The sequence below is a fragment of the Saccopteryx bilineata genome, chromosome 1, assembly GCF_036850765.1.
Source record: "Saccopteryx bilineata isolate mSacBil1 chromosome 1, mSacBil1_pri_phased_curated, whole genome shotgun sequence".
NCBI lineage: Eukaryota > Metazoa > Chordata > Mammalia > Chiroptera > Emballonuridae > Saccopteryx > Saccopteryx bilineata.
Genome location: NC_089490.1, coordinates 18,106,842 through 18,393,014, shown reverse-complemented (window position 1 = coordinate 18,393,014; position 286,173 = coordinate 18,106,842). Strand labels below are relative to the sequence as shown.

General features: G+C 52.5%; 1 protein-coding gene and 1 non-coding gene across 2 annotated transcripts; one reads left to right on the top strand and one right to left on the bottom strand.

Annotated features, from left to right (window-relative positions):
• The first annotated feature begins 55,960 nt into the window (after positions 1-55,960).
• On the top strand, positions 55,961-249,322 carry LRFN2 (leucine rich repeat and fibronectin type III domain containing 2). The gene is made up of 3 exons (XM_066241967.1): positions 55,961-56,148; positions 202,556-203,980; positions 246,622-249,322. Exons 2-3 carry the CDS (start codon positions 202,581-202,583, stop codon positions 247,595-247,597), a joined length of 2,376 nt encoding a protein of 791 aa, XP_066098064.1. The 5' UTR covers positions 55,961-56,148; positions 202,556-202,580; the 3' UTR covers positions 247,598-249,322.
• LOC136321106 (U6 spliceosomal RNA) lies at positions 231,895-231,997 on the bottom strand. The gene has a single exon (XR_010728404.1). It is a non-coding gene; the product is annotated as a U6 spliceosomal RNA (small nuclear RNA).
• Positions 249,323-286,173: the final 36,851 nt, after the last annotated feature.

Below are 286,173 nucleotides of genomic sequence, written 5' to 3'. Positions count from 1 at the left end.
TGGTTTTGGAGCCAGGATTTAAATCCAGGCCATCTGGTGTCAGCAATCACATCCCTAACTACCCGGTTACCCTCCGCCTGGTGCACCCACTGCTCCAGTCACGGGGGACTTGAGGTTCACTGTTATAAAAGCTTAATCACTAAAGCCAGAAATGAAGGCGCCCCTCCACCCAGGCTCTGTTAGTTATTCACTGGCCAGCTCACATTCCAGACCTCTCAGGAATTGTCACTTGACCCTTAGTCTACTTTCTGTTTCAATCTTTGATGCATTCAATGATGTATTTTTCTATAAAAGACATGGCCAGAAACACAATCAATCTGACCCAGATGTCAGTATGACATGCTGCTGAGAAACCCACTCCTGAAGTCCCAGCCTTACCCCCGTCTCAGACTGGAGGGCCGCAGAAGGGCCCCTCATCACTGTCGGAAGCACTTGGGAACTCCCCAGCACCCTTGGCTGGGACCGGGTGGGACCCCACAGACACACCTTTGGCCTCAGGCAGCAGGGCCTTCAGAGAACTCCAGCCCGGCCCCAGTGGCTTGACCCGAGATCTCCACTTACTCAGACTTGGGGGTGGGGTGTGTGGAGGCTGTGCCCAGTGTGCCCAGCCGGGCAAGGAGAGCCCTGCCCTCCCGCCTGGGGCATCTTAAAGAGGGGCTGGTGAAAGCATGGCCTAATGTCCTTGCCATGTCACTGCCGCCCTGATCCGATGGTGCTCTGAAGTCCATCCCAACGCCCCAAAGATAGGGGAGGCGAGGACCCGTGCAGAGAAGCTCCAGGGAGTGTGGACAGCAGCGGGGCCAGCCAACACCTCCCTCTGTCTCTGCCGAGACCTGGACCTGCTCCAAGTCACCTCTCCCAGCAGGCTCCACGTGCTCGCCTTGATCTAGAGCACACAGCTCTCAGCTCTCCGAGACGCACACAGCATGGGAAATCCGAGCCAGTCTCCTCTCTCCAAGATCAGCCTGAAAGGCGAGTTGAGCAGAAAGGAGGGGAATCAAGGGGTCTCTCCAGCACCCCAACCCCTGCGACTCCCCCCTGGGCTGCCTAGTTTTGGCTGGCACCTTCCCTAGGCGGCCTGACTGCTTGTTGAGAAGGATGAGCTGCTTGAAGGACACTTTACACACGGTCACATGTTGAGCATATAAGGGGGTCGCAGCCTCCGAGCCGGCGGAAGGTGCTGGCCAGGGTTCTCGACCGGGGGGCCCTTTGCCCCGGCCCGGTTTCATCAAAGGAGCTGCTTTCAGCTCGCCTCCACGGTGGTGGGGTCCACATCTCCTCCCACCCTCCCTGGGTGGTTTTTCTCCCGGAAGGGCGGAAGCAAGCAAACTGCAGAGCTTTGCTGCCAAATGAGAGCCCGAGGTCCGTGCGGGCGGAGCGGGGAGCGGCTGCTTTAGAGCGTTTTTCTGCAGACGCAGAGACGGATACCCAGAATCGATCCCTTCTGAAGATGAATCACAGCGAGATGCAGAAAGAAAACCCCTTTGGTCTGAACAGGCAGATAGTGTTCCTGACGGGGCCTCGGCTCCATGTCAATCCCTTGTGCTTGGGGGTGGGGGTGGGGGTGGGGCAGGGGAAGAGGCTGAGATACAGAGAAAGGCAAGCACCGGTGAGCAGGGACGGAGATACAGAGACACAGAGATACGAGCAAAGGAAAGACACTGAGCGGGGATACCGAGACAGGGAAAGAGGGAGAAGCAGACACAGAGAACACGGATCAGCCATGAGAGGTTCAGAGGGAGGGAAGAGGTGTCTTCTTAGGTGTCTTAGGTGGGGTTGGGGGTTGAAGGGTAGGGAGCCTCTCCAACATTAACCAGACATTCCGGTCATGTTAGGCTTGTGTCCATGGCTAAAAATGAATCAAAACAAGTGTTTGGTCAACTCCCGGTTATCAGTGGATTGCTGTCTCCCACATAGAGCTCCTCCATGGGTTTATGTGGTGCTCTAATGCATAGGAGGGGTGTGTGTGTGTGTGTGTGTGTGTGTGTGTAAGAGAGTGAGAGAGAGGAGAGAGAATGGTGTTGCCTTCTATGGCCAGCCAGATTAAATTTGAATTTATCTTTTCCTCTGGAATCAGCATGCTCGCCTACATCCGTTCTGGAGGTAATTAAGAGGTAACCGCGGGGGAACGCGTAGCGTGCTCTGCACATCCTCGGTGCACCACAGATCGGGCCTTTTCTAATTATAATCTTAGAGTCAGAGGAACTCAGAACATGGTTCATCAGAGTTGGGCCGAAACCCTAGATAGCCTCCGGTCAGCCCCTTCCGTTGCAGAGGTGGGAAGACGAGAAACGGAGAGCGGAAGGGCCCGCTGGCCGGCGCATGCGTAGTGCAGCCCCCGCCCAGGGACTTCTACCTGCACTGGGAGCAGGAGGGAACGCCCGCGTTCTCAAGGGCAGAGGGGCCCCTTGGCCAGGCTTTGCCCATTCAGAATCCTCCTTCTCTCTGATTCGGCCTCTCACTGCTTAGTGCTAATTCTTTTTATCTCTAGTCTTTTCCAGACTTTGCAGGGCTGTCTGGGGAGGGGACCTCAGAGGGAGAAGAAGGCAAGTCACCTCCTTTGATGTTTCTACAAACTGTCTCCACCTTGGTGTCTCCGGAATCGCACCATTAGACTTTGGGACGTGGTGGGACACTCTGAGGCCAGCCTGTGAGATCGGGCCTCTGGAGACCCAGGAAGTGGGCAAGTGTTTCTGGAAACTCCTTCTTCCAGGAAGCGAATGGCCCCTGGAGCAGCGGTTCTCACCCGGGGGCGGTTTTGGCAAGGCCTGCAGAGGTTTCTGGTTGCCACATTGCCGTGTGCTACTGGCATCTAGTGGGTAGGGGGCAAGGTGGGATGCTAAGCATCGTGCAGTGCATGGGACAGCCCCCACGACAAAGAATTATCCTACCCAAAATGTCCGTGGTGAGAGTGACCCATCCTGTTACATCTCCGTCTATGCCACTCAACCCAGGTGTGGACACGCTCGCTGTTTTGCCCGTGTAAGCACAGTCTTGCTCCCATGGGGTCAGCAGGGGTGGATCGCTGGGGGTGGGGTAGGGGGAGATCTGGCTGAGCTGAGTCCTGCTCACGGAGGCGGATTCTGTTCAAAGGGTTGTCCCCCCCCCCCCCCCCCCCGCTCATTTGACAGAATGACCCTTCCAAACAGAGGACATTCGTTTTTCAGGGGCTCTCCGGGAGCTGACTTACCTGCTAGAACCTTAAATCAGTTTCCCCAGGTCATTTGTAGGAGGCACGTTCGCTGACGTGGGCTGCTCTCGGTGAGGACAGTCCCTTTCTGCCTGAGCTCAGGAGGGAGGAGACAGAACACCTGGACTTGCTGCCTTCCTACCTTCTTTCCTTTTCCTTCTTACCTTTAACAGCCTTACCCTCTTCCTTGGTCCTTCTCCATTTTCCGGTCCAGCTCCTTCTGGTGTAGGTCTTTGCCGAGTGTCCTCTGATTTCCTCGACGCCTGTCTCCTGTTCAAAGCTGAATAGTGTAGAGGACACAGCAAAGCTTTCATCCTGCCTCCTTAAAACCTAGATCGCAATAGGCAGTGACCACCAGCTTCACTCCCTACCCTACCATGTATCAGGGTGTTGAGATCGGGCTGAAATCAGCTAATGGCCCAGGTCTCCAGAGCATCCTCCACCCCCAAAGCATAACTCTAGAGTGACCCAGTGGTACTGACCCTTCTCCTGACCACTCCACCTGGTGACACAGAAGTGAACTCACGGAGCTGTTAAGGACTGTGCTAGTACAGAGGCTATAAACACGAAATACGTGCGTCAGCGTTTATACTATCTACTGGCGTGTGTGACTTGGGCAGTGAAAGCATGAATATTTGTTAGATGGAGCGGCTGTCTAGACGAAAACATTTCTCCTCCATCTTTACGATTCGAAAAAACCTCTTCCCCCAAAGGTGAGCTGGGGCGAGAAGGTGGAAAAACTGGGATGTGCAAGGCTTAGACCCAGACACTCACTCTTGCTCATTTTTTATTTTGGTCAGGGTTACACAATTCCCAAGAGGGGGCCTGAAGAAGTAAAAAGGACCTGGAGGAGGGGACTGGACAGGGACACTTCCCAGGCGTCTTTCTTCCCATACAACCCAGCCAATGAGTATCTCCCAAGCCAGTGATGGACATGCAGGTAAGCAAACCAGGGAAAGGCTCCAGGGAAGCCCCATCCTTCCCTCCCTCTCTCTTCACACCTGCCCTCCTTCCTTCCTGGGAGCTACCAGCCCCTCCCCCCCTCTTCTCCCAGGTGCCACTTCAGGAGCCTCAGCTGTGTGTGTAAAAGCCCAGGGCCCTCTGGAAGATAAATAGGTTTTCCCCTCAAGGCATGCCTGTGTGTGTAAACCTCGCCATTTTGAAAAAGGCTTTGAGGGGGATAATGAAATTAAATCTAATCAAACACAGTGTGCCTGCATTACAGCCTGGAAATCCTGATCAACTCACCAAGTGTCTTCATGTTCAATCACCAGACGCTCTGGGAAGTCTCCTTGACAGCTTGAACTGCAGCTGAGGAAACTGAGGCTCAGGTAGAAAAAGCCACCTGCTGCTGAGTGACAGGGTGGTCCTGGAGGCCGCCTCTGACTGCAAAGATGGAGTTCTTTCTGCCGCACAAACAGCTGGCAGGAGCACAGAGCCAAGTACGCCGTTGGACGGGGGACCCTGGGAGCTACTGGGAGTGAGAATCAACCAGCTCCGGGCTTCCTGAGGGCCCAGGCAATAGCTAGAGGAGAGAGGGAGGGCAGGGCTGTTTAAGAGGTTGAGGGGGGGGGGGGCTGGGGCAGCTGTGGGGAGTGTAGGGGCTTTAGGGCCAGAGGAGCACAGGCCCAAGGGGGCTGCAGGACAAGAGTACCATGCAGGGGTGAGGGGACAGAGATGCTTTTGTCTGCTCCGTCTGTGGGTCTCTGCCCCTTTGTCTCTGCCTTCCTTGCTTGGCATTGGTCCCTCCCAGATCTGGTTCTATACACACACTGTAGGAACCTTTCTGGAGACCTGGGTAGCTCATCAGATGCATGAAAAGCCCCGATTAAAGGCTCTGGCCCCAGACCTCAATCTTTCTCCCATCACTCCGTCCTGGTCCTTTGCTCTTCTGGACACCGAGTCCCACTATGGTATGACTGCCTACAAGGGACCTAACTTGCAAGGACCACAAATTATATGGGTCATCTGGTCAACCCTCAGGATGCAGTAGAGGAAGCAGAGACCCAGAGAGGGGCTGTGGGGTGCCCACCGACACACACTGGCTAAGAGGTGTGGTGGGGGCTGGCATACCGTCTCCCCGCCCAGACCAGCCTCTTCCCTCCATCGCAAATGTCGGGGTCCGGGAGGCCGCTGGCACCACCAAGGCCCAGGGGGTGGGGCCACCGCCTGAGACACGGGTGCCTCCGCTGGAGTCGGCCACAGCCACGCTGTCTCCAGGGGCCCCCTCCTCCCCTCCTGGTTTACTGTTTAGTGTTTTAAAAGCACATCTCATTTTAGTGCTTTTGCTACAGTAAATATCTAATAATCGTTTCAGACTCTATTACTTGCCTCACAAAATGGTGCCTGAAAATGGTGCTTATTTAATTTTGTGCTGAGAGAGAAAGACTCAGAGGAGGCCTGGAAACGCCGGTTGCATCTCAAGTGCTGCTGACTGTTCACGGTTCAGAAGCGGCGGCGGCGGCGGCTGGGGTGGGGCGGGGGTCCGCTGGCCAGCCTCTGGAACTGATATTCTAGTTGTGGGGATATCGGTGCTTTTATTAACCCGGTGCCGCTAGTCTTCATAAAAGCTGCTGAGATCAGAGCGTGTGAGTGTGTGTGTGTGTGTGTGTGTGCATGTGTGCGCGTGTGCGCACGCACGCGTGCGCACGCATGTGCATGAGAGGGGGGTAGCTTAAAAATGCACAGATTGAAGCATATCTGAGTATTAACATAAAAATGTATATGCCACAAGCCACCTTGCCAGTTTATATGCATGTTCGTATAAATATGTGTGTTTAAACAAGAGAGTGGGTTTATGTTTTTTATTTTTTTTTATTTTTTTTTTATTTTCACAACCAGCTAATAGTTTCAAAAACAGCTCCCACCAGTGAAACCACAGGTGGAAGGCACCGGTCATAGTAGCCACATCCACGGTGCTGTTCAAGAATTCCTGTCTTCCTCTTTCGCCCCAGAGAGCCTCACAACCTAGATATTTTCCTGCCCATTTTACAGAGCAGTACCCTGGATGCCAGGGAGACCCAGGGGCGCGGAGTGAGGCTCAAACACCTCTAAGTGTTGGACTTGAGTTCCTGACTATCAGAGAACAACGAGGCTGAAGACACCGGGGTCAGAAACGTTAGCTGTGGATTAGATTTGAACCCTGACCTCAGCACGTACGAGCTGTGAGACTTTAGGCAGAGAACATCTTGCCTGATTAATGATTTTCTCATCTTCACAATGGGGACTGTCGTGTCTACCTGCCTACCTCATAAGGAGGAGAAGTGGTTGATGTGAGCGTTACGCAGAGTGACAGGTGTAAATGCCCGCAGCGCGCCTGGCCCGCTGCAGGAGCCTGTGAATGTTGAGTTTTGTCATCACCTCGTCTGCAGCCTCAGCCGTGTGAGAGTCCCATCCCCTCGCCCTGAGTCACCCACAGTGTCACTCGATCAGCAGTGCTGGGCATAAGACCCCTTTACACCATTAAATATTATTGAACACTCCAAAAGTGTTCCATTTATATGAGTTACCTCTAGTTTTCTCTTACTGAGAAATTTTAAAGTACATACTATTTTAAAATAGTGATAACACACCCATTACAAATGAACATAAATGACATTTTTCTGAAAAGTAACTGTATTTGACAAAATGGATTTGTAAGGTGGCCCTTTTCATTTCTTTATTTTTTTGCACTTTGGGGAATCTCTTTCATGCCTGCCTTTGTTAGAGATGGCTGGGTTCTCCTGTCAGTTTCTGCGTTCATTCTGCTGTGGCATCACGTCATGCAGCCCCTGGAAAAGGCCACTGCACATTCAGGAGAGAACAAGGGAGAAGAAGTCAATAACGTCTTCATGTTACTATAACAATAAATGACCTTCCAGTTCCCCAGAGGACCAGTCTTTGAGAACTCCCCTCATGATATGGACAGGAAGCCCTTCACTGCCCAGCTAGGTTCTGATTCATCACATTTCTGGGACTCCATCTGAAAAACGAACACTAAGGCAAAAGCAACCTGTTTCCCCTCGGATTTCTCTCTAGTGACACTCACTCGTGAATCTAATATTGATAAACTAAGGTTTGGCTACTTCTAAGTGGAGCTACCAATAGTTACCAGCTTTGCCCTGGCCGGTTTGCTCAGTGGTAGAGCTTTGTTCCAGCGTGTGGAAGTCCCAGGTTTGATTCCTGGCCAGGGCACACAGGAGAAGCGCCAATCTGCTTCTCCCCCCTCCCCCTCTCCTTCCTCTCTGTCTGTCTCTTCCTCTCCGCAGCCAAGGCTCCATTGGAGCAAAGTTGGCCCTGGGCACTGAGGATGGCTCCATGGCCTGCGCCTCAGGTGCTAGAATGGCTCCAGCCACAAAGGAGCAACACCCTAGATGGGCAGAGCATTGCCTCCTGCTGGGCATGCCAGGTGGATCCCAGTCGGGCGCATCCGGGAGTCTGTCTGACTGCCTCCCTGCTTCTAACTTCGGGAAAAAAAAATAGCTACCAGCTTCTTCAGTGACTTCCAACACTGGCCTCGGATGGAGAGGCTGTTGATTGATTGATTGATAACATCTGCTGTGTCATCGAGGATGCACTTCCATGTACAGAAGCGCTCAAAATTCAATCATAAGTGAATTTATCTTATGTGAGGAGAAATCCCAAGATTAAGTTGCAAAGCTGGTTATTTCAGAGGCTCAACGAGCATCATCAACAACCCGGACTTCTCTCACTTCTCTTCTCCTCTGTGGGTGGTGCCCTCAGCCTTGTCTCATGTTCACAGGAGGGTTGCAGCAGTCCCTACCGTCACATGTAGGCACTGCAGTATCATCCTCAGGAAAAAAAATCGTTGTTGCCTTTGGGTCTCTTTGGATCGGTGGGAAGCATTTTCCCCAGCCAACTTTTCCCTTGAATGTTATTGGCCAGAATGGGTCTCCTTGTTGCATTAGTTTCCCAGGGCTGCTGTAGCACAAACTGGCTTTTGACATTTATTGTCTCGCAGTTCTGGAGGCTGGAAGTCTACAGTCAAGGTTTCAGCAGAGCCGTGCTCCCTCTGCAGCCTACAGGGGAGGGGAACCCTCCTTGCTCTTCTAGCTTCTTCTAGCCCAGCTCTTCCTTGGCCGTCGCTGCCTCCTTCCACTCTATACATTGCGTTCTAACTATGGCTCTTCACAGTGGCTGTCCTATGTGTCTTCTAGAGTGTCCAAATTTCTCCCTTTCTATAAGGACACCAGTCCCATTGGACTAAGCCCACCCTAGTGACCTCATCTCAACCTGATCACCTGCAGAGACCCTATTTCCAGAGAAGGTCACATTCACGGATGCTAGGGATTGGAACTTCAACGTACAGCATTTACAAGGAGCACAATTCAACCCATAAGGACTGACTTTTCTTAAATCATGGGCAAGGGGAATGACGTCATTGCACGTGGCCCTCGGTGATCCTCAGCCAAGGAGTAAGGGCTTCCCCGAGGGCAGCTGGACAAACGGGAAAGGATTTTTAGAAGTCTTAACATACGGGGGCCCCACTGAGCACGCAGTCCCCGAGAAACCCCAGGGACTATTTGAGGGCACAGAACACCTGTCCCGCCCATGTGGTCTCTGGGAGGAGGGTCGACCCGGGGACCAAACCTGAGCTCTGCCGGAGCCACAGGAGGGGAAGCAGGTTCCTGAAGGCCGTTTACGCACCTGCCCACCGTGGCGCTGACTGGTTTGTGTGTGTCAGTGCAAGGGCCCTGCCCACACCCAGAGCACCCTCCTGCGGAGCGGCAGGCAGAGAGCTGTCTCTCTTCCTCTGGGTGGGGACGAGGGAGAATGGCAGGAATGACTTCTTATTTGTTGGAAATACTGCTCTCTCGTCCCCACCACATCCCCGCCCACCCTGCACCCTCGGGTTATAGTAACGGAGCTGATTTGGTGGGGTGGGGAGGTTGTTGGTGGGGAGTAGAAAAAAAGGGGAAAAAGAATCATACCGTGCTTCCAAACTCAGCCAGAGTTGCTTTTTTATTTTATTCCATTTTTCAGATATTTTGCTACATGTGTTTTGTTTACCAAATCGGGATCCTGCGTGTGTGGCAGCCAGGTGCATGCTAATACTTCCAGGGGAGCAATGCCTCTTGCTCTCATTATAAAACTGAAGGGATCTGGGCAAATGTAAATAAAAGTTAGCCAGATCTAATTCAGCTGGATCTGCCTAGCTTTCTTTTTTTTTTCCTTCCAAAACATTCTAAAATAAAATATTTGAGGTCATGCTAATACACACACACACACACACACACACACACACACACACACACAGATGCTTCTGGCACATAAGATCTGCCATGAGACTTTCCCAGCTGAAGAATTATGATGGCCCAGACATGAGTGCTCAGGTGGCTAGGAACCTCCGGGCCCCCTCGCCAAGCAGAGTGGGCTGGACGGGGACACGCTGCCACACGCTGCCTCCCTCGCATCCTGTGGTGCCGCTGGGACTGTGGGGAAGGCCCCGCGGAGTGAGGGACGTCCTTCTCCAGGGTCTGCTCCGCCTGCTATCGTCGGCCCTCCCAGGCCCCTCCTGCGAGGCTTGCAGGACAGCGGGCACAGACCCAGCAGGCCCTCAACAACGCCTGCACGGAGCCCACTCCCAGCCTTGTCCCCTCGTGGCACCCACCTGGCATCGATGCCGCTGGTGGGAGGTGACCGTTGCCCTGGGCTGCTACCTGCACCCGCCCGTCTCTTCCTCTGCAGAGGCGGGAGGCAGACTGCTTTCCTTCCGGAGGCCTCTGCAGCCTATCCGCCTGGCACTCCTCCCCTCTGCCCCAGTGGATGGAGGAGTTAGCCCAGCACCGTCCCTGCTGGTGGCCGAGCCTGCTGTGAAGGCCCCTGACCACTTTCCTGTCTACCCTCCCTGAGCTCTGGCTCTTCAGGGCCTCAGGATGGGCTGTGAGACTGCAGGTAGTCTAACCAGCCACCTGCCCATCCCTCAGGGAGAGAGAGAGAGAGGGCAGTGATTAGTCCCAAGGAGGACACCTGTGGCCCTGTGGCCGCTTGGATAGTGTCATGGACGCCAGCCCTGGCTTTGGTACGCTGGCGGGACGTCAGCCACCCTCGTCTTCCAGCGTCTTCCACGGCTCTGCATCCCTTGCTGTCCACGGTCCCTCTGTGCCCCTGTGCATGCTCCTGGCCCCTCTGTCTCTCACAGACCTCTGCTCACCTCCCCCGCCCCGCCGCACCCCCTTCCTTCCCGTGTGAAGGGGGAGGTTAAGTGGAGCCACGCTTGCCCTGTCTGTTGCAATAGAAGCGCAGCCACTTTCTCCCCCGATCAGTCTGTCAGGCATGATTAGGTGGCCCTGAGACTCAGACTGTTCTCAGCCCCGCCAGCCCAACAGGCTGACGGCGCCCGGCAGGGCCAGGACAGCCGCACGCACGCTGACACGCACACTCAAGCACATACACGAGTGGGCGCGTATGTTTGCCTGCACTCGCACACGTGCACACATGCAGACACAATACAGAAACTCTTGCACGCACGTGCGTGCACACACGCCAACATTTGTGCTCCCACACGCACAATCTGCTCAGACGGGGTCTGGGGCCTCACTTCGTGACAACAGCAACCTGTTTCTACAGAGAAGCGCATCACTTGGGTGACAACCGGCCCCCCAGTCATTTCCTCGTTATTCCACGAGCTTGAAGGGGGTGGCTATGTGACAGATCCCGTTCCAGGAGCCGGGAAGTGCCTGTCCTCAGGGAACACGGACAACCGTGGGCAAAGGTACCAACAGGTGAAAGTCAGAGCATGACAAAGATGCTGACTGCCTGGTGGCAGGAAGAGACCACACAGTCGGGGAGGGAGGGGAGCACTGAGGGAGCCAGGCAGGGGGAGGAGCATCCGGGAATCCCCTTGTTCAGGGAGCTGCCCGCCACCCGGAGCGGAGAGCCCAACCACTGAGTCTTGTGACCTTGGGCAAGCCACTTGACTTCTTCCTCAGCCTCCACATCTGCACATGGGGTTATAACACCAGGGACTCCTTACTGGGTGGGTATGAGGGGACCATGTTAACGCAGGTGAACTGCTCGGACAGGTCCTGGGTGGGGTGCGGGCTCAGTCAGGGCTTCCCCCCAGGACTGATCTGATGAAGGAGCTGCCCCTGCCAGGTGGTAACTAACTACCTGGAGGACTTGGCCTCGGCATAAGGTGGCCCAGATCAGTAAGACAGGGCCTTGAGGTTGGGGCAGTGGTTTTCAACTGCCGGTCCACCAGTCATTTCGTGCCGATCTGCAAAAGAGCTCATCACCTTGATGTTGTCTAGAGTCTGTAATCTCCGTACATATAGTGGTTGAAAACCTCTGGCTGGGGGGTGGGGGGTGGGCGCAGGGCAGGTGGAGTGAGAAGCAGGGATGGAGGTGGCCAGGCCCGGCAGAGCCTGCGGAGGGAGGGTCTAGGTCGGTAAGGCAGCAGCCAAAGTCATGATGCAGCCGCTCTGACGTGGGCCAGGCCGGATCTCCAGGCAGAACTGAACTTCATCCTCCAGGGAGATATCCTACACCGGACCTTCTTTACAAACCCCGGTGTGGAACAGCAGCCTGGCCCACACGGCTTCCTGGGCGAGTCTGGGAGCTGGGCCGTCCAGGGCCCATGTCATCCAGCTGCTGCCGAAGTTCCCTGCTTTCTACTCCCCCCCCCGCCAGCCGCCCCAGCTCGGACAGCCCTCAGTGTGGCCTAACCGCTGCCCGGAAACTCACTCTGTGTGCACACCTATAAATAAGTCAAGTGGAAAGTTCCATGAACAGAATGAGGACATCCTCAGTTAACGCTTGGGCTCTGTGCTCCCTGTTAAGCAGGTCAGGATGCCAGGCTCCCCTGCTGAGTCCCAGAGCTGCACGGGGTCCTGGGTCTGCCCTGGTAATCCCAGCGTGGGGGGCTCTGTGCCGGCCGCCAGCCTCAGGGCAACTGTTGAGAAGACACTGGTGGGCAGAGGAGACACAGCCCCATCCTCAGGGATCCCCAGTCTGAGGGAGACACGGCCCCGTCCTCGGGGAGCCCCAGTCTGAGGGGGGACACGGCCCCGTCCTCGGGGAGCCCCAGTCTGAGGGGGGACACGGCCCCGTCCTCGGGGAGCCCCAGTCTGAGGGGGGACACGGCCCCGTCCTCGGGGAGCCCCAGTCTGGGGGGGACACGGCCCCGTCCTCGGGGAGCCCCAGTCTGAGGGGAGACACGGCCCCATCCTCGGGGAGCCCCAGTCTGAGAGGGAACACAGCCCCGTCCTCGGGAAGCCCATCTGAGGGGAATGTTGTAAACAAACACACACACACACACACACACACACACACACACACACACACACCAGACTAGGGTACCAAAGAAGAGACCGGATTCCTGGATAAGAACTTCCCACAGCTATGACCTCGAGTTGCTCTGTCGGCGAGCTCACCCCTCCTGGACAGATCCCGATTCTCAGGGCTGGGAAGAGCTGTCCAGGAGACCTCAGCACACTCTCCACCTTCCTTTTCATCCTTCTCTTACACACTGACCTTCATTCTCTCTGCAGGCTTTCATATTTTTTATGTTGTCGGAGCTTTACCTGGCCTCGCTAGCCCCTTGAGGAGGGCCGGTAGGCTTTATCACTGTTGTTGTGGAAGGGGGGGAAACTGAGGCCCCAGCAGTAATGCACATTCCCTGACATCCTGATTGCTGGCCAAGAGCAGGTGGGGTCCTGGGTGTTGGCCAAAGGGCTTCTCTTAGGCCGGAGTTCCCCTCTAGTGCCTCTGCCTTCTCCTTTTCGAAGTGAAGGTGATCACAACACCTGCTCATGAGGACACCCTGAGAATAAGATGCATAGTGAAAGTCAGGCCGATCCAAAGGGACCTCTGGACACTGGACCTCTCAATGTGCTGCCGCTACCAGTACTTGCTCTCTTGTTCACCGGGTCCCCTTCAAAGCAGATCCTAGACATAGGTCTGGGCACACGTCATTTATAGGGGAGGTGAGCCCAAGAAGCACCTGCAGGGATGTGGGGAGTGGGGGGAGGGGACGGAACCACTGTCAGGTTTGCAAATGATAGCTGCCACTGTGGATAAGTGGGTCTCCGTCCCACTGGGGACCTCTTGGCCACTGTGCATGCCTCATGGGGGTCCCACTGGAGGGTGAGGAAGTCAAAAGAGTCACCCTGCAGCCCCTGGCGTCACTGGATGCTGCTGGGCCCATTAGCTCCCCGGCGGTCGGGCCTGTCCTATGTGCACGGGCTGGAGAAATCCCCCAGTGAGCCAAGTCCCCTCTGCTTGCTGTGAGGCCCTGAAGGCGTGAGCTGGCACAGTGGGCGGGAGAACACTGGCCACCTCTGCTACACACAGCCCAGCCCCTGGAGAGAAATGTAATTCTCCTTGTTGGATCCCACTGTACTCTGGACAAAATTATAAAAACTTTTGGCTGAAGCTCCCAAAGGCAGGAACTCTATCTGTTTTGGCCACGGCTGTTTTTTCCAGTGCCCGGCACACTGCTCTGTCCATAGTAGACGCTCGGGAAACGCTTTGGGAATACGACGTCCGTGTAATAACTTCAAGACACACCTTTACTTTTCATTGCCTAATGCGCATGCGCACCCTTCTGGGCCGCCCGGGGACTCCGAGCAGCCCTGGGACCGCCCAGTGCCTGGCACCGGGCCAGCAGTTGCGGCACGTGCACTGATTAAATGCAGGGGATCCCTGGAACCTAAGGTCGAGGGTGAGGTGGAGAAAGAAGCTGGAAGCCAGACCGCTCCCTGAGCAGAGGCTGGAGTGGAGAAACCAGATGGGTGGAAATTAAGAGCGTCAGAGCCGCCCCTCGAGAAGAAGCAGGAGATAATGTTTCATCGTCGCATCAAATTGGCTGGCCTGTGGGACTTCTGGAGGATCTGGCCCCTGGCTGGAGGAGGCTGCTGCAGAACCTGTGTCACACAAAGAAAAGATAAATAGGAATTTTTAAGAAAGGAAGGCCTGCAGAGGAGGCTTTGCAAGTAACAAACAAATGAGGAGGCCCCATGGGGATTGGGCAGCCTTGGTGGTCATTAACACAAGAGTCTGAAAACAGCGGATACAGCTGAGGGGTAGCCAAAGCGTGAAGGGGGTGGGAGCCGAAGGGCAGAGGGACTTCTGCCAGCCACTTCAGTCTAGTATGTGACTGAGGACGGAAAGAAGATGAGAGGAGGGAGGGTAGCAACCACAGGATCGGAGAGGCTACCTTGAATGTCTTTTCTGGAGTGCCATTTCCTCCAGACTAAGCCAACCTTAAAATAATAGCTAACTCGAATCAGAGGAAAACAAGAACTGCAGGATTCCATGCATTGGTGGGACATGGAAGCGAGACTAAGGGACATGGACGGGAGTGTGGTGGTTGTGGGGGGAGGGGGGAGGGAAGGAGGGAGAGGGGGAAGGGGAGGGGGAGGGGTACAAAAAAAACTGGATAGAGGGTGACGGAGGACGATCTCTCTTTTGGTGATGGGTATGTAGCAGAACTGAATGACAAGGTAAACTGGAAATGTTTTCTTTGAATATATGTACCCTGATTTATTGATGTCACCCCATTAAAATAAAAATTTATTTATATATAAAAAAATAATAGCTAACTCCCAGCAGGAAATTATTTTAAAAAATGTATCAGTCAGTCATTGCCCCAATAATACTGAGTAACAAACCACCCTAAAATGTAGTTGTCTAACACAAGAGTTCATTTATTTACTTCTCAAATTTTCTCACACTACTCCCATCAAGATGTGGGGTTTTTGCCGCCTCTTCCCTTGAACCTGAGCTGAACTCAGTGACTAGCCTGTAACCAACTCTGAAATAGTCCATCTCTAGATTTTTTTGTTATGCAAAAAGTACATGCTGTTTTACTTAGATATTCTGTTGCTGACATTTGAAAACATCCCAATGGGTGCAATGGTACTTTAAGTCATATCCAACATCAGGGAGAGATTTTTAACCAGGAAATTTTTTTTCCAGGGCCCCAGAGATATGCTCTATAGGCCAAGCTGTGGACCCAGTAGAAACAGTAATTCTCTGTTAGTACCAGTCCTTAAGTGGCTCTCTCCCACCCCATCTCCATCTCCAACCAGAATGCTCTCATATCCTCCCTCACCGTGGCTTGCACGCCCACTGCCACGTAGGACATATAGTTCCACCAGTGTCCCCTCTCCCAAATTCATTAGAGTTCTTCAACTTAGAGATGAAGGAAAAATCGTTTTTCTGCCTTCCTGCCTTCAGGGAACCAACTGACCAGTTGGCCCTGCTGTTTGGACCCCCATGCATGGGAGGCCTTAGAGCCATAAGCATCCGTCCTTATGGTGAGCCTCTCTCTCAGCCACATAGATTTAAATGTGAAATACGCATGGATTTGGAGAATCACTTGTTGTAGTGTAGCTGCTGGGACAGAGGTCTGAAGTGTGGACTCAACAGAGGATGCAGCCAGGGGATCCTTGGAGCAGAGGTGACCAAAACAAGCACCACCTCTTTATCTGCGGATTTCACGGAGCCTCTGTTCTCTGGGTATTTGTAGCTTATTCTATAGGCATGGAGTCCTGGGTGCCTGTCTTTCTCTGTTTTGACTTCTTTCTAGGCATGTATGTATGTATGTGTGTGTCTGTGTGTATATATGTGTGTGTGTGTGTGTGTGTGTCTTCATCTTTTTCTTAGTCTTTGTCACTCAGTGTGTCACTCTCTCTGCACCTTGTTCCTCTTAGTCCCCTTTCTCTCAAGTGCACAAAATACTCAACAAATATGAGCCAAGTATTGGCTGACATTCTGAGGATCCATGTCTGTCTCCTTCAATCCTTAAACTCATAAACATCCTAGGTCCAGGGGTGACCCCAACCGCTGCAGATGGCATTGGGAGGCTGATGACATTTTCTTCTACCACCTGATAAATCCTTTTGCTCCTCCGGCTGGCCGTGGCAAAACACAGACTCCCTTGTCTTGCAGAATAAAGAGTTTTTATTTGTGGCAGAAGCTGAAACTGGGCGATGGCATTTTCCTTAATTTTAACAGACGGAAAACTTGCTTGTGGGCTTCCTGAGGACTTTTGGAAAACCGTGCGTGCCGCATGGTCACGGATAGGAATGACCTCCCCACCTCTCCTCCGGGCCTTCTCAGCCCCGGGGCCGGGCCTGGGCCGGAGTGCTCAGGTCTCTGGCTACCGCTCACGCTTCCTGCGAGAAGGTAAAGAAGAAGGGCGCGCCTCCTCAGACATCTGCCCTGCCGCCTGATTGGCAGTCGTCCCCCACATCCCTTTGCCCCCACTTCCCCATCTGGGAGCCGAGCTGTCGGCTTCTCAGATATTCAGATGACTAACGCTGGAACAGACTTCTCAGTGAACTCCGAGGGGGCAGGAAACTTTTGCGCTTGGCCCCCTTCCCTGGCCCCTGCCAGGGCGCTGACATTTTCTCAAGGCAGAATAGCTTTGCAACATCTGCATCCTGGCTTTCCCCGGCTCCGTTTCTGCTTGCTTAATTGAGCTAGAAGATTTCCGCTGAGCCAGTGGGGTTTCCAGGCTGTGTACCTGGGTACGGTCCCTGACACCTGGATGCGGCTGGGCAAGTGAAGAATGCATGCTTCCCCTGCAGATCCAGGCCTGCAGGTTTGGGCGATTCTGCTCCTCCGGTGCTAAGGAGTTAGGAGTGTCAAAGGCCGAGAGAGACCCCTGGACAGAGGGGAAAGTTAGCATCTCCCCTCCTGCTTCCCTTTCCTCACCCCTGCCCCCCTGTGGGAGGGTGGGGGGAGGGCTGGTAGGGTGACAGGGCTTCCCTTTTCTCACCCCTGCCCCCCTGTGGGAGGGTGGGGGGAGGGCTGGGAGGGTGACGGGGCTTCCCTTTTCTCACCCCTACCCCCTGTGGGAGGGTGGGGGGAGGGCTGGTAGGGTGACGGGGCTTCCCTTTTCTCACCCCTGCCCCCCTGTGGGAGGGTGGGGGGAGGGCTGGGAGGGTGACGGGGCTGATAAAATTAGTGGAAGCCCCCTTCTCTTAGGGACCTTCCGCAGAGTCACTGCACTGACCTTCCCTGTAGCACGGGATACCCCGGAGGTCAGGGGATCTACTCTGGTTCTTTCAGCCAAAATGCTTCTGCTTTGATACACAGCACTCCTGAACGTGGGGTTGGACAGGGGACAAAGCCACAGGAGGTGCGTCTCCATAGGGACAGGTTCTCAGAGGTCTACACTGGCATCTCCTGAATGTCAGAGCTGGGAGGAATACTTTTCTGTTCCTCTGGGGAAAACCGAGACCTGAAGGAAAAAAAAAAAAAAAACCAGACCAAGAGAGACTGAGTAACTTACAGAAGCAAACTGTGGGAGAACTGACCTTAGAAGTTCACTGCCTCTGACTTCACCCTCCTGTCTCTAAACCCAGGATTCTCAACGAGACCTGGAGTCACGTTAGAACCTAAAACACCCACGAGTGTCTGAAGGCGACCCTGGGCACTGGTATTTTTTCAAAGTCTGTGTGTTGAATGGTAGCACTTCTTCTAGGGAAGTGTTCACATCCTAAGTGTGCATCCTCGATCGATGTTCACAAACTGAACACACTCAGGTAACTGGCGCCCAAACCAAGAAACAGAACACAGCCAGTCCCCCAGAACGCCCGGGCGCTCTCTCCGAGTCACCCCCAAAGTGACCTGACAATATCCTGCCTTATGACATCCCGAATTAGTTGTTGACTATTTGTGAGTGTCATACAAATGGAATAAAAAAAAAAAAGTATGTGCTTTTGTGTGTGTCTGGCGTCACTAGTGGAACACCGTGTTTGTGAGGGCCGTCACATTGTTGCTTGTAACAGCATTTGTTCATTCTCGTGCCCTTGAATCCCATTGTATGAAAATGCCACCCTTTATCTGACCAGTTCTGAAGAGCACAAGGGTCGTTTCTGGTTTGGCCACCAGAAACGCCACCCTTTATCTGACCAGTTCTGAAGAGCACAAGGGTCGTTTCTGGTTTGGCTTCCTACGAGCATTCGTGTTGGTTGTGAACATTCTTGTGTGTGTGTAATATTTGGTGAACATATGCATGCCTTCCTGTGGGCATCCACGCAGGAAAGAGCTGGGCCAGGGGCTGTGTGTCTGTTCCACGTAGGCTCTGCCGGGCCGTGTTCGGTGTGATGGTGCTGTTCCCGTTCCCGCCGGCAGTGTGTGAGAGTTCTGGGGCTCCCACCCAGCCGGGACTCGGTGTCATCTGTACGTGGCATTTACAGCCTGTGGGTATACAGCAGACTCCCAATATGGTTTTACTCCACCTTCCCTGATGGCCAGTGCCATTGAGCACCCGGACATGTTTATTGGTCATTTAGGCAGCTTCCCTTGTAAAGTGCCTGATACATTTTTCTCCAGGCGTTTGTATTCTTTAAAACTCCCTGGGTGCTACTAAGGCAGAACCGGAGGTGAGAATGTTTGTGGCTTAGCCATTACGGTAGGGAGCTTTGGCTTTGACAGACAGACACGCTGAAGCTGGGAGTGTGTGTGTATGTGTGTGTGTGTGTGTGTGTGTAAGAATAGCAAGGAGCCAGAACCCTGGAGTTCAGGGTGCCCCTTGGGTGCAGCTGAGCTGGAGCTTTCTCGAAAGCACACCTGTCAAGAGAAGGTAAGAAACTTATGCCCAAAAGAGAAGAAAGCTCTGTAACACGGTCACAGGAGATGTTGCAACGTGGACAGAGCAACGTGGACAGAGCCCTGTGGAGCTGACACCAGGGGCTTCGTGCTATCCCTCTGATTTAACGCCCTCTGAATTAAAGGGCTGGCCACAGGTCCAGCCCCACTGGAGCCTTCTTTATTAGGAACAAAATAAGGGAAGGCCACTGAGTGAGCTACTTAAACCAGAAAAAGTGACATCCGTTATCGATGGTAAGAGAAGGGAGTTAATGGTGGCTTGTTGACAGAAAGGCAGGAGCCGGCCCCAGTGGCTCCTCCCCCAAGTGGGGACCTGGCGGCAAACATTTCATTTTGATGTCTGCCAGCATAGCCCAGGTAATTAGATTTCTCTGGGAGGACAAGGCAGAGGCATCAATAAGAAAGGGAAGATTTATCCTCCTGGACTCCCAAGCTTAGTGTGGGCTGGGCTCATCCTCCAATCACAGCAAGACCCAGACATGGTCACCGTCATCTTCACCATCCCCAGGACCCTCTTGGGTTGTTCAGCAAGGTGGGTAGGGTGGAGCCTCCCCAGACCTTTGTCCTCTTTGGGCTCGCCTGGCAGCTTGAGGGTGTCACCCCATGGCAGTAGCTTCTCAAGGCCATCTGTGCAAACCAGGCACCCTGTGGTCCCTCACATGAGACACACTCGGGGCTGATTATCTTGTGTGCTGCTAGCACCCATGTTCTACAGCAGTGGTAGTCAACCTGGTCCCTACCGCCCATAGTGGGAGTTCCAGCTTTCATGGTGGGTGGTAGCGGAGCAACCAAAGTATAAATAAAAAGATAGATTTAACTATAGTAAGTTTTATAAAGATTTATTCTGCCAAACTTAGCGAAAATCTGACATAAAGTACTTGGTAAGTGATTATTATTATATGCTTTAACTTGCTGTAACTCTGCTTTATAAATTTTATAAAGTGACTTTCCTACTTTATAAATCACCATTACTGTGGAACCGGTGGGCAGTTAGAAAATGTTACTACTAACAGAGCTACAAAAGTGGGCGGTGGGTATAAAGAGGTGGACTCGCCCTGGTCTGCAGGATAAGGACCCATCAAGGGACAAACTGCAGACCTAGCAGCGGCTGCCGATCAGAGGTGAGTCCCAGCACCCAGTGACAAGTGTACCTGAGGGTTCCCTGAACAAAGACGCCTCTTCCTGGTCTCCCTACACAATCTACCTTTTCTCTCTAGTTTCACCCTGTGGCCAACTCGCAGGAGAATCACAGAGGATTTCTGTCATTTGACCATTTTAAAAGCAGTGTTGTCGTATCAGTTCTCTAGCTACAAATATTCAAGATCATCTCATTCTTCCTCTCACTTGATATCCTCACCACCGCCCTCCTGTTTAGTGAGAACGTACTATGTGCCAGGCGCTGTTCCAAGGGCTCTCTGCATTACAGCTTATTTTAAGCTCACGGCCATGCTATGTATTAATAGTAGGAGCTCGTCACTTTCCTTTTCCAGATAAGAGAGCTAGGACACAGAGAGTTTACAAAGCTTGTCCCTGGTTGCACAGCCACCTTACATGAAGAAGTAAAGACAGAAAAAAAATAGAATACAATTATCATCGTAACTTATTGAGTGTACACGTTGTGTCAAAACCTCTCTATATTTTTATTCATACTTCTTGTATAACCTCTTTAGGGTAGTGGATTAGTTTGCTAGGGCTGTCACAACAAAGTGCCCCCAGCTGCGTGGCTTAAACAACAAGAATGTATTGTTCTGGAAGCCAGAAGATTGAAATCCAGGTGTGGTCAGGGCCACGCTCCCGCTGAAGGCAGCGGGGAAGGATCTGGTCTTGGTCTCTGTCCCAGCTCCTGGTAGATGCTCGGCTTGTTGCCCAACAACTCCAATCTTTATATGATGCTTTCTTCGTGTGTGGCTCTCTGTGCTCCGATTTCTCCTTTCGATAACAATGCCAGTCATATTGGATTGGGACCTACCCTAATGACTCCTCTCAACTTGATTACACCCGTGAAGACCTTATTTCTCAATAAGGTCACATTCAGAGGTCCCAGGGGTTAGAGCTTCAACATCTTTCTGGGGACCATAATGTCACTACCAGAGGTGGGTGCTCTCCTCTCCCACCAACGAGAGAAGGAAAACTGAGAAGTTGAGTGACTTGGCAGTACACACCCAGGCAGTAGAGCTCGTTGGTGGAAGGATCTGGACTCAAATACAAGGCTGCATAGGAGACTGACCTTGGGACCTTTCAGAAAACATGGCCGCCTGCTCCACCGGGAGAGGTTTCAGTGGTCCCCGGGTGATGTTACGCAGCCAAGGTTGAGGACACCGGCTCCGAGTCTGGGCAGTCTACCACACCGATTATGCCCGTGTTCTGTGCTGGAGAGCGTCAGAGCTGGCCAGGCTGCAGCCGGCTGACCCCACCGCTGCTGCCTGCTCTGGAGGACCTCGCGCCTCACAACCCGTCCACTAGCCACCTGCAGCTTCAGGACACCTGCAGCGCATTCCTGCTGTCCTTCAGCACTCTCTGTTTTCCAGGCGGGCGCTGGGCTCTGCGGTTCAGACAAGCTCAGGAGCTCCCCTGCTGCCCTGCGGGGCTGAGGCACCTCTTCCTTGCTCCTTTCAAGGATCTCGTAAGGCTCCCTGGGTATCAGCCTGTAAGCACAGGGTTCGGTGTGGACAGACAGTCATGCGGCCAGGATGCACAGACGGGGAGGCAGCATCGTGTCCCCTCGGGGAGGCACGTGGCTGGCAGGATGGAGGTCCCTGCCACACAGGATGCAAGCTGTTGTACTCCCACCTGAGGACTGTCAGTGAGAAGTTAGTGAGTTTGGGGTCCTGGCCCAGCCAAAATCACAGCACAAATTAGAGTCATAAAGATCTTTACACCCTCAGAGCCCTTCAATACCCAGCTCTTGGTGGTGGAGATCTGTAAGAGCAAATTTTATTTTCTTTACTCAACAGGTAGATGATTTAGAGATGACATGTGATTTATTCCTGTTACAGGTTGTACATAACGGGACGAGGCCTGGGACTCCTTCTCCAGTGTTCTTTCTAGTCACCTTTCACTCAAAATAAAGCCCCAAACAGATGTGCCTGGGATTGTCCCATGAGAGAGTCTGGAGGCCCCTACAAAACACATACAGAACAAAAGGATCGAAAGCACTAGGAAGCGGCCCTGGCCGGTTGGCTCAGCGGTAGAGCGTCGGCCTAGCGTGCGGAGGACCCGGGTTCGATTTCCGGCCAGGGCACACAGGAGAAGCGCCCATTTGCTTCTCCACCCCTCCGCCGCGCTTTCCTCTCTGTCTCTCTCTTCCCCTCCCGCAGCCAAGGCTCCATTGGAGCAAAGATAGCCCGGGCGCTGGGGATGGCTCTGTGGCCTCTGCCTCAGGTGCTAGAGTGGCTCTGGTCGCAACATGGCGACGCCCAGGATGGGCAGAGCATCGCCTCCTGGTGGGCAGAGCATTGCCCCTGGTGGGCGTGCCGGGTGGATCCCGGTCGGGCGCATGTGGGAGTCTGTCTGACTGTCTCTCCCTGTTTCCAGCTTCAAAAAAATGAAAAAAAAAAAAAGAAAAGAAAAAGAAAGCACTAGGAAGCACGTGTGAAGGGAAGGTGGGGTGAAGGGGGTGCAGCGAGGGAGGAGGGGTGGCTGAGAGGTGCCCTCCTGGGCCTGGCTCCCCAGGAAGCAGAGTCTGAGGACATTAGCATCAAGCAGTTTATTGGGGGTGCTCTCGGGGTCTGCACCCAGGAGGGGAGGGGACAGTGGTAGCAAGACTGGGCAGAAGGAGAAGCTGGGCCGTGACTCAGTTACTGCATCAAGGGCCGGAAATGGAGTCAGGCAAGAAGACTCGGTCACTACCGGGGAAGCTGGTGACCTTGGGCAGGGCAGCTCTCTCAGCCAAGGGCAGGCTTGCCAGGTTGAGCAAATAAATATATGAGATTTCCAGTTAAGTTCAAATTTCAGATTACCAGCAAATCTTTTTTTTTTTTTTTTAAGTATAAGTATGTCCTAAATATTTCATGGGACATACTTATGCTAAAACAAAAGTATTTGTTCTTTACCTGAAATTTCAATTTAATTAAGTAACTGGTGTGTTACCTAGAGGATTTATTTGTGAGCAGCCAGCAGGCAACACTCTGAGCAACTCAGGGAATGGGAGTTGAGTGCTATAGAATGTACATTTTTTTCAAGTACACGTGGTACGTTCTATGAGATAGACCCGTGGTTGGCAAGCTGTGGGCCGCGAGCCACATGCGGCTCTTTGGCCCCTTGAGTGTGGCTCTTCCACAAAATACCACATGCGGGCGCTACCTCGATAAGGAATGTGCCTTCCTATATAGTTTAAGTTTAAAAAACTTGGCTCTCAAAAGAAATTTCAATCGTTGTACTGTTGATATTTGGTTCTGTTGACTAATGAGTTGGCCGACCACTGAGATAGACCATGTGCTGGGCAAAAAACAAACAAACAAACAAAAAACAAGCCTCAGTATGTTAAAAAAATTAGAAGTATATAAAATATGCTTTCTGACAACTATGAAACCAATTAGTAATCAATAACATTAAAATAGCCACAAAACTATAAAAACTTATAAACTGAACATTTTCTACAGAACCATAAGTTAATAAAAAGTAGTGAGAGAAATTAAAAATGACTTCTAAAGGAATAATTAATCTGTAGGAATAGCTAAAGCAGTGCTTTTAGGGGAATTTATAGCTTTAGATGTTTCTATTCAAGAAGAAGAAATATCTAAAATTAACTACTTAAGTTTCCATCTTTAAAAACTAGGAAACAGAGCAAAGCACAAACAAAGTAGGAGAAAGGAAAGAATAAAGTACAGAAATCAATGAAGTTGAAAAACTGACAGACAATAAAAAAAAACTACCCATCAAACACTGCAACAAAAAATCTCATTAGATTCATTAAGAGAAATGACACAAATTACTAACATCAGAAATAGAGACCATCAGTACGATCTCAAAGACATTAGAAAGATAAGAAAATTTGAATAACTTTATTTCCATAAACTTGACCACTTAGATTGAGTGGAAATTTTTTCTTGAATCATATTACCACTCTGATTCAAGAAGGAATACAAATATATGAGTAGTTGTACCTCAATGAAAGAAATTAAATTTATAATTAACATTTTCACATAAAAATTCTAGGCTCTAGGTGGTTCCATCAGTGAATTCTATTAAACATTTAGAAATAAAATAATAACAATTCTACTCAAATTCGGCTATGGGCTAAATTGTGTCTTCCAAAATTTGTATGTGGAAGTCATGACCCCCAATATAATGGCATTTGGTGATGGGGTCCTGGGAGATAATTTGGTTTAGATGAGCAATTTGGTTTAGATGAGGTCACGAGGATAGGGTCAGAAAAATGAGATTGGTGTCTTTATAAGAAGAGACACCATAAAATTTTCTCTCCCCCCACCCTCTCTTTCTCCTTCTTTGCTATATGGAGACACAGGGGGAAGGTAGCAATCTGTAAGCCAGAAAGAGAGCTCTCATCAGAACCTGGCCATGTTGGCTCCTAGATATACCCTCCTGACTGTGAGAAAATATATTTCTGATATTGAATCAGTCTATGGTATTTTGTTATGGTCTGAGCTGACTAATACAAACGCTTTCATAAAATAAAGGAGGTGACGAAAAAAATATTTCTAACTCATTTTAGGAGGCTAGCATTACCTTAATACCAAAATTAGACAAAGATAGTCTAAAAAAAAAAATAGAAGCCATGGGCCGATATTCCTCATGAATCTAGATTTCTTAACAAAAAAGAGCAAGATTCCTTAACAACATACTAGCAAAATGAGTATAGCAATACATATGTATTTACATGACATTATGACTAAGTAAGGTTTAATGCCAGATTGGTTTAACATTAAAAAAATCAATCAATGTAATTCACTATATTAATAGAATAAAGGAAAAAAATGATCGTATTAGCAGATACTGACAAAGTATTTGACAAAATGCAACACCCAATTATATTAAAAACTCTTAGCAAATTAAAAATAGAGGAGGGCTTTCTCAATTTGATTAAAATTGTCTATAAAAGTCTTATGACAAAAATCATACTTAGTGGTTAAAGATTTAACGTGTTCTTCTTGCCAAGAAATATGAAGAGTCTACTATTTTACCCTCCTTGCTAGCCAGGAAGTTGCCTCCCAGTTTTATGGATGCTGTTTAAGTTGGATTGGGCTACCATAATATGTAAAATGCCAGAGAGTGTGTGGCTCAAACAACAGAAACTTATTTTTATGTTGTTTCTCACAGTTATGAAGGTTGCAAAGCCCAATGTCAAGGTTCTAGCAGGACTTGGTTTCTGGTGAGAGCTCTTTACCTGGCTTATAGACAGCACTCTGTCCTCATATGACCTTTCCTCTGAGAATTGGGGTCAGGGCAAGGAGGGGGAGAAAGTGAGAGGCTCTCTCTGATATCTTTTCTTATGAGGACACTAATCTTGTTCGTCCAGGTCCCCATCCTTGTGATCTCATTTAACCTTAATTATCTCACTATAGGCCCCATCTCTAAATACAGTCACATTAGGAGATTAGTGCTTCAACTCACAAATTTTGGGGGACACCATTCAATCCATAGCAGATGCTGATGGAGACATGAAACTCATGGGTCAGAGACAAGAGACTTAACTACTAACAGCACAGAAAATAGCATGAACTTCATGTTCTCATCATTGATCTTCAAGTCTTATTGGGCCTAGATCGATGCTTCACAAGAAGTGGGGTTGTGTCAGAGATGAGGAGCCCCAAGGTTAGGGAACCCCAATTTTTATAAGGGTTTCAAACAAAACCACTCAGCCTTTACCCTGGAAAGACTGTCCTTGAAAACAAACAAATAGTACTTCTTTTCCAGAGGGTGACACTATCTGTTCCTAGGCTGTTGCTGTACAAACAGTCTTGAAAAATAGTTCAGAACAAAAAATAGTCCAAAAGCTAGTGCCTCTGTCTACCTATAAGTATTTCTCTTACAGAAATGTCTTACACAAATGAGAGGTTCATAGATAACTATTTTCCAACACTCCTAAGATGGAGAACAAAGCAAGGATGTCCACTTTACTTCAACAATTTACTGGACATGATGGCCCATGCAATAATACAAGAAAAGTGTAGAGATCAGAAAGAAATAGTGAAATTGGATTTGTAGATTATCTGGTTATGTGCACAGAAAATGCTAAGAAATTAGGGCTTGTACTACAAAAACAGCTACTAGAATTAATAAGAAAATTTACTAAGATCATCAGCTATAAGTTCAAATACCCAAAGCAATTGATTTCTGTATACCAGTAACAAAATGTTTTATTAAAATTCTACTTACAATAGCAACAAATCATAAAACACTTATGAATAAATTATGAAAACAAATACAAGACTGAAAAATGCAGAACAACGAGGAAAAGTAAAAATCTAAATAACTGGGATATCCCATATTCATGGATTGAAAGACTCAGAATTGGTATAGAGTCATGTCTTCCCAAATTAAGGTCACCCTTTGGATTCACTGACATCTAAATCATAATTCCAACAGATTAAAAAAGTATTGGAAGGCTAATTTTAAATGTTATATAAGGCCCTGGCCGGTTGGCTCAGCGGTAGAGCGTCGGCCTAGCGTGCGGAGGACCCGGGTTGGATTCCCGGCCAGGGCACACGGGAGAAGCGCCCATTTGCTTCTCCACCCCTCCGCCGCGCTTTCCTCTCTGTCTCTCTCTTCCCCTCCCGCAGCCAAGGCTCCATTGGAGCAGAGATGGCCCGGGCGCTGGGCATGGCTCTGTGGCCTCTGCCTCAGGCGCTAGAGTGGCTCTGGTCACAACATGGCGACACCCAGGAGGGTCGCAACATAACAACGCCCAGGATGGGCAGAGCATCGCCCCCTGGGGGGCAGAGCACCGCCCCTGGTGGGCGTGCAGGGTGGATCCCGGTTGGGCGCATGCGGGAGTCTGTCTGACTGTCTCTCCCTGTTTCCAGCTTCAGAAAAAAAAAAAAAAATGAAAAAAAAAAATAAATGTTATATAAAAATACAAACGACTTAGAATATCTAAATCACTTATTTTTTTTTAAAAAAAGAACAAAGTTGGCGGGTTTATGCTACTTGTCTCCAAGATATTGTAAAAGCTACCTCAATCCAAGAAGTATGGAGTGACATAGGGTCAGCAAATAGATCAATGGGACAGAACAGAGAATCTGGGGATGCATTCAGAGATCTAGAAATATTAACTTTTCACCCAAAACACCAAATCAATGTGATGAAGCAAAGGAGTCTTTACAGCAAATGGCACTGGAAGAACTGGATACTGACATGGAAAAAACAAATTTGAGCCCTTGCCTTATACATCTATAAAAATTAATGTAATATAGATCATAAACTATACAGCTTCTAGAAGAAACTGGGAAAATACCTTTGTGAGTTGGGGACAGCAAAAGATTCCTAGACAGGATTTAGAAAGAAAATAACTATACAGAAAACATTGTTAACTCAGACTTCACACACATTAAAAACTTCTACTCATCCAAAGGCGCTATTGAGAAAAAAGCAAGCAAGACACAGATTAAGGGAAATATTTGCAAAACATGTATCTGAGAAAGTACTGGTGCCCAGAATATGTCCATTCTGCCTGCAACTCAATACCTACAAGACAAAGAACGCAATAAACTAGGGCAAAAGATTTGAACAGACAGTTTACAAAGGAAGATAAATGAACAGCCAATAATTATATGGAAAAAGATCCTTCACATCATTAGTCATCAGAGAAATGTAAATTAAAACTATAGATACAATGCTAGACCATGATGCACTCACTTGAATGGCTACAAGTCAAATTCCTGACAGCACCCTAATTTCCTGAAACTGGAATTCTCACATTGTTGATGGGAGTGTGAAATGGTACCATCACTTTGGAAATTTATGGAAGTTATTAAGATAAAACAATGCATACAATCTAACCTATGACCCAGTAATTTCATTCCTGGAATATCGACCCAAATAAAATGAGAGGATGTTGTCACAAGAAGTGGTGTGTTCAGTGTTCACATCAGCTTTATTCTTAATTGCCCCAAACTGAAAACAGCCTTCAGCAGGTGGCCTTCAGCAGGAGAATGAATATCAGACTGATATATTCATTCAAGGACCTACTACTCAGCCGTCAGAGGGAATAATTTACTGATTCACACAGCGTGCATGAAGCTCAGAAACATGTTAAGTGAAAGGAGCCTTATGCAAGAGAATGTGTCCTGAATGCTTATGCTTCCATAAAATTCTAGTACTGGCCAACTATTCCTGTGTGTGGTGGGTGGTGGCAGAGCCTCGCTAAAAGAGATGCGAGGGGCCTTTCTGGAGTGACGGTAACATTCTAGAGATTTGAGTTACAGAGATGTGTGCATTTGTCAAAACTCATCAAATGGCACATTTACGATGGAAGCTTCACACTATGTAGATTTCATCGAAAAATAACTGTACCAAAATATTAACCTTTAGTTAATGGTATGTATACTGACATGTTAAAGGTAAATTCCACCGATGTCTGTAATATACTTTGGAATGCATCAAAAATTAAAACGTACTAATGGATAGGTAGCTATATGACAAAGCAAGTATTCTAAGGGGTCGATTGTAGACTCGAGGTGGTAAGGATATGGGTGGTATTGGAAAAAAAATTCTGCCCTCGTTTTAGTATGTTTAAATGTTTTCATTAAGATAATGTTAGAAAAATACTGTTGGAAAAAGTAGACACCTAACATTTGTGGGAAATCATTTTTTTTTTCTTTATAATGATATAGACCAGCATGCGTGGTTTGGCAGGGACAGATTTTCAGCAAAAGGCTGCCCCAAAGAACAGAGATGGCACACATTAATTAAAGAACTTTCATAGAAACATTAGCCTCAAGGCTAATCTTTTCAGTTTTCACTGTGATGTGCTGCCTTCATCCACGTCATTAGTGGGAATGAGAATGAGAGTATGTCTTCCCACATCTGTTTGCTTTGCACAGCTGCTAGCCAGGCTCAGTCAACACTTCCACGTGCTAATAATTGTGATCAACCCATTTGTTTATTTAAGACAAACACATGATTACTCTTTGGGGAGGAAGAAATACCTTGCATCCAAATTTGTTAATTTTTAATTCTTATGAACATTAGCCAGTTATTCTGTTTTTCTCCCCCAAACATACAGAACCTCAAAGCTACTTACCTTTCTTTCCTGAAGGATTAATCTGGGAACTTTTTTCCACTCCCACCTGGTTTGTTAATGCCCAATTAAAGAAATGCACAGTAGATATTTCAGACGCATACATTCTCTCTCTCTCTTTCTCTCTCTCTCTCTCTCTCTCTCTCTCTCTCACACACACACACACACACACACACACACTAAGGGGAAGAAGAGAAGGATTTCATTTTAGTACACATACTGTACTTTAAATTACACTGCAAAGCCTCTAAAAGCACAAGCACATTATAATAAAAATCACAATATGCCATGCTGGGTGGTGAAAGGGATACCCAATCACATTAGAGGATCCGATCCATCCACTCAGCTGTGTCCAGGCCCTGTCCCATGGAGCTCTGTCCCTCCGTGGGAAGGGTCCAGGTCAGAGACACATATTCTTCACCCAAGTTGTCTGTGAGTCTCACCTGCAAATAAAATAAAGACTAATGATGAAAACACAGTGACACTCCTCCTCTTGGCAGACTTCCTGGAAGAGGAGGGCTCAGAGGTGAGCTGAAAATGACAAGACATCAGAACCATCAAAGAGGAGAGACTGTCCAGGAGGCTGTGGAGAAGGGTGCACGTATGCTGAGCACTGTGCACACGGGTGGTAGCTCAACCAGCTGCTGGAAGCTCCCAATCCCATGGCATGTGTCTTCACTTTGCAGTCCTCTGGGGAGAGCAGTGGGCAACCCTGACAAAGCTGTCAGGTCAGGTCGGTGCTGCAGGTCCCCGCCCTGCGGTCAGAGGTCAGAGCGCCCGCTTCCCGAGAAGACAGCGGAGCTGGCCTCTCTCCTTCCCCACCCACCTTGCTCACGGTGCTCTGCGGGCCAGCACTGCTTGCCTTCAGCTTTTGTGCACCGAGTCCATGGGGGTAGTATCTCTTCTCTCGTTTGTCTGATATGTACCCTTTGTCCTTGATGCTGGGACACGTGTTCAACAGGAAATAGTTGACCCAGAGAGATGTTGGAAAAACAAGAAGGAAGATGGGAACCAGAAATTAGGGGCCCTAACAGGTGGACAAGGCCACTCTCGGGTGACCAACTAACCTACTCTTGTTTGTCCAGGGCTTTGACAGTTTTAGCACAGAAAGGCCCACATTCTGCGCTCCTGCCGCCCCCGCCTCAGTCCCAGGTAAACTGAGATGTCTGGTCACGCCCCAGTTCTCCTGGGTCCTCCAGCGAGCTATGACGTGCGGGTGCCCTACCCTGGGACAGACAGACAGACACCCAGCCTGGAGGGTCCCAGAGGAAGCTAGTGGAGGGGAGTTTCTCTTCCCCAGGGGGGTCAGGAGCCTGTCTCAAGGAGCCAGAGGTCTGTAGCCAAGGGCTCTTCCCTTCCCTTCCCTTCCCTTCCCTTCCCTTCCCTTCCCTTCCCTTCCCTTCCCTTCCTTTCCCTCTCCTCCCCAGACTGTTCTGGAGACGGAGGCAGGACAGGTCCACCAGAGTCCAGTCGCTCTGCCTCTGGGCTGGTTTTCAGAGAAGGGGAGCTTCCGTTCAGCAACCCTCAACGATGGGGCCCTATTTGCTTGGTAGCCAGCCTCAGAGCTCCGCAGAGACCCTGGCAGGGGAGCAACGTCCATGTCAGCTCAGCTCAGGTCTACCGGTCTGGTTTCTGCTGTGACCACTGCAGCAGCCTGGATCAGTGCTGCGGGCCTGGAGGCCGGCGTGTGGGGAGCCTGGTGTGCGTGCGGGAGACAGGGCTGTGCGGGAGCGAGATCGGGGTGTGCGGGAGCGGGAGCGGGACCCCAGGTGCGAGAGTGGGGCATGTGGGAGCCAGGGTGCGGGAGCAGGGTGTGCGGGCACGTGGGAGCCAGGGTGCAGGGCCAGGGTGTGCGGGCACGTGGGAGCCAGGGTGCAGGGCCAGGGTGTGCGGGCACATGGGAGCCAGGGTGCAGGGCCAGGGTGTGCGGGCACGTGGGAGCCAGGGCGCAGGAGCGGGGTGTGTGGGCACGTGGGAGCCAGGGTGCAGGAGCGGGGTGTGCGGGCACGCAGGAGCGGGGTGTGCGGGCACGTGGGAGCAGGGTGTGCGGGCACGTGGGAGCCAGGGTGCAGGAGCAGGGTGTGTGGGCACGTGGGAGCAGGGTGTGCGGGCACGTGGGAGCAGGGTGTGCGGGCACGTGGGAGCCAGGGTGCAGGAGCAGGGTGTGTGGGCACGTGGGAGCCAGGGTGCAGGAGCGGGGCGTGCACGCTTGCTGAAACAGAGGTTCCTGGCCCTCAGGCGCCCTCCACTTTGCTCACTGGCTGAATGGACTGGGTCCCCAGCCCTTTACGTCATGGCTGACCTTGAGCCAGCAGCCCTGTGCCAGCGACAACATCTGCAAAATGGATTTGTGACTGATAACAAAGGGCTCAAGAAATAAACTCATTGAGGGGAACCGTGGGCGGCAGAGCTGGGATGGTGAGCTGGCTGTGTGACAGGCCCGGAGCCACGGGGTTGGCTGGTGTTGCAGGCTGGTTTGCAAATCTCAGTGTTCAGTCACAGGTGTGCACTTCCCTGGCATCCCATACCGGGCACCCGGGGCACAGCCACTCTGCGCCAGGCGTGGGAATGGCAGGGAATCATGCTTGTCTTGGGTAGTCAACACAGGAAGGAGAGGGGATCTGAACCCACGAGACAGAGATTGAGGTGTTGTTAAGCAATGGGTACATTGCCTGGCATGAAGACAGTGCTCTATGAAGGGTGACGTTGTGCAGGGGTCCCCAAACTTTTTACACAAGGGGCCAGTTCACTGTCCCTCAGATGGTTGGAGGGCCATCACATACAGTGCTCCTCTCACTGACCACCAATGAAAGAGGTGCCCCTTCTGGAAGTGCGGCGGGGGGCCAGATAAATGGCCTCAGGGGGCCACATGCAGCCCGCGGGCCGTAGTTTGGGGATGCCTGTTAGGGAGTCTGAGAGGCAGAGATCGACAGGAGAGTGACGAGGCTGGGGGGTCACGGAGGAGAGGGGCACTGGCAGACATGGCCACCGAGGTCGAGACCAGAAATCATAGGCAAGGATCCCAGAGCCCTACCAACTGACACGTGAGAGGGCGTGGCGGCTCGAGCCTGAGGTCCTTCTCTGGGATTCAGGCTGCTCAGCGGAGAAGCCCGTTTACAGATGAAGATGCCAGTGAACACCAGAGCTGGGATTTCTTCATAACCAGCTGCAAAGACCACGTGCTTTCTCTTTCTTTCTATTGTATCGCTCCTCTGGTAGTCCTCGCTGCTGGCTCTACCCCTCCGATGGAAATCTGGGCTCGTGGCAGCATCTTACAAGGTGGGGGAGAGAGTGTGTCTGGTCCAGCCCTGTCCTGAAAGCCACCCCTGAGCTGGACACAGGCTGTTTGAGGCATCTTTATGCAGAAAGGGTGGAGACTGTCCCAGGGCCCTGGCCAAGGGGCGGGACTGGGGCACATGCCAAGGAGAGGGGACAGGTGTGGCAGGCAGGCGATATGGTGTCGGTCAAAGCCCCGGTCCAGGGCTGCCTCCGCTCTCCTTGCGCCTGTGTCCATGCTGATTGCTCAGGGTGTGGAACTCGTCACACGGGAGGAGCTGGCCTGCGAGGGCCTGAGTTATTGCTTTTCCTTCCCCTTCAGTGAAAGCAGCATTTTATTGGCTTGGGTTTAGAAACAATACATAAAAAGTGGCTTGTTTTTATTTTCTGACATCGTGCAGCTGGAGAGAGAAGTGGAAGGAAGGCAGGGGAGGGTGGGGAAGGGTCTGGCAGAAGAAGGAGGAAATGATGGGCTGGAGGGGCCAAGAGGACTGAAGAGGTGTTTGGGAAGGGGGGCACAGGAAGATGGTGGTGGGGAGGGGCAGGAGGAGACGGAGGAGGGGCCAGAGGAGGAAGAGGAGGAGGAAGGAATGGACACCTCGCCTTAGACATTAGCATCCATCTCCCAGAGCTGCCTCCCGCCTCCCGCCTCCTGCCTCCCGCCTCCCGGTGGGACGGCTCTCAGAGCCAAAGGCTGCACTCGGTTTCTATCATCGGAAAAGCCTCAGCTCCCTGGAGACTCTGTCCAGCTCAGATGCCAGGACTGCAGAGAGTGCTTGGGAGGCCAAGGGGATGGGACAGGGTTTTCTGGGGTGATTCTGGCCGCAGGCCACCACCCGGGTTCCTGCACTACTTTTTGTTTGGTTGGTCTTTTTCACTTTGTTTGTTTTCCCTGAATCTGGGATTTGAGGTCTCCTGGGGATAGGACTCCATGCTTCTCTGGTTTTGTGAAGTAGGAAGGAGAGAAGCCCTTAATTTCAGGTGCCTTGAAACGGCTCTTCCCCTGCAGTGCACTGTGAGGCTCTTCCCCTGCAGTGCACTCAACGTGGATAGTGAAGAGGATGTGACACAGAGGGGACAGGACTGCGCCCCACACCGGTCACTGTCCCCCAAGCCCAGGAACTCTCTCCCTGCTCCCTGTCCTTGTCCAGACTGCTCTTTTAGCCAATTGCCATCTCATGCTTCGATGGACTATCAAAACCGCCGGTCACCCTTGATGTTTTGATTCACACTTTGCTTCCTCTCTGGCATTTTGTACACCCCCCCAACCCCTAGTCTACAATCCCACTACACTGGACTTACTTTTATCGTGATTATTTTGATGGCCAGTTCATGTTTATCCGTTAAGCATTAACTGGAAGGTCTCTGGGAGCAAGGACTGAATCTTGTTTACCTCTGTAGACTTAGCGCAGGGTCAGAGACACAGTGAGCATCCATGAGTGCTCAGGCAGGAGGGAAGGAAGGAAGGGACGGCAGAGCGGCTGGATGGTGTCGTGGGTGACACGGGAGCCTTGCGATGAGACACCCAGAGATGCATGTTTCTCCTCTGTTACTTTACAAGCGGTTTTACCTTGAGAGATTGTTTTCCAAAGCTGCTGCAAGGACTAGAAGGAACATACAGAAATCACTTAGCCCTCAGCCCAACACATAGTAGGTGCTCAATGAATAACGGTGATTGTACGTACACTAGTCCTCCTGAGTGCTAGGGTCAGTGCTTACACACATCCCTGTGCCCCTCATTACCTGGCTGGCCAGGTCCTCCGTGGAATATCTGGGCTGTCTCTTCCAGGAGGCAGACATGGATGTTTTCATGGGAGGAAACAGTACTCTTGCATCTTTGCCAGCATTTGTCAATGTGTCTGCCACAGGACTGTTGATGGGAGATGCAAATATGTTTCCTCATTTGTGATGATGATGTTTGGGATGCCTGGCACTGGGTCATATTTAGCTCCAAATTCCCCAAATAGCAACAGAGAGGAAGAGCCTCCCATCCAAACACCTCCCACCCAGCTGGAAAATGGAATAACCACAATGATTAATTTTATTATTGCTATGATCATTTATTGACTAAATAAGTTAATGGGATTTGGGTACCCATTGGCATCTGGAATGACAGGTTTTAAAGTATCAGAGCTCAAGCCCTGGCCAGGTAGCTCAGTTGGTTAGAGCATTGTCCCGATACGCCATATTTGTGGGCTCAATCCCCGATCAGGGCATATACAAGAATCAATCGATGAATAAATAAATAAGTAGAAGAACAAGTTGATGTTTCTCTCTCTCTTTTTTCTCTATGAAATCCATAACTAAAATATCAGGGTTCAATTGCCCTTGAATGCCATGTAGTCAAATATAACTTGTTCAGCAAACAGGGAAACTGAGACCAGAAGAGGAGATGTGACGTGTATAACCAACATCAGAGCCCAGACCAGACCTCACATCTTTGGACCCTTGATTTGATTATTTTTTCCTCTTAAGTACTATGGGACTCTATGCAATGGCCGTGAGATGGCTTTAAGCAAAAAGCTAGTCATTCTCTAGTCCAGCCCTGTGTCTGCCTCTGCTTTTCAAGATCTTCTCTCAGCGCCGTGGAGGCCCGTGGAACACCGAGCTGGGAGTCAGGTCTGCATCTTAGTCTCTGCCCCGAACTAACTGTGTGACCTTGGGTGGGTTATTTCATTTCTATGGGTTTCCATTTCCTCATTCAATGCCCATTGTTCATCCAGCCATCCATCTAACAACTGTACGTAGAAAATCCACAGGCTCAAGGGGGCACACTGGTCATCCAAGGGAAGCACTAGTGTCATCCCTGCTTTCTTGGGCCTACATAGAGCCCCCAGGTAGTGGAGAACCACCTGACACGCCCACAGCAGAGGCGTATAAAGAGCTGGCCACATGAAGGAAGCGCGGCAAAGGTGTGGAGAGCCCTAGGTGACCGACACCCTGCAGACCCCTTCTCTTTGGTGTGGGAAGGAAACGAGAGGTGGCCAGTGGGCTGCTGTGTCCAGCATGCTCAGGTGAACACACACGCATTCACAGACTCCTGCCAGTCCCCAGCGGCCTTCAGCGAACTCTCCAGAAATGACCCTTGGGAGAGCTGGGAAAGGAAGGGCAGGGTCACAGCTAACCGGGAGCAGGTGTGCTGCTGCTGGTCACGGAAGGTTGAGGCTGCATGCTTCTGGGAGGGATGTGCTCATTGTCACTCAGGTGCCACTTCCCAGGAAGGCAGGGACTGGGCCCTAATATTTCTCAGAAGACCCCAGAGCAGGCATCCCCAAACTACGGCCTAAGGGCCGCATGCAGCCCCCTGAGGCCATTTATCTGGCCCCCGCCGCACTTCCGGAAGGGGCACCCCTTTCATTGGTGGTCAGTGAGAGGAGCACTGTATGTGGTGGCCCTCCAACAGTCTGAGGGACAGTGAACTGCCCCCTGTGTAAAAAGTTTGGGGACCCCTGCCCCAGAGCATCAGACACAACACAGGGCATACCGCTGTATGCTGATTGACTGTACACCACTGGGTGACCTTGGGTAAGTCCGTTTCCTTCTTGGGCACCAGTTACGTGTCAGTAAAATGGACAAGGGGTTTTAGGATAGATGGTACTTGAGATCATTTGCAACCTTAAGAATCTGTTGTTTCAGGAATGAATGGTCCTCAAAGACCTTCCCTCTGACCCTAAGCTGATTTTTTTCTTATAGCCTGTCCTCCGATTGCAGGATTTGATGTCCCAACCATCCTTTCATTCTTGCCTCTTTATCTTCCCTCCACTATCATTTTTATCCCAATCCCCTAACCCCTAATTCTGCTAAGTCTGGTCCCCATCTACCCTCCTGGAATTTTTGGTGAAACTAGAGCTCCTTGACCATGGTTGGGGGCTTAGCGCTGTCACCCTCCTTCTCTGCTATGCGCACATATTCACCTCAGCTCATCTATAAATTTTGATGAGCCCAGGGTCCCGAGAGGGATTACAGCTCTTGTCCGAGTTAATAGGAGAGGGGAGGTGAAGAGAGGGACTGAATTTCAATCATGATGTGATTATTGGCCTTTTTGAAGTTTTGCTGAGATTTTTTTTTTCACCTGTTTGGCTCGATATCACTAACCAAATGCTTGTCTCACAAATCGGCTTTGGTCATAATTCAAATTTAATTACATTTTAGCTAAGTAAAAGCAAGCAAGAAAGAAAGTACAGGGAGGGAGGGAGGGAGGGAGGGAGGGAGGGAAATATAGCAATATAGCTTATGTTTAGAGGAGAGACAACACTATCCTAAATCTTCAGATTCCAAGTACAACCGTCCATGCAAGACCGACAGACGGGTCGGCTCTGAGATCGATGGGAAGCCCCGACAAGCTCCACCGCCCGTCAAAGTGAACACGATGCCAGTGAAGGAAGACAGTTGCAAAGTTGGCAGGGTTTGGCTCCGACGCTCCAGCTGCCGGGTGCAGTGCCCGGGAGTGCCTCTTTGTTCTCCATTTTGTACTATCTAAGGCACTCAGGCTTTCTTCTCCAATGGCTTATTAGTTCAGAAAACTCATTCACGCTAAAGCGTAAGTGACTGATGATAGCTTGCCCCCTTCCTGCTTAGAATTGCATTTTCCTAAGAGAAAAACAAGGACAGGCAGAAACACACACACACACACACACACACACACGAGCACCTGATGAATGAGGTGTGCTGGGTGGCCATAAGACTAGAATCAGGTAACGACAGAATCAAAGCCTAGGGCAGGGGTCCCCAAACTTTTTACACAGGGGGCCAGTTCACTGTCCCTCAGACCGTTGGAAGGCCAGACTATAAAAAAAAACTATGAACAAATCCCTATGCACACTGCACATATCTTATTTTAAAGTAAAAAAACAAAACGGGAACAAATACAATATTTAAAATAAAGAACAAGTAAATTTAAATCAACAAACTGACCAGTATTTCAATGGGAACTATGCTCCTCTCACTGACCACCAATGAATGTGGTGCCTCTTCTGGAAGTGCGGCGGGGGCTGGATAAATGGCCTCAGGGGGCTGCATGTGGCCCACGGGCCGTAGTTTGGGGACCCCTGGCCTAGGGAATACTAGTATAGGGAGGTGGGGGATGGAGTCAAAGGGAACTCACGTTCTTTGTGCTAGAAAATAAGGAGAAAGTCACCTATGGGGGCAAGGGTGAGCATTTCTGTGGAGCACAGGATGTTTGAGGTGTTACAGAATCCAGCAGGGGAGTCCTTCCGGCCTTGAGACATTCTCGTTTGGTTTGGAGGACAGGCCTGTGCCAGGCCATGCATTCGGGAGCAATTAACCCGGGAGGAAAGCCCAGGAGCACAGGTTGGGTTGCCCAGGGAAAAATGCATAGAGTGAGAAGAGATGAGGGTCAAAGGCAGGATACCGAGGGCGGAAAAACAAATTTAAGGAATGTTTAAAAGACTGGAAGACATCATTTAAGAGGTAGGAGGAGGAAAACCACTGTTGTCAAACATATCAAGGAAGAAGAATGCTTTGGAAACTCCTGAAAAATGGTAAGTAAGGAGAAATTAAGTAAGAACAAGATTGTAGGGGAGGGGTCTGTGGGGTGTGGCAAACATTGAGGTCATTTGTGTTCTGAACAAGGAAGCCACGGGGCAATGGGTTGAGGGAGGAATGGGGCAAGAGAGTGGAACAGGTACAGGCAACTCATTTAGAAATGTGGCTTTGAAAGAAAAATGATTAGCTAGAAAGGAGTTTTCTAAGGTGTCAGACACTTGGCCTTGCTTCTGCACTGAGAGGGAAGAGACAGTATGAATATAGGGGAGAGGCCGGTTAGAAGAGGAGCAGTACTTACAGGACAAGTTCTTCACAGAGGAGGAGGAAGGCTCTGCATTATGGATGCAAAGGTTTTCCTGGGGCAGAAGAAAAGCACGTCTCCCTTTATGAGAAAAGAAAGGTAATTGTGAGAGCGGATGGATTTTTAATGAGGTTGAGGGAATCCATACCTGATAGCCTGAGTCTTCACTGTTAACAGGGAAGCTCTGTCATCTACTGAGAGGATAACTGAGAAGGTTTAAAGGTCTTCATAAAAGTTGAGAAAGGTTAGCATAGCCAATTGAGGGAGTGAGGAGAAGGATCCAAGCCCAAGTTCCAGGAGGGGATAAAGAGCTAGAGGAAGGCACGCGATCCAAACTCCGGTCCCCGTTCAGTGTGCACCTGTTCTCCCAGGGCTCAGCGGTGGAGGAAAGGAGACGAGGGTTGGCTAGACCGAGGAGGAAGGGTTTCAGAATGCATGCAGCAGCATGTCGGCAAAGAGGTGAGGATGCTGGAGATTCTGAAAAGAGGTCGTGGATAGAATGCTCGTTGGGAGCCATATCTTGAAGCCATGCAGTGTGTGTGTGTGTGTGTGTGTGTGTGTGTGTGTGTGTGGAACTGTCGTGAAGACTGGTGAAGGAAATGTGTTTGCATCAGTGGAGTGGTTTGTTGGTTTGTAGTTTCCCCCATGGAGACTGTCCGCAGGGCATCCTAGGCTGACCGCCTTCTGACTTCCCCCACTTCCTTCTCCATCTTTCCCTTTCTTGGCTCATCCAGCAGGTTGCAATGTGATCACAAAGGTGCACCTGCAACTACTTTCCTAAGCATCCCCCCCCCCGGAAATGGCTTTCAATGCAATCTACACTCAAAATAGAAATTATTTTGTATTAAATGACATTTGGAATTCTATTCTCTTCACCTTCCCTTTCATTGACACAGGCAAACAAAGTCAAGTTATGTTTGATTTTCCTAAATAGCAAGTGTCATCATGCCAACGGAGCGCACCCATCCCCTCTGGGTCTCACAAGCTCCACCTGTCCCACAGGGGAGGTGAAAGGAGTGATTCCAAAGTATTAATACATGTTCAGCTCTGATGACATCCTGAGCCTCTCACCTCCACCAGCCTGGTCTAGCTCAGCTCAGGCCAACCCCAATTCCAGCACCAAGGACAGTGCTCGGCAGGACTAACAGTTTCTTTAAAAGGGCCCACCAGGACACCATGCCAACCATGCTGTTTCATCCTCTGTGGCCCCAACGTTTCAGAACTACGTAATTAACCTGGGTCTTGGCTACAGATCTGTGATGCTCATAGCTGGCAGATAGGCAGAGTGGTGTGAAACTGTTGATAGACAAAGTACAGGGGTGAATCAGAATGAGATTTATGGATTGAGGGTTTTTCTGCACTCGTTCACTCTTTCCCTACCCATCTCTCCTTATTGCATTCCCTAACCAGTTTCACCAACTCCTGGGGGTGCATTCTCGGTGCTACATGGCTACTAGGGGTTGCAAGACGAGGATCCCAGGATGGAAATGGGAGTTGGACTACACTAGAGACATCTGTGGCTCCAGGCTTGCTCTGACAGGTCCCCTCCCTCTCTGGGACTTACTTTATTTGTGAGATATTTGAGCCAGATGACCTCTAAGATTCCAAGGAGAGTATCTTCGCCTGGCTTTCTGCAGAAGCAGACACTGGGTCTAAAATTCAAGTGCAAGTAGTTTGTTTACTTGGCAGGTGAGCCCAGAATGTACCAGTAGCAAAAATGGGGATGTGAGACAGGAAAAGAGCCAACACAAGATCTTGTCAAATAAATCACTTTACCAGTGTGGACAACTGAGGTTCAATCCCACTGGGATCTTTTAGGAGACAGTATAGGACAGGTGTTTCAGAGTTGTCCCTCATGATGGATGACAAAGTAATTAATCACCAAATTCTTATTTGTCATTGACTGGGGTCTTCTTTCAGGGAGTTAGCATTTACAGCCTTCTCTGGAAGGGGGGTGTGTTCACGCTGCTAGAGCAAGGCCTCGGGCAGGGAGGTGCAAGTGCTTGCAATAAGAGACTCAGCGGGCACAGGACCAGTGAGTGTTAAGGGGATATGGGCAGAGCCCTGACAGTATCTGTCATACATATTTGATGTCCTTAAAATTTTATGACTTCCTTTGGCCAAACCAAAAGTAAGAAGAACCATGAATTTGGGGAGGACTAGTAGGAAAAGTTCTTACTTCAAATGTCTGACTCTCCATTCCTCTAAAGCTAGAAGCTCACGTGTTCTGAGACTTTCCTGGCTTAAGAAGTTTGATAGCCTGTGTTATAATCTCAGGCCCACTAGCTATTATGGGCAAATGATTCAACTTCTGTGAGCTTCACCCTCCACACCTGCAAAGAAGAAACATGAACACTTCTCTTGAAGAGCTGTCATGTTACTTAAATGTAATGGGCAAGCGGGAAAAAGAAGAACTGGGTTGAGTTGGGGCCAGGGGAGCTGATGGGAGCATGCCTAAGTCCTCCATTAGATTGTCATGCTATAGCATAGGAAGGGGACTAGGGAACTGGAGCTGAATCTGAACCAGTTTCTGTGTCCCAAGAGGCCACCAGTGTGATGGGAATTTGTGGTAGTGGAGTACACTGAGTTCTGTGGGGGGCAGTAGAGGGTGAGCTTGGCTTCAGCTGAGAGTTCTGCTTTGTAGCATCTGGTTTCAAACCATATTAAACTGATAAGGAAAGTAAGACTTAGATTCAGGGAGAAGAAACTGCCAACATGAGAATCATGTTCTAGTACAATCCCAGAAAGAAACTAAATATGAGTCATGATCTGGGAGAAACTTAGGGGACCCCTAATGTCATATGTTTATGACTGAAATCATAACCTTTGCTTATAACTGAAGCAGCCACAGAAATATCCATTTCAAACCTTCCTTATGGAAACATGGTTGTGGCAGAAAAATATGGACATCATTGGTAAAACTTGGCATTACTTAGAACCAGGATCATGCAGGGAGTAATATAACCACTTTGATTTAAAAAATTGTCAGAGTAGCGATAAATGGTTCTTATGAATTCTAATCACATGCGTGAAATTATATGGACCTTGGAAAACAGACAGATTACTTGGAAAAACCTAGAAGAGGGTCCTCACCAGAGTGATCTCTTCGATGAAAGACAAGGATTTGAGTATGCAGAATGGCCGTGTCTGTAGAAAGCACAGTAGCGAGAAGGGATGCCCAAAGCATTGGGTTCATGAGAAGAGACAAAAGATGAGCAGTAGTGGAAACCAAGTAGTGGGTGGCAAGAGAGAGAAAGCAAGATGAAATAGTGGAAGCAGAGAATAAAAAGACTCAGTATTTGCCAAGGAGTGAGGGGATCTTGTGTGTAGACCCCTGGGCAAGAGGGAACTGTGACCAAAGCTGAGCCGGTTTGGTTGCAGTTACTACTAGAGCTTTAAGGGTCACCTGAGGCTGGCCTTGCCAATTTCATCACTCCGGCACCAGGCCACCACAAGCGTCACTGTGCTGGAGTCAAACCTCATTGCGCCCTCACCATAATGTATTGTGATAGACAATCCGGCTCCACCTCTTCAAGGACCTCCCTCACTAGCGGCAACTATTGTACAAAGCACCCTCAGCCCAGCACAGATGGCATCTGGCAGCTAGAGAAAAGGCATAGAGTCAGGGAGAAAGAAAGAAAGAGAGAGAGAGAGAGAGAGAGAGAGAGAGAGAGGAAAGAAGGAAGGAAGGAAGGAAGGAAGGAAGGAAGGAAGGAAGGAAGGAAGGAAGACTCTTTGTTGGGGGAAGGCGACCAGAGTGGAGATATGTGGGTAAGTATGGAGAGAGGAAGATCAAGAAGAGAAGAGGATAAAAAGATAGGTTGTGATGCAGGAGACTAGATGAAGGAAGCTCTCTCAGCAAGTCAGGTGTCCCCTGAGGTTCCATGACAAATGAGCAGAGCAATCATCCCTCTCCTTTGTGGCGTGCTGAGTGCTCCCCAGATGGAGAGCTGTCCAGGACGCCGAGGAAACTGCACGTGAAGAACCTATGCAGAAGGCTGAGAGTGACACCGTGTCCAAGGGTGGCAGCCGTCTGCCCCGCCGTATGAGCACACATCATGAGCCTGCACAGCTGTGCTTCCACCACGTCAGCTACACAACCTTCTGGGGGCCCTGTCCCTCTGTATGACAGTGAGCTGTCTGCCTGTCTGCCATCGCTGGGAGACTAGAGCTTTTGTAAGAGCAACTGCTTTGTCTTATAGAGTGTTTATCTTTGAGGAAAGTAAGACCTCCCCGAGACACAATGAGTGCTTAAAAAGTATTGGGATTAAATGTTATTTTTGCAGAGGGTTAATGGTGTGTATGAGTGTGTTAGTGAGTGTGTGTGGCATAGATATAAAGATGGGAAGTGCGACGGCAGAGAAGTTATGGTGGAGAGACCAGGGGGGAAAAATCAGATGTTCAAATACAATACTTAAACTCCTCTGACTAGCGCCCAGGAGTCAACCAAGATCACACTGAAAGCACACGATTTTTAGACCTAGTCAGGCCTCCTGAATCAGAACACCACAGCTGGGCCTGGGAACATGCATTTTATCTTCCTCTGACAGGTGATACTGGGGCCAGCTGGTCCGAGAGCTGCTGTTCTATGGGCATCTATTGCATTGACAAGCAACTGATTCATAGGAGACTAGGAGGCTGAGGGTCCTTTGACAACATCTGACACAAATACTCACTTTACAAATGAAAAAAAAGTTGAGGCCCGGTGACGAGAAGGGCCTTACTCAGATTCCACGCTGCAACCCGGTACTCGTGATGGGAAGATGTCACGCAGGCTTCCCGCATTGCCCGCGCGGACTTCGTGGGCAGGATAGAGGTCTACTCCCCAGAGACACCGGAACGCTCCCGGAGCGCGCAGTGCGCTGTCCAGCACGGCGTGCTTCTGAAGCACGCTGGCCTGCAATTGCGCGAACTCCCGCATCGGGCAGGGCAGGGCAGGGCAGGGCAGGGCAGGGCAGGGCAGGGCAGGGCAGGGCAGGGCAGGGATGTGCGGCGACAGCGGGCCGCCCCGCAGTGCAGTGCGGACTGCGCAGGGCCCGCCTGCAGTGTCCCCCGCCCGCCCCGGCACCAGGCAGCGCGCCGAACCCGCGCAGTGGCCGCGAGGGACTCTCTCCCGCGGTGCGTTATCCAACTTCAGGCTGGTTATAAATGGCTGCAGCGCGGGGATGGGGGACCGGCGCTCTGGCACGTTACTCCGCCGCTCGCTGATCGATTCCCTTGTTAAGGGACCGCACAGGCAGAGCAAGTAGATTAAAATATAATGTATTGCATTGAAATTTAACACAATGCTATACATAATGTTCAGTTGGATTTGCATATTCACGTTTCTCCCCCCTCAATTTCTCCTGGAGGGTCCCCACCGACCGGCCTTTCTCGTTAAGCTGCTATCTTGGCCAGACAAAGAAATTTAATGACCTGAGGGGCTAAAAAGGGCCTTCAAAATGTCATGTAACTTAGCTCCCTGTTTCCGACCCGAGAATACTGAAATCCCGCACTCTGCCCTTAAACTTGGTGAAGAAGGAAAAAGGAAGGCTGACATTCACCTGTTGAGGGGAGAGGGGTCATTCCTCCTTCGAACCACTCTGTGTGCCTACTTCCGTCTGTCCGTTCATCCTCAAACCTCCTTTGACCTAGAGGAAAGGGCTGAACTTGCCCTGCTGTCCCGCAACCCCCCAACCTGATTTTGTGGCCTCAGCAACAAGCCCCAACCTTCCGTTTGCATTAGCATTCTCTCACTGGATTGGGAGCCAAGCCAGTAGGGGATAATGTTAGATAAATGCCTAGTCTCTGGAGGCTTCAAATGGTGGCGGGACAGGTACCAAAGAAAAGAACCCAGTGTGTTGAAAAGAATCACAGCCAAAGAATCTCATTTAATTTGATGGCGCGATGAATATTTAAAGTTTTATATAGAAATACAGGAAAGCAATCAGGCTTATTCAGGCGTGTGCTCTGGGGAACAGAGCACGCTCCCCATGTGTTGGCAATATAGGGAAGGGAGATGAGGATGGGGTGGGGGGCACACATAAATAGTCCATATTCTTCTCAATCTTTGTACTGAAGTGAAAAAGAGCTTACCAGTGCAGTTCAAGAAGAATTGGGGGGGGCCCTCCCAGATGATTATCATAACATGCTGACACCCTAAACAGTTCCTTTTAAAAATTGAATTTCTAATATCATCACTTTGGAGATTGTAATATTGAGACATGAATCCCCTGGAAAATGGTTCAGGAACCAAACATACTGTGATAAAGACACCTGCCACAGAAACAGGAGGGGACATCCATCTCCCACCGTGCGTGCAGAATGCCTAATCATGCTACCCCTCTAGCAGAGTGGGTCATCAGAACCCTTCAAGCTGCCACTCTGTGGGCAGTTCTTTCCTTATACACACGTACAAGCTATTTCCAGTTTTGTATCAGGCAGTATGCCAAATTCTGGTATCAGAGAACTGGGGTAAGATACAGCTTCTGCCTTCAAACAGCTTCCAGTCCTCCCGGAGAGAGATACACATGCATGTAATACTGTAATTAATGCTAGTTCCACACAGAGCAAAGCCAAGAGGACAAGCTAAGGGATAAAGGGGCATGAAGTGGGGAATCTATCAGTGCTGACTGTGGAGACAGGGGAAGACTTCATATTAGTCACTGTGGCAGTCACTGTCATTGCCTTGCTGTTGTCTCTTAAGCAGTCACCCCTATACGACTTAGTTGCTCCTGTGAACACCTGAGACTTTTTGCCTAGGGATGTTTCCTGGCCAAGGGAGCCAGCTGTGCTAGAGAGCTAATGTCCCTGAATATCTTCAGCAGAAGATAGAGGACAGGTAGGTGGACAAATACTCCACTCCCTCACCCCTGGTGGGGACAGTTCAGGGCGTGCCTCACACCAGGTCCCAGAGATCCCAGTGGACTGAGCTCCAACTGAAAACACTCACTTGATGACACCACGCCCTTCATTGGATTCTTTACCTTTCTTTGTTCCCTTTCAACTTTTCTACGGACATTTTCTAGGTCACCTCCTAAATGAAATACTTTTTCTCAAACCCCTTTCTAAAGGTCTGTTTCTAGAGGAAGCCAAACTAACTCAATACGAATAGCTACCACTTATTAAAAGTCAATGTGCCAGGCATTGTGCTGGCTTTTGTACTATCTCTAATTCTTCCAATAGTTCTGAAAGGTAAGAATTATTGTTTCCATGTTACAGATGAAGAAACTGAGGCCCAGGGAATGCAAGTGACTTTTTCAAGGTCAAAGAAAAAGTTAGAGGCCTTGAGCAAATTGAGTTCCTAAGACTCTATTAGTAATTATTTTTATCCTCTCCCTTCAGCCACTCCCAAGGTACAGGAGCAAGGTTCCCTTTGAAAGTGTGATAATAAGATGGCCTCCCTCGAAAATCAAACAAACAAACAAAATACATATTCACATTTATGTGAAATTGGCTATATAATTTCAGGTGGGTCATAGCTCCTGTTAGAATCATCCATAGGCTTTAGGTAAAGAAACTCTTTTAAGAAGGAATAAGACTTTCAGCCTGACCAGGCAGTGGCACAATGGATATGTTTGACAAACACATCACAGTGTCGACCTGGGACACAGAGGGCCCAGGTTCAAAGCCCCGAGGTCACAGGCTTCAGCGTGGGATCATAGACATGACCCCATGGTTGCTGGCTTAAGCCCAAAGGTCACTGGCTTAAAGCTCAAGGTCGCTGGTTTGAGCAAGGGGTCACTCACTCTGCTGTAGCCCCCCCGTCAAAGCACATATAAGAAAACAACCAATGAACAACTAAGGTGCCACGACAAAGAATTGATGTTTCTCATCTCTCTCCCTTCCTGTCTGTCTTTATCTGTCCCTCTCTCTGTCTCTGTCTCTCTCTTGCTAAGAAAAAAAAAAAAAAAAAAAGAAGGAATAAGACTTTCAGAAACAAGGGATAAGATATAGGGACGAGATATATTCCTGGGGATTTGGGGAGGTGGGAAAACTATGAAGGAGACAGGGGGGAGTAGAAGAAAGGGGGTGACAAACATATCACAGTTTGACGGTCACTGGAGCCCATGGGATCCAGGGGAGGGTGCGAACTTGCGGAGTTGAAGGGAAGGCGAACGGTCTGGTTGAGTGAAAGGTGGGAAGGAATGTTTGGTGGGGCGGCCCAGTGTCCCCAGCTCCTGGAGGAGGGTCTGAGAGTTCCTCTTTAGCTTCAGCTACAAATCCCTACGTGGAGGCTTTGCCCTCCCTGACTTCTCAGCTGCTTGACCTCGGCACTCCCCACCCCACGCACTTGGTCTCCTCCTCACTTCAGCCGTCCATGCTCAGTCTTTCCTGGGCTTTGCCATCAGGTAAAACTGTCTCATCAGAAAAACAGGAACCACCCTAAGCCTTTCAAATGGGGATTTATACAGGGAATATGTATCAAAGGTGTTGGTTGGATTTTAAGAAGCAATAAAGAGAGAGAGAGAGAGAGAGAGAGAGAGAGAGAGAGAGAGAGGAAGTGCTATTACTCGGAGACTGGTAACTTCAAGAAGCCACCAGTCACTGCTCATAGAGCCAGAAGAGTAAGAAGAGAAAGGTGTCGTGATCCAGATCCCAGGAGCCCGCACTCCCTGACAGGGGTGGGGCTGCTGCTGAAACTGGGCAGAAACCCAGGAGCCCACACCCCTGCCGATGCCGCCACCAGAAGCAGAAAATAGCTCCCACCTTCATGCCTTCTAATCTCACACGAGAGCTTCCCTTCAGTGCGTGCACCCCATGCAGAATCCAACTGGCAAGGGAGGCTTGGAAATGCGGTTTTCGGGTGTGGTGGAGGGGAGAGTATGAAAGAGCAGATGTGCAGGTGTGAGTCTGTGGTCAACAGGCTACATTCAGTGTGCTGACAACCTGGAACTCTGTATTCTCTTTTGCTCTGGTCACAAATTCTTGTCTTTCCTTCCATCGCTCTATGTCTACCTATCCTTAGACCCCTTCAGAGTAAGTCCAAGCCCCCGCCTGCCATCCAGGAATCCCTGGCTATCCTCACCTGCCTACTTACTCAATTCCCCATGACCCACGTTTCAGAAGGAATTAAAGTTCACCTAATACTGCATTTGTCCCCAAGCCTTCCTGACTACCCCAAACCCTAGAGCACATACGTGTTGATTCCTTCTGCTGTTCCCAGGTGAATAAACTGCGGTAACCAGTCCTGTGACCTCCCGAGTATCCACCACATCATAATAAGAGCAGTGGGGCTCGTTTCTGTCTGAAATACCCGTACCCACCCTCTGGCTAGTAGCCTGGGCTGCTTCAATCTTCCGTTCCCCTCGCGCCCCTCTTCCTCTCTCTGTACCACTCAGTTTCCAAGACCCAGACCACAGATCTCTTCCCAACACTTCAGAACCTCTGTTGTCTCCTTTTCCTTCGCCCATGTCCGCTGGTTGCCGCGGAGGAAGGACCCTTTCTCTCTCTAGGTCTGTGCACCCTTCGTGCCCTTCCCCGCCCCCTCCCGGAAGAACTCTCCTTGCTTTCTCTCCACACTGGCTGCTTCGCTCTGGCTTACACCCAAGTGTTGCCAGCCCCCGAGAAAGTCTTTCCTCCACTCTGATTTCTCCTGAGCTTCCATCCCACCTTCCACCCTCCTTTCACAGCTAAACTTCTCGAAAAAGTATTATACGCTCCTCGCCTCTACTTCCTCACCTCCCACTCAGTCCCCACCACCAGCAATCTGGTCTCCACACCGAAGCTCTGCAGAAACTGCTCTCTTAAAGGCCACCGGTGACCTTCGAGTCGCCCAACCTGATAGCTCTGCTCTACCCATCGCCATCCTCCAAGACCTTCTCCTCTGCCAGGTCCAATGCACTGTTTAACAGAATTCTTCACCAACGGGCCCTGCTTCTGGGTGTGCTAGAGCTGCTGGGTCATGGGCAGGCCCGGAAGGCACCATGCAGCCACACTGGTGATTAAAATATAGGGATATTTCCACACCACTGCCTGAGCCCCCTTGGGGTTCCCTTACACTGCATGGCTGCCCAAGCCCCTGATCTAGGACCCCAACATAGACCTCCTCGTTATGTGGCAAAGACAGACAATGATTGGCAGGGGGCGTCTGCTGTCATGGTTGGCTCCTGGGTATACCAGCTGCAGATCTCTGTTCAATATCACCCTTGCTCATGGCTGTGCTGAGATGCTGATTATTTCAGTCTGGGAACAGCCACGTAAAATTGGGGGGAGTCTGTAGCACAAGCCTCCTGCAGCGAAGAGCAGCCTCTCTATTTACCCTCCGTGTGTAATACAAATGTCATTGGCTATGTGAGCCACGGCACAGGGACATTGACAAGAAAAGCTCCAAGCCCCCTCCCCTTCTTTAATTCCCACCATAGGAGCCTGTTCTTCTACCCTCTTGTGAGCTGCTTCTCTGCTTCCTTGACTGGCCTCTCTAACTATAACTGGCTGATTTTGGACAATACTTATTCTTGTTGAGCCTCAGTCTTCTTATCCATAAAATGGGGCTGACCAATTTCTGCTTTGGAGAGAGGAGCACAGATGATATGTGTTAAATGGACTACACCTGCAAAAGGCTGAGTAAGTGTAAGTTCCCAACCCCACGTCCTCTAACCCTACCTTTTCTCACGTGGGAATTTCCTCCACTCCCACGACCTTTCACATTCATCCTCTCTCTGACTATTTCTTCCAGACCCATTTATAGAGTTATGTCCTGGACAAGAGCACCTAGCTGTCCCCAAGCTCTCAAACTCCAGACTGCCATGTGGAACTCACCAGTCTCCACCTGTCCACCCACTGTCTCCCGCCTTCCTGTTGAGTAGGCTTCATAACAAGAGTGGGCTCTAACCCCTGTGCCCCCCCCTTACAGACCCCACGCTGTTACCTCTGGGGTCTAGTTTACCCCACATCTCACACCTCCCTTCTATCGCCTGTGGTCTCACCCCTTTCTCCTCTTACATGGATTATTTCAATAAATTTATAGATGCTTTTCTTTTATTCAGGTCCTTCTCCCAGCACTTTCACCACCAAACCCCTACATTAACCTATTCAAAACACTTCCCTGTTGCCCAATTATCTGCATAAAAGGGACGCAAGCCCATTACTTTCCTGTTCAAGGTAGTGCCAACCTATCCTGCTCTCTTATTTTCCACTAAGCTCTTGAATAGCAATGACGCGAATAACAACAACTACCGTTCCTTGAAATTTTACTATGTATCACTCTAATATTCTTAAGTCATGTCATTTAAACTTCTCATCCGCCTGTGTGACATTGTCACGATGATTACTCCCAGTTTACTGATGGAGAAGGAGGACCACAAAGAGACTAGCTCCCCATCACAGGTGGGGGACCTGGCTGCACAGCCTGGACTCCCAACCACCACGCCTTCTGCCCGGCTTTGCTCACACCAGAGAACCCCGCAGCCTCCACTCACTGCGCAGCCCTGCCTCCTTGCCTTCACCTGTGCTGTCACCCCACCTAGCAGCCAGTTTCTCTCACCTTTACCCACCAAGTGCTGTCTATCCACCCTTCAAGTGTCGTTCAAAGGCCAACCTCTTCTTGGTTTTTGTTTGTTGGTATCGTTGATTGTTTGATTTTCTTTTTTGGAAGTGACCTTTCTACTCTGGAAATACAGAATTTGACCAGATGTATTATTTTTACCCTATTCTTTTTTTATTGTTGTCATTTGGAAAACGTGGCTGGTCAGCTCTACCAGAGTCTAGGCTGGGGCCACAGCTGATACGCCCCTTAATCCTCTTCTGTACTCTGTGCATGAAACTTACAAAGGCAGTTTTATTAGCTGGACTTGAATTATCATCCTGCTTGGGACCAGGAATGGGTTTATTTCTGCTCCTCTCTTCAAGTCCCTTTGGAAGAAAAGCCCAGGGCCTGATTACGGAATGGAAAGAATCCCATTGTCAGCCCGGCCCCACTGTGGTAAGTCTCATGGGTGAGGGATGCTAGGGCAGGGACATGAGTGGCAATGGCTGTGCTCCCACAGTTGACTGGATTATAAAACAAACCCCACACTGATGACTATCTGTTTCAAACAACACATAAATGAAGGCAGAGAGAGGCGGAGGGAGAGACAACGAGCTGGTGTGACAGGAGGGAGTCTGCCTTGTCCAGTTTGGAGACTGAGACAGCGATTTTCCTTTTAGCAAGTGCAGTCCACAAGCAGTCGCGTCTAGCACAGGCTCTGGAGTGAGAGACCCAGGGTCGGAGCTCCGGCTCTGCTACCTGCCAGCTCCCCGGCTAGCGAATGGCTCGGCGGCGGCTGCGTGCCTTGGTTTCCACATCTGCAAAGTGAAGACCATAACGGTGCCTGCCTCCCAGGGCTTTGGTGAGAATTAAATAAAATAACCGTTGTCCATGTATGGCAGAGAGAAGTGGCTGCCATACAGTGTGTCCTACCTGCTGCCTGGGGCTCTTAGCTCTACTGTGCCCGGAAGCAAGAGAGGGGACTGGGAGGGCAGCCGGTCTGGTGAAGTCTCGGGAGGGTGGTGGCAAGTGTGTGTGTGTGTGTGTGTGGGGGGGGTAGCTGAGAACTGTGATCCTTCCAGATGCTCCCACTATGTTTCCTGCTTCGATACCACCCTTAGGATCGGGGGGTCCCCCAGCAGGAGGCAGGAGCCAGGAAAGTCAAGGGCATGTATTGTCTCAAGTCTGTCCCTGGATGGCTGTTTTCTCGATAGTTCTTCACTGGATACTAGAGACCAGCTGCAATTTTCCCATTTTCGAGATGGAAAAGTTGAGGCCCAGAGGCAGGCAGAGTTGCCTCAGGTTGCCCCAGAGTCTCTGTCTTCCCCTCGAGGGCTCCTTCTATCACACGGCCCCACACTTCCAGGTGGTTCTCTCAGGCTGCACAGCCTTCACCAGATGTTCGCTCGCCTCGGCGGTATTCTGGCTGCTGCTGGAGAGGCTGCCGTACACCCAGGAAGGGGCCTGGGGTGACGAGCCAGAGGATGTTGTTGAAATCCAGTGCCGGCCATCAAGAGCTCTGAACTCTTCGAGCCATAATGTTATCTGTAAAAGGCGTAGTGTCGTTGTTTGTAAAATGGGGATAATGGTCCATTTTGTGTGATTGTTGTGACAAACAAGTGAAGTAGCATTTGGGAATGCTCTTTATAAATTGCAAGGTGTCATGTGCCAAGATTGGTTTATGCCCTCTCTCTCCAGGAATAGACTCTGTCTTCCTCTTCCCTTGTCTTGACATCAACAGCATTTAGTAATGTGTTAGGTGGGGGACTCAGTAAAGACTTTTCTGTTCATTGAGTAAAATCTGCCAGGATTGTCTGACCCTTTGATGCATCAGGAACCCAAACCCAGACCCGGTATTGGGGCAAGAGGGTGAGGTTGTAAAGGGAGCCCATGGGGCCTGGGGAGGGGGAGAGGTAAACAGAGGCTCGATGATAAGAGGTAAACTGGATTTAGAAAACAAACACGAGTTACTGGCCGTAGGTGGTGTTAGTCATCATGTTAAGGAATTTGGAAATACATATGCATGCTAATAAGAATTTTTTTTGCCTGCTCCTTATTCCTGCATTTGGAGATGGGAAGCGGGTAGGAGCACTGCAGGGTTAAGACACTCAACCTGCGGCCCTGGCCGGTTGGCTCAGCGGTAGAGAGTGTCGGCCTGGTGTGTGGAAGTCCCAGGTTCGATTCCCAGCCAGGGCACACAGGAGAAGTGCCCAACTGCTTTTCCATCCCTCCCCCTCTCCTTCCTCTCTGTCTCTCTCTTCCCCTCCCGCAGCCGAGGCTCCATTGGAGCAAAGATGGCCCCGGGCACTGAGGACGACTCCATGGTCTCCGCCTCAGGTGCTAGAATAGCTTCCACAGAAACAGAGCAACACCCCAGATGGACAGAGCATCGCCCCCTGCTGGGCATGCCGAGTGGATCCCAGTTGGGTGCTTGCGGGATTCTGTCTGACTGCCTCTCCACTTCTAACTTCAGAAAAATACAAAACAAAATAAACAAACAAAAAAGACTCTCAACCTGCATCTGCAGAATGTACACTCCAGGGCTGGACTTAGCTGACGAGGATGTATTCACCCGAGTTCCACAAGCCCTGTGGGGTAAACTGGGCTTTAGGTTGGCTGTTGGTCCTGGGGGAAGAGGAGCAAATGGGGTGCTATAAATTCAGGAGTCGCTCCCAGTTCCCGGTCCTTGCAGTAGACTCAGTGGAGTGAGACCCCAAGACCTCATGAGACTGCGCCAGGATCTCTGCTATTCGCCTGGCCCACAAAGTCTCTCTCTGGGCCATGACGAGCCAAGGGGGATTCCGAGAAGCTTCTCGCGCATTCCTGGGATTACAGATTGCGCCTCTGATTCCATAACCTCGGGCACCTGGCTCTGTCCTATTATCTAACCTGAATCTCTCCCCCTCACAGTTTTTTTTTTTTATATATATACCCATTCCCATTCTTCTTCATGCTCCGTGGATATAGAGAAGAGAGAAGTTCTCCACAGTCTTTTGCATGAGGCTGGTCCTCCTATCGGTTACGAAGGCTCAGGCCGCCTTGACCTTCTCTGCGAAGCTCAGGCTGAACGCCCTCCTGCCTTTCCTGAGAGCTCTTCTTATCCATCATTGTCATCTCATTGAGCAAGTGGGTATGGGAGTCTGCCATGTGCCCAGCTGGTCACAAGTGCCCTGGAAGACAGGGGGAAATGAGTCCTGATTGGGGGGGGGGGCAGGAGGAGTATGAGCCTTCTTCACATTGAGGTATGGAGTTGTCGTCAAGGATGCAGTACAGCCACAAGGTGCAGCATGAAGCCCACACGTGGAGCTCTGCCTCGGAGAGACAGGAACGCATGCGCGACAGCGTCCTTCTGCGCTGCTGGGAGCTCTCTGGAAAATCATTTACCTGCCCTGCAATTCAGGGCCTTGACTAATGCTGAAACAAAGAAATATGTACAGGAGCCTTACGATGTTCATACCCTCTGGCTCAGTGATTCTATTTCCGGGAATGTAGTCCAAGAATGTGGGCAAAGACTTAGGTACAAATATGTTCACCGTAGGGTTATTTAGAAGAGTGAAAGCGTGAAATGTAGAGGTTTCCAGATGCCCACCATTAGAATGGCTTGTATATAAACTTCTCCCCCACTCTCAGATTGACTGACTCCCTGGGAAGTCCCGGCTGACTTCTGTGGACCTCAGCATTCCTTTCCATCCTTTCTGACTTGCTCAAGGACCCAAAGGCTCTGCTATTGTTCACTGTTTCACTTTCTAGGTTTGGACTCTCTTCTGGGGACTTTCCATGGTGCATGGACCGCAGACTGATTTTCTCTTGGCCTTCCATGGCACATCTTCCTGCACCCGACCCTGCTCTGTCTGCCAAGGCCACGCAGGGCTTCCTCAAGCCGGATAACCCTTAGGGAGTACACAGTCCAGCCCCGTTGAGAGGAAGGGATTTGTCACATTGCTCATTAGTACAAAAGCCATGGTGTGGATCCAGGCCACCTGACTCCTAGTACAGTACTCAGTTCAGGCTGAGGCAAATATAATCAGAAAAATAAACCAGTTGTGTCCACACTGTAAGAAAGGGTTCCGTCTTAGCTCTTCATAGAATATCCACTCCCTTCTCTGAGCTGGAAAAACCTCTTGATGGAGAATTGAGTTCACCTTGGAACAAAGATCGGCCCATCTGTTCCGCAGCCATGAGGGCCCCGGCCCCTCCTCCACACCATTCTGTTGACCGCAGGCCCACCTCAGTTCTGTTGCCAGCCTGGTCTTATCCGTGCCACCAGATTCGGATCCTATCTTGGGTGACTGTTGGGTAAGGAAAGAATCTTTGAGTGACTGTTGGGTAAGGAAAGAATCTAACTTTCCGCCCCCACCCTCCGGGGAACTCAGAGCGAGGAGCCTGGGTAGAGTTCCTTCTTCCAGCCGCACTCCCTCTCCGCAGCCCCCACCTGTGGCGCGCAGTCAGCACAATAAGGTAAAAACTCCCCGCTGCTCCCCAGTCCTTCCCTCCCCCCTTCACATTCTCCTGTTCATGCCCCACCTCCTCCCGCTGACCTCCTCTTTCCTCCTCTCCCCCTTCTCATTTCTCCCCCCCACCCTCGCCCTCTGTCCCTGCGCCTCCCTGTTCCGCCTCTCCTTTCCCATGCCAGCCCACTCTGATAACACACCGTACCTCGAGTTCCATCCTGGCCACGTCCTTTCTCCCCGAGGCTTTCCAGAATCCCGGCAGGGATGTGCCTGTCCGTCAGGGTCTGCAGTTTGCTGATATGGCAGTGTCATGGGGTACACATGGGGAAGGTGCCCAGCACACAGAGCCTAGGTGCCTGGGCTTCTGCAGATACGCACCCCCCCCCCCAACACACACACACCGTGTGCATAGACAGGAGGCAGGTCTTATATTACAGATTTCTCCAGCCAAGCCAACCCTAGGCTGCAGAGATATATCCACATGCCACATGTGCCTCCCTGTGGGTATCTGGGACAGGTGCATGGGAGATGTTAGCCACTAGGAGAGAAGAGATGAATTGAGACATTCTCCCTGCCCCTGGATTTACCAGATGGAGTACCAGCAGGGATCTCAAAAATTCAGTTTCTTCAGTGGGAAAAGGTAACGCTTACCTCTTGGGAAGCTCAGGGCAGAGACCAACCCCACCTTCCCCAGGAACTGGCTGCTGCTGATGCCAGTGGGCAGGGAGGATGACCAAGGGAAGAGGAGGTCCTGGCCAGACCCATACTTTCTGATGCTAAGGCTACACAGGCTTAGAGTGGGGACTCAACTCCCTGTCAGTCACGTGCCTTGGACAAGTGTCTTTATGGTCTGGGTCTTAGTTCCCTCATATGTCAAACAAGCGTTGCTGAGAGGATCAAATAAAGGGAGAGTTGTAAAGATGCCTTGCAAACAGTGGGCTCCAGTGCGCACAAGGAGAAGTCTCAATGTGTGTGTGTGTGTGTATTCATCACGTTCTCATTTCCCATAGGTCCATCCTAGGGTGTGGGAATCAGAGCTGGGTCCAGGTCTGGGATTCTCCCACCCTCCACCCTCCACCCCCCACTTGCCACCCCCAGCCCGGGGCCAGCGCGGCCGATTTTCCTCCGGCAGGCGGCGGCTGGAGGCTGCACGGCGCGCTCCGCACGTGAGGCGGCAGCACCGGCGCCGGCTGCAGGCACAGCCCGGGCAGCCCGGCTTGACTTGCGCAGGGGCTGCCCGCGCTGCCGGGCCGCTGAGCCCACCCTCCCGGTTCCTGGGGCTCGCGGCTCGCCCGCTGCCGTCCCCGCCACCGCGGCCCTGGAGCACCCCCGCCCCTCCGTACGCGTCCCGCTTGTCAGCCCGCTGCCTCGCTGTGTCCTCAGCACTCCACCCCCGCGGGGCCCGCGATCGCTCGGGTTTCGGCGGCAGGAGTGGTCGGCACGTAAGGGGGTGCGCGGACCGGCAGACGCGGAGGCTGGCTCCCTGCCCCTGCAACTCCGCGGGCTGCCACAGGGGGCGGCCGCACCGGGGAGCTCCGCGGGGACGGTGCGCACCGCCGCTGGGCTTCCTTCACCGCTGGCCCCGCGCTGCCTCCGCAGCCCGCCGGTTCTCTCCCGCATCTGCGCGTGTGATCGTTGTGCATGTGTGTGTGTATGTGTGTGTTAGGGATCGCGTGTGCGCGCGCGCGGGGGGCAGTGTGCACGCGGGGAGTGCGGGGAAGTGTGGGTGTGAGTGCCTGGCTCGCTCTCGCTCACACACACACACACACACACACACACACACACACACACCAGCTGGCTCGTCTGAACTTGAAGACTCTCCACATTCCAAGATGCCCGAGGTGCCTGGAAATGCCCGGGATTCTTCGATCTGGAAAATCCTACCGGCGTCTTCCTAGGGAGGGATTATCTCTTCTTGCTTTTTGCCTTTTTTGTATGTTTTGTTTTGTTTTGTTTTAACCTGGAAGAGAAGAGAACAAGTTGTGCTTTTTTCTCCCTTCTTGCTAAATGCCATGGATATAACTGAATAAGCCGCTCAGGGCTCTCCCGGCGTGGACATCCGAGGCCACCATCTGCCTGCGTTCGCCAGAGCCAAGGGCTTAACTCCAGCCTGTCTCAGGAGGAGAAGGATGCGTGGCCGAGCCGGGGAGCCCGGGCGCCCCGCGGAGCCGGCCTCGGTGCCTCCCAGCCGGGGGTAGATGCTGCCTCGCCCAGGTAAGTGGTCGCCGCCGCTGCGTCTCAGCGGTCGGGGTGTCTGCGGGAGCTCGGCGCGGGGCTGAATGCGCCCGGGGAACCGGGAACTTTGCATCCATTTCTTTTTCGCGTGAGGACTCCCTCACCCGGACAGTTGGGCAGACTCCCTCTTCTCTTTTCGCCCATCCTTATCGCGGGAGGTTTCCTTTCCTTCCTTTCTTGTTTTCCATAGCGGGGGTGAAACTCTGGCGACGAGCAGGGGAAGCCAGTCCGGGTGAGGCCGGAGGGCAGAAGGGAGAGACCGGAGCCCAGAAGGATGGAAACATGGAAACAGCAGGAGAACTTTGCCGCCAGACCACTCTGTTGCATCTCCCCATATGCGAGGCCTGGCCAAAGCTATTGCGGGGGGGCTGGGTCCACCGCCAGGCTCCCTGCGCTCTGTGGGCTGGCTGGGTGGGGTAGAGCCCCGCCGAGGGGTTGATTCTGGGCTCACGGAGGGAAGGAAAGCATTACTGCAGTTTGAGGAGGCAGGTCGGGTGGACTCAGGGACCCCATCCTGGCCTCAGGTAGAAAGGCAGGGAGGTCGGGGGGATATTGTGTGTGCAGCTTGGGGCATCAGATGGCATGATGAAGCAATATGGGAAGTGGCATTAGCCGTGCCTGGCTGGTAGGTCTGTCTCCCACCCAGCCCTGCCCTGCTTCTAAGGTTAGCCTGGGCAGGGAGGAGCGAGAGCCGGTGGAGAGCTTAGAAACCAGCAGCGTCTCGCTCTGCCCACACCCTAGGAGACAGCAGGGAGCTGTCCTGTCCATCTATCTCCCTGTCACTCCAGTACAAAGGACATACAGGCAGTGAGTTCGAGAGAGACAGAGCCCCTGGAAGCCAGAGCCTGGGAGAGAAAGAGGAGGGACTGAGCCAGGCCAGCGCCAAGTGCATGGGGAGATGGATGTCCACAGACAGACAGACAGACACCTGCGGGGAGAAGGAGCTTATCTGAGCTAGCACTCTGAGCTGGAGTTGCAGACATGCCTATAGATGCTGACCCTCTGCCCCGCCACAGTGTGTGCGTGTGTGCGTGTGTGTGTGTGTGTGTGTGTCTGTGTGTGTAAGACAGAGAGACAGAGAGAGAGAGGGACAAGGGTGGGGGTTGCTCTGTGGCTGCAATGGGCTGATTCCATTGGCCCGTGGGGCTTGGAAAAGGGTGGGTTCAGGAAATTGGCCCCCACAGCTGGGAAGGAGCAAAGCTAGGGTGGCACCTGCCAGTCTCTGAGCTGTGAAGTTCCCAGGCACTGGGGTGGGAGGCTCTAGGTGGGCTGCTGTACATGCTGGGGGCTGGCTTGGAACTCATACTGGGAGGCTGATAGGGGTGGGGGAGATGGGATCCTGGAAGCTAAGAAGCCCTGTGTTGGGGCTGTGCCCTGTGCTGGCGGGCATCCTCTGCGAGGAGCTTATACAACCATGGGAAGTGCAGGGGCCCAGCTGTGGGACTTTATCCTTGGGAGGCAGAAGGGGGTCAGGGTTGCGGGGAGGGCTGGAAGCTCACGAGGGCCTGCACTTGGAGCCAGCAGACTCCGCGGACCGAGCCAGCTGCCGGCCCTTCTGCTGATGCCTGGATGCCGTCTTTCCCTTCTGACTCTGGCCAGGAGTGCGGACTTTCATTTCTCTCCGAAGGCTTCCCACACGCTTCTGCTCAGGCCCCTACCCAGTCCTCAATTCAGAGTTTCTGGTCTAATTCTTGCCCAGCGATGTAATGACTTATCTTCCTGCCCTCGCCCCGGGAACACAGGGAGCAAACTTGGCGTTTCGGTTCCAGCCTCTGGTGGTGCTTCTTCCGGGAGAGGGGCTCCCAGCTCTGGCTCCTGTGGGGCTGGACTGGGTGCCCCCTCCCCCCGCCGCCAGCGCTGGGGCTCAGGCTCCGGGCTTCTCTGAGGCTGCAGTTCCTTTCCCAGGCCCAGAAATCTGAGGAGAAGCTGGGGAGTGTGGCCTGGGGGTGGGGGCGGGGGTGGCGGGAGGGCAGGGAGCTTCTAGGAAGGGACAGGAGGAGAAGGAGGGTGGATGGGGTAGGAAATGCAGATGGGGGAGGTGGGGCCCCTGGGGGAACCGGCTGCATTGTGGTCACCCAATCCCTGGTGTGGTTACAGCAGGAAGAGCCTTTCTTGTCTGGGCTGCAGCTCTGAGGTCCAATCAAGGATCTCATCCGACCTGGGTGCTGCCCAAGTGCCGGCTTGTGGAGCCCCTCCAGCCTGTGTGGAGCCCCTCCAGCCTGTGGGGTGGAGAGCATCCACTCTCCTTCAGAAAGTCCCTGGTCCTAGGAGAGATGAGGACTGTGATTGGCACCCAGGGTCTTCCCAGAGACAGCCCCGTGGAGCTGGGCCCTGGACAAAAGCAACAACAGTGTGGGCGTTTCATGATTTTTCTTTGGGCTCCATTGTCGTTTTAGGGTCCAACGTATTTTGGGGAAGGAGTTGTCGTGTCATGAAGTGGAATCTGAGCTTGGAGGGAGGGTCTGGGATCCAGCTCTGGCTCTGCCGCATCTTCGTGTGGACCCCGGGAGCGCCTGTGTTTTCCTTTGGTGAAAGGAAGTGATCGCGGCGCCTCTTGGGTGCTGCTATGTCCCCGTGCTTGCCCTGGCGCTCCCCAAGGGCCTGCCTGTTCAGATCTGGAGGAGGGCTGGGAGGGAGGGGCCCTCAGAGACGTGGAGGATAGTGCCCTGGCCTCCTCTATTCATGGGGCTGCCTGAAGGGTTTGATGCCATCACATACAGGCTGATCGTTAAAAGACTCCGAGCAGCCCTCCAGAAAACTTTGGGAATAGATATTCCAGAAGCAAATTTCACCTCTGGGGCCGTGACACCTGCTTCCCTCCCTTCTCTCTCGTTCGCTTTGGGATTTTACAGCCTCCCGCATATTTGCGCAGTCTGCTCTGGGGCTGTGTTACAGGTGTCATCTGTCAGCCTTTTCCTTCTGAGGCTTGAGTGGGAAATGTCCCCCAGAACCCAGCCCCTGCCTTCTCCTCTCTGACTCTGCCTCTTCCTGCCCCAAGCCTGACCTCACAGCGTGCTCTCAGGTCCAGGCCAGGGTCTGGGCAGGGCCTGTGGTTGGTCCCCTCGGAGGAGTTGAGGGGCACACCCAGTCAGAAAGAAGAACTCAGACCCAGACATATATTTAGCAAGGTCTGACTAATGAACCAATTGGAACTGGTGTGAAGAAGGAGGTCTAATCATAATAGGAAGAAGTAAGAAAAGGTATTTTCTGGAAATAGGCAGTAAGGTCAGGAGATAGGGACCAGGGAGAGTAGCTATGACTAAACTATTCAGGGTAAGGGCAATCGGGAAGGCTTCTTGGAGGAGGTGAGGGTTTCAGAAACAATAAAAGTCCAGAGAAGTCCATAGAAGACAAATTTCACTTTCTTTTAAATTCTCAGAGGTCACTGAGAATTTGGGAAGTTTCAGAGGTGTGGTACTGAACAAGTAAAATGGATACTCCAAGAAATTTCTTAGGCTATTGGGACCAGCACCTTCAAAAAAGCAATCTCTTGATTGCTTATTATGGGACAGGCACAAAGCTAAGAGCTTTGCTTTATCATCTCATGAAATTCTCACAACCCTGTGAAATAGCCACTGTTAACACCTCCACTTTACCAATGGAAAAAACCCCACATCCCATGGTTCAGAGAAGTTGGGTTCCTGCCAGGTAGCCAGTAAGTGGCAGCATTGTCCCTCTCCTCTCACGTCATCTGAATTCAAAGCCCACACTCTTGAACGCCTCCATACTGCCTCTCGTCCACAGTGGGTGCCAGGCGGCCCCGGGGACTGGCCCCTCTCTAAGCCTGCTGGCCTCCTGGCCTGGCAGAGCAGGCAACTTCATTCAGAGCGTCCATCACGGAGCCCTGCCGTGCCCTCCATCTCTGTGGGCGTGTCTGCCGGCCCTGCCCACTCACGCCCACCTGCTTAAAAAGCTCCCTCCAAACAGTCAGCACCATCTTCACGGACAGCGTGGAAGATGGGACAGTGTGGGGAGCCCTGGGCTCAATCGCAAGTCGGGGGACCTAGCTCTGGGGGGCAAAGGTCCTCTGAGGTCTGGCTTTCTGGCTGATGGATCGGGGACGCTAATGCTCCCTTCCCAAGGCTGGTGGGAGGGCGGGGACGCGCGTGTGGATGGGCTTCGGGCGTGGAACAAGACTTTTAGCACTCAGGGTTAGACAGGGTGGGGCAAGAGGAGGTTCACAGTTGTCTGTATAGAAGGTAATACAATAAATAATAAGTAGTAATGGAGGAATAAACTCTCGTGTTTTGCATACTCACAACTGTCAACCTCCTTTTGCCCTGCCTTGTATTCGTGACTCCCTTCTTAATTTCAACCAAGTAACTAAACTGTCAAATGTGACAATGCCCAGGTATGAAGGCAATTAAGGTGAGCTTTAGTGTGTCAGCGTCACGGGGGACCGGAGTGATTCAGTGAGATAATAGGCCAGCTGGCCCGGTGCCTTATGGGAAGGGATGGGAGGAGCCTGCAGCTGAGAGGCCTGGGGCCCAGACTCACTGGGTGGGATTGGCAGCAGACAGCAACTGAAAAGGGACGCACTGACATGTATGACATTTCTTCTGTAATCAGATGGCCATCACTGAAACGTTGGCACCAGAATGGGCAGAGGGCATTTTTCCTTAGACCCCTGTTTCTTGACTCTTTTTTCACTACTGCTCCCTCTAAGGAGTCTTTTCAGACACTTTTCCTCCTAATTGTATTCCCCCATAAAATTTAAATACCACAGATACACTGTATATCTATTATGTACTGTATGTGCTTCCATACATATTTATATATATAAAAGGTAGGATTCTTTTCCACTCTTCCCAAGAACAAACATTTGTCCTCCGGGGGGGGGCGCTGTTGCCTCCCATGGAGAATGCATGCTTTAACACGGTGGTCCCCAACCTTTTCTGGGCCATGGAACGGTTTAATATCCGAAAATATTTTCACAGACCGGCCTTTAGCGTGGGACGGATAAATGTATCACGTGACCAAGACAAGCGTCAAGAGTGAGTCTTAGACGGATGTAACAGAGGGAATCTGGTCATTTTTTTAAAAAAATAAAACATCGTTCAGACTTAAATATAAATAAAATGGAAATAATGTAAGTTATTTATTCTTTCTCTGCGGAAAGAAACCCCCCAGCCCGCGGCCCCGGGGGTTGGGGACCACTGTTCTACAAGACAGATTACCCCGAGTGTGGACCATGGACCCGAAGCAGGCCAGTGATGCACCACCCCGCCCCGGACCTCCTGGACAGGCCCCTCCGTGCCAGCACGATGGCAGAGCGGGGGCAGGGGTAGAGGCACGATCCTGGAACCGGAGGCTAAGGCCCAAGGAAACGAGGTGAGAAGCCAGACTGGAGACCACCATGCACTGGGCCGTCAGCTTGTGTAACGATCAAGTCCAGGTGCATCAAGCAAGTTTAGGCAGTGACAGTGTCTACACCTGCCATGATCTATTGGTCTTTGTTCTTTTCCGGGGGGATTTTCTTGCATTGTAACTGCAGGTTGTGTAGAACGGGAAGGGTCCTGCAGGGGAGACACAAAGCTGTGCGTGGCCTTGCTTATAAGCCACAAAAGACCAAGGCGTGATTGACTTAGATGGATCTAGGCCTGCCTTCTCGAATATCTCTAATGGCCGAGGCTAATGGGGTCCAGGTCAGCCTGGGGGACAGACTGAAGCTATGGAGACAAGATTTAGGTGTGAAGCTGTGTCATGCTGGATTCAGCAACAAAACTGGGTTCTTGTCATTTATCAGCCTGCTTGGGGTTGTCTGCAGCAGAGCCTGGGTCTCCTGGCAGCGGAGCCGTGTGAGCAGGGCAGCCCTGGAACACCAGAGACTGAGGAATCCCCCAACTGGGTTCTTTAGAGTTCATGCATTTGTTATTGGCATGTCCGACGTTAACTCACTCACCGGCGGAAGCCAAGCCACAGCTCGTCTGCCCAGACAGAACAGGGGGAGCAGAATGCTGAGTCTCCCCCAATCCCTCCCCCCTCTGTCCTCTCCCCCTGGGCCGTCTCCCCTCAACACCTCCCTTCCTCTGCCCCACTTCGGTCTAGGCTGCGTGGAGCAGCCTCTGGTCTCTGATAAACTTCTCGGGGACGCTGAGTCTATTTGTTCCTCCCACCTCCCCTTCCCTTGGCCTCGCTTCCTATTCCTTCTCCCCAGCTTCCCTCCTGATCAGTTCCCCTACTTCAGTTAAATAAGTGGGCAGGGGTTACTATGGTCCCCAGCTTATTATACTGGGGGGTCTGTGCAAACGCAGACTTCAGAGCAGTTGTAAACTGCGTCTTGCTCTTGTGTGACTCACTCTGGTCTCCGAAGTGGGTGACATGATCACTCATCCTGCAGGACTTGGGAGAGCTTGGGGAGTGAGCAAGGCTCAGGTTCCGGCGTGGACCCCAACACCTGCTGAGAGAGATGGGGGACCAGGGATGATGGCAATGGCCATAAAAGCATGCTTGATTTCCTGAGCTCCTGGAAACCCCTGCAAACGGCCAAGAAAGGCTGTGAGATGAGGGCCTGTCATTCTAAAAAGGTAGTGACGATATCCAGGTGGGCAAAGCTGATCTCTTGACTCAATGTCCCCTGTAATGAAACCACTGTTATGCCCAGAAGGAGGGAGGGTGAATGGTGCCCGGGGGTCATGGAAGTAATAAATAGTTAGAGGTAGCTGTATAGCACCAGGCAGTAGGGGCTGGTTCTGGAGGACTTGGGGGATGCTGGGGACCTGAGAATGAGTCTTCTCCGCCCTGCCAGAACTCGTTAGATGACTTGGGCCATTCCTTCTTCCTTACCATCCTCACCTGTAGTACAGGACCTGAGTGCTCTTTCATGCCCCCTCCCATCCGGGTGTTTGATCCTTTGATTTCTAAGTCCTTGACCAGCCTGAGTGATCATACATCTGCTGAGCCGTCCAAGCTCTGGAAACAGCTTGTCCGACTCCTCCAGCCTCCTTCTCATCCCGCTCTCCTTCCAGACAGCGGCGCCGACCCACTGCTTCCATCTGCCTGCTGCCCTCCCGCCGTTCTTAGCCTTCCCCACACCCCTCACTGGCTCTGTTCTGAACGGCCAGGATCCCAGGGCTACTGTGTGAGGGGGCTGTTTACCTTCCTCCTCCACTTGAACACATGCCTGTGCAAATACACATGCTCCTACATGTTTACACACGCACACACACACACACAAGTACACACACTTCCACATACTCACGCATGCACGCCCAACACCAACATGCACACCTATGCACTCCTATACTCAGAGGCGGATTTAACGGTGGGCACGCCAGGCGCGCGCTCTGGGTCCCGAGTTCTGAAGGGCCCTGCAAAACCCCAGCTTTAAACTTTTTACTAATGACACCAAGTTTGGTTTCATATGTGCAATTTTAACATGAATAGTACGTAATATTTTTTATTTACTTAAAAATATGGTTAACATGTATTTATATTTTCCCTGTCTCTCTTTTTTAAGGGGCCCAATATTTTCTTCTGCACCCGGGGCCTCAACCCACCTTAATCCACTTCTGCCTCTACTTACGTCACAAACACACATATGCACATACATACATACACTCGCACATGCACTCAGACATGCGCACACACACCTCACGCATTACACACGTGCTCTCCCATGTGCAGACACACACCAGCACACACTTTCCCGTCCACTTCCTCGGCGTCTTGCTCAGAGGCAAGCGCCCATGCCGTTCCCCTCTGGCAGAGCACCGTCTACTTTACAGGCCTCTCCGCTCACCGTCTCTGGCAGTGCCCGTGGCTCTCCGAGCTCAGTGGGGCACGACGCCGGCCTCCTCCCTGTCTGGGTGAGGAGCCAGGCTCAGGTTAAGAAAGACCATGTAGGTAGCGGAGCCAGGAGGAGAACCCAGACCTCTGACCCCGTCCAGAGGTTCCCCTTCACAGCAGACAGTGTCATAGCACAGGGTCACATTCGTCACTGTTTGCTGCAGAACAACCCTGGGAGATGGGGCGGGTCTATTTTGTCCCCCTGTGAAAGATGGGGAGCTGGATCCTGGGAGAGTCAGTCGCACAGTGGGCGGGGGAGCTGGCCCTGGAGCCCTCTGTCCTTCTCTGTCGGGACGTGTGTGCACGCCTATGGCCGTGTGGCGATGCTTCCTGGCTCTCTGCTCTCAAAGGCTTTGATATACATCAAACCTCCAGCAACTGGGAAATGCCACCCTAGGTCAGCCCCATGGGCATCCTAGCCCCAGTTCTGCTTGGTTTCCAGTGAGGCAGAGCTCAGGAGAGGGTCGGGCCATCTCTGTCCTGGTAGGGCTGAGGAAGTCCCCTCGTGGCCGTTTCTCGTAAAGCTTGTTAAGGATCAAGGTGTGTGTTCATCACGAACGAACGTGCCTCAACTCGCTCACGCCATCTTCACGGTCTCCGCCTTCGCTGCCTCTCGGGGCCCTAAGCGCTATACTTTGCTGCCTGCTGTGGGACGGCAGCCTCCTTTACCTCATTCTAAATTGTCCCTCCGTCCTCTTCAAGCTTTGAGGTCTGGAGAGCTTGCTGGGTTAGGATTCAGTGACCAGGCCCACGCTCCTTCGTCCATCCCCCTCACCCCCCCATGGCTGGCTGGTCAGCAGTCCTCCCTGATCGGTTTAATCCCACAAGCCGTTATTGACGCCTACTGTGTGCCGGCGGCCGGCCCGAAGCCGCAAAGATGCGTCATCTCTCTGGTCCAGGCCGTGCAAACACACAGCCCTCCGTCACCTCGGTTGTTTGATTTATTGCCCTGCGCTGCTCCCAGCCCTGCCTGTGGACTCCGGGGCCTGGTGGAGACCAGGGCTGGTGAGAGTTCCTATGCTGGCTGGTCTCCGGTGCCCTCCCTTCCCTGAGCGTCCACGTGCACCTGTGCGCATGCGTCTTTGCTCAGGACTCGGCCGACGGTCGCACATCATGAGCTGCTAGACGTAGAGCTGACTATGCCGGTGGTGGTGGTGGTGGTGGTGACCAAATCCACTTAAGACGTGCACTCTCAAGCCACGCCCCAACCCCTCCCCCGCCCCATACTAAGCTGACATCTTACCCTCTCACTCAAATAGGAACTGAAGGATGAAGAGATTTGGGGGGGGGGGGATTTAGGGGTCGTGGTCCCAGTTTAGGGACAGCTGGTCCTAAAGGAACCACTTAATCTCCCTCCAGGCCTGGTTACTTGCGTCACAGAGGATGAACTGGGGAGGAGGGGAACTGAGGGGAGACCCTAAAATAGATATAAATCCTGGAGCCTCCGTCCAGAGTCGCAGCTTCTAAGCACATGACCAACGAGGGCCATCGCGCTTGGGAGGGGCGGCCCCCCGGGCCGCAGGTGGGCACGAGTCTGCACGTGGCACGTCAGTGGGGGAAGAACACAGGGAGGCTCCACAGGGGCGAGGTGGGCTGAGAAGTCTTTGTGTGAAGGTGGAAGGCCCACTCCTCGCCCTTGGGAAGTTTGCGTCCAAGCAGAGGATGGAGCAGATGAACGTGCACCGTATCTGAGAATGCTTAGGCGCTACTCACACGGGTGGACGCAGCGCCCTTCCTGTGCAGGGAGCAGGGGCCCTGGTCCGAGGACTGACCCTGAGTGCTGTTGTCCGGGCTGTGTGACTTGAGCAGGCTGCTGTGCCTCTTTTCCTCATCTGCAGGAGGGGGGTGATAATCGTGCCCACCGTGTCGGGCTGTTAGGAGAATTAAGTGCAGGGCTGTATGCAGAGGGCTTGGAGCGGTGGCCGCTCGTGGTGAACATGTGAGTGTGAGCTGTCATTACTCCGCAGCTACAGTCACGGTGTTTTCCTAAGTAAGCGTGGGGAGGAGCCACGGTGGACCAGCCGGACTGACATCCCTTCCAAACAGCCACCCCTTAAATCTTGGGCAGCGACTTGGAGAGTCCATAATCCAGTATTCCCTGCGCGCTCTTATCTGACCCTCCCGACAATCCCACCGGGCAGGCAGGACGGACAGATGCTCATGGTTATGTCCATTGAATGTGAGGGGAAACTGAGGCACAGAAGTTACGAAGTAGTCCTTGTCCAGTTGGGTTTGTCTTTTTTTTTTTTTTTTTTTTTTTTTTTGTATTTTTCTGAAGCTGGAAACGGGGAGAGACAGTCAGACAGACTCCCGCATGCGCCCGACCGGGATCCACCCGGCACGCCCACCAGGGCGACGCTCTGCCCACCAGGGGGCGATGCTCTGCCCCTCCGGGGCGTCGCTCTGTTGCAACCAGAGCCACTCCAGCGCCTGGGGCAGAGGCCAAGGAGCCATCCCCAGCGCCCGGGCCATCTTTGCTCCAATGGAGCCTTGGCTGCGGGAGGGGAAGAGAGAGACAGAGAGGAAGGAGAGGGGGAGGGGTGGAGAAGCAGATGGGCGCCTCTTCTGTGTGCCCCAGCCGGGAATCGAACCCGGGACTCCTGCACACCAGGCCGACGCTCTACCACTGAGCCAACCGGCCAGGGCCATGGGTTTGTCTTTATCCCTTACGATCATACTATGTTGAGCTGAGGGGTGGGGGTGGATCTTCGGGGGAGGAGGGTTTGGGTGAAGATGGCTGATGGGTTTAGGCCTGGGCCCCCCACCTTGGCCTTATTTGTGTTGAATCAGACTGATGAGGAAATGAGCCTCCAGGGCCGTGTGTCTAGGCTGGGTCTACCTGGCAGGCACGGGGTAGCAGGCTGTGTCTATGCGCACAGCACCGAGGAGGCGGGAGTCCGTGGCAGGGCTACAGGATGTGGTTATTTGGATCCTTTTGACACCATTACAGATGTCCAGGGGTGGGGTGTAGGGTTGGACTGGGCTAGGGGCTCTAAGAGGACATGTGGGACCTGGATTAGGGACCTTCTGTGAAGAAGGAACATCTGATGCCTGATTCAGCCTGGTGGGTAGAAGACCAGTAAGAGACATGTCCCTGGCCCTAATTGCTGTCCCGCACGCCCCTACACCCATTCCCCAGGGCTGGCCCCGGTGGCGGGAAGAGGGACCTTCTGTATCTTCTGGTTTGCAGGAACTGAAAGAGCTTCTGGGGCAAGAAAGTGGGCCTGGGGCCAGGACAGGGAACGGGGGGTGATGGTCTCAGACCCGGGGCAGGGAGGAAGCAGACGTGGAGGGGAGGCTGGTGGGGTGGTGTTTCCAGAACTCTGGGGGAGCGGGGGTACAGGAGTGGGCTCTGGGTGGGTGTCTAAGGGGATGCCCGGAGGTGGGGCTGTGACCTTGGGGAGGGCACAGGGCTCCAGGGGGCCGTGGAGGCCAGTACGGACCACATCCACAGGAGAGCTGGGGAGGGGGCCCTGCAGGAAGCTGGCCTCCCAGCCACCCCAGGCGCAGAGCCAGGCTGCCTACAGCCAGAGCCCCAGCCCAGTCCCCCTTCCAGGGTAGGGGGGAGAAGTCCAGACCCCAAGCTCATTTTCAGGGTTCTGGTTTCTGCCTGTTTCATAAATCACGGGCCATGTTCCAATGGCACACTGGGGGGTGCTTTGGGCTCCGTCGTTCTAGGATAAATCCTGGGCGGGAAGAGAGAGCTGTGGCTTATGAGTTACGGGGAGGACAGTGGCAGGCTGGTGGCTGGCCTGTCTTGGGGTGTGAGTTATCTCGGGCGGGTCACCTCGCGACGCCACGGCTCCACGGCGCCGGGCTGATATTTACTGTATATTGGTTTTTAAATTACAGCATGGCATTGATTCGCTGCTCCTGAAGTTCAGCCCTCCCTTACTGCCCCTGTCTTTCTCTCTCTCTCTCTCTCTCCTCCACACTCTCCATCTGTCTTGTCTCTCCCTCAGTTCAGTTTTTAGTGCAGGGTATTATCTCACACCGTATCGTGTTACTCCGTAGTATTATGTTTATATTACCTTATATTTATTAGCGTGTACATTATATTCACTCCTTGCCTGTATATATAGCAATTGATAGTGTTTAAAGCTCGACGCCCCGCCATGCTGATCTACTGTGGACCCCACAGTCGTGAGGAAGTCAGGCGAGCAGGGCTGTCTCCATTAAAGGTGAGGGACTGGAGTTCAGGGAGGCTAATGGAGTGCCCAGGTCATGCTTGGACTGAATTATATTATACCATTATGGTAATGGCTTCTGGGTATTGAATGCTTACGGGGGACCCAGCACCGTTCTGATGTAAGCTCTATGTACTCATTTCATCCCCGCATTATTCTGTAGGGTGGGCGCTGTGCTTAGTTCCTTTTCCAGGTACGAATATGGAGGCCCAGAGAAGTCAAATAGATTGCCCAAGGCAGCACAGCTCTCTAGAGGGCGGAGCTTAGATTCGAACCCGAGTAGCCTGGTTCCAGAGCCCACAGTCTTATCTGTCATTGAAGCTGTCACGTGTGATTGCTGAGTAGCGGTCGAGGTGAGAGGGTGGGGACAGAGGTGGCATGGCTTCCCAGTGTTGAAGAGGCATTCCTGTCCTTGCACACCCTTCATTTTTAAATAGTGTCACTGTACCCCAGGTAAAGACTTGGGGGACCTTGCGCCAGCTGGAAATGCCCCCAGAGCGGGGGACCATGGTGCCGGGAGCTGACTGGGACCTTCTGCAGTTTGGCCCCCAGGCAAGGGCAGAGGGCAGGCACAGGGCAGCGGGGTGGGCGCCCTGGCTGGGTGGCATGCTGGCTGGCTGCCCTCCCTCTTTCCTGTGTCCGTGGAAGGAAGCGCTGTCCTGACCTCCATGGGATCCCACACCACTGCCTCGTGCAGTTTCCCTTGCCCTGGGGGTTTCAGCTCATCTCCAAGCTGAGCCTGGCTCCCGGGGGCACAGCAGGCCGGTGGGCATCAGGGGAAGAGCTGGCGCTGCTTGGGGGTCCTTCCTGCCTGTTCTGCAGGGCGCGGCCCCTCCCTCACTGGGCAGCCCCTGCCAAGCGTCGTCCGCTGGGACTCCAGACTCCTGAGAAGTTTGGAGGGGGCACCGGGTTCAGTCTGGAACTTAGCAACAGCTTGGATGGCTCGGAGCTCATCTCACCATTGCCCAGCTGCCACTCTTGGGGAAGAAGAAGGAGGCAGACCTTCTGGAAGAAGCAGGGACCCTCAGCGCCATCTGCACTCGTGTTTCCTTTACTGGGGGCAGGGATGAGAGGGGACAGCGGGCCCAAGCCTGAGGAGGTTGCTCTAGGCTGCCTTCCTGGAAGCATGCTGCACGGCTCCTGGAGCCGGCCCCAGAGAGCACAGCCCACAGTCTGCACTTCCGGAGGCCTGCCTGGAAGAAGGGCTTCGGCCTCCCGAGGCTCCGTGGCCAGGCTCTCACCCACCTGTCCTTGCTGAGAGGCCCTCTGACAAGGAAAGTGGAAAGTGAAGGGACCCTTACACTCCCTCCCAGAGTCATAAACTCACGCCCTATGCTGGATACAAGCGGGTGATGTGTTCGTCGTTTCTCTTATTAACCTCTCCTATTTACTGAGCACCTGCTCTGTGAGGGGATGTCGAGCACACTGATTGAGACCCAGATTGCCTGGGTTCGAATCTTAGCGATTCAACTTATCTGTGTGACCTTGGGAAGGTCACTTCTCTCTGAGCCTCAGTGTCCTCCTCTGTAAAGGGTTGGGTGTAAGTATCACCTCCCTCTGCAGATGTAGAAACCAGCTCAGAATAGCAATGGCATTTGCTCTGGGCATAAGGTGACCAACCATTCCAGTCTGCCAAGGACGGAAGTGATTCCTGACTGTGGGACTTACTGTTTTAAAACTAGGTGAGTCCCAGGCCAATTGGGATGAGCTGGTCACTCTAACCAGGTCACAGGGAGCCAGGATTTGACCCTTATGTCTCATTCCCACTGCCATGTTTCTAACCACCACCCCAGACCCCTCCCTTGGGGATAATCTCTCAGTTGCCCACATTTGCTGAACCCCGGCAGGCTTTAGAGGTGATATTCTAGTTCATCCTCCCAAAAACCTTGTCAATTACACTTTCCTACCCACATTTACCAAAGAGGAAATGGAGACACAGAGAGATCAGGACTGGCTCCGGGTCACCCCGCCAGGAAGTAACTGAGCTGGGGCACGCGCCCGGCTCCCTGGCACCAGCCCCGCACTCCGGGTCCCTCTTTTCCAGCTCCCCTCCTCTCATCCTCCCATCCCAGTGGCCTCTGAGGTGGGCAGGGAAGATACTTTCTAAAGGTCCGAAAACCGACGCTCAGAGAGGCCAGGGTGTTTAGCGAATGTCCCAGAGCTTGTAAGTGACAAAGCAGAATGAGATGCCATCAGGGGTTCTCCGCTGATGCTTCTGCCCGTGGTCTCCTTGTTTAACAACCAGGAGGAGGCCCCCAGCCCCACCTAGACTTGTAGACATTTCTAGAGGCACGAAGACCCAGTGGTGTCTGGGTCCCCTGTGCAGAGAAGGCTGGCTCCCGGCTTGAGCTCTGGGACTTCCTTTGATCTAGCTGTCATTATCTGATGCACCTGCCAGCCACACAGCTGCCCTGCTCCCACCGGGTGGGGACGGAATGCCAAAGGGGCTTCGTTTTTCCTGGAAGGGCAGTAAAGGCTCTATTCACGCCTGGCTTGCTTGTAAGGCGACTAAATCAAACAGTTGGGGAGGACGGTGACAAGAGTCTGTAAATTCTGAGTGATGTCCAGGACAGTGGCCTGGGCCCTGGGGCGCATGAAACCCAGGAGGCTGTTGGGTCAGGGGTGATCTATGGGGCTCTTTACCCGCAATGGGGTGCCTGCCTATCAGCTTCCCACTCGTCAGGTGCTTTCTCTCGTTAACTTCCAGATTCTTTTCATAGTTCCTTGGCATTTTGTGGTTGTCCTCCAACCACTCATAGGAATGAATTAGTCCCCTAGTTTACAGCTGGGGAGACCGAGGCACAGAGTGGGTGTGGTGAGTTGCCCGTGCTCCTGGGGTGACCCAGACCCTCTGACTCCGACCTAGGAAGCGATCGCTAATATTTGTACGAAGGAAGCACTTAGTTATCTTCCAGGAACTGTGCTGAGAACTTTAATTTGTTGACTCATTTTATTCCCACAATGATGCTGAGACATAGGACTGTTGTCATCATCCTTTTTGTTCCATGGTGAGGAAACGGAGGCAGAGAGGGCGTAAGCCGTTTGTTTGCCCAGGACCGCACAGCTGGGTTTGGACCCGCTCCCTTTACCATCGTGCCGGCACAGAACGTGAAGGTGGCGTGGGTTCTGCTAGTGAGGAGGGGCTCGTGCCGTCCCTGGAGGCCCCGGCTGGCTGGCTGCCCATTCCCAGGAGACAGCCGGCTCCCTGGGCGGGGCCGCTCTGGGCTCTGGGCAGCTTCGGCCCCGCCGGGACGGGCGGTCCTGCAGCAGCGCTGAGGGCAGGCAGGGCTGCGGAGGTCCGTGCAGGAGTGACATGGAGGAAACCCTGGGCTGCTGGTCCCGGGAACTGGGTGCCAGCCCAGTTCTGCCACCAAGTGTCCATGGTGGCCGAGTAGCCCCTCTGAGCCCCACACCTTGTTCTCTCTGCCTTCCTGTGATTCGGATGGAGGCGAGTCATCATGTGGCTCTGGGGCCCACCTGGTGGTGGCGATGGCCGCAGGAGGAGGGTGACTGAAGCTCCAAGGCCAGGCCTGGCCCTGTCCTCATGGCCTGATACCCGTAGCTGCAGCCGGTGCCCACACTGCCAGCTAAACACCCGGGCTGTTTGAAGCGTGGAATCTCGGGGCTGTGCTATTTCAGACGGGCTCTGGGCTGTGGCTGCCTCTGTCCCTGCTGCCCCGCCTCGTGGGGTTTGCTGGGGGCCGAAGGGAAAGCTTGGGGCTCGGCTGCTGCAGGTAACCTGTAGCTGGGATGCTGCTTTTCCTTCTGAGGGGGTGGGCGCTCAGCCACAGGGTTGGGTGAGGGCCCTGCTGGGGGGGGCGGGAGGGAGGGGGCAGCATTCCTTCTTCTGGCCAAGGTCTATGAGCTCCACAGCTCTCTGGAGGGGAAGGTGGCAGGGGGGCTTTTAGCTCAAAACCCTCAGGACGCTGCCTGGCGTGACTCTGTTTACCTCCCTTGCAGGCAGCCGAAGTTCACTGAGCACCTGGAATTGGTTAGCTGCTGGGTGGCAGGGGCCAGTTAGACCTGGCCCCCACGCTCGGGGTGCTCCCTGTCTGGTTGGGGAGGACAGAAAGTAAACAGGCAATGACATTACACCATGATGGTGATGATGGGAGGTGAAAGCCTGGAGGGTTTCCAGGAGGAGGCGTTCTCTCCAGCTCACCGCAGGTGATGCTTACTGAGTGGCTGCAGCATCCTCCTGCAGGCCCTTCCGGCCTGGCTTCTCCTGCTCGCTGTCACACGGACACTGGGCATGTCTTCCTGAAGATTCTCCATTGCTCTCAGGATGAAATCCTAACTGTTAGGTGGCCCGCAAGGCGCTGGCCCTGTCAGCTTCTTTCTCTCATCTGTGCCCTTCCCCTCACCCCCCTGGACCGCTGCAGTTCCTAGAGCTCATCACGTAGTTCCCACCTCTGGGCCTGGTGTTCACTGGGCTCCCTGCCCGGAACCCCATTTCCCCACCTCTGCCTGGCAGGAGTCTTCTCATCCTTCAGTGTCAGTCTGAGTACTGCTCCCGGGCATAGCCTGACCACCCAGCCTAAAGTCGGACCCGTGCCGTCCTCGTTCTGGGCGGCCTCTGCTTCTCTTCCCGACTCTGTATCTCCTTGTTTGTGCATTGCCTCTCTGTCTCTCTCTCTCTCTCTCTCTTTCTCCCCCCCCCCCCCCCCCGTCATAGCCTGTGAGCAATGAGGGCTGGAAGGTGCCGGGGTTACAAGTGCAGAACCATGCTTGAGTGTCTGCATGCAAATCCCGCTGCAGTGCTCACCAGCTGTGTGACCCTTGGAGAAGTCATGTCACCTCTCTGTGTCCATTTCTGCATGTGCAAAATGAGGAATTAAGAGTACCTCCCCCGTAGAGATGTTGTTCCAGTTTATGTAAAGCACTTAGTACAGTGTCTGGCATATGTCAAGTGCTCAATAAATATTAGCTATCATTATTTTTATGCCCAGTGCTTAGAATAGTGCATGCCTCAATAAATATTTGATGATTAAATGAGACACCTGGGCTGCGTCTTCAAGGGAGTAGGTCCCGGTTGGTTAAAGAGAGAACAGTGGTTCGCGGCCCTGGCCACACATTGAAATCACCCGGGGGCTTTAAAAACCACTGATGCCTGGGCCCAGGAGAGTCTGGTTTAATTGTTCTGGGTGTGGCTCCGGCGTCGGCGTTTTAAAGCTCCCTTGGGATCCTGATTCCAGGGTTGAGACCGTTGCAATGGAGAGAGGCAGGCGTGCACAGCACAAGCGCCCCACGCAGGCGGGGAAGGGCTTGCCGGAGGATGTCCTTGGCGAGGGCGCTCTGAGGGTGAGGCCGGGGCAGGGTAGCTGGATGGTGGCACAGGAAGGCAGAGCCAAGCCAGGGAGGGCCCTGCATGCCAGGCTAAGGAGCTTAGGTTTGGAGGGAAGTTGATGGGGAGCCTGCAAGGCTCCTAAGCCGGGAATGACATGGTCCGATGTGCCTTTAAGGAAATTGGCCCGGATGGATGTGTGGAGGATGGATTACCAGGAGTGAAATGGAAGGCGCGGAGATCAGAGGGCAGTGGCCCTCCTGCTCCTGGGGGCATGGTTCAGGGCCCGGCTTGCTGGGGACCAGTTTAATTACTTAATCCTCCTTGGCATGCCGGAACAGGGGCATCTGGTCAGTGCAGGATTTTTTGTTGCCACCCTGTCCCTAATCACAATGGCAACCTGTGCCGCCGGAGGCTGATGGCGCCCCATCCCGTCCTGACCCCAGGAGGGCTTTTCTGTCCGGGTTCTCAGCCAGACTCCCGGGTCACAGCCAGAGTCCTCTATTCCAGTGGTCCCCAAACTCCGGGCCGCAGACCAGTACCGGTCCGTGGGCCATTTGGTACCAGTTCTGCCGAGAAAGAATAAATAACTTACATTATTTCCATTTTATTTATATTTAAGTCTGAACGATGTTTTATTTTTAAAAAATGACCAGATTCCCTCTGTTACATCCACTTAAGACTCACTCTTGATGCTTGTCTCGGTTACGTGATACATTTATCCATCCCACCCTAAAGACCAGTCCGTGAAAATATTTCCTGACATTAAACTGGTCCGTGGTCCAAAAAAAGTTGGGGACCACTGCTCTGTTCCACAGTAGAGATCCCTCCCAGGCCTGCTTCCTCCTCTGCAACACCTTCCCGGCCTGCGATCTACATGTACCAACGGTCCCCCGGTTCCAGCCCCCCATCCTCGGGGCCCGGTCTCCCAGCCGCAGCTAGAGCATTTCCTCAGTCTTCTCCTACTCTTGGTGCATAGGTGGGGCTCTCCCTGCCCGATGGCTTCCTGCTCCCTGGCCACCAAGCTGTTTGCCTCTACTGGTTCCATTGTCCCCCCCACACACACACACAGGTAGATGTGGGTCTCAGAGCTGCCTTTGGATAGCAGACCTCTTGGAAAAGTGACCCCTGTCCTTCCCACTGTCCCACATTGGCCACCACCCCGTAGAGGCAGTAGAGGTGGGCGCTGCGATCTGTCTTGGCTCCTTGCTGGCTGTGTGATCTTGGGCAAGTTCTTTGGACCTCCCTGTGCCTCAGTGTCCTGACCTGTAAAATGGGACTGATAACTCGGACGTTTAGTGAGTTCACTGCCACCCACGCTGGTCACAGGTTTGGATAAACCATCCAATTCAGAGGATACAGTGGTTTTTAATTTAATATCATGTTTCTCAACATTAGGAACATGATGCTAATTTTTCCCCCTCACACCCACATGGGCGTGTCGGCTGCTGTGGACAAGAGCCGAGGTGCGTGTCGTCTCTCCGTCCTGCCGTCTGTATACCGTTCAGGACACGCAAAGCCCGCCGGCCAGCTCACGGCTCTGCAGGCCCACGGGTCAGGGGTTCCACCGCTCACAGGGCAGACACCACGGACCACAAGCAACGGACGCAGTGCGGGAGGGCAGCTGGGGTCATTCTCCCAGGGAGGCAGCAGCCAGCCCCGGCTGCTGTCAAACCTGGGCTCAGAGTTAATCTGCACACCACGTTCCTCCCCCAAGAGGACTGTCAGCGGACCGTTGCTGCTGAGAGAGACAAAGATCGGATTCATAAGACAGGAAGAAGACGAGAGGGGGAATGCTGCAGGCCGTCTGGGACCACGGAATCTCCCTTTACAGAGTGAGGGTACGCTGATCAGCTGGCAGCTGGCACGGTGATGAGTCTGGGCATCTTGAGCAGGCTGTCTAGGGTCATCAAGAACCATGTCAGGGGCTAGGATTTTCCAGAACAGCCTCAGGAGTGCGCCAGGGGTAATGTCTCCGTGGGATGCCGGCCAGGGCCCCCTCCCGGTGTCTCCGCCTTAGCCAGGCCAGGGCCCCCTCCCGGTGTCTCCGCCTTAGCCAGGCCAGGGCCCCCTCCCGGTGTCTCCGCCTTAGCCAGGCCAGGGCCCCCTCCCGGTGTCTCCGCCTTAGCCAGGCCAGGGCCCCCTCCCGGTGTCTCCGCCTTAGCCAGGCCAGGGCCCCCTCCCGGTGTCTCCGCCTTAGCCAGGCCAGGGCCCGCTCCCGGTGTCTCCGCCTTAGCCAGGCCAGGGCCCCCTCCCGGTGTCTCCGCCTTAGCCAGGCCAGGGCCCCCTCCCGGTGTCTCCGCCTTAGCCAGGCCAGGGCCCCCTCCCGGTGTCTCCGCCTTAGCCAGGCCAGGGCCCGCTCCCGGTGTCTCCGCCTTAGCCAGGCCAGGGCCCCCTCCCGGTGTCTCCGCCTTAGCCAGGCCAGGGCCCGCTCCCGGTGTCTCCGCCTTAGCCAGGCCAGGGCCCCCTCCCGGTGTCTCCGCCTTAGCCAGGCCAGGGCCCGCTCCCGGTGTCTCCGCCTTAGCCAGGCCAGGGCCCGCTCCCGGTGTCTCCGCCTTAGCCAGGCCAGGGCCCGCTCCCGGTGTCTCCGCCTTAGCCAGGCCAGGGCCCGCTCCCGGTGTCTCCGCCTTAGCCAGGCCAGGGCCCCCTCCCGGTGTCTCTGCCTTAGCCAGGCCAGGGCCCGCTCCCGGTGTCTCCGCCTTAGCCAGGCCAGGTTGGCACCTTTCCGGTCGGAAGGAGGGTGGAATGGGCTAACGCGTGCCAGGTCCTCAAAGCAGGAAAGAGGAAGCGTTCCTGTGGAAATGGGCTCGCATTAAATGTCTAGGAAGTTCTAAGTACAGTCACCCCTTCTGTCACCGAGGTCCCCCACTGTGGGCTTCTCCAGCTGGTGTCCCATATCCGGCTGGAATTCCGAACGGACGGAAGGAAATGGAGACTCAGCGAAGGAGCCAAGAACCCCAAAGCGACTTGGGAATAGTTGGCTTTTGGTAATAAAGTGGTCAGGTTGCTCCCCTTGGGCCTTTAGGGTCTGGCCTTGGGGTTTCTGTCTTTTCCTTTTAGCTGAGGCAGCACCGATTGGAGGTTCTGCCCTCACCACACGTAGCTTCATTCCTTTGGCCGGGAGCAGACGTGTCCACCTTTGGGGTTTTCTCTCCGCTGTGGAGGGAAACAGGAAGCCCAGGGAACGGGTCCTGCTCTGTCCTTGTTGGTTCTGGGAGACGAGGGCCCTGGTGGCAGCAGGCTTTCTCCTTCTTGAGTGGTTCCCCTCTCTGGTCCCTTTATTCCAGAAAGCCAGGGGGGTCAAGGGACAGAGTCTCAGAGCTGACCTGGCAGCCCAGCTGTCCTAGGTCAACTTGCAGCAGTATGACCTTGACCAAGAGGGTCTCCTCTCTGATCCTCTTCTCTTTTCTCATCTGTAAAATTGGGAGGTGGGACAGGTTCGGCACTATCCTGGGAACTCTAAGGAAATGGCCTGATCCTCTTCTCTTTTCTCATCTTTAAAACTGGGAGGTGGGACAGGTTCGGCACTATCCTGGGAACTCTGAGGAAATGGCCGCCTCTGTCTACACGAGACGTGCTTTCCGCGTTTTTCTTCAAGGCTGCTCTCTGACATCACCATCCCGAGGTTTGCCGGAAGGTAAATATCTGGGAGTCCTACAGTGATTTCCCTTGGGGTCCTTATCCTCTTCCAGATGGTCTGGCTCTTATACATCCTGTTTTAGGTTTAGAAAAGCAATGCTCCCTTCGATGACAGAGAGCTTTTCTGAGAGATGGGAACAGACTAGAAACCCCTAGATCTGTCCTGGGGCCTTCAGTGGAAGAGACGGGTGCCGTGATCCTTGTTTCCGAGTCGGTGTCTCCATGGGCGGAGCTTTGGTGGCAGGTGTCTGCCTCTGTCCTGGCACACAGCACCCGACTCAGCCCCACCACACGTGGGGAGGGGACGCTTTATGAAGGCTCCTGCTTCTGCGGTGGTGAGGGCGCGGGGGGCGGCGGAGGAGGCTGGGGGCTGGTGGGGGTGGCGGGTGTGAGCGCAGTGCTGGTGCAGACGGTGGTGGCCGTGGCCTAGGGAAGGCCGCGGGGACAGGCAGGGCCGCAGAGCTGGGTGAGTGTTTTTTTCTAGGAGTAGTGGAAAGACATGGAAGGATCGTAGTTTTAAAGGAAGAGGAACCAGATTTACATTTTGAAAAGCTCGCTTTAATTGCATGGCGGAGAACTGCTTGGAGGATGGCAAGCGTGGGCGGACGCAGACCAGTTAGGAAGCCATTGGAATAGTCCAGGAGAGAGAGAGAGAGAGTGACGGCTTGGGTCGCGGTAGAGTAGAGAGCAGTGGGCAGACACGGAGGCCACTTACGTGGTAAAGCCAGCAGGACTCAGTGACTCCGTGATGGTTAGAGAATACCTTGACCGGGTCGGGAGAACTGCGAGTGAGAAGGTGAGGTCAGAGATGAACCCGGAGGTTTCTGGCGCGGACGCCTTAGTTTCTGCTCTGTAAGGGCAGGGACTCTAGGTACGACATCCACTCAGGCTTCAGGCCCTCAAGCAGAAGCGGGCATGTGGTGGACGTTCAGTGGACGTTGGCTGGCTGACAGTGACTGGTGACTCTCAGTCATGAACCCGATGGAAACCGTATACATACTACAAGTTTGGGTTCCCACGTGTGTGTCTTCCACTGGACCACAGAGGGTCAGCGGCTGCAGGGCTGGGCCTCAGACTCAGATGAACCTGGATTTGAATCCCAGGGTCTTATTTACCTGGCCGTACGGTTTAGGGACGGTTACTCTAAAATGGGAATATGAAGAGTGCTTACCTCACGGGGTTGTGACACCAACTGAATGAGATAATATAATGAGATCATGTTGGACAGCACCGGCCCAGTTCCTGGGCTATGGTCGGTGAGGGTGGTGGTTGTGGTTTAAGAAAATCAGTCGTCTTTGTCTCACACCCAGCACCCTGCTGGCTCACAGAAGGTGTGTCCGTGGGGTGACAAGCAGAGGACAGGAGAGAAGGCGGGGCAGCTGTTGTTGAAGATGTTGGGGGCGGGGCTGGAGAGACTGTGGGGAGACTGACGTCCTCTCCCCGTCCATCCGTCCGTCCATCCATCTGGTTGCTTCCGTGCTGTTCTCTAGCCTGGTCCTTTGGCAGTCTCGGAGATGACACTGTCTGTGACACGGCCCCCCGGGGCCCACGTCAGGCCCTCGGTGCCCAAGGGAAAGTGGAACATCTCGAGCCTCAGCTGCTTCTGCACTCACCTCTGTCTCGGCTAATCCCAGCTTAGTCACAAAGAAATGGGCTTTAAAAAACAGCAACAGGTGCTGTCGATCCTGACGGGGGCCCCTAAAAACCTCTGTTCCCTCACGGTGTTTGCCCTACGATGAATAACTAGGGGCCGATGAATGACTAGGGACCGACAGGGAGCCCCCAGCAGCTGCTCTGTCCTCCTCCCCCTCCCTGTGATGAGAAAGTGGGCAGCCAGCACACTGGAGGACCCTGCAGCGCCCCCTCCAGGAGGAGGAGGCAGTGGAGGGAGCTTCCTGGCCCAGCCGCTCTCCCCGCGGCTGTCCTGGCGCCTCCTTCCGGAGAGGGAGGGAGTTGTGTGTCACAGACACTGTGCAGAGAGGCCGATTTCCAGAGCAGGTCAGAAAGAGGGGCCATCCACACCCGGGTCAGCTGTGGGTGCCACGTAGGTGTATGGGGAGCAGTCTCTACACATGAGGCCCCTTGCGACATCTGTCATCTTAGAGTCAACCCTCAGGAAGACACAGGTGGGGCCAGAAAGCAGCTGCTGAACTGTCAGCACTGGGTCAGAGCCTGGACTTAGGGCATAAGGAGACGCCCATTTGCACACACTACCCCCTACACATGTGCTGACCTTCACATCCTCTGGGGCCAGCCCCTCCGAAGGCTCGCCTGCATCCCCTTGAGGGGCGCAGCCAAAATGGACTTCTTGGGAATAGTGATGTGTGTGTGTGTGTTGTGTGTGTGTGTGTGTGTTGTATGTGTGTGTGTTGTATGTGTGTGTGTGTTGTATGTGTGTGTGTTGTATGTGTGTGTGTCTGTGTGTGTGTGTGTCTGTGTGTGTGTCTGTGTGTGTGTGTGTCTGTGTGTGTGTGTCTGTGTGTGTGTGTGTGTTGTATGTGTGCCTGCAGGTGCCTTAGCATGCACAACAGGCTTAATATTCAATTTCTAGGAAAGTCTTCACCTCCAAGTGGTGACAGAAATAGATCAGGTTTCTTTTTAGAGCGTTCGCTAGCTGGTTAATACTGTGAGTGGGCAGGACCAGGAGGCCCCATTCCTGCGGCTTCTCCGGTGGCGAAGGCCCCTCAAGCTGCAGGGGTAGCAGCGGGAGACTCGAACAAGCTCCGCCTCCGGCTGGAACAGCTGGGTCCGGGCCAGACGGTCTGCTGTCCAGGTGGATCTCACTTCCTCTTGGGGGTGGATGTGAAATGGGGAATCTTGTCTCCTCTCACGCCTTTCTTCCTTCCTCCCTTTGCCACACACCCCCACCCCCTCTTCACCTGGTCATTTCCTAGTTGTTCCTGCGCATATAGCCCCAGGGCGCCCTGCGGCACCTTCTGGTCTGTGTTTTAAATAGATGTTCCTCCTCTGTGACCCTCAGATGTCCTGTACCTCCCCAATCCAGGCACTACAGTTGTGTGATTATGGCTCCTCCTTCTGCCTGCCCAAATCGGACCTGCCCCTAACCTCAACCTCCAGGAAGCCTTCTGTGATTGCTCCATCCCAGCCTGTGTACCTCTTCATCTGTCTTTCACCTTATGTTCATTTTTAAATGACTTCTCTCCATGTCACTGTCCTTATGCCCCAACTGGGCTATCATCTTCCAGAGGGCATATTCTCAGCTGTCTAATCTCAACTCCTTCCTCTCTTTCTTTCTTTCTTTCTTTCTTTCTTTCTTTCTCATTTTCTTTATTTATTTCTTCAAATACTTCTTGAACTTCTTGTCTGCTATGAGCCAGACACTGGACTAGACCCTGGGGCTGTGGGGAGTTTTCTGGTTGGGGCTCCCTGACCCCAGGTGGCATCTATAACAGCCAGCCCCCACAGGGAAGAAGGCACTGTCAGTGTGGCCTGCCTACTGCCTGGTGTGCTGGCCCCTCCAGGCGGGGGGGAACAGTCCCCATGGGGAAGTATCAGGAGACATAAATTCTATTCCCAGATCAGTTCCAAGCCAGCCATGGCCTCGTTCACGGGGAGTAGGGGTGAGGTTCAGTTCCCACTCTACAAAATGAGGGTCCCTGCAGGAACTCCCTGGAGTCCCTTCCTGCTCTGACCTCTGGGACCCTGTGAGGGTAGGGTCCAGGACAGCTCTCCCGTAGCCCACATGAACCCCGCCCTTTCCTTTCTCCTCTCCTGCAGGCAGGGAGCGTCCCCATGGCCGAGGGCAGAGAGCATCCCCGGGATTAGGGGTTTCCGTCCCAGCTGCCCTTTCCCTGGGGCCTCGTGGCCTGGTGGCTGCATCCCTGACGTCCTGTTGAACATGCTTCCCTGCTTTGACACAGGATGGAAGAAAATTCTGCACTGAGGCAACTTAGCAGGGATGTAAAGTACGGCATAGGAAATGCAGTCACTAACACACTAACATTGCAATCACTACTGCTGGGGCCAGGTGGGTGCTAGACTTGGGGGGGCACTGTAACTGTCTAACCACTATGCTGTGCACCTGAAACTAATATAAAACACTATTGAATGTCAACTGTCATTGACATTTACAAAAAAAAAAGACAAAAACATCCCTTAGCACAGACAGACACTCCCCCTAGCTACTGAGTCACATTATAGAGAGGGAGGCAGGCCCAAGTCAGCCGGTCAGAGTGTGGTAGATTTGGGGCCGCCTGGGTCACTCACACTAGTGGCTTTCAGCCTTTTATGATGGGAACCCACTGCAAGAAATAGATTTTACATCGCAACCCAGTTTGATATGTATGTACAAATACACAACACGTATATAATGGAAACAAATATATTATGAAACAATAGCCTTCCTAAGTACAACGTCCTCTCCTCTTTGATTTGATTCGATTTGATTCAATTTGACTCGATTCAACTTGATCCTACCTTTCCTTTCTGTCCGGTTCTGTTCTCTTCTATTAAGCATGCTGGTCCTGATACACTCTGTTGATTCCATCACCCACCAATGGGCCATGAACTGCAATTTGATGAGCACTGCTCTAGCGTGATTGGGCAGATCTGGTGTGATGGGTGCAGGGAGCTTCTGTCTGTTCCGATGTTGTTAGTATAAAAGCAGATCTCCTCCGGGAGGCTCTTCAGGCCCCTGGATCCAGGCAGGGGGCATTTCACTTAGCGCCCGCCGGCAACTGCAGACCCTTTGCCCCTGCCGGAGTCAGGCCCACCCTCCTGCCAGCCCTGCCCCTTGTATTTCCTGGTGCTGCCCAGGTATTTCTGACCTTTTGAGGGTCCCAGGATTGGAGTCTCACGCCGTGCCCCGTCCTGGCTTGGTCTCAGAGGAGCCCATAGAGCTCAGAGTACGGGATCTCTGACAGGGAAGGCATTGGCTGTGGCCGGAGCTGCAGGCTGGAGCTTCGCCCCGCCCCCCCAACCCCGCCCCCAGCCCCTACCTGGGTTCCATTCAATGTGAACACTCACTTAGCACACTCTGTGTGCCACACACTGCATGACGCCAAGGCCACAAATATGAATAATGCTTCTCTCAACCAACGCTTACTGAGCTTCCTTTGAGAGCTGGCCCAGGGCGACCCAAGACAATCCAGATGCAGGAAACACGGTCCTGCTACTGGGACGGGGGGGGGGGGGAGGCACGCGTGGGCAAGTGGTTCACACTGCCCTCGTCACAGGGAGGGCCAAGTCAGGACTGTGCCCTGGACAGGGAGAGGGACAAGGAGGGAGGCCAGTGCTGTGCACAGCTGCACCCATGAGCGGGGTGGGAAGAGGGGGAGAAATGAGGATTTGGGAGCAAGACTGGGTGATCCAGTCCAGAATGGGGAGGTGTGGGTGCTGGGGCAGGAGGGGCGGAGTCACGCAGTTCAGTTTCCGGAGGGTGCTGGGCAGGGAAGCAGTGGGCATAAGTGCAGGGCAAGTCCAGGGGAAGAAGCAGGCTTCAGTCACGTTCCCCTGGCCCGTCACAGACCAGACCTTTGGTGCCTTGCCGATCTCAGAGGCGGGAGGAATTCTCAGGGTCAAAGCATAGGTGTTCCCGGAGGAGCCAAGTAGCCCATCAGCCCTCTTTCTTTCTTCCCCTCCCTGCACCACTGGGCGGGGCCGTGGTCCTACAGACTCCTCACACCCTGGCCGGGGAGGGTCCCAGCCGGACCTCTTCTCAGGGTGTGTGGGTGTCACGTCTTTCGCCCCAGATCCGCTCTAGGCTGCATTTACAGCAGCAGGAGTCATAAACTCGCCCGTCCTGAGTAACGTCTCCCACAGTGGCGCGGGGAATAGACTAAACGCTGGCAGCACAGTAATGGCTTCACTTAGGAGCCCTGATTTACAGCGCCATCAGGAGGCCCTGCAGCCCTGCGCTTGCAGGAGGGGCTTCTGCAGGCTGGCCCCACCCCACCCCGCCCCGCCCCATCCCGCGGCTCCCATTCTGCACCTGGCCAAGGCAGGAGGCTCAGGGCAGCACTCCCTCTCCCCCACCTCCCATCGTTCCAGCCCACCCCCACCAGAACCGGCGCCTTCATCCTCACCGTCCTGACTCCCTGACACGTGCTTCTTCTCTCCCTGCTCCCATGACTCCTTACCACCTTCAAAACTGCTCCTGCGGTCACCTTCCTATCTGGTTTTGTCCTGTCCTTGATCCCCGTGCTGGCACATCAGGGGCGTGCGGCTCGCCTCTATCCTGTTACCCCTGTGGTGCAGGGTCATGATCACGGCTGGCCTTTGGACACTGAGCTCCCCCAGACTGCTGTGGACCTTGAACAGGTTACGTGACTTCTCCTGGTCTCTGTGCCTCCTCTGCAGAACAAAGGTGCTCATCACGACAGTCCCCACTTTGGAGCGGGCTTTCTGGGAATGAATGACAGAATGCAAGTCGAGTTCTAGGAAGAGCAGCATAAGAGCTCTGTAGCAATGGGGGTAGGTGCTGTAGTAACATAGTGTTATTATAACAAGCTCCACAAAGTCAGGAAGGGACCCTCTTCCCCGTCACCAGCAGGGCACCTCCTTCAAATCCTCTCTCCGCTCCCCCCCACTCCAGCCTATTTGGGACCCACTTGCTTCCCATGCTCAGCTCACAGACTGTCTGAACTCCACGCCCCCTTCCCACCCCCCCGGTGCAGATCCATCCTCGCAGACCCCAGCCATGGTGGGACCAGCGAAGAAAGGGCCAGGTCCTTCACAGAGTGCAGTGGCCCAGGCCTCGACTACCCTGGGGAAAGGAAGTCCTGGTGGTTCCTGCAGTGGCCGGGACCCGGCTGGGCCGGTGGAGAACCAGGTGCTGTCCACCCTGGAGTGATTTGGACTGGGAGTTCCTCCTGTCCCCCAGGCCTGCCACTTCTGTGGGGAGACATGGAGGAACTGGGCTGGGAGGCAGGTGTTGGGGGACCCCTCTGGGGCATCTGAACAGCTTCCCTCGGGCCTGGGGGCCTGGGAAGACCAGAAACTGTGTCCCCCTCCATCAGCCTGACCACATCTCCTCTCTTCTCCTCTCCACCAGCCCCTGGCTTGCAGAGAAGGGTCTGTCGGGGTGTCAGGGTCCAGACAGGACCTGAGTTCAGACTGGGCTGTGCCCCTATGGGCTGTGCCCCTGGTCCTGCAGCCAGGCCCATGCAGGGGAGGGAGCCTGGAGGGTCTGGGAGAACCCTCTGATGCTCGTGTCTCCTCCCAGGCTCCCCAGACCCTAAGATAGAGCTGCTAGGCCAGTTTTACACTGCACGGCTGGTAGAGCCCTTTCCAGGTGGCTCAGGTGGGAGGGGTGGGCAGAGCCTGAGAGAGCAGGTCTGAGACAGTGAGGGTCACAGAGCCCAGAGCAGACTTGGTGCAGAGCCTGGGACAGGGTGCATTCTCGGGGTGTTGTTAGTGTTACTCTGATTTTCATTTCGTCTCTTGTTCTTAGGGAGCTCCCGGTCTGGGATGACACAGTTGCAGGCAGTAAAGAGAGAGGTATCATAATGCAATAATCAACACTAGATAAGAAATTGTAATGACAACATGGGTGTCAGGGTATGTGTAGGTGGGTGGGTGCTCAGTGGGGAGAATTCGGAGTCAGAGGAGACAGGGCTGGACCAGAACCCCTCCCCTCTGCACTGAATGCAAGAATGCTTCCTGGGAAAGGGAGGCTTCTGGAGCCCTGGGGAGGGTGGGAGAGACTCTCTGGGGAGGAAAGGGTGAATACAAGGATGCAGGCTAGAATAAGGGCTTTCTCCTGCAATGCCTGGAGCTGCACACTCCGCCCCCTGTGCCCTGGAGCAGCGGCCTGCAGGGAGGGGGCTCTGAGTGGGGGCTGCATCTGGCTCTTACCTCCCCGGATGGGGTCCAGACAGCCCAGCAGTGGCTGCCTCCCCTCCCTCTGTGATCAATATTCTGAGAAAGGTTTCTTGCACCCCGCTGGCTTGTGGAGGGGAGAGAAGGAGCAGGGTCTCCTCTCCTAAGCCTGGGTGAGCTCATCCAGGGCCCAGCCTCTCCCCCTACCCAGACCTGGAGGAGTGGGTAGTGGGTGGGGGGCAGTAGAGTGCTTTTACTTATACCAGGCGTTTCCAAAGCTGTCAAAGACAATGCCTTAGGCTCTTGGGGAAGAGAGAATGGGTGAAATTATTTAATCAACTGGAGGGAAGGACAGAGTTGTGTTAGATGCCCGGAACAACTTCCCACCAGCGTGCAAGGAAAAGGTCTTTATTTCTTATACATTATAATTAATTATACATTATTGAAAATGGCTTTGTTAGAAACTGAAAGCGGGCTTCACCTCCTCCTTTTGCTGTGGAAACCGCTGTGTTCGTAGGTTGATTGACTGTGGGGTGATTTTTAACTAATGAAGCCGGCTGGGGGCCAGAGATGAAAGGCAGATGATATGTAGGTGAAAGTCAGGACAGGAGTGGTTTTTCAGAGAGAGGGGAGGAGGGGGGAGGGAGAGAGGGAGGGGGGAAGGGAGTGAGGGAGAGAGAGATATTAGAAAACAAGCAGTGCAAAGAACCAGCAGCGTTCGAGACCTTGAGCTGGTCCGAACTCCTTGGGCCTCGGTCGGGTCCTCTCTGCAAGGGGCCCCGTTGCAGCTGGAACAGTCCATGGCTGTACGCTGCTGTGATTATGGTTTGACAACCAGTTCACAAAGTGGCGGTCCAAAGAGCCGAGCAGTTACTGGGTTTGCTTTACCTCGAATTAGTGTTTTCTGTTTTTGTTTTTTTAGTAAATAGTCAAGAAGAATAAAAGTAACCTATTTCCTTCAGACCTTCCTGCTTCCTATCGGTTTGTCCATCCTGTTGCCTCCTATCTCCATAGTCTCTCTGCCTATCCATCTGTGTCTCTCTCCATCCATTCCCACTCTTCCCCGCCCCGGTCACCCACCCACCCACCCACCACCCCTCTGTCTTCCATTCTAGCTTATTCCTGGGAGGAACCGGGTGTGTGTGTGTGGGGGGGGATGGCAGCGTTTTGGAAGGCCCCAGGAGAAAGGACCCCCAGGGAGGTCTGAGGTGAGTCTCTTGTACAGAGGTCTCCAGACCTGAGGTGATCTGACTGAGCCCCGGGCCCAGTGACATGCTTGTTCCCGGATCTCCGGGCAGTCCACTCCTTGGCAAACTCTCTCCCTTTTGCTTCTTTGTGGTACACAGACAGTTGCTTTCCCTCTTAGGAAGCTTTTCCCCTAAGGGAGCCCTGATTCCTAGATGGTGGGAGTGTAGGGTTCGGTCAATGAAGAGACAGAGGTGGGTGGGCGGGGATGGAGAGAGGACAAGGGCGATTCCTTCTCTGAAAACCTCGCAAGGTCCACTGAGGGAGGAAAGGCTGCCCGAAGCCTCCGGAGAGCTAAGGGCTAATCCGGGTCCCGGAAGAGCAGCGTCCAGGCCCTTGGGCCTCTGTGGCCCAGAGAACTAACCAACTTGTTGAATAGCAGGGTATATTAATGGAATGATTAAGTGTGAGGTTTTTACTGATTAAGACAAATGAGGCTAGGATAAGAGCACTCCAGTACAGAATTGTTCTAGTCGAGAAAACCCCGTAGTGCATGATAGGAGCTGGCTTTATATATTTATTTATTTTTATTATTTTTTTTTTTTAAATTTTATTTATTCATTTTTAGAGAGGAGAGAGAGAAGGAGAGAGAGAAACAGAGAGAGAGAAGGGGGGAGGAGCTGGAAGCATCAACTCCCATATGTGCCTTGACCAGGCAAGCCCAGGGTTTCGAACCGGCGACCTCAGCATTTCCAGGTCGACGCTTTATCCACTGCACCACCACAGGTCAGGCTATATATTTATTTTTAAAGATATATTTATTTATAGTCAAAGACTGGAAGGATTATGCAAATACAAAAAATTAGTGGCTGGGCTAGAGTGATTAGAGTATGAGTGTTTTTCTTCCTGTCTTTTTTTTTTTTTTAAATCTTTCATGATGTTTTTATAATGAAAAGATGTTTTAAGTGATAAAGGAAAGAGAAATAGGTTTTAAGACTTTAGTGACCTATGTTTTCTATTTGAATTATCTAATATTCTTAGCCATATATATATATATATATATATATATTTTCTTTTTCTTTTTTTACACGGGGTGGTACTTCTCTGGGGTTTTATTGTCTCAAGGCCCACATGCTTGTGTCTGCTCAGCCGCCTGGTGAGAAGTCCCATTTCCATGACGGGGATCAGATCTAAGACAATGTGTTTGTATAGTGAGCTTTGCTTCTCAAAGTGTGGTCCCTGGGTCAGCAGCCTCGCATCACCTGGGAACTAGTCAGGAATGAAACTTCTGACACCCTAGCCCAGACCTACTACCTTTGCATTGGCATTTCCACAGGATCTCCAGGAAATGTGTGTGCACATTAAGGTGGGAAAGCCACCGCTTTGGAAGAGCAGTTCTCAAGCTTAAAGATACCTTGGCATCACCTAGAGCAGGCATGGCCAACATACGGCCCGCGGGCCAGATCCGGCCCGCGTAATGAGTTTATGCGGCCTGCCATGAAATTTTTAATATTCTCCACACGACACACTGTGGAAATGAAATAAGTGGTACTTTTAAATCATTATACATAAACTACGATATCTAACCATTGTACAACAATGAAAGTTAAAAATCTCAGCTACTCAGAAGCAGAAGCGTCTTTGATTATATTGAAAATCGAGATATTTAAGAAGATAGTGATACGCGGAAAGAATTCTGCGTGTGACTAATCTAGGATTAACTTCCAATAATTGGTCGAATGGATTGGTGATACTTCTTTATTTCTTAAAAAAAATTCCATTATAAAGATTTACAACTTTTGTACGTGTCTGTGCAATTTTTATAAGCAATTGAATAATGGAAAATATGGAAATTTTAAAAAACTTGCCAAGGAATATTTAGTAATATTCAGCTCAACTGATATTTGTGAACAAATTTTTTCTTTAATGAATCTAATTAAAAGAATAGCAAGATCGGCCCTGGCCGGTTGGCTTAGTGGTAGAGCGTCGGCCTGGCGTGCAGAAGTCCCGGGTTCGATTCCCACCCAGGGCACACAGGAGAAGCGCCCATTTGCTTCTCCACCCCTCCCCCTCTTCTTCCTCTCTGTCTCTCTCTTCCCCTCCCGCAGCCAAGGCTCCATTGGAGCAAAGATGGCCCGGGCGCTGGGAATGGCTCCTTGGCCTCTGCCCCAGGCGCTAGAGTGGCTCTGGTCGCGACAGAGCGACACCCCGAAGGGGCAGAGCATCACCCCCTGGTGGGCAGAGCGTTGCTCTTGGTGGGCGTGCCGGGTGGATCTCAGTCGGGCGCATGCGGGAGTCTGTCTGACAGTCTCTCCCCGTTTCCAGCTTCAGAAAAAATACAAAAAAAAAAAAAAGATAATAGGCGATGCAAAGCGCCTCAACAGGTCACATTAGTTTTTTTGTTCATTTGTTGTACTAAATTACTTACATTTATTTATAAACATATTACATAATAAAATTTTGTATACTTAAATGAATCTTTTTTTGTATTTAACACTTTTTAATTTTAATATTTTGTCCGGCCCATGAAAAAAGTTTTCTTTCTAATCTGGCCTGGAGGCAAAAACTGTTGGCCACGCCTGACCTGGAGGGCTTAGACTCAAGAGGGGGTCTGGGTCTACCTCCCAGTTTCTCACTCAGTAGGAAGGTCTGGGGTGGGACTCACGACCGTTTCCATTTCTGAAGGTGAAGACACATCGGAGAACCACTGCTCTCGGGCTGGGACAAACCCTCGTGGCCCCGCGGAGTGGGAACCGTGTGGGGACGGTGTGGGAACCAGTGTGCCCGGCCCTGGCTGTGTAAACGGCTTGTTGCACCTGTGCGACCCGGGCGAGTCTTGTTTTTTCTTTCAGCGTCACCTTTCTCATCAGTTAAGTGGCGAATTGCACTCCATGGACCAGAGTGCGCCTCCCTTCTGCCTCTGACCTTTCTTTTTATTGGATTCCATCACATTTGCGTGTCAGAGCTGATCAGAGTACGTGATTTTTGGCACAAAGCCTTCTACTGATCTTGCTCAGAACACTCTTAGTTGTGCCGTCACCTTCCCGTGCTAGGTTTGCCGCGGGGTGCGGTCTTCGCCTCCGGCGTTCTGTCCCGGAACCAGCCCTCTGTGGCCCCTCTACCCACATGTTCAGTGGTTCCCGTTTGCTTATTCATTAGACATAGACTTACCAGTCACTGTGTGCGCTCCTGCCCGTGGGTTAAGTGCTCTGCTGGAATCAAAAGAAGTGTATCAATTGACACATACACATCAAATCTTTTAAATCAAATAACAGAAACCCAATTGAAACCAGGTAAAATGATTACGGGCATTTTGGTTCAGGCATTTGCAAAGCCGGGGAGTTATCCGGCTGCCAGGGGTCAGCCTGAGCAGGCTGTGGGCTCCGTTGCTCAGTGGCTCTTTGTGTTCCGACCTCCACGTGCTGGCTCTGCCCCCCTCTGCTGGCTTCCTTCCTGGCCTCGCATCTTCACACCAGGCTTCTGTGAGGACAGCGGGTTTCTGCAGGGCAAAGACCACCTCGCTGTTGTTCATTTCGGGAGCTGCTATTGCCTAGAACAGCGCCTGGCCTGCAGAGGGCGCTGTAACTACCCGTTACTCCGGTGCTTTGCTCCTGAGAGTCACTCTAAAAGTGGACTGACTTGGATCACAAGTTTTCCAGAAGCAATCTTTGTGGCTTGGGTCATAAACCATCACTGATGTGTCAAGCACCACACGCACGCTCCACCCTGGGGTTAGGAGATCGCCTCAGCTTCCCCAGACCCCAAGAAGGTCCTCAATGGAAATTGGGAGAGCTTTTATGGTGGATCCTTGGCAGGCAACTGCTAACGTCCACTGCAGCCCACTTCTTTGGCTGCAACACATACTCTTGTACAACACGTACACTTTCAAGAACGCTCCACCGACATACAATACACTCACCTCACGCGAGGTGTGGTGAGGCTCCACCCAGCCACTGCTCAGAGCTCCCTGTTTGGCATTTCCCAATGTGGTGAGTCCGCTCCGTCTTTTCCAGATGAAACTGACGTTTCAGGCTCTGATTTCTGACATGGTAAGCTATCTACGCCTCGGCACACCCAACGTGCACCAGTGGCAAGAGAATCTGAGAATTGCAGAGAGGGAAAAAAAGGCAAGCAAACAAAAACATACCCTTCCCTTTGGGAAAGGAGTAAAATTAGAAAGCCACATGAGGAGACTGATCCGTGATTCTCAGCACCTCTTTCGGAAGTGTGTGCCTTCCTCCGCCAAGATGCTTTCCCTGTCTGCTCTGCACTCGGACCCTCTCCGAGGTGGACACTCCAGAACGCTTCTCTTCTGTACTATGTTAGCGGTTGCCTCCCTACTGGATGAGGCTGGAAACTTGGGAATTGCCTGAGGGTTCGAGCAGTCGAGGGCTGTTTGTCAGCCAGACTTGACAATGTCGGTCTCTCTGAGGACCTTAGATTTTCAGTCTGCTTACTTCCCAGTCAATACCAATGTGCCAATAACAGCAGCCAAGAGATATTGCTGAGTCAGTCTGAAGTCAGAGATTGTCTCCTAGCAACAGACCTCCTTCCTCTGCTCATTCCCTAGCCCTTAATTTCATCACTTCTGCTTCCATACTGTCTCCTGGGGGGCCTTTGCTTGGGGGTATGCAGGCACCTCTGATCTGCTCTCCGCTCGCTGGCTATACCCCAGTCGCATCCTTGCAGAGGAAGGGACTGTCCTCATTGCCAGAAGAGGAGTTTATTTAAAGAGATGTTTGCAATGTGATTTGGGGATTCAGACTTTCTTACAGTTCACTGTGGTCCCCACCACCTGCCTTCCTTTGCTCAGGCACAACAGCGTCCCCATGCCATGTCTGCCAGGCTCCGGGTGACAACAAGATCAAGATGTTTGGATTGCTTTCGGCAGCCGGGACATCGGTCCTAGCAAAGCTGTCTTTTCTTTCTTCTCTGCTCTCAATGGGCCACCTCGAACCAAAAGTCGTCTGATAGGACCTTACTTTTCATTGAAGGCCCCCAGAAGTAGTCAGTGTATGCCAGCATCCTAAATCTTTCTTTCCTGCCACAGACGATGGGCACAGAGTCGGTCTGCCTCCCGAGGGAGGAGAGGCAGTGGTTTCACCGTCCCCCTTGCTGTTGTGTATCGAGTGTTGCCAACTTGCCAGCGGGGGAGTCACAACCCTGCTGCGTGTCCAGTTGACAAGCATTGTGCCAGTTAGAAAAGGCCACCCCTTTCTCCAGTCACTGTACTGTCATTTGCCAGAGAGTTGTCTTGGAAAGATACACATCTTTAATGGCCACGAATGTCTGTGTCCCAGGGATCGGGCAGGGCACGGACCACGGTGGCCCTGGGTGGCAACATCTTTGTTGTTCACCACTCTCCTCTTTGGCTCAGTGTGTACACCCTGCCTGCCATTGTAGGACAGAATATTTCAACATCCCACTTCTGGTACCCGAGTCTCAATCCACTCGATGCGATTGATCGTAAGTTGACAAAAACCTGGTTTGATCTGACTTCTAAAGATGAGTGTGATTGGCTTGTGTAACAGGAAAGTGGTGTGGGTTCCAGACATGGATTTGCCAGTGTGGCCCCCTCTCCCTAATCTCTGTGAGTTGGCTTTATCTTCATGGTAGGATGGCTGTGGTGGGTGTAGGCTGCATGTCCCCAGTTCAGGCCACCTAGAAGGAGAGAGGACACAGTCTCCCAATAGTCTTGGGAGGAGTTCCGAGTCACACTCTGATTGTACCTGCTTGGGTTGTATGTTCCTGTCACAACCAATCGCTGTGGCCTCTGGAATTAATGCATTGATTGGAGGTGTGTGTGGGGGGGAAACTGGTCAGCTTTCTAGAGCCACATAACTCCTCAGACCAAAATCAAAGGCTTCGAGGGGAGAGAGCCGTACATGCTCCTGATAGAAATGCAATGCTAATAACGGATGGCGATCAGATCACTTATTGTCCTGACATGGGCATTGGGTCCAATAACCTGTGAGGCGGGTACTATTTTTACCCCTAATTTTACTCTCATGTAAAAATAAATGAGAAAGTTCTTTTTTTTTTTTGTATTTTTCTGAAGCTGGAAACGGGGAGAGACAGTCAGACAGACTCCCACATGCGCCCGACCGGGATCCACCCGGCACGTCCACCAGGGGCGACGCTCTGCCCACCAGGGGGCGATGCTCTGCCCTTCCAGGGCATCGCTCTGCCGCGACCAGAGCCACTCTAGCGCCTGGGGCAGAGGCCAACGAGCCATCCCCAGCACCCGGGCCATCTTTGCTCCAATGGAGCCTCAGCTGCGGGAGGGGAAGAGAGAGACAGAGAGGAAGGAAGGGGTGGGGGTAGAGAAGCAAATGGGCGCTTCTCCTATGTGCCCTGGCCGGGAGTCGAACCCAGGTCCCCCGCACGCCAGGCCGACGCTCTACCACTGAGCCAACCGGCCAGGGCGAGAAAGTTCTTAAATAGGTTACATGATTGGTAATTATTAGAACAAGATTTGACCCAAAGTCGGCCAGATTTCAATGCATCCTGGCTTCCTCTAATTGAAGGTCAGTGTTCCATCGGCAAGCAGATGACACGCTCGAGTGGGTTGTTGAGAAAGAAACTCTTTGCAGCGGGTGCAGACATGGCACCGGGAAGACACAGGGATGGCCCCGGGCCGTGGGGCTCCTGATACCGAGGGGCCGTTCCCACCCTTGAACGGGAACGGGTAAAGGGAGGGGCTGTCCCCGGAACCCGGAGAGTGTGAGCAGTGTCAAGAAGGCTGCCTGACAGGCGCTGTCACCTTTGCTTGAAGGTCACAGCCAGACATGCAGGGAGAGAGCTGGGGGTGGGAAAAAGAGTTTAAATCTACTGCCCCTTCCCCCTCCCCTCTCCTGCTGGCCTTTACTATTGGCCTGCCCCAAGCAGAGGGCAGCGAGCATAGTGGCCATGGATAGGGGACGCCCAGGTCAGCCTCCTTCCTGGGCAGTGGTCGGGGTGGAGCAGGCTGGACGGTGCAGCTGGAGGGGAACAGAGGGTGCCCAGCCCAGGACAGTGAGACACAGTGAGCTACACAGTGTATCAGCTGGCAGAGGTATTATGAGGCAGGAGAGTCACCACGGTTTGGGTCCATTTCCTGACATTAATCAGAATTTGCTTTATTGTCTTTTTTTTTTTTTTTTTTTTGCAACAGAAATACACTCCTGAGTCAGTAAAATATAACAGCTGCAGGTTATTAAATACCTACTTTACCAAGTACTTTATATACATAATGTCAAGTCCTCTCGGGAACTCCGGGAGGGAGATACTGTTACATGCCTTATGAGGTAAGTGGGGACACTGAGGCTCAGAGAGGTGAACTCGGTCCTGTAAAAGCTAAGAGCCGGGGCTGTGGAGGCCGATGGCTTGAGTTCACATCCTGACTTTACCACTTACTCTTTGACTTTACGCATGTTGCTTTTCTGTTGTTTGCCTCAGTTTCCTCATCTGGAAAATAGGATAACACAAAAGAGAATATGGGGGAAAAAAAACACCTGGAACAGTGCCTAGAACAGAAAAAAAATGCTAATAAACATCAACTCTTCTACTCACTAAGTTGAATCACATGGCTTAGAAGCTGCCGCACTGGGGTTTGAATCTGGACTGCAAAGCCAGGGAATGCTACCTGCTCTGTGTCACAAGCGTTGGCCAAGCCACCGAGGGCACATCATCAGGGTCTACCCTGGGCTCCCCACGGTGCTGGCCGGGGGAGAGTTTATGGACTTGGATCTGGTTACTCACTTCTGTCCCTGATGAACCAAACTCGAGCCGTCGGGGGTTGCGAAGGCTGCAGGGAAGTCCGGGGTCCCACCAGCAGGTCACTGGGGTCGATCGCGTCACCATCACCTTCTTCCTGAGGAAGGGTGAGCTGTGTTGCACAGGGTCTGGCACAGGCTAGGCTTCTGAGACCGAGTAGACAGACAAGAGCTGTGTCCTCAGGTGCAGTCGAGGCCCCGTCTCTCTGTGCTGTCCCTACCTGCCGGCAACACCACGCCACCCACCGCCTGGGCGGTGGCGCTGAGCCCCTGTACTGCCCTGTCCCAGCTCTCAGTGCAGCCACCGGGGCTCTCGGGGGGCCCCCACCCCAGCAGGTCCTGAGTGCGGGGAGAACCCACGGGAGCTGCTGGGCTCCACCTTGCTAGGCGATTGTCTGCACTGGGCTGCTTTCGTTCAGTGAGTAGTCACTGAAGGCTATCCTGGGCAGGCAGAATTCTTGGACCTGCAGCTGTAACCCTGAATGAAAAGTAGAAAAGAAACAGTGATCAATCATCCCCGCCCTCACGGATCTCACATTTTAAAGTACTTCTTCATGTGTGGGTCAGAGGACGTTGGCAGCCTTTTGGAATTGTGCCAGAGGTATCGTTTCAACTCAAGACGCCCAAGTCCTAACCTCACTTCCTCCCCGCCCTGCCCTCTGCTCCTCCCGCTCATTAATTTCTTTCTCTTGCTTTGCCTCTTCCCTTCTCTCCCCTCCCCTCCCCTCCTTCCTGCCCACCACCTTCCTGCCCACCCCCTGCCCTCCGCCTCGCCTCAGGTCCCTCTTGTGTGTCTTTTTCTCTCCTTGCCCTTCCTAGCCCCACCAGCTCCACCTCCACGCCCACGCAGACAGCAACCCACTTAACATGCTCTGGGGGTTGCCCCAGCGTGGGAACGTGGGAGACAGGGGAATACACATTATTCAATCAGTCGGTCTTCAGTGAAGGTAGTCTGCATTCCCTCCCTTAGTTGCCGGCCACGCGTTGGTGTGGCAGCCCAGAGAGCCTGCCCAGGCCCGGCTCTGCACGGTGAACGGGTGGGGGGTCTCATGGGGTGGCAGCACGTCAGTGTCCTGCCCTGCACCGCGACCCCCACCTCCATCCGTGCTCCCAAACCTCCAGGGCCTCCATCACTGCATCGTTCTCCAAAAGGAGAGGACGGGGCTGCTTGCGATCTGGTCCGTTGCCCAAAGGAGGACATAATAACACCATTTATTAAGCATTTATTGGGTGCGAGGCTCTGTGCCGAGCACTTTACATGACTTAGGTCACTGGATCACACGACAGTTTCACAAGGGAGGTGCTCTTATTCACCCCGATTTACACGGTTCACAACGCAGGCACTCCGGCTCAGAGACGAGGAGTGACTTACTCTGCTCGTCAGTGGGAGAACGGGGCTTGAACTTGGGACGCTGTCCTGTTCCGACTCCACCACAGTACTTGTTCCGTTAGCATTATCCTAACTCGTCACAGCTCTGTCACCCATTTACTCTGTCCCCCTTACGATAAAGATGCAGGCTTGGGGTTCAAGGAAGGAAGGCAACTTGCATGCGGTCACCCATGGGGCCGGCGCTGAGCTGGGACTCGCTCTCTCTGGCCTGGACCGCTATTTTTGCACCATAAAAATGCAGGTTTATCCTCCGTGCTGCTGGGACTGGGGAGCTGGGCTGTTCCTGCAAACTGACTTGTTTTTTGAAGAGGAGGAAAGAGGGCAGGGGGTTGTCCCTCACACTGCGGTGTGAGCTGGGAACAGGTTTCTTCTCACCTGTCACAGGGGCCGTGGGAGCAAATGCCTTCATAGCGCGGAGACGCTCTAAGGCCTGGGCTTGCGAGGCAGAGGTCCTGGCTGGTGGACGTTTGGGGCAATGGGATGTGGCCTTCAGGGAAACACAGGGTTATATCTGTCTATTTACTCAGAACCACGCAGAAACGCTCAGCTGCAGGAGTGCCAAGCCTGGGGCTTTATTGCAGCTTTGAGTTGATGTTTCAACTTTGTACTAAATTTAAAAAGAGAGAGACACACACACAATAGTGTAAGGTCAGCTTCAGATGGGGCTTTCAGGTCTGGCTCTGGGTGGGGGCAGGTGAGATGCTCCGGAGACATCTGTGCGCCAGACGGGTACCTGTGCTGGCAGGGAAGGAGTCGAAGTGTGGACCAAGGGCTGGTGTTCTCCCTCTCTCTCTCTCTCTCTCTCTCTCCCCCTCTCTCCCTCTCTCTCTCTTTCTCTCTCTTTCTCTTTCTCTCTCTCCCCCTCTCTCTTTCTCTTTCTCTCTCCCCTCTCTCTCTCCCTCTCTCTCCCCCCTCCCTCCCTCTCTCTCTCTTTCTCTCTCTCCCTCTCTCTCTCCCCCTCTCTTTCTCTCTCTCCCTCTCTCTCTCTCCCCCTCTCTCTTTCTCTCTCTCTCCCTCTCTCTCTCTTTCTCTCTCCCCTCTCTCTCTCCTCTCTCTCTCTCTTTCTCTCTCCCCCCTCTCTCTCTACCCCTCCCTCTCCCTCTCTCTCTCCATCTCTCTCTCTCCCTCTCTCTCTCTCTCTCTCCCTCTCTCTCCCTTTCTCTCTCTCCCTCTCCCCCCTCTTTCTCCCTCCCTCTCTCTCTCTCTCTCTCTCTCTCTCTCTCTCTCCCTCTCTCTCTCTCTTTCTCTCTCTCTCTCCCCTCTCTCTTTTCTTTCTTTCAGATAGCCAGATTGTGTAGGCACTTCCAGGCTCGTTCTCATGTGAAAGTCCCGGGATGACCCGACATCTCAAGGCAGGGTTGGTGGGGGTGGGTGGGGTTGTGCATGCTGGTCCCTGAAAGGAAGCCGGGAGCCAGCAGGGGGCTGCCCCAAGATGTGACTAGGACAGGGTGGGCATGCCAGGCCCAAGTCCCTCGGTGGTCTATGTGCTGAGCATTTAGAGCCTGGCTATAGGGATTTGCTACACCAAGGACAAGGACCAGTGAGACTCAGTGGCAGTCCAACATTTCATGAGGACAAGAAATGAAGAGAGTGGGAAGAGGCCAAACCCCAGGTCAGGCAGGCCCCTGGGATCCGGCTGTGCACTGTTACAATAGACACCCAAGTGGGGAGGAGGGGTGTGTGGGAGGAACCCCGAGGCATGTGGCTGCTTCTCACTCAGGGCCTGGCCCATAATTATAATCCCTTTCCTTTGATTTCTCTCTGTGAAAACAGCAACATCCGGGCTAGGCTTTGAGCTGATAGAAACAGAAAGCACCAGGTGGAGCTTAAGAGATTTATAAACATGGGGAAAATCACAGGCTTGTTTCCCCACAGCTCCCGTCCTCGGGTGAGTGGAGGGAGGGGATGAGAGAGGGCAGCTGAGCTCAGAGGTGGGAGTCAGGAGCAGGAGTGGGGAGGATACAGATGTGCAGAACACCTGGGTGTGCACGGACCGGAAGCTGAGTAGGAGCCAAGATTATGACTCCGCTGCCAAAAACCTCGCTCATGGTCTCTGGTGGCAACGAGAGGGGTATATACGCATAGGTGTGTGCGTGTGATGTGCAGGGGCCCGCGGCCTCCTCCAGGACGGATTTCTGGGACTGGTGTAAACAGAGAAACTAGAATGCAAGGGACAGCTGTGCTTCTGGAGTCTGTGCTGCTGCTAGGCAGGGACGCAGCAAGCTGGGGAGATGTCCCCTCATCGGAGGGGGTCTTCTTGGTGTACGCGACCATGTCTGAATGTCCTCCAATCAAGGTGGAGAAAATCCCGGTTTTTGGAGCTGGCAGGGGCTCTAGAGGTCATGTGACCCAATCACCTGCTTTGGTGATGGTTTACGGCTCATTCTGCAGGTGAGCCTCCTCAGTGGCAGGGGGACCGGGACCGGGGCCGGCGCTTTGCAGCCCTGCCTCTGTCTGTGGGGAGCTTTGGTGTTAGATGCCCTTGGGGAGAGCATGGATACATGGCTTTGTATGTCATGCAACAGCCCTGTGTGTCCAGAGACCTGGGGGACTCCTCCCAGACAGAGAGGGCAGCTGGGGGGCCCAGCCCATTGGGAATGGGCTCGAAGAAGATCTGGCTGGAGCTAGGACACCGGGGGTATGGGGCCGGCCTCACCTGTGGAGAGAAACCGGTGTGGTCAGAGCTGGGACAGGCCTGGGTACAGAGCTGCTTGAAGAGGTCTCTTTGGCCACTTACCTTCTTCCACCCAGCCCAGAGCAGAGGCCAGGCTGCGTATGGTGCTGTTAGCAGCCTCGGTGCTGGACAGTGAGGAAACCCCTGCTGCCCCGGGCTGCTGGCCGAGGCCGGGGCCCAGTGCCCGGTGGCTCAGCACTGCAGATGCTGCTCGACATCTGATAGTCTCCTCATGGCTGCTGTCCCCCTGCAGGGCCCCCCACCCATCCTCCCGCTACCCCCGCCTCATGCCCCCTCCGAGGCCGGGGTCCAGTGCCCGGTGGCTCAGCACTCTGCAGATGCTGCTCGACCTCTGACGGTCTCTCCGTGGCTGCTGTTCCCTGCAGGGCCCCCCGCTCGTCCTCCCGCTACCCCCGCCTCATGCCCCCTCCGAGCCAGCACCGCCCGGGCTGCACCCCAGTGATCCCTGCCGCCAGCACACCTCTCTGGGCTCAGGCTTTCTAATTGGAAAATTCACGGCTGGCATCTCATGGACCGGCAGCCGCCTCGGAGCCTGGGAAGCTCGTGGCAGCGTGTGGGACTTCCTCCCGGGACGGTCCTATCTCTCACGTTGGAACTGGTGAGGGGACGCTGGCAACAAGCACCCAGGCCGAAGCAGCAGCTGCCTGCAAATGGGTGTGTGCGTGCACACCTGCGCATGCATGTCTGAGTGACCACATGCGTGACAGGGTCCCTGCGGGTGGCTAGGCGGGTGCAGAGGTGTCCTGGGTGCGGTGTGTACCTACCTGTGGCACCGCCTTGTGTGGGTCTGTGTGTACCTGGGCATCCTGAGCTACATGCTTGCTTCTCTGCAGGTATTCCTGTGCCTCTCTGGGTTCCAGGGACAGGGTGAGCCTCTCCGGGTGACGGCGACCCCGCACGCTGCCGCGGTGTCTGATGGGTGCACGGATCTGAGTACAGCATGACAATCTGTGGTCAGAAGCCAGCTGTTGGACACGTGTCTGTGGGGAAGGGGTGCTGTGGCTTCCCTAGCGAGGCCCTTGTTTCAGCGTAGCGACGCTTCCCAGTATCCTCTGCAAGTGAGAACACCCCCACTCCCTGGAGCTAGGATCTGTCACCTATGCCTGTGGTCCGCGGGCTGGGGGCCTTGCCCGTAAGCTCTGTGTCTCCTTGGACTCAGCCCTCCCCCCACCCTGAGCTTTCCCTCGGTCACCTTTACACACTGGGTAGACGGATGGGGGTTCTGAGGGTTCCCCCATGCCGTGAGCACGCCGGTGCTGTTGGGTAGACGGATGGGGGTTCTGAGGGTTCCCCCAGGCTGTGAGCACGCCGTTGGTGTTGCCTCTATCCCTGCCCCCACCCCCACCATCTTCCATCCTGGATCTCAGGAATACCCCTTCCTCTGCAGCCCCGTCACACCCGTCACAGGTTGTGGGGGAGAACTTTTGGGGTTCCAGCCTGTGTACCAGCATTACACAGGAGAGTACAGGCTGGGCGGAACCCTCCCAGGCAGAAGCGGCCACTCAGCACAGGGAGCCTGCAGCCTGCTGCTGGCCGGCCGGGGAAGGGGCCAGATCTGAGGGTCATGCCGGGGACGTGGGCGCTGGCGGCAGAGCTGGGGCTCGCCCTGCGTCTGTGTCGGCCCTGGGTGCACACCATCCCAAGGCTGCAGGCACCTCGGACACAGCATGGCCCCGAGCTCACAAGCACCGGCCCTCCTCTCCTGGGAGGCATCACTTTCCTTCTGCTCCAGTGGCCTCCTGCAGCCTCAGACGGGCCCTCCTGGGCCTCCCGGGAGGAGGTGCATGTGTGTCATCCCCCCCCCACCCCCACAGAGCGCTCTCTCCAGCCCTGGCGAGCTGCCCTCCGAGCCACAAGCCATGAGGACAAGAAGCAGAAAGCTCCAGCGGTTTCCCTTTCCTGGTGCAAATACCGTCTGTTTTCAGCTCTCCACATGCCCAAGGCAGAGGCACGGGCAGCCCTCTGGGCAGCACCCGCCTTCCCCACTGCCAGTCCCAGCGGAGCCACCCCAGGACCCTGAGCTCTGCGGCTGTCTGCCCCCGGGGCGAGGCACCCGGAGGAGGGTGACGCGTGGGCCTCTGCTGGCTGACCAACCGCAGGGAGCAGGCAGAACCTGCGGGTCGGTGCCGGGGACCCAACCGGAACAGGCTCCATCTTTACCAAAGCCTGGGGTCGCAGGTCCAACCTGCTCGTTTGCAGATGGAATACCTGGAACCCGCGGAGGGATGGGTCCCCCCAGGCCCCCCAGCGGCTCCTCGTCGTCGTCGTCGTCACTTACAGAACACTGATGAAGTGGCAGGGACTGTTCCGAACATTTATTCGTAGTAACGCGATCGGGTGTGAGGTGGTATTTTCCCAGAGCACACGAGGAGGAAACTGAGGCACGGCTATGGATCCCGTGCTGATGAAGGGTGGGTGCGGTCTGTGCGTGGACACCTGTGCTTGCGGGACAGTCCCTCCCCCAGGGAACCTTGAACTGGAAGCTCCTGAGGGTGGGATTCTGTCTTGTCCTCGGTTCCTTGTCCACGGCTCCCAGGAGGCGCCTGGCCCAGAGTGGGCGCTCAGGAGGGTATTTACTGAGTCCGTGCGTGACCGGAAGCGGACGCCCCCCAAGGCTGCGAGGGTGGCTGTCTCCTCCCTGAGGCGGGCTCCGTCTTCATTCCTCGGTCCTCCACACACCACAGTCAGTGTCGGCTGATGCTGAACCCTTGTCAGTGGCTGTCAGCAAAGAAACATCAAGATGATTAAAGTTGGGGGAATGTTCCCTCTGGGGCAGCATTGACAGGATGGGGGTCAGTGACCCCTGAAAAAGGAAGGCAACCTCAGAGCTCTGTTTAGGAAGGCTTGAGCTCTCGACGGCTAACAGCCGTCCATCAGCCTCTGCCCTCTGAGGTCCGGCCCTAGGCGGGGGCAGTGGGGGGCAGTGGGAGACATCTCACTGGACAGGTTTGGGGCTGGGGAGGGGTAGAACATGGGGTGAGTGTTGGGCTGTCAGCTGCTCTGTGTTGTTAGAGATGGAAGACCCTGGAGAAAGCCACAGACTCAGCCACAGGGGCGTGCATCAGGCGGGAACAGGGTAAGGTGTTCGCCTTGGGTGCACATTTTAAGGGGATGTACAGGTAGCTGAGATAGATAATCTTTCAATGCAATAATTCTTTAAAAAATAATGCGGACAGCCTGACCAGGCAGTGGTACAGTGGATAGAGCATTGCCTTGGGATGCTGAGGACCCATATTCGAGACCCCAAGATCCCCAACCTGAACACAGGCTCATCTGGCTTGAGCATGGGGTCGCTGGCTTAAGTGTGGTATCGTACACATGACCCTATGGCTTGAACCCAAAGGTTGCTGGCTTGAGCCCAAGGTCACTGGCTTGAGCCCAAGGTCACTGGACTGAGCAAGAGGTCACTGGCTCGACTGGAGCCCCCTGGTCAAGGCACATATGAGAAAACAATCAATAAATAACTAAGGTGCGGCCATGAAGAATTGATGCCTCTCATCTCTCTCCCTTCCTGTCTTTCTGTCCCTGTTTCTCTCTCTGTCTCTCTTTCTGTCTCTCTCTCACTAATAATAATAATAATAATGCAGATATATATGATGGGAAAAACAAGACAGGACCGGACACTATGCTTGACACTGGGCCTGGCACAGACCAGGTGTCTGAGACCGAGTGGCGGGGGTTGTCATGAGGGGATGCAATGGGTCAGGGCCAGGTGTGGCTGCGGGAGGGGTGGGACGTGTCGTGGGTGCCCCAGAGAGAGCTGTAATAGCGGGAGGTGGGGGCAGTGGCGTTGGTGGTGCCCCGTGTTAGAATCAGCCTGGTGAGCTGTGAGAACAGGTTCGCCTGCTGCTGGGAAAGAAGGAAGGAGGGCTGAGCATGTGAAGGTTTCTCTTCAACCAGTGAATCTGCACCTAATTGGACCCATTGTGTTTATGATAATTCACACTGGAGTGCAGGAATCTTGAGCTGGGTGCGGACAGCTTTCTTCCTGGAAGGAGCTGTCAGAGGGAAGGCTGTGGGGGCTGGTGCCCTGCGGAGGGGAGTGTGGAGGGGAGGCTGGGGCTGAGGGCCAGCCTGCTGGGCCTGGGGCTTCCCAGCACCCCACCCAGCCCTTCTGCCCTTTCTTCCCACCCTCTTGGTATTCTTGAGAGTCACCCTCACTTGCTGCTCCTCCCCAGAGCGTTGAATGCCCAAATAGTTCTTTCTCCTGTTACCCTTCCTCTTAAGAAAGCAAAGAAAGAACTGACAGAGGCAGCACCTCCCCTTGCTCCCCAAGGCACAGAGTAGACAGAGTTCCCTCCACAGTCCTCCCGCCGGAGTGAGGTGAAGTCGGAGCCACAGGGAAGACGATGGAGCCCAGAGGGGCTCCCTGGGCCTGCATGCTGCTGGCAACCTCGGGGGGGGGGGGGGGGTGTCAGGCTCTTCTGTTTGCAGAGTGCTGAAGGAGTTGGGGTGCTCTTGGCATTCTCTGCCAAGGCTTTGGCTGCCAAAGAGCAGCATCATGGAGTTCTCTGCCACCCAGAGGAGATGCCAATGGTCAACAGGGGTAGAGGGGGGGAAGAGGTGAGTTGCTGCAAAGATGACACAGACAAGAACCCATCCCTTCAGGACCAAGGGAGAAGTAAAGATGGTAGAACCAAATAGGGGCTGGAGTGGTCAGGGATGCTTCCTGGAGGAGGGAGCACTTGAGATGGGCCTTGTTTTTTTACCTCTCATAGCAGCTTCCTCAGTTCCAAGGCACTTGCTCCTTGGGAATTTCCTTGTTTGAGTTTTTATTCTTGGGTCATATTCTGGACACATTGGGTGTGACATGTCTAGAACATGGTAGTAGCCCCGAGTGAGGGGATGTGCACTTAGGGCATTTTTCTGTTGGGAGGACATTTGTTCCACAAATATTCCTGAGACCTGTGTTCAGCCCCTGCCCTCGTGGACCTTACACAGCCAGGGCGATGAGCCTGTGCTCTGTCCTTCAGATTATGCTAGAAGGTGCTCGAGTACAAGCAGTCTAGTGCTTCCGGGTAGTGAGCTCTCAGTCCCTGGAAGCAGTTAAGCACACACTGATTATCAGATTCCCTATGTCCAAAATTCGGCTCTGCCAGGATGAGCGTCATCACCTTTGGTGATGGCCTGATTTCTCTGTGCCCCAGTGTCGCCACCTGGGAAACCGACATACATAACAACGACACCCACCTCCTGGTGTTGTTGCGAAACTTAGGACCGTGTGTGCATGTTAAGCCATGACAGCCATGCCTGGCCCAAGGTGAGTGTGCAGTGGGTGGTGTCTTTATACAAATTGAGGTCATCGCTTATGTGGTTATCGCCTGGGTGTTCTCTTTGCCTGGGGACAAGGAGGTGAGCTTCAAAGCCTCCAGGCTCCATCTGATCTGACACCCTGGTTTCTTAGCTGCCCTCACCTGGTGGGCCTTCTCCTGGGCCCCTGCCCACTGGGGAGCCGGGGCTGCCGCCCGGATGGAGCCAGCCCGGCTGCTGCTCAGAGGGGCCGGCAGGCGGTGGTTTCCCCAGTGCTTACCGCCCGGGCGGTTCCAGCCTAGGACGGGCTCCTCGTCATCGTCCCTGTTCCCCCTTCTGTCTCCGCTGAGACCCAGGTCCTTCTGTCTCATCACTCCGGTTCCTTTCGTTTTCCCAACACAGTGCAGCAAAGGGAAAGCCATTTACATTAGTCGTCATTGTGTTTGGTTCTGCACACACAGAAGGTCACATCCTGACCTTGGGGAATTGTGAACATGTATGTAATACAACTCTGGGCTTCCTCTCTGGGGAAGGCCGTGATTCCTATCAGACTAGAAGCTCCCCGAAAATAGAGGTTACACCCACCCTCTCAGACTGGGGTCTCCGAGGACGGGGCCGTGTCCCCCTCAGACTGGGGTCTCCGAGGACGGGGCCGTGTCCCCCTCAGACTGGGGTCTCCGAGGACAGGGCCGTGTCCCCCTCAGACTGGGGTCTCCGAGGACGGGGCTGTGTCCCCCTCAGACTGGGGTCTCCAAGGACAGGGTCATGTCCCCCCTTAGACTGGGGACCCCGAGGGTAGGGCTGTGTCCCCCCTCAGACTGGGTGCTCTCCAAGGACCAACTCCTCCAGCAGCAGTCCCGTGAACCTGCCTAGTTCTCCTGCCTGTGTCGTCACTCGGTGAAGAGCCGTCTCTGGTGTCAGGTGACCACATCTGGCACCTGACCTTGGACTCCTCTGCACCTCCTCATCTGCCTCCCCACCCCCACTCCCACCCCCAGGCCACACAGGCCCCACGGCTCCTTTCCAACACCCCAGCTCGGGCCAGACTCATCTGCTTCCACATCGCTGAGCCAGCTGCAAAACCAGGTCACCCTCCCTCTCCTTGCCTCTCTCGTCCCCTGTCCCTAATCGAATTATTTTCCCTCTGCACGGTGCACGTCAGTCGCAGCCTGGACAGACACCGCAAACAGCGAGGAGCACAGTGATGAGATCAGAATAATAAGTCTTGATGCAAAATCAGCAAACTGTCAGATCTTCGCCCCTTCCCATTCCCCCCTCCTTACTTCCATCGATGCCGGCCGCCCAGCTCAGCAGTTGTGGCAGTTTCCGGGGTGGGTCTGCAGGCGGGCAGGAGGGGGGCGCCTGGCTCACTCTCCTGTCACCGGTCCACAGGGCAAGGGGGTGCGGGCTGTGGCAGGGACAGGTCCCGGTGGTCAAGAGAGTCATGTCAAAGCCCACGTGCGACGGGCCACAGAGGGAATGTCTTCTGACCCCACTGGCCCTGGCCCGCCCGCCCCAGGACTCCAGGGCGCTGGCAGGGACAGCCCCGGGCCCTGCTCTTCCACCTCTTTGGAACTTTGGGCTGCCCTCCGCTCGGCTCTCCTCAGCATTCAGGGCGCAGCTGCCCGCCCACTTCCTCTGGGTGAACAGTCAAGCTAGTCATGATAATGATAATGATACCAATCACGCAGCCTCATTGTAAATGCTCAGGATGCCTCCCAGAGGGCATTCCCTTCCATCACCACATCTGACGGGCGGGCAGGCGGCTGGCACTCAGAGACATCAAGGGGTTTGTGTGAGATCCCACGGCAAGGCAGAGAGGCCCACGGCTTCTTCCCGTGGCGGCGGCCCGCTGTGCTGCCCGGGGTGACCCGGGAGACCCCAGGCCTGCCCCAGGCTGCCCGAGGGAGGGGGGTGAACTGGGGGGTGAGCAGCAGTGGCCCGGGGGTGGGGCGGTGCAGTCCGGCAGACCTCGGTCCCAACCCCAGCCTGGCCATTCTCTGTGTGTGGGCCTTGGGGAGCTGCCTTGTGCCCTGAGTCTGAAGCACCTCATCTGTGAGATGGGACAGTAGTACTGCTTCCGCCCAGGGGTTCTAGAAGATGCCCGCAGAGGGCCTGGCACTGGGTGAGTCCTCAGTCAGTGGCATCTGCCTGGGTCTTAACTGAGAGCTCTGTTGCCCTTTGCTTTTCTTCTTCAGACCTGACCAAGGAGCCCATCGTCTCTGCCCAGGGTCCTCAGGAGGGTGCCGGGGCGTGGAGGCGAAGCGTGAGCCCGCTCTTAGTAACAGCAATTCCCAGTTACGTGCGTGGCCTGTGTTCTGTGCTCAGCACTGTATTAAGCTTTTCACATGCACTTTCTTAGTAAATTCTCAATAATATGTTGATGAAAACTTACAATGACTTACTTCAATGCAAACAATCACAATTAATTATGATCCTCGTGCGTTTTCTCCATTTAAGGAGAGGATTAGAAAGTAAAATTTTTTAACCTCACAAGTTGCCATCGCTGTGGAACAGGCTCCATCCCCACCCCCATTTGTGGGAACGTTGGTGCGTCTAATTAAGCTTCTGAATAAATAAGTGTGTACACACCGGTAGGCACACACATGAATGCACCCTTTCGCTCGCATATATTACATCATTAAATAAACTGCTATTGTGATGGGCGCCCCCTATTTTAACTGAGGAAGAAGAAGTCGTGGATCATTTTATTGAAGTCATACTTGAGGTTGACGTGCAGTCAGAACTGTTTAGCTAATTCAGAGCTAATTGATTCTCATCTTGTGCTGCTTTCGAGATCCTGGACATTTTGAAGCTTGAGCTAGCTGTTCAGCTGCGCTCAGGTGGCCAGATGCTCTTCCCTCTCGCCTACACTTCGCCTCTTGCTGCCTACTTGGCACGTGGGGGGACCCTTGAGGCTGTGACGTGGCCAGCAGTCTCCCAGCAAAGGGGGCTGAAGACCTCATAAACATGCAGCTTACGTGTAGCAGTAAGGCCTTTGGTGTTTGTTCAAAGTTTAAAAAGTATCTACATATTATTATAAAGCCCATTTTCCTGGAAGGGAAACTGAGGCATGGGAACGTCACCCAGTTGGCTTCAGAGCCTGCCCCTCTCACAGTGACTTACCAGGGTCCATAGGGACGAGGTGACAGAGGGCCCAAACACTGGGCTTCGGGGCTCCCAACCCCCTCTGGATGCTTAGAAAGTGGTTCACAGAACAGGTTCTGCGGTTCAGAGGGCCTGGTCCACCATCTACCAGGTGCATCACCGTGGGGAGCTTCTTAGACCCTCTGTGCCTCAGTTTGCTCATCTGGAAAATGGGGGTTATAGTTGCAGAACACTTAGAGCATGAACATGATATGAGCTGGTCCACGTAGAGAACTTATAATAGGGCCTGGAGAATTCTAAGTGCTCAGTGAGTATTTGGCTATTTATCCTATTAGCACAGTCGTATTCGTGTAATCATGTCTCGGCGCTCCTGCATAGACCCAGCCTTCTCTCTCCTCCCCTTCCTCAGCCCAGGCCACTCCGAGGTCCTTGCCTTGGCTTCCACTCCCCCTTTTTCTCCACAACATGCTGCTTATGATTCAGCCACCCGATTTTCCTGCGGGTGGAAGGCTTGTTCGCCAACTCCTTTCTATCACGATGGCCAGTCCCCACATCCAGGGGCTGCGTCTACCCTTTACTTCCTGTCCAAAGAGGAACATTCTGCCCTCTGCTCCTGGGGACTTCAGGCAGGCTGGCTGACAGGAAGCGTCTAGCCAGCAGTACCTGGCTTTGGTGCAGGTAAGGGCTGGGACAGAGCTCAGAGCTTTGCTTTCTTTCCATCATAGTAAGTGACAGAAAAGATGCCTTGTGGTTGGCTCCTTACGGAAAAGGAAATCAGCTTGTTTGTTGGTGTGTGTGTGTATGTGTGTGCGCGCGTGCGCGTGTGTGTGCGTGTGTGTGTATGTGTGCGCACACTGAGCAAGAGAGCAATAAAGTAGAAAACATCCCACTCACATACTTTTTACAGCAGGGAACAGATAAAATAATTCAGTTGGTACAACGAGTAACAGAAAATGTATTTTGGTTCTGTATTTTGTCCAGTTAAGGGAAAGAGAAAGGACAAAGAGACAGAGGAAAAGAGAGAGAGAGAGAAAACAAAATAGTGACCTACTGGGGGAACAAGGAAATGGTCACTAACGTCCCTGGAAGCCTGAGAAGCTCCCTCCTGCTGAGGGCGTTGCCACTTAAGCATTTGATCTTGGACGGCCCCCTTGCATTATTGCAGCCTCTGGAGGCAGATCGCCTCTTGGTGCTTGACCTGCAGTCCAGGTGAGTTACATGAGGACTTGATTAAGGCCTCGAGGCGGGAGGCCCTGGCTGTTGTGCTGTTGTCTCGCTGTGACTCTTCTCATGTTGTGAACCGAGCTACCTGCCTCCCGGGGGCTCAAGACTCGGAATTGACGGGGTGCCGCCCTTAATGAGTTCCCAGCCCGGTTGGAGAGGCAGACATGTAAATAACGATTATAATAAAAGTCAGGCTGCTATAATTACTATAATAAAAGTTCAGATAAAGTGCAGGGAGGAAGGATTAATTAATTCTGACTGGGGAATCCAGAAGTGCTTGGTAGGGAATAACGGATGAGGCATCTCGGAGGAGGCGCGGGGCTTCCCGCGGGCAGGGTGGGCGGGGGGGGGGGCGTGGTGGTGGGACCGATTTTGCATCGGACAGCTCGGATTTAAGGTCTAACTGTGCCGCTGGTGTGGCTGTGTGCACCTTGGGGCAGATGGCTGAACCTCTCCGCGCCTGTTCCTTCTAGGAAGGGAGAATGGTGGTACATAGCTCGTAGGGCTATTGCCTGTGATACTGTCTGGTAAAACGTAGGCTGTTGAGCAAATGGAAACAAATCACATTGCGGAGGCATGGTTGTCGTAGGGTGACTGTGACCACCAGGTCCATTACCAAACTGTGGGCTCGGCAACATCTGCCCACAGTAGGTCCGGCTTGCCTGGCTCTCAGGTTTACAAGTTCCTGGGAGCCCACTGCACAGAGTGAGGACTTTCTCTGCTCCTCTGAGAAGCCAAAACCGGCCCCTTTGGAGAGGGAGAACTTTATGCACCTGTAGCCGCTTAGACATCGGAGAGGTGTGTGTCCGTTTCTGTGCTGGAGCAGGTAGGGGGACACAGACTGTACATCAGTCACGTGAGGATGAATGCGCCTTGCCCCGGAAGTGACCTCGTCACCCCTTGCAGCGCCTGCGAGTCTGTGCAGGTGGCCTTCGTCTTAGGAGAGTCGGGTAAGCTCTCCTAAGAACAGAAGGTCCACCCTAGTGATCTCTGGGGACCTGATGGTCCCAAGTAGGGCTAGCCTGTCGCCTGCGTCAAACCATCCCCACAGGGGGAAGGGATTTCGGACAAAGGGGAAGACACCTCCCAAACGCCTGGCACATCGTGGGCCCGCAGCAATACGTGGGAGATTTGCTGCGTGTTGTCACACGCGGGCGTTGCTGGTGTGGGTTCACTAGGGGAATTTCAGGGATGAGATCCAAGAGGAAGGTGAGGTCAGCATTCACGGGGATCATCGCACGTGGATGGAGCACAGACACGTGCCCAGAGCTGCACATGTGCTGTGTGGAGGACACACAGGCACCTGCCCACAAGGTGTTCATAGCTTCTGCACAGAGACTTTGCTTTCAGCACTAGGGGCTATTAGGGCTCTTGAACAGAAAGCAGCACCCACGAGTGTGTGCCGGGCATCCTGCTGAGACTGGAGGCTGGGGTGTGGGAGGGGGGCCGGTACAGGCTCATCAGGAGGGACTCGAATAGGTGACATGGGTGACAGCCCAGACAGGAGATGAGGAAGGCAGAGTTAGCGCGATGGCAGTGGGTCTGAAGGGGAAGGTAGGGATTCGGAACCTATTATATGAGCAAAATGAGCAGGACCCAAATCCCATGGGAAGCCATCTGATAAACAAAAAGCCGGCCCACAGATAAGACAGCTGTAAATGCTCTTGGAGAGAAGGAACCAGGAGGGAGGAGTCAAAAACAGAGTCAATGGCAACCGAAATTCCACTCGCTGGATGGACGCTATGTTGGGACAAACACTCCGAAAACTGTCGGGCAGAGCTGACTATAGCTGTCTATGTGTGTCTTTTGTGACTGGCAGCTTGGTCCACTAATGTAGGTGAGCAATAAATGTCACTCTTATTTCCACTGCCTTAAGACTGACCCTGAGCCCCCAACTCATACCTCTTAGTGATGTGGTAGGAATTTGAGTTTCTGTCGTGATTGGAACTTTCCGTTACCCACTCAGCCCAAGGCTGTGCAAAGGTCCTGGGGTTCTTCAAAGTGCTGACTGACCTCTACCGCTCTCCAGTGCCTTCAGAGCTGCTCTGCTCTCCCCACTCCCCGTCGGAACACCTCTAATAATTTCCTCACCAAGCTTAGGCTTGTTATTTTTTTTCTTAAAAAGACAAACAGGGCAATGCTCTCAAGCATCTTTTATTTTCCATGCTGAGAACATCCCTGAGGCCTGGAGAAAAGGAGAGGGGGACGAGGAAAATCAACACAAATTAGCATGAGAGGTGGTGGGAATGGGAGTAGGGACATGACGGGTTGGGGTGACCGATCTGGGAGGCTCTCCGGACGATCCACAGGATCTGTGGTGAGGCTCAGATAACCCAGAAGGCTCTGCGCCTTGGAAGGGGGAAGAAAGGAGTGTTAGCCTGAGCTGAGCCCAGGGTCCTCAGCCTCCTGACTCTGGGGTTGCACCTTGCCCCCCGCCCCCGGGATAGCAGGAGCAGGGCAGACAGAAAGCGTCTGTTGTTTCCTCCACGAGGGGTTTCAGGAGAAAGCATGGGAGACAGAAGCAGGGGTTCCCAGGATATGAGTAAAGGGGGCTTTGGTTATAGATAGGCTCTCAAAGCCGATCCCCAGCGGAGAGGATGCCCACATCTCTAATGGTAGGATATAAGGTAGTGAAGGTGATGGGTAGGAAAGATCTTTGGGGATGGTCCCGCTTAACCCCTGGCAGAACACCCAGCTTAGACATTGACTGATCCTGCCCAAAGATGGACCTGGTCCCCGACAGACCCAGATTTGAACCTGGCTGTACCCTCTCTTGGATATGTGATGCTGTGACTGCTGCTCTCCTGGGTCTCACCCTGCCAAGGTCCTGCTGTGGAACCAGCCTCAGTGGCTGTGAGACACTTTATAGACGTTGTTACACAAGCGGCGCTCAGCGCAGCACCCTGCACACGGCTGATGGAAGCATTGCTGTTGTTAGACCAAGAGGGCAGTGAGGACTGAGACCTTTGACCCCCTCCCTCTCCCAGCCTGGGTCTGTGCCTGCATATGCTCTGGGTCCATGTGTGTGGAAGATGTTAACTTTTAGCTAGCTCTTGGAGAGGGGTAAATTTCAATACAGAGATGGAGAGGGGAGAAAGCCAGGTGGAACTGAGTCAGGTGTGGTCTTATAGGCAAAGTTACAGGGCCAGAGGAAAGCAAGATTGTGCAGGAGGTAACAGCCAGGGCTCCCCGGTGGAAGCCTGGCAGTGTAAGAAGGCTGAAACGCTAGGTGGGCTTCCTGGAGGAGGTGAGATGGGACAACTGGCATATGGGAAAAATGAGAGGAAGGTGGGGCAAGAGGAAGGAGCCAAGGGGCAAAAGGTGGGCACGGAGAATGTGCAGGTCTCAGCTGCCTCTGCTCATAAAGTTTTGCAGTCTCATATTTCTGTCCCATTCACATTAACATTTACATAACAAGTAGATTGAGAGATGGTATTATTTACATATATATGGAGGCTGGCGGGAACTGGGGATCCTTGTGCCTGTACATGACGTTTTATTGATTAATAAATTAGACACTTACAGATCAGGCACAAATCAAATCCATCCATTTGAGACACCCATCAGGTGCAAATGAATGTAAATTGGTGGCTTCATTTGCATACGGATAGCAAACCATTTAGTCATCATTTGTCATATGTACACTTGAGAGGCTGTAATTTGCCTTGTGGAGACAGCCTGCTGCAGGCCCACCCCTGTGCTCTGGGTGATTTCTGAGAAGGCAGAAGGAGGAAGCACCAGGCAGGGTGGGCACAGGAGTCACCTTACAGGCATGCTCCTGTCCTTAGCTCCCCCTCTCCAGTCAGTAACAGGGCCCCAGATGAGGGTGGATGGGGACGAGTGGGACAGGAGGCCATTGCCTTGTCACATAATTAGAGTCCAGATGGCCAGAACTGGGGGAAATCTTGATGTCTATTTACTTCAGACCCTATATTTTATAAATGATGAACTGAAGTTCAGAGAAGCAAAGTGACTTGCTTAAGGTCACACAGCAAGTGGGTACAACGTCAGGACTAGCACCCAGTTCTCTTTACCTTGGCGGGCGCAGTCTGTTTCCTGTGATGCCATTACAAGACAGGGACAGCATCCGGAGCCTCTGGCGCCCTGGGCCCTGACCCCGTTTCTCGGAGCAGGGGGTGGGGGTGCGGGGTTCGGGGCAGGAGGAGCTGCTGCCCTTGGGGTGCACTTGTCCCACGAGCCTCTGCCGTGGCCTGATTTCAGGGTTCCCCGTGGGTCCCTGGCCCCTGGGAATATCTCCCCCACCTCCCTCCTGACGCTCCAACTCCTCTAAGGAAGGCAAGGGCTTTTCAATGCCTAAGAAGAGAAAGAGTTTAAAGGCTGGCTGGGGGCAAGAGCGAGCAGAAAAGCCTTGGTGCACCTCCCTGCCTGGGTGAACCAGGCCACTAAGAAGGATGCAAAAGGGACAAACAGGGGGACGCCAGAGGCCAAGTTTGACCGACTGCACCACCCGAGAGAGAAGAGGGCTACAAGTATGTGGGCATGTGGCAGGGGTGGCAGGGTGTGACTCAGGGCCCAGGGAGGTGGCCGACCCCCGAGATAGTACTGCTCAGGGTAGAGTTACGGGGTCAGAGCAGGCATCCAATGAATCTGTCCAGTTATGGGACCCCTGTTGGAGGCTGGGAGATGGCTGAGTTGACACCAGTAGATTTCTTGTTTTTAAATCTGCGTGTATGCTCAGCAGGTTAAGGTATCCAGGTTTGCAGGTGGTCCTACATTTAAAAACAGGTGCATGGGGACATTGCCCCCAGGTTTCCTGTACCCCTATTGTCCATGATTATGAGGAGACTGGTGTGTGATTTTCCTGGAGCTGTGGGAGGTAACATACCGCTGGGCCCGGCCTTCCTGGTCCCTCTTCCGGCGGCTGGCAACTCACCTTGCCAGGCTCTCTAGAGAACGTGCAGGGAGCACAGGCAAGACTTGGGTTCTGTACCCCTGCAAGGAGGTCAGGGTGGAGTTCAGGGGATTGGTGCAGTCCTGTGGCTGTGAGTGCCTTATTTCACTTGACCTTCCTAGCAAGCTTCATGTGTTCACCAGGAAACAGGGCTGATGGTAGAATTAGCCCTTGTGGGCATGCGTGCCAGCTCCCAGTCCCGGGCTGACGCACAGTAGGTGCTTAGTGGACTGAGCTGTTATTCACAGTGTCCCTGACAAAGTCTTGTTGTGCCCATGGCTTCCGAGAGCTGTTGATGATGAAGCCTGTGGGCACGCTTCAGCATCTCAGAGCACTGAAAGCCAGGGGTGAGGGTGTCAGTTTAACGGACTCACTATGATTGTCCTTTACCATTCGGAGCAGTGGGGCCGAGGCCCTGGGCCAGTGCGTGGGCTGAGCACTTCAAAAGCCCACTCGCGGTGACACCATCAGGGGCTGTCCGAAGGGGCAGACCCGAAGGTCAGAGCTGTCCGTGGGCAATCAGAGGTAGGCCACCCATGATGAGCGTTTATTGAGAACGTACTGTGTGTATGCTACTTTCATGGGCATTTATATATTGTTTGCCTTCAGCTTCACAGAGATGCCTACAGGCCCGCTAGCTCCAGCTCCACCCACACCAGCAGCCAGGAAGTGGGTCCCTGCAGCTTCAGCTGAGGAGGGGGAAGGGGACAGCAGTTAGGGATAGATGCAGCCAGGAGCTACCCTGTGTCATCTGTCCGCTCCCCTCCCTACACATCCTGTCTCTAGCTTCCCTGGAGAGCTGGGTGGAGTCACAGGTGGTAGGCTGGGGCCCTTGACCCTCTTTTCTGGCAAAGGTGGCTGGACTCTCAGCCTTCCGGCTCCGTTACTTCCTCTGAGCATGGATGCTGCCCAGATGCCCACATGACCTTCCTGGGCGCCCTCTTGGCCCAGCCTGACTTATACCATGTGTGATCCCGACCGCCCCCCCAACCCGGCCCCCAGTCTGTGCCGTGGCCCTCAGTTGCCATTTAGTTTTTCCCTGTTTCAGGGTGGCTTGCCCCAGCCCCCTGCGGCCCCCTCCCCAGCAGGATCTCCCAGCATGCCATGCGGCTGGCAGTACCACCCACGTCTGGCTCCGCTGTGAGGACCCATCTGCTCTGGAGGCTGCCTGATTTTCCTGCACCTCTATTGGCTGAGCGGCACCACAGGACCCAGGAAAGACTCCCTCCCTTTATTCCGTTCTTGGGGGTGTGGCCACCATCCCTGGGACACGCCCCAGGCTGCCCACTTCACCGCTGAAACACCTAGTCTGTGGGAGAATGAAGCTCACCCTTTCTCTCAACCCCAGGGCTAGTTCGGTCTCCTGGCGGGGCCCTGTTTGGGCAGGAGCCCTCCTAGGAGCTCCGTTCCCGAGTCCCCAACCCAGGAGGCCCCGCCCCTTATCGTCCCAGCCTTTATTAGGTTCTATCCCAGGCTCCGAAGCTGCAGGGGATGGTCAAGGTGATGGCGCTGCAGGTGTCTGACTCAGAATTCAGCACGGGTGAAGGCCAGACGCGCCCCCTCCCCCCGCCCTCTCCCTGCCACAACAGCCCCCAGCCTCAAAGTCCCTCAAGGGCAGAGCCCCAGAGCATCCTGTTGCTGTTTTGCGAATCCTGAGTGATAATTATATGTATAAAATTTGACAGCTTAAACCGTTCAGGATTAATCGGCACCAACACACAGAAATGTGCCTTGCCTGTAATTAGCGATTCCCTGGCAAATACATTTTGCAAAATAGCACTTGATTTTAATAACAGGCTGCTAGTAATTAGAACACTGTGTCCATTTTGTTTCAAATTGTCAAAGAAGGACCCCCTCTCCAGCCACTCAGCCTCCCTTGGCCTGCAGGCAGGTTCTCTGGGCTCTGAGATGCTGGTTGGGGGCGCTGACCCCCTCTGGAAAGGTGGCTCAGTGTTGTCCTCCACCCTGGCCCTTCTAAGCCTCTCCCATGCCCACCCCCATTCCCTCAGGGCGCCCCTGGATCTCAGCTGCTGGCAGATTAGAGGTGAGAACACAGGCCTTCTCACCAGGATGCCTCCGCCCCTCCTGCTGCCTCTCCCTTCCCCACGCCACTAGCTCGCTGCCTCCCCCTCTCCCCATTCCCTCTGGCTCTGTGCTTCTCTCTGACTCAGGCTCTGCCTCTCTTCAACAACAGGGGCTCCCCATCTTTGAAGGCCTCACCTCCTACCTGCCTCCCTCCCCCCTCCCTGCCTCTCTAGTTACTTCTCCCACCTGGACTCTCTGTGTCCCTGCTGTGGCAGATCGGTTTTCTAACTCTGTGTCTGCTTGGACAGATCTGGAGAGGGGGTCCCCCCCCTCCCTGCCCTCTGAGGATGCTCACAGGGAGTGGGGGCACAGGGCTGGCAGCCGGCCCGCACCCCCGCATGCACGGCTGAGATGCAATGGAGACCTGGCCAAGCTGGCAGGGGACAGGCAGAGGCGACAGGGCTCAGGTGTGGCAGCTGCCTGCCCCTGAGTCCCCTGCCACCACCCTGCCCCAGCTCCAGAGTGCCTTTCCCTTAATGGCACCTCTGGGTCAGCAGAAAGCCAGCTGCTTGTCCTTCTTGGAGGGCATGGACAGCTGTGGCCATTTCAGGGTCCTTCCCGATGGGGCTGGGGGCGGGGAAAGGACAGGAAGGCTGAGGCACCTCTGGGTGGGTCAGACAGATGGCTGGGAGGGGTGGGTCAGGAAGCGGTGAGGAAGGGGGACTCCCGCCAGGGGAGCACAATCTCAGCTTGTCTCTTCTCCCCAGAAGAGCCGCCTCTGATTTTCCCACAACCTCCCACCATGTTGCCCAGGCTGGAGACCACACCATCATCCTTGACTCCCCAGCCCTGCCCTGCCCCTCCTCCTGAGTCCTAATCGCAAAGCTTCTGGAAGCTTCTGGTTCTTTCCGTGTGCTCCTTCCCCAGCCCCAGCCCCTCACTGCTCTAAGTCAGAGCTCCTGGCTGGCCTCCCTGCCTCCTCCCGCTAACCAGTCCCTCTCACGGCCGCTGTATAGTTCTGCTTAACACCAGAGCCCGATCTCACCAGCAGACTACTGTAACGCCTTTGAGGGGTCTCAGGCACTGCAGCGTGAGGCCTGTCCTCTTCCACCTGGCCTGCCGGCCTGCCTTTGCAGGCTCATTCCCCACATTGTCCTGCACATGCTTTATGCTCCAGATGCACCGGACTGTCCCCAGGACCGTCATCCTTTGTGTGTGCTGTTCCCTCTGCCTGGATGCCCTTCCCTGTCCTTTCTCCTTCGAAAATTTTCAGGACACAGAAAATTGGCCATAGTATGAGCTCAGTTAGTGTTTGTTGAATGAATGATGGATCTTACTTATCATCAACCCCCCACACTCACCCCAATTTCAAACGCCTCCTCCTCTGGGAAGGCTTTCTTACCTGCCTTCGACTTATTTGCTTCTCCTGTGTGTTACTGGGCCCCTTTTATGCCTCACTTGTCCCATCCTGAAAGGAAAGAAAAAGCTGTGTTTTTCAACTATAGCTGGGTAACAACCCACATTCCAGCCCAGTGATGGAAAGCAGCCATGCTAAGCCGGGCTCAGCTCGCACGCTGGGTTAGAGTAGCTGTGCTTCTGCGTCCGTCATCCCGTTCCTGGGACCAGAGGCTAGGCCAGGCAAGGCCTAGTCACGGCCACGCAGATGCACAGGAAGGCAAGAGAAACCCTGAAAGGCCTCTTGAAACCCCGGCGTGGGACTGGCACACACCACTTCACCTTACTCTACTGGACAGAGTAAGTCATATGAACAGATTCAAAGTCAAGCGATGGGGCAGCATAATAGCTCCTGCATAAGAGGGACTTCGAAGTCTGACAGCAAAGAACATGAGTGCGGGGGTTGGGTGGGCCTGTACCAGTGTTTGAATCCTGGTCCCCCTACTTATGAGCATAGACGAGCCATTTCACCCCTCTGAACCTCAGGCTCCTTGTTTTCAAGAATTGTTATGAGAATTAGAATCACTCATTCATCTATTCACTCCGTGCATGTTTATAGAGCAACTACTCTGTGCGAGACACTGTTCTGAGTGCTGAAAACACAGCAGTGAGTTGTCAGTCCCCTGATTAGCACCCATCAGTGACCCTGTGGTCGGCCCGGCTCAGACCTCTGTCTGCATCTCTCCACGGCTCCCCAGAACTGCTCAGGCAGCCACGCTGAGGGTGCTGGGCTCCCTGCGGCCCACAGGCCCTCCAGTTCCATCCCTCCGCCCCCAATACTCTCACCCCCCCTTCACCCGATGGATTCCTTCTCCTCCCTCCCCGCCTCAGTGCCGGGACCCCTTCCCTCGGGAAGCACTCACCACACTCTAGCCACCCACGCGGTAAACCTTCCAGGGCAAAGACTGTGTCCTGCTCATCTTCAGGTCCTCGGAGCCTGGACCGCAGCAGGCGCTCAGGGTGAGCACTGGCCGAAGGAGAGAATAAATGGGTGCGTGAGTGTATCCTAAATGATCTCACCGCTGCCGGCGTAAGGAGGGGCCGTCAGTGAGAGGATGTAGGGAACAGGGCCAGCTGCCCTCCACTGAGCATTTACCAAGTGCTGGTCCTGGGCTGGGCCCTGGGGTGGCAGACCCGCCCTGTCTGACACCCGCCCTGTCTGACACCTGCACCCAGCAGAGCAGGCTGGAGGGCGGCAGCGGAGGAGGGGAGGACGCAGAGCAGAATCAGACTGCCAGACTCAGGCCCCAGCCCGACCCCGATCTGAACCTGGGCGAGTTTGGCAATTTACTGAGTTTGCTTTGCTTTCGTTTCTACCTCTGAAAAATAGGGTTATAATAGCTCTAGCTTCGTACAGGTGTTGGAAGAAATCATGGAACAAATGTTTCTCGGTCACTATGTGCCAGGCGCTGGAGAGAGAATAGGGAACGAAATAAAATCAGTGTGGGATCAAATAAAATGCTTTGGGAAAACACTTCGCAGAAGGCTAACTGTACAGCACACACTCAGTGTGTTCACAATGGTTCCTGTTGTCACCTAGTCCAGTCCTGTCATTGGACTGTGGAAGAAACTGAGGCCCAGAGAGGGCTAGGTATTCACTCAAGGTCACACAGCAAATAAGGGATAGAACTGGGACTAGACACAGGTTGCCTGACACCCAAGCAGGGCTCTTTGTACTTTACCACCCACCTCTGTTGGAAGGGAGTCAGCTGGGAGAGGACGAGACAGAGAAAAGGGAGCAGGGGGCCCTGGCCGGTTGGCTCAGCGGTAGAGCGTCGGCCTGGCGTGCGGGGGACCCGGGTTCGATTCCCGGCCAGGGCACACAGGAGAAGTGCCCATTTGCTTCTCCACCCCCCCCCCTTCCTCTCTATCTCTCTCTTCCCCTCCCACAGCCAAGGCTTCATTGGAGCAAAGATGGCCCGGGCGCTGGGGATGGCTCTGTGGCCTCTGCCCCAGGCGCTAGAGTGGCTCTGGTCGCGGCAGAGCGACACCCCGGAAGGGCAGAGCATCGCCTCCTGGTGGGCAGAGCGTCGCCCCTGGTGGGCGTGCCAGGTGGATCCCGGTTGGGCGCATGCGGGAGTCTGTCTGACTGTCTCTCCCCGTTTCCAGCTTCAGAAAAATACAAAAAAAAAAAAAAAGGGAGCAGGGGGAGCCCTGGCCGGTTGGCTCAGTGGTAGAGTGTCGGCCTGGCGTGCAGGAGTCCCGGGTTCGATTCCCGGCCAGGGCACACAGGAGAAGCGCCCATCTGCTTCTTCACCCCTCCCTGTCTCCTTCCTCTCTGTCTCTCTCTTCCCCTCCCGCAGCCGAGGCTCCATTGGAGCAAAGTTGGCCCGGGCACTGAGGATGGCTCTGTGGCCTCTGCCTCAGGCGCTAGAGTGGCTCTGGTCACAACAGAGCAACGCCCCAGAGGGGCAGAGCATCGCCCCCTGGTGGGCATGCCGTGTGGATCCCGGTCGGGTGCATGCAGGAGTCTGACTGCCTCCCCGTTTCCAGCTTCAGAAAAATACAAAAAAAAAAAAAAAAAAAAGAAGAAGAAGAAGAAAGAAAAGGGAGCAGGGGAAAGTCTAGCCTGATGCGCCCTCATGTGCCTCTCAGTTCACCGGGACCCTGATCGAGTGATTCAATTTCTGTTGCCATCGCCCAATTGTCTGCACTCATGGAGCAGAGATAATCCCAAAATGCCGCTAATCCCATAAACCGTTCTCCCCAGCCCTGCCACACGCACACGGTGCTGCCACGTGGGCGCTGCTGGTGGGTCGGTGTGCGAGGGGAGGCTGCGAACAGACCCCCGATCAGGCTTTGTGTGGAGTGCTATTGAAGGGGGCTGCCTCCTGTGTGTGGGCAGGCACAGGTGTGGGCAGGCATCACGGTGCCGGCGGGCTTCTGGCTGGGACGCAGGTGCCTGAGACGAGCAGGGGAGTGGACGGTCCACACGAAGCACCGGCTGTGTGGATGGAAGGAAGCTTAACCTTCTCTGCCCTCCTCTGTGTCAGAGAGCGGGGCTCAGCGCCCTGCTCGGGGTGAAACTCAAATGGAAGGGCGTGCTTTTCTGTCTCAATCTGCGATCGGGTCAGCGGGAACGTGTGCATTTTAGGAGGGGCTTGCCAGCCCACCCTGAGTTTTCTGTGTCTCGCACGATCTGGTCGCTCCACCCCAGAACCACGCCTACATTTCCCCTGTATCACGAGGTCGGGCTGACGCGCTCTTCCTCCATGGTAATGAGCTTCTACTTGTGGGGACCACATGTCAATTCAGTTGACTGGATTTAGGCTGGGATTTGGGGCACTTGGCAACCTGGGGAGGTGGCAGGAGTGTGAAGTCTGACAGCTTGGGAGAGAAGAGTAGGGTCATTCTCTCATCACAACACATGGGCTACCAAGTCCCTTCGTCACAGCAGGGCTGTCCTCTCCAGCTAGTGGGGGTTTCTTGCACTAGAACGGAAAAGCTGTCCCCGCAGGGTCTTCTTACCGGTTCATTGCTACAGAGAGCCTGGTCCACAGCGGCCGCGGGGTAACAAGTGGGTGTGGAAGGAGTGCAGGACTCATCGCAGGGGAGAACGAGCTGGTCCTGGTCCAAGGGTCTTTCCCTGCCCTTTCTCCCGAGAGGTGCAGGTCCCAAGGGGACAGCAAGCAAGGCTCGGTTTGGGGATCCACTCATCCCCAGCTGTTCAGGAATGTTCCTTCTTCTCCTGGCAACCTTATCCTTTTCCAGGAACCTAGAGACTTGAGTGGGAGCAGCCGTTGACCAGCATGGAGGGTGAGAGAGTCCAGGGAGGCCGGGACAGGCAAGTGGCAGCAAGACCATGGGCGGGTGCAGTCGGGAGCAGCCCTTTGGCACGTAATTTTCTAACCAGGGAAACAGGTGCATGGACGGGTGGGTCCTGCAAAGCACACCAGGCGACCCCTCCTCACCCGCCCACAGTGGCATGTGCTGAGCTCCAGGCGGCTGAAGTCGGCCTCCTTTTTCCTACTCAGCCTCTTCCTTCCTGTTTTCTTCTTGGTCATGTTGGTCCTGGTGGAGTCTGCTGGCCGACCCTCCAGCCCTGACCTGGTAGAAAGGACTTGGGTGCGGATTCAGAGGGCTAAGGTTTATTCAGCGTCTGTGGGCACCTCCGTAGCCCTCAGAAGAATCGAACAAACAGGACCATGCGCCTCTGTAACGCCTGAGAAAACAGGGCCCGGGCCATGCTAATCGTGGTTCTCGGGTACCCCAGCCAGGAAATACCCACACTGGGTTCCCTAGTTCAGTTCCCCCGGAAGCAGACTCTAAGACAAGGATTTGAGTGCAAGCATTTGATTTGAGAGGTCGGGTCAGGAAGGTGGGTGGGAGGGGAGGGCAGTGGGACAGGGCAGAGGATGAATGCAACCAATAAAGCTGGGTTTTCCAGTCACTTACCCTGAGTGCCAACTGCAGCTTTATCCCAGCAGGGAACCCTGGCACCAGCAAAGACATGAGGCTCAGGTGGCAGCACCTGCGGATGAGAGAGCTGGGCCACTACCCTGGGGGCTAGGAGGGTGTTAAGTCCCTGGTACCTTGGGCATACCACATGGGCAGGCAGAGTAGTTTTGGCGCAGAGAAACACTCAGGTAAAAAGATGCCGAGCCTGGCAGCTGGGAGTCGGGCACTGTCACAAAAAGGTCAAGGGCATGTGGGCAGGGTGTCGTCAACATCTGCTGCACTGCGCGGGGCTTTGAGCCTCGGTGAGTGTGAGTCGCGCCGTTTGCACAGAAATCCCGCGGAACTGCGCGTTGCTCTCATTTCTTTCTGGGGCTGCTGTTTGCAGCGACCAGATCAGCACACAGTTCCCAACCTGGAGGTGTTTTTAACATGCAGGTGAGTAAGGAGATGCTAAGACCACCACGTGCATCTCCCTGGGTCCCCTGCCTCCCTTCACTCGAAACGTGTGCGCCAAAGGACCAGACGCTCGCTCTAGCACATGTCTGAGCGAGGCCAGATCAGGGGGGTAAGGCTGCGTGCAGTAAAACTAAGCTACGTAAGCGTGCCAAAAATAAATGGTTTTCAGATTACCGGCCTCTTGGGCCTTTGCTGTCCCCCATGGAGAGTGACCCAGAGGGCTGTGTCCACCTAATGCAGGCCCAGCAGGCTGAGGGCGCCGCCCCGGTGGCAGCCAGGGCCAGGGCGGGGCTGCCGCTGAGGGGTTCCGGGAACAGGACCTCTAGCCAGGGACAAGATCAAGTGGGCGTGTAGAAGGAAAAAGGGACACAAAAGAGAAGGGAGATGAGACATAGTTGGCAGCATTGCCCCCAGTTTGCTACTTCTCCAGGTGTGGGAGAGAGAGATGAAAAAGGAATTGTGTGGCTACGTTAGTTTGAAAATGCTGGGACTGAAAAAGCTTATTTCCTGCAGATCTTCTCTGATCCTTTACTATGCAAATCAGCATTGTGCTTTTCCAGAGAAAGGACTATGATCTATATCTGTATCTATACACACACTCATGTATACAGGATGGGGCAAAAGTAGGCTTACAGTTGTGAGTGTGCAAAGCAGAGTTTATTCTTATATTATTTTTTTTTTCATTTTTTTTTCTTTTTTTTTTTTTTTTGCATTTTTCTGAAGCTGGAAACAGGGAGAGACAGTCAGACAGACTCCCGCATGCGCCCGACCGGGATCCACCCAGCACGCCCACCAGGGGGCGACGCTCTGCCCATCCTGGGCGTCGCCATGTTGCGACCAGAGCGTCTCTAGCACCTGAGGCAGAGGCCACAGAGCCATCCCCAGCGCCCGGGCCATCTTTGCTCCAATGGAGCCTTGGCTGCGGGAGGGGAAGAGAGAGACAGAGAGGAAGGCGCGGCGGAGGAGTGGAGAAGCAAATGGGCGCTTCTCCTGTGTGCCCTGGCCGGGAATCGAACCCGGGTCCTCCGCACGCTAGGCCGACGCTCTACCGCTGAGCCAACCGGCCAGGGCTATTCTTATATTATTATTCATTAATGATTATATTGTTTTCCATCTGAATGACTGTGAACCTAGTTTTACCTCACTCTGTGTATAGTATGTATCTGCTCACAAAAATGAGGGGATCAGGGACCGTGCAGGTGCTCCAGTACTTCCAGCCTTTTGTATGGTGCATTTTCACCAATGAGATAGAAGTTGGTTTTGCATCTCATTTGCATAATTGAACAACTTTCTTTGACTTGTCGTTTGCTTTTCTATTTTTTCTTTTTGTGACAGAGACAGAGAGAGACAGAGAGTGGGACAGATAGGGACAGACAGACAGGAAGGGAGAGAGATGAGAAGCATCAATTCTTCATTGTGGCACTCTAGTTGTTCACTTACTGCTTTCTTATATGTGCCTTGACCGGGGGTCTACAGCAGAGCGAGTGACCCCTTACTCAAGCCAGTGACCTTGGGCCCAAGCTGGTGATCCTTGCTCAAACCAGATGAGCCCGCACTCAAACTAGTGACCTTAGGGTTTCGAACCTGTTGTTTGCTTTTCTGATGTTCTTGTTTAATAAAAAAAATCAAATGTTTCTTTTTTCAATCACTTCATATTCACTTTGAAATATCCCCTACTTTTTGTGAGCAGTGTATATCAGTGCAGGTGTGTGTGTGTTTCCCCCCACACTGTTTGGATCATGGAACCCCCTCTTTCACGTAGAGTCCTTAGAACTCGTGTCACCGCCGGGCAGAACGCCCTTTGGGAAGGTCATGTGGCATTTCTCCAGAGCTTTTTTATATCCAGTTCTCATCAGATCCTATTAAAAACAGAAAAGAGGACTGTGTCAGGTCTCACCTTGATTCTTCAGGTTTCCCCAAGCCCGTCGGACGACGCTCAGGCCATGGCCCACCTCTCCCACATCACCTCTGGCCGGGGGACCCTGAGCTTTCTGACCGCCAGGCCTTTGCAAATTCTGTTCCTTCCACTGGAAGGGCCTCCCTTCTAACTCCCTTCTGGTTGGTGAGTTCCTGTTCATGTTTCAAGACTCAGCGCAGACATCACTTTTAGGGAGTTTCCCTTGATCTTGTCACTGTCGTATGGAGGCCTCTGACCACCTTGAACTTGCAGCCCCGGCCCCCAGAGCTTCCTGCTCCTCTCTCGTGCTCTATTGCGCTTAGTGACACTCACCTCCTATACACAGACTATCTCATCACCTTATCTGTTTGATCATGTGTTGCCTGTCTCCAGCCTCCGGGGTGCTTGCTTGTTCCATGTAGGTAGGAATCATTGCGGTTCTCCATCCACAGGGTCAAGCACATAGTAGGTGCTCAAAAATATTTGTTAAGGGAGAGAACATGCTGGGTACTTCCTCAGATGCAGTGCCTGAGTCCCTTACATGCACAACTGTCATCGAGGACTTGGGCTTGCAAGCCAGCGGTTGTCATAGCGCCCTGCCTCTCCATTGTCATAGCGCCCTGCCTCCGGCATGCTGGCTCCTCCAGGGCACCTGCCTGGGGCCCTGCCTCTGCTGCCAGCAGTTAGGAAGTCCCTGCCACCAAGGCCGTGCTGAACACATGCCTGTTACAAGCATAAGTCTTGGGTTTTAGAAACAGAAAAGCCGGCTCTTCTTCTGGCTGAGCTGGGAAGCTTCCCTCTGTGGCTTCCTGGCCCCATCCAGCCTGGGGGCCTCTCTTTCCACTCCTCTCTCACCTGCCGGCTGACGGTTGTCCCACCAGGCGGGCGTGCTGGCTACAGCGATTCCTTCCCACACAGCGAGTGGGAGAGCTTTCTGCTCCCCAAGGGCCCCTGCACAAAGGCAGGACCCTGGTGTCCTCCCAGTAGGTCTTTCTTGTCCCAAGGCGGCCCAGAAAGTGGGTCCACGAAGCCGTGGGCCCTGGTGAGATTTCAGGAGGGTTCTGGAATTTCGCTCTGTTCATTTTCAATGTAGCTGAGTTCATATAGGTCCACGGAGAGAGAATCCGACAGGGTGGAATGAGGCCCAAAACCAGGAGGGTGGGCACTGGCCTGCGACACAGACGGACCTTCCGCCACCAAAGCGTGTCAGAGATACTGAAGGATATACTACAGCATGTTTTACGGACGCTCAGACTCCTTTGATTAGAAGATGGACTGGACTGTTGTTTTTACATCCCCAAGAAAGAAATGCCTGCTGATTAAACTTTGACATGACATTGATTGCAAGATGCATCGCAGTTTCAGAGACGTTGCGATAAGCATCTTAGGACTGCCGGAACGTGGCACTGCCGTCCACAGGAAGTGGGGCAGTGGGAGGTTAAGTTCCCGCCTGGGCTCACGGGGAGGGAGAGTGGGTGGAGGGCTCTTAGGTTTTGCAGGAGGCGTGGAGGTTTGTCCTACTCTCCCCATCACTGAAGTGTTCCTGAGAGATCAGGTCTCCTCACTGGCGACCGTGGTTCGTATGCACAGGGCACCGGGTGGGTGGGAAAGTTCCCTGCTTAGCGGTCTGGGTCCTAAGGGCTCAAAAGGCTGGTTTTATTTAGCCAGGCTTCTCTTTCCCTAGGACTTCTGTGCCCCCCAAATGACTCTTACACGCCCCTCCCCCACCACTTGCGGTTTCCATCTCTGTGTGTCACCACCGTCCTTGTCCCCCCCTCCCCCACTCTTCTTTTCCCCTCATTCCTCTTCCCTTCTCTGTGTCTCCACCTGTCCTTCCTTCTTGTCAGTGATAGTTAAAAGTATCGGAAAGCTACAGCCCTTGCATTCCTCCTTTACAGAACGGCCCGCCTCTGGCTAGAAAGGGTTATTATCACATGAACACCTTGGTGTAACTTCTCCTGGATCCCCCGCCCCTTTGCTCGGACCTGGCCACGTCATCACCACCCCACATCTGGCTCTCAGTCACCCTCCCAGGGGCTTCCGCCTCTCCAGTGGGTCCCCCCCCCCGTGTTTCCTGAGATCCCTGTCATGCCCCCTCTTAGAAACCTGCAGGGCCTCCCTGCTGCCCTGCATCTCACAGCCCGTACAGGACGGAACACCAGCTCAGGAGTCACGGGGCCTGGGTTCGAATCCCTGTGCCCTGTGCCCGTGCCTCGTGGGGGCGAGTTACTCACCCGCCTGCAGCCCCCACCTCCTGTGGGTAACGACGCCACATCCCACCAGTTCTAAGGTGTCTGTTTTAACATCCCTGGAACTGGAATGCCTCCAACAATCCACGGCACGTCCAAGTTTAATTAACAAAGGTATTTCTTCCTTGGAGATAACGAAACTAACAGTCCATCTTCCAATCTACAGAGTCTTAGAGTTGATGAAAACGTTGTACTTCCAGGGATGGGAGGACGAAAATGAGTAACACAGGGAAAGTTCTTCGCATAGCCCGTGGTGTGCAGCAGGTGCTCACACTTGTCATTATTATGGGCACAAGAGGGAGTTCTGTCTGACCTTTATGTTTTCCTCTGGGTATCTCCTCACTGTCTCCGCTAGTAGGCCCGCCACCCGGCCTCCTGTTGACCCACACGAGCTCTGCCCTATCTTCCTGCACCGCGGAACTGGGCCGCACTCCAGGTCAACCCTGGGGCCTGTATCGGCCCCGCCCCATCCAGCGTGGGCGTAGGTGTAACGTCCCTTGATTTCTGCTGTGTCAGTCCCCTCTTCCCAGCGCTCCTGGCAGCTGAGTGCCCTGATGTTGTCACATACTGACGCTCTGAACGCCGCCTGCCACCAGCTGGGTGTGAATCGGCCATCCCAGGGGCCACCCAATCGGGGCGAGCGTCGGTGCCGGGCCTCTACCCTGCTCGCGGTTCCGCCGGCACACTGCCTAGCCTGGTATTCCGGGCGTGTGCCTGGTGGCTCGTTATGGGCTTCTCATGCTGGAATGTCACTCCCTGGGGCAGCGGCCTGCTTGCCTCACTCACCCCTGTGCCCCAGTTACGAGCCCACGACCTGGCATGATGCTGGTTCTCAGTAAATGTCCGTGGGATCAATGTGCACATTTTTGATCGCCGGCCGGCTTATTGACCAGCCGAGGGAAGAAGGTTTGGGTTGAGAATGGTGACTCAGCTTTCTGCAGACCGAAGGTCACGACCAGTAAAGAGACAGGGACGCCCCATATATCCAGGGGAGGCGTCAGTTGGGGATGCCAACAGCTGGATGTGGTAGGTGAGGTGGCTGGGCCCCGAGAAGTCGAATTATGCGCTCTAGGGAGGTGGCTTTTAAACGCCTCTGACCGTGTCCCACAGTAACGTCTGCAATTCACACCACAACCCAGTGTTCCCTTGCACACACGCGTGCGGACACTCCTCTCTTCCTCTGGGCAGCGCACTGTTTTCTGCGCCATTTTAGTCCATTCTCTGCTCTTCCGTTGTGTCTTCATGCCACCGGTGACCACACTGAGTTCATGACCCACACATGGAGAGCGTGGCCCCATGTCCCGGAGGTACCGAGTGTGGAAGAGGACCCATCAACTCGGGCTTGCTGGACGCAAAGCCTGTGCTCTTTCCAATGAGCAGAGCCCCCTGGGAGAAGAGGGACAGACACTCACACGTATGAAGAAAGCAAGGGTATTCTTAGAAAGCAAGTGGGAGGTCCCGTCAGAGGTCGGGAAGGACATTCGGAGGCGTGTCATCCACCCCCGGCTGGTCGTTTTGGAAGAGGGAGCCCACTTTGCCTGTGGTAGCTGCTCTAAGAGGTTTCCTGACTGACTATGAGTGAGGGGCTAAGTGATGAGTGAATAACCCCCTTCCTCCACGCAGGCCCCGGAGTGGGAGGAAGAATATGCCACACTGGTCGTCATGGTCCTTAGGAGGAAGCAATTTCACAGTCCCGGGCTGGAAGGAGCCCGGAGACCATCTTGCCCGACTCCGTTGTTGCACGGATGTGGGAAGTGAGGTCTGCAGAGGAGACGGGGCGTGTCTGAGGTCACGCTGTGGTCCCTAGCAGAGCCGGAGCTGGGGACTGCCGTGTGCTGGCTCCCAGGCCGGTGCTGAGACAACGTGATGCAGGGGGGAGGGGAGGCTTTGCGGTCTGGAACCCGGTGCTGCTGCCGTCTCCGTCACTAGTAGTTACAGCAACATTTCAGAGCGTCTGCAAAGCACTGACTTTGTGCCTGGCCTGGCTTTAAGTGTCGTACACATATTAGGTCCTTTCCTCCTCTTGCAAACCCTGTCAGATAGGTGGCCTTATCAAGCTCATTTTCAAGAAAGAAAACTGAGGCACAGAAGCGTAAAGCAACGTGCTGACAGTGGCTCACTAGTTCATGGAGCAGGGATTTGAGTCTAAATGGACTCCAAAGCCCATGCTGCTCGAGACGTGGTGGTGGGCACAGGGGAAACACCTGGGACCTCTTAGGTGGACCCCTGCCCCCATTGCAGAGCAGACCCCTCTAGAAACCCCTACATCTCGGCAGAGGAGGGAGAGAAAGAGAGCACAGTGGTGATGAGGCTGAACTGGGGGGCTGTGGGGTGGGAGGTGGGCTGAGAGGGGCCCCTGAGTGGGTCAGGGCAGGATGACCGTGCAGGAGACCGAAGCCTGGCTCTGCCACTTTCCCATGGTGTGTCCTTGGGCGGGAAAAGCAGGAGCCGTTAGAACGTGTAGAGTGGTACTAGGTGCCAGCACTGTGCACGGATTGTCAGATACGAGTCTAGCAGGAAGTGGTGGCTCAGCGGGCAGATCACTAGCCCAAGGTGACAGCCGGGAAAGGGCCAGAGCCTGGTTGGGATGCCCACTCGGCCGAATCGCCAACCCTCTGCCGCCACCCACGTGCAGGTTCATGGCCGGCTCTGTGCCTCGGTTTCCTCACCTTTCCAGTGGGGAGAGAGGCTCCCACCCTGAGGGCTGTTACGATCGCCGTCGGGTGTATGGCTCCTCTAAGGGTGTTTGTTGGCCATTACTCATCTTACGTTGTCATGGCATCAGAAATCAGAGTGCCTGGTTCTGAGCAGTGGCTTGTGGTTTCATCGGAATCAGATAGAACCCGAAACCTTTCGGGGCCTGAGCGTTCTATGTGTCGGTCATTAAGGGTCCACTAGAGGTGTGGCCAGAAGGAGAAGTCAAAGCAAAACGAGATGCCACCAGCCTTTCTTGGCACTTGCAATGTGCCAGGCACTGGACTGACACCTCCTCCTTCTGTCGTTTCCGCTCCGACACAAGTAAGTGAGAAGCATCATTCTGCCCAGTTTTCAGAATGGAAAACTGATGTTCAAAGGGTCTCAGGAAAGAGCTCAGACTTAAGAGAGCCCATCTGGCATTGAGGTCAAGAGCCAGGGCCTCCAGGCCCGCACCAGCAGCTGGCTGTGTTGCTACCTTCTCTGAGCCTCGGATCCGGAAGGTGGAGTCCGTCTCTCTGCAAGTCAACGTGCAGATCAGATTAAAAAAGAGGCTGTGTGTTCAGGGCAGAACGCGGGTCTGACACAGGGCAGGCACACAGTTCACGGCAACAATCGAAAGCCCACCTGTGTTTCGTTAGGGTACAGAAACGGGAGAAGTGTTCCTTAGATCTTAAACTACACCAAGGCCATATTAGCCTGGCAGTGGGGACAGGATGGTTGGACGCATTGGTGAGCGTTTGGCAAGAACCTCCACCCTGCATGGTGCATTCGGGCTCTTTCTGTCTAGCAGAGACGCTGGGCGGACATCGGACCCTGGCTCTTGACTCCAAATCCAGGGCTCCCACTTCCCCCACAGGGCAGGGCGCTGACACAGAGTCATTATCATACCACCCCCTGCCTTACCAATGTCACGCTTCCTAAATTAATAGTGATACTTGATCTGCTTAATGCTTTACAATGTCAAACAATGTTCCCTTTTAAGGTATCAGCTTAAAAAGTCTGTGGTCTTTTCCTTTGAGCTTTATGTCCCTGCCAGGCAGGGTAGGGACAGTCAGTCCCCTCTTGCACCTGAGAAAGCTAAGGCTCAGAGAGGGGAGGTGAGTACCCCAGATTCTCGAGACTGGTTGCTGGAAGTGTGGGGGCTGGGACTCTGACCCCAGGCTCCCTCTCACAGGGAGGCGTGGCTGGTCCCAGCTGTGGGGACAGTGACATCTGGGAAGAGGCATCTTCCACTGGGACTGGGGTAGCACAGCTCACCATATGGGGACAGGGGGTACAGGAACATGCCTAGGGACCTGCCAGAATGCTGGCACCTTCCCAGAGACGAGACACATCTTACTTGCAATCCCAAACGCCACGAGAATGAAACACCAGGTGAGCTTGGGGACTCGTTCCGGGCTCTACTCATACCCTAGCTTAAGTTCACACTACACGGGATGCAGGTTTGCTCCAGTGTACACTGTTTCTTGGGGTATTTTTTTTAAATAGTCCATTCATTCTTCAGAGAGCTAGTAGATTCATTCTGGTCAGATCCCTGCCTTCACTTCAAGATCCTGTGCACATCTCTGCATGAGAAGAGAACAACAATATACCTGAATGGTTTTAATTCTAGTCGCCAATTGGCCGGATAAAACCACGGTGGACTGCCAGCTTCCGTAGGTAGCTTATCCTTAGAGAGAAAAGGTTAGGTGTCTACACCCCACCCCCCCGTCTGCTGCTAATGACTTGTGGCCACGAGTCAGGCCCCTAGCTGCCTCCCGTGTCTGCGTGGTGGGGTACCAGAATGAGATACTTCCCCCGGCTTCCCGCTGGCCCTGGTAGTGTATAAATGGCTACAGTTCCGAGCGGGCGGGCCTCTGCTAAGAGAGGGCTCTCTCCTTCCTGCCAGCCCCAGCGCCCAGGTCCAGGCTGTAGGATCCTGGGTATTGATATGGGAAATGACTTGGGGCCGTTTGCTTCAGTGGTCAATTGAATGTGACCCTTTCGTGTCTGGGTTACATAGATCGCACAAGCCTTCACACATCTGTGCGTCTTGGGACTCGAGCCAACCAGCTGACAGAGACGGCCATGCTGAGGACGCTTGCCCTGGGTATTTACAGCTGGGACTTCCAGCCCTGTGAGGAGGCATGAAATTAAGACAGAGTGAGCAAGATAGGGCATCCCTGCGCAAGGACCTGTCCCACAGCCAGCCCCACTGAGTGCTACCCTAGGGGCCACCAGCCCAGCTGCCCCGTGATTCCAAAACAATGTCCTGTTACTCAGAGACCTGGAGACGCTAGATTCTCTTTCCTCTCCCTGCCCAGGCAACGGGGTTTTTTTTGTGTGACAACTTCCTGATTTCACATTTTAATTTTCAAAAATGAAATAAATTCTCTCCAGCCCCTAGCTGTAATCGACTTTGGAGTTGCGACTTTGTCATATAAATGGTTATTTGTGCACTTGTAGAAACCTGCCTCTTGGAGGGGAATTATATACTGAGAGACTCCCGAAGCCATGGCTATGGTCCCAAAAGATCCTAATGATTCTCTGGGTGCCATTAGGGTATAACGTGAAAATGAATATTTAGAGGATGATTAAAAAGCAAATGAGCGTGCACGGTGGTGAAATTCCTTGTGGAAAGTGGCGATTAGACTCATTTTGAGGCTATTTCTCATGTTAGGGATCTCACAGAGCAGCCCCGCCCCGCCCCCTGGCCCTGCAGAGCCCCGGATGTTCCCCTGACAGGTTATAAACCGTCACAGACACAGGTCCGGCATAGAGGAGGCGAGGTTCACCTCTCCGAGGGAGCCTGCTGGCCACTTCGCTGCAGCCGCCAGAGGGATCTGCGACTGTCTTCTCCAAAGAACCAAGTGCATTTTGTGCGCGTCCCCTTCCCCCCAATGCGGACCACCCTCACATCACGTCCCCCGGAGGCAGGGCTCTTGTGCCCCGGCTGGGAGGGCGGTCTGCAGAGCAGGGTCCTTGGTCTTCAATGGGGGGTTTGCGACCCGGGTGTCAGACACAGTGCCACCTGTCAGATATTGTCAGCATGCCTTCGGTCCCTGTAACTCACACACACGTGAAATGGAGATACTACTAATAGCAAATGTCACCCTGAATAGAAAAAGAGCTTTGGAAATTGTAAAGGGCTAAAGAGCCAAGCTCATCATAACTCCCTCTATGTCTGTTTCTCGGTCTTGGTGAAAGCAGGTTTGTTCTGGCTGGGCTCCGGGTTTGGCCCCTGCAAGGGGGCTGTCCATCAACAGCTCTGGCCTGCTTCCTTGTCTCTCTCACTGTCCTCGGCTCCCATGGGTTTCCGTGCCTCTCACCTAGTTCCCATTCCCGCTGTCGTAATGGTGGCGACCATCCTGGTTTCCTCAGGAGCCCACTCCCTTAGTGTGACAGTGGCGCTTTACTGCGCCCGGAGAACTGGTTAGGGACACACTTTATGGAGCACTTACTATGTGGCGGCACTGTGATAAGGCCTGGCTATGTTTTATGTCTCATTTGATATTTACGGTGGCCCTATAATTGCTCTAATTCACAGATGGAGAAACGAAAGTCCGGAGAGGTTAAGTAACTCCCTCAAGGTCACGCAACTACTTAGTGACTGGATCCAGGGCCTCTCTAAAAATTCCAGCACTTAACCTGTAGAGTGATATAGGCCCTCTCACGGGGGGTCAGATGAAGCAACAAGCTTTGGATGTGACTCTTAACAGATCTGTGCGGCCGTGCGCAGCCAGTCCTTCCTGGGAAAGCCCCTGCTCCCTGCCCCAAGCACATCCAACTGACTCGGGTCACGAACTACTTCTCCCTTCCCGCAATCCCACATTGCGTCCACGACTACCCTCCTTCTGCAGCCCTGCTCAAGCATCTTGGAATCGGCTCTCTTTTTCTGCCGCCGCCCCATGACGCCACGGGCCGTCTGAACCGCCGTTCACTCTCCTTCCGGAATAACGGCTCTTCCTGGGGCCACCGGTGGCCTCCACATTTCCCAGTCCAACGGGCATTTTGAAGCCTCTTCCTGTCTGAGTTCTCAGAAGCCATGTCTGTCCCACCCCTCCACCCTGCCTGGCGCACCTGTTTTACTCACCACCAGTGACACGCCCTCTCCAGGTGCCCTCCTGAATCCTTGCCTGCACCTTTGCAAGGCTTACTGGCACTGGGCTGCACGAGGCCAGGTCCTCTGCCCTCTCCCTCGACCTTCTGCCCACTCACGGATCATCATCCACCAGTGTGCATCTCCTACTAATTTCAGGGTGTCGTCACTTAGCGCTGTAGGGCTGCAGGCAGTGTGTTCTGTCCCCGAGGAAGTCACACCCTCTCTGGATGTCCACGAGGCTCAGCACAAGGCTGGGCATGTAGACAGGATGAGCTCAGTGAGGGGATTAATGATACATCTACCCTTTGGGCGCCTCTTCAGCCCCCAGTTTCTCTGACCCAGTCCCCTGGGCCCGGCTTTCTGGGTCCATTCCGGCTTCGGCCCTCACCAGCCGCACTTACGGGGCAGCCTGGCTTCACACCCCCCCCATGATCCCGACCGAGGGGACCCCACGTGAGAGTACTGGGTGCAGAGGGCTGAGGCCATACCCTGAAGTACTTTGCCTGAGACTCTCCCAGGTTAAAATTGTAGAAAATTATTAAAATCTGGGTATATATAAAAAATCATTCATAATCCCTCTCTCCTAGATAACTTCTGTGCTTCCTTCCAGTCTTTTTAATGACAAGATTATATGTCATATAATGAAATTTCTGTAATTTAAAAAAATATATAATAGTAAAAATTTTAATGTTATATATAAACACAGGCATAGAGAGAGAGAGAAAAAAATTATTTTGGGATTTTTCTTTTTCCACTTAATGTTTTATGGTGTTTGTTTTCCCATGCTGTTAAACTTCTTTAAAGACATCAGTTTTAATAGCTACCCCCGCATTATCAATAACTTCTTCTCTAATCAGTAGAGTAAGTTTTGCTCAAAGCAGAAAATGGGAAAAGAACACAGATGGGTACAAAGAGAAAAACAGCCGGGCCTATGATTCACACGGTGGAGGACAAGGCAGTTGACATTTCCGTACATGTCCCTCCCGAGCCTTCTCTTTCCCAGCCTGCAGCCTCACCTTTGATAACGCTGGGCGTGGGAGCTGAGGCCTGCCGTTTCCTGGGGTGGGTAGCAGGTAGCCCCCAGCCTTGGCGAGTCTTCTCGTGTTTGTCTTGTGCACAGTAGCTGCAGCCCAGGGCTCTGTGTGGATTACTCAACCGTGGCCTGATGGGCGGACCCCAAGGGCCCTTCCCTTTTTGTCATCGTTAACAGCACTGTGATTAAGGGCCTTGTCTGATTAACAGCCTTGTGTACAGCTCTGATGACTCCTGGGTACCTTGCTGCCTCCGCCATAAAGGCCCCCAAACACCAGCCAGGCTGGGCAGCCACGAGCTACCTGCCCTCAGCCTGGTGTGATGAGGACAAGAAACACAGGTGGACCTTGGGGTCAGACAGAAGCGTCTGACCCCGCTCTCCTCTCTCGGACCTGCTGGCACCTCTGTTGGCCAAACCCGACCGGAGCCCAGGGCAGCACAAAGGGGGGTGGGGGTGGGGGATGCGTCCACAGAGGCCAGCAGCCTCCCAGGGCGCGGAGCTGGGTGCAGAGCGAGGGTTTGGAGGGGCCAGCAGCACAGTCAGCACCCGGCAGCCCTGTTCCCTGAAGGGGACCTGCGGAGCCGGGGGGCTTTTCCTGCTGTCCGTCACCCGGGCAGGGGGCTGCAGACCACGCCTCCATCTGGAGAGCCTTGCCAGGGATAAGGACAGGAGGCATCTGAGGCCCACCTGGCCCTCCTCTGCGTGAGACCTCCACAGTGGTCTAACACGTCCCAGGTAGACTTGTTTCATTCTCCCAGCAGCCCTAGGAGGTGCGTGCTATTGTTCTTCCCATTTTAAGAGGAGGAAACTGAGGCATAGACAGGTGGTGGTTGTTTCTAATCTTCTTCCCACAACTCTTAGAAGCAAATCCAGGGTCTAAACCAGGGTCAGTGGCTCCAAGCCCACCCCCAGGACCACTGCCAGCCCACCGACTTCCTCCTGCTGCCACTCCCTCCCTGCGTCGGGGACAAAAGAGAAACCACACTCCCCCCCCCCCCCACAACACGACAGGGGGCAAAGCTCTAAATCCTCCCCAGTTGTAGTTTCTCTCCATCCCTCGGAAAATAAAAAGTGCTGAGCGTCTGCTATTTTCTCTGAGCCTGCGTAGCAGAAATCTTCTCCTGGGCTCTGACCCTGGAAGTCAGCTTTGTGCCCAGAGCACATTTTACAGCCAAGTGATTTCTGATTCTTTAAAAGCAGAAGGAAAAAAAAAACTGTCTGGAAGGAGCAGGCTCTGTTGTAATGTCATGTCTCAGCAACCCCCAGCCCCACCCCGGCCCATGCTGGGCTCCTGTCCTGCCCGCAGGAGGCTGGCAGATGTCTTGAGCAGCATCCCCAGGGAGGGGAATGGGCAATTTACAGATCTGACCTTGAACTTGGAAGGGCCTCACCCTTCATTCTAAGGGAGCCGCTTCCTGGGCATCATCAAAATACTGTGACTTTGGGTTTGTATCTCAAATTACCCAGAGCTGTGCGTGTGTGCGTGTGCGTGTGTGTGTGTGTGTGTGTGTGTGAGGGAGGGGGATGCATGCATGGTGTGTGTGGAGTTAGGAGGCCGGCTTGTGCATGTGCCTTAATGGGCCTATTGTGAGGGTGGGAGCCGCATATGTCCCACTCACCTGAGTGTCTCCACCAAGCAAGCATGCTTCCTGGGCGAAGCACGTGCTCAATAAACGTCTCTGTGAGCACCTGCACAGGGGTGTGTATTCTTTGTGCAAGGATGGGGGAGTGTGTCTGTGCGTCTCTGCGGCTGACACACCAGACTGTCACCTTCCCTAGGGCAGGGACCTTGCCTGCCTTCTCCGACATACCCGAGGCCCCCGGCGCAGTGCTCGTGTGCAGCTGCCCGTCCATGCGGGGCGGCAGGGCCGGCCTGAGCGTGTGCGCGTGTGTGAGCACAGAGTGTGAGGGAGGTCACAGGTGAGAATGCGTGCCTGTGGCTATTGTTGTGCCTGGGAATATCGGGGTTGGCTGTGTCAGCCTTTGGGAGCCCGTACACGTGCTTGTTTACTGAGGAATCGGAGAAGACATGTGCAGACAGAGACACGGTTGGCAACTGGAGGCAGAAACAGTAGAGAAATACCTAGACATATCTTCATAAACATGTCAGGCTCGTCTCCCGGAGGCTCTGGCCTCTCTGTGCATGGCCTTGGCACGTCTGGATTGGAGTCTTAATTGTAGACCCTTCAGCCGCAAATGCAACTTAGATTCAATTATTAGGAAGAACCTAAGGGCGGAAGATTGGACTTCTTGTCAAAGACACTCATTACTTACTCCCCCGGCTGTGACAGACGCTTCCAGCTGTCTCACACCTCCCATTGACACTTTTAGTGCATCTCCCCACTCGTCTCTCCCGACTTCCCTGCCGGTGACGCCCGGAGCCTTTGGGGCAGACACAGGTCCACAGACACAGCACCATCGGTCAAGTCCCCTCTGGACAGTCGGGACCTCACCTCCTCCCTTTGCTTCCCCAAGTCCTTCCCTTACCCTCCCATGCCTCTGGTCCCCTGGCACCCTGAGAAAGAATTTTCTCCTTTCTCAAGGTCAGTTCCATCTCTGGACTGCTCCCCAATGGTACAGATGATAAATGGCTGTCGTGGCCGGAGACTGGGGAGGTGACATTTCTCTAGCCTTCCAGGAATCCCCTGTGTGTTCACTGTTGTTGTCCCGATCTTGTTTTTTTTTTTTTTTGTTTTGTTTTTTATTATCCTTGCTTCCTGGGGAGCCCAGGGCCCTCTCTGCAAAGGCCATGCATCAATCCTGGGGAGGACAGGGAGGCGGCTGAGGGTGGGTGGGTGTATGATGGGGAAATTCCAGGGCCTCTGCCCTGCAGCCCACCTTCCCGCAGATGAGGAAACTGAGGCATTGTTGGAGATTTAGCTTCCTTCTCTCTCCCCGTCCTGTCCTATTGTAAGTCATTATTTTCTTTTCCCATAGACATGATGCCACCGTGCATTCTCTGTAGTGCAAGACATTTATTAGCTGCTAATGTGGTAAGGGGTGACTCCCAGAAGAGGAGAGCGTAGAATGCTTAGACAGCTTCTGCTGTAAACAAAGCCAAGAGACAGGTTGGGGACAGGTGTCTGGGTGAGATGGAGGGGAAGCTCAGAGATCACATACTGAGTACTGGTAGAAAAACCAGGAGAGACCCTGACTGGTTGGCTCAGTGGATAGAGCTTCGGTCTGACGTATGGACATCCTGGGTTTGATTTCTGGTCAGGGCACACAAGAGAAGCGACCATCTACTTCTCTTCTCATCTCCCACTTCTCTCCCTCTTCACCTCCCACAGCCAGTGGCTAGATTGGTTCAAGCGTGACCCCTGTGCTGAGGATAGCTCCATTGGAATGCACCAGCCTCAGGTGCTACAAATAGCTCAGTACTGAAGTATCAGCCCAGATGGGGTTGCTGGGTGGATCCCAGTTGGGGCACATGTGAAACTCTGCTTCACTATCTCCCTTCCTCTTACCTAAAATATAAAAATAATAAAAATTTTAAAAAAAGATGAGGCCAAATGGGAGGCCTCACATCACAAGTGGAGGGCATGGCTCTAGAAATCAAAATGATTTTCTTTTTCATTTTAACAGAAAAGAAGGCAGAAAATGTGAGGACAGAGGTAGGCAGGTGGATGAACTAAGGGTAAGAAAAAGAGACAGGTCTCTGATTTCGTTCATTTCTCTATGAAATGTGTATCAAAGTTGTCATCTGGTGAGGGGGCAAGCAGATAAAATTTGAGAAATGAGGGAACATTTTGAAACAATTTTCTCAGGGAATTGGAAAGTGGACTTACTGGGGAAGTACAGAAACATGAGCTGACAGAGTTCAAAGGTGTACCCAGTCATAACTGTGAACCGGTCACCATGGCTGTGTGACATGCTCAAGGGCCCTAGACAGCCATCAGCTGATGAGGTGCAGGTGCCAGGTAGGTGGGTGTTTGGGTGTAAGCAGGGTCGGGCTTTTTCTAGATGAGCATGAAGGAGCAAGAGGGGGCCAAATACATCAAGGGGTCTAGGGAAAGGATGGTTTTGTAGCTGGTCCATGAAATCCGGGCTGAGTCATAAAGGGAAATAAAACCAGTGTCTGTCAATAGCAGACAAGGTGAATGGATTGTTAGCATAGGAGTACTAGAGTTCTATAAGGCATGGAAGTCAGATGAGGGGGGCTCTTGAAGTCAAGAACTAAGAGCCCTGGCCAGTTGGCTCAGTGGTAGAGCATCAGCCAAGCGTGTGGATGTCCCAGGTTCAATTCCTGGTCAGGGCACACAGGAGAAGTGACCATCTGCTTTCCACCCCTTCACCTCTCCTTCTCTTTTACTCTCTCTCCTCCTCTCCCACAGCCATGGCTCAGTTGGTTCGAGCAAGTTGGCCCTGGGTACTGAGGATGGCTCCATAGCTTTGCTTCAGGTACTAAAATAGCTCGGTTGCTGAGCAATGAAACAATGGCCTCATATGAGCAGAACATTGCCAGTAGGGGGCTTGCTGGGTGGATCTGGGTCAAGGCGCATGCAGGAGTCTGTCTCTCTGCATCCCCTCCTCTCACTTAATAATAATTTTTTAAAAAAATCAGAGGTGTGGTAGTTACTGGTGATGATGAGGTCTAGGGTATGAATGTGCATGAAAAGTTGAGACAAAGAGCAGGAAACATCCTTGGTGCGAAGGCAGGGGTCAGGGATGGAGAGGCCAGGTGTTGACTGGATCACCCTCAGGGGTGCTGAAGAGGTTGAGAATGGTTGCAGGAGGAGTGATGGAGAGAGAAAGAGACAAGTGAGCCACGTTCTGAAGCCATCCGTTGGTGATTCATCTTTAATTCTTAGAATGTCAACGTCATCTAGTGAAGTGGTTTTAAAACGATGGGCCTTTGGAAGGGCTCCACACCACCTCCCATGGCACATGGCTAGAAAACCACTGATTGACTCCAGTGCCCCTTATCTGACCCGTGAGGGACCAGAATGCTCCTTCTCCAAGGGCATCCAGCTTGTTAGGACAGAGACAAGAATGGAGCCTACGCTTCATCGCTGCTCCAAACCTGCTTCCCTGTTCTGTGCTGGTCCTAACCTGCTTCCCCTGTTCTGTGCTGGTCCAAACCTGCTACCCTGTTCTGTGCTGGTCCTAACCTGCTTCCCCTGTTCTGTGCTGGTCCAAACCTGCTTCCCTGTTCTGTGTTGGTCCTAACCTGCTTCCCCTGTTCTGTGCTGGTCCAAACCTGCTTCCCCTGTTCTGTGCTGGTCCAAACCTGCTTCCCCGTTCTGTGCTGGTCCAAACCTGCTTCCCTGTTCTGTGCTGGTCCTAACTTGCTTCCCCTGTTCTGTGCTGGTCCAAACCTGCTTCCCCGTTCTGTGCTGGTCCAAACCTGCTTCCCTGTTCTGTGTTGGTCCTAACCTGCTTCTTACCCGTTCTGTGTTGGTTTCCCCTGAGGTTCCTAACACCCTGTGTTGTAAACGAGGACTGATCACAGCATCAGCAGGAAGCTCCTCTCCAGCCTGTCCCTGGAGAGGTCCATTGCATTCTGTCTGGCCTTTTTCAGAACTGCAGGACAGCGCTGTCCTGTCCTTAAAGAAGTCCAGGCTCGGCTGAAAGCCATGCCGGATGGCTGAGGGACTGACCCAGCTGCAGGGTCTGCCCTTGGAGGGGCAGATCCGAGTTGAAGAGTAACTTCAGCCTGGAACTTGGCCACGACTGGGCTCCTAGAACCTCGGGCGCTCCTCGGAATGCTGGGTGTGGGTGAGGCGAGATTGACCCACATGCTGGATGTCAGTGTCCGTGGGTGAAGTCAGCATCCAGCTACATTGACTGTCCAAGTAGGACATCAGTGTGGCTGAGAGGCAGAAGCCAGCTGCAAGGCGGTGGGACGGAGACCAGACTCCCAGAGACGGTCAAGAAAGTGCTAGACAGGGCTGTGTACGGAGAGCACGACCAGCCCAGCAGGTTAAGCTCGATAACGGGGGACGTGGAGGCAAAGGGCCATGTTCAAAGCCAGCTGACCCTCCCTGATCCTGGTTTTGTCACCTGCCCTGACACAGGGGAAGCCACCTGGCCTGGGATATAGAAAACAGTCTCTGTGTCCCGGGGAAGGGGCTGTTCAGTGTCTAACAAGTGTCAGCCAAACAGGTTAGAGTTCAAGTTAGGACTCAAGTATAGTACAGTGCTTAACAGGGAATTGGAGTACCAGGAAGGGAAACTGAGGCAGAGGGCCAGGATGCACTGACAGGGGCATAGGGCATCTATACAGGGGCACACTTCCTATCTGTGACCCCTGGCTTTAGTTCAGACCCCGGTGCACATGAATTAATCAATCCCCTCTGTCTTTTTTTTTTTTTTTTTTGTATTTTTCTGAAGCTGGAAACGGGGAGGCAGTCAGACAGACTCCCACATGCGCCCGACCGGGATCCACCCGGCACACCCACCAGGGGGCAATGCTCTGCCCATCTGGAGCGTTGCTCTGTCGCGACCAGAGCCACTCTAGCGCCTGGGGCAGAGGCCAAGGAGCCATCCCCAGCGCCTGGGCCATCTTTTGCTCCAATGGAGCCTCAGCTGCGGGAGGGGAAGAGAGAGACAGAGAGGAAGGAGAGGGAGAGGGGTGGAGAAGCAGATGGGCACTTCTCCTGTGTGCTCTGGCCGGGAATCGAACCTGGCACTTCCGCATGCCAGGCCGACGCTCTACCACTGAGCCAACCGGCCAGGGCAATCCCCTCTGTCTTGAAGGCCTTTTCCCAACCCTATCTCAGCATGGCTCAGCTGGCTCACGTGTCTCCTCCTCGGAGAAGCCTTCCCTGATTGCCTTGTCTCAAAGAGCTCCCCCGCCTTATTCTTTATTCCTCTCCATTAACCTGCTTTATGCATTCATGACTGCCTGGCATCCGAGGATATATGTGCTGACATGTCATTGCCACCTTCCACACTCGCACTAGACGAGAAGCGCCCGAGACAGGGCATGCGCTTTTCCCACTTGTCTGGATCCTGGGACAAGGGGCCAGCTTGACGGTGATCTGGGAGGTGCCCGGGGGCCCCTGTCCTCCCCTGCTTCTCCATCACCAAGGGCACGGCTGAGTGGCAGGCACTCCTCTGAATGCTTCAGACTCTGGGACTGTGGGGGGGGGGGTCTGCAGAGGGGCCGTGCCCCAGCCCCCCAAACCTATCCAGACCCTCCTGCCCAGGGATCCTGTCCCCTCTGCGCTGGCCCCCAGCAGCTGGGGGGGGGGCTGGTTGCCGTGCCTCAGCACTGTCGGGCTCTGACATTCACTCCTCCCTGAGAACTGGGCCAGTGCAGGCCCGAGGGCAGGGGAGCAGCTGGTCCCCTGGAAACTCCAGACTAGTTGTATCAAGGCCAATAAGCCTCAGTAAGTGGCTTTAAAGATAATCAATCGTTTTCAATCTAAGTGAAACAACCAGCTCTAAGGAACCTCTATTTAAAAACCGCACACCTAGGCCAGCTCCATCTTTTGTTAAATTGTTGCACACAGGGATATGATTTGACCTGGCAGTTTCAATGTGCTTCCTGCTCAGTGCCGGAGCCGGCGGCTGGGAGGGGACCTGGGCTGGCGGGGGCAGTGGGGCAGGGGGGCTTCCAGGAAGGAGAGGAGGGTCTGGGGCAGACAAGGGGGAGCAAGCCTCATTTCCCAGCTTTCCCCACCGTTGAGACTCAGGCAAGGGTCCCCTCCTGTGTGGGAAATCCTGCCCTAACCCCCTTCCTCCTCCTCTGCTGAGCTGGGTTAGTGACCAGGCTGAAAGGGACCTTACACAGTAGGGTACAAACCCTTGATTTCCCAAAGAGGAAAACAGCCTCAGAGAAGGTAGTCTGCTTACCCCAAGTCACACAGCAACATACTGGCAGTGTGGAGCCAGGGCTGGGGACACCAGAGGCCCCCCTGGGATGCTTTTTCACGGCAGCTGGGGAGGGAATCTGGTCTCCCCATGACGGCTGGGCACATCCTTCTCCTTCCCCACCCTCCAGGCTCACTGAGATGGGCACCCAGTGGACACTGTTGAGTGAGTAAGGAGAGGGGTCCTTGGAGTCCCAGAGAGAGGAGGTTTTGAGGGGTGGGAATGGAGCATCTCAAGCTGATAAGGCCCCCGAGGACAGGCAGCATTATTTATTTATTTATTTATTTATTATTTTTTGTGAGAGAGACAGAGAGAGGTACAGATAGGGACAGACAGGAAGGGAGAGAGATGAGAAGCATCAATTCTTCGTTGCGGCACCTTAATTGTTCATTGATTGCTTTCTCATATGTGCCTTGACGGGGGGTGGGGGGCTACAGAAGACTGAGTGACCCCTTGCTCAAGCCAGCGACCCATGGCTCAAGCTAGTGAGCTTTGCTCAAACCAGATGAGCCCGTGCTCAAGCTGGCGACCTTGGGGTTTCGAACCTGGGTCCTATGTGTCCCAGTCCAACGCTCTATCTACTATGCCACTGCCTGGTCAGGCCAAGCAGCAGTCTTTAAAAACAAGGCAGACCATGCCCCTCTCCTTCCCCAGATCCCGCTGTGGCTCCCCAGTTCACTAGAGCAAACACCAAAGTCCTTTCAGTGGGCGCGAGGCCCTGCATGACCCCACCTGGACCGCCCGCTGCTCCTCACCTGCGTCCCTCCTTCAGACCAGCTACACTGCACCATTTTACACGGGAGGTCCAAGGACGCTGAGGGAGGCAAGGACTTGAGGTGTCACTCAGGCTGAGTGGGGAGGGACCCGGGGATGCTGGGGGTCAGGCAGGAGGGGGTCCTGGCAGACAAGAAGCGTGTGTCCCCCCCTCAGGCAGGTGGGCAGCAGAGGAGGCCCAATGCCTCTTCTCTGGGCCAGGGAGCAAGTCTCCAGCAGTGGGTCCTGTGGTGTCCCCAACCTGGCTGGTCTGGACATGAGGGTGTCTGCTGAGGGACCTGCAGCCCGCCCCCGGGGAGCCCTGGGTGGGAGGCAGGGAGCCGGCAGCGTGGGGAGGGGCCCGCAGGGCTGAGGGGGCCTCGGCAGCAGTGATTTCTCATGTGTCAGTCTTCAGCTTGACCAGACACTTAGTCCCGGTGAGGGGCGCTTCTGTGGTAGAGCTACTGGTGACCAGGGAAGGGGGAGGGCGTGACAGCTCCGGGGGTGTCTGATCGAGCCCTGAGACAGGTGAGGGCTGAGGGCTTGTGAGTCCTCCCTCCCTCCGTGGGGCGCTGTGCCCTCCTGGCCACCCTCTGCCTCTCCACACCATTGGTGGCCTGAGGTGTGGACGCAGCCATAAATAATGGTCATAATGAGAGAGTCTGTTCCAAGCGCGATGATTTTATGAAATTACATTTTTGAAAAGGTTAATTCCTCCATCTCCCCACTTGTACTCCAATCTGGAGAGACAAATGTGAATTAATTGGTCCCATTTCCTCCCCGGCCTCTACAGAACCCTGACAAGATATTTGCTTCACGGGGCCTGACTTCTCTGCAGGCTGGCCAGCAGCTCAGAGGGGCCTTCCTCTTCCTGGAGCCCACCGACCCCCAGCCCCACCCCCGGTCCGGCTCAGGGCAGCCTCGGTCCTCCCGGTGCCACCCACCCAGTTCCCCGTGAATCCGGCATCGCTAAGCCCAGCGGTGTGTTCCCAGCTAGCCTGGGGAGACGCTGGCCCACAGGACAGGAGTGGGGACCCAGAGATACGGAACGGGGACTTGGAAGGCAGTGTGCGGAGGAGCAGATGGGGTGAGGTGGAGCGAGCTGGGGGCCCCCAGGTACTTACAGAGCAGGCGGGATGGGTGAATCAGTGTGTGTGTGGGGGGGGTAGAGAATGGGGACAGGTGGACAGACAGACCTGAGGGAGGAGCCAGAAGCCATGGGAAAGTTTTATTTTTCATCTTTTTGCTGTTCTTATGTTCCCCTAAATCAGACAGAGGATGTGGGGGGTGGGAGACAGAGCTGGGGAAGGCATTTACCTCAATGGAAGGCCATTAGAATGGGAAAAAAGCGTTTCCATGGAACTCTAAATGTGACCTCCATCCCTCCCCCACATCCCCATCTCCTCATCACACTTTCCAGGCAGCCTTCACCTGTCTCCCCAGTCCCTACTGTGTCCAGGGCCCACCTCCCTCCCCCACTCACCTGTCTCCCCAGTCCCCCCTGTCTCCAGGGCCCCCCACTCACCTGTCTCCCCAGTCCCCCCTGTCTCCAGGGCCCACCACTCACCTGTCTCCCCAGTTCCCCCTGTCTCCAGGACCCACCCCCACCACTCACCTGTCTCCCCAGTCCCCCCTGTCTCCAGGGCCCACCCCCACCACTCACCTGTCTCCCCAGTCCCCCCTGTCTCCAGGGCCCACCACTCACCTGTCTCCCCAGTGCCCCCTGTCTCCAGGGCCCACCCCCACCACTCACCTGTCTCCCCAGTCCCCACTGTCTCCAGGGCCCACCACTCACCTGTCTCCCCAGTCCCCCCTGTCTCCAGGGCCCACCCCCACCACTCACCTGTCTCCCCAGTCCCCCCTGTCTCCAGGGCCCACCCCCACCACTCACCTGTCTCCCCAGTCCCCCCTGTCTCCAGGGCCCACCACTCACCTGTCTCCCCAGTCCCCACTGTCTCCAGGGCCCACCACTCACCTGTCTCCCCAGTCCCCCCTGTCTCCAGGGCCCACCCCCACCACTCACCTGTCTCCCCAGTCCCCCCTGTCTCCAGGGCCCCCCACTCACCTGTCTCCCCAGTCCCCCCTGTCTCCAGGGCCCACTCCCACCACTCACCTGTCTCCCCAGTCCCCCCTGTCTCCAGGGCCCACCACTCACCTGTCTCCCAGTCCCCCCTGTCTCCAGGGCCCACCACTCACCTGTCTCCCCAGTCCCCACTGTCTCCAGGGCCCACCACTCACCTGTCTCCCCAGTCCCCCTGTCTCCAGGGCCCACCACTCACCTGTCTCCCCAGTCCCCCCTGTCTCCAGGGCCCACCCCCACCACTCACCTGTCTCCCCAGTCCCCCCTGTCTCCAGGGCCCACTCCCACCACTCACCTGTCTCCCCAGTCCCCCCTGTCTCCAGGGCCCACCACTCACCTGTCTCCCCAGTCCCCCCTGTCTCCAGGGCCCACCCCCACTCACCTGTCTCCCCAGTCCCCACTGTCTCCAGGGCCCACCACTCACCTGTCTCCCCAGTGCCCCCTGTCTCCAGGGCCCACCCCCACTCACCTGTCTCCCCAGTCCCCACTGTCTCCAGGGCTCCCCCCCCACTCACCTGTCTCCCCAGTCCCCCCTGTCTCCAGGGCCCATCCCCCCACTCACCTGTCTCCCCAGTCTCCCCTGTCTCCAGGGCCCACCACTCACCTGTCTCCCCAGTCCCCCCTGTCTCCAGGGCCCACCCCCACTCACCTGTCTCCTCAGTCCCCACTGTCTCCAGGGCTCCCCCCCCACTCACCTGTCTCCCCAGTCCCCCCTGTCTCCAGGGCCCATCCCCCCACTCACCTGTCTCCCCAGTCCCCCCTGTCTCCAGGGCCCACCACTCACCTGTCTCTCCAGTCCTCATTGTCTCCAGGGCCCACCACTCACCTGTCTCTCCAGTCCTCACTGTCTCCAGGGCCCACCACTCACCTGTCTCCCCAGTCCCCCCTGTCTCCAGGGCCCACCACTCACCTGTCTCCCCAGTCCCCACTGTCTCCAGGGCCCACCACTCACCTGTCTCCCCAGTCCCCACTGTCTCCAGGGCTCCCCCCCACTCACCTGTCTCCCCAGTCCCCCCTGTCTCCAGGGCCCACCCCCCCCCACTCACCTGTCTTAGGTGCCCAGTATTGGGCAAAGGAGTTTACAAAATTTGTACTTTTTGAGTTTGCTCACTTTTATTGTTAGAAAATGGCTCTGTGGCCAGTTGGCTCAGCGGTAGAGTGTCGGCCTGGCGTGTGGAAGTCCCGGGTTCGATTCCTGGCCGGGGCACACAGGAGAGGCACCCATCTGCTTCTCCACCCCTCCCCCTTTCCTTCCCCTCTGTCTCTCTCTTCCCCTTCCGCAGCCGAGGCTCCATTGGAGCAAAGATGGCTCGGGCGCCGAGGATGGCTCTGTGGCCTCTGCCTCAGGCACTAGAATGGCTCTGGAAACAACAGAGCGACGCCCCAGAGGGGCAGAGCATCGCCCCCTGGTTGGCATGCCGGGTGGATCCGGTTGGGCGAATGCGGGAGTCTCTCTGACTGCCTCCCCGTTTCCAGCTTCCGAAAAATGAAAAAGAAAAGAAAGAAAAGAAAAGGAAATGGCTCTGGACAGTGCCAGGTATATGTGATCTGTGAAATTGCAAATTACCTTCCTGCTTGGGAAGGGCCATTGTTTTGCTAATGTTTGCTGGAGGAAACGTCTTGGTGGGCCCAGGTAGTTTGAGAGAGAAGAAGGAGAAGGGGCAGAAAGAAGCCGTGTTTGCAGAGGGAGAGAGAGAATGCAGCGTGCTGAGGAAGAACCCAGTTTGTACAGAGAGAGAGGACTATGCAGATGGGGAACCAGAGGTGGGGGTTTTGCGAGCTCCATTCAGGCGGATGGGGCCTTTGATTCTAGGAGAAACCAGAGAAGATTCTCCTGGTTGTGGAACCAGAGAATGTGTCAGTGGCTTTGGGAACCCTGTGTGTTTGCTCATCGGCCGGTGCGAGACTTGAATAAAGGAGTGGTCCACCATTTTTTGGCTCCACTGTTTCTTTATCATCTGCCCAAATCTAATGAGAACCTGCATGTGAATGGCCATGATGACCATGACCTCTGACCCTTCACCCAGCCTCCTCCCCTGGGGTACAGCCTCCCTCTCCCAGGTGAAGCTGGGGTGGCATCAGTGGGTCTGCCATGTGTCCCATCTGCCACTCTTAGCTGCACCATCTCAGACAGGCACTGCCCCATTCTGAGCTTCAATTTCCTAAAGTGAAGAGGTTGGGCGAGCTTATTCAGAGTCTCCTGCTAGCTCTGAGGTGCGGAGAGTGTTTGAGTGGAGCTCAGGGCAAAGATGCCTTCTGTTGTTTTGCTGTGTGATGGTTTTACTTCGGTTGCAGATCATCAGTGGTTTTCACGTACAATAAAGTGGATGGTGGTCCTGGGCGATTGGCTCAGTGGTAGAGCGTCGGCCCAGAGTGTGGCTGTCCCAGGTTCAATTCCAGGTCAGAGCACACAGGAGAAACACCCAACTGCTTCTCCACCCCTCCCCCTCTTACTTCTCTCTCTTTTTCCCTTCCCCTCCCTCAGCCATGGCTCAATTGGAGCAAGTTTTCCCCAGGTGCTGATGATGGCTCCATGGTCTCTGCCTCAGGTGCTAAGAAGAGCTTGGTTGCTGAGCAACAGAACAACACCCCAGATGGGCAGAGCACTGCCCCCTAGTGGGCTTTCCAGGTGGATTCTGGTGGGGGCACATGTGGGAGTCTGTCTCTGCCTCCCTTCCTCTCGCTGAATAAAAAAAAAAAAGTGGATGGTGAGATGGAGGCAGGTTGTGCTGGGGGTGAGGGGTTGTCTGTCTGCCTGGGGTGTGCTGTGAGCTGTGTGTGCTCCTGTATCTGTGTGAGTGCAGAGGAGGGGCATCTGCTTGGTAAATATCTGTAGGAAGGATGAAGTCTACATCTGGCTATGTGCTTTGTGCCATGTGGAACATTTACTCCAACATCTTTAGAACAAAACAAAATTGAACATAATCCATTCAACTGTCTGCTGGCAGTGTTTTTAGTGTGGCTTAAGTCAGTTCCACTCCTTGAGTTTGCTCCTAACATTTCATCTTTCCTAGAGTGATTCCTAATCCTCTTTGTTCCCTAAGCCACCACTCTGAAGCCTTGGGTGATACCGATGAAGCCCTACCTTCAGGAGGCAGAGAAGGTGAGACTCCTCTCTGCCAGGAGTCATTCACCTTCAGACCAGGAGGCTTGTGTAGAAACTGGAAGTACCCCTAATTCTCAACATGTACAGGGAACAAACATTGATTCCACCTAAGGGTTGTAGAGATCTCAGAGGGCTTCCTGGAGGAGAAAACATTGAAACGTAGATTGCACTCCATGGGCCAGAGAAGGCGAGGCAAATGGTTCACTCAGACAGAGTGTTAGGCAGATGCTCAGGGTGTACAGGGACAGGTGGAGAGCTGATCTGTCACATGACTGTGACTCAGCCAGGTCTGAGATGGAAGAGGTATACAGAAAGGCTTCTCACAGGAGGTGGAGCATGGAGGAGACATGAGCTTGTTTCCGTGGCGGAGCAGACAGCGTGGCAGAGAGGGTGCCGGTGTCAGGAAGGAGTGGGACAGGGGGATGGAAGGCAGGCTGTGGGTGAGGGGAACAGCAGGTGGCCCGCAGAGTGGTCCAGTGGACAGACGGACGGACGGACGGTACGAGCCAGACAGAAGGTCTGGGCTCCGGATGGAGCCGATCCACCGACTCCCTGGTGTCAGTTCCCTCCTGACAGGCGCGCTCCCTGTTTATTTCTGTTCAAAGAGTGGGGAAGACCTGTTTCCCTCCCTAGAGCCTATTTATTCTGCTTTCTCATTTTCCAATCCAGTGACTTTATAGCTTTCTTTTTTTTTCTGTTTGGTTTCATCTCCCCAACAACATGAGGAACCGTTCCCTCTTTTTCTCGCCCTCAGCCTGAGTGCTGCTGGGGCCTGCCATGACCAGCCTTGGCCTTGGGCACCAGCCAGGTGGGTCTGGGGCCCCACTGTCCTCTCCAGGCTGGGAGAGGAGCCCACACCAGAGCTCTCCAGGGCCACAAAGAAGAAGAGGGGTTAGGGGAGAGGGCCGGAGGTAGAGAGACACAGCGTGGGGCCTCCAATATGTCCACGGATGGGGGGCCTACAGGCTCCCCTTGGCTTTGGTCCCGTCACAGCTCTTTCCACACCTGAGGTGGGACCCCTCATCCTCGCCCCTCCCCCGTTCACCACCCTTGGGTTTGCTGATGAAACCCACTGACTTCTTACCACAGGTCACGGTTCCCTGGGCTTCCACCATCCCTTCCCGCCTTCCTCTTAACAAAAGCGAGAGGTCGTGTGCCTTTCACAGCTACCCGCCTACCTGCCCGGCCTTCCGCTGACTTTCTAGGGACATGGTCAGTATGCAGAGACAGCAGGACAGACTCCGTGGGGGTTGCTGTCTCCTGAGATGAGACAGCATGCAGGGCAGCAGGCTCCAGGGGGGAGCAAGGGCTTGTTTATGGCCCTAGGATGCCCGTCAGACATCCCAGTGGGCATGTCCTGAGAGTCGAATTGCAAGTTTGGAGCCCCGTGTGGAGCCAGGGCTGGGCACATGGACTCAGGACCCGTGGGCATAGGATGGCATTGCCCCAAAGGAAAGGGTGTGCGTAGATAAAGAAGAGAAAGCTGCTAACCCCGGGCACTTCAGTGTTTTGTTGAAAGAACCAGGAAAAGAGACTGAGTAGGACGGCCCAGAAAGGAAGGGGAAAGCAGAAGCCAATGGCATCTCAATGTTCCCAGTGTTTTCCTCCTGGGCCTGTGGCCTCTGGGCCACTTCCCACATTGGATTCATGTCCTCGGGGAACAGATCCGAAAGAACACAGACTGACTCAGGAGCCTTTCCCAGCTGTGTGGCCTTGGGCAACTTACTTAGCCCCTCTGAACCGCATTTCCTCAGTCTGCATGCAGGCGATTCATAAAACCAAACCCAGGGAACACCTGGCACCTAGTAGCCGAGCCGTAAATGTCAGTTCCCCTCCCCCTCCTTACTCTTCCCAAAATAAAACCATCGCGTGGCATGCGTCCTCTCAGAAGGAAGTCCTGCAGAGCTGGAGATATCTGTCTTTAAATACACTCTTACACTTGCCCACACCGACTCTCAGCTGCCACTTTCCTGCCCACTCACACACGCCCTGTGCAGTTCTGTAGTGTATCCCCATTGGCTTGACATTTCACTTCCCCCCCGAAAGAAGTTAGTGCCATTTGCAGACTCCCAGCTCTCACCCTGTGCTCCCCCCTCCAGAGGATGTATTCCCCTTTCAAATGAGGCAGTGCCTGCTAACCACAGGGCGCCTCTGTTGGCCCTTCTCTGCCCAGACAAGTGCCCGGCAAGACTTCCAACCTCCTCCTGCCCATTCCTAACCCAGGAATAGTGCCCCGAGATGCCCTCCCGCCATCCCGGGGGCCCTCTGTAAACCTGCACGAGTCCAACGGGCCTCGCTCCCCGCTCAAACACGTAAGAAGCACTGTGCTTTGGGGCTCAGGGCTCCTACCCTTTTTAGAGATGCATACGGCATTTTTTGCAGGGTCAGAAAGTGAAACTCCTTAGTCCACGCGTCCTCGGTCTCTCCTGAGATTACTCTTGCGGGGCCGTAGTCCTATGGGGTTTTGCTCACCCTCCGTGGAGCAGACACGATTCCCCTTGACCTTGCCTGCATCTCTGAGCTGAGGACCTCCTCCAGCCGCTGGGGTGCGCTCTGCCCGGGGAAGTGCATGGGCCAGAAGCGCTGCGGAAGGTGGCTGCCGGAGCAGCCCTCAGATTGCTTCCCACCCGTTGCTTCCACCTCCCACCCCCTTTTCCTGCACCTTCTCCACTTTCTTCCACCTCCCCCCATAGGTGCCGATGGGCACTCCTACCCTAGCACCCACACCCCTCAGCAGGGAGAACTCTAATGCAGGTCCTGCGCGGTTGCCCAGAGGACCCCGTGGGGCCGAGCTGCAGTGGTCCACCATTGTAACACCCTTGATAACACGCCTTTTATGGGCGGCCTTCTCTTCCCCACCTGACATCTCTTGCAGCCTTCCCAGTGTTTTCCGGGACCACCTCTCAAATAAACTATGTGCTCTCAAAATGGTCTTAAGAGTTTCCTTCTGGGGGAACTTGGACCAAGACATTCCAGCTGGTCAGCCCATGAACACTAAGTGTCCTCTCCCAGCACAGGTCAGCAGCTAGCCACTGTCTAAGACCTCGTGGGATGCTGGGCCAGACTCCTCCGGGTCGGGTCATCTCCGAGCGTGGCTTCGACGGTGGAGGAATTTATCTTGTCACTAGTGCATTGTCCGCCGATTTATCTCTGTCGGGAGGAGTGGGGTCCGGTTGCAGACGGCGAACATATTGAGTAATTCCTAATGAACTGATTACTCAGCTTGGTATTCTAACTGCAGCATCCTCTCATCCTCCTAAACGCGTGGACCCACTGAGGGGATTACGGCCTTCAGTTCGGCCACTGTGTCACCGGGAAAAATGAACCTCGAGATCTAATCAAAGCCACAACTACAAACTGCCATTGGGAGGGGGCTTTCTCTACCCACGATGCCCGGTAGAGAGCACTGGAGACCTCGGACTTGGGGGTGACCTTGAGATGTCATCTGATCCATCCTCCTATGCCTGGGTGCACACAGGCCTTCTGGGCCTGATCGTTGAAAGCTTTTCTCGACATGGGCTGGTGGAGAACCACCCCTTTTGTGGGGAGAACAGTAAACCCAAGATGAAGCGGTCTGGTGACCTTTTACAGCGCGTGGGTGGAGAGGGATGCGGTGAGCAGACACAGGGTCTTATCTAGGCTTTGCCTCTTCCATTAGTGACTCACTGTGACCCTCAGATCCTCCTCTGGGGCTTTTATAGTAGTAGCCACGGCTATGTTTGGACTCTCGTGTCTCCCCTGAGCTTCCTCATCTCTCCCGAACTGTCAGTTAATGTGTGATCCGGCTGAGGAGAGAGTATGGATGGCAGAGCCCATCTGGGCGACCCCACACTGTCATGCTTAACAATGTGTGGGGGTTGGAGGGGTCTGCACGGATTGTGTTGCTCTGCGGGAGAGACCAGATGATGTGTGTCATGGCTCGAAGCCCATGGCCTCGGTTCCAATGTGCTCATGGGCAGGTTTGTGTGGCTGGTCAGCGGCAGCTGAGAGCCGGTGTCTGCGTTCAGTCCCTGAAGGAGAGACCCCCCAGAAGGAGGCCCGGGGAGGGCCCTGTGTGGCCCCAGAGAGCCCTGACCCTGGGCCCTCAAAGTCTGCTCTTAGGAGGCAGTCCTGGGCCATCTCAGCCCTCTTCACTCCAGTCATGTCCGGACAGCTAAGAGTGCAGCACTTGGGCGCACCGGCCCTCCTGGGCCATCTCAGCCCTCTTCACCCCAGTACTGTCCGGACAGCTAAGAGTGCAGCACTCGTGCGCACCGGCCCTCCTGGGCCATCTCAGCCCTCTTCACCCCAGTCATGTCCGGACAGCTAAGAGTGCAGCACTCGGGCGCACCGGCCCTCCTGGGCCATCTCAGCCCTCTTCACCCCAGTACTGTCCGGACAGCTAAGAGTGCAGCACTCGGGCACACCGGCCCTCCTGAGCCATCTCAGCCCTCTTCACCCCAGTACTGTCCGGACAGCTAAGAGTGCAGCACTCGGGCACACCGGCCCTCCTGAGTCAGGGTCCGCTCTGTCCTCGTGTCCCACATGGTTAGAGCGTGAGGCAGTGGCGTGGCCACGCAGAGGGGCTGCTAGGAGGGACACCCTGGGCTCAGACGGTGGGGCAGGATCCAGTGAAGGGTGGGGCACCCTCTGACTCCAGTGTGGGGTGCCCTTTGTCCCCAGTGTGGGCCTGCAGGTGAGCAGGCGAGGATTCGAGTAGCCAGGAAGTGGAGAAAAACACTGAGGAGCGGTAACTGGGCAGAGGCCCCTGGAAAGGAGACCTCTCAGCCAGACCTGTCCCTCGACCTGTCACCACACTGTGTCCCTGTCAGTGGCCTGCCTGCTGGTAAGTCCGTGCTCCTGGCACGAGACTGTCCCCTGGAGAGTGGCAGCGGGGGCGCCTCCCTGCTCCCTGGGGTGGGGGTCGCGGCCTCCAGGCCTCGGAGCTGCCATGGTGGGCGGGAAGCCTCCCTCTCAGCCCCTTCGTAGGGGTTTCGCCAAAGGAGACCGAGACCTCCGAGCACTGTGCACGCTGAGGTGGCCTCACTGCGGCCGGGGCAGTGCACAGAGACGACCGCCATCGGCTCTGCGCAGGCACGCGGACGGGCTCGGCGGGAGCGGGGTGGGAACGGCTCTGTGGGCGACCTCGAACTTGCACCAGTGATGCTGTCCTGGCTCAGCCGCTCTCAGAGGTCTGTGGGGGACAATGGCAGAAGCCGCCTCAAGTCTGAGACCCGAGAGGAAGAAGGGAGGGAAGGACCTGTGCCTGTGTGCGTGTTGGAGGGGCCAGGCGCGCTCTTCGTCCTGTCCCCTCATGACGTGCGTCCCACGTCATGGAATCGCCGCTCCACTCATCCTGCTGCTCCGGCCTGGTTCCTCTGGGTGTGAGATGGGCGTGGGGACAGTAAGCACCCCGTGGGGGGGGGAGGGCGTGACGCGTGAGTGAGCTGATCATGGAGAACCCCTCTAGTGGAGCGCGCACACGGCCAGCGCTCCGGAAGGGCCGTCCCTGTGCTCTCCTCGGTGGCCCCGCAGAGGTCAGGGCTGTCCTCCCTGGACGCAGAGTATCTGCTATCCCGCTTCCCCAGGAAGTCCCGTGACCCCAGGGAGAGCGGGTGAGCTCCAGGCAGAGGCCGCGAGCGTCCTGCTCTGCCGCTCCGTCAGCAGGAAGCCCGGGAGGAAGGCGCAGAGACTGACAGGCAGGGGGCGGGGTGGGGGGTTGGGAGGGCGCAGAGACTCACAGGCAGGGGGCGGGGTGGGGGGTGGAGAAGATGCCCGAGAAGAGGGAGGAAGCAACGGGAGCAGAGAGAATGGAAGACAGGGTTCCAGCTTCTGCTGTGTGTCCGGTGTTCACACACATTTCTCGTTTCTACCCCACAGTAACCCTTAAGGCAATGGTTCTCAAACTTTCTGAAGTTGGGGCACATTTCAAATCCTACAAATAATTGTAGGCACACTATATACAAATATCTGAGAAATATGTTATAATAATTAAGTCAAACATTAAAGAAAAAGAATATAAAGTCCAAGCGTGCTTGTATGGTAATTAAGTGAAATAAATACGACAAAATTAAATTTATTCTGACATTAAAAAACTTTTCTTTCTTTTTTTTTTTTTTTTACAGAGACAGAGTCAGAGAGAGGGATAGATAGGGACAGACAGACAGGAACGGAGAGAGATGAGAAACATCAATCATCAGTTTTTTGTTGTGACACCTTAGTTGTTCATTGATTGCTTTCTCATATGTGCCTTGACCGCGGGCCTTCAGCAGACCGAGTATCCCCTTGCTCGAGCCAGAGACCTTAGGTTCAAGCTGGTGAGCTTTTGCTCAAACCAGATGAGCCTGTGCTCAAAAACTGGCGACCTCGGAGTCTCGAACCTGGGTCCTTCCACATCCCAGTCCGATGCACTATCCACTGCGCCACCACCTGATCAAGCTAAAAAACATTTTTATGTTACATTTTTTGTTATGCTTTTTAGAATTTGTAAAAAAGAAGGGTTAAAAATTTAAAAAACAACAAAAAAGTTATCTTTTTATATATATATATAGATACATTCGTAGTAAGATCTAGTAAATTTGGCAGGTCCCGGCGTGAATATGTTAAGTTTTTTCATTCTTGTGTTTATGAGAAATATGAGCCTGATGTGTCCTAGTGATTTCTTTAATGTTTGGGCATATATTTGAAAGACAAACTCTCATTTCCTCATCTATACATTGAAAATTCCTCTCTGTTTACTCTTAATTGTGTTGAGTGCAGAAAACCCCCACCATCCATATCATCTTAACTTTACACCAAACAAAGGATAGAAGAAACTTGCCTCCAGTCTTTCCAGGTAACATGGGGGGTAGTGTAAACAATCCATAATGTAAACAATCCAGCACCACAGCTTAACAGCCTTTTGCAACCTAATCAGGCAAGTGAGGTGGGGGGTTGGACAGACTGTCAGCTTCCAGCCAATTCCCCACACCTCTGACCCCCAAAAATCTAAACTCCAAAACCCCTGTTGGTTTTTTGGTCCCCAACAGGCACATATTTCTCTGGAATACCATAGGGCACACCTGGAAATCTAGTGCCCTGGCGCACACTTTGAGAACCACTGCCTTAAGGTAAGGCTTAGTCACCCACTTTACAGATGAGGAAAGTGAGGCTCTGGGGGCAGGGGATAACTTGCCCAGAGCCAGGCTGACCCAGAGCCTCCTGGGCTTTGGCGGAAGCAGAGAGAGCCCCCAAGGATGAAGGAAAGGGGGGAGGAACAGAAGGGACAGAGGCTGCAGCAGGCGCACGGAGCCAGCTGCGGAGCGGGCATGGCCCCTTCAGGCGGTTCAGTCATGTCTGGGCATCCCTGGCAGGCTTGTGCCACCCGGGAGCTCATTACTGTCACTTACCTGCCTGTGCGTTGGGCTGGGTTCCTCTGAAGATCTTCTCCACCCTAGCCTCAGATGTCTTCCGCTCCGCCCGTGGCATCTGAGCCCGCCCGGCCAGGAGGAAGGGAAGGCTGGGCCTGGAGACCCGTGGGAGAAGTGGGGGAGGCTCTGAGATGGATGGAGCAAGGGTAAAGGGGTGGGCAGGGGGAGGGCTCCATAGGGGAGGCTGTCAAGGCCGCTGGAGGGAGCTGAGCGCTGACTTCTGAGAGGCTGGTAGGTGTCACCATGGCAACCACAGACCTGTGACATCTTTGAAAAAGAAAAAGGACAAGCCTAGAGACTTTATTTTCTGTCTTTGCACCCTTTGCCAGGAGGCAAAGTGGAGATTTGAGGAGGGCTGTAGAGGCTGGGCAGGTGTGTATGTGTGTGTGGGGGGGTGTCCAGGGCAGGAGCCCCGGAGCAGAGGGGGTGATTCAACCCCCAGCTCGGAGGCTGCTTCTGTGTGGGCCTCAGGACCTCCAGGCCTTGGCATCCTCTCCTGATGCCAGCCCATTCATCCTCTGCCTTCCAGACCTGTTTTGAGAACTGAGGACTTCCATGGGGTTTGTCATCCTGGTCTGGGTCCATGCAGGTCCTGCAAAGTGACCAGCAGATAAGCCCTTTCAGACTTGGGCCTACCAGGAGGAGGGAATTTCAGAGGCCAAGAAGATTTTCAATGTCCTCTCCTCCCCACCCATGCCTAAAAGTAACTCCTTCACCTACATGGCACTTGACAAGTATTCAAGGGGCACATGGAATAAAATTTTGGACCCCAGAGTTACCCGGCCTGCTTCACAACCCCAAGGTCCCTTCTAGCTGCTTGGGCAAGCTGGTTTACAACGTGGTGCCTCAGTTTCCCCACGGTGGAATGGTGACAAGAGCAATATCAACCTCTCAGGACTGTTGGCAGGAGTATATGAGTTAGAGTAAGTAAAAGCTCAGAAGAGCCTGACCAGGCGGTGATGTAGTGGATTGAGCGTCGGACTGGGACATGGAGGACCCAGGTTCAAAACCCCGAGGTGGCCAGCTTGAGCGTGGGCTCATCTGGTTTGAGCAAAAGCTCACCAGCTTGAGCCCAAGGTCACTGACTTGAGCAAGGGGTCACTCGCTCTGCTGTAACCCCCCGGTCAAGGCACATATGAGAAAGCAGAAAGCAATCAATCAACAACTAAGGTGTCACAATGAAGAATTGATACTGCTCATCTCTCTCCTTTCCTGTCTGTCTGTCCCTATCAGTCCCTCTCTCTGCCTCTCTCTGTTTCTATCACAAAAAAAGAAAAAAAAAACCAACAAAAAACCTTGGAAGAGTCGTTGCTTGGTCTGACCTAGTGCTGTGGGTTTCTGTATCTTCAGCCTTGGCCTGTGCAATGAGGCTCTGGACAGCAGGGTTGTGGGACTGAGCGCATCCCAGCCCCTGCTCATAGGGACCTCTCAGACCTGGGCCCTGCCACCCTAGTCTCTCCCAAAGGACCTCCAGCACCCACCCTGGGTACCTGGAAGGGAGGGGAGGACAGTCCTCTCTGGGCCTGGATGCACACCCAGATTCCCCGGGCCTCAGTTTCTCCAAGGTGCACTCCAGCTGTGGCATGTCTAGGACTCTGAGCGAGAAAAGGAAGAAAAGCTGAAGCAAACAGATCATGCTCCTCAGGGGAGGACCTGTGTACAGTGCCAAGAGTCTGAACCAGAGACTGCTCTTCAATAAATAGTTCCCTTCCTTCCAAAGCCAAGCGCTCGGAAGCCCCGCCTACCGGAGAAGACCACTTGTCTGGGCCTATCAGCAGCTGGTGACACATGCAAAAAAATGTGTCTGACTCTAGAAAGTTGCCCTACAAATGTTTTCCCCAGAATTTATTAATTAATTTAGGTTTCTTTTTTTTTAAGATTTTATTTATTGATTTTAGAGAGAGGAGAGGGGATGGGACTTTCCTTCCAGATGTATAGATGCCATTATCTTTGGCTCCATCTTGGTTGCTATGAATTTCAGGGTAATTAGGTTTTGCAGGAAGTGCCCAGTCAGCAATCTGATATTCCTTTAAAGCACAACCACTTAGCGGGTCCGATGTCCCACTAGGTCCCGTCTGGGATTTGGTTATATGCACTATTGACAGTTCCCAGTCACAACTCTGCAGGGTAACTGCCTTCTCCTCATTTCCAAGTGAGGAACGTGAGGCCCAGAGAGGGCAGGGGACTCATTCAAAATCACACAGTGAGCCGGTCAAAGAGTCAAGCTTCAAAGCTACGACCACCACGCAGCTCCAGGACGCTATCCCTGACTTAGGGCAGCCCGAACCGTGAGTGAGAGATTGAACTCCTGGCCAGACGAGGGGTACTGAGTCCGAATCCCAGCCTTCACAGCAGGTGAGAGTCCTTCTGAGCCTCTGTGTCCTCATCTGCAAAAACGGCAATGATAACACTAACTGGTGCTATTCAAGTAAAACAAGTTACTGTGTGCAAAGCTCTTAGGACAGAGCCTGGTGCCCAGCAAACACTAAATCACTGCTGACTTGTATCCGTCCTACTGGGCTGTGAGACTTCCATAGATGGACCTGGAGAAGGGGAATAAATCCACATCTCTACCCAAAAATCAACCCTCAAGAGTCCTAGAAATTTCCTAGAAGAGGATCTTAAAAAAAAAAAATCACCGGTTTTAAGCCAAAATGAATTTCCTGAACTTATTTTACAGCAGCGCGGATTCTTAGGGCTGGGGGGGGGGGGGCTTCCTGTGGGGGGAGAGGAGGTGTATGGGGCCGGATGGATGAGCGCTAGGATTCAGGCTCCAAACTTCATCGACATGTGTTCCCGGCACAGTCTTCAACTGCCTGGCGCCCAGGTGGGCTCTGTGGTGAGGACAGGGGGCCAGCAGCCCCACCCCCAGGCCAGCCCTGTAACTAACTAACTTGATTGGGTTCCCGCTCTGGGTCTCAGCTTTCTTTTTTTTTTCTTTTTTTTTTAAATTTTTATTTATTTTTTATTTATTCATTTTAGAGTGGAGAGGGAGAGACAGAGAGAGAGAGAGAGAGAGAGAGAGAGAAAGAGAGAGAGAGAGAGAAAGAGGAGAGACAGAGAGAGAGAGAAGGGGGAGGAGCTGGAAGCATCAACTCCCATATGTGCCTTGACCAGGCAAGCCCAGGGTTTCGAACCGGAGACCTCAGCATTTCCAGGTCGACGCTTTATCCACTGCGCCACCACAGGTCAGGCCTGGGTCTCAGCTTTCTTACCTGTAAACTGAGGATTGCACACCACTTGGTGTTAGCAACACAGACTTAGGTTAATGCCCTTCCCCTGCACCCAAAGCACCTCTTGGGACTCTGAGTGGCAGCACCAGACACTCACAGCAGGAAGGAGACAGGAAATGCAAAGCTAGAGAGGACCTTAGAAAGTTACGTAGCACACTCCCCATTTTACAGATGGGAAAACTGAGGCCCCAGTGGCGGGAAGTGTCTTGTCCAACGTCAGAGCTGGGACTAGACTCCATGCATCCTGTCTTGTAGGCGCAGTGTCCTTGACAGCTCGGGACTGTGACGTCTGACAGCCTCCTCCGCGCTTCTACGGCTTGTCGGCTTGAGGAAAGCGGATGTTCCTAAGTGTGCTTTGGCACAGAGCGTGACAGACACGTGTCCTATTCGTTGTGACGATGACGATGGTAGCTGTCCTTTATGGAGCGCTATGTGCAGGCATTGTTCTAGGGGCTTTCTAGTCATTTAATCCCAGGAGGGGGGAACTGTTCTCATCTCTCTTTACAGTGAGAAAACAGTGGCACAGAGAAGTTAAGCAGTTTGCCCAAGGTGAACCAGCTGGTGTGTGTAGGAATGTGGTGTTGAGCTCAACAAAATTCAGGAGTCTGCCCTTCAACTATTTGTCTTTACTGACTCCTTGGAGTGTAATATTTCTACATCTGCAGTCGTAGAAGTCCAGAGAAGGACTCTGTGTTGCATTCGACACAACTTAACTCTGTTAGTATATCTGAGACCTACTGTGTGATCAGCTAGATAGCCAGAAACAATGTCTGGTTCCAGATTACAAGTGTCAGTATGTAATAGATTCCGGGATTGTTCGGTTACACACTACACACATGTGCATGTGCACACAAACACACACATACACACACAGGCCAAGAGCATGGTCGAGCCGGAAGTATGCTGACCAGAGCACCTCGCTCGAGTCCGAGTCCGGCTGCCGCCCCGCCGAGGGATGCTCGCGGGCTAACCCGCCCGCTCCGTGAGGGTGTCAGGGTTTGTGAGGACGGGGCCATCTTTACACTGTTTGCCCCTGAATTTCCAGTGCTTCTCACTCAGCAAATGAATGGACTATTTCCTCACTTCTACTTTCTTTCTAGTTGTGTGACCATGTGCAAGTTACTCAAATGCTCTGTTCCTTAGTTTTCCCGTTTATAAAATAGAGATGATAATTGTACCTACTCCTAGGAGTGTTGCAAGGATTAAATGAATTGCTATGTGTAGAGGACTCAGAGCTTGGCTCAGAGTAAATACACACAGACATTAACCATGGAGCTAATGGTAATGGTGGCAATATCATCCTTCTTTTGTTTGTACAGTGGGCCGAGTATGGCATTTACCTCCTAAAGCTATTCTGGGGGCCAAATAAAACAGCTGTACTGAAAGGGACTCAGCGCCCAACTCAGGCCTTAGGGATGAGAGAAGGAAGGATGTGTAGGGTGTGGGGACACAGGACCAGACCACCCAGGAAGAGTGGAGGGCAGCAGGGTGGGTCTGGACTCTGGCATAGCAGTGGACAGGACATTTCCCCCCCTTGCACCGGCTTGCCATCATGCCTACCCGTCCTGATGCCGCCACTTTGCATGTGTGACCCAAACTGTCTCTTTAATTATCACACAGAGGAGAAGCCGCAAACAGGTTTATGATATTCATGGTTTGCTGCATCTGTGTTACATCCCGCGTGCGTGTAAACAACATCTTGTGGCATTGTCTGATAAATTAAACATCTCTCTTACGGGCTTGGAGAGGAGCGTGGGGTCCCCAGAGAGGGGCGCGAGCAACTCGCCACCCGGCCTCTGAAGAGCTTCGAGGGGTGCAGAATGCTCTGCGAAGGCCGGGGTGGGGGTAGAGGTGCGCGGCTCCAGCTCCGGGTGTTTCCTGGGAGCAGACAACAGGGCGTGCCCAAAGCTGGCCACTTAGACGGAGCCAGGGAGCCCTCACGGAGAGAGACAGAGCGCGAGCAGCTCTGGAGCCCCAGGTGGAGAGGTTGGTGGGGTGCTGGGGAAAAGCACCCCTAAGACTCATTTGTCCCCTCATGTGGGCTCCTCTGCCCCAGCCCCTTCACCCATCATTTGTTGAAAGAACCTGACTTATCCATTGAGCCATGCCATCTGCTCGCTCTGTGACCTTGTGAAAGATGCCCGACCTCTCTGGGCTTTAGTTTTTCTTGTGGGACCGCAGACAGTGGCGGTGACCAGGGGAAGTCAGGCAGCCGAGGCCCACCATTCCCATCCATTTTCAGAGCCGTGAGCGAGCCTCTCCCCAGCCAGGCTTTCGGGAGCTCCCTTGACTTGGAAAATGAGCCAAAACAAAGATATCATGAGAAAGAGAGGGAGACCCCTCGAAGGAGGAAATCCACCCCCCGCTGGCTGAGTGCTTTTATACCCCGATAAGTAGAATCACCTGAAGTGCCTTTTATAAAGTACCCAAAACTCTGATGCCGGCTCTCATTCCTAGAATTTCTTTGGTAAATGAGCTGCTGGAAGCTCAGGCATTGGAATTTTGTAAAAGCTTCCCATGGCCGTGCAGCCAGGGGTGAGATAATGACCTAGATAACCCAGGCCCCAAACATCAACGGCTGAAGGTGACTTTAGTTAATGAAGAGGCAGGAAGAGATTCTGGCAGCCAGACCCGAGATAGTCCTGGGGGCCCAGCCCAGACAGGCTAGAGAGGCTAGAGAAGGGGGTGCCAATTCTGACTCTGCTTCCCACTGAGTGGGACTAGGCCAGGCTGGAATACCCCCGTCAGGTCCCCAATGACTCCTGAGGCCTGGGCTGGGCCCTGCTGTTAGAGCCCAGCGTGGTAGTACAACAGCCAAGGAAATATGACAAGGGGTTGGTGTGATCAGAAGTTCAGTTGGGGGTGCACCGGCAACTAGGGGGAGCAGACCAGTGGAGAGGTGGATTCTGTATGGAAAGGTAAAGGAGGGCTTCTGAAGGCAGGAGACTCGAGCTGGGGCTTTGAAGGATGCATACAAGTTTATCAGGTGGAAAGCAGGGGTGGTGCCCGCAGGAAGACAGGGCCCTGTCCTGAAGACTTACAGTGAGGCTGATTCAAAGGGAATTTCCAGGTGGCTTCCATACAAAGGAGATTCCTAGTGGGGGCTCCTCAGAGGACTGTTATCAAGGAAGGCTGCTTGGAAGAGGTGAGTCTGGAGAAATGTACAGGCAGATAGGAGACAGGCTCATCTCAGGGGACGGCAGTGAATCTGGGAAGGGGAAAGGCTTGCATATGTGATGACCCAACATCTGGCACAGCCAGGGTGTGGACAGGTCAGGGAGACCCCAGGTACTTGAAGGACAGGGCAGTGGCCTGGGCAGAGAGCACCAAGCCAGGCTGGGGCCAGGCAGTAAGGAGCACCAGAAGCCATGTTGGGCCAATTGGACTCATTCTGAATTATTAAGGTTAAAGAAAACATTTAAATTATTAATTTAGCCTGGATTATATGCATGTTCATACCAATACAATCATAAAATATACTTTTCTTTTGTATTTTTCTGAAGCTGGAAATGGGGAGAGACAGTCAGACAGACTCCCGCATGCGCCCGACCGGGATCCACCCGGCACGCCCACCAGGCGGCTACGCTCTGCCCACCAGGGGGCCATGCTCTGCCCCTCCGGGGCGTCGCTCTGTTGCGACCAGAGCCACTCCAGCGCCTGGGGCAGAGGCCAAGGAGCCATCCCCAGCGCCCGGGCCATCTTTGCTCCAATGGAGCCTCGCTGCGGGAGGGGAAGAGAGAAACAGAGAGGAAGGAGAGGGGTAGGGGTGGAGAAGCAGATGGGCGCCTCTCCTGTGTGCCCTGGCTGGGAATCGAACCTGGGACTTCTGCACGCCAGGCCGATGCTCTACCACTGAGCCAACCGGCCAGGGCCCATAAAATATACTTTTATATTTTTTTATGCGGGAAGGAGCCCACTGAGGCAAACTTGCCAAGGGCCCAGGAGAGTCACAATGTGGCCTTGGGACAGGCCACCTGGCTAGGATTCTACCTATATGGCCCTCAGTTTCCCCTTCTGTATACCCAGGAACAACAGACCCACTGGATAGGCGTCACACTCCAGGGGGCGCCCTCGAGCTGGGAAACACGGGGCGTGGTCCCTCTGGAATGTGCCACAAGGCAGAACAGCCCGGGTGAGAGTGAGGAGGCCACAACGTTAGAGGCGTGGAACTGCTTTTAGAAAAAGCAGTTAAGTGAAATAATTCAGACAGAGAAAGACAAATTGTAAGGTATTTTTCCCCACCAAGAGGGAAGGAAGGGGCCGGAGCCACAAAGTGTGGAATAACAAAAGGCTTTATTGAGTACAGTGCATCCTGCCCGGCAAGGTTCCCTGGCCCCGAGGAGAGAAGGATGGAGGCCAGGGAAGTCGCAAGGATTAAAACCCGTGGGAGATATTTAAAGGGTCCCTCTAGGGAAGTCAAGCTAATATGATGTTGTGAAATCTCACTGGCTGGCAGACGGTTGCTTTTTTCCAAAGGGTTCCTGCGAAGCCTCTTTTGGCTCGCTTAGTTGTGGGCGGTCCTAGCCAAAGTTCCCAGGTCTGGGTTCCCCACGTGACCATCCCCCATTATCCACCGACCTTACACAAATGCCATTTGATTTTACTTTTACGTGGATTGAAAAAAAAGGGGGGGAAAAGAAAAGAAACATCAAAACAAAGCAGAAACAGCCGCGTAGATACAGACAAGGACCTGATGGTTGTTGGGGAGGCGGGGCTGGGAGATGGGCGGGAAAGGGGGAGGGGCCTGAGAAGTACAGACTGCCAGGTGGAAACCAAGTAAGTCCTGGGGAGGTAATGCACAGCTCAGGGAAGATAGTCAATAGTGTCATAGCTTTGTACAGTGACAGGTGGTTCCTAGACGTATTGTGGTGATCACGTCGTACGGTATATAAATGTCGAATCACTGTCGTACACCTGAAAATAATATAATGGTGCATGGCCACTAGATGTTAATGGAGAATTAAGCAGCCATGAGGAGAGCCGTAGTCTTCGCACTTGCGGAAGAGATCTGGGACCCCTCGCGCAGCCTTGCCATCCCCGCCCCCTATACCTCCATCAGATCTTCCCAGTGGAACAAAGAGGATCTCTCTGTTGTGAGTGCCGGTAGCACCGAGAGCATTTGTGCATCCCACCTGCGCACACTCCTCGCCCCTTCATGGCACCCCGCCATCCCCCAGGGACAGGGACCCCGCGATGTTGATCCCCACCCCTCGCCCCGTGCGCACACGGCTCAGCTCCACGCAGGAGCCTGCTGCCGCCACACAGGTGCTTGTCTGTGGGACTGCGCAGAACCCCTAATCCTTCCTTCTCCACTTTCCCTCCAGGGCCCCTGCTGGGCTCGCATCCTGGTCTCTGTTCCCTGCCGTGTTCTGTGGGTCCTGCTGTCATCTCTGAGCAGTTATAGTGACAGCAGTCAGTCCGAGGCTGTTGCGCAGTCTCGGCGGTGGTGCCTGGGTCCCCAGCTCAGCCCAGCCCAGAGGCTGCCCTCCCACACTCTGGGGGGGTCACGCCGACTTCTGGCGGCTCTTCCTGCTCGTGTGGGGTGCGCGTGGCGTGCGTGTGGCCGGGCACTCACGAAGCTCCAGACTCCAGCAACCGTGAGAGTGGACGGGTAGCCACGCCTGTCTCCATGACCGGCCATCCTGCTTCAGAGTGATTGATATGTTACAATACTCATCTTCCTCAAAGGCCCGGAAGAACACAGGGTCTCATAGCATCCCCTTCTCTTTTTAAGGGACTGGGGCCAGAAAGGTGTGTGGTGGGTTGAACAGTGTTCCCCCAAGAGCTAAACCCCCCACCCAGAACCTCAGAATGGGACTGTGTTTGGAATAAGGATTTCGAGATAACATTCTCCAGGGTTAAGCTTGGCCCTGATTCCAAGTCGAGTGTCCTCAGAAGAGACAAAAAGCCATCGTTTCTTCATGCCTCACGTGACATGAAGGGGCACAGAGAGGACAGCCATGAGGAGACGGAGGCAGAGATTGGAGCGGTACAGCCATGAGCTAAGGATGATGGGAAGCCACCAGAAGCAGGGAGGAGGCGGAGCCCGGTGCTGCCCACACACCTCGGTTTCAGCCCCCTGGCCTCCAGAGCCGTGCAGGGATCACGCTCTGTTGTCCTATGCCACCCAGAGTGCGGCAATCTGGTAGGGCAGCCCCGGGAGCCGATACAGAAGAGTTGTGACTCACTTGGCATCCCTGGCTCTCCCTTTTCCAGTTTAATAGTTTCCCTCCCTTCCCCTGTTTTCCTGCCTGAAGACCCAGTGTCTATATGGCCATTAACAACGAGACCATCTCGTATGTGAGTGCCGGCTCTGTGCTGAGGATCAGCTGGATGTTGAGCTAGAAGGGCCGTGGTGAGAGGCAGGGTGTAGCAGTGACTGGGGTCATGGCAGGTCCAGAAGGGACCTTCTAGTTCTATATCCCTGGGCAGGTGAGTTACCCCCCACCCCAGTGCCTCAGTTTCTTCACCACCTTCTGGGTCATCATGAGGGTTACATGAATTAGCATGTATGACACGCATGGAGCCCTGCCTGGCCCTCCGCATGTGCTGACCATTGCCGTTCCCCCGCGGCTCAGGCGAGGAAGTGGAGCCCCAAGTCACTCCATGGGTGTGTCGGTTTTCCCCACACAGCCAGCAGGTGGCTGGGCGGGAGCTTCCGCCCAGGTTTCTCTGACTTTGAAGTGGAGTCACTTTCTGGCCTGACACACACTGTCTCCTTTACAGGAGCTTTCCAGAGACTTGACATTTAAGCGGAGGGGAAGCATGATGTTACCTGAGCTGCTTAACAGGTCTTCTCGCAAACAAGCGGCAGCCAGGGGGCTGATTGTCACTTTATAGCCGTCACTCCTGGCCACCGCCTGGTCGAGAGCGGAGCCCTGGGCTGGGCCGGCGCCCAGGGGACCAGGTTTGCTGAGGAGAAAGAAGGCAGAGAAGGGAGCTGAAGGCATAGAACAGGGCTGACGAGATGTGAGCTGCTGCTGAGGAAGGGAGGGAGGGAGACGCAGCGGGGCGGGGATGGGCTAGGCGCGTGTTGCGAATCCTCTGGTGGCAGAGAGGACCTCTGTCCCAGCACCTCACCCAATGAGACTCATTTCCGTGACAGCCTGAGAAACAGGTGCTTAAGCATCTGCTGGGGGAGGCAACCCAGAGCGAATGAAAGGTGTGAACGCCAGGGTGGGAGGCGGGGGGGGATCCCAGCCCCAGGAGAAGCACAGCTCTGGCAAGCCGAGAGCCGGTCAGAGTGAGGTCTGGGGGATGCCGCGGCTCTGGCCTGTCAGCCTGCCAGGGGGCCTGCCGGTGGGGGCAGCAGCACCGGCAGGGGAGAGGCCGGAGGGAAAACGCTGCCATTGTGTCAAATGATGATCGGAGTCGTGACACATCCCGGGCTCCCCACAGGATCCCGCTGGACCCACAGGATGCAGTATCTCAAGAGATGTGTAACAACACCAGTGTCGGGAGGAGGGGAGTCAAGTGCATGTGGGCTGCCAGGCTTTTAAAGGAACAGGCTGCGCACTCAGAGCAGGTGAGCTGGAGGCTGTCGAGGAGCGAGCGGGTACTCTGCAGACTTTTTCCAAAGGTCATTTGGCAGGACCCCCCGGGAATCCTCAGTAGACTAAAAATGATCACAGTGGACCTCCCCACCCCCCACCCCGCACTCCTGTGCCCTGAGGTCCTCCCACTTCTGCTGAGTCACGACTGTGGCCAACAGCTTGGGGTTTTCAGATGCCAACTCAGCAGGCAGAAAAGTGAAAGGTTCAGACAGCCAAGGAGTTATTCTTGCGCCGCCAGAAGAAACCTTCTGATTTCTGGCTTCACAAAGGTCCCTGAATTGGGGGAATTGACCAGCTGTTTTGACCTGGAGATCTCCATCCAGCCCTGCGGAGGAAAAGAAAGAAGAGAATTTGAAGGGCTGGAGGGAAGGCAGAGGCAGACCGGGAGCAGACAGGGAGGGCGGGGCAATCTTTGTTTACTTATAGCCACAACCCGATTTTCTTTGTCTTGTGTGTACACACAGATACACGGGGAGCTTATCTTCAAACCCCGCGTGTGGGGCAGGCATCCTTCCATACACATCCTGTGACCACACCCAGCAGCACGTGGAATGCTTGGGGACATAGGTTCACTAAGAAAGTGTGAATAAGTGGGCCTCACTGCTCCTCGGTGCTGGGCACCCTCCTCGAGCCTTGTCTTAGAGGGATGGGACCCTCTGTCCACCTCCTTCCTACAAGCAAGCATATCCTGGCACAGGCCATCTCGTCCAGGGCATCTCTCTTAATGTAATACAAAATAAAAAGGCAGCCCTTTGAGAGGGTATTGTTACATTCTTTTTTCTCTTTTTTTTTTTTTTTTTTTGAGGTTGAGAGACAGACAGACAGGAAGGGAGAGAGATGAAAAGCATCAACTCATAGTTGCGACTCCTTAGTTGTTCATTGATTGCTTCTCATATATGCCTTGACTGGGGGACTCCAGCTGAGCCAGTGACCCCTTGCTCAAGCCAGTGACCTCGGGCTCAAGCCAGCGACAATGGAGTCCTGTCAATGATCCCACGCTCAAACCAGTGACCCTGAACTCAAGCCAGTGACCTCGGGGTTTCGAACATGAGACATCAGTGTCCCAGGTCGACACTCCATCCACTGTGTCCCCACTGGTCAGGCAAGGGGGTACTGTTATTTTCATCCCCATTTTACAGCAACAGGCTTCAGTGAGCTTCCCCTGACCTCGTCATTCACTGAACAGGGTCCTGAACTCGGGCCAGCTGCCTGCAGAGTCTGGGCTCATGAGTTCACACCACCTCACCGGTCACAGGGCACCTGAGGGTGCTGGAGAGAGATTTTAGCAGCTGGATAATGTATCCTTAACAGAGCTCCCATGACAGCACTCACAAGTCATGACAATCTAGACTTTGTTTGAATACATCCAATGACAGGCTGCTCATTCACTTTGCCAGAGACCAGACCTATCTTTCAAAAGTTTAGATTTGGAGGAAAGTCATTTAAAGGTGGAGCCCCAATATGTGCCTCCCTGGCCCCAGTTCTAGAGCCGCTGAGAGGAGGCCCAGCCCCCTGCCTGATACCCTCCGCTACTCGCTGGCTAGCCCGTCCCTGCTCCTGCAGACTTGGGCTGCACAAGCCCCTCTGTCCTTCCCACCGGCCCCCACAGCCTCACCCATCAGGCCCAGACCTGCTGGACACGCTCTGCTTTGCCCACATCCTTCTCAGCCTGCTGTCACCAGGCTCGGGCAGGCCTGGTGTGACCCTGCCACTTCTGGTCCTCAGCCTCATCTGTGGAGGGGGAGGGGGGGTGGCTCAGCTCTGACACTCCCGGCCCGGCCCTGTCTCTCACCCCCGCCCCAGTGCCCTCTGGAGGTGGGATCCAGGTTTGGCAATTGCCCGTGTCAGAGCTGAACAGTGAGAGCTGTCTCCTCGCCATTGTAAGGAGACTACACTTTCCCCGTGTGCTTCCGGGGACGGGAGCCATCTTGCCCCTGAGATGTCCTTGGTCAATGCCCGACTGCTATGAGATATCTCTGTTTTCTTTTCTCACCACCCAACCTGAAGATAACATGCCTGCAAAATTCCTGTTGCATCTTTTTTGGACATTGCCAGAAGTTACTTCGCATGTCCGCCAGACACTGTCTCCAGGTCTGAGCAGCTGAGATGTGAGTATAGCCCCCCTTTTTTGGGGGGGAGGTGCAGTCTCAGGACAAGATATTATATCCTCTGATCTAGGTCTTGATCTGGCTCAGAGCCTGCCACCGTGTCTGAGAGCTGAGCCTGGCCTCTGGGGACATAGGCAACTAGACATGCCCCTAAGTGGAATCTGGAGGAAGCTCTTCCCCTCAGTTCACCATTGCTATCAAAGGAAGAACATCAGGGACTCAAAAAGGCAGCAGATGAGAGGGGAAGATGGCCTCATTTGTGGAACATACACACACTCTATGACCACCACCACCATCATCACATCATCACCATCATCACCATCATCACCACCACCACCATCATCACATCATCACCATCATCACATCATCACATCATCACCATCATCACCACCACCACCATCATCACATCATCACATCATCACCATCATCACTACCACCACCATCATCACATCATCACCATCATCACATCATCACATCATCACCACCACCACCATCATCACATCATCACCATCATCACCATCATCACAGCATCACACCATCACCATCATCACCACCACCACCATCATCACATCATCATCATCATCACATCATCACATCATCACCACCACCACCATCATCACCATCATCACCATCATCACCATCATCACATCATCACCACCACCACCATCATCACATCATCATCATCATCATCACATCATCACATCATCACCACCACCACCATCATCACCATCATCACCATCATCACCATCATCACAGCATCACACCATCACCATCATCACCACCACCACCATCACCACATCATCACCATCATCACATCATCACATCATCACCACCACCACCATCATCACCATCATCACATCATCACCATCATCACATCATCACCATCATCACTATCATCACCATCATCATATCATCACCATCATCACATCATCACCACCACCACCATCATCACATCATCACCATCATCATCATCATTATCATCACCATCACATCATCACATCACCATCATCACCATCATCACCATCATCATATCATCACCATCATCATCATCATCACCATTGTCACATCATCACATCACCATCATCACCACCACCACCATCATCACATCATCACCACCACCACCATCATCACATCATCACCATCATCAATCACCACCATCACCATCATCACATCATCACCATCATCACATCATCACCATCATCACATCATCACATCATCACCATCACCACCATCATCACATCATCACCATCATCACCATCATCACCATCATCACATCATCGCCATCATCGCCATCATCACATCATCGCCATCATCACCATCATCACCATCATCACCATCATCACATCATCACATCATCACCATCATCACCATCATCACATCATCGCCATCATCACATCATCACCATCATCACCATCATCACCATCATCACCATCATCACATCATCATCATCATCACATCATCACATCATCACCATCATCACCATCATCACCATCATCACATCATCACCATCATCACCATCATCACCATCATCACATCATCGCCATCATCACATCATCACCATCATCACCATCATCACCATCATCACCATCATCACATCATCACCATCATCACATCATCACCATCATCACCATCATTGCCATCATCACATTATCACCATCATCACCATCATCTCACTTGAATTTCCAAACACGGAGACAATGCAACCCATGTTGTCTTGATTTTGCGAATGAGAACATTCCGGGGAAAGCGAAGCAGCTGCCTGGGTGATGTGATTGGGCCGGTGAGGCCGAGGGTGTCAGAGCACTTCCTCCCTGTCCTTCTCATGCTCTGTGCAGTCCAAGGCCTGTGGGTTTGCCCTCCAGAGGGAGCGATCCTCACAGGTGCTTGAGTGGGGTCCTCTCCTCTGTGTCCACATGGCCTCCTCATGCAAACACTGCTCAGACGCTCAGACAGGGTTTTGTTGGATGTGTGGTCAACTGGCACCTCTCAGGTGGTGTCCCAACCTCAGTTCATCAGGCGCTCCTTAAAGACAGCCTGAGACTCTTCCTTCCGATGAGGAACTCCCCAGTGCAAAACTGTGTCGCCCGTCTCCGGGGTCCTTCCCTAGAAGAGGGGTTAATTGCAGAAGGACACCTGACTACAGTGGGAAGACCTTTGCTTAGTGCATTTATAAGCTTTAATTTTCCCTCCGCTTCACCTTGCTGCCTGCTCCCTGGGGTGGCCTGATCATTTTGTCTTAAGGTCATAAAATCTGCAAACTTGAGATTTGAATGGAACTACAAAGGTCATTTCATTTATTATAGCTCTATCCAAGATTGGCTACAGAGGGAGCTAATTTCTCAGCCTTTCTGGCCTGTCCACTCAAGCCCAGTGAGTTCCTATGGCCAGAGGAAACTTTTAGGCAAAGTCACAGACTCCCGGAGTGTATACACAGTATTGACCTTCAACAAATTGCCAGCAGAATGGGTTTATTCAGGAACAACGACAAGTTGTGATTTGGAACATACAGTATAATGGCAAACCAAGAGCAAGTCAAGGGAAACAACAGAGAGGACCACTCTTTTACAGACTTGGGAAGGGCCATTGTTAATAAGAAGTCCAGCCTGACCAGGTGGTGGCGCAGTGGGTAGAGCGTTAGACTGGGATGCGGAAGGACCCAGGTTCGAGACCCCGAGGTTGCCAGCTTGAGTACGGGTTCATCTGGTTTGAGCAAAAGCTCACCAGCTTGGACCCAAGGTTGCTGGCTCGAGCAAAGGGCTACTCGGTCTGCTGAAGGCCCGCAGTCAAGGCACATATGAGAAAGCAATCAATGAACAACTAAGGTGTCGCAGTGTGCAATGAAAAACTAATGATTGATGTTTCTCATCTCTCCGTTCCTGTCTGTCTGTCACTGTCTATCTGTCTCTCTGACTCTCTCTCTATCTCTGTTTAAAAAAATTAAAAAATTAGAAGTCCATTGGAGGACAGTGAAAGTTTGAAGTATAGTGACTTTTCACTGGCTGACATATGGCAGTCTCCCATTGACTAAGCTGTTACTGGGCAATGAGGACTCTTTTATTCCTCTTGCTGAGACAATGAAGTAGTAGTATCTTTTGGCCTTGGCTGCTGGCTCAGTAGATAGAGTGTAGGACTAGTGTGTGGACATCCTGGGTTCCATTCCTAGTCAGGGCACACAGGAGAAGTCATCATCTGCTTCTCTTCCCTTTTCTCTCCTTCTCCTCTCCCTTTACCCTCTCACAGCCAGTGACTCAACTGGTTCAAGCGTGGCCCCAGGTGCTGAGGATAGCTCAGTTGCCTCAGGTGTTAAAAATAGCTTGGTACTCAAGCATCATCCCCAGACTGGATCTTGGTCGGGGCACATGTGGGAGTCTGCCTCACTATTTCCGCTCCTCCCACCTAAATAAATAAATAAATAAATAAATAAATAAATAAATAAATAAATAAGAAAGAAGTAGTATCTCTTCCTGTCCGAGATGCAAGGTACTTCTATTCCTGTTGGGGTCAGTAGTGTCTGTTGGGTGACATATGCACGAGAGTTCTCTCTTCTAGCTTCCCGACTCCATTTAAAATGAGATTTCTGTGTATTAATTTTTACAATGAGAACAGTGAATGCCGAGGGTTATGGGTGACTCACCAACAGCATCTGCTACAATTAATTAGTCTATTTATTCATTGAAAGCTTGACTGTCTGGTTTGGTGGCGTCATTACCAGGTTCTGGGGAGAGGATGACGAAATAGCTGGCGGTCCTTGCTCTGGGGGGTGTCACAGTCTGGTGGAGGGGACAGGCGCAGAAGAGATCGTGCTAATGCAGTGTAGCCACAGAGGCTGCGGTGCGGAGCGGGAATAAGAGTAACAGGAGAAGGCCGGCTGTAGGGCTCAAGCCCGAGTTAACACTGCGGCACACTTAGGAGTCAGCCAGACCGCAGGGGCAGGTCATTGTGCCAGGTGGAAGAGATGGCACGAGCAAGCACCTGGACAAGGAATGGTGTGATGCTCGCAGGGAGCATGGAGTGGAGTCGGCAGCCTGGCCTACAGCCCCGGGCAGGGACAGGTGGGGATTCCTCTGGAGAGCTGGGCAGGGGCACGATCATGGGGCACTAGCGCCCGTGGGAAGAGATTCGAACACCAACTTGAAACAAATGCAAAGTCACTGAAGGTTTTGAGCCAGGAGGGGAGATAGCTGGCTAACTTGAAAGGTTTCCCCTGTCCCTAGTGTGGAGTATCAGTGTGAGCTAGTGGGACCATGTGGGTCAAACAAGTTTGCAAATATGATGTATATGTTTGCTCACTTAGAGTTTGCATTGGGTGTGAGGGACAGGCTGTAAGCAGGCAGGGTCCCTATAGCCTAAGGCTTAGTTTTAAGACTAAGATCTTCTCAACACTAAGCTTTTCCCCACACCTTTGACTGTTGCATGATAGGAGTGGTGCACTCTTATGAGGAATCCCATTTATGCCTCAGATAAATGGCTTTGTATCAGAGACTCCCTTGTTTGTATACTGGCTTAAAGGCTTTAATTTCTACACTATAAAATAAGGGAGACCAGGGGCTCTCTCTCTCTCTCAGTTCCTGAAATTAGCATTGTTCAGATCCTGTCATGAGAATTGGAGAGGAGAGGCAGCCAAGATGGTGGAGTGCTGAAGGAGAAGCCAGTTTGTGCAGAATTTGTGCAGAGAGAAGGAGATGGGGAACAGAGGTGAATAAGGCTTGTGAGGTAGAACCTTTGATTCTAGGAAAACCCAGATGAGTCAGTGGCTTTGGGAGCCCTGAATGGAAAGGGAAGTGTTTTCCCACTGTGTGTATTTCTTGCCCGCTGGGTGCAAGCTAGGATTAAAGGTAATGGCCCACCAGTTCTTGGCTCCGTTGTTTCATTACCATCTGTCCATATCAAATGCGCACCTGCACGGGTCAGGCAGCTGTGTTGGTGGCCATGGCTACTGGCTTCACAGACCAGAAACGGGGAAGATTAGGGAACAACTACTGCATTAGTCGGGGGAGAGAAGAACTTCTGAGTTAGGATCCTAGTTGCAGAACTAGAAAGGCATCTTTCTATATTCGAAGACTCAGCTCTGTTTGTAGATAAAATACTATTATATTACTAAGACAAAATAAGACTTTGAATGACAAAAAAGCCCAAATTGGACAACAGAAATTTATTCTTGTCTTACCTGAAAGCCAAGCTAGACAGTCTGGGCTCCTTCCAAATCCAGGCCCTGCTGGGTATGGCCTCTACTCCCAGATCCACCTCCTGGTCCAAAACGGCCAGTGCAACTCCAGGTCTCACGTCCACATTCCAGCCAGCAGAAAGGAAAAGAAGGAAGGGCCCAACCCTCCCTGTAAGGACACTTCCCAGAAGCCAGAAGTTGCCCATACCTTTATCACATTCACCTCGTTGGCCAGACGTAGTCACACAACCAAACCTAGTTGCAGGAGAGACTGGAAAATCTTGTCTTCTTTCTGGAAGGCGTATGTCCAGCCACAATTCTATTCCTAGAAGAGAGGATACAATGGATACTATAGGCAACCAGTCGTGATGAGGTAATGGTGGGTATGTGCATTGTTGCCAGACCACCCGCTTTCTTCCACTCTGTGACTTCGAGCACCTTCTCTGGGCATGGGTACCTTCATCCATAAACAAAGAGGTTGGATTCGCGTGAGGATTCCGAGAGATAATGGACACAACAGTGTGTAAATCGTCAAGTGCTGTCACTTGCGGGGTAGCACTGCGGTGGTATTCATTGTGGTCTCACAGATGAGTCAGAATCTCTTTCCAAGGACGGAATGAGCTGCACAGATGGCAGGAAAACAAGCATGAGATAGAAGAGGGGAAGGAGACAGAGAGGGCTGAGAAGAGGGAGGCTGTGGACCAAGTCGTCAGGGAACCTGCACGGCGTCCTGGAAGGGGGCCCGCGTGTCTCTAGAGGAAACATTGTCAGCCAAAGCCCAGATGTTAAACCCGGTAAGAGAGGAAGGAGTCTCCGTAGCTTCCTCTGCAATCCACGCAGTCCTGCCAGCAGCCCTCCTGGGGCTCTCCGCCACCTCTCCGTCTGAGTCCTCCGACGCGTCCCTCCTCTGACCAAGGTGGGGTTCAGAACCCAACGCAGGGCAACCATCTCAGATTTACCGCTCAGGCCCTGCTCTTCTCTTCCTTGGCAAATGCAGTTATTTCTCCTTTTAGCCGCGATGCCCATAGTTCTTTACAGTAATTATTGCTCTATCAGTAAATGGAAACATTTCTAATTTCACAAGGGCCTGTACAAACTGCATGTTTTGCATTTGCTCAGCCTTAATCAATACTGTAACAGAATTAAGAGGTCTCAGCCAGACTTGTGATCTTACCTAAGCTAATAAAAAAGAAGCCTACATAACCACAAGACCTTCCCTAACGCACTTGTAGATAGCTGGTGACCACATTCTTTCTGTCTTACAAATTTTCTCTACTTTATTCAGGTATTGACTAAAAGAATGTGGGTTTTTTGGGGGGAGGGAAGGAGGGGACAGTCTATCTCAAAGGTTTTGTATCGTATCTTTTTATGTCACCAGAACTGCATTAAAGGTCAACCCCAAGCCTGGTAATCAATCAGTCATCTTCATCCCCAACCCAGCTTTACTTTTCTCCTCAGCACTTCCCTCTTTCTATTATGCTGTTCATGTGCTTATCTCACTTATCCAGTCTCCCCAAACCAGAATGTAGACTCTGTGAAGGCAAGAATTTGTGTGGGTGGGTCTGGTCTATATATTACTGTATTTCCAGGGCCTAGAACAGCACCTGGCATCTGGTTGAAGCTCAGTAAATTATTTACTACAGGAAGGAATTGATTCACCCAGTACAACTGTTGTACTACAGTGTGTATAGTTACTAACATAATTTTTTGGCTCTAAAATGCTGTGTTTCCAGATGCTTGGTATATGCTTCCCGAATGCCTGGCTGGTTGATTAAATAAATGGACCAATCAAATGTTACATTACAGTGATGGAAAGAAATGTCGCTCCGTCCGACAGCCCCATCTCCTCTACCCTAGCTGCTCCACAGACCCAGCTGGCCAGAAGGAAGAAGGCATGGAGAAAAAGCATGTATTCTCTGCCCTTATCTCTCCAGCACACAGCCAATTTTTAAAATAGCATTTAATGACCGTTGCATAAAGATGTCACTGCATCAGCACTGTCCCCAAGCAGCTGGGGGACTCTGAAGTCCCCTTGTCTTTCTGTGGTGAGCAGACCGCAGAGGGGGCTTCCAGGGCTGGTTTACCTATTTCATTTGTCACCTAACTCCCTGGATAGGGTATTCTGCTAAATGCATCCTCTCCCTTATCCCTTATCGGCCTCTCCTACGGTAATGCTCTTGCTACACAAGCCAGACAATTAGAGGTAATTGGGATAATCGGCATTTATTATGGCAGTTTACATTTCTACAGCAGGCAGCACAGAACTCACCACCCAGCATGGGAATGTGCTATGTGGATCTGGGGTGAATTGGCTCTCCATCCATTCTCACACATATTTTAGGACCCACAGGGTTTGCCCCTCCTTTGCTCACAGGAGGTCCTTAGGGCTGCTTTAGGTGTGAATCTCTCCAGCCAATTGGAGAGCAGCATGCAAATTAGGGTCTGGGAATTAGGGCAGCATCTCTTCCATCACCTGGGGCCTAGGAAAGAATCTATCACCTGGAGGTGGGGGGGAGGGGGCTGGGTTCTGTAGCCAGACCCGCAGTGACTGATTTTTCGCTACATTGACTGGATATTTGACTTAATTGACAGAATTGTCTCACCATCTCAGCTGAGTAACTCAAATCTCAAGCCTGCTCTTGGCAGGAACCTAGGCAAGGGAGCCCCTGTGATGGAATCTCACGTAGGAACGGGACCATACAGGGGCTTTAGTGGAAGTGGCGCCTCCTTCTCTGGTGTGGACAGTCCCCTGGTGCCCCGCCCCCCGGGCACCTGCTTGTCTGTCTCGTGAATGAGAGCAGTGCTGTGCGCTGGCTGCAATCGTCAGCTCTCCTGCAGCGTTCCAGGTTGGAATCTCTAAAGCACCAGTGGTCAGCTGCGTGACCACGAGTTGCTGTCCCTCTTTGTGCTGTAGTTTCCTCATTGTTAAAGCAGAGGTCATGGTAGCTCCTGACTGATCGGTTTGACATAAGCATCGAGGGCGAGCAGTACCAGAGTCCCCGGGCACAATGCCGAACACAGACATTCCCTGTACTCAGGAAGGGGGTCTGTCTCCAGCCAGTGCACAGCCTGCCTCAGGCGTCCTCACCAAAGCACCAAGGCCCCCCGGAGAAGCACAGATAACATGCCTTAGCAGTTTGGAGAAGGGAGCACCTCAGGCGTCCTCGCCAAACCACCAAGGCCCCCCGGAGAAGCACAGATAACATGCCTTAGCAGTTTGGAGAAGGGAGCGGTTGATCTGATTGTGGAGGACACTCAGGTTTCCTGAGGGGAAGAGGTGGCCTTGGTTCTGGGCCCTGGAAGAGTGGTGAGACAGGACCTGCAGCAGTGAGACGGAGGCCGTGAGGAAGCGGGGAGGGTGGGGGAGTTCACAGCAAAAGGCACATGTTTGCATCTGTATCTGAAATGTCTCCATTTACATAAAAAGACAGTTTACAGTTTAACTTCAATTGACAAGGGAGCTGTACATTCTACACAGCCTTCCCTTATTGTATTCTGTCGCTGCCAGGGCAGGGCGACCAGGGGAACCTGCCGTCCCCTTCGAAGGCAGCTCCCCTGGTACAGGACTTGACTCTGGTGACAGCCCTGTGGTCATGTTGTCCACTCTGTTGAGAATGTGGTGGCCAGGGTGGAAAGACACCTTCTGTGGATTACTAGGAACTGTGGGGAGTATTAGACAGGGGACAACAGATTGTCGTGCCCTTTAGGACCTCCATCCTGCCACCCCAGGAGAGGGATCTGGCTCTCCTGCTTCGGGAAGGCAGAGCTCTTTTTTTTTTTTTTTTTTTTTTTTTCTATTTCTGAAGCTGGAAACAGGGAGAGACAGTCAGACAGACTCCCGCATGCGCCCGAACGGGATCCACCCGGCACGCCCACCATGGGGCGATGCTCTGCCCACCAGGGGGCGATGCTCTGCCCATCCTGGGCATCGCCATGTTGCGACCAGAGCTACTCCAGCACCTGAGGCAGAGGCCACAGAGCCATCCCCAGCGCCGGGGCCATCTTTGCTCCAATGGAGCCCTGGCTGCGGGAGGGGAAGAGAGAGACAGAGAGGAAGGCGCGGCGGAGGGGTGGAGAAGCAAATGGGTGCTTCTCCTGTGTGTCCTGGCCGGGAATCGAACCCCGGGTCCTCCGCACACTAGGCCGACGCTCTACCGCTGAGCCAACCGGCCAGGGCCGGGAAGGCAGAGATCTTTAGCCAGGCTGACAATCAAGAAAGATGGCTTTCATAGCAGTGGGTCCTTCGGGTTCTTGGGAAGCATGTGTGAAATAAACTAAAACATTTGCTGCAGCATCTTTTTTATCCAGTGTATCAGTTAGGATAAAGGTGAAATTTCTGCAACCAAGAGTCCCAAAGGAGAGTGGCTTCAATAAGATGAAAGTACATTTTGCTTTTACATAGCAGGCTAGCCGGTTCAGGCTGGCGGGGTGACTGTGATTGACAGTCGTGCAGACCCAGCTTCCTTCTACCTTGTGGTTCCACCCTCCCCTTGGGTGATGTGCTTATCTGCATGGTTGGAGCCATGTGGTGGGCACATCTGCTTTCCAACAGATGGGAACCAGTAGGAGAAGTTGTGCAAGAAGGCCCACCCTAGAATGAAGGCTGGCAGGCTTTCCCTACCTGTTAAAAGAGAAAACAGACTCAGTGAAGTTGAGAAATGTCATAGTTGCAATAAGCTAGCTATGATCGAGTGACAAGCAGCCCCCAACCTCAGTGCCTCAGCACAACAGAGGTTTTACTTCTCACCCACACAAAATCCACTGGGGGCCTGAGTGACTCCTCAGGACAGCTGTCCTCCATGTCATCTGCAAAGATCCAAGCCAAATGATACTCGGATTCCTGTGGCTTCACTATTTGAAACATGCAGGCTCCTTGGTCTTCATGGCAGGGCAAGAAAGAGGCCGGAGAATCACGTCTGACTATCCGGCAGACATTGTCTGCTCACACTCCATTGGCCAGACATTGTCACAGCTCACAAACCTGACACGGGGCTGACAAGTGTTGTCCGGAAGGGGTGGGGGAGAGCTGGACATCGGTGAACGCTGGACACATCTACCACAGAGGTTTCGCTCAGGAGCCTATGGCAAATCGTGGCACCTTAAGCTTTTTAAAGAGTGTTCTCATTTCAGTGGGGCCCGAGGCTGACAGCAAGGCAAGCTCCACCTCCTTTTCCACAGGAACGACAACAAATATTTACTCACACCACTGATATGATAGTCAGTTGGGAGGAGAGAACGGCTAATCCCACACCCAGAACCTCCTTGTGAGATGTCGGGCTTTCTTCCAGGGTAGGCAGCTCCTCCTGTTCAAGGCCCCCGACTCACATAATTAGTGTTCCTCCCTTTGGATTCAGGCTGGGGGGAAAACCCTCTCAGAATGCACACTTTCTCTTGGCTTGGCGACAGGCCTGCACAGCCATAATTATTCATTCATGCCTCCATATGGCGACGGTATTCTTAGTGGGCAGAACGTGGGAACTAGAACATGAACGTTTCAGTAGGGGACGAGGAGGAGGATAAAAGGAAAGGGTGGTGGGAAGAGGTGCAGATGGGAAAGGATGGGATGGCTAGAGGGTTGGGAGGCTGACCAGCCACTGTTTTCACCAGTAAAAACAGGGAGAGCTGTGTGGCCGACCTGTTACGGGTTAGAGCAAAGCATGTTTGGGGGGGAAGGGAATTCTGGGATGCCATTTTCCCCAGGTGCCCAAATTACTATCAGTATGAGACAGGTTGGATTGTTCGTTTGTTTTAATGATTTCAGAGAGAGAGGAAAGAGGTGGGGGGAACACCAGGAACATCGATCTGTTCCTGTAAGTGCTCTGACCGGGGATCGAACCAACAACCTCTGCATTCCGGGATAACGTTCCAACCGACCAAGCTGTCCGGCCAGGGCGGAAGACTGCATTTGAAGTTTGTTTTGTGGCCTTGACTCAAGGAGCAGCTGCTTCCTTTTCCTCCTCCTCTTTTCTGTCCCTCCTTGGAGGGAGCCACGGTGCTTAGGTCTGGGTCCGAGACAGACACTGAGTAACTCACTACAGAGGGGCTTCAGTGATCTTCTATTTTCTTCATTTGTTAAGTGGAGATAAAAAGATTTTCTCCCCGGGTTTTGGAGAATCGAGCATGCCAATAAATATACCAGTTTTGCTAACTGTAAAGGACGGAGGGGTTACTATTGTATCATCACCACCATCATCATCATCATCACCATCACCACCACCACCATCATCTCTGTTATTTTGCTCCACATGTGAGAACACAAGAGACAAACGCAGCGATGACGAGTTACTGGAGTGGCTACAGAATCTGGCTATTTTAAACTCAGGAAACAAATTTTGTTGGCATACCTGGGACTAGTTTCTCTCAATGTCTCTTTCCTAGATCCATTTCTCCTTAATGTAGTGTCTTTCTCCCCTGGGTTTCTGTAGTTAGCGGCCTCCTCCTTTTAGTCTAAAGTTCACACTTCTAGACATCTGTATTAGGTTTTTTTTGGTTGTTTTTTTTTGGTGTTTTTTTTTAACAGAGATAGAGAGAGAGTCAGAGAGAGGGATAGATAGGGACAGACAGACAGAAATGGAGAGAGCTGAGAAGCATCAATCATCAGTTTTTCATTGCAACACCTTAGTTATTCATTCATTGCTTTCTCATATGTGCCTTGACCACAGGCCTTCAGCAGCCCGAGTAACCCCTTGCTCGAGCCAGTGACCTTGGGTCCAAGCTGGTGAGCCTTGCTCAAACCAGATGAGCCCGCACTCAAGCTGGCGACCTCGGGGTCTCAAACCTGGGTCCTCCGCATCCCAGTCTGACACTCTATCCACTGCGCCACCGCCTGGTCAGGCTGTATTAGTTTTGCATTGATGCATGATAAATGAGGCCAGTCATCATGGCTTAAAGCAACACAGATTGCCTCACTCTTTCTGTTGATCCTCTGCTCAGTGTCTCACATGGCTGAAATCAAGGCATTTACACCTGTGGAGACTCAGCTAAGGAAATAGCCACTCCCAATTTCCCTCAGAATGTGTCAGAATTCAGTTCTTTGTGGTTGTAGGACTGAGGCCTCACTCTCCTGTTGGTTGTTACCTGGGGTTGTTGACTCTTAGCTCCTGGAGGCTGCCACGTGTTCCCTGCCACATAGCCCTCTCTACAACTTAGTAGTTTGTTTATTCAAGGCTAGGAAGAGAGCCCATTCTCTGATTTTAGGAAAGGCTGAGTCCATTTTAAAGGCCTGATTAAGTCAGTCCCGTGGAAGATAATCTCCCTTTTGATTCATTCAGTCTATCGATTAGAAACCTTCCCTAATAAACATCTGCAGAAACCCTTCTGCCAGACAAGGTCACATGACAGGGATGATTTCCCATTCTTTTCACACGTCCCTATGTCCTACTTCCTCACGCTCAACAGGAGGAGATTCTGCAGCGGGTGGGACTCGTGGAGATCATCTTAAGAGTTCTTCCTGCCAACAGGTTTCCTTAGCCAAGTATCCAAGAGGTTTCTGTTTCCGGTCCTCAGTTCTTCTCTCAGACCAAGCTGAGCTCCAGTCCGACAGAGGCTGAGTCTCTTCTGTAGCCTCGATTTGGAAGACACAGAGAGGCTTAGAAACAAGTCAAATGCCTAAGCAGATGCCTTAGCCTGTGGAGTTGCTAGAAACGGGAGACTGAGCAGGAACTAAGTGCTGATGCTCATTTGGGAGGTACAGCCCCAGGGCAAGGAGGGTGGAAAGCCCTGCATGGTGCAGTGATGTGTCCCCGGTTATTGGGACGGCCACTCCTCCACAGAACTTACAAGAGCTGACCAATTATCAGTGCACCTGCTCAGCCAGGCAAACTTCTCGGGACAGGTTGTACAGAGAATTCGCGTCTTGGAGGGAAGAAGAAACGAAGCCATCTGCCCGGCTTCCTCCTCTCCCCTGTAATCCACTGGCCGAAGTTGACCCCTTCGCGAGTGAGCTGCCCTGCACTTCCAGGTCGTGTCGTTGGCTCCTTTGGGGAGCTGCTCTAGAAGGCAGACCCCGGGCCCTGGGATGATGTGGAGCCTTGTTCCAGGCCAAGCTTGTCTGCAGGAAAGCGTTCTGCCACAGTGGCAGCTGAAATGGAGCGTGTGGATAATGATCTCGGAGGCAGGTGAGGCCAGGAGAACACATTGTGTTCGGTAGAACGATGCCAACTAACCGCATGGTGAAACAAAGGCGACTGCCCATCGAGAATAACAGAAACGGGCAGAGAGCTCCTGCCCTAGGCCAAGGAGGGGATGTGGCTCAGAGGCACAGGGGATCGTGGGAATGCAGGCAAGGAAGAAGTATCTAGGTGAATTCATCTATTTATGGTATTCAGAACTATTGTTTTATTATAAAGGTAGTACATTTAAATAAAAAAGGGAAACAGTAAAAAAAAAAAGTGCATGTAATGAAGTGAAAGCATATAAAATATGCTCTCAATCCCTGGTTATAGTTCCCAGAGAAACTACAATTTTTCTGTGTCCTTTCAAAAAACCTGCTGGCTTATAAATCAAAGGTAGTTGACACCAATAGACAGAGTGTGTGTGTGTGTGTGTGTGTGTGTGTGTGTGAGAGAGAGAGAGAGAGAGAGAGAGAGAGAGAGAGAGAGAGAGATTGATTTTCAGGATACATATACAGTGTGTCTGTAAAGTCATGGTGCACTTTTGACCGGTCACAGGAAAGGAACAAAAGATGATAGAAATGTGAAATCTGCACCAAATAAAAGGAAAATTCTCCCAGTGTCATACCTATTCAGTGCAGTTCGATGTGGGCTCCACTTGTTGCTGCAATTTGTACCCCATAAAACAGAGACATTTCTTTAACACCTTATGAACTGTAGTCTTGCTTAGGTATAACTGTCGAGCACACGCACACACAGATTTTTTAGGGCTCCTTAGGTGGCTATCCCGTATAGCCTCTACAGACTCGTCACTGACTGATGGCCTACCAGAACGGGGTTTCTCCACCAAACTGCCGGTTTCTTTCAACTGCTTATCCCACCGAGTCATGTTATTCCTATGTGGTGGCACTTCGTTATAAATGCGCCGATACACATTGCATTTTGGTCACAGATTCGAATTTAGCGAGCCACAGAACACACTGAACTTTCCTCTGTACCGTCCACATCTCCACTGGCATGGCCGTGGGCTGCTCTGCTGTATACACGGTGTTACGTCATCATCTGTGCATGCGCACATGCTGCCACATCATCCTACAGAAACTGGGAGGGTTTTCCTTTTATTTGGTGCAGATTTCACATTTCTATCGTCTTTTGTTGCTTTCCTGTGACCGGTCAAAAGTGCGATGACTTTACAGACACACTGTGTATAGATCCTCACCACAAACTAGGTTTTTGCACATATATGTGTGGTTTAGGTAAACGTTTAAGCTACATATAATATTTGGCGATTGTAAACATTATTGCAATGAATTCCTTTTTCCTCTATATTTGTCCATATGTGCAAGTATCGGTGTAGAATGACTTCCTAAGTGTGGACCAGTGGATGTTATTTAAATTTCTGTAGATATTGCCGAAGTGTCTTCCAGCAAGTCGGCCCAGCTTGCAACCCTCTCTCTCCAGCCCCAACAACGTTCAGTTGTGCTTGTTTACCTACCATCCCACCAACACTGCTTATTACCAGGCGCTGCCAACCTCTTCATGAAAAACAATACTGAAATGTTTTCATCTGCATTCCTTAGTTATGAATAAGATTAAGCATGTCAGACATTGAAGAAGTTTAAAAATAATGAAGTTCTGGTTTTTTGCTTGTTCACTGGATCTGGTAGTCTGTCCTCTTGGTCTGGGGCATCCCAGCTGGACAGGGAACCTGACTTCAGGGACCCCGAGGTCACTCCTAACAAGATCAGATGGAGCAGAGAGAGCACAGGAGACTGAGGGTTAACCCCAAGTGGGAGAGGCTGGGAGCCGTCTTGAACCTGAAACAACGGACCAGCTGGGTCATGGGTACATTGCTTTGAGCTTCGGCATGTCTGGGAGAAGCTCACACTTAATCTGCTGTACAGGACGGTCAGTATGAGTGACATTCTCTGATCATGAAACACATCCTCAGCCAATCAAAGATCCCACAAGGGGTTTCTGAAACACCGAACTCCTGACCATACCTTTGGGGGGAAGAGGGATGTTCAACCCTAGAGGGAAGAGACATCAGAACAGGAAAGCCAGCTCAGAGACTTGTGTGCGTGTGTGTGTACGTCTGGGTCAGCGGAAAGGTGGGTGTTCCGCTGTTGGAGGTGTGATGATGGGATGGCCTTGCTCAGGGTGGTGACTGTGGGAGTTGTGGGGTGATGCTTAGTTTGATGATGCTTCCTTCTCGGGTCCTTAAAGCTAGAAAGAGCTGGGCGAGCACTCACCCATCCCCTTACAGGGGGTGCAGACAGGCACATCAATGCCAGCCCATCAGTTTCCCCTGTTCCCTTAACCGCGTGGCCACATCCTCGTTCTCCAACTCTCTGTTTCTCCTCTTGCCATTTCCTTCCAACCTGTTGACACAACCAATGATGTTTCCAGGGTGACAGTCCTTTACAGGACACACACAAGGGAGCACTGCTGACTGCCGGCTGGAAGGGCCTGGAATCCCCACCTGCAGTGATGATCACGGTGGAGCAGGGACACCCAGCCCATTCCCCGTGGGGAGGAAATCACCCACTGTCTCATCTACTACGCTTGGCAATGAGTCATTCTTGCTTTGCATAAGTAGTTCAAGGCTACAACCGAGTCTCTTGCCTTAAGTGGGCTGATGTGGAATACTAGAGTGTCTGTTTCTAACGTTCCAGGTGTTCCTTCCTATTCACTCACTCATCCTCTCTCCTTTCTCCCTCCTCTTTACCTTTCTCTCTCCTCTTCCTCTCTCTCTCTCTCTCTCTCTGATAGGAAGTATTAGGGGGAAATAATAATTCCATGTTGTTCACACGGTTGGCTTCAGGGAATCTCACTAATGTCAGTCGCAGGGGGGTCTGGTCCCTCAGTTATTCTAGCTTCTGATGCGGAGACTTTAATGAGGGCTGGCTGCCCTCACACCACGGACAGGAATGCACTTCTCTCTCCCCATCTCCCACTTCAGGAGGCCCCGGGGTAAGACTCTGGAGCTCAGACTCACCAGCGCAGGCTGTGACATTATAATCCTGGCTGGTGACACCATTGGCTGTTGTGGTTCTGACAGTTGTGTTTAATTCTGGATCATTGTTAGAATGAGGTGTCAATAATATCACAGATGCAAACCGATGGCATGGTTGACCCAGGATGTATGTAGCCCACGACCTGTGAGGTTGACTCGGAGTCACAGCTCTGAGGCCAGCTGATGCCATGGATGTTAAGCAGACGACCCAGGGACACGCTGATGTGCGTCGTTGTGACACAGCCAATCTGGCCCACGCCTCGCCCTTTGTTCACTGGGGAGGTCAGATTGGACACTTGAGTCTTCCCAGAGTCTTCCGCTAATGCCCCTGGCCTTTCTCCTGTGCTTTTGTTTCTCTTTGTGTAGGAGGGAAGAAGCTGGTAACCCCAGTAGTATCCCTAGAATCATTTAAACTGGAAGAGGTTCCCTTGGAAGTGACAAGATATAGGAGTGATGGTTCCTGGGAGATTGTCCAGCAGCAGCCAGGGGGTTTCTTCCCCGTTCCTAATCTGAAAGGGGGCAGTGACGTGTCCCCTCGTCGGCTCTCTGCAGCCAGAGTGGACCAGGACCAAGGGCGCCTCCCAACATGGCCTTCCTCTTGTACGTTGGGATCTCCTACGAGGGGCCTGTCTTCCCCTGGTCACATACAGCTCCGTGTGCGACTAGGGAGTGGGGGACAGTGTCTGCTTTGACCACGGTGAGGCTCACACAGGGTGGGTGCCACTTAGCAGTCTGGTTCCTTCCCATAATTGTCAAGAAACCAAGATCAACACAGTGCCACTGAATCCCGGTAATGAAATGCCTGCTCTTCCTAACACAGGCCTCGTGGCCCGTCCAGAGAGATGCTCATTAAGTGCAAGGGCTGATGATTTAATCACCACTGAGCCAGACAGAAGCACAGGCTGCTGCTTCCCGGGGAAGAGCTTGTCTCGCCCTTCCTCCTACTCCCTACCGCTGGCTCCGCCCCCTCGAGCTGAGGCTGGTTTCCTCTCCTCCTATTAGGCTGTAACGCAGATCCCAGGAACTAGAGTTTGTACAGGGAAAGCCACTTCTAGAAATCCCCAAGAAAGCCTCTCTTCATGGAGTGGATTCAGTCAGACAAGTGATGTTCCCAGATCCAGCAAGGCCTTGCGTCTCGTCAGCTTCTAGAGTAGGGTTTGACTTTGGGGAGAAGTCACCTCCACCTTGGAGGATCCGATGAAGGCTTTGACATTCCTCCTAGGAAAATATAAGATCACACACAATTCAGCACAAACTTTCAGTAAGTCCATAGACCTCAGCAACCCTTCCCGTGCAAATTACATCGCATGTATCTAGTTCCCTTCCAGGCACTCCCTCCGGTTTGGGGAGCAATGATAGCAAAGCTCATAGGAATGTGGGTAGAGATGCCTCGACTGCATCTTCGAGATGAATGGCACCTTCAGCCCCCATCTGTGCATGACCAAATGTTAGCCATCTTCAGGCGACATGGCAAAGCCTCTGAAAAGTGTCCCTTGTCCTTTTTCCTGTCCTTTATCTGAGACCCCAAAGAAGTTTTACCTCAAATGACGACAATCATTTTCCTCTTTCATTATATGTTTAGACAACCTCCTGTCCTCCTTAGAGGGGAGCCATTCCCGGGGGGGGGGGGGGGGGGGAGTGGCCATATTTGTTTCATCGCTGATTGGCCCTCAGAACCTACTGCTGTAAGCAGATGTGCTCAGCAGATGTCTTCTGGATGAGTAAATGAGTGACAAACAAGTGCCCCCCCCTTGGAGACTGCCCATGTATACCCAGTCCGCCCACCGTGGGATGGACCCGGACACTGACCAGCACTGCCCACGTGGCCTTCCTTGCATCTCCCCCATCCACCCTCTCAGGGACACGGAGAAGTCTGTCCCCAAGAGGAACTGCTTCTCCCTCTCTCCTTCCCTTGCAAAACAGGCTCAGGGGCCTTTGACATTTAACTCCAGTGCAATTTGTTTGTTTTTACCCGAGTTGAAAATACCAACAAATGTCACCCGCCTTGCCTCCTCTCTCCTGACATGTGACTTTGATGGGCCGGGAGCCAGCCACACTAATGAGGATCTCAGGTCTCCATAAATTAGCAGAGGGATGCAGAGGTCTGGGGAGAGAGGCGGTGAGTGCCGAGACGGCTTCATCAGGAGCAGGGTGAGTACAGTGTTAGCCACGGCGAGGCGAGGGGGTGGGAGAGGACAGAGTCAGCAGCATCATTGCAGGGGACGATGACCAGAGAGTGCCCAGCCTCTCACTGTTCTAAAGGACTTCTCCACCTGGCCCTGACGGCTGTCTGGTTGTTCCCTGCACCAGGCCACGTCTGCTGCCTACCATGTACCTTTCTCAGGCATGGAGCTGGGATGCCACCTTATACTTTTTGGAAATTATAACAGTTAGGAACACATTTCATGTGAGTAATAAAACAAAACAAAGCGTCCTAAGTGAGAAAGACTTTTATTTCTCTATCAAGCCAAAAGTACAGAAAATAAGGTCTATGTGTGATTGAGTTGTAACAATGTCAATATCCTGTTTTAACAATGAAAAGGGCCATGTAAGTTGGATCACGGGGAAAATGGGGTCCACTACAGGAACTCTTACTATTTTTGGAACTTCTTATGAGTCTTAAACTATTTTTTAAGTTATAGTTTTAAGAAGTGAGGAATCGAGGGCTTGGAGGTGGTGCTGTGATCACCAGGTGTATAGCTTCTTTCTATTTTGTTGTTTTGTATCCGCTACACATGGCTACAACTCGTGAACCAAGATAACTAGCTGCTCAAGCTCTATTCATGCATCTACGTTTTAGTCATTAAGAAAAATGGACCGCCCTGGCCGGAATGCTCAGTGGGTAGAGTGTCAGCCCTGCATATGAACATTGCAGGTTCAATTCCCAGTCAGGGCACACAAAAGGAACCACCATCTGCTTCTCTTCCCTTCTTCTCCCTCTTCTCTCCCTTTTTTCTTCCTGCAGCCAGTGGCTCAGTAGTTCTGAGCGTTGGCCCCAAGTGCTGAGAATAACTTGGTTGGTCCCAGTGTATCAGTCTCAGACACAAAAAATAGCTTGACTGTTACAAGCATCATCCCTCAGAGAGGGGATTGCCGGGTGGATCCCAGTCGGGGCACATGAGGGAATCTGTCTCACTATCTCCCCTCCTCTCTCACTTGAAAAAAAGAGAAAAAAAAAAAAAAGATGGACCCCTCCCCATCATACACCTTGAATAAAGATATATTCTTTCTTTAAGGACATCGCTAGGGTATCACATACTAAGGATTTATTTACAACCCATTGGCTAGAACTTATATGACCACACCTAAGTACAAGGAAAGCTAGGAAATATCGTTTTTTCCTGCATGACCTTGTGGCCAAATAACACTTGGGGATTCCTACTGGGGAAGAAGGGAAGAATGGACCTTAGAGGACAACCGGGCGGCTCCGTGCTGTCACCTGTTGGAGGAAGAGCACAATGCTGGATGTCAAGGAAGAGCTGGTCGATGCGTCTGCCGTCCCAGCTCTCCAACCTGACTTCCCCATTACCCCTCCCAACTACGGCAGGAAGTAGCCCTTGTTTTCTTCCTTTAAGAAACCGACTTAGGCCCTGGCTGGTTGGCTCAGTGGTAGAGCGTCGGCCTGGCGTGCAGAAGTCCCAGGTTCGATTCCCGGCCAGGGCACACAGGAGAAGCGCCCATCTGCTTCTCCACCCCTCTCCCTCTCCTTCCTCTCTGTCTCTCTTCCCCTCCCGCAGCAAGGCTCCATTGGAGCAAGGATGGCCCAGGCGCTGGGGATGGGTCCTTGGCCTCTGCCCCAGGCGCTAGAGTGGCTCTGGTCGCAACAGAGCGACGCCCCAGAGGGGCAGAGCATCGCCCCTTGGTGGGCAGAGCGTCGCCCCCCGGTGGGCGTGCTGGGTGGATCCCGGTCGCGCGCATGCGGGAGTCTGTCTGACTGTCTCTCCCCGTTTCCAGCTTCAGAAAAATACAAAAAAAAAAAAAAAAAAAAAGAAACCGACTTAGTCCTCCTACGCTGGTCTAGGGATTCTCCATCCCATGTCCTCAGCTCCTCTGCGTAGGAACCTAAGCCAGAGGCATTCCTCTTCCCTGGCTCTGCTTTCTGTCCAAGTGCGGGAGGCACTTATGTGACATGAAACAGGAGAAGTGATTAGATGCTCCCAGCCTTGCAAGCTCTCCAGATCTTCTCACCCCACGAGTCAGGGGGTAGTGCCTAACATTTCATCAGGGATTCAGTTCCTTGGTTAAGGTGTTGCAAAAAAAAAAAAAAAAGAAAATCTCATTTAACCTAATCAGCCATTACTATCTTAACTATTGATTTATTTGATCTTTTTAAGTGTTGCAGCAAGATAAAGATCCTGAAGGGTTAGGGTGGGGAGAGAACACAGAGATCTCACCGCCCCTAACCACCCTGACCTTTGTACATCTGAGGCAATTGGGGACCTGAGAGTGATAGGGTCCGCTGTGGTCACACCAGGGCAGGGGGGCTCTTTCAGCTTCAAGCTCACTCTGAGCTTCTATTAGAACAGGGGTCCCCAAACTTTTTACACAGGGGGCCAGTTCCCTGTCCCTCAGACCATTGGAGGGCCGGACTATAAAAAAAAACTATGAACAAATCCCTATGCATACTGCACATATCTTATTTTAAAGTAAAAAAACAAAACGGGAACAAATACAATATTTAAAATAAAGAACAAGTAAATTTAAATCAACAAACTGACCAGTATTTCAATGGGAACTATGCTCCTCTTGCTGACCACCAATGAGAGAGGTGCCCCTTCCAGAAGTGCGGCGGGGCCGGATAAATGGCCTCAGGGGGCCGCATGTGGCCCGCGGGCCGTAGTTTGGGGACCCCTGTATTATAATAATCTCTCACCCTACCTGAGGCTGGCTGAGGTGGGGTGTGCAGGGGAATGCTTGCTGGCTGAGCACTTAAACCCCGGAGCAGGAGGGAGGGGGTTGCAGGAGAAACAAAACGCACTGCCTCTTCTGAGCACTGATCTCGCTTCTCCCTGAGCGGAAATGCCAGCTGTGCCTTGAAGCATTGAACCAAGTTACACGAGCTTCCTTAGCCTCAGTGTTTCCATCTGTAAAATGGGCAGGTAGTATTGCATTAACGAACGGTTTCAATGAGATGACGTGCAAAGTGCTAAACACGCTGTAGAGACTTCTCTCCTCTGGTGGATTGCAGTTAGTTCTTCTCCACGTGCACTTTGCAAGCTCCTCCTGAGGAGAGGGGAGATGGCCCATCTGTTCTTTTTTTTTTTTTTTTTTTTAAGATTTTATTTATTGATTTTACAGAGAGAGAAAAGGAGGGAGGTGAAGGAGTAAGAAATACCTACTCATAGTTGCTTAACTTGAGTTGTTCATCGTTTGCCATATGTGCCTTGACCGGGCATGCCCGGGGTTTCGAACCGGTGACCTCAGCATTGCAGGTCAACACTCTATCCACTGCGCCACCACAGGTCATGGCCCATCTGTTCTGTTCCTCCCACAGGCCCATGTGGAGCCCGGTGCTCAGCAGAATCCTGACTGAATGGATGAATCCTTGCTGCTGAGTCAAGCATGTCCCCTGTCGGTGGGGTTGGGCGGAGGGTCATAGGAGAGAGAGAGTGACTACAATGTCCCAGATCTCACCTCCAGACAAAGTCTCTGGGGAGGAGGCCAAAGGAGAGAAGAAGGAGAGGACGAAGAAGACAGAGGGACACAGAGAAAGGTGGAAGGTTAGCCAAGAAAAAGGGAGCGGAGGGAAAAGGAAGTAAAGGGAAGGGAAGGATGAGTTTGCAAACTGGAAAAAGAAGGAAAAAGAGAAGCCCTCAGAGGTTGGCAGACGTGAGGGCAGAAAGGGACAGGCAGGTCTTCCATTTCCCACACTTGGGGGGCTGGGGTGGTGAGGTGGCTGGGGTGCAGACAGTTGGGGCACTCAGGGGCGCTGGGTTCCGGGTCTTCACTGCTCCCCCGAATTTCATCAAACTGGGGCTGGAAATGTTGAATAGATGAGCCCCCCATATGATGCGCGCGCGCGCGCGCGCGCACACACACACACACACACACACACACACACACACAGCTCAAATGAGGAAACTGAGGCACAAAGAGCCATGGCTGGGCGGGGCCAGGGCGGAGACCCAGGTCACAGCACCCCTGCCCCTGCTCTCGCTGCTGTACCAGCCGCTGGTGGAAGTCGCAATGCTCACATCCCAACGCCAAGAAAGACAATATTAGGAATGCAGAGAGCAAATCTCAGGGTAATGGAGCCTGGTGTTTGCAATAAAAATTTAAATGCGCCGTCCTGGTGGCAACAGCGACTTTTATCTGATCAGCCTGCCTGCGCTTACGAAGGCCGGGCGGTGTAAATGGCGAAAGCAGATTGAATTCATATTTACTGCCCTTGAGTCTGTGGGGTTTATTGTTTCCAGCGGATTAATCTCCCTCCTTCTCCTCTTCCTCCTTTTTCCTCCCCCGCCCCTCTCTTCCTCCTTTCCCTCTCTCTGTTTTATTTTTACACTTCCAAGTGGTTTTATTACCCAACAGCTCATTGGGAAAGTTGGTGAGAGAGAAAGGTGTGCTGTCTGTGGGCTATTTTCCACGTGTTCCTCGGAGTGAATGCTCCCCCTTGGGCCGCCCTGCCCCGTGTCCCCCGGACCTGCGTGGGAGCTTCCTGCAGCCTCCTTTGCCTCTGGACTCCTGGGCTCAGGCTTGAGAGGCCCCACAGGATGAGGGAGGTGCCCGTCACCCCCAGGCTGTAAGATGTCAGTGGGTTATATCCAGTGGTGGGATTCAGCCGGTTCGCACTGGTTCGGCAGAACTGATACCTAATATTTTGTTGAGGTCCGTGAACCGGTTGTTAACATGTCACTTGTCATCAAGGTTCTCTCTAAGGTTGGGCGCCTGGGCAGCCGCCCAGTGTGGAAATCACACATTGACATTCCTCATTTTGAACGTTCATCTGCGCAACAGCGTATTCTAAGTGTCCATAGTCATATTCATTCCATCCATCGGCGAAAAACATTGCAAGTGAGGGTGCCAATCAAGAAGCAATTTGGACATGCCTTAAACAACAGTCTTATTATTTTTTGTCACCTATTAATTAATATTTTTTCATTAATATTTTAAAACTCTTTCTTATAACATAATCTACTTTTGTGTATGTCTTTTATTGTTCATATTAAGTATTAAATGCATGAAATAATAAACTACCTTTTGGTATATCATTTTTTTTTATACTTAAAATGGTCATTAGGGCCGAGAACCGGTTGTTAAATGATCTGACTCCCACCACTGGTTGTATCCGTCCAGCTCCTGAGGGCCATGACTCCTGCCAGGCAGGTCTGTCTCCTCCTGGGGCTGAGACAGTCCTCTGCTGTGCCCCTCGGGCCTCGGGGGAAAGGCTCCGCTCTGCGGTCCGCCCGCCTGGGTTTCCTCGCCCCACCCACACCTCTGTAGGTAGGTTGTTCCCCAACTCAACTCCCCTCAGACATCCTCCAGTCTGTTGTCTGTTTCCTCCTAAGACCCTGACGGATAATGTCCCTTTGTCCCTTCTCCCAGAACTGGGAGGACCCAGGAAAGCAGCCTAGTGGAGGGGCAGGCAGGGGACCCGGTTCCATCTGTCCTGTACAGGATGGGAGGGAGCCACCGGGGCTGGGGCTGGGCCTGGTCCCCGGGGGTGTCTGTAGTTTGTGCATGGGGACAGGGCTGGCATACTGGCCTTGCACTCCGACCCCCAAAGGGCCACACAGTCCTGCCCCCCCCACCATGTCCCTCCTCACCCAGCCTGCGGTGGGACCTCACGAATAGCTTTTTCCCACGACAGGTCTGTTGAGTGAATTTGCAGGGGCTATGTAACAGTGAAGGTGGTCCTAACAGGAAGTCCTTTTGCTTTTGTGTGTCAGCTTGCAAGTCGAGGCTGGCTCACAGGGCAGGATTCTGCTCCCGGGCCAAGGACAGACGGATACTTGGGTGGGAGGCAGGCAGCATGGGGTTCCTTGCCCGGAACCATGTCCCCATCGTGGCAGCTACTCCCCACGCTCCGCAAACAGGAACACTGAAACGAGCCAATAAAGCCAATCTGATTTTCTAAATTCATTTTGTTTTAATATTCAGAAGTGTTACTAGGAGCCAGTATTAACTCTACCAAACTTGATGTCATACTGGACACATACCAGGGCAGGGTTGTAACTCCAGGCCTGTGCAATGTGATGTCCACAGAGCGGCCTGTGAGCCTTCGGGATAAGTCGCCGGGGCTGCCTGGGCCGAGCCCCTCTGCAGACACGGAGAAGGGCGGCTGCACGGAGGCCTGGGCCTGACCTGGGCCCTCTAGGGCAGTGGTGCCCAACCTTTTTTGGGCCATGGACCGGTTTAATGTCAGAAAATATTTTCACGGGCCGGTTTTTACAATGGGATGGATAAATGTATCACGTGACCAAGACAAGCGTCAAGAGTGAGTCTTAGACGGATGTAACAGAGGGAATCTGGTCATTTTTAAAAAATAAAACATCGTTCAGACTTAAATATAAATAAAACGGAAATAATGTAAGTTATTTATTCTTTCTCTGCGAACCAGTACCAAATGGCCCACGGACGGACCGGTACTAGTCCGCGGCCCGGAGGTTTGGGGACCAGTGCTCTAGGGAGTGTGGTGAGGAGAGGAGGAGGACACTGCTAATATCAGCCTCAGACTCCGGGAGCAGAACTATGGGCAGATGCTTGGACATAGAGACTAGACACGGCCTTGTCCCCAGGGAGCCCCAGTCTGCTAAGGGACATCTAACCCCTAGGCCCAGCAGCTTCCCAGTCTGACATCCTGTTCAGCTGTTGACCATAATTATGTCCTCTGGCCGGACTGAACTTTAATGCTATGCAGCCATTGCCTACCCGGTCGCCTCGGTGACTCGATGAAGAAAAGCCCATTTTAATTTTCGCCTTAGCCAAACGTAATGAGGAGAGTAAATCACGGAGTGAGCATTCCCCAGCCAAATGGAAATGAGTTTTGGATTATCTGCCGCTTTGAATTATCCACCCCAGTGCTCCCTTCATTAGCACCGGCCTGGAGAGGACCAGCCGAGGCCGCTCTCGTGAGCGTGGGGACCAGGACGGGCCCGGGGCGCTGGGAGGGTGGAGAGCAGGAGCCCACGCATCAGTGCCCTGTGATTCCGAGCGGGGAAAGAGGAGGGGGTTAGGATGGCAAGGCCGCTGGGCCCTTGGATCTGAATCTGTTGGGAGAGACCTCAGGCAAGGGAGGAAGGACCAGGGAGGAAGGACCAGGGAGGAAGGACCAGAAAGGCCCTGGCGACCGGAAACGCCTCCCTGTGTGTCCGCGTTCTCTGCACCCTCCCTCTGAGTGTGTCCGCATTCTCTGCACCCTCCCTCTGAGGAAACAAGCAGGTGGTCTCCCAGGTTCCACGGGCTGGGCTCTTGCTTGAGGCTTCAAGTGCTAGAATCCAAAACATGCTTGACACAGGGGTTAGTTAGGGGGGATTTTAGAGAAAGACTGTGAAAGTCATAAATCAATAAAGCCAAAATCTCTGTGTGTGAAACCAGAGTGCCCCCTCCCCACTCCCACCTGAGGACTGGAGTGGAGGCTGACAGATGGGAGGGGTGGGGGTGGCCAAGCCCTGAAGGGATGCTGTGGGCTGTCTGTGTCCCCTACACTGGGGCCGATCATAGGCAGCCACGGAGATGGGTACGTCTGTGGTTGACAACAGGGCTGCAAAAGAGCGCTTGTTTTCATCCAAGCTGAACGATCTCGCCCGCTCCTGGCCTCACACACCCTGGACACCCCCCCCTGGAGGGGACACCCCCCCCTCCAGGTCCCCATTCATAAATCCCGGCCTCCCTCGCCCACACAGACACACTCACTCGCTCACTCACCTCCATTCAGGCGACACCCCCTCAGTCACACAGATAGATGCCTTCCGTCAGACACCTGCTTCCTCACACGCACCCCTCCATTCACGTCCCAACCTCCACACCCACACACACCACACACACACACACACACACGCACACACACGCAGACGCTCAGGCACACACACTCACGCACACACTGGCTCTCAGGTGTCTCAACACAACGAAAGGGCTGGTGCCCCCACAGCTCCGGACCTGAATACGTTGGTAGAAGACATTTTTCATTCACCTCTTTCTGCCAATCACTGGTGTGGAACACGAGGTCTCCCTTCCTTCGTGAAGTTGCTAGTTGTGGTTGGTCATTGTGACGAGCACGTGCACGGTTTCCGCACCCGCTTTCCTGTGACGTTTGTGACATTTCTGCAGCGGCCGGGGCTCAGCAGGTACTGTATACTATACCATAATGAGAGTTATAATTAAGAAGTGTGCCTGAGGCTGGGTTTCCCAGAAGTGGACATGAAACAAGGATTGGAGTGTGAGTGGCTTAGTTGGCTGGTGCTGCTGACAGGACACACAGGAAGAGGTGTGTGTGGGGAGGGGAGGCTGCCAGTGTCCAGTGTGCTAGGAGCAGGTGGGCTCTGTGGCCCGCGGGACCTCTAAGGGACGGTACGGAGCATGGCTGAGAGTCCTGCCGCCCCAGGGGCAAGGAGGTTGAGGTGTTTATCCTCTGTCCCCTCACTGGTATTGGTCGGGGGGCTGCTCTCTGGGCATCACTTCACCAGCATGCCTGGGCTGCCCTGGACAAGGGCACGCATGCCCCTGCAACAAGGCAGCGTGAGCAGGTGGACAGAGGTGCCGGAGCGTATGGCTCTGCAAGCCAGAGCACTCATTCACCCCTTCATTCGTTTTGTTGTTGAACACATCCCAGGCGCCTGCTCTGTACTGGGCTTCTCCAAGGGGTTCAGAGACGAATAAAATACAGCCCCTGCCAAGGTGGGGTTCCCAGGTGAACAGGGGAGAAGACAGGGAAACACGTCATTACACGGTCACACAATGAGAGCTATCCCAGTGGCGTTAACCACGGAGGCCTAATGCTGTCATTGAGAACAGGGAGGAAGCGGTTCTGAGCTTCAGCTTAATAACTTATGATAACTGCCTATCTTGCAGCGAAGATGTTTCAACGGAGCCTAAATTGCTTCATTTTACCCTTTTGATGTTTTAGACATCATTTTCCCTTTTCTTTCCTGTAATCGGTGCTATATCTAAGGCAACTCTTCTCAGCGAGCGTATGAGGAAACTTGGTGGCTCGTGATGTGGTCCTTGTCTCCATGGCTCTGTTTGGGGACCCTGCAGGGAGTATTTGTGCCCATACTGTGTGGGTGTCTTTCTGTAAGCACGAGGCCAGGACCTTCTGAGGTGAGGGGCGGTGGCTCCCTTGGGGATTTGGCTTCTCTCTCTCTCTCTCTCTCTCTCTCTCTCTCTCTACTTTTAAACTGAAAGCTGTGACTCCAACATCCAAATCAGAGCTGCCTGCAAGACTGCTACCAGGGTCCAGAGGGGTGACACAGCCACCCCACGGGCTCAGAGAGCAGAGCTGCCACTCCAGTGGGTCCAGAGGACCGAGTATTAAGCCAAAGAGGATGATTCTTGAGCCTTAAAATGGAATGGATTTGCCTTGCGATAGGCTCAGCCTTGCATGGGCCCAGGCAGCCCTTCTGTCTTTCCGAGTTCTCCTTCTGGAGATGGGGATGTCTGTGCTATGTCGGTCTCACCAGTGGGTTTCGGAAGCAGGTCGTCTGATTTCACAGGCACACAGCGGGAGTAAAATCTTGCCTCAGTTTTTCCATTCCCACTCGCATGGATTGGGATGAGATTTTGATGAGATTTTGGACTTAGAGTTGATGCTGGAATGGGTGAAGCCTTTGGGTATGGAGATACATGAATTTTGCATATAGGAAGAACATGAAATTGAGGGGGAGGGGGAGAGGGCAGAATATTCTGCTGAATTGTGTCCCCTACAAATTTATATGTTGAATTATATGTTTACTGGGCTAACCCCCAGTACCTCAGAAGGTGGCTGTGTTTGGGGACAGGGCCTTTAAAGGGGTGATGAAATTGAAAAGTGGCCATTAGTGGAGGTCCTAATCTAATCTAATCTAATCTAATCTAATGTAATCACTGTCCTTGTAAGAAAAGCAAATGCGGACACACAGACACAGTAAGAAGGCAGTAAAGGAGAGAGGACAGATGCCTCAGAAGACACCAAATCTACAGCTACCTTGACCCAGGTCTTCTAACCTCTAAAACTATCAGAAAATGAATTTCTGTTGTTTAACGCCTGCCCCTCCCCAAATATATTGCTCACAAAAATTAGGGGATATTTCAAAATGCATATGAAGCGATAAAAAAGAAGCATTTGATTTTTTTTTATTAAACAAGAACATCAGAAAAGCAAATGACAAGTCAAAGAAAGTTGTTCGATTATGCAAATGAGATGCAAACCCAACTTTTTTCTCATTGGTGAAAATACATCGTACAAAAGGCTAAAAGCACTGGACTATCTGCACGTTCCCTGATCCCCTAATTTCTGTGAGCAGCAGATCAAAAGCTGTGCCTTCCCTGCCTTCCCCCTCTTATTCCCACCCCCCCCGCATCCCACCCCGCCCTCCTCACCTCCCTACACCGCACACAGACTGGGAGCTCTTTGAAGTCAGGAGCTTTCTCCCACTCCCACACACACTCACTGAACTTGGTCTCTCCCCTCCTTCTCAGGGTTCTGCAGGGAGCCCTGTACAGGGCAGCATCTTGGAAGGTGTTTGGGAAATCAGCTGTCTGATGCTAACTTATTCTTCTTACTCTTAGAAGAAGCCCGACACCGACACCGTTACTTCCTGCGGGTCTGGGAGGCGGAGGCGCTGCCTGGGGCAGGGCAGGTCTTAGAGCCTCACACTGGCGCGTGCCATACCTGGGGCTGCAGGCCACCACCTGGCCGCTCCTAGACAGGAAAGGCAGCCCCATCGGCCTGAGCCCGCAGTCCAGGAGTCCAGGCTCCCTTCCCCATCGCTTGCCCTGGATAGGTGTGCTGTGCGGGGAGCAGCAAGGGCTCGGGCGGGCGGGGCGAGCCTGCCAGGACGGTGCAGGCTGCCTCTCTGGGCAGATCCGAACCCCTCCCTTGCTTATTAATTCTCACTTTCCCAGCCTGGAGCGCCCTGGAGGGGCCATTTCTTTTTACCTGAAGCAGAGACAGGCATCTTACTTGATTCACAGGCTCCAGGGGTGGGTGGCTCCTGGCTGGTTGCTAAGGTATCTTTTAAATGGAAATCAGGGTGGAGAGATATCACATATATCTTGCCAGCCATCTGCTAAATGTTGCCTCTTCGCCTGCTCTGTCTAGAACTGCTGGAGGAGGTTCTGACAGGGAGGCAGAGCCCAGGGGCTGGCAGAGGGGGAGGGCGAGGGGAGGAGAGGGAGGGGTATGGAGGGAGGGGAGGGGAGGGGAGGGGAGGAGAGGGGGAGGAAGGTCTCTAGTCTCGGGCTCAAGAGAAAGAAATAGGAATTTTCCATTTCTGCCGCAAGGTCCCTTTATTTCCCACTTCCGTCCTCATCTCTCTCCTTTTTTCCCCCCTTTTGTTTTAAATATAAAATTCCATCTGTTGACTCTGGTTACAAACCATGTGCCTGCCTCCCCAACTCTATATATTGCCAGTATATTTAAGGGTGTGCGCACGCGCGCGTGTACATATACCTGCATGCCTGTGTGTGTGTGTGTGTGTGTGTGTGTGTGTGTGTGTGTGTGACTGAGCGTCATTGGATCTGACAGGTGGATGTTTCTGAGCCCATCAGGCCTCTGCTTCAGAGAAAACCAGCCTTCTTTCCAGGCCTGTTCCCAAGAAGGAAACACCAGCGCCCACATTTAGTGGAACAGCTGGGCCATCACTGGTTACTAAGCAATCCCGTAGTGGAGGGCAGCTGGTTTCTCCGAATACACCAGCCACATGGAAGCTTCCAGAAGGGCCGCCTCTACTCCTAGGATGGCCTGCAGCCAGACAGGCCTCAGTTCAAATCGTGGTTCTTCTGGGGAGGGGGGAACTGGGAGAGTTTGGGAAGGCCCCAACCTCTTTGGGCCTCACTTCCCCATGGTTAAACCAGGGGTAAAATCCTCAGGACCCCGGATTGCTCACTGCCAAGGCTGCTCAGCTGAGGGGCCCACAGACACCCCGCGGGGCCCCCGTCCTCCGTGCAGAAGAGCACCTTGTGGACAGCGGCAGCGCTCACTTTGCAGGATTGCTGCGAGGACTAAATGCAGGGCGGAGTGAAACACCTTCCCTACCCTGGGCCCACTCGGAGAAGGTCCAGGGAGTTTCTCTTCCCCTCCCAGCTCTTGCTTCCTTCTCTCCTGACTGTTCCCCACCCCCTCCCCAGTCCTGCTCATAGACACATAGACATTCTGAGCTGACAAGCTCTGGCTTCCTGGCAGACGAATGGATTCCTCTTCTGATGGCTGATTCTGACATTTGATTCCAGTGTCTACTTCACAGCCTGGTCTACTTCCGAAACCCACACACCTCTCTCAGCTGTGCCCACCGGTACTCCTGTGACCCCTCCTGTCCACTTTGGCCTGGTTCTTTGTCTCTGATACCTGCCCTCTCCTCCTCATCTCCGCCTCCCCTGGTTCCCCTCCAGCACCGACAACCAATGGAGATGCTCACGGGGACCTGGCTTGCTCCTTCCAGCACGGTGTTTAAGTTCCTGCTCCACAGAGAGAGCCCCCCGCCCGTTTGTACCAATTATGTGTATCGACCCGGTCCCCTCAACCCCTCCCAGCTCGGGGCTTTAAGCTGCTTTTCGTTTGGCTGTGAGAGTAATATATTAAGTGACACTTTTCAGAATACAATTTTAATTAAGATTCAGGAGTCACTTCTCTGTCAGTAATCTTCCATGCTGATTACTTAAAACGTATTTACCCAGCTCTATTATGTCACAGATTTGAATTCATTAGACATTTGCTAATCCCCCACAAACTTTTTTTTCTCTCTCTCTAAATGTGATTTGTTTAGTATGATTTACAAGGACAAAACTGTTTAAAACACGGGGCCCCGTGCAGGGTGTGCATCGCCACGTGTCCGGGTCTTCCCCGCCCACCACCACCACCACCGCCACCGTGGGGGTCTACCAGAGGCAGGCGACAGGCCCAGGAAGGACAGGCCCAGGGGACGCCATGAACAGAGGAGGGCGTCCACACTGTGCTGATGTAGCCCGTGCTGGGTGGCCTCCCGGGCACAGAGCAGGGTCGAGGGGTATATGGTGGAGAGCTGATCTGGAGGGACAGACGGAAGACAACCATCACAGGCCAGCAACCGCTTAAGCCCCGAACTCAGATGTGCCTCACAGGTATTACCGCTTCCTCCGTGTGCCGTGATATGGCAACGTCGGGACGCTGGCCTCGCCTTAGAACAACACAGTGGCGTTGACCGACAAGCGTGCACAGGAGGGTGACTTCCTGGGGCCACAGGCTTTCAGAACACCACTCTCCTCCATACACGTGCGTGTGTCACACACACACACTCACACACACACACACTCACACACACACACACACTCACACACACACACTCACACACACACACACACTCACACACACACACTCACACACACACTCACACACACACACTCACACACTCACACACACACACTCACACACACACTCACACACACACACACTCACACACACACACTCACACACACACTCACACTCACACACACACACTCACACACACACTCACACACACACACTCACACACACACTCACACACACACTCACACATACACACACACTCACACACACACACTCACACACACACTCACACACACACACACTCACACATACACACACTCACACACACACACTCACACACACACTCACACACACGGCGCCTCCAGCTTCGCTCGCAGGGGCATCCTTTGGATGTGTCTGTCGTGTCCTCAGTGGGTGTAAAGGTCCCACTCACCTCCACCTGAGCAGAAGAGGGGCCAGAGGAACGCAACCTCCCTGCCTCTGCTGCCGCCTGAGCAGGGAGTCGGGCTGGAAAGCGCAGTGGTGGCTGGCGCACAACCCTCCTGACGCTTCTGCTGTGACCAGGCCACTCTGTAAAGAGGGTTTCCTCAGCCGATTAACCACATGAACTCCAGCCAGTGTGGAGACAGAACTCAGAGCCTCGGTGCCAATGCCAGAAACGCACTTTGCTTTGCTCAGTACTTTCACTCATTCATTCCATTGGTATTTTATTGGGCACTTACTCGGTGGTGCTGGGTCCTGGGGACACAGTGATGGGTGAAGACAGGCGCGTCCCCTGCCTTTTGGCATTTGCAGGAAGGCTGACAGAGAAGTAATTAAGAAATTATAAGTATGATGGTTGATATGTAGGGCAAGTGCAGGGCGCTAGGGGAGGCTCTGGTTTGGTCTGGGTTTTAGACAGGCTCACCTGGAATAGGTGGTGTTTAAACCGAGACCCAGAGATAGAAGCGGAGCTTGACCGGGCTGGAGCGGAAGGAGGGGTGAAGCCAGAATGAAGGCAGAGCGTGTCGGAGGCCCTGGAGAATGATAGCACAGGGGTTTATAAGAGAGAGGCTGAGGCTAGCTGGGACAGAAGGAGGGACAGGGGACAAGGTGGTACAGAAGAACCAGGGTAATGGACAGGACCAGCCCTTGCTACGACTTAATCTTGTGTTGAAAAATTTTAAAAAGATCAGTGCGGATGGAGGAGATCCCTGTGTGTTTTGTCAGGTCCCAGCTAAAACGCGGACCCAGAGGCCAGAACACATCGGGGGCGCGGACACAGTGGCAAGTGGAAAGCTTCCGCACATAGACACGTCCGGATGGATGGATGTGCCTGGTGGGACCCAGGTCAGGGTGGGCTGGTCCCCCTCAGATAGAAGGTTAGCAAGAACAGGGACTGGCAGGGTGGGGGGCCACTCCCAGGAACCCAGAGCAAAACAATATGGCATTAGGTATGTTGGTAAAGGCTTTTAATGGAAGTGACCATCATGAAGATAAAAAGAAGAAAAAAAAATCTTCCAGAACGGAGGTCAGCCAACTTTTTCTGTAACGATTTCAGGCTTTGTTGACCATGTTGCACTTGCTGGAACTCTTTACCTCTGAGTGAAAAAAAAAAAAAAAAAGTCATAGCGTTCTAAGAAAACTTTATTTATAAAAACAGGTGGCAGGCTGGATCTGGCCCTCACGGTACCGTTAGACAACACCTGCTTGAAGAGCGCTGTCCAACAGTGTAGCCAAGAGCCACACGTGGCTGGTGAGCGCCTGAGATGTGCTTTTAGTGTCAAATACACACCCAGTTGTGAATGAAGACTTATACAAACGAAAGCATGTTCTTAGTCTCACGAACAATTGTGTCAACTGCCCGTTGAAATCATATTTTGGATATAGAGGTTTATATAAACTATATTATCTAAATTGATTTCGCCTGTTTCTTTCTACTTTTTCTTTCTTTTCTTTTTTTTTTTTTTTTTTAAGATACGGCCACTAGAAAATTTAAAATCCCATTTATGGCTAGTTTTATATTCCTGTCGGACAGCGCTGCTCAGAAATAGCTCTCTACAGATGAAATACAGGGTGAGTCTCCGGCCCTGAAGGCTCTCAGGTGAGAAATTTACCCTTAAAAAGACACCGTAATGGAATTCAAGCCTTCACACTAAAGTAGGATCTGATTGGAATGGGTTTTTAAATTTACAACGTATCTTTTGTTTTATTAGCGGGCGGTGGTGTCGGCCTCCGTGCTCTTCAAAGTGGGAGCTGTGGAGCTATGCTTCTTCAAGATATGAATAGCTGGTACTCAGAAAAAAATGAGTATCTTTAGCTAAAAGAGAAAGCGGGAGCAGGGCAGAATTAAACGTTCTTCCGGTTTGTCTACTGCAGCGGAATTTTTCAGCCCTCCTGAACTCGCTGATGCGTGTGGAGCTTTCGCAAGGGCGAGGGAGACTGGGCAGTGCGTTCCCACCTCATTGGCTTTAGGAGCCTTTCCCGCAGAACTCTAAACAGCACACTCCTGGAAGGCGCCTTGGGAGGAGCGGCTGGTCTGGGTGACGTTACACAGCCGGGGTACGCGGTTTTCCAAAAAGGCCGACTCCACTGACGTCCTTCTGAACACTGCATAAATAGAGCCAGGGTCAGTACAACACAGAGAGCGAGGAACCTGTCAGCTCTGGAGGCACCAGGACCGGAGCCAAAGTCCTGCTCCTTCCTGTTGTAGATATTCATTCATGTAAAAACACCTACTATGTGCTCCTTCCTGTTGTAGATATTCATTCACGCAAAAACACCTACTATGTGCTCCTTCCTGTTGTAGATATTCATTCATGCAAAAACACCTACTATGTGCACCTTCCTGTTGCAGATATTCATTCATGCAAAAACACCTACTATGTGTCAGGGAGGGGGGGTCAGACTCTGAGAATATAATGGTGAGTGAAGACAAGTCCCAACGCCTTGAGGCTTTATTGCCAGTGTAGAAGGCAAGGAGTAGGGTGGAAAGTGCAGCCTAGGGAATCCAGTCAATGATATCGCAATAGCTCTGCATGGTGTCAGACGGGTCCTAGACTTACCAGGGTGATCGCTTCGTAAATGTCTAATCATGATATCGTAAACCTGAAACTAATAAAGTATTGTATGTGAATGCTCATTGAAAGATATATTTAAAAATAAAAGAAAATTTTTAAAAAATGTTTTAAAGACAAACACTAAATAAGACCAGTAGGTAAAGTGTGTACAGTACATTGGAGAGTGATACATTTCTAGGAGGAAACACCAAGCGGGGAAGGAGGCTATGCACCATCCGGTGGGGTCTGGGGGAGAGGGGGCTTTTGAATAAAGACCTATAGGTGGCCATTAGGCCACGGACAGGTCCTCATCCATATACACAGATAAGCCCTTCTCGTGAAGAGTATGCCTGATGCCCAGATGACAGGATGTATTTGAATTTCCGGGCAGGGGGTCCAGCACGTGCTAGGTGCTTGGAAGTTCATGGCCCCCCACCTTCTTTTCTTCTCGGAACCCCCGAAGATGTGTCTAGTGCGTGGATTCTCCCTGGTGGAAAATGTTTCCACGGCCAGTTCCCCGCTAACCTCGGTGTCTCTCCGGGCCAGCTCTCTCCTTGTCCACGGCCTCGTTCTGAAGGAATGCCGGTCCAATTTAATTTCATGCTGAGTCTATACCAATTAAGAAGGTGAAACTGCTTCAAAGTACAGCCATAATACACTTTTCCAATCCAATGATCATAAATGAACCACTGGTGTGGAATTAGCCATCCTTCCATCCGTTAATCTATTCATCCATCTATCTATCCATCCAGCCAGTATGTATGGAGTACCTCCTGCATTCCCCTCACTGTGCTACATGTATGAGGGATAGAAACTAACAGGACAGACAGAAGGCCCTGTCCTCCTGGGACTGACATTCCAGTGGGGAGAGAGAAAGCACTCCATGACCATAATTAATAAGTGAATTCAGTAGTCTGTTAGACGGTGATAAGAGCTAAGGAAAAATAAAAGAGTAGAACTGTATTAGGGGGATTGTTGGAGGAGATTTCACCTGGCGCTGGGCAGAGGCCGTTCGGGCTGCTCCCCAAGGCAGCGGTAAGTGTGAGGGAGGCGCTCTGGATGGGGGCGTTAGGGAGTGGCCTCCTCATCCTGACCTTGTGTCCCTCCCTTCCAGGCGTCGCAGCCTGAGTGGTCAGACCATGGAGACCCTGCTTGGTGGCCTGCTGGCGTTTGGCATGGCGTTTGCCGTGGTTGACGCCTGCCCCAAGTACTGTGTCTGCCAGAACCTGTCTGAGTCGCTGGGGACCCTGTGCCCGTCCAAGGGGCTGCTCTTCGTGCCCCCGGACATCGACCGGAGGACGGTGGAGCTGCGTCTGGGCGGCAACTTCATCATCCACATCGGCCGCCAGGACTTCGCCAACATGACGGGGCTGGTGGACCTGACCCTGTCCAGGAACACCATCAGCCACATCCAGCCCTTCTCCTTCCTGGACCTGGAGAGCCTCCGCTCCCTGCACCTCGACAGCAACCGGCTGCCCAGCCTCGGGGAGGACACCCTGCGCGGCCTGGTCAACCTGCAGCACCTGATCGTGAACAACAACCAGCTGGGCGGCATCGCCGACGAGGCCTTCGAGGACTTCCTGCTGACCCTGGAGGACCTGGACCTCTCCTACAACAACCTCCATGGCCTGCCCTGGGGCTCCGTGCGGCGCATGGTCAACCTGCACCAGCTGAGCCTGGACCACAACCTGCTGGACCACATCGCCGAGGGCACCTTTGCCGACCTGCAGAAGCTGGCCCGCCTGGACCTCACCTCCAACCGGCTGCAGAAGCTGCCCCCGGACCCCATCTTTGCCCGCTCCCAGGCCTCGGCTCTGACCGCCACGCCCTTTGCCCCACCGCTGTCCTTTAGTTTCGGGGGCAACCCGCTGCACTGCAACTGCGAGCTCCTCTGGCTGCGGAGGCTCGAGCGGGACGACGACCTGGAGACCTGCGGCTCCCCGGGGGGCCTCAAGGGCCGCTACTTCTGGCACGTGCGCGAGGAGGAGTTCGTGTGCGAGCCACCCCTCATCACCCAGCACACGCACAAGCTGCTGGTTCTGGAGGGCCAGGCGGCCGCGCTCAAGTGCAAGGCCATCGGGGACCCCAGCCCCCTCATCCACTGGGTGGCCCCGGATGACCGCCTGGTGGGGAACTCCTCCAGGACCGCCGCGTACGACAACGGCACCCTGGACATCCTCATCACCACGTCTCAGGACAGCGGGGCCTTCACCTGCATCGCCGCCAACGCCGCGGGGGAGGCCACGGCCACCGTGGAGGTGTCCATCGTCCAGCTGCCACACCTCAGCAACAGCACCGGCCGCATGGCGCCCCCCAAGTCCCGCCTCTCGGACATCACCGGCTCCAGCAAGACCAGCCGGGGCGGGGGAGGCAGCGAGGGTGGGGAGCCTCCCAAAAGCCCCCCAGAACGGGCTGTGCTCGTGACAGACGTGACCACCACCTCGGCTCTGGTCAAGTGGTCGGTCAGCAAGTCAGCGCCCCGGGTCAAGATGTACCAGCTGCAGTACAACTGCTCCCTCGATGAGGTACTGATCTACAGGTGAGCCGGGCGGCGCAGCGGCAGGGAGGGGCCTGGCTGCGGGGGAAGGTGGCGGGAGGGCTCCCAGCTGCTCCCGCCTGCGGCCCTTCCTCCCAGAGCTGCCTGCGGGAACCCTGGGCACACCGTGCCGTTCGCACAGGTAAGGAGAGAGAGAAAGAACAAGCGTATGAAGAGAGGAACCCACCTGGGCCGTCGGGTGTGTATAGGTAGGAGGACCAGGCCCCTAGGGGTGTGGCTGTGGTTTGTGGTCACAAGGTCATGAGCCTCCGGAACTTTCTGTTTTCAGACACGGTTGGAGGGCAGACAAGGACAACAAAGGGGCCTCCTGGCCAAAGGGTCTGACTGCTCCACTCGGGTGGTCATCTGGCTCAGATGCAGTTGTGGTTAAGGCTTTGAGATCAGAAAGAGCAGAATTCAGATCATGGCTTGGCCGCTTGCTAGTTACGCAATTCACCTGGGCTGCCTCAGTTTCTCTCATCCTGAAAATGGGGGTAATCCATACAAGAGTTAGTCTGGATTCTTGTTTGCAGGTAGTTGAACCCTAGTCAAACTGGCTTAAAAAAAAAACAAAAACAGGCCCTGGCCAGTTGGCTCAGTGGTAAAGCGTCGGCCTGGTGTGCAGGAGTCCTGGGTTCGATTCCCAGCCAGGGCATGCAGGAGAGGCGCCCATCTGCTTCTCCAGCCCTCCCCCTCTCCTTCCTCTCTGTCTCTCTCTTCCCCTCCCGCAGCCGGGGCTCCACTGGAGCGGAGTTTGCCGGGGCACTGAGGATGGCTCTGTGGCCTCTGCCTCGGGCGCTAGAATGGCTCTGATTGCGGCAGAGCAACGCCCCAAGATTGGCGGGCGTCGCCCCTTGGTGGGCGTGCCGGGTGGATCCCAGTCGGGCGCATGCAGGAGTCTGTCTGACTGCCTCCCGTTTCCAACTTCGGAAAAGTGCGGAAAAACAAACAAACAAACAAAAAAAGGGAAGAGGTAACATGTTGGCTCATATAATTGAAAACTCAGGAGACCTACTTTAGGCTCAGCTAGATCAAAAGCTACAACTATCCTGTATTAGAGGTTTTTTTTACCTTCCTTAAGTTCCATTGTCTTCTGGGTTGGCTTCACCTCCAGGCAGCCTCTTTCCCCTATGTAGCCCTATAGGGGGACGGGTGTCTCTTTCCCAGCTTGTCCCATTGACGCCCTGGATGAGCTTCAATTAACTAGACCAGGTCACATGAGCCCCTGGGATATTAGAGGTGGGGTCATCTTGCTCACCATACAGAGTGTCAAGTCTTCTCATTTGGAAATGGAGTCAATGATGTTGACCTTGTAAATTTACTGTGAGAATCTAAGGGCCTTTCATAGGACTGATAGGAAGGGAGGTTTAAGATAGAAAAGCTGCAATGGGCCCTGGCCGGTGGCTCAGTGGATAGAGCGCTGGCCCAGTGTATGGACATCCCAGGTTTGATTCCTGGTCAGGTCACACAGGAGAAGTGACCATCTGCTTCTCTCCCCCTGCCTCTCCTCCTTCTCTTCCTCTTCCCCTCCCACAGCCAGTGGCTTGCTTGGTTCGAGCATCAGCTCCAGGGGCTGAGGATAGCTCGGTTGGTCCCAGCATCAGCTTCAGGTGCTAAAAATAGCTCGATGCTCAAGCATCAGCCCCAGATGGGGGGGCGGGGTAGATTCAGTCAGGGTGCATGTGAGAGTCTGCCTCACTATCTCCCCTCCTCTTACCTTAAAAGAAAAAAAGAGGGAGGGAGGGAGAAAGGAAGGGAGGAGGGAGGGAGGGAGGAAGTGAGAGGGAGAGAGAGAGAGAGAGAAAAGAAAAGCTGCAGTGAAATTGCCTAAGTCATTCCCAGGGACGGAGGGGCTCACAGAGTGACGGACACAGACCAGAGGGCCGGGAGTTCTGACCCCACATGAGTTCCCTTCTCAGGTCTTGGTTTGTGTTAAACATGAGGGACATGGCCTAGAAACTTACCGCTCAAGGGATGCATGGCTACTTTTGAAATCCTGTGTGTTTCCCTTTGAGCATGTGAAATGATTATTCTGGGAAGGGCTCCTGTAGGCTTCACCCACAGTTGAAGGGTCCATGGGTCAAGAGAGGTCAAGAAACTTTGATCTATCACTGAGGTTTCTTCTCAGACCTCCTGAGTCAATGAGTCTCTGGATGGGAAGATGTGGGAGAGAAGGCAGGGAAGTCCCCTTACCTGGCATATGCTTACCTGAAATTTCCTTTACCTGGTTTATCTGGAGAGCACCTTCTTTGCTCAGGATGGAGATAAAGCAGCGTTAGAACTTATAACATATGCAAATATGCACGTGTAAAAAGATATGTAGACATAGATATATAATGAAACTTAAATATACATGTGTGTATTTTTATAATTATAAAAGTAATAGTCTTTGTAGCAAATTAGGAAAATAGAGAGAAACGGTAAAGAGGGAAATAAAAATTACCTGTAATCCCACTGCTCAAAATTAACCAGAGGCCTTGGACTCTCTCATTTTATTTCAATTCAAAGCAATATGCATGATCATTCTAGTGTGTACTTATGTTTCTTCATTTCTCCACTCAGCATTATAACTTGCTTAGTTCCTCTGGTGTTAAAATATTTTCATTTGACTGTGCCGTAATTTATTTAACAAATCTTCTATTGTTGAACATTTAAGTCATTTACCATTTTTTAATATTAAAAGTAATGCTGTAGTGACGATCTTTGTACATAAATTTATTTATGCAGCTTCAATGATTTCCTTAACATATTTTTCCTAGAAATTGAATTACGGGTTTAACAAGTAAAGTGTAACCTTTATATATTGCATATGAATATTTATTTACCCTTTCACCAGTAGATGACAGTGCCCACTTTGACCACTCCTTTGCCAATTCCTGAATATATAATCACTTGCATCTTTGCCAATTTTATAGGTGAAAAATGGAACTTGTTTTACTTTGCATTTCTTTGATAACTTGTGAGACTGACCTTTTAAAAAAATATGTATATTTCTTCACTTGTGAATTTATTATGTGACCTTGACTTTGATAGTAAGTATAAAGGTGAGAAGCTACCAGCTCTGAGGCTTGCACGAAATTAAGGGAACTAAAGTTTGCCGGGTAGGGTTGCAGGTGTTGTCGGCATCAAGGTGACACCATGCTGAGGTTTTTCAGAATGGCGCCCCCTGGGGGTCGCAGAAACTCCTAGGAGGATAACCAGAGAGGTCGAGGCTACACTCTCAGAAGTCACTCAAGGTGGGAATTCAAACTGCTTTTATCCGCTGATTGTCATCCTGGAGACACTAGCTTTATAAATATAAATAAAATGAGAGCATCAGAAACCTTGGAATTAAAAAAAAATATGCAGAGTTCCTCTTAGGGCGTCACGAGGGTTAGAAGAGGGACAGCATAGGAAGCTCTCTGAAGAGTGTGGGTACCACATAGTAAATGTTCAAGGAGTACAAATTACTGTCATTGGTGGTAATAGCGGTGCTGGCGATGGGGAGAGTGAGGCCATTACCTTGGCTGCCGACTCGGGGAAGGAAATGGAAGAACAAGGCTAGGTACACAATTCAGCTTTTAAGAAGACAGATTTCTAAAATTTTAGAGCAAAAGGTTAAGGTGTGTGTGTGTAGCCAGGTAAATAGTAATAGCAATCACTAGCCAACACTATTGCCCACTTATGTGTGTGTATGACATGTAGCTCTACAGGCAATCTCTCATTTAATTCTTCTGAACATACCAAGACGTATAGAGGCAAGAGAATTAAACAACTTTCCGAGCCAGAAAGAGGCGGCGCTGACCTGAGCCCGGGCTTCCGGCGTCAGCACCAGACTGGGCCACAGTGGCCGTGCTGCGGGAACCACAAGTCCGGCTCCAGAGAAATCAGAGACTTGGAGAAAGAAACTGTGGATTTCGAGAAAGGAACTGTCCCCATGAAAAGGAAGAGACACCAGCAGCTGCACAGTGGCTTTCTGATATGCTCAGACTTTGACAGAAAAGTGTATAAAAGAAGGAGAGAAAGGCTTGTATCCAAAGATGAATATTACAGAGGAGCCCACGAGGTACAGAGTGCGTTAACGGCAGCCAACGAGGGTTTCTAATCCGTGTTCAGACCAAGAGGAGAGAAATGACAAAGGTCTGATGTTTGGGAAGGAGGTTGCAGGAGACCAGAGGAGAGCCTGCAGGCAAAGCAAAGCAATTTCCATTTTGCCTCCACTCATGACCCCCCCTTCCCCCCTACACACACCCTCAGCAAGAACAATAGCAACAATGTAGTCAGTCCACACCTGGCATTGTCCACAGGTTCTGCAACTTGAAGCAATAGGACATATAACTAAACCAATTTCACCTTAACTCAAGAGTTAAGTTCCTACAGCTATATAAATTCTTTAATGAAACGGTATTGTTATTGAAGGATGTGTTGTAAAGGCACAAATCTGCGTTGAGAGCTTACTTGCACTGGGCACTCTTCTGAGGGCTTTATGCTACTGACTCAATTCAGTTTCCACAAACCCCCTCCTCCCCGAGGCCAGAACTGCATTTATTCCACATTCCATGTAAGAAAGTTGCCCGAGGTATTATTACACAGGGTGTTAAGGAGCAGAGACAGAATTTGAATGCAGGCAACATGGAGAGGACAAGACCAACACTATGGGAAGGGAACCAATGCCCAGCGGAGTTGTATCACACTGCCGACCTGGTCCCCAGGCCTCAGGGGTCACATCCCAGACTAAAAGAACAGGAGATGAGGTTCTCAAGCCCGTGGGAGTGGGCCTGCCACAGCACGGACAGAAACGAAAGTGCCTGAGATAGGACGCATATTCTACTTTCCAAAGATGAGACCCAGAAAACCATAGGATGTTAGGCTGGGCTCGGGCATTCCAAATTCTAGGAAGAATTTTTTTGACAGATGATGTAAGGCCCTGGAAGAGAATGCTGAGTGCCAGGATCCGACGTGGGTTCGCAGGAAGCAAACCCTGCCAAATTATTGAGCTGTGTTCAGGGGACACTGGGGCCAGTGGGTCTGAGCCTTTTCATCTGCCTCCTTCGTCATTCAGGTCAACCCACTGCAGCGGTCTCCCTCCTTGCACCGTGCTTCTCCACGAGGGCCCTGTGCTCAGGCATCTGTCTGCACTGCACGGGGAAGTGGCCCAGAATCTCTGGGATGGTAAGTACACTTGGAAAACGTCCTAGGCATTCCCAAGTGTTGGCTGTGACTCACTTCCATACGCACAGCACATCACAATGGTGCGGGGCGCTTGACAAAATCTCACGCTGTGTTTGGAACGCAATGGAGAAGTGGAGAATGGCAAAGTGACTGATCACTGGCCAAATACGCAGACTCATTAATACATTGGGGCGAACGTGCAAGACGGTCTCTGCCTGGCGCCTCGGCGTCTGCCTCCGTTGCCGTAGCGCTCCGTCGACCTTCTTGTTGACGTGGATACGAACACAGAACACGGCTATTCCTTTCAGCTCAAGGACTCACGGGCCCGAGTTCAAGGTGAGGAACGCCTGGCTGACCCGGAATTTTGGGCGGCACGGGCTCAGCGTCTTAGCTGATCTCAGAGACATCATCATGGCCACGGAGCTACGGATCTGCTGAAAGACGCCTGCCATTTTTCGGTTGTGTTAACAGAAGAAAAGTGTTCAAATCAGGTATGGACGTTCATGCCCCTAACCATGGAGTCCTTCAAATGACACAGTCTTAAAGTGTCATCTTGACCAACTGACCAACTGGCCAACGGCAGTGATCGAGCGCTGAGAATATGGGTCTGGAAGCTTGTGTGTGATGGGTGGGCAGTGACCCTGGAGACGACAGCACCGAGAACAGAAGTCATAGCTCCTTTAACTTGTTCAAAGAACTCACATGAGTAGAAGAAACACACACACACACACACACACGCATGCACGCACACACACACAGGCACACACTCAGTGTGCATAGGCATCGGCCCAATACAAGAAAACATTCCAGCAGCAGCAGCTTCCCCAGCCTCTCTCATCGCTCTCCCGTTGGCTGTGTTATGATGGGACTCCCTGTCTCTCTCCCGCTCTAGCCTGTGCTATGCATGCGGCTCATCTCTGCAGCCCGCAGCTCCTCAGGCCTCTCTCGTCGCTCTCCCGTTGGCTGTGTCATGAGGGACTCCCTGTCTCTCTCCCGCTCTAGCCTGTGCTATGCATGCGGCTCATCTCTGCAGCCCGCAGCTCCTAGCCAGTCCCGGCCCGCAGCAGCTAGCAAGCCGACATGTGGTGAACTGAACAGAGTGGAAACGAACACCAGAACTGCCCAACAGCAGAACAAGTAAGAGCTGCCACTAAGTCATGAGCTGTCCAGGCCAGAAGGGTCTGGGCAGAACCCGGCTGGCTCTGCCAGAGCTACTGAGGGGACAGCCTGACTTTAACATGCAACTTAAATGAGTTCAGCCCTGATAACCTATAACTCTGCGTAAGACTTTTATAATCCCGGGATCAAGACAATATGGTCACTACGGTTGCTGAGTCCACCTGCTTTTACAAGTTGGGGCCCCTGAAACATCTCGCCTCTCAGACTTCAAGGGCCCCGTCTCATGACATTTTGAGTCCCAGGGCCTGAGGTCCCAGACAGGGACTTTGCAAATGGATTAGACTGTCCAACCGGACCTGGACACAAGTCACTGACAGGTCACCCTTGACCCACGCCAAGGTCCCACAGAAGCCTGGGGAGCTATGACCCACGTCTGAGGACGTCAGATTCTGGTCTACCAGCCAGGCAGGGGCAGCAGCGGTCTGGGTCGTCCCCGACCAGGGCTAACTCAGGACTGGAATTTGGCCATGAAAGAGCATCTTGCTCTTTTACCAATAGCTCTCGAGTTATCTAACGGCTCCCGCTGACTTCCCAAGGTGTTTGCCTTCGCTGAGAACACTCTGCTGAGCCCGGCCAGCAGGCCTGGGACATGCTGGACACAGACAGTCCACAGGTGGGGCCTTTCCCAGCATGACTGACTGGGGAGGGCAGACTCTCCACCTGTCAGCCCGGGAACCTGCCTTTGCAGGAAGTGGCCAGCATTAATGGGGACAGTGCCAGAGGGAGCAGGGGCCGAGAGGGCAAGAATAAGGGTGACAAGAACGCAGTCAGAAAGAAGGGGCGCCCCTCTACCCACCCAGCTTGGCCCCCTCTCTGGTGTGACATGGAAAAATTCAGTGCCCCACAGGTCGTTATCAGTCCAAGTGACATGCACAAACACTTGTCTCCAAGAGTCATCAAGACTCTCTGTCACCGAACGCGACGTTGGTACGGTCCCCAGGTGGGCCAGGGGAGCAGCCAGCATGCTCCTGAAGTCCAGTGTGGGAAGAACCAGCATGCGGCCTCGCCTTCCTGCTGCTCACTGTGCTGTCCGAGCTCCATGTAGGGGAAGTGAGGGATTATGGGAAGAGGAACCCTGCAGGTGGTGGTGGTGGTGGTGGGGATAACAGCCACTCCATGCCCCCTTGCTCTATCTGCAGTCTCAACCCTCCCCTACCATGTTCCTCCATGATTCTCCGACATGGCTCCCACCCTGGGGAGACTGAGCCACCCTCCGGAGTTTTGCAAGGCTGGCAGGGAAGCATCGTTTACTGTTGCTCTGTCTCCTGCTTGGGGAAAGGATAAGAGGGTAGACTGAGCCAGTTCTTACTCCATCAGGATCTTCTTCATCAGCATTTCTGTGGCGATCTGTCCGCCTCCCCACGAAAATGCAGACATCTATCTGTACCATGGGATGGAGGGAAATTTCCTGGTGAAGCTGGGATCCTAGGCATAGGGGCAGAAACCGACAGGGACAGGGGTTCCGTAAAGGGAGGCGGCGTGCCAGGCCCAGAGCCTGCCGCCCGTTCGGGAAGATGCTGTGAGCCAGCTGCTTCCCCAGACATCTAAGTTTCTACTGAAAGGGTGGACTGAGCTCCCACAGGCAGAGGAAGAAAAAGCATCAAGGAGGAAATTGGAGTGGACGGGAGTAGGGAGGAAAACTCCCCAGGAGTTCCCTGGTTGGAGCCAAAGTCAAAATCAGCCTGCCTTGGGTTTTATTTTCCTAAATATTTCTAAAATTCTTTCACACTGTTTGATTATTGAAAGCTCATATCCTCGAGTTCGGGGGGGAGGGGTGGACAAACATTAAGCCTATTTCATAGATGGCGAAACTAAGTCGCAAATGAATTGAGTGGATTTCCGGAGGTTCTACCAAGCAGACTAGAGATGTGTTCTGCTGAGTCCGGGTGCCGTGCGGGGAAGCACGTGTCACCAGCAGCCCCCAGAGTTTCTGTGAAGGCTGAAGACTTGGGCTGAGGGTGCTCACTGTAACTCCTCTTTCTGGAAAGGATGGGGTAAGCCACTGGGGGTCTGATGGGGTTTTTCTTTCCGTTTCAGTTGCTCCCCTCACATTTTAAAGGTCCAGCAATGTTGGAGCAAAGGGGAACAGGGGTGCCAGTGAGAACCTTGGGTCCCACTCATAAATAGTCCCCACCCCAGGGTTAACTAGCAGGAAATATGGTCAAGATGAAGCTTTCTGGGTTCTCTGTCTCGTCAGGTGAGCCACTGAGAAGTGGCCACAATGCTAGGCACATCACAGAGGCAAATGTGGCTGGAGTCAGAAGGGTGGAATGGCAACTAGGATGAAAATCTAATGTGACTTAAACTCATAGGGCGTAAGTCTCTCATCTAAAAGGAGTCCAGTGGAAGAGAGTTTAGGTCTAATTTGCTGGGCAGCTTGACCACCAGAGGACCCACTTATCTTTCTGCTCTGCCATCTTCAGCACAGTTTCTGTCCTTAAGGTCGCTTCATGGTGCAGAATGGCTGCTGGAGCTCTAGCTGTCACATCTCTTTTCTACACAATAGGAACTATGAAACGCTAAAGGGCAAGAGGGCAAAGGGGAGGGGATTCTCAGAAGCTCTATCCAATAACTTCATCTTATATCTACTTGGCCATGCCTACCTGCAATGGAAGCTGGGAAATGTAGTTTTTTTAAAGCTAGTCATAATACACTTCCAGTAATATAGAGAAAGCAGGGAGGCAGCTAGCAGCCCTAGTTTGCATCCCAGTCTACCATTTACTAGTCTCCTTACTATGAACAAATCATTTCTCTGCCTTCAGTCTCTGTCTTCTCATTTGTAAAGTGGGAACAGAGATTCCTTTCTGCATATTTCATATATGTATTGTGCTGTGGACTGGATAAATCCCGTATTTGAAAGTGCATCTTTCACAGTCAACTATGAAGTACTGGATACCTGTAAGGACTTATTGTGATCAGGAGCCTAGGGAGACTGAGCCACCCTACTGAGTGAAGCTGTCACATCTCTTTTCTACACATTAGGAACTATGTGCAGTTCCTACCCACTTGAGCTTCTTAGTCCCCTGTTCTTGTCACTGTTCTCCAAGCTGCCACGTGTGGTGCCAGTCTTCAAAGCCTTACTCCACAAGAGAGCTGCAAACCAGGAAAATTATCTGATTGAGTTTTAAGTTATCAAAGCATAAGGTGTCACCCCTTTCAATTTTTTTTGTAGTTCAACTGGGAACTCTGAACGACCCAAACAAGTGAATCTCTAATGGTGGAATTACAAAACCCACAGCAGATTTGTGTATAGGAGAGCCATTTTTAAGGGTGCCTTCCAAGAGCATCTCTGATCATATCACTACCTTTTCTCTTTCTGCACTTTTGCTCTGCACAAGATGACACCATTCTGACTCAAAAACCTGCAGGGCATCTGTTCAGAGGTGACTAATTTCTCTCTTTGTCATTTCTTTATCATTCTTCGAAAGCTCTGGCTGGAGACATCACCAAGAATAGAAATAACTAGCAGAGTAGAGGGCTCCATGTGCATCCGGTGTGCCTCTCCTCTAGCACGGGAGAACCGGGGTACCAGCCCCTTGTCAATTTCATATGTTTGGTTCGTTCGGGGGTGCGGTAGAGACACTGTATTTCACACCAGAAAATACCAGAGATGGTTAACAAAGGGGTTGGGGTAAATGGGGAGGAGAATCCGAAACTCGGGGGGGTCAGGGCTCGTGGTGGCAGCCATCAGAATGACACCAAACTCTGTCCTGACAACTAGCCCTTCCCCAGCATGTGCGCAGCGGCCAACGCCGGTCAGCCTCAGTACAGCTGGGGCGGGGGGGGGGGCGGGAACCTTGGGTGGGCGAGGGAGGAAAGCAGGGGCTCTGAGACCACGCCCACGCTTTCCCACCACCCAGCGTTTCCTGGCCCCGCCTTCGCACTGCGGTCCCTGAGGAGTTGTGGATCCTCTCTCCCGAGACCCCAAGTCAGCGTGGGGTGGTGCCCACGAGAGCATTAGGGACTGTAACGCTCCCCCAGTGATTCTGATGTGCACTGAGCACGATGCCTCTGTGCCCAGTGACGTCAGGGGTGTGGAAGGGACTGGTGGGCAGCACCCTTCTCAATCCCATCGCCAGCGGTTTGGTCTCTGAACTTCTGGTGAGGGGAGAAGCCCGGAGATCTGGATTCTAGTCCCGGCTCTACCATGCAATAGTCCCCTCGCCTCTCTGAGACTCTGCTTCATCCATAACGTAGAAATAAATTCCCTTCAAGTGGGGAGATCGCCATAGAGACCTCTGGGAAACACAAGCATCCCGGGCAGGGGTCTTCAAACTTTTTATAAAAACCGCCCACTTTTGCAGTGCTGGTCAACCTGGTCCCTACCCTGCAACCAAATAGCGCTGCAATTGGCCCACTAGTGGGCGGTAGGGCCCAGGTTGACCAGCACTGCAAAAGTGGGCGGTTTTTATAAAAAGTTTGACGACCCCTGGTAGATGCTGCATTTATCAGCCCTGACTGGCTGATACAGGCAGGGTTTCTGTGTGTGTCGCAGATACTGTGTTTTTCATAAGTCGAAGGTTTGTGGCCACCCCACCTGGAGTGTGTCTGCAGGCGCCAGTTTTCTAACAGCATTTGCTGACTTAGTGTCTCTGTGTCACATTCTGGTCCTTCTCCCCATATTTCAAAATTTGCATTATTATTAATCGTTATGGTGATCTCTGATCGATGTTATTATTGTCATTATTTTGGGGGCTCCACAACCCCACTCCCGTAAAAGATGGAGAGTTTAATCAATAAATGTTGTGTCTGCTCTGACTGTTCCACCGACCAGCTGTCCGCTCACCTCTCCCCCTCTCCTCAGGCCCTCCTAGTTTCTGAGACACAACAATATGGAAATCAGGCCAATTAATAATCTCACAATGGCCTCAGTGTTCGAGTTGAAAGGAAGAGTCATACGTCTCTCACTTTGTATTATAAGCTATCAGTAACGAAGCTTAGTGAGGAGGGCATGTCAAAAGCCAAGATAGGCTGAAAGCTAGCCCTCTTGTGCCAATTAGCCAGGTTGTGAACGCAAAGGGAAAGTTCCGGAGGGAAACTACAAGTGCTACTCCAGTGAACAGCAAGAAAGGGAAACAGCCCGACTGCTGACACGGAGAAAGTTTCCCCGGTCTGGGAGGAGACCAAACCACACACAACATTCCCAGAAGCCAGAGCCTGCTCCACAGCAAGACCTTAGCCCCCTTCAGTTCCGTGAAGGCTGAGAGAGGCGAGGACCCTGCGGAGGAAGAGTCGGAAGCTAGCAGAGGCTGGTTCCTGAGGTTTAAGGAAGGAAGCCGTCTCCATGACATACAAGTGCCGGGGAGGCAGCACGTGCCGCTGAAGCAGCTGCAGCAAGCTCTCCAGATGGGCTGGGTGACACGATTGTGAGGGTGGCCGTGCTGAGGAACAGAGCTCCATGGAGACGGAACGGCCTTCTACTGGACTTTCACCCAGGACTGCCCTCGTCAGAGAGGAGGAGTCAATGCCTGGTCTCCTCGAAGCTTCGAAGGACAGGCTGACTCATTTGTTAGAGGCTAATGCAGCTGATGAGTTTAAGTCGAAGCCAATGCTCATTTACCATTCTGAGAAATCCTAGGACCTTTTAAGAATTATACTAAATCTACTCTGCCTGTGCTCTACAAATGGCTCAGCAAAGCCTAGATGACAGCACATCTATTTACAACGTGGTTTACTGAATATTTGTTAAAAGCCCACTGTGGAGACCTACTCAGAAGAAGAAGAAAAAAAGATTCTTTCAAAATACTACCGCTCGCTGACAATGCACACGAGAGTTCCGACGGAGATGTACAATAAGATTAATGTTGTTTTCATGCCTGCTAACACAACATCTATTCCGCAGCCCTGGGATCAAGGAGTCATTTTGATTTTCAAGTCTTCTTATTTAAGAAATACATTTTTGTAAGGCTATTGCTGTCACAGATAGTGATTCCTCTGATGGATCTGGGCAAAGTAAATTGAAAACCTCTGGGAAGAAATTACTATTCTAGATACCACCGAGAACATTTGTGAATCGTGGGAAGAGGCTGGATTATTCACATTAATAGGAGTTTGGAAGACGTGAATTCCAACCCCTGTGGATGACTTTGAGGCATTCGAAACTTTGGCGAAAGAAGCAACCACAGATGTGGTGGGAATAGTAAGCAGAGTGGGATGAGCAGAGAGCCCGAAGGTGGGACTGAATCGGTGCACTCTCACGATCAAACCTGAATGGAGGAGGAGTTGCTTGTTATGAATGAGCAAAGAGGGTCGAGTCTGGAGATGGTATCTACTCCCAGTGAAGATGCCGTGAAGACTGTTGACATGACAACACAGGATGCAGACTATGACGCAAACTCCGTTGGTAAAGCAACAGGAGGGTTTGAGAGGATTGATTCCGATTCTAAAGGTCGACTCTGGGTGAAATGCTGTCATACGGCACTGTATGCTACAGAGAAATTGTTCAGGAAAGGAAGAGTCGATCGATGCTGCAGACTTGACTGTTATCTCATTTTAAGAAATTGCCACAGCCACCCAACCTTCATCAACGGCCACCTTGATCGGTCGGCAGCCGTCAACATCGAGGCAAGATGCTCTGTCAGCAACAAGATTACAACTCGCTGAAGGCTCAGATGACGGTTAGCATTTTTTTTTATTAGCAATAAAGTATTTTTAATAAGGTATGTGCATGTTTTATATATAATGCTATTGCACACTCATTAGACTTCAGTATAGTGTAAATATAATTTTTATATGCATCAGGAAACCAAAAATTCACGTAACTCGCTTTATGGAGGTGGTCTGGAACCGAACCCGCAATCACTCCACGGTGCCTGTCGGAGGAGGAAGGCATCAGCTCCAGACAGGAGCTCCTGTTATCTCCTCGGTTTTTACTTCTCCGAGCCTCCGGCTTCTCATCTGCAGAATGGGGATAACAATACCTGCCCGCCTACTTCACAAGGTTGCTGAGAGATGGAAGGTGTCAGGCAGGGAATAAGAGCATCTTTATAAAGGGTGAAGTGTTTCTAGTAACAGAGATTTGACTACAATCCCTTCATCAGACGTGGGAGGTTGGTTTCTGTCACATGACACAACCCCAGATGGAGATGATTCAGGGATGGTCTGATGTTTCCCTGAACTTGAGGGAACTGAGCCCCAGCTGCCCACAGTGGTAACTTACTTAGCAAAACACCTGGTGTGGGTTTCCTTCCCTGCTCCATTACCGGAGGGCGGGTCCTCAGTCCGACTCCCAAAATAAACTACTGTGAATGGAATCCTGGTCGCAGGGTCTGCTTCTGGGCAACCCAAACGAAAACAGGCATCAGCCTCCCAGGTGAGTCAGCCTCTTTAGAGCGCCCCCTGGAGGACTCCCCAATGTCTGCTGCTTTCCTCACGGCCTCCCCCACCCCAGCCACCTGCGTGGGAGGCTGAGAAAGGAAGTTGTTTGTTCAGGTGTATGGCCTCCCCAAATGAAATCGGGGCTCTGCTGGGAAGTTAGGAGAGGAGAATGGGTGTCGGCGAGGCGTGCGGACACCAGCGAGCTGTGGCAGAAGCATCGGTGTCATTGAAGTTTCCTGGCACCTGTCCCCACAACCCCACAACCCCCGTAGCCAGCGTGTCACAGAGGCCGGCCTGGGAAGAGAGCTGATCCAGGCTGCTTCTAGGCCTCGTTGTCATGCTCTGCTCACATCTCTGGAGACGCCGGGACACGGAGAGGCCAAGAGGGATGTGTGAGTTCTTGCCAATTAAGCCTACGGTCTGACATGTGTGAGTACGTGGTGGAACCGGGCACCATGCGGGTGACAAAAGGGTTCTGGCCTGTGAAGTCAAATTAGTGTCCATTGTCTTCAGCGTCTCAGAGGTGGTGGGAGGAAGGGTAAGTGGGTAGCACCACACACAACCACAGACTGATTGATGTGCCAGCCTCAGAGACAGGCAATAGGGACGAACAAGCTCATTAACTATATATTTACAGAGCAGAGCTATTTCTGGCTGGGGTGGGCTACAGAGCTGGGCCCTGACTGGCCCTATGGGGGCAGGGAGGGGGGCGGGGGCGGGGGCTGACACTGCAGGGGCAGGTACAGATCCAGACGCTGGAACAAACCGACTTCCAAAGCGCCTTCCGAAGATGAGAGGCCGGAAATGAAACATCCCAGGGAACTGTTACACACTTAACCTTCCAACTAGGTAATTAGCTAGCGATGGTACTAAGTTAAGGGGCTTTTCCGTTTAGTAATTATCCAGCTAAAAAGTTAAACTATAAATAAATTGCTAGTGAACTTGACCCACTTGGGCATTTTCATGAGCTAACTGAAGCACATTCACATGCCTCGGTTGGGAGGGTTATATTCCGGGGAGGGGGTGGCAGGGAGGGGAGCTTCACCCAGTGGAGTGGAGGACCTGGGGGAGGGTCCTGCGTGGAGGTGGGGATCGGGAGGGAGAGGGGAGGGGTAATGGTGCCAGATGAGCCAGGGAAGAAAGAGGCAGAGGCAGAGGACCAGGCCGGGTCAGGGACCTGTGCAGGCCCTGGTGTATTAGTCAGTTGCCACAATAATGCTGCATGATGAGCAGCCCCAAAATCTGGGTGGCTCACAACCTCTAATATTTAATTTTCTTATTTGTGGGTCTGCAGGTTAACTGGAGGTCAGTTGGTCTCAGTTGAGCTGGGGTAGGTGGGGCTCCAGGCTCCAGGTGGGCTTAGACCTTCCCTCCGTATCTCGCTCTGGAGCCCAGGCAGAGGGGCCATGGCTGTGCAGAGCATGTTCTTCTCGTGGTGATGGCACAAGTGTTGGAGGGCGAGCCCAGCCGGGAAAGCCGATGTCGGGCCTCTGCTGGTGTCACATCTGCTCAGGCCCATGAGCCCAAGTGAGTGACGCAGCCAAGCCAGAAGTTCAGGGGCCGGGCGTGTATTTCCCACACCATCGGGTACCGTTCTGTCACGGGGGTGAGGAAGCAGCGCCCACTGCCCAGGCTCCCCACCCGGCTCACCTGGGGGAAAGGCTCTCTCCCAGGCAGCTGTCCCCAGACTGGAGCATGCGGTCACCTGGCGGATTTGTTAGCACACAGATGCAGGGCCCTACCCCCGGAGTTCTTGACTCAGCCTGTGTGGCGTGGGGTCTGAGAATCTGCAGTTCTAATGACTGAGCAGCTGCTGCCTGTCTGGCCACCACACTTGGAGAACCTCTGGTCTAGGGAAATACTGTAATAGTAGTTTTGTTCAGAGCGGGGGTGCAGAGGGGAAGAGGGCAGCCTGCGGATGGCCTTAAATGTCAAATGAAATAGCTGTACTTGCTGAGAGCCCTTACTACATTTCAGTTATTGTTTTAAAATGTTCCGTGTGTTCTCCCAGTTGGTCAGGCAGCCCTGTGAGATACGGTATAACCGAACAACAGATGAGGATCTGAGCCCTGGGGGTGAGGGGGAATGGAGGACGTGACCTACCAGGTCCCACAGGTTGGGGGGGGGGGGTGGAACAGGAGCTGGTAGCCGGTGCTGTGGCCTGACTTCAGGCTTTCTTCTTGACAGTGGGGACCCAGGGTCCAGTTCTGAGAGCAGGAATGATCTGTGGAGGGGAAGTCTCTGGCTTTGGAACTGAATATTCTTAGGCACAAACCACACTTTGACTCTGGTAGCTAGATTAGATGCTAATTTAATCAATCAACAAATATGTATTGAGTGTTTGCTTTGGGCTAGGGGCTCTGGTCAAGCCCCAGGGTTAGAACATGATAAGCGAAGTACTTGCCTTCAAGGAGCCTACATTCTTCTTGGGGAGCAGGTTAATAATTTTTAAATATGTACTAAGTATAAAAATAATTAGTGTAAGGGGACAGAGACTGGAGGTATACTGTTTTTTATGGGTGGTCAGGGGTGGCCCCTCTGAGGAGGGACATTGAATAAAGTGAAGAAAAGAGCTGAGCAGGGGAAATAACATGCAAAGGCCCGGGGTAGAAACAAGCTAGTCTTGTTGGAGAAGCAGCAAGGACTCCACTGCATCTGGAGGAAAAATAGTGGTAAATGAGGGTAGAAATACTGAACAGGGCTGGATCATGTGTGGCCTTATAGACAACAGTGAAGCCTTGGATTTCATCACGAACGAGATGGGAGCCGTTGGGGGGGTTGAATGCAGGAGACTGGCATGATGTGATTAAAAAGAAAGATTCTGGCTGCCAGATGAGGACTAGACTGAAGGGGTGCAGGGCAGAAGCGGGGAGACCAGTTGCAGGATGGCCCTCCTGCTCCTTGCAGTTTACACCCACAAAATGGGAGAAGACCCCTTCCACCTTTTGCTCTCGGGCTGGTGACGAGGGTGGAAGCAGGTCAGGGTGGGGGTGTGTGAGTGAGCAGGCAGTACTCGGGCAACGATCACAGCAGCATGTTGGCACGTTGTGATGGTTTTCCTTGCAGAATTCTTGGGCCTACATCTATCTGCCTGGCCCGAGAAACTCGTGCCCATAGCCTCAGATGGAGGGGAGCCTCAGCCTCGTTTCCAGAGCAGCACATCACCCATCACTGCCCCGCTCCCCGGCCGGCAGCCCCCGCCCTCTCCGCCCCTAGCCCTCTTACTCCAATGGGAGTCATTATTTATGCTCTTGTTTAATGAGCTCATTAGACATGTGCTGCAGTATTTCTGATAATAAATCTCCCTCTCTAGCGGCTCATAAGTGCATTTACTGGTGCTTGGCCGTGACAGTGGAGATGGCAGTTGGGGGTGTGAGAGTGGCTGGTGGTCAGGGGCTTGGTGACTTGCCGTCTCTCTCCCAGGGTGTGTGTGGACAGGTGGGGAAGCTGCTGAGGCCCTGGCATGGAAGCGGGATCTTGGAAGCCAACATGGTGGCAGCAGCTGGCATTGAACGCTAGAGATTTTTTTACCGCCTGTCAAAATGCCACTGTGTGTGAGCTGGTGCCAATGGCTGCTTCTCAAGGCGGCTTTGACTGTCAGTCAAAAGAAGGTCTGAGTGGAACAGGGAGGCTTTAAAAATGTCTGGGTGGGTGAGGTAGGTACCTGCGCAGCAGTCGACTCCTCAGGCAGGGGTCTGGAAGGATGTTTCTGTCATGCGGCCAAAGTGAGGGGGTGGCGGCTACCTCCCTGAGGCTGGGAAAGCGTACATGCCCAGATTCAGACCCAAGTCCCACCCTCGCCCATCCTGCCTAGAGTGGGTCCCGGAACAGGCCGTCACAGAAGGTCAGAGGGCCTGAAATTCTACCATTAGAGATGCATTTCTTCGCATATGTCATAGTATAAATAGAAACCAGGGAGGTGCTGAAGTGGTTTCCTCTGGAACTGTCCAACAGAGGATATGGACATAATGGAGGACACAGTGGGGGTCCCAGCGGCAGTAAGGGGGAGGGAGTCAGGAAGGGGTCATAAGTCTGTCTCAAAGGCCAGTTCCCTGTGTGGAGATATCGCTAAGGCTTGAGAGAGCTCAGGGAGGGGAAGGGAAAGCTAAGGCCTGGAGACCAGTCCAGCTATTTTACTCCTCACAACCCTCTTAGACTAGGTTCTTCTATCTCTAAAATGAGCCCAGTTCTTGCTGTTCTCTTATATTGAAAAGAGGTCCAGAGTGAGAAAGGGACAGTTCAAGGTCACCCAGGTCAGCCCTCCGCTTTGTCTGTGAATCCTTATCCTGCCCACACACCTCTGCCCCCTCCCCCCCACTCCCACCATCCCTGGGATGCTGACTGGCCCCGTGTGGAGGTAACTTCCAGACACAAGTAACTTCCCCTCCTCTTTCTCAAGAACGTCTATATACACCATGTTAGGTGCTCTGACTAAAAAGGTTTCCTTATTACAGGCCCCAACTCCATCTCCCTCCCCTTCCTCCCCTTCGATCCTGCCTTCATTCTCATCACGAAGAGAACACATTCTTCTTCCATAATATGTCCGTTTAATTTTTGCTGATAATTCTCGTGGCTCATCTAATGCTATAAATATTTTTTTCTTCAGATTCAACATCCTCCCTCCCTGCTTTCCTCCATTCTTGCCTTTTACCTCTAGTCATTCAGGAGGTATTTATCTTATCCTTATAATGTCAGGTCTGGGCCAGTGAAGGAAGGTCCCATTTCCTGGGGAGAGAGACATTTCAGGACTATGGACCCGGGTAGTGACTGATTTAGCACCTACAGCTGTGATAAGCGTTGTGTGTGTGCATATGTGGGGAGCAAGTCTTGGGGGACTGACTAGACCAGAGAGATCAGGGAAGCCTTCCTGGAGGAGGTGACTCAGAAGGTAAGTAGAAGCTCACTCAGTGAAGAGACACCATGTACAGGGCTGCTATGTTTGTCTCTAGAACAGGAAAAGTTGTGTTCTATGGCATATCTCCTGGCCCCTTGCCTCAGATGAATGGAGGATGAGGTTGCGCCATACCCTATGCATGTGTGGGGTCCACCAATGGTCAGTATGCTGGATGTGGCCTGGCTAGAACAAAGAGGACTGAGCCTGAGAGGGCCCTTCCTCTGAAGGCAGCCTCAGCCCCCTCTGCCATCGTATGGGTCAAGTCCTGCACAGACAGGGTGCCCCCTAATAAAGCTGTTCCTTTCACACTGTGAGGCCAGGACGCCCCCTCCTACCTAAGCCCTTTCCTAGGGGGAGTGACCCAGGGCTGCAGAGCAGCTCTGTGGGCATGTGTGGGTTCCTAATGAAGTTGGTGCTTGGATGTCACCACAAACCAGCCTGGGGTCCAGGGCCTCTAGTTCAAGCCTCTTTGTTTGTTAATTTATTTATTTATTTTCCCTGTATCATAAGAAAAAAAAAACTCTTCTCCTTTTATGCATGTTTTTATGTTGCAAGTCACCTCTTATCTTTGGTCGGAAGTAAGTGGATTATAAATCACAAAGCCGATTGATGGAAATTAAATCCAAAGTGCCAAGTGAATGCAGGCGGTTTCTCCGCCAGTAGCGGTGACGGTAACGAGAGCCAGCCTTTCGGAGAAGTTCTGACACGCCACGGACTGTGTGCTAAGTGGTTTCCGTTTACCCGCTCACTTCATTCTTTCCACATCCTGACGAAGAAGGCGCAGCGATTATCTTGATTTTACGGGTGAGAAGACTGAGGCAGGCAGGAACCGGTTAAGAAGCTTGCCCGACGTTTTCCGCCTGGGATTCAAACTCGGGAGGGCTGGCTCCGCGGTCTGCCCCTGGGCGCCTTGGTCATGTGCAACTAGCATGTCAGTGCTGGCCGTGTGTTTTCCCAATGTGCCGACACACACACACAGTCCCCCAGGAGGCAGCTCTTCGTGGGGTAGAGGTCTCTGGGATCAGAGCAGGCAGGTGAGCTATACAAGGTCTCCCAGCTTCGAAGGGGCAGGACCAGAGCTCCAAACCAGGCTCGCGGTGCTGCAGAGAGAGCCCCTGACCATTCCTTTTCCTCCCGGGACGTGAGTTAGGATGGAGAGGGGAGACATGGCTGTCTTGGGGTCACAGGTGCTGTGTTTAAAATAGAAGCCAGTGATCCTATTTCCCTTCTAGACTGTCTCTTCCCAGCCGCCTAATCTATTAACAAACCCACACCATCAGCCCGTTGTCACTCAGATCCACCCTGAGGGAGCAGGGAAAGTGTGAACCAGACCAACCCGCCACCCCCTTCACATAAGGGGGAAACAAGAGGAAACGGGGATATGCAGGGAAGGCTGTCAGGTAGACAAGAGGAAGAACTTCCAGGCAGTGCTGGTAATGTCTGACAAGTAAAGCCACTGCTTCTTTGAGGGCAGGAGGAGGCCTGGGCTACCTGCAGGGCCTGGAGGAGTCCGTCTGAGGCAGGCGGGCTGATGCATAGCTTTTGTCCCTTCTGCGTGCTGCAAAAGCTGATGACCGTGCTCTGGGGCGCTCCAATTTATAAATTGCCATTTGAACCATAGCTGCTCAGCCTCCCCATGGCTGCCTCCTACCCCCCCCCCGCCCCAGAACTAAAATGAAACCCAGGTTATGGGTTCAGCCCTAGTGATGGGGTGTGTTCAGGGGAGAGAGTAGAGATTAATGTCTGGGTCTCTGCCTTCAATGAGCTGTCATCCTCCAGAGCCACTGTGACTGTTGCCTCCCCGGTCCAGCAAAGCCCAGGCCTAGTGCTCAGGGGCAGCGGGCATGCAGGGCTGGAGGACGGCACCATGAATCTCTGACAGCCGTGGGGCCCCCTGGCTCACGAATGTCCGGCAGACGGAGCGGCTGATAGATCACAGCTGGGCTGTTGACCTTGAGTCTTAAGCAAAAGTGAAGAATAAAAAGGTCATACTTATTCCATCAGTGCCACGGGAGCCATGAAATATCCGAGTGTGAATAAAGACAGCGGCAAATCACTCACCACTCCTGGGAGCTGGGCTGATCTGTCTTCCGGCCCCGTCACCCACTGGGAAGCCGGGGTCAGTGAGTGCAGAGATGGAGGAAAAGAAGAGCTGGGTGACGCCAGGGGACCCGGACAGTGCTCTGTTTGGAGCACCGCAAGAGTCACTGAGATTCATAGGTTCCTGGAAAATAGGATGTTCGTCACCTCAAGTGTCACCCCCGACCACCCCGCTGAGCGCTGAGCCCGTCCTCCCTACCCCAACGCTTGCACTCTCTCTTACCCTGTAATGCTTTTTCTTTCTCTCCGTAGCATGCTCCACTTTCTGACATACTGAACAAGTTACTAATTGTGGTTGTCGCTTACCGTCTACCCTCTCCCCACCAAGGTCAACTCATGGGGTGAGGATGGGTGTCTCATAGTCACTGCCGTGTCCCCAGTGCCTAGACCAGCACTGGCATGGAAGCAGGGGTCCCCAAACTTTTTACACAGGGGGCCAGTTCACTGTCCCTCAGACCGTTGGAGGGCTGCCACATACAGTGCTCCTCTCACTGACCACCAATGAAAGAGGTGCCCCTTCTGGAAGTGCAGTGGGGGGGGGCCGGATAAATGGCCTCAGGGGGCCGCATGCGGCCTGCAGGCTGTAGTTTGGGGACGCCTGGAAGGGCTCCATAAAAATCTCTCGGATGAATGGATGAGCCTGGAAAGGCTGTAGAAATGGACTGATCTAACCCCTCAGCAGGGGAGAACAGGGACCCAGACAGGGGACAGGACTTGCGCTGGGTCAGACAGCCTGCTGGGAGCCGCAAGGCTGGGAGAAGAACCAGGCACCGGAGTCCGAGGCGGAGCTGGGCGCCTGCGCGGTCCAAGCTGCAATCACGCCCATCAGAGAACATGCCTGTCGGGCAAGGTCACATTCTGTGAACAGCTACCCGGGAGACCAGGAAGCTGTGCAGCCCTGGGAGGGGCAGGCTGCGGGCTGGCTTGCTTCCACCCTCGATTTAAAAAGATAACAATAAAAGCAACAAATATCCCCGCCCTGGCCGGTTGGCTCAGTGGTAGAGCGTCGGCCTGGCATGCAGAAGTCCCGGGTTCGATTCCCGGCCAGGGCACACAGGAGAGGCGCCCATCTGCTTCTCCACCCCTCCCCCTCTCCTTCCTCTCTGTCTCTCCCCCTCCCGCAGCCAAGGCTCCATTGGAGCAAGGATGGCCCGAGCGCTGGGGATGGCTCCTTGGCCTCTGCCCCAGGCGCTAGAGTGGCTCTGGTTGCAGCAGAGCGACGCCCCGGAGGAGCAGAGCATCGCCCCCTGGTGGGCGTGCCGGGTGGATCCCGGTCGGGCGCATGCGGGAGTCTGTCTATCTCTCTCTTTCCAACTTCCGAAAAATACAAAAAAAAAAAAAAAAAAGGCAACAAATATCCTGATGACCAACTTTCTAACCTAAAGGGCAGAGAATCTTCCTTCCTGGGAATTGGAAGGGCTGGGGCGGAAGTGGGGTGAGCAGTGTTTATGAAACGCCATCACACGCCCTCCGACCGCCAGCAAGCGGGAGCCTTCGCATGGATCACTCACCGACTCCTCAGTCCCACGCCGTGATGGAGGGCAGTAATAACCGCGGAGATGTATTGAACTGTGTGCTGAGCACTGTTCTTGGGCCTTTCAGGTGTTCATTCATTTAATCCGCCCAACAACTCCGTGAAGTGGATAGCTTCTATTATCGTCCTCACGTTACAAATGAGCGACTGGAGGCAAATACGCCGTAAAATAAATGCTACCATTCTGGGTGCTTGGGATGCATCAGCGAACAAATCAACTTGGGAGATCCTTATCCCTGTGGGGAAACGGGCTTCAGGCACAATAAAAATAAATGAGTAAATTATGTAGTTCTAGTAGGCCATACAGGCCGCTATGCAAAGAAAACCCCCCAAAAAACAAAAAAACAGAAAAAAACAGCAGAGTAGGGTCGGGGGCTTGGGGTGGTGGGCAAATGGCAATATTCCATAGGGGGGCTGGGTGGATCTCATCGAGAAGGGGAGGTCTGGCAAAGACTTGAAGGGGTTGAGCCAAGCAGAGCTCTGCGGGAAAGGCATTGTGGGTGGAGGGAACAGCCAAGGCAAGGCCCCAAGTCTGGTGCACATCTGAGGAGCAACAAGGGGCCAGGGTGGTTGCCATAGAGAGAGCAAGGGGCAGAGGCTGGACGGGTGGGCAGGGAGGCGGGAGGCCCCATCACAGGAGCCTTGTGGGCCCTGCCAGGACGTTTTCTCCTACGCACCACTTCATGCAAATGCTCCCCTCTGCTCAACGCTCACAGCCTCCGGCCAACACCCTCCTCTAGGCTCTGCTCACACGCCGGGGCTGCTCCTACTCCGGCGATGGACGCACACTCACACACACAGACGCACCAGCCAGTGCACACACTTGCACTCACACTGGCCCACGGAAGCATATCCACACACACACACTGTACTCACACTCACACTGGCCCACGGAAGCACATCCACACACACACACTGGACTCACACTCACACACAGACGCACCAGCCAGTGCACACACACTTGCACTCACACTGGCCCACGGAAGCACATCCACACGCACACACTGGACTCACACTCACACACTGGCCAGTGCACACTCACTCAGTTGCTCTGCGAGGCTTCACCCTCTCCACCGCCTGTGTGGGGACAGGAGCTGTCCTCACCCGCTTTGCTCCTGTGAAGCCCAGCATGGCCTCTCCCCAGCCAGGCCAGTTGCAGGAGGCCAGCAGGCCAGCTCCTGAGGCCTCAGATCCATGTCCCCAAACAAACAGTGCTGGAGAGACTCCCAAAAAAGTACAGATGCCAGGAAGTCTGCAATTTACCCACCCGCGATTTACTCACACATGCTTTACCCACACGATTTACCCACCCGTGATTTACTCACATGACTTACTCCCATACTAAGATTCACGGGGGCCCACGTGGCCATTCTCCAGGGACACTGATGTGCATTTAGCGGCTCCGTTCTGTGCTGATTGTCCCCTCAGGAGGTGGCTATCCCCCAGGCTTGGAGAGGGGCTGGGAAGCGGGAAGAGAATAAAACTGCTGGTTTCCATTATTCCCAGTTAAAACCAAGACAGGCAAGCCTCCTGCAAGCTCCTGGCTAAAGAGTGAATACCAGAGGGAGGCCCTCTTCCTGCTCAGCACAGAGACCCTGAACTCCAAGGCGACCTACCAGTGCCCTTAGGTCGCTCACCGCCACTGCAAGAGATCCTGCCAGGAGAGGGAGTGAATGGGGTCCATGGTGTCAGTGTTCTCTGTGAAAAAGATGACGACGATGATGGATAGATGATAGATAGATAGGTAAGGAGATGACAGATCAATAGAGAGCAGACAGCTAGGGTAGGTGATAAATGATAAAGCCAGCAAACATTCACCATATACACTAAGTCCTCAATGTCAATAGGTCCTACAACTTAAGTGAAGTAATGTATAATGAAAGCAATTTTACCATAGGCGTTGGACATGAAGAGTTAATTCCTACAGCACCTCATGAATGTTAGGACAAAACAATGTTAAATGGAATGACGTTCTTCAGTGACCTGCTGTACGTATGATTAATTGAGTGTATAGACTGTATGTTGGTGCTCTGCATACATTATTTCTGATCCTCATATGATTCTGGAGATTAAGTCCGCCAACTGCTCTTACAAACGAGACAGAAGCTCCGGGAAGTTTGGTGATGGGAGTAAGATCAGGCACCCAGTAAGCTGTGAGTCCGGATTGGAGCCCAGAGCCCAGTCATTCTGGTGCCCAATCCTGTGTGCTCTCAGGGACCCACTGCCCAAACTCCCACAACCGTTTGATGCGTGCGCCCTGCCCTCCCTGTCCCCGAATCTCCCTTGCTCCTGTCACCCCTCTTCTGGTGATGTTTCTGTGGAATTCTAGATTGTCGGCATTGGACATAGAAACAGAGAAGGAAAGTGATTTGCCCCAAGCCACACAGCAAGCCCAACAGAGGCGGGCTTAGAGCCTTGTTATTCAGCATGAACCTGAGGATATTTGGATATTTGGTGGGTGGGGACAGGTTTGCTTCCTTCCTCCTTCTGGCTCCAGCGTTGGGATTGTGCCGGGGCCTCTCACTTGGCTGGACAAAGCAGCCTCTCTACTGCCTGCCTGAGGTCTCAGGCCAGAGGTCATTTCTTCCTCCCCCACCCTGCCCCTGATTAACCCCTTCTTGGCCAGCCTGCTTGGAGAGACACTGGTGTCGAGGAAGGACCAGCAGAAACCCGGCCCAGAGAAGTGCTGAGCGGGTGCCTCCTGACCGCTGACCAGACAGGCTTGTCTCTGCGAGGTGACGCAGTGAGCGAGAGGACGCTGCAGAACAGCCTGCCGGTGTCTGGTGTTCAGTGTCCGGCGTCCGCAGGCCCCTCCGTCGGGGGTCCGGCCTCCAGACAGGCAGCAGCCCTCGAGGAAGTGGCTGTCAGTTTCTCGGTCATTCATTCATGCTTGGGTGCTGACTGTCCCCATTATAAAAAATGACCCTTCACATTTGTGAATGCTTTACCCTTCCATGCTATGTCCAAGAAGCCACATCTTTGTAGGTTTTCCCTACAAGTCTATGGACTGAATAGAGTGATCATCATTCCCGCTTGACAGATGAGAAGGCTGAGATTCAGAGGAGTGATAGCTCTTTGTTGGAAATTGCTCAGTTATGCCCTGGCTGGGTAGCTCAGTTGGTTAGAGCATCGTCCTGAAGCACAGAGGTTGCTGGTTCAATCCCTGGTCAGGGCACATACAGGAACAGATCGATGTTTCTGTCTGTCTGTCTCCCCCCCACCCCCCTGTCGCCCTTTCTTTCTCTCTAAAATCAATAAATAAATTAAAAAAAAAAAAACTAAAGAAATTTTCTCGGTTAGCAGATAGCGGGTCTGGATTTGAACCTGTTAAGCCTTATCCGGAGGGACCCGAAACATTGAAGACACGAACAAAATCCGTAGATTCCACACCAAAGCTTTATTGTGTAGCTTGGCCAAGCGGGGGCAACTCCGACAGAAATCTGAGGGAGAGCACGCCGGCCCTTTGTTCTACCTAGTTTTTATAGTTTTGCAAGTGGGAAGTACAGAAGCAAAAATTGCAATTAGGTGTTCTTTATCATTATTGGTTATAGTCATATGTCCTTTAACATGATAGGACCATGTTCAATTTGCAAGCCATACATCATTTTGGAGAAAACAAAATTTACAAGTCAACACAATGGTAGAAAGATGTCTCTTTACATATTAAAAGGCATTCCTATATTCTCTGATGTTTATCCACCATCTCTCTGTCCAGAGTCACACGTATTAACCACATGCATTCACATGGGAGAGGTAGTTTCTGTGGGGACAAATGCCCGCAAATGGCTCATTACTATAAGAAAAGGTTTATTTTGGCTTTTCTCTTCCTGCACCTGGCTAACCATTCACCCCTTTCCCCACAGGTGTGGTGGAATGTCAGGGAATCCATGTTTTCCTTCCCTTTGCATTCACAATACAGTGCCAAGGGCCATCCTGGTTTTAGGCCAATCACACAGTACAGAGATTATTCTCAAAATTTCTCTGCACACCTTAACCCAAATTAATAAAATGTTCTTCAAGTCTCTTAAAATATTAATATTGATTCTGTAGCTTTTGGTACCTTACAACACCTGCGGGTGAGGTGGCGCAGTGGCTCCTCAGGGCTCCTCAAACCTGATCTTCAGACACCAGATCAAACATCTTCCTGGCTGCTTCTTATCGCATAAACATATCCTAAGCACTGTACTCAGTACTGCACAAATAGCATCTTTAATTTCCACAGCGATGCCGTATAATCAATATTATCAACCCATTCTGCAGACAAGAACACTGAGTGAGGCTCAGAGACGGGCAGCGACTTTCCGGCAATGTGCAGTCAGTAAGCATTCTTCACCATAGCGCAACTTCAGCCTGGGGTGGATACCATTCACTTCCTCTAGGAGCTTCTGATTTGACAGAAAGCGGGGATTATAGCTGGGGGAAAGGGCAGGTCCCCGAAACCCACCCCTGGCATGACTGAAGACTTCATCTCGTCTTGGTTTCTTCCATAAAGGGTCTTTGTTGACTCTATCCCTGTCACTGAAACAAAACCTAGTGTTTACAGTTACTTCTTGACAAGCAGAAAGCCAAGCGTTTAACGCACTTCACCTCATAATCCTGGCAACAGTCCTGCAAAGAAGGTACTAGCATTCCTATTGAACTAAGGCAGAGAGGGTTGAATACGCTGTCTCAGGTCACACAGCTAGTCAATAGCAGTGCGACATTTGAACCCAGGCCCAGCGACAGCACAGTGGACGCTCTGAACCACAAACTTCATCTGCCACAACCTCTCTGCCCATGTAGTCAACTCGTTCCCATTTCTGCTCTGGAGCTGCCCTGTTCTCCAACCATCAGGACAGGCATATGGCCAGGGGCCACCCTACCCCACCTGGGCCCTTCCCCTGATGCTTGTCCCAAATCTGACAAGGCCAAACAAGCCCATAGGCAACAGAACCAAGAAGCCCCTGCTGATGGTGACTGCCACCCACGTGTGCACCAGCCACACGGAAGTAACAAATAGGCTTCCAACAACCTCGGCTCTTCCTGCCTACCTGGCAGAATTTGCTGTTGGATAGTATTTTTTTTTTTTTACCATTTTTAAATTTTGTGCTAAGCCTGACCGAGCAGTGATACAGTGGATAGAGCATTGGACTGGGATGCGGAGGACCCAGGTTTGAGACCCCGAGGTCGCCAGCTTGAGCACGGGCTCATCTGGTTTGAGCAAAAGCTCGCCAGCTGAGCCCAAGGTCGCCGGCTTGAACAAAGGTTTACTCGGTCTGCTGAAGGCCTGTGGGTAAGGCACATATGAGAAAGCAATCAATGAACAACTAAGGTGTTGCAACGAGAAACTAATGATTGGTGCTTCTCATCTCTCTCCGTTCCTGTCTGTCCCTATTTATTCCTCTCTCTGACTCTCCCTCTGTCTCTGAAAAAAAAAAACTGTGTTAAAATATGCATAACATAAAATTTGCTATTTTAACCACTTGTAAGTGTGTAGCTCAGCGCGCTGAGCACCGTCACGTTGCTGTGCACCGTCGCCCGTCCAGCTCCAGGAGGTCTTTGTCATCCCAAACGGAAACTCTGTGCCATTAAACGCCACTGCCACCCCCTCCCGCAGCCCCCTTCTACTTTTTGTCTCTATGAATATGACCACCCTCTCCGGGGAAACATACAGTGTTCATTCTTTGGTGTCTGGCTTATTTCACTTAGCATAATGTCCTCAAGTGTCCCCCACGCTGTTACATGCATCAGAATATGGCATTACAAAATCTGGAATACCTCTCGAATCTGCCTGTCATCCATGTGCAGGGCCATGCAAATCTCTGTAGCGTTCCAGTTTGCGCCTGTGTGCTGCTGGGGAGAGGTCTGTGGTAGCAGTTTTAAGGAGATTGGTGCTGTGGGTGATTTTGCCCCTGGGTGGTGCCCCGGCCACACGGTGGGTCAGCCAACTGGGGGAGAACTGTCCCCTCAGGTTCATCGCCGGGTGGCGTGGACTTGGGGTCCGTGCGTTCCAGGCGCGGCTGGCGGGGGATCTGCATTCTGCATACTCCTGTGTTCGCGACGAGGTATAATTGGTCTGACACCTTCTGCGTTTTTTCCTGTAAGTGATGGATTGTTATCGAGCAGGCTTTTCTCAGCTCCTCGAGGAGAGAAATGGCAGCTACCCTCGTCGTCGGCCTTGTTACTGGAGCACCAAATGGCCCTGGGAAGGGAGCACCAGGGGCTGCCACGCCGGTCCCCACTGTATTTACTTTCTCGCATTCAGCATGGGAGGTTGAGACCGCTGTCCCCATTTCACATGTGAGAAAAAAGAGGTGCAGAGAGAGAAGATGTGATCCAGAGTCACACCGTTTGTTGGGGACGGAAGAAGCCTCCAAAGAGAGGTCTGTGTTTGATTGCAAAGCCCACGCCCTTTCCTCTGAGATAGGCCAGTGCGGTTCTTGGGGACTGGGAGCTAAGACAGTTAAATACACCGAGACGTTCCCCATTCATAGAGACTTGAATGATCTGAGACCGAGAGGGTAAGAGAGACTGAGGGGGGCACTGCTGTGGGCTGGGGAGCTTGCCCGAGTCTCTCAGACGGCAATGGTAGGAATACCACTCAAGGGGGACAGAATGCGTGCAAAATAGCAACCCTAGAGGCATCACAGGGTGTGTCCATTGCCAGCTGGGGCCACACCAGAAGGGCGGTCTCAGTTCTCCGTGCGCAGACCTCCCGAGAAAGGAGTGTGGTCAGAGAGAAAGCTGCCGAGATGCCAGTGTCCCAAGGAAATGGTCAGGAGGGAGGCAAATGTTAATTCTGGAGAGTTGAAGCCTCACGGTGGGCTGAGGGAGCTGCCGCAGAACTTGGAAGCACTGACATGTGTGACAGAAAGAAACACCTGGGTTTGGGTGTCCCCATGGGGTTGAGCTGGGGGTGTTGGAAGAAGCAGCAGCTGTCACCACTGTCTGATGTGAGCAGGGATTCTGGGCCACTTGGGGTTGTGTGACGCTGGGACGGGCCACCTGGCATGTCCCTGGGAGTAAGAGGAGTGCTGACAGCCAGAGGGGCCAGTTTCAGAGGGACTGATGGGCCCTCTCAGCCCCGTGTCCTGTGGGCTGTAAAAGGAGATGGCGGAGGAGAACTGGGAAGAGCCAGCGACGTCCTGGTGCATCAAGCAGAGCCGGCTGGAGGGGGGGCTGGAGCCAGCAGCCTGTGCCCAGACAGCCAGCGGGTCACAGATGGCCGGCCCTGAGCTGGGCCGGGCACCTGTGTGCCTGCCTCACCAGCATCTCTAATCTAGCCTAACGCCTGCTGGACTCCACTCTCTGGCCTCTTTGGGGCCAGGTGACTCCCCAGTCACAATCACCCACTGAGCACTCGCCTTGGACCAGGCAGGGTTCCAATAACGGGCATTTCTTTAATCCTCCGAGCAACCCCATGAGGGCAGCCTGTCATCTCTCCCCTTTACAGAGAGGTCAAGTGGCTGGCCCAAGGTCACACAGCCAGTAAGTGGCAGTTCTGGGCATTGAACCCTGTTGATCCAGCCCCAGTGCTCAGGCTCTGACCTGCTGGCTTTACCCTCTCCATGCTGGGGTGCCACGAGCGGGTGAGGTTCCCTCCCTGACACTGGTCTCAGCCAAACCCGGGGAGGGGGGGGGCGAGGCCCCAGACCCCAGCTAGGCAGCTGGGTCGGCCAGGCATCCCGAGTCCACGGGTCAGGTCCTCACCTGTCTGTCACCAGATAAGTCCCTACTGCGGGAGATGAGCTCAGAGGCAGCCCGCTGGGGCTTGGCTCACGTTGGCCTAATTTCCAGTAATCTCTGCAGTCACTGATCCAGGGTTTAACTAACACTGCCACCACGTGTCATCTGAAGAGACTTCTGTGGTTGTGTGGGGCAGAGAATGCGTCCTGCTATGTAGGTGTTGAAGCCGTGATGTCTTCCTGCCAGCCAGGCTGGACCCAGGCGCTACCCAAGTCTCCCGGTGTTGAGCTCGCGTGGGTTTGCCAGCCACAAGGACGCGAGGCCTGGTTTCCACCATCGGAGAGGTGTTTCCTCCGGTTGAGCGTCACCCACGCCTTTCTACAACAAACCGCGAGGGGAGCTGACCTGCCAGACGCTGGCCCGGGTCTGTGGGGACAGGGCGCTGGGGGCGCTGGGGGCGCTGGGGGCGCTGGGGGCGCTGGGGGCGCTGGGGGCGCTGGGGCGCTCTGCCTCGGGGTCTCGGTCATGTTGAGGGTGGCTCCTCTCCTTGCCGACGGGCGAAGCCACCACGATAAGACAGAGCGCCCCACCGCCCCAGGATAGTCCCGTGTTCTCAGGACGGCCAGAGCGGCAGCGCAGCCACAGAGCCTGGCCCCGGGCCTCCACGGAAGTTGACAAGAGCCTTCTGATCCTTGGACCCCTCCTGGAGTCACTCCAGCTCCATGATAGTCCCTTTGTAAAGAGCAGCTCGTGCCTCCCCCTGCCATCACTCAGGGCTGTGCCTTCAGGGAAGGCCAGCGTCTGGCACTGGACCACAGGAGAGGAGCTTCTACCGCTTGTACTGGCAATTCCAGTCATTGTAACTGTTCTCTGGCCCCGAGATAAGAAACAACAAATATGAGACTCATGTTCTTCCAGACTCATAGCTCTGGATCCCACTGAATTAGAACACAGCCTCAAAACCCCTCTCAACATTGGCAGCCAGCAGATCCTCAGAGCTGGCACACGAGACTGGACGTATTCATAGCCCTCCAGAACTTGGCTCCTGGCTACTACTGTGCTGACCTCGTTTCCTCCCACTCCCTTTCCCTCACTCTTTTCCAGCCATACCAGTCTTCTTACTGTTCCTGCCCCAGGGCCTTTGCACTGGCATCTTCTTCTGTGGGGAAACTCCCCACAGATAGCCACATGGCTGCCTTGCCTCACCTTCACCTTCAGACCTCAAATGAGCATTCAGAAGTAGCAAGACAACCCTCATCACTCACTGGAATCCCATGGGCACCTCTAATTAGCCATCTGACTTCAGAGCTACAAGTTAATCACTGTCCCTAAAATGGGAAGCATAATTTAAAAAGGTGCTACCCAGGGTTCTCATGAGCATTGACTGAGGTACTGTTGACAGTGATATGCACAAATATCTCTCTGTGAGACCTTGGGCAAGTCACTTAACCTCTCTGAGCCTCAATTTCTTCATCTGTAAAATGGGGATAATAATCATATCTCCCTCATAGAGTTGCTATGAGAATGAAGTTAGTAGATACATGGAGATTGCTCAGAACTGTTTGGTATATAGTGAGAGTCCAGTCATTGTAGCAAGATAAATATCTTTCATTGCTATCAAACAGTAAACCGAACTCTAAGACCTGCTTCCTGCTAAAATCTAATTCTGCTCAATTCAGTCCAAGGTACCCGAGTATAAGGAAAACCAAGCTCAGTGGCTTGGTGGACGCACCTGGCTTCCAACACTGGCTCAGCCACTTTCCAGCTGAGTGAGCTTGAGCAGGTGACCCATCTGCCTGAGCCTCAGTTTCTTCCTCTGTACTGTGGGGATGACTATTCCTACCTCACAGAGTCCGTGTACTGTGGGGATGACTGTTCCTACCTCACAGAGTCCACGTACTGTGGGCATGACTGTTCCTACCTCACAGAGTCCGTGTACTGTGGGGACGACTGTTCCTACCTCACAGAGTCCGTGTACTGTGGGGATGACTGTTCCTACCTCACAGAGTCCATGTACTGTGGGGATGACTGTTCCTACCTCACAGAGTCCGTGTACTGTGGGGATGACTGTTCCTACCTCACAGAGTCCGTGTACTGTGGGGACGACTGTTCCTACCTCACAGAGTCCGTGTACTGTGGGGACGACTGTTCCTACCTCACAGAGTCCGTGTACTGTGGGGATGACTGTTTCTACCTCATAGAGTCCGTGCAGTGTGGGGACGACTGTTCCTACCTCACAGAGTCCGTGTACTGTGGGGACGACTGTTCCTACCTCACAGAGTCCGTGTACTGTGGGGACGACTGTTCCTACCTCACAGAGTCCGTGTACTGTGGGGATGACTGTTTCTACCTCACGGAGTCCGTGTACTGTGGGGATGACTGTTCCTACCTCACAGAGTCCGTGTACTGTGGGGACGACTGTTCCTACCTCACGGAGTCCATGTACTGTGGGGACGACTGTTCCTACCTCACGGAGTCCGTGTACTGTGGGGACGACTGTTCCTACCTCACGGAGTCCGTGTACTGTGGGGACGACTGTTCCTACCTCACGGAGTCCGTGTACTGTGGGGACGACTGTTCCTACCTCACGGAGTCCGTGTACTGTGGGGACGACTGTTCCTACCTCACGGAGTCCGTGTACTGTGGGGACGACTGTTCCTACCTCACGGAGTCCGTGTACTGTGGGGACGACTGTTCCTACCTCACGGAGTCCGTGTACTGTGGGGACGACTGTTCCTACCTCACGGAGTCCGTGTACTGTGGGGACGACTGTTCCTACCTCACGGAGTCCGTGTACTGTGGGGACGACTGTTCCTACCTCACGGAGTCCGTGTACTGTGGGGACGACTGTTCCTACCTCACGGAGTCCGTGTACTGTGGGGACGACTGTTCCTACCTCACGGAGTCCGTGTACTGTGGGGACGACTGTTCCTACCTCACGGAGTCCGTGTACTGTGGGGACGACTGTTCCTACCTCACGGAGTCCGTGTACTGTGGGGACGACTGTTCCTACCTCACGGAGTCCGTGTACTGTGGGATGACTGTTCCTACCTCACAGAGTCCGTGTACTGTGGGGATGACTATTCCTACCTCACAGAGTCCGTGTACTGTGGGGATGACTATTCCTACCTCATAGAGTCTGTGTACTGTGGGGATGACTGTTCCTACCTCACAGAGTCCGTGTACTGTGGGGATGACTGTTCCTACCTCACAGAGTCCGTGCAGTGTGGGGACGACTGTTCCTACCTCACAGAGTCCGTGTACTGTGGGATGACTGTTCCTACCTCACAGAGTCCGTGTACTGTGGGGATGACTGTTCCTACCTCACAGAGTCCGTGTACTGTGGGGATGACTGTTCCTACCTCATAGAGTCCGTGTACTGTGGGGATGACTGTTCCTACCTCACAGAGTCCGTGTACTGTGGGATGACTGTTCCTACCTCACAGAGTCCACGTACTGTGGGGATGACTGTTCCTCCCTCACAGAGTCCACGTACTGTGGGCATGACTGTTCCTACCTCACAGAGTCCACGTACTGTGGGGATGACTGTTCCTACCTCACAGAGTCCGTGTACTGTGGGGATGACTGTTCCTACCTCACAGAGTCCGTGTACTGTGGGGATGACTATTCCTACCTCACAGAGTCCGTGTACTGTGGGGATGACTGTTCCTACCTCACAGAGTCCGTGTACTGTGGGGATGACTGTTCCTACCTCACAGAGTCCGTGTACTGTGGGGATGACTGTTCCTACCTCACAGAGTCCGTGTACTGTGGGGATGACTGTTCCTACCTCACAGAGTCCGTGTACTGTGGGGATGACTGTTCCTACCTCACGGAGTCCGTGTACTGTGGGGATGACTGTTCCTACCTCACGGAGTCCGTGTACTGTGGGGATGACTGTTCCTACCTCACAGAGTCCACGTACTGTGGGGATGACTATTCCTACCTCACAGAGTCTGTGTACTGTGGGGATGACTGTTCCTACCTCACAGAGTCTGTGTACTGTGGGGATAACTGTTCCTACCTCACAGAGTCCGTGTACTGTGGGGATAACTATTCCTACCTCACAGAGTCCATGCGCAGAAGCAGAGAGCCCCTGCCTGTCCAGTGCTCAGCACACGGTAAATAGTAAATTGTGTGCGAGACAGAAACAGCCAGTTCTCCGCTGCTCCGTGCCGCCCATGCAGGGAAGCAAACGGGGGCCCGTGGGGCTTACAGGAAGACGGAGAGCCTGGGGAGCCAGGACTGTTTGCCTCGGTTTAATGAGGCCCTTTCGTTTGCCCTGAGATCTCGCAGCTGGCCGGAGAGGTTGGCAGGCCTGCGGTTCCGTGAAGAGTCAGTAATGAGGGTGCAGAGCCAGGGAAGTGGAGTGGAGGCCTGACGCGGCTGCTCCAAGTGAATGCTGGGGTTCAGCAGGCAGCCGCCGGGCGGCACCAATGGGGGGGGGCAGCTAAAGAGTGGGGCTGCTGAGGGAGCGGAGGGGGGTGGGCAGTGGAGATCAAGGAGGTGGCGTTTGCTGACAATTCCAGAAAAGCAAGAATTGCATTTCTTGCATAGACACCAGCACCAATTTCTTCCTCTGGCACAAATACACTCTGACCTGTTCTTATCTGTCACATGCCTCCACGTAACAAACTCCTCGCGCGCACCTCATCTTACCTGCAGCCGGCTGTCTTAGTCAGAGAGGCTAGTTACTGTTGCAAATGGTTGCAAGCGCATCAAGGCTCAAACTGGGTCGGATTTGATTTCTGGCTCTCCTAAGAGCCCAAGGCAGTGTACTGGTCAGGTCAGGATGCCTGCTGCCCCCGAAGACTCAGCCCACCGCCCTGGCAGGTCACCACACCCAGGTCACACCCAGGTCAAGGCAGGTCACCACACCCAGGTCACACCCAGGTCAAGGCAGGTCACCACACCCAGGGTCCAGCCAGCAGAGGGACAGAGAGTGTGGGGCAAGCACCCCCTCTTTTAAGGCCTGGCCCATAGGTCGCACACAATGCTGCCACCACCTTCCCTTTGCCAGAGTGACCGATTGGACACCCCTCCCTGCAAGGAAGCCTGGGGAATGCAGTCTGGAGCGAGCGCAGCAAAGGGGCAGAGGGGCCTCTCCTAGTCCGTCAGCCCCCAAGCTCCGGGCGGAGGCTGTCAGATGCTCTCCTGTCCCCACTGCCCATGCCCCAAACGCCTTTAATGGTAGCAATTAGGAGGGAGCAGGCTTGGCCTGCAAGTGTCTCTAGAAGAGGTCACATGGTGAGTCGCCTCAGGGGTGTCAGGAGATGTCTGGGAGTCTCTGGGGATGGGGGAGCTTAGGGGACTGGGTGTGATTGGGGCAGAGCAGTGACTAATGTTACCTGGGAACAGAACCTTTACAGACCACATAGACGCGAACATCTCTCTCTTTCTCTCTCTCTCTTTCTCAGTCACTCTGCTCCCAAATGGCAGACACACACAGACATGCCCCCCACACACACGTCACACACATGCACACACATTCACTTACACGCCTGTCACAAGCCCCAATCACTTACCTACATCGCATCCACAAATGTCAGTAGCATAATACAGAAAACTCCTTTCAGGAAGCATCTCACACCAGCCGATGTCTGGGAGTCACCACAGTTAGCCAGCCATCATATTGAAACAAGACTCTTATGTTGATACAGGCCTTCACATTTAACAAAGGGGTCTCTCACTCACTGCTCAACCACAGAGCAACCATTTACTCAGCAGCGACTCCCAGTCAGACACCGTGATTGGCAGTGGAGATACAAAGATGAATGAGACAGACCGCGGCTCACGGGAGACGCAGGCGTAGACAGAGAAGGGCTCCGACAGAGGAATGTACAAAGGACCCGGTGAAGCAAGCGGCGGCTCTGCCTGGGGTCAGAGATGACATTTGAGTCAGGCCTTAAAGGATGAATGATGTCACCAGGTGGAGAAAGAGATAAGAGGTTTCCAGGAAGAAGGACTGCCCGGAGCTAAGGCTAGCAGGGGGGTTTGTCTCTGCAGTGACAAGTGATCAGAGAGGGGGTCCCTAAGGCTGGGGCTCCTCTAGCTCAGTGGTCCCCAATCTGTTTTGGGCCACAGACTGGTTTAATGTCAGAAAATATCTTCACGGACCGGCCTTTAGGGTGGGACGGATAAATGTATCACGTGACCGAGACAAGCGTCAAGAGTGAGTCTTAGATGGCTGTAACAGAGGGAAATCTGGTCATTTTTTAAAAATAAAACATCATTCAGACTTAAATATAAATAAAACGTAAATAATGTAAGTTATTTATTCTTTCTCCGCGGACTGGTACCAAATGGCCCATGGACCAGTACCGGTCCACGGCCCGGGGGTTGGGGATCACTGCTCTAGGTAAGGCCCATGACGTGAGGTCATGGTAGTCTGTTTCCAAAGTGTGAGGAGAGAATGACAAATTAACAGGTACGATATTCTTGTCATGTAAAGGTTATCAGGGGTGCAGTCAGGAACAAAAAAGAACCCTTGTATCAAGGAGGAGTTTTGGTACAAGGAGGAGATTCAGATATGGGTGATGGAATTGCTGGCAGGGGCCAACCAGGGGGACAGTGAGGGGACAGTGAGGCATTGCAGACATTGGGGACAGCTGGAAGCCATGACCACCCACCCACCCCCGTCCGAGGATGAAGGAGGAACGTGGAGGAGATGGTGTGAGCAGCGCCTAAGGTCCAACTCCATCGGGCAGGAGCTAGAACCCCAGAAACTGGGATGACAAGAAGAGTCTCAGGAGCCAAGAGGGAGAACCAGAAAAAGAGGGAGAAATACTGGCTTGTCCCTTCCTCCTAATCCTCGTCTTCCTCCAGTCTCCCATTGGCCATCTACACCTGGAAGCCTGAGGGCAAAGGAGCCTGGGAACAGGCAAGGGAGCCTGGGAAATGTAGTTCCTTATCGGGCTGAGTGGGCAGGTGAAAGGGAAGACATAAACTGAGAGCAGATAGTAGAATAACCAGTATGCTGTGGTTTTCTTCTTCAACCTCTGGTATCAGCTGTGGATATCATCTGTAGATGTGTTTGCTAGTGTTAAATTGGATATTGCACGAGCAAATGCCAAATGAACATTAATAAGGAAAAACAAAACAAAAACAACAACAAAAAACAAAACTCAGAAGCAACCTCTTAAGCTTGTGTTGTTATTCCTGGGAATGGACTTGGTTGGGGTTGCAATCTTAAATTGTGTTTGAGAGCAGGCGGGCTTAATTAAATTTAACACATTGGACCAACTTAAAATAGCAATTCATGTTTTCTGCTCACAGAAATGTCGCTAGTTTATGTGATGGAAAGAAACCTGTCATAATTTCAGGACGTATCTTTCTCAAAGAAGCTGTGACCTCACGGGGGTGCCAGATAACGTCTTCTGCCTTTCCAGCCAGGTTCCCCTCCTCCCCCTGCTGTGTGCCTGGCGAGGATGAGCAGGAACGCTGGCTCCCGGCTGGGTTCCGCCATGGGGAGCAGCAGCAGAAGAACAGGGCAAGGAAAGGGAGTGAGGTCAAGGTGTTCCTTGTCTGGTTCCCATGCTGTTGGCGTGCCCCTGGCTGCCTCTGTCCCTCATCTGAATCTTCTAGACCAATGTCTCTCAACAGGGGATGATTTTTCACTCAGAGGACCTCTGGCGATGTCTAAAGGCATCTTTGGTTGTCCCAACTGGACATCTAGTGGGTAGGCGTCCGGGATACTGTTAAACAGTCTGCAGCGCACAGGACATCCCCGACAACAAAGGATCGTTCAGCTCGAAGCGTCAATAGCGCCAAGGCTGAGAAACCCTGTGCTAGATCAGTGCTTCTCAAGCTGTTCATAGTGGAGGGCTGGTGCTGTCACCCTCCCATCTGTTGCAGACCAATGCTTTTGTAAGAATATAATATAAATAAATTATCAGGGAAAGTGATCATGCGCTTGGATGTCACAACCAATGCCAACTCGCTATAAACCTTTCTTGGTGCCTGCTCTCCATTTCCGTACTGTCTGATCATGAACGGGGAGTAAACAGCTCATGGACCAGCATCCGGCTGTGGGCTGCACTCTGAGTCATGCGGGCCTACGTGATTCTCTCTCCTGCCTGGGATTGGGGGCCTCCCCGGGGATGCTCAGGCTGACAGGGAAGAACAGCTTGGCTGCTACCAACCCTGAGTTATTACCCAGCCCCCTGGGGTCCCCCACCCCCTATCCAGCCCATTGTAATGAGTCCTTTCATACATAAAGTCTTCCTCTCCCTCCGTGAGTGTGCCTCCTGCCCCTGGAAAGCCTGACTGGTTCGGGAGCGTTTCCCTAAGGAATGTGTGCAAATTAGAGGGTACGTGGCGGGAAGGGAAGAACGGGATGGCAAGCCAGGTGTGGGCACCCTGCTCGGACCGTGCCTTAGGGGCCACGGCCAGCCCCTGAGAGCGTTTCGGTGGGCGAAGGCCACGGCCAGCCCCTGAAGAGCGTTTCGGTGGGCGAGGGCCACGGCCAGCCCCTGAAGAGCGTTTCGGTGGGCGAGGGCCATGGCCAGCCCCTGAAGAGCGTTTCGGTGGGCGAGGGCCACGGCCAGCCCCTGAAGAGCGTTTCGGTGGGCGAGGGCCACGGCCAGAGTTGTGCTTTAGATGCAGCTCCCTGGAGGCGATGGTCACAAGCACAGCCAGAGGCCAGGAAGCTCGTCTGGAGGCTGCTGCGGAGTTGACCCAGACCAGAGATGGGAAGCCTGAGCACACATGTGAGTGCGGAGATGTCCAGAAGGCGGACCTGGCTGGCCCGAGTGCCAGTGGGAGGTGGGCAGGAACTGGGTGGGCTCCGGGCTCCCAGACCAGGCCCGGAGAATCGGTGGTCGGTTACGCTTGGGGCCATGGGGGGGGGGTGGGGTGGACAAGGCCACGTGGACAGCAGGTGAGTTTGGTTCTATCCCTAGAGTTTGAACGGTGCCCATGTCACACGACGTTTTCATGCAATGTGTCCTTTCTGCTGCCTGGAGTGGGCTCGGACTTGCTTTGCAGAGTGTTGGCTCTCAGTCCCAGTGGATCCAGACCTGGTCTCAGCCCCACCAGGTCCCCACAGCCAGGGAACGCCACTCAGCTTCCTCCTTCCTGGAATGGGGATGATAATAACCTGCTCGGGGAAGGTTGTCAGCTGGAGCGCAGGCTCATCCGGCTTGAATGCGGGGTTGCTGGCTTGAGCATGGGACTATAGACGTGACCCCAAGGTCACTGGCTTGAGCCCAAAGGTTACTGGTTTGAAGCCGAAGGTTGCTGGTTTGAGGAAGGGGTCACTCGCTCTGCTGTAGCCCCCCAGTCAACACACATGTGAGAAAGCAATCAATGAACAACTAAGGAGATGAAGGAGCCGCAATGAAGAATTGATGCTTCTCATCTCTCTCCCTTCCTGTCTCTGTCCCTATCTGTCCCTCTCTCTGTCTCTGTCTCACACACACACACACACACACACACACACACACACACACACACACACACACACAAATAACCTCCTTGGGGAGATGAGAGCATGGCAACTTCCAAGCATGAGGTTAGGACATGGAGAATAATGGTTAATGCTGTTACTGGTAAAGGTAAACCTGATGCTGAAGACTGCTCTGAGCCACTTGTCTCCCGTTCTTCTGCAAGTGCACGCGTGCACGCACACGCACACACACGCACACACGCACACACACACGCAGCAGAGGAACCAGGAGGTGCTGCTTCCTGCTGACAGGCCAGTTCTTGTGCGAGGCTTTCCCAAGCCTGGCCCTTCAGCCCTGGTGCCAAGGACCCGCTTGCCCCATTACACCACTGTATGCAGCACAGCCCAATCGTGGCTCCATCACATCACGATTTTCCCTGAGTGGGGAAGCCAGAGGGAGAGAGAGCGGTCGAGCAGGGTCCCACCAGAAGTCACCTGCGGAGGGCAGAGAAGCAGGGCAGTGGCTGCGTGGCACGTGGTCAGGAGGAGAGGCTCGACAGACTGCCCGGTTCAGACGCCAGCTCTGCCACTTACTAGACCGCCACGGAGCCGGCGGCCCGGCCTCGCTGTCCCGGGTTCGTTATCCGTGACATGGAGATGCCAGTGAGGGTAACAAGGTCCCCAACGATGGTCGATGGTTGGGAGGACTCAATGAGATGAACCCTCGATGGTTGGGAGGACTCAATGAGATGAACCCTCTTAAGGATCTTAGAACAGTGCCTGGCACAGAGGAAGCCCTCAGCGTCCACTACTCTTCTTGTTATTAGTATTATTAGTGGTGGTAATAGGCTCTGCTTCCGAGGAGGAGACGGTTTACACATTGAGATGATTTCTGGGCCCGTGGTTCGCCTCCAGGTCCTGAGGTGGTTGTGAACAGGAAGTGCACTGTGGAATGGGGAAACCCTTGTCTCATCACAGGGGCTCAGTGAACCGGTGGGCCCATCCCCCACCCTCAGATGGAGCCAGCTGGCCCATCCTCCATTGCTCTTGCACTGCCCAAGCCCCGGCCAGGTGCGGTGGTTCAGCGTGGCCAGGAGCTGGGCTGCCGGGGGGTGAGTCCTAGCCCAGCCAGTGAGATTGCTTCCTGCTCTGGAGCCTGTCTGCCCACTGCAGGGGGACGGGCGTACTAGTAGTGCCCACCTCAGAAAGTCACTGTGGGACCACGTGAGCTGATGGCAGAGGGCGCCTAACACCGAGCCTGGCATAAGGCTGCCTCTTGGGCAGTGTTGGCTTATTATTGTCACTGTTCTGGGTGAGGTGGCTTGTGTCTCTCCAGCCTACAACACGATAGCCCAGTAGCAACGGCTACAGAGGGCTCCTGGGCTCTGCCCAGTGCTGGTCCCGCAGGCCGGAGAGCTGCTGGTGGGGCAGTGTGAGACACAGGGGACTCTGAGGTTGTCCCAGGGAAAGAGGTGGCTGACCAGTCCCAAGCCAGGGTGGGCTTTTCACTGAGATGAGGGAAAATGCCCCCATATTTGTCACGCAGTGAGGAACAAGCCCAGACTATGGACCTGAAAGGTAACGTTAAAGTCCCAACCGCCCCATTCTATAGTCCAGCCGTGTGACGTCGGACAGATCACTTAGCTTCTCTGAGTCTTGGCCATTCCACTCCCCTGACCGGAGAGTATGAGCTCCCTCTCTCACAGGACTGCCATGATGCCCAGCGGAGACACAGACCTCAGGGCTGGCCTGCAGGTGCTTGCTGGGTCCAGCCATTCCCACCCCCTCTACCTGCCTCTTCTGCCCCAAGCACTGTAGCTCTGGGTTGGATGAGCAGGGCAGGAAGTTCCCTCCGTGTGGCTTCCCCAGCAGCAGAGCAGTTGGGAGGGAGAGGAGGGAGGCGGAGTCCCCAGGCTGCCCGCTGACGGGTAGTCAATACCTGCCTGTCAGCTCCACTCCTCCATGCAGACTCCCTGGGCTCAGGGTCTCAGCCTCTGGAATTTCATATTTGAGATCTCAATCAAGCTGCTCTGGGTTTGAAGGGTTGGCGGTGGCCAATGAACCCCTTGAGTCATAGGGGGCAGGAAAAGGGAGGGTGCTTTGAGAGTGGAAGACCCTGGGGAAGGGACAGAGAGGGACGCGGCACCTGCAAGCCGAGGTGAGTATTTCCGCCGGAGTGTTTATGAGGTAACACAGTCATTGTCCCTGGGGGTAGCACTAGGCGTCACACCTGAATGAGGGCCGCAGAGAGCAGGGTTGGCCCAGGCTTCCTGAAGGTCCAGGCAAGAGAGGCCCAAGTGCCAGTATGGGGACATTGCTGCCTCCTCATGCCGTCCCCTAAGGTGGAGGGACCCATCTGGGCCTTGTCAGCCAGAGAAACTCTCTCTGAGCTCTCTGTGGCTGTGAGGGGGGACCCGTCCTTCTCTCTGGGGGACAGAATCACCCTCCAGTCTCCAACATTGCCCTCGCCCCCATTGTGCCCCAGCAAACCTTCCCCTCCCTGGGCATGAGAAAGCCACCTGGGCTGAGGGCGGCCTTGGCCCCCGAGGTCAGGACCTTGTCTGTGACTCAGGCGACTCAGTACAGCACGGGGCCAGAGAGGAGGCTCCGTCAATGTTGACAAGTCTCCAAGGACAGGACAAGGTGGAGACCGAGCCTTCTGGGGGGCTAGAACAGGGCCAGGAGCCAACTGGACTCTCACTCCCCACCCCACCCCATTCCCCAGAGACTGTGGGAATATTGCAACAGACATGGCAGAAGCGGGCTGGGGGAGGGGGTCCCTTTGTTTAATTTCTGCTTTTCTGCTTCTTGGAGCCTTTAACCTGTGCCTCTCCGTGTCTCTCCCTCGGCCCCTCCCTCCCTGTGTTTCCCGTCTCCTCTCTGCCCTCTCTCTCCTTTCTCCTCCGTCCCTCCATCTCGAACGGCTTTCCTGTCTCTGCTTCCAACTCATCCTGCCTTCATTTCTGCCTCCTGTGGGTGGTTTGCCCACACTTGGTTGCTGATGCCCCTCTGTGTACGTCTCTCTCTGATGCCCTGAATCTTCCCACCGGACCTGTCTTTCCTGTTTTCTCGCTTGGGTCCCTGTCCTCACATCTCCCTGACTCCTTCGCTATTTCCTGTGCCCTGTTCCTGTCACCGGCCTGTCCCTCCCACTTCTCCTCTCATGCCTCCCTTCCCCTCTGTTCTCCACTTCTCCCCTTCCCTGTCTCTTCATCATCTCTCTCTCTCCTGCTCTGCCTCCTTCTGTGTCCCTGGGTCTGTCTCTCTCTCTCTCTCTCTCTCCCTCGGCCCCCACACTTCTCCATCTGCCCTGTGTCTGTCACTCCCTGTCCTTCTATTTCTGCCTCTGTCCCCCACCACCCTGCACCCCCCACCACCCCTCCCACGCTGTGTCTACCCCCACCCCACCCCAACCCTAGGATGATCCCCGCTTCCAACAAGGCCTTTGTGGTCAACAACCTGGTGTCAGGGACCAGCTATGACCTGTGCGTGCTGGCCATGTGGGACGACACGGCCACAACACTCACGGCCACCAACATCGTGGGCTGCGCGCAGTTCTTCACCAAGGCCGACTACACGCAGTGCCAGTCCATGCACAGCCAGATCCTGGGCGGCACCATGATCCTGGTCATCGGTGGCATCATCGTGGCCACGTTGCTGGTCTTCATCATCATCCTTCTGGTACGCTACAAGGTCTGCAACCACGAGGCCCCCGGCAAGATGGTGCCTGCCACGGTCAGCAACGTGCACTCACAGACCAATGGGGCCCAGCTACCCACTTTGGGCAGTGTGTCCAGCGCGGCCCCCGCTCTGCGGCCGCCCAAGGTGGTGGTGCGCAATGAGCTGGTGGAATTCAGCCCCGGCGTGGCCCGAGGCAGTGACTCCTCCTCCTCCAGCTCCCTGGGCAGCGCGGAGGCGGCGCTGGGGCAGGGCCCCTGGAGGCTCCCGCCCCCTGCCGCGCGCCCCAAGCCCAACCTTGACCGGCTGATGGGGGCCTTTGCCTCCCTGGACCTCAAGAGTCAGAGGAAGGAGGAGCTGCTGGACTCCAGGACTCCAGGCGGGAGAGGGTCTGGGACATCGGCCAGGGCCCACCACTCGGACCGAGAGCCGCTGCTGGGACCGCCTGCGGCCCGGGCCAAGAGCCTGCTTCCCTTGCCCCTGGAAGGCAAGGCCAAACGCAGCCATTCCTTCGACATGGGAAACTTCGCAGCTGCAGCGGCGGCCGCTGGAGGGGTCACCCCGGGTGGCTACAGCCCCCCTCGGAGGGTCTCGAACATCTGGACAAAGCGCAGCCTCTCTGTCAATGGCATGCTCTTGCCCTTTGAGGAAAGTGACCTCGTGGGGGCTCGCGGGACCTTCGGCAGCTCCGAGTGGGTGATGGAGAGCACGGTGTAGGTGTGGGTAGGATCCTCCCTCCTCCGCCTGCAGGGTCTTCACCGACCAGTCTCTGTGGGGTTTCCATGGTGATGTTTACATCCAGGGGCGGTTCAGTCCCCCTGTCAACAGCCTCGCCGCCACCACCACCACCCACAGCACCTTCCCAGGCCCGTCCCCCACCCCCAGCCAGGGTGTGCTCAGGGAAAGCAGACTCGATCTCTACGTGTCAGACTGAGCCCCGAGTGTTTGGGAAGGCGGGACGCCTGCCTTTCTGACCACAAATGCAGCGTATAAGCAAGTGGCTTTGGATTGCCTGTGGTTCCGGTGTTGTTTTTATTTCTTAACTTGTCCCTTCCACTTCCCAAATGGCTCCTCTCCATTCACACAGAGAGTGGAAAGTTTATTCCACCTGGGGAGGCAGACTCCCCACGGCCCTGGCCGTGGGCGGTTATTGCCAATTGATGAGGGAATGGACTGATTCTGGTTCCACCCTAGTTTGGGGAGACCATGGAGTCCCCTGTCCAGACCCGTCACGATTCACAACCATCCCCACACCTGGGAGGGTGGAGGGACCCCCCATACCGGGCCCGGCTTCCTTTGCTTCTCAAACATGGCTGCCCACCTCCTTCACATTCGCCTAAACCGGAAGGGTAACTTCTAGGACTCCTGCTATGTGGGAGGCAGAGGGCGAACGGCTTGCTGAAGCATGAGGGATGTTAACTCTTGAAGTGTCTTGGGGATTTTTGCCTCCTTTGGGGGGAAGCTGGGTCAGAAAGTTGCCATGAGCGCCTGGTGGGCCAAGAGGACTTCTCGTCAGGAAAGCAGAGTGGGTGTGGGCACAGGAGCCCTGGACTTAGAGCCCAAAGCTCCGAGTCTGGGTTCCAGAGCCACCACTGAATAAACCAGCTGAAAGCGTCGTGGGGGAACCCTTTTCTCCTTTTGGACTTCAGTCTCCTAACTCACAACATACGGGGACCCTACCAGGTCTCCCATTCCATTCCGGTTCCGAGGACCAATGAACTCTCATGCCTGGCAGTGTCAGGGTTTCCAGCTCAGCAGAGCCAGTAGCACACGCGGGTAGAGCCCCCCGGACACGCAGGGAAGATCCTGGTGGCTTTGGAGGGAGAGCTGAACCTTTTAGTATCATAGAGCTTTGAAGCTTGAAGAGGTGTTTGCAAGGATCTCACTCTTAACCCTCTGTCCCCTTCCCCCTCTGCAGAGGATAAGGGATTGGCCCGGGTCACACAGTGAGTTAGTGACCATGTCAGGGAAGACGCCAAGGCTGCCTGTCTCCTAGGGTTCGTGGCTGGGACCTGTTACCCTGTCTTCACCCTGGGCAGAGCAGTTCCGTGTCCAAGGTCTGTCTTTGTTCCTGAAGAAGCTGACTCAGGGTGGGACACGGGGGATGCCTTCCATGATGCCATCTGTGAGGAGGATCCATCCATGGACACGACATGATGGCGATGGGGTGGGGGGGACATGACCCTCTTCCATGTGAAGGTTGCCGTCCACTCTCCACAGTGTTGAGAGGGGACCGAGGATATGTGGCCAGGGAGACACTGCTTTCAAAGCCCCTGCAGACTTGCCCTTGCATCCCTGTCTCCTGGTCTCTGTCTGTTCCAGGTCTCTCCTCACCGCCAACACACTACCTCTCACTCGGCCCCCCGCCCGTTTCTTCCCCTCCCGAGACTCCCCATCAGTCTCGAGCCTCTCCCTTGTCCTTCTCTCACTTCCTTCCATTTGCCACCCACTCAGCATACAAAGCATCCAGGTGAGTCTACCTTGGGCTGAAAAGTTCTGATGGGCTCCGACCTGGCGCTGAGCTGGTGGCTCCCACCCCACCCCGCCCCAGAATGCGCAGGGGAGGCGGAAGGGGGGCTGTCTATGCAGGATTGCCTTCTGGCTCCGGCCCAGGAGCCTCTGAACCCCATGCCTTCGTCCTTCCCTTCCCCCTCCTCTCTCCTTTCCCTCTCTCCTCGCCTTCCCTCTACCTCCTGTTTTCATTCTCTTTCTTCCTGTGACTCTGCGCCTTCCTTAGTCCCCCTCTGGTCCCGACAAGGTCACTGACAGGCCAGCCCAGTGCCAGAGCGCACGCCTCCCCCAGGCAGGGCCGCACCCACACAGTCGGGTGACTTGAATGGAACTCCCTCCCAACCTTCATTTCCCTGCCCCATTTCCTCCTCTCCTTTTTTACTGCACTTTTTTTTTTCATCCAGCCTTTCAAAATGTAGCCATGGAAGAAGTGACCCCAGATAACACCTTTCTTTCTGCCTTTGGGTTCAGCCACCCGGAGGGAGCGTGGTGGGCATTGGAAGGGGAGGAAGCGAATGTCTTCCCGTCAGTGGCTCCGAGCTCTGTTGTCACTGCTGTGTACTTTAGCTGTGTTTGTCACACTTCTGCTGGGAGGGTTCAGAGAGCCACATCCCCGTGGTCAGAATATAAATGCCAGTCTTATCCTTTGCTAAAAAAAATGATGTACAGTAAAATGTACACTCTTAAAAACAACCATCAACCACAATTCTTGGGAGAGAAAGAGAGAGAGAAAGAACGTTCGCATGTCTGTGCGTGTCTGCTGTTCATTTTCTCTGGAAGCTCTGTGGTCTTCTGAAGGTGGCTTTGAAGTGACATTTCCCCTGACATCTGTGTTGGTGGCTGCCTGGTGGCAGCCTGCTGCCTGCCAAGTTCACGTGTAAGATGGAAACCTTCTGAAATGAGAGAACGGGGCCGTCCTCCGGAGTAAAGCGCAGGAGAGGAGTCTGGAGTGAAGCCCCAGGCTATAAAACAGACTAGTCCATCCCCAGCGACCCCGACTGTCCCTCCTGACGGATAATTTGATTCTCTCATGTCCCACCTTCGAGGACTGTGGCCACTACCACACTCAGCCACTAGGGGCGCACGAGACTCTCCTGCCCATCTTGGTTGAGCCCTGCATGGCGCTTTGTCAGAAGGGGTCTCTTCCTGGGGAAGCAGGACCACAAACCAAAAGCACAGACCCTAAGTATGAGCCCCGGAGCACAGCTTCCCAACCCTAGTTTCGTCTAATGTCCAGGTCAGCGCTGTCCTATAGGAGTGAAGTGCGGGCTGCCGTGTCATTTTCAATTTCCTGGTAGCCATATGAAATCAAGTTTGAAGAAACAGGTGAAATTAATTTTAATAATTTATTTTACCTAACTGAATATATATATCCAAAATATTATAATTTCAACACATAATCACTATAAAATTTTTAATAAGACATTTAATCTTTTCTTTCTTTTTTCTTTTTAATTGAGAGGCAGTGAGGCTGAGAGACAGACTCCCACATGCACCTCAACTGGGATTCACCCAGCAAACCCACTAGATCAGGGGTCCCCAAACTTTTTACACAGGGGGCCAGTTCACTGTCCCTCAGACTGTTGGAGGGCCGGACTATAAAAAAAAGCTATGAACAAATCCCTATGCACACTGCACATATCTTATTTTAAAGTGAAAAAACAAAACGGGAACAAATACAATAATTAAAATAAAGAACAAGTAAATTTAAATCAACAAACTCACCAGTATTTCAATGGGAACTATGGGCCTGCTTTTGGCTAATGAGATGGTCAATGTCCGGTTCCCTATTTGTCAGTGCTAGCCGTAACAAGTGATATAAAAGGTTTCCGGAGCCATGACGCATGTATCCACGTCACCGGAAGTCGTGCTGTACGTGAGTGACGCTGCGCTTTGCGCTGCCACATACAGTATTCCAGGAGCACAGGATGCATCTGCTGACCACCAATGAATGAGGTGCCCCTTCCAGAAGTGCGGCAGAGCCGGATAAATGGCCTTAGGGGGCCACATGCAGCCCACAAGCTGTAGTTTGGGGACCCCTGCACTAGATGGTGATGCTCTGCCCATCTGGGGCCATTGCTCCATTGCTCAGCAGCCCAGCTATTTCAGCGCCAGAGGCAACGCCATGGAGCCATCCTCAGCACCTGGGGCCAACTCACTCCAATCGAGCCATGCCTGCACAAGAAGAGAGAAATAGATATAGATAGAGAGAAGCAAGAAGGGGAGGATGGAGAAACAGATGGGCATTTCTCCTGTGTGTCCTGACTAGGAATCGAACTCAGGACTTCTACATGCCAGGCCAACACTCTACTACTGAGCCAACAAGCCAGGGCCAAGACACATCTTATTTACTTTATATTTTTGTACAAGGTTTTGGAAATCTGGTGTGTGTTTTACATTCATGCCACATTTCAGGTCAGACCAGCCACTGTTGTAAGCGCTCCGGAGGCCTATGTGCCTATTACTGGCCATATTGGGCAGCAAAGCTCTAGACATACAGTTGTTGACTTGTAAACGCACCTTTGGATGGGGAAGGACACTCACAGTTCTTGAGCACCTTTAGTTTTCAGGGATTATGCTGGTGTCTCACATGCATTTCTCCCTGACTCCTCACTGCAGCCTCTCAAGGTAGATGTTATGCCGATTTTACAAGTGAGAGGACCTAGGCTCAGAACGGGTAAGTAACGCACTCAGTGAGTGTGTCTGCAAAGCCTTAGATCTTTCCATAATATCAATGCAGCCTCCCCTATCCTATCTTTCTCCCTTCGACCGTTATAGGTTGTAATTTACACTGACTTAAGTACTCAGATTTATAGCCTGATCTATAAGTTCTGTTCTGAAAGCCTGTAACTTCATCCCCTTAAAAGAGAAAGCCTCCCACCCGCTTGCTGCAATGACCAGACCCGTCTCCCCGCCTCTTCCTGCTCTGAAACCCTAGTGCCCGCCAGGAAAGGCGTCTGCTCAGCCAGACCCTCTTTCCTGATAGAAGCCTCCAGCTCTCCGATCTTTCACAGAGGATGATGCATATGATGCCCTTTGAGCCTGCTTGAATTATTAAGTGTTCTGAAAAATAACTCAACCCCCTGTTCCTAAGTTCTTAATAATGACCCATCTTTCAGGTTCTCCTCATAGGAAATGTTTTCCGTTTTGCCATCATAATACTGTTAATATTCCAAAAGAACTTAAACACATACTTTTTTTTTAGGGGTATATTTCCAGCCAGGTAAAAGCAAGGTCATTGTCTCAGATTTCTTCCTTTCAAAATGAGCAGTGACTTTTCTCCCCAAGTCTATGTGTATCGATGTTTCGTGAGTACAGCCTGGGAACTTCTGTGTCTTCTGTTCTCTGTTCTTAGTGCATCTGCAGGGACTTCTCCGGCTTCAGCATGCGGGGGGGGGGGGGGGGGGGGGGGGCTGTCTCTGTTCTTGCAGCCACTGGAGTCTGGTCTTTGCAAACTGCTGCTGGTTAAACAGACTCACGTATTCAATAGAACAGATGCTTGGCAGGCAGCAGTCACAACCTGAACACACAGTTTTAAATCTCACACCTCAATTCCCAAACGCAGCCATTCTATGAGATACCGTTGGCAGTAGGGAACATTTGTGGTGACAAGAAGGCTTCCCCCCAGGTAAATACCTGAGATTTTTACCTGTGCATTGTAATAGAATCCAACCCATCCAGACTGCTCTCCCAGCATCTGAAAGGAAGACTGCCCTCTTTACAGTTTAAACATCTCTGTTTGTGCTTTTCATCTTTAAACCAAAGACCTTAGTTTCTCAATTTCCATGGTCTCATTCAAGGCTCCTCAGCTCACAGCCAGTCCATGTTTACAACAAGGCTCATTGATTTTCCTTTACTGTGGCCTCTGGCAGAGGGAAATTGATAAGCTTCCCAACAGACCAAAGAGGGAAGCTGGCCTTGACTTCCCCAGCTGTCCTGTGAGCCTGATCGTAGCCATTTGGCAACTCCCAACAGGTGCAGTGATCTTGCTCCATGTCTCCAGTTTAGACGATGTTTGGCACCTTTATTCTGCTGACTAACTGGGGAAATGGGCCCAATTCACAGGCTTTTGGTTGGTAATCTTCCTCGTAAAGATAATTGAGCATCTGGTCCCTTTAGCCAATAGTCGAATGGCTTCCGGTGAGCAAGAATCGGTATTTCTCCTTTACCATCTTGTGCTGGAGTTTCTCTGAGGCTGGAGCAAGAAAGAGCTCATTATCCAGTCCCTCTCTGAGATGTCAGTGCACCTGCAGTTACCCGCTTGGCTCCCTGCTGAGAGGGGGTGACGCTGGAACTTTACCCATCTCCATGGGATCCGCACACCCATCTGGTCCACAGCGAGTCAGCCCACTGACCAGCCTCCCACGGCCAGGCCCCTCCGTCCAGCTGCCCATCTGGTTAGGTGGAGATGACACGCCCCCTCTTCTTCTGCCTTCTCCTCTGTAATGTGCTCTTTGGGGCTCCCGGCACACCCAGCAACAACACTGCCATCTATACACTTTGCATGGGTGTTTTCTTTCCCTTGACTCCCTTATGCAATATTCAAGATGTCCCGTGTCCCCTAAGCCATGGTTACCTCTGTTTGCTGACCTTCCTTTCCCACTTTCTCATGGAGAAAAATCTCAGAGCCCCACACCTGTCCCCCATCCATTGCTGACTCGGCATGTCCTAGCAATTGCAGGTGTCTTGTTTACCATTTGAGAGGAACTACGGCAAAGAAAAAAAAAGATTTAGATTCCCCGTTACACCAAGTAATCCTGAATGTTCCCCTTCTGGGTTCCTTGTCATGCTCTCTCCACCCATTCCTTTGGGAATCTCTAAAAGATACAATTCTGTCCGTCATCTGTCTACAAAGGATGGGCTGTTGAGTTCTCTACCCAGACTAATTACAGGAAAGTTCTTATCCCTTCATTAGGGTAACCCAGGATTGGCATTTACCAAGTGGATATTGAACTGTGAAGTGAAATCGATGATAATAGCTGACTTTTATTGAGAGTTTCTTATATTACATGCACTGTTCTAAGAGCTTTATACAGATGATCTCAATCTATCACCCAAACAACACAATAATGCTGTATTATTATTACCATTGCCATTGGAGAAGCTAAGGGACAGAGGGCTTATCTAAGGTGCCCCAGGTCACAGGGCAAGTGAGCAGCAGAGTTGGGCAAACATTTAATAAATGGATTTGCACTAAAGTTGCCTCCATAGCTGCAGAGGTGATTAAAAATGCAGTTTTCTGATTTTCATGTCAAGGACCTGAATCCTGGTGTGTGACCCTCGAACTGGAGAAGACCGAGGCCCAGAGAGAAAGTGAGAGAGATGGAGAAGTCAGCGCTGCGTGTGTTCAACATGCACTTGCTGACCGGCCCTGTCCTTGCGCTGTGCCTGGTTTCCCAGGAACTCAAAATAAAGATGGAGGACATTGTGCATTCCCTTGAGAGCGTAATATGCTAAGGGGCAAGAATGTAAACTTATGTCTAGATTTCTGGTTTTGCAAAGATGGGCTTGTTTTCATTCCTTTCAAGATAACGTATAGCTGTGGGGGACCCACTATCTAGGAGGAGATAGGTGGGGGATGGGCTGGGGCCACAAAGCCCAAGGTGACACTTCTGACTGGAAGAATTTAGCACATTTTAAGTTCCAAAGGGACCTGGCATTAAGAAGTGACTGGTTTTAGGTCAAAGCAGAGAGGAGCCAGAGACTGAAATACCTAGCCAGGAACTCTACTTGGACAAGGAGAGGAGGGAGGAGGCAACTCTAGTGGTCTTGGGAGCTTTGAAGAAGGGTGGGGGCGTGGAGAGGACAGAGCAGGCCTGGAAGAGGGGCAACTGCAGAGAACTGGGGTCCTCTGCCCCCCCGAGGCCATTCGATGCGGGGGGCTGGAGTCAGGACCTGTTTCTTGGGCTCAGTTTCCTTTCCAGTCAAGTATCAGTGATAAGTACTGACTTCGGTGAGCACACCTGGGAGCTCCGTGCAGCGCCGCAGGCCACACGCGGTATTGATAACGACAGTGAGCATGGTTGTTGTTATTAATGACATGCATCACTGAAAACACTTAGAAATTAGAGTGTATTGGTGGCAATACCAGGGTAGCTCAGGCTCAGAGAATCTCAGGGCTGGCAAAGCTACCAGAGGTCATCCAATCTAGCCTCTCTCAACGAGTTTTAGAATCCCCTGTTCAAAATCTATGAAAACTGGCCCTGGCCGGTTAGCTCAGCTGGTTAAGAGTGTCGTCCCAAAACAACAAGGCTGTGGGTTGAATCTTCGGTCAGGGCACACCCCAGAAGCAGCCAAGGAAAGCATGACTGAGTGGAGCAACGAATTAATGCTTCCCTTCCCCCTCCTCTCTTTCCCTTCCTCTCTCTGTCCCTCTGAAAATAAAAAGAGACTTGGCCAGGTATCTCGGTGGGTTGGAGCATCATCCCGGAGTGAGGAGGTGACCGGTTTGACTCCCTGGTCAGGGCACGTACAGGGGCAGCTGGCTGTTCCTGCTCTCTTTCCCTGTCTCTCTCTCAAAAAACAAAAACAAAAACAAACAAAAAAACAAACTACCCTGAAAACTTACTACAAGCAAGATTGTACATGATGGATGTCAGAATTCACCCCAGGCAGGGAGTGGCTCCCTGTTCTCCCATCAGGTCACGGCTCCATCAGCCTGGTTGGCTCTTGCAGAGCCATCGTCCCCACCATGCGAGGGATCTGGAGCTCAGACAGAAAGCGGCTCCCAGAGACTGCAGCGGTCAACACAGTGGCAGGAACCTGCGTGCAGAGCCAGGCCCTGCCGGAGTGAATCCCAGCTTTAGGTGGGGGAGCTATTCCCTTGCCGGTTCAGCCCCGGGGTCCAGGACGCCAAGGGGGTGGGGGAGGCAAAGAGGAGCAGAAAGCACCTGTAGCCTCTGAAGCCTCTATGCTCCTTTGTGTTCTGAGATACACAGTCCCCATTGCAGCTAAAAGAACCTGGACTACTCCAGACCTCACCCTTGGCCTCTCTTACTCATTGGTTCACCAATCTCTGCTCACCCTTCTCCTTTTCCCGGGTTCTGGCCTCACAGCCAAAGTCTGACAACCAGGGAGAGTGACACAAATGTTACCACCAGAAAGCTCCCACGGGTTTTCCTTCATGCATTTGGGTTAACAGACATCGTCCCTCCGAGGACTTGAACACCCATGTGCCAGGCAAATCACCCCAGGAGAGGCTGGCTCCCTTCAGAGGACTCAGAGTGGGCCCCAGGGTCCCTGCTCGAGGCAGGAGGCAAGAACTTCCAAAGGGGGTAGGATGACCCAGGGCAGCCCACTGACCAACCCTCTCCACCTCTCCTTAATATCCAGGTCCCTCTAGCACAAACACCACCCACCTGCTAGAGGTGGGAAGGTTAAAGTCAGCTCCCAGTTTGGTCTTACTTCTGAATCATCACATTACCCCCACCCTGAATGAAGAAAAAGGGTTAGAGCAGTGCTCCAGCCCAGCTGGAGGTCCAAGGAGGCTGGCGGGAGGGTGCATGGCTGGCAGGCCCCTTGGGTAGAGGTGACACTTCCCAGTTGCTTCAGGGACAGCTGGGCGGGCCAGGACAGGTTGCCAGGGACAGGGACCGCACACCTGAAGGGCTCGGCTTCCATGCTGAAGGGCAGCTGGCTGCGTGTCACCCCAGGGTCTGGGAGGAGGTATGGAGGACCTCACCAGAAGCAAGCAAAGGAACCCACCTCTTCCTTGGTCTGGACACTTCCGAGTTCTGACGAGATGGCACCTCCTGAGGAATCCCGCAAACAGCCATAGGTTACTTCATCCTTGACTGTTAGGGAGGCAGAGGATGGGGCTTTTCTTGGGACTTCGTCCGTAAGCCTAGGGTTTTCCATCCCCTCTAAGGGTGATGGAAAGTGGGGGCCTGAGCCAGGCATAAGGAGACGAGGTACTCTTGCCTGAGCCCCTCTATCTTCGGTTTGGGGTGCAAAACAAGATGGATGGGCTCAAGCAAGAACATCTCACTCTGGGGGGTGGGTCACCTGAGGGTCCTTCCCTACGTCCAGCCTTGTGTGCGGAATGGTGGGCGAGAAGCACACAGGGGACGTCTGAGCTCAGCAACGCCAGCAGCAGGGTCAGAGAGATTGGACAGCATCTCGCTCTTCCAATCAAATTCCTTACACATGGGTTGACTGCCCTTCTATTCCTTACCCGAAAACTCCCAAGTTGTGCACCACGGTTTCCCAGTTTACAGATTTTCCAAACTGAGGAGGGAAGTGCCTCTCCCAAGTTCTTACAGAGCAGACGGAACAGACGTGGGCCTCAAACTTTAGATCTTCTGACCACAGCATGGGAGTGCCCTCATACCACGCACACGCCCTGACACCAAGCCATCACAGGCAGGGCTGGCTGTCGCCGCAGGGAGGGAGCCAGGGACTGGGGCCCGAGAAGGTATCCCGCGTGGGAGAGCAAAGCTCCACACAGAGGAGGCAAGCCAGGCCCGGGCGAGGTGGGTGGAGGAGATGAGACCCTGGAGAACCCACACATGGGGCTGGGAAGGGCGGCTCTGCTGGCAATTCCCCATGGACCTGACACGCCAGCGGGGACAGGGCCCCAGCTGTCATCCAGTGCGGGCTGAGGGAGCAGTCCAGGCAAGGACAATAGGGAAAGGGTGAGGGACAGAATCAGAAGAATTGGGAGGACACAGCTGTTTAGGCCCAGGGTGCGGTCCCGCCCCCCACCGCCCACGTCTAGAAGAGAAAGGAGCAAGGCCCAGGGTAGGGCTGAAGGCCCAGGATAGGGCTGCACCTGCAGGGTCCTTGCAGGCGCTCTGCCCAGTGAGGGCCCTGGCAAGCAGGGCCTGCCCAGGAGCTGAGGTCCTTCTCAGGGTCCTCCCTGCAGGAAAGGCAAGACTCCCAACCCCAGGTAGGAAGAGAGGTGCAGGTGCAGGGGGAAACTGGCTCTGTCCACACCTGCATTTCAAGGTCTAGTGAAAGGAAAAAGGGGCTGGCTTCTCTGTGAAACCTGGAGGCTCAGTCCTACCTATCAAATCCATTGATACCTTCCAGGAATGGCTGGACACTATATCATGGGTGGAGGATGCTTTAGGGCAGGGGCCCCAAACTTTTTACACAGGGGGTCAGTTCACTGTCCCTCAGACCGTTAGAGGGCCGGACTATAAAAAAAAAAAAAAAACATGAACAAATCCCTATGCACACTGCACATATCTTATTTTAAAGTAAAAAAACAAAACGGGAACAAATACAATATTTAAAATAAAGAACAAGTAAATTTAAATCAACAAACTGACCAGTATTTCAATGGGAACTATGCTCCTCTCACTGACCACCAATGAAAGAGGTGCCCCTTCCAGAAGTGCTGCAGGGGCCGGATAAATGGCCTCAGGGGGCTGCATGCAGTCCATGGGCCGTAGTTTGGGGACCCCTGCTTTAGGGGGATGAGCTCTAGGCAAGCCAGATTATTCTAGGTTTGATGAATCTGCTACATCCAGTCTCTCTGGGAAGAGGGCTGTTGCATAGAATGGGGGAAGTCTTTCAGAAAGTTTTATGGAATCTGGATTGGCCTTGAACCCGCTAGAGAAAGGAGGACTCAGGATTGTCTCCTTTGGTTGTAAGGCACCATATATTGGAAAGTTCTTCGCAGCACCCAAAGGACCATCCAAGTGGGAAGAGGAAGTCAGGTTATTTAATGAAGGCAGTGGTAAGCATCTCATATATTTCTTTTTTTTTTTTTTTTTTAAACATTTTTCTTTTTTTATATATATATTTTTTATTCTTTATTCATTTTTTAGAGAGGAGAGGGAGAGACAGAGAGAGAGAGAGAGAGAGAGAGAGAAAGAGAGAGAAGGGGGGAGGAGCTGGAAGCATCAACTCCCACATGTGCCTTGACCAGGCAAGCCCAGGGTTTCGAACCGGCGATCTCAGCATTTCCAGGTCGATGCTTTATCCACTGCGCCACCACAGGTCAGGCGCATCTCATATATTTCAAGTGTAATTCCCCATAATCCTTATCCATCCCTGGGACTTAAGTGTTAGAGCATCCACTGACAAAACTGAGACCCAAGGAGGTTAAGTCATTTGCAGAAGTTCACATCATTCATTAGGGGAAGGGCTGGGTAATCACTCAGTAACTGGAGTTGCCCCAAATTTACCTAATAGCAAAGGGCATGAGAATATCAGCTAATTTTCTGGAAGAAATCATAACATGAGCAACAAGGGTTAAAAGAGTGAATGTAACATTTAAAAATGGAATACACAGGGAATATATTTGTAGTGAGCAAATAGTGACTTCTCTGTTCCTGTCCTAGTACCTTATGGTAAGAAAATGCTGCTCTTAAGGTCTTTAAATTTGTCCTGGAGAACTGGGCATTAAATGATTCCCAGGTCCCTGTTTGCTTTGTTTTCATCTTCTAAACTGTGGGCTTGGAGGGTTGCAGGAGTAAGATAGCGGCCTGACAGGCCAGTGAACTGCACACCCTCTCATTCAGGGCCGTTGAGTCTGTCCTGCTCTGATTCATAAAATGACCAATGTATCTACTGCCAAACATTGTGTCTGCAAATTTTAGAGTTCTACATAGCTACACAAGTAGCACATAGGATTTAAGAAGTCATCAATTCACGATGATTAATGACATGAATCAGTGACAACACTGCTATAAAATTGTAGGACATTAATGATAATTATATATGTATTAGGCCCAGAATCTCAGGACTGGAAAGATCAAGTGTCTTTTGGCTCATAATCTCTCTCACAAATATCTCTGCCAGGTGGTACTATTATGATTCCATACTTCTAGTCTGTCCAGTCTTCCAAGAAGAACCCAAGAATTCACGCTCTGTGCTCCAAAGAGCTCAATGCTTGATGATTGTGGCTCAAAGATTGTAGAGAATCTGCCATTCCTGTTCCTAAAAACCCAGAGCCATTACAGAAGACAACTCCCACAATATTCTGTGATCACCACTGGGGCAGAAAAACGCAGAGGCGGGGACCCTGCTGGGGAGTCTTAGGGATGTCTGCTCTCATAATAAATTAGCTCTGGTTTCCATGGCACATTGGGGCAATAGGGGGACAGGGCTACTGAGCAACCTCTGAACTCCCAGTAGGTGAACGTGTTCTGCTAGGATTTTCATTACCCATTGTGAGATCCAGAAAAGTTGCCCACCACCACCCAGGTGCACAGCACAGGCTAATTATGGTATACCAGTACTCTCAGTCTACTGAGGACAAGCACTCCCACCCATCAATAACTTGTTCTTTAATAATTCACCCTGGCATGCAAACATGCTGGTTCAATTCCCTATCAAGTCACAGAGGAGAAGTGATCATCTGCTCCTCTTTCCCTTTCTCTCTCCTTCTTTCTCTCTTCCCTTCCTACAGCCAGTGGCTCAACTGGTTTGAGCATTGGCCTCTGGCACTGAGGATAGCTCAGTTGGTCTAAGTGCATCAGCCTCAGGTTCTAAAAATAGCTTAGTTGATTCGAGCATCAGCGCCAGACAGGGGCTGCCGGTAGACCCCAGTCAGGATACATGTGGGAGTTTGTCTGTTCCCCTCCACTCAATTGAAAAATAATGATTTTCCCTGTACTCACAAAGACTAGAAAAGCAAGGTAATGAAAATAATAACACATACAATTCCAGAACCTCAGTATGAATCACTATTTACTCCCATATTCTTCCTAATGACCTGCCATTCTGCTGCATAAATTTGTTCCTTTAGTTCTTGTCCTATTACAATGTAAATGCTCAGAAAATCTCTGCCATGTGTCTCCTAAACCAACTGGTTTTAGGTTTCTGGAACCGAAATATGCATTATTCAAAAGGAATGTGGGAGGACCGGGCACCGCTGTCCAGTCCCCTGCCCCCCGCCCCCCATCCCCACTCCCATTCCCATTCCCATGCAGCACCACAGCCACCTGGTTTGGGTGGGAAAGAAAATAAGGGCCCAAATCTTGACTTCTGAATCAGCACACCAGTCACAAGTTCCAGCAATCAAGGAGGACATGGAGCCTTTATTGGACTTTTCCAGTTGACCTGAGGGCTGGGGGCTTTGCTGAGGCCTGGTTGACCAGCCAGGCCTCTTGAGCCCTCAAGGGCCCCTTCGCGGAAGCCCAGCTCTGAGGAACAAAGTAATGCAGAAAACGGGGAGGATGTTCCCGTAGAAAAGCCAAGTTTCCATGTTGATGGTAATTGGAAACCCTTTGGGTCGGAGCTAAGGGCTGGGACAAACAGGAAAACAAAGAGTGACAGAGGCTCGAGACTCATCTTCGTGAGGAATTTGAAAGCCAATAGTGGGTGTCAGCTCACAAGCTTGTCCTTCCTACTGAGGACACGGTGAGCCCGGCCCTGACTGGGACCACGGACTGTGAGGGCCAGGCTTTTTTCTTCCTAAAGCTCATATCCCTATCTTAAGGGTAGAATATGTTACTTTTGCAGAGACAAAAGCACCTAAAAAATGAATAAGGAGGGAAGTTCCAGATTCCGCCAACAGACCCTTTCTCAGACCATTCGAGCCTCAACAAAGCCTCGGAAAGAAAGAGAGTTCCCTCTGGGATGGGCACTTCTTAAAAAGGTAGGTTTTGTCGTTCATTGGGGACAGAAATACTGCTTCTGTCTCCTTTGTTACGGCTGGGCTGGCGATCGTTGGCAGTGACCAGTCCTGTGACATGAAAGAAAAAAAAAAAAAAAAACAGGAGAAAATTGATACACGGAAAGGCAGCAGCCAACAAAATTAAAAATCACAATAAAGAATTTGTAGCACATCTGTCTTCAAAAGACTATTACAGAATCACTCCCATCCTCACAAAGACTGTGAATTAGGCATGGTGATTTTGTCACTTTTCAGGTGAGAGGACAGGCGCACAAAGGGTTAGGTTAACGTGCTCCCGTGACACCAGCCAGAGCTTAAGAGAGGGGACCTTGGACCTCAGAATGGGATACCACCACCACCCACCACCCGCCACCACCACCCACCACCCGCCACCACCCGCCACCGCCGCCACCACCCACCACCCGCCACCACCACCCACCACCCGCCACCACCACCCACCACCCGCCACCACCCGCCACCGCCGCCACCACCCACCACCCGCCACCACCACCCGCCACCACCCGCCACCACCACCCGCCACCACCCGCCACCGCCGCCACCACCCACCACCCGCCACCACCACCCACCACCCGCCACCACCCGCCGCCACCACCCGCCACCACCCACCACCACCAAGCACAGCAGGAGGGAGACCGGGAAGCGGGCAGAGGGAGAAGCCACCTGAGGGGGCGCAGGCCCGGGAGCGGCCGGCAGGGTGGCCTTGGGGACGCGCTGGACCTGGACGCGGCTCTGCCTGGCACCTGCTGGTCCTCGGAGCAATGCTGCCTCTTTCATTGCACTCAGCGGACTCTCCCCTTCGCATGAGAATAAGCACTCTTTCTTGCACGAGAGGGAAATAGGGTAGAGGGAGGAAAGAGGGGAGACCGACAAGGGTGAGGACCCAGGCAGGCGGGGAGGGGCGCAACATCAGCCTTGGGGCCGCTTCTGCCAACGGGCCGTCCCCTCCAAGCTCGGGGTCCCCAGGGAGCGGAAGGCAAACAGAGGGGGTCCCGGGAGGGGCTCCCGGCCAGCTCCCCCCACCCCGGTTCGCCGGGTGAGCCAGCGGGGGTCTAGGGGAAGGGCCCCCGGTTCGCCGGGTGAGCCAGCGGGGGTCTAGGGGAAGGGCCCCCGGTTCGCCGGGTGAGCCAGCGGGGGTCTAGGGGAAGGGGCCCCCGGTTCGCCGGGTGAGCCAGCGGGGGTCTAGGGGAAGGGCCCCCGGTTCGCCGGGTGAGCCAGCGGGGCTCTAGGGGAAGGGCCCCCGGTTCGCCGGGTGAGCCAGCGGGGGTCTAGGGGAAGGGGCCCCCGGTTCGCCGGGTGAGCCAGCGGGGGTCTAGGGGAAGGGGCCCCCGGTTCGCCGGGTGAGCCAGCGGGGGTCTAGGGGAAGGGGCCCCCGGTTCGCCGGGTGAGCCAGCGGGGGTCTAGGGGAAGGGGCCCCCGGTTCGCCGGGTGAGCCAGCGGGGGTCTAGGGGAAGGGGCCCCCGGTCCCGTGGCTGTGGGTGGCGCAGGGGCGCGGCGGGGGCTCCTCCGGAGCTACAGCGGAGAGGGCACCCGAGGCGGAGAGGCCGGGCCGGGCCAGGGCAGGGCCTTAGGCTCTGAGCAGCCCCGCACGTGGCCCGCCCCCGGGGGACAAGACACTGCATTGTGAGGACAGTGGTCCCGGGGCCTTCCTCGGGCCACAACATCGGCAACTAACCTGAAATAACACTTTCACATCATAGGTCTCCGGGGGTTTTCCTGCACCCTCACAGTAACTGTTATCTCCCCGGGGAAGGTCGCCATCAACTGGTTTAGCAACCAGGTCAGCTGAGGTCCATCGCGCAGGACCGGGCCAAGCAGCGGCCAGAGACTAACTGCCAACGGTCCCTCGTGCAGCCGTTGGCCACACCCACCACCCTCAGGCTTCCTCCAATCAGGAGCCTAGCTCCTCCCCCCGCCCATCCTGTCTTTGTGTGTATGGGGGAGGGGTGGGGGGAATGAGGAGTCCCGGGCCTTCCAGAAAGTTCCACAGCCTCGAAATGGTCCTAGACCAGCCTCCCCGTGGTTGAGGGGAGGGAAGCCACCTTGAGTCCTTAGCGTGCGAGGGCTTCTGGAAAACCGCTGCATCTTCGAAAGGTGGAGCATCACCTGTTGAGGAGGGCGGTGGGGTGGGGGAGGGGAAGCGAGGCCCAGGCCTTCCAGAATGTAGGGCAGCCAGGGCCTTGGGGGCAGAGACCTAGGAGCCGTGTGCCGGCAGTGCCCCTCGCTTTATACTTAACGGGCCGCTGACTCACAGAACATCTGTGATCCTGGAACCCTCTTCCATTTTAGGTCAAGGGAAAGCACCGCTCAGAAGGCACTCTGCCTGGGGCCTCAAGGAATCAGGGGCACGGGTGCAATTCAGACCCTTTTAACACCAGCTTCTGACACTTCCCCACCAAGCAAAGACCTCTCACTAGAGAGGGCTGCTTGAGCAGGCTCAACCAGCTCTTGGGGACCCCAAAGCCTAAGGGGGGTTGCCATGATCCCCTGCTGCTTCTTGCATCTGTGGCAGGGATTGGGGGAACCGGGTTCTCACTCAGAGCCGGCATCAAGATGCAGCCAATGGGAGAGGGTTGCTGAGCAGATGAAAATGCCCCTGACCAATGAGAAAAGGGGAATGTCAGAGGCTAGTTAGAGTTAGCCCAGGTGTTCATATTTATTAACATTATATGTTAATGTTTTGAAATACTTTGTCCCGAAAAAGTTAAAAATACATCTTCATACTTGAGCATCCCATGTTTCTTTTTTAAAAAATTGGCATTTAATTAACATAACATAATGTTCCTCATTTTAACTATTTTAAAGTGTACAATTCAGAGGCTTTTGGGACATTCACAATGTTGTACAACCACTATCACTAATTCAGGAACATCTTTTTAAAGTGAGAGGTAGGGAGATAGTGAGACAGACTCCTGCACGTGCCCTGACGCCCTGACTGGGATCCACCTGGCAACCTCCGTCTGGAGCCAGTCAGTGCTTAAATCAATTATTTTTAGCATCTGAGGCTCCTGTGCTCAGACCAACCAAGCTATCCTCAGTGGCCATGGCTGCCCCTCAAATGGAGCCACTGGCTGTGGAAGGAGAAGAGGGAGAGAAGGGGGAGAGGGAGGCACAGAGAAGCAGATGGTAGTTTCTCTTCTGTGGCCTAACTGGGAATCAAACCTGGGAAGTCCATATGCCTGGCTGCTGCTCTCTCCACTGAGCCAACCAGCCAGGACCTAATTCAGGGACATTTTATCACCCCCAAAAGATGACCCATACACACTAAGCAGTCACTCCCCATCCTTTCCTCCCCCAGCCTCTGGCACCCACTCATCAGCTTTCTGTTTTGATGGATTTGCCTATTCTGGACATTTCACGTAAATGGAATCACATTTCTTTCACTTAGCATAGTATTTTCAAGGTCTGTCATGTTGTAACATATACTGATACTTCATTCTTTTTAAGGCTAAGTAATATTCCATTGCATAGATATACCATATTTGCTTATTCATTCATGTTGGATATTTATGTTGTTTCCACTTTTTGGTTATTATGAATAAGTCTATAAAAAATGTGTATACACATTTATTTTGTTTGTGAAATGTTTTAATTCTCAACACTTGGGAGTGGAATTGCTGGGTCATAAGTTCATTCTATGTTTAACTTTTTGAGAAACTGCTGAACTAATTTCCTCATAGTTAATGTACTATTTTTTACTCTTACCAGAAATTTATGAGCTTTCCAGTTTCTCCACACTATCATCAACACTTGGTACTTTCATTTTTACAAAAATGGATAGCCATTTTAGTGGGTGTGAAGTGGCATCTCATTGTGGTTTTAATTTGAATTTGAATTTGTTTCATGACTTTTCGGAACTGATTTTTGAAAAGTTTGTAGCCTTTGTCATGTGTGATCATTAAAATCTGTTCTGTTAGCTTAATGGTCAGCCCGCCTTTCCCCACCTCCCTTCTCTCTCTCTCTAAAAATAAATAAAAATCTAACAACAACAAAAAAGGTTAATGGTCAACTAGCGATTGAACAGAAATGTCCTTCAACACTTGGAACTAAAAGAAAAAAAAATCTCCCAGTCTTTGCAGATGGACTGTGTGTGTGTGTGTGTGTGCGCGCGCGTGAACATGTGCATGCTTTGGGACATGGATTCAGTTCTTAGCCAGACAGTTTACAACTCTGCCTTAGCCTTCACTTTCTGCTTTGCAGTGCCTGATGACCAACAGGAGGTATGAGCTTAGGGCCTTCTCCAGTCTTCCCTAAGCCTGTGCCCAGCTCTGGGTCTGTGTGTGGCCTTCTGCAGTCCCAGAAATATGTGGCCGCTTTTCAAAATCCTTATTCCCCAAAGCACCTCATACTCCAGCCTTTCCTCCTAGGCTTTTAGCTTGGTCTGTTGTCTTCCCCAACTGTTTCCCTTGCCTCAGGAAACAGCATCTAATCATTTGCCTTTAAGCAGGGGTCCCCAAACTTTTTACACAGGGGGCCAGTTCACTGTCCCTCAGACCATTGGAGGGCCGGACTATAAAAAAAAACTATGAACAAATCCCTATGCACACTGCACATATCTTATTTTAAAGTAAAAAAACAAAATGGAAACAAATACAATATTTAAAATAAAGAACAAGTAAATTTAAATCAACAAACTGACCAGTATTTCAATGGGAACTATGCTCCTCTCACTGACCACCAATGAAAGAAGTGCTCCTTCTGGAAGTGCAGCGGGGCCGGATAAATGACCTCAGGGGGCCGCATGCAGCCCGTGGGCCGTAGTTTGGGGACCCCTGCCTTTAAGTGTTTTTGACAAATTCTCCCTAAGTATCTGCCTCAACCCTGGGAATTTTCTAGGTGAAATAACGCAAGCTCTTTAAGAGTTTTTCAAGGGTCCAGACAGGTGAAAACAAAAACCACAGTTATTTGAGAGCAAGGTCTGGTTTGCTTCTGCTGGTACCAAGTACGTACTGGAAAGGCCACCGATTTGTTGTCTTGACTCTGCCAGCCTGAGGAGTGGGAGATGGTGCCAGGGTGACTTACAATATCACAAAGCTCCTTTACTGAGGCTCATCTGGTTTTTCTGGATCAAGCATTCCCGTTTGCTGTACAATTTTGATATTGATGTTAGAACTTAAAAGTACCGTGGAATAAGGAAATTGAGATACTTATTAGATATAAGGGCTGTCATGGGGGTGGTGTGAATACAATATTTTTATTTTGTCCTCGTTGCCAATTATAGAAAAGCTTCAAGAATAGTACATGAATTCTTATATATGTTTACTCAGATCTAGTCATGGTTAACATTTTGCTACATTGGCCTGATCACCCCCCCCCCCCCTCGCTAGTACAGTAAGTTGCCTTTTTATTTCTCCATAATAAGGAAATGCTCTTATAGGAGCACAGGAGTTACCAATCAGGAAAGTTAATGTCTACAAGATACTGCTAGCTAAGCAACAATTTATATTCTCATTTCCTCTATTGTTCAAATAATGTCTTTTGTACAAATTACGTGTTCCAGCCCGAGATTCAATACAGTAGCACCCTCTGCATTCGTCATGTCTTTTTAATCTGAGACAGTTTTCTTACTCTTCCTCTATGTTGTATAACAGTGACATCTTTAAAGACTACAGGATAGTTAAGTTTTAGAACGTGCACAGTTTGGGTTGGCCGGGTGTCTCCCATGTAATAGATCCAGTAAATGCAGTTTTGGCAAAAACACTACTTCACTGATGTTTGTCCTTCTCAGTGAAATATATGTTGCTTTGTTCTGTTATTGATCATGCTAACACTGATTACTGCATTAAGATGTTTTAAGACAGATTTCTCCACTGTAAAGTTATTACTTTTCTCTTTTATAATTAATAAGTAATTTGTTGTGAGATACTTAGAGATGATAATGCATATATATTTTTTCTCTCATGTTGATGTGGTTTTATTTTTTAACTACGTAAAGTATTAACACAAGTCTAAATTTAAAATCATATTAAATGCATACTCACTGAACTTTTATTTACTCTCCTATTCCTTCCACTCAATTTATTTGCATAGTTGTGTGAGAGGTAAGTACATTTAAAAAAACCTTTTCTATATGTTAATGGTTATTTCTTCCTTGTTAATTATTATACATATTTATGGTTTCTTATTTATGATATAAACTAGGCTAGCTAATGTCTTATCTATATTGTTAATTTTCAAACACCTGGGATTTTAATTTATTGTTTAGATTTATTATTTTCTTATTCTCTGTCTCAGTGATTTATATATATACTTAAATTTATAATTTTCTTTTTTGTTCTTCTTTTTAGGAATTCTGTCCCCCCCCCACTTTTTCTTCATTTTTGAGGTAAAAATTCAGTTAAATTATTTTATCCTTCTGTTTGTAGAGATATAGGTGGTTTTTGCCATGAATTTTCCTTTGATCACTGCTTTAAATATATTTTCTAGGTGGGACACTGAGTGTTTTGATTACCCTCTTCTGCAGTATTCTCTAACTTTTGTTTATATTTTTTATTACCCAAGGATTGTTAAATAAAAGATTGTTTTTCAAATCCAGTCAGAAGGGCATCTTTAAAAATATTTTTTCACTTCAACAAACTCAATAAATATATTTTTTTCATGTGAAAATATTTTCTTATTAGCTTTCATGAGATATAATCGATACACCAGAAACTGCATATATTTAAAGTGTACAGTTTGCTAAATTCTGACATTTATAGAAACCGGTGAAATCCTCACCATCACCACAATCAAGTTACTGAATATCAATTAAACCCAAGTTTGTGTCCCTTTGCAATCTTTCTCCCTCACTCTGCATTCCCCTCCAGCAACCGTTGACCTGTTATCACAGGAGGTTAATTTGAATTTCATAGAATTTTATATAAATGAAATTATGTAGTATGTACTGTTATTGTCTGGCTTCTTTCACTTAGCATAATTATTTTGAGACTTAGTGTTAATGTTGTATTAGGGAAGAGGATTTCATTGTATATAGGTACAATAATTTGTTTATCAGTATTTACCAGCTGCTGATGAGCACAGTATTGTTTCCAGATTTCCGATAAAGTTACTAGGAACATCAGTGTACATTTGTAGAGACACATGCTTTCGTTCTCCTGGATAAATACTAGAATAGAATGGCTTGATCCTATGTTAACTGTATGTTTTAAGAAACTGACAAACTATTTTCCAAAGTGATGCGGCTTTTGCATTCTCAAAATAGTATATGAGTTTCAGTTCCTCCACATTCTCACCAACACTTGACACAATCAGTGTTTTAAATTTTAGCTATCCTAAAAGATGTGTAGTAGTAAACCACAGTGAAAATCTCATTGTCGTTTTAACTTGTTTTCCCTAATGACAGCTGATATTTAGTGTCCTTTTATGTGCTTATTTGCCATCCATACATCTTCTTTGATAAAGTGTCTATTTAAATCTTTTCCCATTTTCTGTAAGTTTGTATAATTTATTTTATCAAGTGTTGAGAGTTTATAAATATTCTGCATATAAATTCTCTGTCAGAAATGTAATTCACAAATAATTTATCCCAGCCTGTGTTTTACCATTCTATTCCCTTAAGAGTATGAGGAGCAGAAGATGGATGAAGTCTAAATTTATCAATTTGTTCTTTTAGAGCTCATGATTTTTGGTGTCATATTGGAAAATTTTTGGCCCAACTCAAGGTAGCAAGTGCTCTTTTTGTGTTTGTTTTCTTTATAAATTTTTATGCTTTGAGAATTTACATTTAGTTGTGCAATGTATTTAATGTTGATTTTTGTATATACAAGGTAGGGATGGAAAATTATTATTGTTGTGCATATGGACATTCAGGTGTTTCAGGACTATTTGATGAAAAGACTGTCCTTTCTGCACTGAGTTGCCATTGCTCCTTTGTAAATAGTTCATACTATATCTATATATAGATATCTATCTATATCGGTAAATAGAAATACATAGATAGATAGATAGATAGATAGATAGATAGATAGATAGATAGATATATATGTTGGTCTACATCTAGACTCTCTATTCTTTTCTACTGATTTATTTGCCTATGTTTATGTCAGTGCCGCCCTGTCTTGGTTACTGTAACTGTAAGGCATTTTTCCCCCCCGAGAAAGAAGGAAGGGGCCAGAGCCACGAAGTATGGAATAATAAAGGGCTTTATTGAATACAGAGCGCATCCCGCCTGACGAGGTTCTCTGGTCCCGGGGGCAGGGCTCAGAGAAGTCGCAAGGTGTGACCCGCATGAGAGATATTTAAAGGGTCCCTAGGGTGGTGGTCGAGCTAATAAGGCTTGGTGAAATCTCTGGCAGACGGTTGCTTTTTTCCAAAGGGCTCCTGGGAAGTTTCTTTTGGCACACTTGGTTGTGGGCGGTCCTAGCCAAAGTTCCCGTGCCTGACCTTTCCCCATTATCCACCGATCTTACAGTAACTTGATTACAAATCTCGAAATCGGGTAGCATTAATCTTCACACTTTGTTCTTATTTTTCAAAGTTGTTCTGACTATTTTTGGTCCTCTGATTTCCATAATAATTTTAAGTTCAGATTCTTAATTTTACAAAAAAACAAAAAACAAAAACCCTGCTGACATTTTGTTCAGAACGTATTGACTCTAATGGTCAGTTTGAGAATTCACATCTTCACAATATCAATCTTTCTAAATTATGGACATGGTATATCTCTTTATTTATTTATATCTATTTTAATTTCTCTCAACAATGATTCATAGGCTTCAGTAGATATGTTCTGCACATCCTTTGTCAGGTTTATTCCTATATGTTTTACATTTTTGACACTATTGTAAATGCATCAAAATTATGTAACTTTAATTTCCTGTTGTTCATTGCTAATATTTAGAAGTAAAGTTGATTTCTGTCTGGTGTCTTGGATCATGCAAACTTGTTAAACTCGCTTATTAGTTCTAGTAATGCTTTGGCGGAATTCCACAGAAATTTCTGCATAGACATTTATGTCTTCTGAAAATAAAGGCAATTTTACTTCTTTCTTTACAATCAGGATGTTTGTTTTTTTTTCCCTTGCCTTATTGCTCTGACTAGAATCGTCAATAAATACTGAACAGAAGAAGTAAGTGCAAATGCCCTTACCTTGTTCCTTCTCTTCTGAGGAAAATTTTCAGTCTTTCACTATTAAGTGTAATATTTGTAGGTTTTCCAAAAAATACTCTTTATTGGATTGAGGAAGTTTCTTTCCAATTCCTACTTTGTTGATAGTTTAATTGAGGAATTAATATTATTTATTTTTTTTTCAAATGATTTTTCTGAATCCATATAAATGATCATATAACTTCTATTTTGGGTTTCTTATTATGGTAAATTATATTGATCAATTATTTTAATCGCTAAACCAAGCTTGAATTCTTGGAATAAATCTCACCTGGTCATGATATATTGTTCTTCTAATGTTTTACAGTATTATTGCCTTTGATTTGCTAAAATTTCATTAAGAATTTTTGCATCTATGCTCATGACAGATACTGGTTTTTAGTTTTCTTTTCTTATAATGTCCTCCCCTGAGTTTGTTATCAAGGCTATGCTGGCATCATAAAATGTGTTGGGGGATATTCCTTCCTTTTACTTTTCTAGAAAAGTTCATGTTGAATTGGTATTATTTCCTCCCTGAATATTTGATACAGTTTACCAGTGAAGGCATCTGGGCCCAAAGATTTTTTTGTTTGAGGGTTTCTAATTATAAGTTAAAATTTAAAACTAGACATAGGACTATTCAGGTAATTCATTTCTCCTTGCATAAGTTTTGGGAGTTTGTCTTTTTCAATGAATTTGCCCATTTTATCTAAGCAGTCACATTTATTCGATATTAATTTGTTAAAAATATTCCCCTATTATCCTTTTAGTATTCATGGAATCTATAGTGATGTCACCTCTGTTATTATTTATATTGATAATATTTTCTTTTTCTTCTTTATTAGATTAGCTAGGAGTTTCTTGTTTTTAGACTATTTTCTTTTTTGGATGTCTATGGTTATAAGTTTCTCAATGGATAATGCTTTAGCAGCATCCCACAAATTCTGATAATATTTTACCCTAATCCTCATTCAGCTACAAATGCTTTTCATTTTTATTTTTTATTTCTTTTTTGATTTTGTAGCTTATTTAGAATTATGCTATATAGTTTCCAGGTAAATGAAGATTTTCAATGATTTTTTTGTTTATGGTTTCTACTTAAATTTCATTGTTTTTATTTTTATTCTTTTTTTTTTAAGTGAGAGGAAGGGAGGTAGTGAGGCAGACTCCTCATGTGCTGCCGTGAACCAGCGCAGCTAGTAATTCCAGGTCCTGAGTGGGAACAACACGAAATTAAGAAAATAGGCTTAAAGTAAAAGGATGGGGCCCGGAAGTCTCTGCAAATGCTGATGGCAAGAACAGAGCACGCTCCACGACCACTTCTTGATTTATTTATAAGGCAAAGTGGGCCATTAGCAAATCAATGAGATCTCTGATCATATTTCCAAGGCAACCCAAGAACTTTACCAAGTGCAGAAAACCAGCACCATGCATAACATTGTAGCTTCACAAAACAAAGGATAAAAGAAACTTGCCTCCAGTCTTTCCTGGGGACATGGGGGTAGGATGAGTATTAACAATCCAGCACCACAGTTTAACAGCCTTTTGCAACTTCACAGAACAAGTGAGGTGGGGGGTTGGGCAGACTGTCAGCTTACAGTCAATTCCCCCAAAATTCTGTCACTTCTGTCCCCCAAAATTGTAAACTAAAAAAACCCTGTGGCTTTTCGGTGCCCAACAATGTGCCCTGATCAGGATCCACCTGGCAATCCCATCTGGGCACACTGCTCAAGTACCAAGTTAATTTTAGCACCTGAGGCTGATGTGCTCCAACAAAGCCATCCTAAGCACCCAGGGCCATGCTCAAACCAATGGAACCACTGGTTGTGGGAGGGAAAGAGGGAGAGAAGGGAAATATGGAAGGAGATAGAAGCAGATGGTTGCTTCTCCTGTGTGCCCTGACCAGGAATTGAACCCAGACATCCATACACCAGGCTGATGCTCTATCCACTGAGCCACCAGCCAGGACCAGATTCCATTGTTTTTAGAAAACCTATACTGTATGACGTGAATCCTTTTAAATGTATTGTAACTTTATTTATGGTCCAGAATATTGTGGTAAATGTTTTGTGTGCCCTTGAGAATAATATATTTTCAACTGTTGTTGAACTGTTATATAAATATCCATTGATTCAAATTGGTTGATTGTGTTCACATGTCATATCTTTACTGATTTTCTACTGGTTGTATCAGTTCTTGAGAAAGGGGTATTAAAATTTTCAGCTACAATTGTGGATTTGTCTATCAATTTTTGTTTTATATATTTTGAAACCCTCTTATTAGGTACATAGACATTTGGGATTGTTATACCCTCTCAATTGATTATTATTCATTAGTATAAAATTTATCATTATGAGATTACGTTATTCATCCCTGAAATCTACTTTGTTTCATGCTAATATAGCCATTCCAGCTTTTATTAAAAAAAAAGAAGTCTTGACAGAGAGCATCTTTCCCATTTTTTTACTTTAACTCATGCATGTATTCACATTTAAAACAAGTATTGCGTAGGCAGCAATAGTGGAGATGGCTTAATCCATGTTAAGTCTGTCTTTTTATTAAGATGTTTAAGATGTTTAGATCCTTTCCTTGTAATCTTGTAATGTGATTACTGATATGATTAGATGTAAGTGTATCCTCTTGTAGGCTGTGTTTTATTTGATCCATATGTCCTTGATTCTTCTTTTTCTTTTTTTTTTTTTTTTGTTTTGCTTTCTTTTTAAGTAACTGACTTTTTTTTACTCAATTTTTTCTCCTTTGTTGGATTATGTCCTCTAGTTCTTTGTTTTGCTATTATAGTAGTTGTTCTAGGATTTGTATTGTGTACCATTAAATTATCACAACCTATCTTCAAGTGGTTTACACAATTTCAGATATAGAATAAGAACCTTACAATAATGTATTTCCGTGGATCTCCTCACAACTTTATGCCATACATTTCACTTTTGTCTATGTGTGTGTATGTGTGTGTAGCTATATGGAGTTTATGAATTTTGGTATCACTGTCTGATGGATTTCTTTTTAAACACATATCATAAAGTGGTTCTGTAGGACATGAGTTCTTTCAGTTTTTGCATGTCTAAAGAATTCTTTATTTACATTAGTTAAATATATTTTTACTGGGTATGGAATTCTAGGTTGACAGTTTACTTTTTTCAGTACTTTAAAAATGTGCCTTCACAGTCTTCTTTCTTACATTGTTTCTGACTAGAAATCTGCTAGCATCCTTGTCTTTGTTCCTCATTAAGTAGGGTGTCTTTTTCTCTGGTTGCTTTTAAGGTTTTCTCTTTATCACTGGTTTTGGGAAAATTTATTGTATTTGGCTTACTATGGTTTTCTTTGTATTTCTTGTGCATGGTGTTTATTTGATCTTCTTGGGTCCGTGAGTTAATAATTTTTATTATATTTTAAGTATTTTAAGATAAACCTTTTCTCTCCCTCCTTTTCTATCCTCTCCTTTGATGACTGCAATTATATGTATAATAGGCCACATGAAATTGTCCCAAAGCTCACTGATGCTCTTTTCATTTGTTATTCACTTTTTATTATTTTTTCCTCTGTGTGTTTTATTTTAGATTATTTTCACTGTCATTTTTTCAGGATCACTGTCTCTCGTGGCTTGGTGTTTGATATCTTGAAAACCATTGCTTCATACATTTTGTTGAAATCTTTTGTTGTTGTTGTCTTAGGTGGTAAAGTGAAGTCATACCTTTTTTCTCCATCTTTGGAAGTGGATTTTTAGATTTTGCTTTTAATTTATACTTTTACTGCAATGTGATCAGTCAATTCCATATTCTTACTAGGAAACTTACTATTTCCTTTGTGATATTCTACGGAATCAAATCCAGTGAACGTTTCCTGTCTGCTCAAGAAGACAATACAGTATATTCTTTATCAAGGGGTACAGCATTTAATACGTATTTATGAAATCTAATTTATTATTGACCTTGGTTAAATCTTCTCTTTCCATACTTATTTTTTGTTCATGTGCCCTTCTAGTCCTGAGAGTGGTATGCAAAACGATCTTATTATTTTTCTATCCATTTTCCCTTGCATTGCTGTCATTTTTGTTTTATTGGTAGGTCATTTCTATGCAATCTGGTGCATAGATATTAATAACTGATATATATTTATTGTAGATTGTGATTTTTGCATTATAATACTTTTTACTTGTATTGTTTGATGCTTTTTTCACCTAAAATCTGTATTATCTAATATTAGGCTTGACACCCTTGTTTTATTTTTTTGAATATTTTATTTACTGATATTTACAGAGAGGAGAGAGAGTGAGAGAGAAAGGAAGGAGAAGTGGGAAGCAATTTGTAGTTGCTTCTTGTATGTGCATTGACCAGGCAAGCTCAGGGACTCGAACTGGTGACCTCAGCATTCCAGGTTGATGTTTATCCACTGTGCCACCTCAGGTCAGGCTCAACACCCTAGCTTTAGAGTTGTTCTATTCAGCTGTCATAACTTATTCCATCCTCTTTTTTATTCTCTAGCTTTTAAATGACTCTGTTTTAATTGTTTCTCCTGTAATTGGAAGAGACTGAAGTTCTGAAAAACTTACTTCTTTTATAAGACAAGTTACTCTCATTCTCATTTATTGATATGACTAATATATTGAATGTCAATTCCTACTATCATTTTATATTATAATTAATCTGGGGGGGTTTTTGCTTTTTAAAAAATTTTTCTTTGTTATTTATAAAAGTGTACATTCTTGCTCTCCTAGTTACATTTGCTTTGGTATCTTTTAAAATATTCCTGTTTCTCTTTCTTTTTTTTCTTTTTTAATTAATTTTTTGCTATCTGGATCATCAGTTCTAAATGGTCAAATCTGATTTGTACCTATGGTCTATGCAACAATGACCTCATTTTACTTTCCTCTTTCTGCGTGTCTTCTTGGCTCAAATGTTAAGTTGCATCCTTCCTTTGTCAGAACACATGACGTTCCATGAGTTATTTTTTCCCTGGCCCCTGCTCCTTGTTTAAATATTAGCTCTCCACTTCAGTGCCCTGCCTGCTCACCGCCATCCTGTTGCCAACATTTTCTCCCGGCCATCTCTTGATTGGATAGAAGGTACGCTCCATCGTGTTATCCGGGAAGGGCTCATGTGTACAGAATTCTCTCACTCTTTGCGTATGCAATTTGCTTTTCTATAGCCTTGATAATTGAGCGATAGCTTTGCTGCATATAAAGTTCTTAGCTCACAATTCATTTCCATTTTTGCAGGATGCTTGAGAACAGTGCTCCACTCTTACCTTGCTTTCCGGTTGGTCTTGAATATCCTGATGCCAATATAGTTTTCATACTCTTGTGTGTATGAAATACTCTTGTCTGTATTATGGGTATTGTAACTGAAGGCCTTGAATATTGTGTCTTTGTCTCCAAAGTCTAATAATTTTATTGGCTGTGCCTCCAAGTTGATTATTCTCAATTTTCCCTGGCACACAGTTGGCCTTTACATAAGTTTAAGTTGTTTCTCTTCTAAAAAGAGTTCTTGAATTCTTTCTTAACACTATTAGTTCTGCTCCATCGTTCCCTCAAATTTTAAGTGCTCTTGACTGTATGAGAAGGGCTGGGATACCGTGGGGAAGCGGAGGGATTGTCTTCAGCTAGGATCACAAGATAGCTCATTCACTGTAATGAGCGGGAGAGCAGGGAGTGTGGACATGGTACTGAGGAGGTGGGGGTGAGGTGTGGAGAGGGATGTGGGAGGAAACCTTCTTCTAATTGCTTTGATTTTCTCAGTGGGAGGGAAGCAAGATCTGAGCCAGCTCTCTAATTTCACCCACCCCCAACCACCATGCCTCCTCTTCTTTCAAAAGAATGAAGTTGAAAGCCAAATTTAGATCTGTGGTCTGAATATGAATCATTTATCAAAATCTGTGATCAGACAATCAGCCTGTGGCCCTTTTACCCTGTAGAAGACCGGGTGGAGTGGGTCTGTCCTGGGATGCGTTCACGTCTGGAGGGACCGCAAACAGCACGGATGGGGGCGGGGGAGCCAAGGGTGAGGACAAGCCTGGCTCGGCCCGGAACCTGGGGGTTGTCTGGGGGAGCTGGCAGAGACCTGCCCTGGATTTTTTTAGGAGCCATGAGAGAAGACAAAGGGACATGGGGTCTGAGTGAGAGCGAGAAAACACTTGAAAGACCTGGGTAAAGCTGTCATGTGAAGTAGCCAGTCTCTTGCTCAAGGAGCTTTCTTTCAGTGGCCGAACGTCCTGATGTCAGCAGGGTGATGGTGAATGGCCTTCATAGCAACTCCAAGTTGACCATTCACCTTCTCTCTCTATCCAAACTCGCTGTCCACAACTCTTGTCCACTCTACCTTCAACATACATTCAGAGCCCAACCCTTCCTAACTTTCTGCATCTGAATCACTCCAAACTAATACATGGTTTTCTCTCTTCAGAATTATTTCATAGCCTCCTAGATGGCTTCTCTGCTTCCTTCTTGGCCCCACTCCACTACCCCAACCTAGGTCCAAAACAGCAGTCAGATTTATCTGTTAAAATATATTGATAAGTCAGATAGCACCACTCCTCAGTGTCCAACTTCACATTCCCCAGAGTCCTGGCAGGGTGTGCAGGACCACCTGTGACCCCCAGAGTCCCGGCAGGGGTGTGCAGGATCACCTGCGACCCCAGAGTCCCGGCAGGGGTGTGCAGGATCACCTGCGACCCCAGAGTCCCGGCAGGGGTGTGCAGGACCACCTGCGACCCCAGAGTCCCGGCAGGGGTGTGCAGGACCACCTGCGACCCCAGAGTCCCGGCAGGGGTGTGCAGGACCACCTGTGACCCCAGAGTCCCGGCAGGGGTGTGCAGGACCACCTGTGACCCCAGAGTCCCGGCAGGGGTGTGCAGGACCACCTGCGACCCCAGAGTCCCGGCAGGGGTGTGCAGGACCACCTGCGACCCCAGAGTCCCGGCAGGGGTGTGCAGGATCACCTGCGACCCCAGAGTCCCGGCAGGGGTGTGCAGGATCACCTGCGACCCCAGAGTCCCGGCAGGGGTGTGCAGGATCACCTGCGACCCCAGAGTCCCGGCAGGGGTGTGCAGGATCACCTGCGACCCCAGAGTCCCGGCAGGGGTGTGCAGGAGCACCTGCGACCCCAGAGTCCCGGCAGGGGTGTGCAGGATCACCTGTGACCCCAGAGTCCTGGCAGGGGTGTGCAGGATCACCTACCTGTGAGCTGCTGCCTCCTGGCAAGCTCTGACCTCACGCTGAGCTGCACTGCTCCCTGCCCGAAGCCCCCCACTCCTGGCTTGCAGGGGTCTCCTGGCTCCTCCTCAGACAGCCACGTGCTCTCTTGGCCCTTGGTGGTCTCAACAATTTCTTCCTGAAACACTTCTGCCTGAGATCACATTTTTTTCTACTTTCTCTTCAGATTTTATTACCGATTAAAGAGGCTCTGCCTGTCTACCCTCTATAAAAAATAAAATAAAATACTCCCATCCTCTTACCTCCCTTTATTTCTCACAATTGTACTTATCTACCTACATATTATACATTTAATTCTTTGTATGTGTTCTGACGCCGTGTCCGGCTGCAGCTGTCTGCTTGCTCGCTGCTGTGTCTGTCTAGAAGGGCCGAGCACAGAACGGGTGCTCAAGAAATGTCTGTTACACGAGTGAGTGCGTGAGTGGGTGTGACTGTGTTTTCGTGGGGACACAGGACAACGAGACATTCAGCGGGGGCTTCACTCCTTTCTCTTGGAGGGAAGGGAAGGACCATGAACTTAAAGTTTAACAGGGCCTTTAAAGCTTATTGTGCTCCATTCTAGGTACGACAGGTGAGCACGTGGCAGCCTCCCTTTTCCCACCGACTCCGGAACCTGAACGGGATGCACGAGGCAGCTGCTTGCCGTCTCTGAAGAGCAGGTACCAGCCAGGGACGCGGGGGCTGGAGGAGAGAGACAGGATCCCAAGCAGCACCAGAGAGAGTGGCTAATGCCTTCAAAGGGGAAGGGATTGGCTTCAAGACCAGCCGGGGTCGGTAAGACTCTGCTCTTTCTGAGGAAGAGGAGACCTAGGGAGCAAACTCTGGCCTTGGAGTTTGGGAGGGTGTGGTTCTGTGGGCTTGTGGGGGGTCTGCCAGCAGCCCGAGCAAAACGGGTGGGTGGGTGCGAACGGGAGGCTGGCCACGAGTAGGGAGGGGCCTGTAGTTCATGGTGTCACTTCCTTACTTTGTAAAGCAGCAATGGAGAAAGATTTAGCTCGGGGACTGTGTATTTATAAACTGAGAAGCACTAAGTATTTAAATACATAACACATATAACTAAAGAATGGAGGTGCTAACAGTCTCCGTTATATTAATTATACACACGTTGAGCACATTGGGATTAATTATATCTTATTAATAATAATAATAATAATAATAATAATGTAGAGTCGATCTGTGAACAACATGGGGGTTAGGGGTGAGGTCCCCATTCTCCCCACACAGTCAAAAACCCACATAAGACATTTGGCTCTCGGAAAACTTACCTACAGTTGTTCATCAATACCTGTGGGGGACTGGTTCCAGGATCCTCCTTGATTGGATCCAGGACCAGAGCCTCAGATGCTGAAGTCCCTTATACAAAATGGCATAGAATAGTGTATACAATCTGCCCTCTGCATTCATGGACTCCCAACCACAGATCAAAAATACTGTTTTTGATTTGTGGTTGGTTGAATTCTAGGAGCAAAAGTCGGGGATACAGAAGGCTGACTGTGTTTACTGAGAAAATCCCCCGTATCAGTGGACCTGTGCAGTTCCAACCCTTGCAGTTCCAAGGCAAACTGCACTGTGTTCTAGAATCACTAGACCAGCCCAGTGAGTGCCTCAGAGGTCATCCAGCCTAGTCTCCCTTCCCTGATAATAGAATTCTCTGATCAACGTGCACACCAAGGAATATGGACTTTATCCCGAGTAATAACGGGCATGGATTCATTCCGTGACTGGGAGAGGGGTTCTCGTGCCCACCCTGCTAGGCAGCCCTGGGTGACTGGACCAGTTCTGCCCTCTTAGGTCCCCGAGCACAGGCCACCTTTGTATGCAGGGTGGTCCACGGTGACACTCTGAACAAGAAAACAACGCTGGGTGAGGACAAGGGCTGGGACACTTTCTGTGGTATCCACTGCCCTCCCACCCTGGCACTGTGGGGTAGAAAGGAGGGGGGTCAGGGATGAAGGTGGCTGCCCAATGTCCCGGGGGGGGGCAGGGGTGAAGGTGGCTGCCCAATGTCCCCGGGGGGGGGGACAGGGATGAAGGTGGCTGCCCAATGTCCCGGGGGGGGAACAGGGGTGAAGGTGGCTGCCCAATGTCCTGGGGGGGACAGGGGTGAAGGTGGCTGCCCAATGTCCTGGGGGGGTAGGGGTGAAGGTGGCTGTCCAATGTCCCTGACCCAGAAGGAAATGAGGCCCATTGTCCCATCATCAGCTAAACGGCCCCCAGGAGCTCCTGTTATCACTCTGGAGGGAGACATCACAAGCCTGCTTGGTTCCTGGGAGTCACATGTTCCCATGGCTGTGGGTGGCCCAGGGACGCGATGGGGGCTCACTAGAGATACAGTGGACAAGGCAGCTGCCTTGGGCAGTTCAAGCATGTAGGAAGCCATCACAACAAATTTTGGCCACATTTTTGTTCCGTAGGAAATGCCAACTCATGTTTTCTGAAGATAATTAGGGAGAAGAGAGAAAGGAAACGTGGCGATGCTCACAAATCTTGTTTTCTGGTGGATACACCATGCTGGGTGTCTCACAGTAGCTCTCTGAACCGCTTCTTAGTGTCACACTTTACGGACCGCTGCCCGTGCTGGTGGGGGCAGGAGCCGCAGGGTTTTGATGATGCTCTGACGAGGACCACAAGGGCAGGCACCCTCCAGACCACCCCTCCACCCAGGTTCTCACTTCCAGCCATGGCTTCATGGCTCCCTGAGGGTCCAGGGGAGCATTCCCTGGGGGTGGGGTCGCCAGGAGCTGTGGAGCGTGGGCGTGTAAAGAACACGTGAGGGGCATGTGTGGCACCTCTGGCAGGAAGGCCCTCAGAGCTGTGTACCCTGGGCGTGCTGAACGCCTTGGGGCCCTGGGCTCCATATGCCCTCTGTGTGCAGAGCTTTGCTCAGCCCTTTCCGCTCAGTACCTGGCTCTTGGGTCCTTCTCACACGGAAGTAGAGCCTTTGGGGGGCCTTCCACGCCAACGGGGACTAACCCTGAGCCATGCCACGAGTGGGAGTTCCAGGGTAAGCTCCTGCCTACAGCGACCCGGCTCAGGTCTGTGAGGACACTATAGTTACCACCTCGGCCTTTTCCCTGCAGGGAGCTGGGTGTTCTGCTCCTTTTACTTGATGAATCACCACCTCAACCACCCCTACACATACATACACACACGTGCACTCGCACGCACGCACACAAGTCTTGGAGTGGCGTAGAAATGGTTAAGGCCTGAGAGCCTGGAACAAGAAGTCTCGTCTGCTGGAGTCTGGCTGTGCCTCGGTCATCACAGACCACGTGTGGTACAGGAGGCTGCATCTCTCCAACACCTGCTTTGCGGAAGGGATGCACTGTCTGGCCGGTCACTGGGTCAGAGCATCCACCAGCTAGACTCCTGCTCCGCCCTGTCCTTCATCTTCTCTCAGAGCAGAGGTGGCATCCCCTTTGCCCTCCCCTGGCTGCTCCTGGGCTCAGAGTGGCAAGTCGGGCCAGGGCGCTGAGTGCGAGGGGAGGCCCCTCTGCCTCTCTGGTCTCAGACCTGCCTGGCTCAGCTATATTCAGCACGCGTAACTCAGTAACTAGAGCAGCTGGGCCCCTCCCCTTTCCAGGACTCTGAAGGGGCCTAGTCTTCTTCACAACGTTTAATCAAGTCTTCTGTTTCTCCAAGCAACTGACACAAAAGGCCTCCACCCGGTGGTGGCTGAGACAGCCCAGCTCCTGTACAGAGGTTCTATTTTCAGTCCTGCGTTCTTCCAGGCTGGGGAACGATGGTTGTGTCTCCAGAGGCACCGCTCAGGGGTTGTTAGTAAGCCCGTTTAGGTGGAGCTGGTCTCACCATTTCTGTCTGGTGTTGCACTGCCAAGTCCTACATCGCAGCACACGCCGCCTGTGCCTGGTCGGAGTGCGTTTGCACGCGCTCCAGGGACGGACTGTGTGCGTGCGTGTTAGGGTGTGCATGTTTGTGTGTGTGTGTGCATGTGAGTGTGCTGGTGTGTGAACAGAGCACTCACTGGTCAGTAGGTCTCCATAGAGGGTGCAGTATGTGCCAGGCCAAGGTGGCCCAGGCGCAGGGCGCGTGGCACCGATGTGGCCGGGCAGGATCTCTGTGCCATGAAGTTTAGAGTTCAGTGGCAGGAACGGTAAGCTGTGAAGTCAGGTCAGTTCAGGCAGAAAGCTGCGTGGAAGGAAGCAGCAGGCCGGGGCACAGTGACTGCAGCTGCAGGTAGTAGCCCAGGGGGGCTGCTCTTGATCGGGCTGTCAGGCTGGGCCTCTTCCCGGAGGCGGAGGCTGTGGAGGCCAGACGTTCCGGCAGAGGGAACAGAAATGAGGAAGCCTAGGAGGGAACGGGGCCGGTATGTCTGTAGCTGGAGACTCTGAGGTCAGAGATGTCAGCAGGGGCCAGATCCTAAAGGGCTCAAGGTGACAGACCTTGGACTCTGTAGTCGAATTTCCCAGGCCCAGTTCCCTGCTGTGCTGCTTACTAGCTGTGTGAGCTTGAGCAAGTAACTGAACCTCTCTGAGTGTCTTGGGTTGGGGGTTGGTAATGACAGGTGAAAGGGCTTAGAACACCGCCTGTCACAGGGTAGGTGCCATAGTGTCTGCTGTTCTATTTAGTTATTCATATTTATTTATTTATTTATTTATTATTTATTTATTGAGAGAGGCAGGGAGAGAGAGACAGGAACATCTCGAGTCTCTCCTGTATGTACCATGACGGGAATTGAACCAGCAGCCTCCACGTTCAAGGACAATGCTCTAACCAACTGATCTATCCAGCCAGGGTTTAATTCTTTTTTTTTTAATTTATTGAGAGAGACAGAGAGAGGAAGGATGAGAGAGGAAAGGTGGAAGGGAAGCATTCACTTGTTGTTTCACTCGGTTGTGCATTCACTCATTGGTTGCTTCCCGTGTGTGCCCTGCCCAGGGATCAATCCTTCAGCCTGGTCCGCTGTCTTATTTAGTAAGTCTTTGCTGCTATGATCAGCTTTATTTTCCTATATATTTTAAAGGAGCTTACATTTGATAAGGTGTGTGTTTGTCTACTGGGACAAGGTCTGGACTGAAAATCAGGGAGACCTCAGTCTTACTCCCGAACATTCCTCCTTATTCTTTCCCCAAGTCCCTGGAGCTCAGTTCCCGTAAGGGCGTAGCAGGACGGTCCTGTGGGCCCCCGGCTAAGAGGCTGAAAGGTGAGGTCTTTGTAAGAAGATAAGGTTGTTATCCAGGAAATGGGTTCCAATTTCACCCAGGAGAATGTCATATATAGGCAAGCTCAAAGGACATAGCTGTCACCTGGAGAAGGGACAAGAGGCAAGGCAGAGAGAGATGAGCAAAGCATCACAGCGCTGAAGGGGCCTGGGCAGGAAGGCTGGCCTCTCAGAGGCCTCTTCCCTGGCTTTGCCCACCACGCACTATGGGGGTGGTTGGAGTAGTAGCATGAATGTTCACGTCAGGTGGGCGCCGGGCTTGGCACTTGCCTTATTGTTTCATCTACCAAGTAAGGGAATTGCTGAAATGATGACTAAGCTCCTTTCTGACTACAGCCTTCAAAACATCCATGGGAGGCTGGACCATTGCTGGGCTGAGTACAAACAAAGAGAGCGTTCAGAGATGGGGCTCCTGCAGGGGAATAGCGCAAGGTCTGTGGTGGTCTGGGGCAAAGTGTTCAGTCTCCTCTTTGCTAGCTGGAGGTGGAGAAGGAACTAGTGTTTGCCGTCCTGGCGAGGGGCCCATCCTGTGACCAGCTTTCTTAGGCTTGTAGCCACCCAGCTCTGGGGAGGGCTGCCATCAGAAATCCTGGCCCCTAGCTCTGGCCAGTTGGCTTAGTGGTAGTGTGCTGGCCTGTTGTGTGGATGTCTCAGGTTTGATTCCCATTCAGGGCACACAGGAGAAGCACCATCTGCTTCTCCTCCCCTCCCCCTCCCCTTCTATCTCTTTTCTTCCTTTCCCACAGCCATGGCAGGATTGGTTAGTGCAGTGGTCAGCAAACTCATTCATCAACAGAGCCAAATATCAATAGTACAACGATTCAAATTTCTTTTGAAAGCCAAATTTCTTAAACTTAAACTATACAGGTAGGTACATTCCTTATCGAGGTAGCACCCGCACATGGTATTTTGTGGAAGAGCCACACTCAAGGGGCCAAAGAGATGCATATGGTTTGCCAGCCGCAGTTTGCCGACCAGGGGGTTAGTGCATTGGCCTCAGGCACTGAGGATGGTTCTGTGGAGTCTCCACCTCAGGTGCTAAAAATAGCTTGGTTTGAGAGCGTGTCCCCAGAAGGGTGTTGCTCAGTGGATCCCCGTCAGGGCGCATGTGGGAGTTTGTCTCTCTATCTCCCCTCCTCTCACTTGGGAAAGAAAAGAAGAGAAGAGAAGAGAAGAGAAGAGAAGAGAAGAGAAGAATAAATAAAACAAAGCGGCCCCGACAAGTTCAGCGTATTTATAAAACACATGTCCACACTTCTGTGCATGAGCTTCTGAACATTTTCAGTTACATCACATTTTTGTAAATCAAACACTACCAGCACACTACCACTAAGCCAACTGGCCAGAGCGAGGGGCCAGCATTTCTGCTGGCAGCCCTCCCCAGAGCTGGGTGGCTACAAGCCTAAGAAAGCTGGTCACAGGATGGGCCCCTCGCCAGGACGGCAAACACTGGTTCCTTCTCCCCCTCCAGCTAGCAAAGAGGAGACTAAACACTTTACCCCCATCTCTGCCAGCCCTGTGTTCAATGCACATGGGTTGCTCACTGTTGAAAGAAGTCCTGTTGCAAATGCTTTTATGAAGCAAATATCTCTCCCCTAATAAATATCAACATTCATCTTTAGGTTTTCAAAGTATGAGAATCGAATTCCTGTCTGTTAAAGTGTGAGTGTGAGTGTGAGTGTGTGTGCGCGCGCCCACATGCATCTGTGCGTGCGAGCATGTGCGTGCTCACAAGCATTTGCATTCATTCGGGCACATAAAAGGATCCATGATTAAAATTTCTTTCTCTCCCAGGACCTGTCGTGATAGTTGCTGGGAAAAGACACACTGTTCAAGCAGAGGACAGGCCCTGAGTGGCTCTGATCGGGCATCTGACTGTGCCCTCCACAGGTACAACCCCCAAGGGGCACCTCAGGGCCAGGCAGAAAGGAGGTTTAATAATCTGGGGAAAATGGAAGATCTGCACCCGGAACGGGATGAGGAAAGGAGGCAGGTATGGATGTGAATGGGAGTCACTGGGACTCTCTTGGAACCAGTTGACGGGCTCCACTCCCCAGTCAATCATTCATCGGAGAGCATCCGGGGACCACTGCATCTGCTTCCCGCTGGTCTGCAGCGGGAGGACGGCGGCCCTAACCCTTGTGTACGTCCGTGATCCGGAGAGTGGCTTGACTTCCCCTGGTCCATCGTGGCACCTGCCTGGGAGCCTCCTCGTGTCGTGTCGTGTCTCACCACCCCGCACCTCCGCACTCTGTGCGAAGAGAGGCCCCGTGCGCTCGCCAGCCTTCTGCAGGCTGGTCCGGGCCAGCCGAGGGGCTTCTGGAAAGACGCCCTCATCATTTATTAATGCTCCCTGGCCTCTTCCCTGAAATAATCAGGGTCGGATATTTTCATATCATGCAGTTAATTGCCATCTGCGCTGCTTAACAAGTCAGGGCACTGGGTAGCAATCTGGAGGCCGGCGGAGGATGGCGGAGGGGAGTGAGTAAGGGTGGGTGGGGGAGGGGGAGCGGGAGCCGGCAGCGGGCGGTGGGAGGCGCAGGGGTTCGAGTTCACAGGGAAAGTGTTAAGAAAGCCAGTCTCACCACAACATCTCCCCACAGGACGCCCCAAGGAAAGCCTCAGGAGCAGGAGCACGCAGGTGTGGGACCCGCAGCCCAGGGCCCTAGGCCTTCTGGTTCCCTAGAGGTGGATGGAGTCCCTCC

What these genes read in the sequence shown, in the direction of transcription:
- LRFN2 (XM_066241967.1), top strand. Translation starts at nt 202,581, where the DNA reads ATGGAGACCCTGCTTGGTGGCCTGCTGGCGTTTGGCATGGCGTTTGCC. An exon ending in GATGAGGTACTGATCTACAG is followed by an intron (nt 203,981 to 246,621) that starts GTGAGCCGGGCG and finishes CCCCAACCCTAG; the next exon opens with GATGATCCCCGCTTCCAACA.